General features: G+C 42.8%; 7 protein-coding genes and 1 pseudogene across 20 annotated transcripts; 4 read left to right on the plus strand and 4 right to left on the minus strand.

Annotated features, from left to right (window-relative positions):
- Positions 1-24,298: 24,298 nt before the first annotated feature.
- Positions 24,299-44,513, minus strand: plekha3 (pleckstrin homology domain containing, family A (phosphoinositide binding specific) member 3). Of its 2 annotated transcripts, none has more exons than XM_015945058.3 (8): positions 44,241-44,513; positions 43,071-43,187; positions 42,845-42,994; positions 42,621-42,742; positions 34,979-35,083; positions 26,284-26,327; positions 24,991-25,085; positions 24,299-24,860 (listed from the first exon to the last, which is right to left on the minus strand). In XM_015945058.3, the coding sequence occupies exons 1-8, from the start codon at positions 44,278-44,280 to the stop codon at positions 24,751-24,753; spliced, it is 783 nt and encodes a 260-aa protein (XP_015800544.3). In that variant the 5' UTR covers positions 44,281-44,513; the 3' UTR covers positions 24,299-24,750. The 2 variants fall into 2 exon arrangements, with proteins under 2 accessions (XP_015800544.3, XP_015800546.3); XM_015945060.3 differs by having other exon boundaries at positions 24,750-24,895.
- A 1,406-nt stretch (positions 44,514-45,919) lies between these two features.
- LOC107376123 (kelch-like protein 10) lies at positions 45,920-48,672 on the plus strand (annotated as a pseudogene).
- Positions 48,673-55,595: 6,923 nt separating this feature from the next.
- pdxkb (pyridoxal (pyridoxine, vitamin B6) kinase b) lies at positions 55,596-87,488 on the minus strand. Its single transcript, XM_015945061.3, has 11 exons — positions 87,272-87,488; positions 79,948-80,002; positions 64,767-64,871; positions 64,613-64,696; positions 63,953-63,987; positions 63,438-63,523; positions 59,707-59,752; positions 59,511-59,622; positions 59,274-59,410; positions 58,502-58,568; positions 55,596-55,923 (listed from the first exon to the last, which is right to left on the minus strand). Exons 1-11 carry the CDS (start codon positions 87,350-87,352, stop codon positions 55,808-55,810), a joined length of 924 nt encoding a protein of 307 aa, XP_015800547.1. The 5' UTR covers positions 87,353-87,488; the 3' UTR covers positions 55,596-55,807.
- Positions 87,489-91,830: 4,342 nt separating this feature from the next.
- itsn1 (intersectin 1 (SH3 domain protein)) lies at positions 91,831-176,851 on the minus strand. 6 transcript variants are annotated; one of them, XM_070542601.1, is made up of 47 exons: positions 176,698-176,851; positions 156,907-156,966; positions 150,311-150,403; positions 148,567-148,630; positions 148,192-148,352; positions 145,854-146,060; positions 145,572-145,650; positions 141,688-141,788; positions 141,548-141,611; positions 141,332-141,469; positions 139,617-139,711; positions 137,881-138,020; positions 137,609-137,731; positions 137,317-137,466; positions 137,006-137,146; positions 136,040-136,127; positions 134,153-134,292; positions 131,175-131,258; positions 125,471-125,607; positions 125,127-125,380; positions 123,311-123,474; positions 123,150-123,164; positions 121,200-121,444; positions 120,943-121,117; positions 120,770-120,856; positions 120,543-120,691; positions 120,379-120,458; positions 120,129-120,301; positions 120,004-120,049; positions 119,736-119,857; positions 119,468-119,591; positions 117,874-118,068; positions 108,965-109,086; positions 107,980-108,086; positions 103,564-103,665; positions 103,395-103,476; positions 103,224-103,322; positions 103,066-103,149; positions 102,830-102,913; positions 102,610-102,741; positions 101,672-101,752; positions 101,259-101,380; positions 100,995-101,077; positions 100,832-100,915; positions 99,091-99,155; positions 92,290-92,398; positions 91,831-92,199 (listed from the first exon to the last, which is right to left on the minus strand). In XM_070542601.1, the coding sequence occupies exons 2-47, from the start codon at positions 156,932-156,934 to the stop codon at positions 92,051-92,053; spliced, it is 5,367 nt and encodes a 1,788-aa protein (XP_070398702.1). In that variant the 5' UTR covers positions 156,935-156,966; positions 176,698-176,851; the 3' UTR covers positions 91,831-92,050. The 6 variants fall into 6 exon arrangements, with proteins under 6 accessions (XP_070398702.1, XP_070398699.1, XP_070398701.1 ...); XM_070542598.1 differs by having other exon boundaries at positions 145,851-146,060; XM_070542600.1 differs by lacking the exon at positions 131,175-131,258.
- A 335-nt stretch (positions 176,852-177,186) lies between these two features.
- cryzl1 (crystallin, zeta (quinone reductase)-like 1) lies at positions 177,187-185,729 on the plus strand. 4 transcript variants are annotated; one of them, XM_015945069.3, is made up of 13 exons: positions 177,187-177,389; positions 177,674-177,751; positions 178,568-178,640; positions 178,746-178,790; positions 179,042-179,110; positions 180,104-180,237; positions 183,697-183,808; positions 183,937-183,957; positions 184,270-184,368; positions 184,589-184,701; positions 184,795-184,900; positions 184,976-185,021; positions 185,178-185,729. In XM_015945069.3, exons 1-13 carry the CDS (start codon positions 177,324-177,326, stop codon positions 185,272-185,274), a joined length of 1,059 nt encoding a protein of 352 aa, XP_015800555.3. In that variant the 5' UTR covers positions 177,187-177,323; the 3' UTR covers positions 185,275-185,729. The 4 variants fall into 4 exon arrangements, with proteins under 4 accessions (XP_015800555.3, XP_015800557.3, XP_015800558.3 ...); XM_015945071.3 differs by having other exon boundaries at positions 184,592-184,701; XM_015945072.3 differs by lacking the exon at positions 183,937-183,957.
- Positions 185,730-185,759: 30 nt separating this feature from the next.
- On the minus strand, positions 185,760-190,247 carry setd4 (SET domain containing 4). Its single transcript, XM_015945068.3, has 12 exons — positions 189,959-190,247; positions 189,792-189,887; positions 189,616-189,653; positions 189,432-189,520; positions 189,124-189,360; positions 188,925-188,981; positions 188,718-188,847; positions 188,447-188,621; positions 188,197-188,275; positions 186,293-186,373; positions 186,098-186,221; positions 185,760-186,035 (listed from the first exon to the last, which is right to left on the minus strand). Exons 1-12 carry the CDS (start codon positions 190,029-190,031, stop codon positions 185,877-185,879), a joined length of 1,338 nt encoding a protein of 445 aa, XP_015800554.3. The 5' UTR covers positions 190,032-190,247; the 3' UTR covers positions 185,760-185,876.
- Positions 190,248-191,055: 808 nt separating this feature from the next.
- On the plus strand, positions 191,056-197,098 carry LOC107376131 (carbonyl reductase [NADPH] 1). Of its 2 annotated transcripts, XM_015945078.3 has the most exons (7): positions 191,056-191,173; positions 191,694-191,808; positions 192,166-192,335; positions 192,458-192,565; positions 194,061-194,269; positions 196,513-196,566; positions 196,670-197,098. In XM_015945078.3, the coding sequence occupies exons 2-7, from the start codon at positions 191,696-191,698 to the stop codon at positions 196,841-196,843; spliced, it is 828 nt and encodes a 275-aa protein (XP_015800564.1). In that variant the 5' UTR covers positions 191,056-191,173; positions 191,694-191,695; the 3' UTR covers positions 196,844-197,098. The 2 variants fall into 2 exon arrangements, with proteins under 2 accessions (XP_015800564.1, XP_015800565.1); XM_015945079.3 differs by lacking the exon at positions 196,513-196,566 and having other exon boundaries at positions 196,625-196,930.
- Positions 197,099-207,059: 9,961 nt separating this feature from the next.
- On the plus strand, positions 207,060-210,031 carry LOC107376130 (carbonyl reductase [NADPH] 1). 4 transcript variants are annotated; one of them, XM_015945077.3, is made up of 7 exons: positions 207,060-207,198; positions 207,946-208,060; positions 208,739-208,908; positions 209,003-209,110; positions 209,232-209,440; positions 209,526-209,579; positions 209,670-210,031. In XM_015945077.3, exons 2-7 carry the CDS (start codon positions 207,948-207,950, stop codon positions 209,841-209,843), a joined length of 828 nt encoding a protein of 275 aa, XP_015800563.3. In that variant the 5' UTR covers positions 207,060-207,198; positions 207,946-207,947; the 3' UTR covers positions 209,844-210,031. The 4 variants fall into 4 exon arrangements, with proteins under 4 accessions (XP_015800563.3, XP_015800562.3, XP_015800561.3 ...); XM_015945076.3 differs by having other exon boundaries at positions 207,086-207,204; XM_015945075.3 differs by having other exon boundaries at positions 207,148-207,260.
- The last annotated feature ends 78,327 nt before the right edge of the window (positions 210,032-288,358 follow it).

Consider the following 288,358-nt stretch of genomic DNA (forward strand, 5'->3'; position numbering starts at 1 on the left):
TGGATACAGGGTTCGAATTACAGGGGAGCTAAGGGGCACCAGGTTCTTCTGAAAGGATTAAGGGGTTCCCAAGAAGCCCTCAACTTACACACTCAGAGGGAGCCCGAAAAAAGATCCTGTTTCTCCTTTTGTTACATTATTTCTATGGAGTCTCAGCATTGCGGCTGGGGGTTCTTTTAAGCGGAGAAGCAGAGAGCGGCAGAGTGCTGATTATTCATGCACTCCAGGCAGCTGTGTCCTGTGCAAAATGTATGCCGTTAATTAACACATGATCGTTCGTGTCCACTCGTATTCTCTGGTACTTTCTGTCTTTTATTGGTGCCTGACGCGCTCCGCTGCTGTGGATCTCATCACCCGTGCTCCGGTGACTTCACCACACTGGCGCAGCACTCAGTAGTCCCTTTGATGTGCTTTGTTCAAAAGTAACTCATGAGGTGAAAAAGTAGGTCAGCAGCTTTTCTGGAGGTCTGATGCAGGAAGACAAGCGACAGAGAGGACAGGAAAATTGTTAAATAAAGAATAAGAAAACAAAACAAAGTGAAAGTAGATTTACCCCACCACTGTTTTTTTACTTTTACAAAGCAATAACTAAATGTAATATTTATATATGATACAATTCAGATCACCGTCAACACTCAGTCCCAGGGCTGTCTCAAGGTATTTTAGGTGCCAAGACAAAACAGACTCTGCCAGGTTTGAGCTGAGGTGCTATTTGATTTGAATTATACTTTTTTTATGTTTTAGGCCCTAAACTGTTTAACATATATATTAATGATATCACAAGTGTATCTAAATTGTTGAATTGCATTTCATTTGCTGATGACACAACCTTCTTTTGTGCAGGTGACAATCTAGAACATATGAGAGAAGTAATTCAGTCAGAGCTAGAAAACTGAAACTGTGGTTTAATGTCAATAAACTATCCCTGAATCTTGAGAAAACTCGGTTTATGGTATTTGGAACAAGAGGAGCAAATAGTAACATGTCATTAGTTACAGAAGATTAAAAATTGAAAAAGTGGAGGAAATTACGTTTCTAGGGGTCATTATCGACGAAGATATTACATGGAAGCCACATGTTAATGGTGTAAAAACAAAAATAGCAAGAGCAATTGGTTTACTGCATAAAATAAAATATTTTTAAATAAAAAAGGATTTCTTCAAGTATATAATTCCTTGATTGTACCATATATGACTTATTGTATTGAACTCTGGGGAACAATATATAAAACTCATACACACTCACTTTTGTTACTACAAAAAAGAGCCATAAGAATCATCACTCAGAGTAGTTATAGAGCACCGTCCGGCCCATTATTTGCTGAGTTAAGAGTATTAAAGTTTCCAGATTTAGTGGATCATAACATATTAAAATTGATGTTTAAAGCTCACAAAAAATCCTTACCAATAAATATTCAAATGAAATTTGAAAAAAGACCAAGTTGCTACGATTTAAAAGGGTACGAGATATTTTTAAAAAACCTAGTTTTAGGACTAAAAAGTTGGAGCGCTGTGTTTCTGTATATGGAGTCGGGATATGGTACAGTCTGGAATACGTAATGAAAGAGGCCAAATCAATTATGTTTAAACAGAATGTAAAAAACTATATGTTAAGAAATCATATGGAATAATCTTGGGTGCTTTCTATTTTAATTTTGTTTTTTCTGTATTGATCAGCAATGATTTCTAACTAAGGTGTTGAAACTCCATTCAAGGATTGTTAGTTAATTAGTAGCAAACTGCTTGGCAGCTGTCTTAGTCATTTTTGTTAGTGAGTATATTTTTATTTTGTGCTGAGGGTGTGAATGGGGCAGATTACATATATCTATTTGCTCCTTTTCATTTAAGTATTGTAAGTTGCATTCATTCTTTTTTTATTTTGCAAAGTTACTATGTTATAAATTAAATAAAATACAGTTCCCCACAGCCGCGCGAGCACTCAGCAACTGAGGGAGCAGAACCTGCAGTTGAGGGGGCAGAGAAGCTGCAGCAGCATGTCTGTCTCTGCCATCGGCATATAAATATTGGACAATGGGTTTCCATAGGCTCCAATCTCACGTTTTTGAGGCCAAATGGGAGGTAGCACCACCATTTTGACCGTGTCACAGGTTCCCGTCAAGTCCAGACAATTCCACAAAAGGGAAGAGAGGTGGGGCTGTAAGGCTGGGATCAACTGACGACACCCGGTCGAACTAGCTAAAAGCTAACCTGAAGCTAACCCAAAGCTAACGCGGAGGTTGGAGCTAAGCTAAAAGAGGTAGCAACCTAGCTACAACCGGAGTTAACTGTGCACAACACCAGAGCTTCTGAGTCAGAGATACGCCGGGCTGACCGCCGGGTAAAACTGGGTGGAACACAGAGGTCTCCGAGAGCCGGCAGCCACATAGCAGACAAGCGCCGCTGCGATCTGAGATGCGCAGAGCTGCCGCTGGGGAGAACCGGGTGGAAAGGTTTCCTTCCAAGAGCTCCACAAGCCGTCAGCCCGAGCAGCAGACAGAAGCCACGATCAGACAGAGATGCACCGAGCTGCGGGAGGGGAGAACGGGGTGGAAAACATCGGTCTCCCGAGAGCTCCACAAGCCGATAGTCGGAACCCAGCTCCACCAACATGTTATATTTCAACCCATTTTCTAAAGTGCAGCATTATGTTAAATGCACTGGGTTTTACCCTATTACATTTAAATTTAATGGTTAAACAGTACATGTTAAAATCTAAGCTCAGCTCGGCAGTGACCTAAAATACATAAATATAATTTTACTTACCGAAAAAAATGAAGTGGAGACTCCTTGGACGCTCTATTAGTGCAATTAATGCCACAAAAAACAATTGCACAAAAAATATCCAAAAAAGAATACACAAACACAGAGACTCAAAATCCCGAAACAGTTTCCAGGCCAGACCGAGGCTCTACTGAGACCTTTCCACGGAGCTCGCTCTGTGGACACTCATTAATTATACAGAATTTTAGGCTTTTAATACACTTATTTTTACGTATTTTTAACATGGGAGTCAATGAAGATTTGCTCGCTTCTGACACCAGCCCCCAGCGGATGAGGGTGGAACTGCAATTTTTGGTACTTCCGGGATTGCTTCAATTTTTGAGCCGCATTGTGGGGGCTTGGTCTCTGCCCTGTGCTCCTAGGCCAACGTGTATGGGGAGGAAAAAGTCTCAAAAGATCTGTGTGTGTGTGTGTGTGTGTGTGTGTGTGTGTGTGTGTGTGTGTGTGTGTGTGTGTGTGTGCGTGCGTGCGTGCGTGAGTGCATGCCTGCATGCGTGTGTGTGTCTAGATTTATGCATGTTTAACTCTTGATTTGTAACTTGTGTATACATTTTCATGTGTAACTTCAGCTACTACACATACAAATCACCTGGTACACACGAACAAAACTGCATTACACACAGATCAGTTTACAAGTACAAAAATCCTTTTGAGACTCTTTATTCACCTGACAGATTTGTGCACACATGGTGCATTTGAATTCTGGGTGGAAGAGGGAAATTTGAATTTCATTAGATTTTAGTCTAAACTTGTTTTGAAGGGACAAATATCATTTTCTGTGGGAAACTGTGTGGATTCGTGAGATCAAAAGATCCCTCAAGACTTCAGGTCGTGGATTGTTTTTGCAATCTGCCATTAAACCAAAAAGAAGAAAATCACATTTTATATCGCTGTTTGATGTCATATATGATGTTGTTCCTCTCCACTGCCAGGATTAAAGCCATGAAAACAACACACTGCTGCACTTCTGGAAAGATGCTTCGAATGAATAAGGCAAGGCAGGGCAGCTTTATTTATATAGCACCTCATAACAGTATACAACCGACAAAAATGCATCACAGAAATTAATCAATCAATCAATCAATCAAATTTATTTATAAAGCGCTTTTCTAACAAAGTGCTACTCAAAGTGCTTTACAAAATGACCCCAGATTCCCATAACAGGTTAAAAACATTAACAGACATATGCAAGCACACGCACACACACGCAGACTCACACACACAGACTCACACACACACACACACACACACACACACACACACACACACACACACACACACACACACACACACACACACACACACACACACACACACACACATACACACACGTAAAAATTATATTTGGCTGAGTCCAGATGAGCCAAGTAAGGTTAACACAAGGAAACGCCATCAGAGGAGCCGTCTGCCCCGGCAGCATCAGGTCTTCCACACTAAGTCAGGGCGCCCAGTGGAGGGGGAGCATAGACCCCCACCTATAGAGCGCCCAGGAAGCTACAGTCGACCACCGCTCCCGGGGCAGAGGGCCCCTACAGAGGAAATACTGGATTAAAATGAGTAATAATATAATAATTGAGCTAATATAAATGACAAAAATTTGAAAATAAGTAATAAATAAAATCATATAGACAGTAAAACAATAATAGTAAATAATAAAACTGTGCTAAAATATAATCATATAAAACATGCAAAGCAAGCAATAAAAAATAATTATGTAAAACGAGAAATAAAACTGTAGAAAATATTTAGATAAAAGCTAACCTAAAAAGATGGGTCTTGAGCCTGGACTTAAAAACATGAACATTCTCTGTGGCCCTGAGGTCCTCCGGCAGCTCGTTCCAGAGGCGAGGGCCATAACACTGGAAGGACGCCTTGCCATGAGTTTGTGTCCTGACTTTAGGGATGACCAGGAGACGGCTGCCAGAGGAGCGCAGAGGCCGCGAGGGTTCATATTGTAAAAGCAGTTCTGATAGATAAGAAGGCCCAAGACTGTTAAGACACTTAAAAACCATTAGAAGAACCTTAAAATTGATCCTGAAACATACGGGGAGCCAATGCAATGATTCTAAAACTGGTGTCATGTGCTCCCGCCTCCTGGTCTTCATCAGGACACGTGCTGCCGAATTTTGTAGAAGTTGTAAACCTGAGATGCTCTTTTTGGGAAGACACTAAAACTTAAGAACTAACACTAAAAAAAGACTCATGCTGAGTTAAAAGCCTAATCATAAAAATAGGTTTTTCAAAAGAGATTTTAAACCAGGCAGTCAAGAGGCTGACCTAATGCTCAATGGCAGCACATTCTAGAGCCTAGGGGCCACTACAGAGAGAGCCCCATCACCTCTGAGCTTATGTCTTGTTTTTGGGACTTCCATGAGCATCCTATCAGCCGACCTCAGAGACCGTGCAGGGGAGTAAAAAACCAGAAGCTCATCTGCAGCAAGGCCATAGGCATCATTTTAACTGGGGACGCCGGGGACATGTCCCCGGCAAAATTTGTGATTGGCAGCTGTGTCCCCCCCCCCCCCCCCCCCCCCCTTAAAAAAAGCCTGCTGATGAGGATTTTTGTTTTACCAGCTCAGATCTTATACCAGGGGTCGGCAACCTGTTCCCATCAAAGAGCCATTATTACCCGTTTCCCACAGTAAAGAGAACACTGGGAGCCACAGCGGCCGCAGCGTTGTGGGCGGGGCCTACCCTCAGACAGCAGAGAGCTGCCCACAACAGGTGACAGCAGCCAGTACCGGTCGCTCGCATGGGCGTCGCACCTGTGGGGGATTCAACACCCACACTTTTCCTTCTGTTTTGCTCACCTCCACACCAGTCTGGTTTCTCTATGTCGCACTCACTCTGTTTGCCTCATCTCCTTCTTCACCTCCCTCTTCTGACAGCCGATGTCGGGTTCAAGGAGAGCAGGAGATGGAGGGACGGAAGAGCTCGACTGAATTCATAATTTTACATCTTGACATTAGCTGTACAAAGTCTGAGTTTGATCAAGTGAAGAACAACAATTTGCAGAGGTTTATAACAGGCGCAGCGCCAGGTTTTCATTTTTGGGTGGGCCACGGTAATTTTGGACGGACCTTAATAAGCAGTGACTTAGTGAAGCAGGCAGGTCGCGCTAGAAAATTTAGTTTAAAAAGATGTCATAAATGTTTCCCCCGTCATTTTAATTTCTAAAATATGAAGTAAAAACTCCCAGTTTAATTTTCATTCATTTGTCATTAATATGTAGTCTACACCCGTGCGTTAAGTGGACCATCTTCCAGTAAAAGCAAAGCTTCCAGCCCACCTCTCCAAATGCGTAAAATGTGCATCAGCCGCTAGTTAGGCGCACCATCAGCGACGTCAGCCCAGACAAGAGCAGAGCAACTAGAGAAAGACTAGAGGATAATTCTGTCTGGATGTGGATGGAGATTACATTTTACAGCAGCCTGATCATCATTTAAATACGTAAACCATCACCTGGCTTCTAGTCCACGCTATCAGCATTATTTTAATTGGTGTGTGTGTGTGTGTGTGTGTGTGTGTGTGTGTGTGTGTGTGTGTGTGTGTGTGTGTGTGTGTGTGTGTGTTTTCCACTTCAAACACTGGTCTAACCAACCAGACCAGCATGTCCAGTAACATATTAATGTTACACTTCATGTAGGCTAGGAACATTTCACCTGCCGTGGCCCGACCGCTTCTGCTCCACATAAACTTTGTGCGTAATCAAATGTCTCTACAGGTGCTTTATGAGCTGAAGAGGTGATTCTGCCTCAGACTGGATGCGTCATGCGTCTCCATATTAGAGACGGGAACAAGCGCTGTTCAGCCAAAGTTTCATCATTTCATAAAAAGAACATTTTTCCAAGTAACACGTCCCTCAGAGAGACCGGGTTTCCAGAACGCTTCAGTGGGTGGAAATCTTATTGCACGCACCGCGGTTCTGCACTGCGCTGCGAACCCCTCAGATCTTCAGCCCACTGTCCACCGTGGGCACTCCGAGCCGCGCTGAACACAGTGTCCAGAATAAAGCTCTGATGTTCTGATGGGAATCAAGTTACCTCTGCGATGTGCGCAACGATTAAAATGTCAGCTCATCCATGCAAGTCGGGGTAATTCTTTCAAAACAACCAGCATCCTTGAGTTTATCCGTCAATATGTGGAAAGGTGGAGAAACGAAGGCCCGGGCGGGATTCGATCCCCAGACTCCCGGGTGAGTGTCATACGCTCTAACCAGTCAGCCAAAGGGACAACCCCTTGGCCAAGTAGCCAGGGCGCATTATCTATCGAGACACTGTGACAGGACCCTCACACTGCCACACCTGATTATGAAACTTTGGCTGAATAGTGCTTGTTCCTGTCTCCAATGTGGCGACGCATCCAGGAACCTCTCCGAGGAGAAGCCCAGAATCTGACATCCTCCAGCTCAGGAAGCGCATATGATTACGCACAAGCGTGACGCGTCAACCCGGTCTCAGAGTAGGACCGGGTTGGACCTGTTCAGGTTTACGCAGACAATCTTTACATTTAGAATTGGCATACAGATGTAAAATTAATGCAGTAAAATATAAAGCTTTTCATTTAAATATCCATTCGTTATTTTACAAGCCCAGAGAGCCGCATCAGATGGATGGAAGAGCCGCATGCGGCTCCAGAGCCGCCGACCCCTGTGCTAGCCTACTTTATTGTCCCCAGCAATTTTTAAACCCCACTCAAGTGTATGGTTATTGTCCCCAGCAATTCTGAAAACAAACTGACGCCCTTGAGCAAGGCCATGCAAAGCTTTAAAAGCCCATAAAAGCACCTTGTACTGGATTCTAGGTTCTTTTCGGCCAAGCTGCTGTTATCTATTCCCTGCTTCTCAGAACAAAAGATGAATTTTTATAATTAAATCATAATGAAATGAACAATATGAGTCAAATGATCATAGAATGAATGGACAAGGGGTTAAATGAAATGTTTTGATTAATCTGTGCCTAAGTTAATAACGTTGATTAATCTGTGCCTCAGTTAATAAGGTTGAAATGAATATTGTCCTGCAATGATCCATTTGTCTGATAATCAGTCTACGTGACAAGCTAATCAGCCATCCACTCATACACATGACAAGATAATAAGGTTAAAGTAATTTCATTCACATAGATATCTTCTTATCCACAAATCAGAGAACCTTCTATCTAAAAGAAGGCGTGATGTTCTGAGGGTTGTTTTTTAACACCTCTTAACATGGCACGTCCCGATTGGCCATGCAATCATAATATGAGTATAATTAAAACAGAACTCACTTACTGAGTGATTCAGTTCAAGCTCAGAGTTCAAGTACGCTTTCGGAGTGGCCAATCCTGAAGGGACTCTTTGAACCATTAAAGCTTTCGACAAGCCAAAAGCTGCCTGCAGCGACACAGAAACTTGCTCCTTCAGCTATTCAGAAACAGCTGATCTAGACACAAACAATTTCCTCTATCGTTGCGACCCGGAGGCATCCCAGGACTGACTTGGTCGCATCGAGGTTTTCCCACAAGCCACGTACATTGCGGTCAACGGCTCCTTGACATCTCGGATCCAAACGGGGGTCTCCAGGAATAGGTACGTAGGCACGACATGAATTGTGTCTGATGCCGTTTTGATAAATCAATTATTCAGCTTATAGCAACCACACATTCTTACACCCTGAATTCATAATTACTTTCAGACACAAAGGTTCTGGTAAACATCACACACCATTCCATCATCACACATCACATTCCATCCACTTATATTCATCCATCACATAAAGTTGTCTATAGCTGGTCATGTTTTATAATTTGTTTAGAAAATAAATTCCTTATTTTTATAAACTTGACTCTGTCTGAATTAATACGAAGTGGACCATGATCACTGAAAAAGCAAAGAATCCTAATTCTTCTGATTAAACATTCAAAGATCAATCAGGTTGATATCCTATATTTGTATAGAATATCACATCTTATTGGTCATAAGTAAAGGCAGTATATTAAGCTTAAAGCAACATATTATCCCTCTACAAGCGACTTGATGCAATCTGCTGGGTTCCTTATATAGGAAACTTTTCTGATTGGCTTAATGAACTGAACTGTATTGGAACATTTATTATGTGAAGTGCCTTGAGACGACTCTTCTCGTGATTTGGCGCTATATAAATAAACTTGAATTGAATTGTCTGGGCGTGATGGGAAATGGTGGGAAACTCCCATTTGGAAACTAAAACTTAAAGTTAGAGCCTGTGGACATGAATTGTCCAGTATACATGTCGATGTCAGAACCAATAATAGGAACTTAAAAGATCTCCAGCAAACAGACAAATCACAGAGAAACACTACAGGTGTACAGACTATGATTACTTCAGATATTCAGAAATTTGTAGAAGCTAATTTTATTTTTTTTCCGGAGGCTCTCAACCACCATCTGCAACTATAGGTGCACAGGGACGATGGATCTGCTGACTTTTAAAGAGCGCCTGCACCATTGAAGTTACACTGAAAGGCAAGGAATGTCACGATGTGTGGCTGGAGATGGTGGACCATGTGTGTTGGTGGGAACACGGGGCACAGGAACACTTGACTCGGGACACGTAGACTCAGGAACTCGGACACTCGGATACTGGAAACTCGAGCACTGGGTCGGCAGAGCAGGGGCCTCTGATATAGGCGGCACAACTCTGGCTTCTGAGGGCTCTTTGAGTTCAGTCCTGGATGGCAGAGCAGGGGCCTCTGAATTAGGCGGCACAACTCTGGTCCTTGTGAGTTCATGAGTTCTGGTTTGGGCTGCAGTAGCAGGATGCTGACAAAGCTGCAGCCAGAAGGACCTGCAGGCGTAGGCCCCGCAGGCGTGGACCAGGAAGTGGGTGGGACTGCAGGAGCGACGTGAGGAAGCCCAGCTCGGCGGCAGGTACTCGACATCTGGTCGGAGCAGGTGCACTTCCCGATTTGCTGGGTCATCGGCGGAGGCTCGGGTGAAGGGAAGCAGGAAAGGAGCAGGAAGACCAGCCCTACCACTCCGAAGAACGCTGGCGTGCGCAGGGGTGTTTGTCTCACCAAAACTCCAGGATCCGCAGCTTCCGTGGGAAAAAACAGGATGGGGCGAAACAGCAGGAGAGGAGAAATGATTCTGACCACCCCGAGAACAGGTAGGATGCGCCAAAATCTCCCAAACGGGCTCGACCACCCCGAAAACCTGTAGGATGCGCCGAAGCCCCTCAGGCCGGAATCTCCCTCCACTGAAAAAGAGAAAAAAGAAAAAATAATCCTCCAAAAAACAGATGGTAGCTCACCACAGGTCCAGGTTGGTCAGATCATTCTGTCACGATGTGTGGCTGGAGATGGTGGACCATGTGTGGTGGTGGGTTCCGGAGGCAGAAGAGCAGGCACGGAGAACGTAAAAACGAATTTAATCACAGAACGGGAACGGCAGGAACAAACACAACGGTGACAACAAACAACAATGATCTGACGAAGGAACTGGAGCAAAACATGTGGTATAAATACACGAGGCTGATTGGGAACACATGGGCAGGTTAACGAGGGACAGGTGAAAACAATATGGACTAATCGGGGCAGGAGAGAGACACAGTCAAGAGGGAGGGGGCAGATCGTGACAAGGAAACTTAATACTCTTTGTAGATTAAAAGAACTTCAAACCAGATATTTAGATTTGTTGCCGGGCCCATGAATTTTGTTCCTCAACCATTAGGATTGAAAAAGACCCGGGGCTTAGCCCAGATGAGTGATCGAAACATTTCAACCTTCACATTTTGACCATCTTGAAGCAGACAAAAAGCACTAGTTAACACTTGTGAACTGATATGATGATACAATAAATTTGTTTGAAAACCAGATAAATAAAAGCACCATAAACACAGCTGGCATCTGAACGTATAATAATTACTAGGTTATTGTATATAAAGTTTCTGGTGCATGTGTGCATCAGAGTGGTGATCACTGGGGAAAGAAACTGTTCTTGAGCCTTGAATTAAAACTTTGCTTTTAAATTGTGGTTGAAAAATAAAAAATAAATCCCAGAAAAATGAGAACACTTCACTAATGAGCTGAGGGTTAAAACACCTGTCAACAGGTGCAGATATCTATGTATCAGAAATCTTTTGGCTGCAGTGGTCTCTCGGAGTGTTGTTCAACAAAATATTACATTATGGACCCTGCTTGGGTTTTTTTTTTTTTTTTAAATGTTTCTGCTGAACTACAGTTTGAAAGCAATGTTGTGATTTTAGATTTACTATTACTGTTGTCAATATAAACATCTGTCAGTGACAGCTGCTTTTTTTCCTTTAATGGGACGGTTTAAAAAAACACTGGAGAACTGAAATCACTAAATAATAAATTTATACTTAATTAAATTACTTATTTATTTATTTCATGTACTAACTATATTTCTACTTTACTCTTTATCACTTTTCAGTAATCCAGAGAGCATCAGCCTCTCTGTTATTCATTCATTTCATTTTTATGGTAATTATCCCATCATGTGTGGATTATTCCCATCAGACCTGAGATTACTTTGCTATCATTCATTTTCCTTCCATAACAACATTACTGACACGTTTAAATAAGATGCACAAACCTGAATCATTCCAGCTTTTGCTTTCAATCTGTTGTGGTTCCTCTAGTCCAAAAATACAAAACATCCATCCTAACATCCATGTTTCAGCCTCAAGCCTGTCACTCAGGCGCAGCATGCTGCAGCATAGATATGTATATAATCACGTCACATCACGTCAAGGGCGTCAGTTTGTTTTCAGAATTGCTGGGGACAATAACCATACACTTAAAATTGCTGGGGACAATAAAGTAGGCTAGCACAGGGGTCGGCAATCCGCGGCTTTGGAGCCGCATGCGGCTCTTCCATCCATCTGATGCGGCTCTATGTGCTTGTAAAATAATGAATTGATATTTAAACAAAATGCTTTATATTTTACTGCATTAATTTTACATCTGTATGCCAATTCTAAATGTAAAGATTGTCTGCGTAAACCTGAACAGGTCCAACCCGGTCTGCGGTGGTTGACCGGTCACGCTTGTGCGTAATCATATTGGCACTTGATGAGCTGAAGACAATGTGAGTCTCTGGGATTCTCCTCAGACGGCTCCTGGATGTGTCGCCACATTGGAGACAGGAACAAGCACTATTCAGCCAAAGTTTCATAATCAGGGAACATTTTCTAAGTGACAAGTCTCTCTGAGAGACCGGGTTGGGAAAACACTCGCTTCAGTGGGAGGAACCTTCCCGCATGCGCTCTGGGGTTAATCAAGTTTAATTGTTTCTCTTTGCAACAATCTTCACAGGAAGGCAAAACAGTTAAACGGCAGGTTACATATATTTCCATTTGACTGTTTATTTTGACAGATGAACTCAAGGATGTTTGAAAGAATTACCCAGGCGCACACGGATGCGCATGGATGAGCTGACATTTTAATCATTAACGCACATCGCGGAGGTAAAATATTCCCATCAGAACATCAGAGCTTTATACTGGACACTGTGTTCAGCGCGGCTCGGAGCGCCCACGGTGGACAGTGAGCTGAATATCTGGGGTTCGCAGCGCAGTGCAGAACCATGGTGCATGCGATAAGATTTCCTCCCACTGAAACAGTCTGGAAACCCGGTCTCTCTGAGGGATGTGTCACTTGGAAAAATGTTCTTTTTATGAAATTATGAAACTTTGGCTGAACAGCGCTTGTTCCCGTCTCTAACATGGAGACGCATGACACATAGAGACATTTGATCACGCACAAAGTTTATGTGGAGCAGAAGCGGTCGGGGCCACGGCAGGTGAAACGTTCCTAGCCTACATGAAGTGAAACTGTTTAATTGTAACATTAATGTGTTACTGGACACACTGGTCTGGTTTGTTAGACCAGTGTTTGAAGTGGAAAACACACACACACACACACACACACACACACACACACACACACACACCAATTAAAATATATGCTGATAGCGTGGACTAGAAGACAGGTGATGGTTTACGTATTTAAATGATGATCAGGCTGATGTAAAATGTAATCTCCATCCACATCCAGACACAATTATCCTCTATTCTTTCTCTAGTTGCTCTGCTCTTGTCTGGGCTGATCAGCTGATGGTGCGCGCGGCGCGCCTAACTAGCGGCCGATGTACATTTTACGCATTTGGAGAGGTGGACTAGATGCTTTGCCTTTACTGGAATATGGTCCACTTAACGCACGGGTGTAGACTACATAGTAATGACAAATGAATGAAAATTAAATTGTGAATTTTTACTTCATATTTTATAAATAAAAAGGACGGGGGAACACATTTATGACGTCTTTTTAAACTAAATTTTCTAGCGCGACCTGCCTGCTTCACTTAATTCACTGCTTATTAAGGTCCGTCCAAAATTATCTGAATAATTTAATAACTTTAATATCTGAAGATTTCTACAGTAAATGTGTCTGAAATGTGGCACACAGGTACAGAGGGTGTCCCAGAGTAAGGATGTGGTGAAAGTTGTACATCAGCTATGAAGGATGAATTTTTATGAATTTTTGAATATGCAACCAGACTGTCACGAGTTGGGCAGTTCCCTTGCAAAATGCGGTACCGTAAAGACTGTTGTAAACGCGCAATGAAATTTTCGTGGCGGATCAGATGCGGCTGGCTTGACTGCGGCTCACAAATGACGGCTCACTTGACCGCGGTCAAAATTACCGTGGGAAATGGGTAATAATGGCTCTTTCATGGGAACAGGTTGCCGACCCCTGGTATAAGATCTGAGCTGGTAAAACAAAAATCCTCATCAGCAGGCGTTTTTGAAAGTGGGGGGGGGGACACAGCTGCCAATCACAAATTTTGCCGGTAATCCAGAGAGATGTCCCCAGCGTCCCCGGTTAAAATGACGCCTATGCATCACGTACATGTTTAACATATCTATGGGCTGCAGAAGCCTTCTTATTCTGGCGAGACTCCAGCAGGATGTATGCAGGCCACACTACGCAACTGCGCCCTCTCTGGTAGACTTTGGTACTGCATGTAACTTCAAAGCGAATTTTTATTTTTTTATCTTTAGTCTTCAAAAGTCAAAATTAGATACGGGGTTTTTCAGAAAACATCCGGGGCTTGAGCCCCAGTAGCCACCCCTAATCCCACCCCTGTCCTCAATTTGTCTTTACATTTTCTCATTTTAAAGACTATGATAGTGTTTTCTCTGATTTAAACTGTTCTACACTATTTATGCAAGTGGAAATGTTAATTAGGATCAGGGGCGGATTTAGCAATTTGAGGGCCCAAGGCGAACACAGACATGGGGCCCCTTAAACTAAATTTTCAACAATCTTACCTTTAACTGGATTTGCGAAACTCTCCCCTCTTCTGACATGAGTTATTTTCACTTTTTATTAGTCCTCCTCTTTTTTCCTGTTTTTTTCTCCCTTTGAGTGCTTTATTTTTCCTGTCAGTGCTCCTGTGCTTTTGCCTTAGTTATTTTTTTTCTATTTTCCATTTTGGTCTATGTTTTTCTCCCTTGAAACATTTTCCATTGTCTTTCCTTTCTGCTTCCTTTTGATGTTTACATCAAAAAATGACGTCACTTTCAGAAGTGAATATAAAAGCTTTTATGAAGCAAGCTGCTTCTTCCTCTCATTGGAGCCACTAGGATAACTCCATGTAATGCTTAATGTTTTGACTACCGCTTTGAGTTTGTTACGAATGCTCCCGCCTCTCTTCTTATTATTATTTGTGGTCTTATGGCACTTGGCAAACAACAGTTTGGTGCATTACCGCCACCAACTGGATTGGACTGGAATGACTACCAATCACTTCCTGTTTGTGCATTAATAACCCTCTTCTGACCATAATTATAACAGGGCCGCCTGGTATTGTTTTAATCTTATGGCTGTAAAATTGTAATAAAAAGCGCAAAGTGTGTGTAACTCTTCTCCTTTTTTCAGAACAACCTCAGCTTTCAGTGTATGGTTTGTATTTAGAATTTATTTCTATTAAAGCCTTTAAAAAAATCAGCTTAAAAGTGAAAAAAGCAAAAAAAGGATTTGAATTTTTTGCATTTATTACTGAACAGGAACTTCTAAATTACTGAGCAAACAATTTGGAATGAACAATTTAAACTTTGAACTGAAATGCATCTATTCTTAAAAAGCTTGAACCTTGGTATCTTTTTTTTAGCTGTTTTTAAGACCATTTATTTTGTAAACTTTCAGACGTTTTTATTTGATGTGGTAGACCTTGAAGCAGTTTCTCTCCAGCTGCAGAAAGAGTCCTGCACACCTCACACTGCCATGGGATGCTTCTCTGGAACACCGTGCACTGCTATACCAAAAACTTTTGTTTTAGCAAAAATAATTATTTATGGTAAAAAGATAAATAATGCTGGAATGAAGCTGAATCTTACAATTAGCGAATAGTTGAGGGTTGTTCAAATAAAAAAATAAAAAATAAAGACTGAACAAACGTTCATATCCTGGTTCACTGGAGATCTGTCCTTCTTCGTGGTCACTGTCTTCAGATATAAGTCTTCTGGGACACCTAATAGATCGTGTTGATTTTCTTTGAGGCATTTCCATAATTTCATGCTGGCTTTTTATGCTGATTAGCTTCCCCGTTCCGTTATCCGCTTTCACCGCGGCGCTGCGCTCCGTTTCAATCAGGCTGTACAGCAAGATTTCCCCTCGTAGCAATATTTTCCATAACTCTGATTGCTTCATGCTATAGATCGTTGGAAAGCTGCTTTCATGTACTTTTAGGAACCGTTGGAATTTTTTGAATCTGATCAGCCATTCAAAAGTTATAAAACGGAGCATTTTGGATGACAAACTCAGCACGTCTCTGAATCTTTGTTGTGATTCGTTGCGCTTAAGACAGGGAATCCCGGCTACCGTAATGTATTGTATATGCATGAAAAGCCCCATTTTTAATCTTTTCAGCACTTTTGGAATTTTAATGATATCTTGAACGGTTCAGGAATTATGGTAATGAGAAGTGAGAAATGTCCAATCCCATCTGCGGCCACAGGTTGGTAATAAGAATATTGTGGCATTAACAGAGGGGTGCCGGTGGTCAGGGCTAGGGGGGCCCCCAACACAAGGGGGCCCCAGGCAGCCGCCTACCTATGCCTAATGGTAAAACCGCCTCTGATTAGGATGTGAATAACAGTGTTCTCTCTCAATCCTGACCTGATTTTGCAGGTATAAAATCAACCATGATCCTGACCATCATCCAGCTTTTTGTTTCCATCTTGTAATGTTTCATGCAACTCTGTTTCAGACATCCCACATCACAGCACGTTGCCAGAGTGCAGCTTTAAAGGTTAATTATGTAGAAATTACATCCTGTGGTAAAATGAGCTTACTGCAACCACTTTAAACAACTCTGGAGCTTTTTGCTGGCTGTCATCAAATTACAGTTGCCAGCGCTGCATAATTATTAGCTCACAGGAGATACGGCACCCCCACACTGGTAAACGGTAATTCTGCCCTTTCCTTTGTTTTGAAAGGAGATAAAGTGACAATCCCTGCAGCCAGCTGGATATGAAATATGTTTCAGTACAACCTTACTTCCAAAATGACTGAAACATTAGACTATTTTAGGGTTTCTCACTATGTTCTTACATACTGCACCTTTAAAGGGTCTACCTTTGCATCTCTGTGACAGTCAAGAGGAGCTCTTCAGGCCCTGCCCTGTGAGTTTATTCTGCAGGATGTGTGGTGACATGTTTAATTCAAACTTATTTGTATATGGCTTTTCCTCCTTAAGGACACTGACCTGGAGGAGGAGCAGAAGAAGGGCCTCATCGTGGGCATCCTTGTGATGGAGGATGACGGTACTTCATCTGCTGCAGATATCATGAATATTGTGGGAGAAACCTTCATCCTTCATGCCCTGCCAACCTATTTGGGCTGATCGATGCTTTAAACCTGAAACACTCCAAGGAACTATGGTACACGTTTGAAATCATTCAGCAGATTTCCATGGAGCTTGGAACAGATCTCTGAAAAATAAACACCTTCAGTGAAAACTCATCATATTAGCTGTCATGCTGAATCTCCTGCTTATTTAGCCTCTGTGTTTTTATTTAGAGCTCTCCCAAGGTTTTATTTATTTTTTACAGAATAGGCATTGATAGGGAATATCTACTTTCTCATACAAAGTGTTAACAGAAAATAATGCTTTCCAAGTATCATTGACAACAGGTTAAACCTTTAGTTGATGTGTTCATCCAGTCAGTTACTCACCTTGGCATCTTCCAACCAAATCTTGGTTATAGTTTGATTTTATATATTGTGTCTCTGAGTTGTACAAAGTTATTTAGAAAACTTAGTTTTGTTATTGTTCTTGAGTTGTGTTGTTTAACAATTGTGTATCCAACTGGTTTTGATAAGGCAGTCATTTGATGATGTGCTTGACTTCTTTAGGAAGGTTTCAGTTCAGTCACTAGAGGTATAGGTTACTAAACATCATTGGGATTCATTTAAGCTCCAGATGACTTGAACTTGTGAAAACTTTTCACAGAAATATGTCAGATAAAAAAAACTTTGACTGTTGATGTTGAATTTGGAATGATTCATATGATTTGAATCTATTGGTGCTAACGAATCAGTTAGAGTTGCAATGTTACAGTTTTTCTCCATGGCTTAAACACATTTCTAGAAACTATTCCTCATGTTCTGAAAACAGGAAACACAAATCCGTAACATCTCACCCAATTTCCCTTCAGGTCAAAATGAAACTCTACACTCAAAACCATTCACTCTTGCTGACAAACCAAACTGTGCCCACACACACACACACACACACACACACACACACACACACACACACACTACAACACAGTCTTACACATTGGTGAAATTAACTAAAAACAATATTTGCTAAACGGTAAAGTTATGTTGCTTGTTCCTCCCCACAAAAACCTTTTCACATGAAGAACACAGGAGATGCAACTGATGTATATACAGTGGTGCATTTTTATTCATGTACCCTACAGTACAACACACCACCAACATTATTTTACCTCAGCATCCTGTCTGTGGTCTGGGTCAGGCCAGAGTCTCATCCACATCACAGGCTATATCTGCCCTAGGCAGGGGAGGGGTTTTGATCATGGAGGCAACAGTGAAGCGACTCGTTGCTCCGCCTCCCTCATAGTCATACTATGGACAAGGACACGGTCAACTAAAATGGCTAGAATTTCATCTGAGACCATTAGTCTCCTTGCCCTGGCTCTTCCCCTCCACCTCCTCCTCCCTGGTGTCCTAGACCACCTCCTCTTCTTCCTCGTCCACCTCCTCCTCCTCGCTGGTGTCCTAGACCTCCTTCTCCTCCACTTGGGTGTCCTAGACCTCCTTTTCCTATTCTTACTACTCTTCCACCTCCTCCACCATGCTGTTATAGACCCCCTTCTCCTCCTCCTCCTTTCTGGTGTCCTAGACCTCCTACTACTACTCCTCCCCCTCCTCCACCCTGGTGTCCTAGACCTCCTTCCCCTCGTACTCCTCCACCTCCTCCTAGGGGCGGCAGTAGCTCAACAGGTTGAGCGGGTTGTCCAGTAATCGGAAGGTTGCAGGTTCGATCCCAGCTCCGAACAGAGAATTCTGCTGTTGTGTCCTTGGGCAAGACACTTAACCCACCTTGTCTGCTGGTGGTGGTCGGAGGGACCGGTGTCATCTGTGCTCGACAGCCTCACCTCTGTCAGTGCGCCCCAGGGCAGCTGTGGCTACATGGTAGCTTATCACCATCAGTATGTGTGTGTGAATGGATGAATGTACACTGTAGAAGATCAACCATGATCCTGACCATCATCCAGCTTTTTGTTTCCATCTTGTTTCCAAAGCGCTTTACACTGTAGTGTAAAGCGCTTTGGAGTCCTTACTCTGAGAGGTGCTCTACAAGTGCGGGTCATTTATCATTTATCCTCTTCCTAGACCTTCTCCGCCTCCCAGGTGTCCTAGACCTATTACTCATCCTACCCTTCTTGCACCTCCTCTACCTCCACCTCCTCCTCCTCCACCACCATGGTGTCCTAGACGTCCTACTCCCCACCTCTTCCTTTGCATCTCTTTGGATCCATTGTTTCAAACCTGAATGAGCTGGCTTTGGCCCTTTTATCTATCCATCAGAGTTTCTGATAGGTGTGTGTTAGATTGTGATGCCTAGTGTTTCCATTTCGTTGACTGTGTGCTAATTGAGCTCAAGCTGTGCTGAATTCAGTTAAGGTTATTGACTATAGCGCTTTCCAATTGACCACATGGTGTCAGCACTGACAAATGTTGGCATTTGTGTTTAGAGTTTTGCAGTAACAGTTCACCAAATCTAACTCATATGTTAAAGCAGGGAATAGTGTGTAGTGTGCTTTTTGAAAAATGGCATTATAGTTTTGTAATTTGAGTTCAAAAGATTGGTTGGAGTGTTTAAGCAATGGAGAAAAATTAACTGCAGATGTGCAATGTTTAAATTACGGGCCTATGTCTCTCCTCTCGTTTCTGTCTAAAATCATCGAAAGGGCAACCTTCAAGCAGATCACAGAACACCTCTCACAAAACTGTCTGCTTGACCCATACCAATCTGGGTTCAAAAATGGCCACTCCACTGAAACAGCTCTGTTAGCAGTGATAGAAGCCTTAAAAGAAGCTAGAACGACTGCCAAATCTGCAGTACTGCATTTGAAACTGTCAACCATGGCTTCCTTTTGTCCACTCTCTAGCATGAGCATCACAGGGAAAGCACACTCCTGGTTTGAATCATACCTCTCAGGACGATAATTTAGTTGATCTTGGCTTGGACAATCTTCTGCTGTTTACCATCTTGCCACAGGAGTCCCCCAAGGCTATGTACTAGGACCTCTTCTCTTTGCCAAAATACACCACCTCACTGAGTGAAATAATTTGATTGCACGGCTTCTTCTACAACTGCTATGCTGACGAGACCTAGCTCTATCCGTCATTCCCGCCGGACAACCTCACAGTCTGCACGAATCTCAGACTGTCTTTCCGATACATCAAGATGGATGAAATCTCACCATCTACAACTCAACCTCTCTAAAACTAATTTACTTGTCATCCCAGCAAAACCATCCATACAGCACAATATCTCAATCCAAAATTATTCCCTATCTCTGGCTCCTTCAAAGGCAGTTTGAAATTTGGGTGTTGTGATTGGTGACCAGCTGACCTTTAAAGATCACATTGCCGTTGTTGCCCGTTCATACCGTTTCGTGCTGTATAGCATACAAAAGATCAGACCATACCTAACACAATATGCCACCCAGCTCCTGATGCAATCTACAGTCATCTCCCGCCTCGACTACTACAATGCCCTTCTAACTGGTCTTCCAGCCTGTACTGTGAGACCTCTGGCGACTTAACTAAATCATTCTATTCCTCTTACAGAGCACAAACACTATTCTCTATTCACACCTATGTTCACAACTGACCCTTTGCATGTGACGTCGCGCCACTCATGAGACCGCCGCCTTCGCCATGATGGACGGCAAAAAGACGTTTACACCCGTTGAAATTCAAGTGAAGGTAATCAAGCCAGTTTGAGGCCTTTTATCACTTTTATTTAGTTGATTTGACAGTAAAATGGTTTTAGCTTGCTGCGTGGTTGGCTGCACTAACAGACAAGGATGTAAACTCAACTCGTTTTTTCTTTTTAATAACTTTGATGGAGACTGAGGACGGAGATGAACTGCAGCGATCAATCAAGCGGACTAGCAGCCCTCAGATTTGCAGCGAGCATGTTTTTACCAGGTAAGATTAACGTTCTTATTTCACGAGGAAGACAGGGACAGGGATAAATGTGATGTGTTTATACTAGTTATTCATCCTGATAGATGGGTATTTCACCACGGAGGCTGCGCTCCGTCCTCTGTAGTGTAAATCGAGACAATTATTAACAATATTAAAGCTCTGATGTATGATTACGTGTGTTAAAATTACATTATTTATTTATATGAGCGTCGGCGTTCAGAGATCTTCTCATTCTGGTGTGAGAGCAGCAGCTGAACCCGGTACACCACCAGCAACAGAAGCTGGTAGGGATCCGGACTTTTAAAAAATCAGCTTTGGTGTAAAATGAAACACTGTTTATAACATAATGTTATAAATCCAGCGGGGTGAATTTAGGCAAAGTCAGCAACATGTTTACATCGGTGAACAGCTGCAGAGAGAATGTAAGCTAACATTGGTAAGCTAGTTAACATACCGCTCTCTATGAGCCCAGCTAGATGCGCTACTTCTTCTGATAACTGAACTGGGCATGAACTAGTTGAAGGAATGCTGGAGTTTTGTTTTTATTTTGATCACAAAAACAGTTTCAGGCTCTACTTTTCCCTGTTTAGTACTCGTGTCGCTCACTGTTTACATGCTTTTGCCGTCCACCATGGTGGACCCACGTGATTAGGTGACGTTGGTGCAAAGGGTCAACAGCTTGTAATGGCATACGTAGCTTAGCTCACACAGACGTTAACGCCTGCTAACGCACAAATGGGGACAGTGTATCAATCAGCCCTATAAAACATCTGAAATGGTCTAAAGTAATAGCTGTATTGTTATAACCAGACTGCAAACTGTGCAGGTTTAACTTTTACTTCAGAGGAAAGATCACCATAGGGAGCCTAACGCTGGGGAAACACCGGCTGCCGAAGCGCCGCGAAATTGGGACCGCCTTTATTCGGCGCCCTTGTTATCCTATTCTGTAGACCACATGGGCTGCCGAAGCGCCGCGCTCGGTGCTCCGGCCCGCGCCATGCAGCAATCGTTTCGGCGTCTGCTGTTTTTTTCGCGAGCCGCGGGTGAACCGCGTCAATTCTGGCAGGAAGTCAAACCTAGACATAAAAGGCAGGCCAGTAAATTTAACAAAATAAAGCATTTCAAAATACAATTCCGCGATAGTCAAATGTGTTCGTAAACAGACACTGCATAAAAACAACACACACACACACGTGTGTGTGTGTGTGAGACAACGTGAAGGGGGTGTGGTTTTGGGCGTCTTTCAACTGGAGCAAACAGGACAGAGGCAGAAAGTCGTAGGCCAGCTATTAACAACTGGTTCACACCATAGGTTCACACACACACACACGTACAAACACACACACAAACAGCAAGGGGGAGGGGGTGTAGAGGAAAAGAGCAGAGAAAAGGCAGAGAGGACATGGAGGACACCAAGTGTCTTTCCTCCTGAAGGAAGGATTTGAAGTTCGCTGAACTTACAGCCATTTTCCCTCTGTTTTTCTCTGTTTCTGGTTTGATGATTTCACTTTCGTGAAGCGCATTTATAGTCCTAGACTTATTTTCAGACTAAACCTAAAATAGCATTTCCCCCCGTTCGAAAATAAGCGCGTTCTTGGTGTCAAAATGCTTCTTTAGAATCCACGGATATCATATGTGAAATCCATTGCACAAAACAAGAGGAATGAGAAAAGAGCATTTTAGCCCCATTGACTTGCATTCATTTTTTCATTCTTCCGGGGTCCGAAAATAGATGGGTGTGACTTAGGCGCCCTATACGCCGTGCCATCTTCTCGTGCTCTCTCCTTTTGAACCCTGCTTTTTTCCAGTCAGAGAACCACTCTGCCATTTATTAGTCATTTGTTATAAACCTTTCACATTGTTTTCATGGCTCACAAATACATATGTGTAAATAAACAATTTTAGATTATTAAAAATTAAATGTTGGTCTATCTTTTATAACTACAGGAACCTGAGATACTATATCTTTTCCACAGAAAAACAGATTTGTCCCGTCAACAAAAATTTTGACTAATTCCAAAGGAAATTTGGATTTCCCAGCTTCCACCCAGCATTCAAACGCACCATGAATGCACAAATCAGTCAGGTGTGAAAATAGTCTCAAAAGTATTTTTGTACTTGTAAACTGATCTGTGTGTAATTTAGTTTTGTCCGTGTTTACCAGGTGATTTGTGAGTGTATATTCAACGATTTGTATGAGTAAGAACTGAAGTTACACACGAAAATGTACACACGTTACAAATCAAGAGTTACACACACACAAATTTAGATACACACGCACAGATCTTTTGAACTTTTTTCTCCCCATACTGCTCTGATCTACCTGAATCCTCTTGTAAAGGCTTACATCACGGCTCGACCACTCCGGTCGTCAAAGGATCGTCGGCTAGCAGTGCACCACGCTCAGGACAATCCGGACTCAGACTTCTAGGAATTTGAGTTACTGCAACCTACAGTTGAAATTTGTTGTGAAGCTTAATGCTACTAGCACTTATACTGGAATTAGAATAAATCAGGAATACAAACTAACAATTTAAAAAATTCAGTTACAGCCACTTACACTTCAGTTAGAATAAATATTCTCTAAAACTCACTTTTTAAGAACTTGGTTGTTTTTATTTTCCTATCTGTCTCTGTCGTGGAGTCACTGGCGCAGCCGGGCATCTACTATGCAGTTTTTCTTCAACCAATTTTAGGAAAACTTTTGTGATCCAACTTATATTATTAACCTTAATTTAATGTTTTGGAGTTGCCTTGTGAAAATTCTGGAAATTGTTCCGTTTATCGAGCTACCGATTAATTCATACTTTTTAAAGGGGGATTACTCATTTATGCTGAGCACTGTAATATACTAAGTAAAATAATTGTACTTGGGTGAATGACGGTCTAGTTTCTAGGCTAATACTTCAGACATTCGTGCTTGTTAACTAAAAATCCACAAGGAAAATAAGCACTCATTAAGTCAATATAATTTATTCAGACAATAAAAACCTCATGTGATACAAACACAATTAACCTTCTGCAGAAACACTGAAGTCACCCCCTGTTACTTTAGCTAGAGTAAAAAAGAAAAACTTACTTCAGGAGAAATGCCATTTGCTTGTTTCACCGAGGCATTTTTGAAAACTGAGCTGAGCTTATTCAGACAATCAAGTCAGAGTATCAGATCTATGTTAAAAGATCGACTAACATTTAAGTTTAAAATACCAAAACAGGCTACCAGCACCTCTCAAAGTTAATATCGTACATCCTGTCAGCTCCAAAGGCCCACTGATTATTTTTTTGATCTCAACTGATTTGAAATCAGTGTTGACTTGCTACTGATGCAGTATAACGACTAAGAAATTATTCACTTGAGCAAGATGTTTCAATTCTGCCAACTAAGTTTAAGGTGAATATATATAAATCAGTAAGTTTGGTGATTTTCCTCCTAGATTCACCTTAAATAAACACTACTGGCACTCTTGTCTGTGGTAAAATAGACGGCAGGTAAAACTGCATGTTTGGATGGAATTTACCTCCAATTAATTAGAGAACACCCAAAATTTCACAAGGCAGTAAACTTCAGACTTCTTCCTACAGTGTTGTGCAACCAGACCGAGTTCATTTAGTCCACCTGGTTTGCGTTTGGAGTGTTGGGCGATAAATGATTGCCGATTCTGTACAACATCTACCTGTAACTGACCCTCTCAGCTGCACGTTTTGATAAAAGTTTGGGTTGTGCAATAAAGCAGAATGGCTTCTTTCTTTTATACATTTTTGTAAAAATTTGCAGGAACATTAGCTGCCAAAAGGGGGCAGAGTTTTGGTATTTATTTTTAATAATGAGCAGAACAGAGAAACTGATTTAACGTGTAAAGGAACGATGGAGTTCAGGGTCAAAGTGCCAATGGGCAAAACTTTATCTGGATGAAAGTTTGAGTCGGGGATTCAGTCTTTACATTCTCAGGTCCTTAAAGCAGCAGAAACCACAAATTCACAGTTTAACACATTCGCAAGGAGCTGACGGGTCCATCAGCTGCAGTCCAGGTCTGTCGATCCAGGTTAAAGTATCACAGTCCAGTTGACCTTTGTGTGTCTCTAGACTAAAAAAAAAACACTCAAAAAGAAACGATGGACTTCAAAGTGCTAGTTTATGGTGACTTCATAGAGAAGCCAAGACAGGAACTCTCCTGAAAACAGGTCAGTCAGTCAGCTCATCCTTCAGCCCGGTTCTGGTGAGCGTTGAACGATCAGATGGACAGGTCAGTGTCCGTGTCTGTCGGAGTGGTCTTTGGGCTTTCACGGCTCCCCCTCTCCTCAGGAATGGAGGAGGATTCTCCGTTCAGACTGGGCAGCAAACCTGGAACACAACAGACAACGCTCAAGGGTTGCTCCCTTCAGCGTGTGAAAAATTAAATGCCATCCTCCGTGTTTGTAGGAACCGACTCTTAAGTGCTGCTTTAGCGTGAATGAGAGTGTTGACATCTTACGGTCACTGTCGTAAACGGAACTGTCCGAGGACGTCCGGTGCCGGCGTTGAGCTGACCTTTGACCTCCACTCACATACTCCTTCAGCACACCCGACCTGGAGGAGAAAAGGCTAAAATGAGGCATCCAATCTGATTCTGTGCTGACCATCACTGATTCAGCTCCATAAATGACGAGTACGGAGCTATTTGTGTCACTGAGAGTTTAACCCTTTGATTATTTATCACAGTTGTTGTTTTTGACAAAGAAAAACACGAGTTTCTCTGCTTTTTATGTTTGATCTACTTTAGTGCTGAACAAAACTAAGATGGAATGACTATAAAACTAGAGCTGAGACGTTACGTTTGAGCATCAACATGCCTGCGTGGTTGTGATCACTACATCCTGCTGTGATGTCAGAGTGTACATGTCTAAGTTATAGGTACCTGCTATTAAGCAATCCACCAATCACAATTATTCCTAATCAGTTTGTGGAAGCAGACCATGAAGGGATGGTTTAATGAGATTTTGTAGTTTCCAAATTTAACTCACTGCTTGGCGCATCAATCAATTTACTGCATCACAACTGGTTGGAGCTACATGTGAAAGCAGGGGCCGGTTCTTCTGGCCTATCGGCCAATAGGTGAGGAGGGGGTTCACCCTTCACCTGTTGGCTCAGGTAAGATGTGAGTCAAAATTCAGAAACTAATATGAGGATGCTAATGGAGATTACGATAAAAAGTTTACAGAAGTGATGCTATGTTATGTTGGGTTTTGGGTGTGAGCAGTGCTGTGGACTAACTGTTTTTAGAGGATAATAACGAGACCCTGTTGGACATAAAGACTGTTTTTGTTTCAGATGCTATTTTCTGGTAATCATGAGACTTTGAATGATCGGTTGGACATCACTTTACATTAACAAGTGGTTTGAGTCTACAGTTGTGATTGTTTCTATCAATTCTTCTGATTTGACACAAAATGTAATTTAGCACCCCAGGTACATAAACCCAACGGGCTTGAGGTCAACCAGACAGCAGCAGTACAGCACAAGCTAAATTGCACCTATAAAAAACTATTGTAGGATTAGGGTCTTGTGATCTTTACATCACAGGGTTAAAATGTGCAGGATTTCCAACATCATGCAGTGCTTATTACAACCATCAGGATGCTGCAAGGCCGCCCCCTAGAGGTTGTTCTGTTGCTGCTTTTTCTAACTGCACAAAAGGTTAAAACTTCAAATGAAATGTCTTTAACCAGCCATTTGTCTTAATCCTAGTCTGTAAAGTCTAATCTGAGCTGACTGGGTTTGAACTCACCTGTCAAAGCTGTAGGTTCCAGGATGGCTGATGGACCTCTTCATCTGTTGAGACAAAATGTGTTCAAGAACATTCAGAATGTGTTGATAATCTTAATCTCACTCTAGTTTTCCTAAATCTCAGGCTTCAGTGGTGCTGCTGTAGCTGGTTACCACTGTTGGAGCTGCGGATCTGGCCTTTGTGCATCACCACTTCTCACTGGGGAGGCAAAGACAGCCGCGATGGTCATGCCAGCTGTGTCTTAAAGGTATGTGGTAGGGTTGGGCGATTTGTATAATTTTACCCATCGCCAAACGTCAATCCAAGAAATGACAATGGGCAATGAAATCGTGCATGTGAGGTCATAATGAACGGACTGATTTGCGAACACAGAAGTCCAAGCACTGATTTTTTTAATAGAAGCGCAGTGCGTATGCTTGCTGGAAGAGAAATAGTGATTTATCTTTTTGTTTAATTTTGTATCTGTAGTTTGGTAAAGTGACGTATAAACGGCTCGTATTAAAAAGTGAAAGTGCTCATCTTTGTTTCCCTGTGGTGACAACCATCGTGGTATCTTATTTAAACCGTGTCGCTAAAGATAGGATTGGGTTCGATTTTTGCTGCGAGCCACTTCTGGGACGCAACCATTTCCACAGTTAGCATTGGGCTAGACAGGAAATCACATGGTTTCAGTGTAAAATCCCCAGTAGTTTTCTAAATAAAAGTCTAATGCAGCGATGCAATTCCATATCTCTGAAGACTACGTCAGTACAAGTGACCTCACAGCTTATTTAGTCCTTGCATCGTTCCAGATGTGCAGCAGTGTGTTTTTGTGGCTTTAATCCTGACAGTAGAGAGGAACAACATCATAAATGACATCAAACAGAGATATCAAGCGTAGGGTTGGGCATCGTTTGATTTTGAACGATTCCGATTCCAATTCCTATTCCTTGTTTCGATTCTGGTTCTAATCGATTCCCGATTCCGATTCTTTCAAGACATGACATGCTTTACATGAGCCAGCTAACCACAGGTCCTACTTGATGAAATAATCTTAACTTCAACATGAATTTTAATTATATGAACAATAACATCACCTTCATTTAGACAGAAACATGCTTTGGAGAAAAAAAAAAAAATAATACATTTTATTTAAAAGCGCCTTTCAGGACACCCAAGGTCACTTGACAGAAACACGTGATAAAATACAATAAAACAATAATAAAACCCAAACAAGAAAAAAAACAAAGAGAGAAAAAGTTCAATAAAATCAGAGGTTGTAGGCAGATTTAAACATATGTGTTTTGAGTTTTGTTTTGAGGAAAAGAAAAAGACTTGCAGCACAACCAGTGTGTTTGTTTCTGACCACAACCAAAGTCTGGAAGAAGCCTCTGGGATGAGAGGCTAAACGTCTCCAACATATCCAGAAACGTCCAGCTGTTTTCAGCTAAAACTCTCAGGATGATCATGTCCAGGATGAATGAGAACTACACCTCCATGCTGCAGCAGCATTCAGTCAGAACAGGAAGTAAAACTTAGGATGACAGCAGCTACATTTAACAGATTTTAAACATTAAAACTCTCAAAAGAAATAGTTCAGAAAGGAAATTAAAATGTTCACAACGTTGTGTGATCAGCTCTGAAAAGTGTTGATCACAATTTGCAGATCCTGTTTATTTTTCACGGAGATTGGCTGCGGATTCCTCTTTCGTCTGCATTCTAGGAATCGAAACTAGGAATCGAAATAAAAAACGTTGAGCGATTCCGGGAAAAATGAACAGTTGGAACCGGTTCCAATCGATGCTCGACGCCCAACCCTAATCCTAAGTGTGATTTCCTACTTTTTGATTCATTGGCAGATGGAATAAGGGACTTTGTGATCTCACAACTCATGCGTGAAGGATGACGGAAGTCTTTTGCAATTTGTGATGTTACAATGTTGACAATAATAATAACAGTCTTGTGTTTTTTAAAAAATTATATAATCTCTGTGGATTACCGTGGCCACGGTGTAGGCGCTGTGACCCTTACCAGCCACAGTAGCATCTGCTGAAGTTGCCACACATGCGCATTTTGTAGTTTACAACCAAAACTTTCTTGAAGCTGAAATGATGGCAGACGGAGGAGACTGCAACGTTCAGGACATCTATCAGCCCTCAAGGAAGACAAAGTCAAAACCATGAGTATTTTCTGGATATTTGAAGAATGCCGAGGGACAGTAGATAGAAGACGGCTATCCTGTTGGCAGCATGTGCAGGAAAAAGTGTCTGCGAAAGGCTGTTGACACCCCCATATTGAAATGACGTTATGCATTACAGGGCTCCCAGAAGGGGCAGATAAGAGCTGGTCACCAATGCAATTGTTGACTCTCTAATAATGATTACTGCCTGATGACATTTTACCAAATCTCACCAGAAGGACACAAACCGAGGGCAACTATCCTGATGTAGAGGGTTTATTTAGTTTTCCAAACAAGTTTCTGGTGCTGTAATTAGTACATGTAATACCCTCGAAACGGCCAACAACTAGGGCTGCAACGATTCGTCGACAAATATCGACAATAGAAATAGTCGACAATGAATTTCATTGTCAACGTTGTCGCCAGACATGCTTTTTTCCGACCGAGAGAGGCATCTACTTCATTACAATCTCTGCCGAGAGTCGCACATGCGCAATAGCTTCTCTGCTGAGCGGCAGCCAACTAACAGAAATGGCAGCATCCAACACAGCAGCTACGCGCAGATGGGGGGGGGGGGGGGGTGTCTGTACCCCCCAGATTTAGATTGACCCTGACCCCCCCCCCCCCCCCCACACACACACACACACACACACACCTTTAAGGCATGAGAGAAAACTAAATCGGAGGTTAAGCGCTTGAAGCTTCTTTTTCTAATTACATTGAATGCAGCATGACGTAAACAAACACCGACTCCAGAAGCGCCAAAGTGGTTGCTGCTAGGATGCAGGATGAAGCGAAAAAGACAAGCAACAATAACTGCGTTTTTAAAAAAAGACCAACAATGTAAGTAGGCGGGACCGATCTGTCCGTTTATGCATGTTGGTTATAGTTTCAGTACATTGTTGTCGGTGTTGGGACTTACTCGTTATAAGCGCCAAAGTCGCAGTATTGCGACAAACGTAATCATTGACTTTAACAAATTTACAAATATGATCCCTCATGAAGTTACTACTTTACACCAGAAGATAGTGGAGATGTGTCACCTTCAGGCTGAGCAAAGTTTGAGAGTTTTTAGTGTTTGAAAAATGCCTCCCGCCGAGAGGCTCCCAGTCGGGAGCCAACATGAAGGACAAATATGAGCGGGATAAAACTTATTATTGCCGGCAAGTCTGGTCTTTGTTGACTGATCACTTTGTTTGGTCATGACCGACTGATTATGAAGCAGATTATTGACTCTGATGAAGAAATCCACTCATCTTGACGCTGCTGCAGCGCGCATCATCAGACAGCTGGTGCTGCACGAGAGATGTGTGGAGGTTACAAGCTCCAAACGTTGGGTTTGATGTTTGTTTAACCTTCTCCGGGACATGATGGATGTAGAAATAATGGTAAAAACACTGCTAACGTGATAGAGGTGTGAATCTTCACTTGTCTCCCGATTCGATTACAATTATTGGGTCAACGATTCAATTCAATTCGATATCTCGATGCATCACGATTATTTCATATTGATTTGTTTTCATCGATAAATAGAAGATGTCAGATAATTGCTTTTTATTGTTATTTTTTTATCAAAAACGTATTTGACACAACCTGCCATCCCTCAAAAGCTCTCCATTCACAACAGGTTAGGACAAAACATTTAAACATTTAAGAAGATTTAACAAAGTAAAACATCTGTTTCCTCGTTCAACACCACGCCTCAGGCTGAGAAAACACGCTTTACAAAAACTCACAAAATCTAAAGAAGTACTGAAAACCTACAGGACACATAATGTAATAATAAAATCCATAATGGGTTCATATATGAGTGTTTAATGTCTCTGAGCAGCTCTAGAGTCAAATATTTATGCCACAGTTGAAGGGTGTCAGAAATAACACCAAATGAAATGTTTGACTTAGTTTATTTTATTTGAACCCAGTGGTTCGTTTCTGACATGCTGGAGAATGAATCAAGTTCTGTTTGATGCAGAAAATAATAAAACATAAAACAAATTCTACACTTCCAATAATATTTAAGATGTGTGTTTTATTCTTTCTGATAATAACACCAGCAGAAGGCTGTGGGCTGGATTAGGATTAAATTACCCAGCTGATGGATCTCTTTCACTAACCAGCTAACTACAAACCTTTCCACCAACCTGTCCTGTGTGACCCTCACCCTTTAACCCTCATGTCCATGCTGTCTCTGGAGGAGCAGATAGGAGACAAGTCTCCTGTAACTTAAAATGAAACAAAGCTTCCTCCCAGCTTCTCTTTAAGCTGAATGTAACATCAGTTTATCATCATGAAACAAAAGAATAAAGTGGAACAAGAACTTCTATCTTCTATTTCTCTCTCCTTTTAACTTCTCCGTGTCCCTAAATAAAAGAGACAGATGATCACGCTGCAGCCGCCATCATTTACCCAGCCCCCCCCCCCCCCCCAAGACCGGATCTCCCAGCATCACGACACTCGGTCTGACTGAGCGCTACGAGGAGAAATAATAATTAAATTCTGAAAATATTAATGCGTGTTTGGAGCATCGGTTTGGAGGAGCATCATCCGATCCTCTCTCTTGTGTGAGCAGACAATGTCTCTCCCTCTCTCGGTTGCTGTGCGAGCGAGCAGAGCGCGCCGCGTGACTACCCGCTCAATTAACTTAATTCACGGTCCAAATCCAACAGAAACGGTCGGGCTGCTTCGGTTCCGGTTCGGTCTCAGGTTACAACTCTAGCGCTCAGCCCTGCAGTACCACATTAAGGCGGAACCACTTGGTAAATGTCACTCTGACAGCTTTGGATGATGTGCTGGTGCTGCCGTTAAAAAACAAAACTACATTCCACTATAATCGATTATGGCGTACTCTTCTACGATGTAGAATCGTTTATGTCCGCATCCCGATGCATCGATTATTTTCCTCAGCTCTACTGGACTCGTAGCATTAAGTTACAGTTGATGTTCGAAAATAATCCTCCTGTTTCTCCAATTGTGTTGTGACATTCACACTGAAATAGAGCTGGACAAACTGTACAGCCATCAATGTTTAGATGTGTTTAAGTGTCCAGTTAGGCTCATGCACACAGATTTCCGTGGTGGCCTGTGAGTGCAGTTTTGTTTCAGCTTTACATAACGTGACAGACGTAGCGACAATGTGAAAGAAATGCCGTAAAAAAGGGGCAGATGCGATGCGTTAGATATCGAAGTCAAAGTGTGCCACATAATCATAAAAAAAAGTAAAATATCATATGTACAAACAGCTTTATCTATGTGTATATAAATTAAAACGTTCCAAATATAATGAAAATTTCTAAATAGCTTAAAAATAAGAAGTAACATGTGTAAAAATTATGCATTAAAATATGGCAGCCTGATGACATCATAATATGCAAATTAGATGAGTGAATTTGCTCAAGTGGTGCTTGCTGCAGAACCACAAAGGCGGAGCTGCACCAGAAGGTGGAGCTGCACCAGAGTCAGCCCCGCCCATTCCAGAATCAGCCCCGTCCATTCCATCAGAGTCAGTCTAATTCCTTCCAGTTGTCAGACTTGATAGCATTCTGGAACCAAAGAGGGTTTTAAAGCTAAAAAATGCAAGATTGAGGACGGAGGTGAGAAGTTAACTGAACAGTTTTTGTAAAGGTTCCATATAATTAAAAATCTAACTTTTGGAACTTTTTATCATGTTATATTGTCATTTCCTCATAAGAAACACGCCAAAGCCATTTTTGGCCTCATTCATGCATTTTCCTCCCATCTCAGCTTTAATTTGGTCTCCTCCCCTGAAGTGGGTCTGGTCTTGGTTCTCAAATCTGGATATTCTGTGAATTTTCTGACAAATTATTTCTGAAATGACTTCTACTGAGACACCGCCAATCAACCATACATCCCATCTCCAAAGACACACTGGATAGGACAATTACATGTAACGCCACTTACTTTATATCAGATGTGGTGGGGTAGAGGTTATGGAGGCAGGTTTGCATGTAGTTTTGGGCAGGTTCGACTCCCAGTGGCAGAACTATTAGGTAGATTACAACCCCTTTTCTTAATTTCTAGCTACACTTGCCAGTACTGTTTACAACAATTTACTGGTATACCGTTTAACATATAGTGTTTTTTTATTTATTTATTCGTTTATTTAGCCAGTGTGAGTCCATTTGTGAGCAGAGTTTCAACTAAAATGCTGTTTAGGAACGACCAAATTCAAAGAACTTTTAGAGACATAAATATTTTGCTGAAAATAAACATTACAACTAAAATATAAACAAATTCAATGTTTCAGCTGGCTAAATAGATTGATGCCGACCCCACCGAGAATCGAACCAGCATCTGCTGAGGGGGAAGCAAAATTTAATTCCGACAATCTTACCACTGGACTACCAGAGCACATATGACAGTCACTCATGCTGTTGCAGCACATTATTGTTAGAGCGGCTGTGGGCAGATATCTGCTAAAAGAAATCGTTTCATTTCAAGATGTATTCAGGCTTTGTCATGTAGCAAGTTATATTTATCTTGTTTAATTGGAGCATAGAACATAGCATTAACATTTGTAAAGTAGTAACAGCCATAATTCATGTGGGTCAGGTTAGTTTGCGATGAAGTTGGAAAACAAAAACGGAAGTCAGTGGGCTAGGCTGAGTTTGCGTGAATGGGCGGGGCTGACCCTGGTGCAGCTCCACCTTATGGTGCAGCTCCGCCTTTGTGGTTCTGCAGCGAGCACCCTCTCAATTTGCTTCCGACACAAACTTTGGGTACTACTGAAGATATTTCTCTTCTATAGTTTAGCTTTATCTCTAACCATTTCCAAGCTACAACCTTTTGAAATAGTCATGTCAAAATTTAATATTTTCTTGTAAAAACTCTGGCGCCCAAAAGGTTAAGTAAACCATAGTAACTCAGTCATTATTGTGGTAACGATCACACATGATAATGAGCAGGAGCAGAGGCAGCAGTAGCAGAGGGACAGGAGGGTGACATCCTAATGTCCTAACACAAAACCAAACCAACCCAACCGGACCTTAAAATTTTGCAAAAGCAAGTTCTCAAGGACCGTACTTTGTCATTCCAAAAAACATGGTATGAAAAGTATCCTTGGCTGCATGTTAGTCCAGATACTGATGGTGTTCTGCATTTTCAATGCTCTAAATACTACAGATGTGGAAAACCAACACAAGCTAAAAGCATAGACCCAGCTTTTGTAACTTCTGGATTTAAAAATTGGAAAAAAAAAATTAAAACATGAAAAATGTTCCTTCCATGAGAAATCAGCATGTCACAAAGTGGCTGTCACAACAGCTGCATATGAGAGCAGACCAGTTACCACACAGTTGAGTAGTGCAGCCAGGTCACAACAGGCAGAAAATAGAACAAGTCTTTTGAAAATCATAGGGGGTGAGATGTTCCTGGCCAGACGGGGAATTGCTTTGAGGGGGCATGATCATCGTCAAGGTAACCTTGACCAGCTTTTAAAATATAAAGCTGAAGACGATTCATCTTTCACAACGTGGTTGTCTGCAAAAAGGGGAGTACACACATCTTGGGATTGTCAAAATTAAATTAACAGTTTGATGAGTTCATGTATTATCAGGGAAATTTCAGATGAAGTCTGGTCCCTCCCAACATTACAGTACTCCATCATTATGGACAGGACAAGGGATATCTCAGGTGTGGAGCAGCAGGCCCTTTGTTTGCGTTATGTTGACCATGATTTGCTGGTACATGAAGAGTTTATTGGGTTGTACGAGACAACGTCTACAACCGGTGAAAATCTTGCCAGGATAATTTTTGATGTACTGTTGAGGTTGAATTTGCCAGTTTCAGGTCTTAGAGGTCAGGCATATGATGGTGCTTCAAATATGTCAGGAAAATACTCACGCACAGGCAGTTATTCAACGAGCACAGCCATTAGCACCATATGTACATTGTGGTGCTCGTGTAAATTTAGTTACACAACACGCTTGCTCAGCCTCCCCTGTTGTACGCAATGCACTTGACTGGATTTATGAGCTTGGCACATTTTTTGGTCAGTCTGGTAAGCTGAAAGACACATTTAAAGCCATTGCTATTTCTGAAGGGGAAGGCTCATTCCAGTCCATCAGACCTTTATGTCCCACAAGGTGGACTGTACGCTCACCTGCTATTCGTGCCATTCTTAGGCAATATGGGATAGTACTGGAGTCACGAGATCAGATGTCTACAAGTACCTCTGAATCTGCCAGTCGGGCAGAGGGCTTACATGCTCGACTGCAACAGGGTAATGTAGTACTGGGGCTTAGGCTTGCATTAGACGTGATCAGTGAATTAGAAATGCTGAATGCATCTCTCCAGAAAAACACACAGAAGATGGAAGGCATGCTCTCTGCAGTTTCCCTTGTCAAAAACAGTTTGAAATCAAAAAGAAACATTGAACACTTTGAGGGGATCTGATTTTAAAACTGTAACAAGATCTTCTGATTCTTTTCAAGCCAACTTCAGACCACATGGTGTTCTGCCCGATATCCCTCTAAAGGTCAGAAGCAGGAAGTAGCAGAAAGTATGTAGGAAATGAATGACCTTTTCTGGAGGTCGGAGATCAGGAGTCAGACTCTGGTTGGCCAGGCTCATGCACTCCTCCAATGTCCTGATGAACGTCTCACAGGTGGCGCTGAGCAGCGAGGCCTTAAGGGGACAGACAATGATTCATTTAAGGCTTCATATAAACAGAAACCATTACATGTTAAACTCAAATAAAAGTCCTGTTCTACAAAGATATGGATCCCCACACATTCCCTATGCCGCAGTGTTTCCCAACCCTGGTCCTCAGGGCACACTGACCTGCACATGTTCCATCTCTGCTTCAGCACACCTGATTTATATTGCCTCCTCAGGACATCAAGTGCTGCAGATGCCTGTTAATCACTCATTCATTTGAGCCAGGTGTGTGGCAGCAGGGAAATACAGGTGTTTAATAGGGCAACATGGAAAACATGCAGGACAGTGTGCCCTGAGGACCAGGGTTGGGAAACACTGGTCTCTCGTGGATTTACGTGAAGCTCGTTTTAGTCAGTTACATCAAAACATCAGATTCAGAGAGTTCCAATATGAGTTTTTAGGATTTTCTGACAAGTTCAAATAAAAACACTTCAACACTAAAGCTCTTTTAAAAGCTTGAAGATACCAAATTTAAAATATGAAGAATAATTAAACAATCTGAGATTATATTATCTTTTTGTTGATGTTGTTAATGGAACGGCGGTTTCACACTGAAAACATCAGCGGTGCGGAACATCAGCGGAACGCCACTGCTTCAAATAAAATTCATTGTAGTCTATGGACTGTTTAGAGCGACGCGGCAATGTCCAGGCGTGTCCCGGAAGCGGCACGCCATGCCATGCCACCAAGGATAAGGATCTATTTTTGCAGCGAGCTGCTTCTGGGACACATACATTTTGCAGTTAACATCGGGCTATGCAGGAAATCAACCACGATTTCAGTGTAAAATCCCCAGTAATTTTCTAAATAAAAGTACTGCAGTGATGCTGTTTCATATTTATGAAGCTTAAGCGTGACCCAACCACTTATTTACTTACAGCATCATTCCAGAAGGGAAGCAGTGACATCAAACAACGATAACAAACGTGATTTTGTTCATTTTGGTTTAACGGTGGATTGCATAAACGAACCGTGACCTGAAGTCTCGAGGGAGTCCAACGAAGCTCACAGCGAAGAAGCCGTGCCGCTGCCAAGACTCTCCCGGTGTGAAAATTACCACTTTGACATTTGCGAGTAAACCGTTCTGCTGCCATTTCGCTCCACTGATGCTTCCAGTGTGAAACCGGGGTTAGGGTATTTCTAAGCGTGCTACTGACAGATGTCGCCATCAAGCCAAAAATTTAATTCATACAAAGAAATCAGAACACTTAAGTATACCAGTCGAGTCATAATAAAGTGAAATGAAACAGGAAATAATTATTGAACACACTTCAGTTAATACTTTGTAGAAAAGCCTTTGTTGGCGATTCCAGATTCCAGACCAGTGGTTCACAACCTTTTTCACAAGGACCCCCTTTCCTGTATCCAGGTCAACCAAGGCCCCTCCAACTAGGAGCTGCATGACTTAATTTTTTTTAAAGTCGACCGTCAAGTAATGAAAATCGAGTCGACTTCGACTAGTCGTTGATGACGTCATACACCTGAAGCGGCTAAAACAGACAATGGGTACCATGCGTTTTTTTCCGACGCATGGGGGGAGGGTGGTTCGCTGGAGTTTTTGACAATTAAAATTGCGCCCACATTTTCAAAGTTAAACACATTTCTTTTACCAACGGTAGTTTCTGCTTCAGCCCTCTCCCCCCTCCCCCTGCGCAGCGGCCGCAAACTCACTGATGCGCCCGCAGCCTCTCGGAGTTCCTGCTGCTCTAAACATTAAAATAATTATTTCATTTTCTGTTCCTCACTTCTGATGACCTTCAATGGTGTCTGTTTGTTGCAACCACCAGGTACAAAAACTAACTTGTTTTTATTTGACTATTTTTCTGTCCTGTCTGTTTATTATCTTCCTGCATCTCCTCTCAATCCTAAAGAAAAACTGCTACCTGGGTTCATATATATTCACCTTACCTTACCTTACCTTTGAACTGCAGTTCTAAAAGATCTACCGACCGCAAAAACAGCGGAGTGCGTGCTGCGCGCCGGCCACACCAGTGAGGGGAAATCATCGGAGGACCAAACAGGTCATGTGCCCCGCTCCACAGCAGCGAAACACATCAGGCACAATTAAAAGACAGAAAACATAAAAGGAAATGAGCCGACATAAACAATCGCGTGTTAAATTTGTTTTTGAGGTGGCGACACCTAATTTGATAATGTTACTGTGGCCGTGCTCAGGACGCAGCTGTCTGGGGCGCGTCAACGATCGGAGCTTTGCATGCGCAAGCTGGTTAAGGTTAGGATGGGGGTGAGGGGAAGGTTAAAATGCAAGAGGGTAAACGTCACAATTCAGTCAAATGTCCGTTTTACAGTGGGCGACAGATACCGACGCTCTGGCACAGCTCATTGCTCATTGTTTCCTTGGACTTGTGTTTGGGACAGCAGTAGTTCAGGAGGAAGAGCGGGTTGTCCAGTAATCAGAAGGGTGCAGGTTTGATCCCGTTTCTGACCAGAGGATGCTGCTGTTGTGTCCTTGAGCAAGACACTTGCCTGGCGATGGTTGGAGACTGGAGGCGCCAGTTTTTGGCAAGCCTTGCCTCTGTCAGTGCGCCCCAGGGCTTCATCGTTGTTCATCACCGCCAGCGTGTGAATGGGTGAATGACTGATTGTGCTGTGAAGCGCCTTGGGGGATTGTAGAACCGCAAGAAGGCACTATACAAATACAGGACGCTTACCATCATTGTCTTGCAAAGAACCAACATCCCAACGGCTAGAAAATCAGTTCTCTGGTTGCGATACCACCTCTGAACACCAGAGTTTGCCTGAGTGTTCACTAGAATGTCCATGTTCCACATTCAACCTTTAACTGCTTCATGTCTTTCTGCTACATTTGGGTGTAATATATTTTGTGCTACTAGAGGGTGCAAGAGCGCCGCTGTCAAAATATGTTTACTGGGCAACCGCAGAAGAAGAGGCGAGCTCGTCACACGATCAAACAAATGTATTCAAAGATGAAGCGTTTGAGAAAAAGCACAGCGTGGGAGCACTTTATTCTTGGAACACAAAGAGCCCCACACCAAAGCACCGAGCCTGGCAGAACATGGCGCAGCAAACTGAACCTAGACCAGCAACTAAACAGGCCAGTCTGCCATGGCGCTCCTGCTCGCGTCTGACTCCTAACTTGTTTAGTATAATAAAGAAATGTCCGTGCAATTATTGGGTTAAATGTGAGGAAACTAAAGTGCTTTTAAAAGAGTGGCCTCCAGAATGTGTTGATAAGCAGCGCTGTGTATTTGATGCCTGAAGGACCAAACAGGTCCTGACGGACAATTCGGCTCTCCTCCCACTAACGCTACTTTTAGTTTATGAATGTTGTAACGAGTGTGGGACTTTGGTTGTGCATCAGAATTGTGTTAAAATCAGGAGTCGAAAAAGAGTTTGTATTATTTATAGAGAAGGGTTTGTGTTCATGTGTGTGTGTGGTAGTGGTGGAGGAGGAGTAGTTTACGATTAACGGAGTATTAACCATTAAGAGCTTCAACCAGTTTTGGAAAACATGCATCCCTATTAGGGCTAATGCAGCTGATACCATTGGTACTGAGAGGGGGCGGGGTTTCTCTCTCAATACTGACAGATTTCAGGTGATCACCTGGCTCTCTATGCCATTTTACACCTTATTATCTTCCTGTGTTTAATACTTTTCCCTTGTGTCTTTTCATTTATTACAACTCAGTTTATGGATGTTTAAATGTTTTTGCCTGAACTAAATGCTTGAGTTGACATTGACATGTGGTGGAAATTTGATGTCAATAGCCCACTTAGGAAAACCTGTACTAGTGAAAGTGCTGACGTGTCAAAAACGTATTCTCTCTGCTATAAAACATTATTTCAAGCACCCATTAGGACCATGAGTTTAACTGATACTGGGAATATTTAATAGTAGATAAACATGATGAGCGTGCCGTTTCTCTGAACTGAGTCTGTTTAAGAAGCTGCTAACAGGTAAGATGAGAACTATTTATAGCTTTTATAAGTAAGTAAGTAAATATTATTTACTTATCAGTCATCACAGAAAGAGAATCACAAAGCCCTTCACAGAGACGAACAAAACAAATCATTAATTTATAATTCAATTCCATTTTATTTATATAGCGCCAAATCACGACAAGAGTCATCTCAAGGCACCTCACATAGTAAACATTCCAATTCAGGTCAGTTCATTAAGCCAGTACTGAAAATTATACAGAAAATAAACATCAAATTAATTTTGTATGGCAGCTTTTTCTCGCAGGAAATGTTTAAACCACTTTACTGAGTGAAATGACTAATAGACTGTAGAAAATAGGGATGAGCGAGTACACCACTATCTGTATCTGGGCGTGGTTTAACTGGAAGTGGGTGGGGCTTCAATCGGTACATTATTTTAAGTCTGAAAGTGATATGGATTGATCAGAAGTTGCTTTATGCATTGTTTATTTGAAAACCATATACAGAGCAGCCTCAGAATTGGGATTCAATGTTTTTGATAACAATAGTAAAGGAACTATTACAGATTAAGTTTTTCAATAAAATCAGAACATGAATATTGTCATGATTTGGTACTTTATAAATAAACTTGAATTGAATTTTAAAGAGCAAGTAACGCCTAAATTAACTTTTTTTGCTGATAACCTGTATAGATGAGTGTCTAATGATGCTGTACACATGTGTAATCATTAGTGTGGCAGTTTAGGGCAACTTACTTTAAATGTAATATTTCAGCCCAAAACTATAATTGTATCTCCATCTTCAGGTTAAATCTCTGCTCCACATTTATGTAGAACCAGCTGTGGTTGATGGCTAAGCTGAAAAATGTGACGTTGTCAGCAAATTACTACATGGCTGCACTGCATTGGTCTCCAGGTGAGGCAGCCGCACCTCCACCTGGCTCAGCCACTCACGTGCCGATTTGACAAATCGGCGCTCGGAGCCGCTCGCCTCCTTGAAAGAAATGCCCTCCTCCCCTTTTCATCTAATGATCGCGGTTAACAGGAAATCCTTCAGAATGCTGCAGAATGTGTGTCTGCTTTTCTGCTGAGCAGTAAGTCTTGTGTGAGTGCGTGCACGCCCGAGTGCACATGCGCTTGTTAACGACTCGTTTTTTTGATTGAGAAAATCTGACAGCGCATGCGGGGGGGTTGCAGGGGGTTGGTCTATCCCTGCCTCAGAGCCGCTCTCTCGGTCCGCCAGGCGACGCTACTTTCAGAAGCGTTTTCCTAACAGGAAGTGTGGATGAAATACGTCTCCACCCAGGCCTTGACCCTCACTTTAAGTGCATGAATGAATAGAACTGAACTCATGCAGTAGGAAATATGATCTAGAACAAGACACAGCTTTTTTTATTTTATTATTTTACGATCAAACAGATTTTTTTCTAACATTCTTGGCATTTTTTCCCCACACAACATTAAACAAAACAAGGTGTGTGTGTGTGTGTGTGTGTGTGTGTGTGTGTGTCGGGGCACAACTACCTACTATCGGAGGGGTATGCAGACACATCCAGCTGCTGTTATTTGTTGTTGGTGTTTACTCTGATGACTTGATTATTATTATTATTCTGAGCTACTACAGCAATCAATTTCCCTCTGGGATTAATAAAGTATTTCTGAATTGAATTATATAGAAAGAAAATATATCTGCAGGGCTTTAGGTCCAGGACAGTTTTATACCTCAGACCCACTTTAGATCATAACCTGCTATTAATATTTTCACGTATTCCTTACACCAATCAGAATGTTCTGTAATGTTCACAGACATCCAAACCTTAGAAATTAAATAAAATCAATATTAAAATAAAAAAATGATTAATATTCTTTTTCATTAAAAATCAGTTATCTGTGAACACGTTTTTATATTTGACATCATCCAGTTTAAGCAGACATCTGCTTATTTCTAACAGAGCTGAGCTGTGGGAGAAAATATTCAGGCTAATTTAACTTTATTTTCCATCACCTGTGGGTTTAGTTTATTTACTTAATATTAATTATAAAACTATAAATAACAGGGGTCTCATTTAACAAACATTGTGTAGAATCCTTACTAAAACCGTACTTAAGCTCAGCAAAAAAAAAGTACTTACGCCAAGTAGGTTTGTGATCTATCAAACATGGAGTACGCACAGCTGCACGCAATCTCCGCTTCATAAATCAGAGACTAACGAGAATGTTTCTCAGCTGCTTTTTAAGTCACATCTCGCCCTCACCACGCCCACTTACTGCCATAAATAGTCAATGCAAAGTGCCTTGTGGATCTCATGCATATACATAAGCCGGCTGTAGGGTCAGGGTGTCAGGGTCTGACGTAGGGTCAGCGTGGGCCCCCACATTTCCTCAGCTATCACCGTTAGCACTGGCTCCCCCCAGGGCTGTGTACTGAGCCCCCTGCTCTTTACATTGTACACCCACGACTGTGCACCCGTTCATAACAGCAATATCATTGTGAAATTTGCAGATGACACCACTGTGGTGGGGCTCATATCGGAGGGAGAAGAGGCTGCCTACAGGCACGAAGTGCAGCGGCTGACAGCGTGGTGCACAGAGAACAACCTGTTCCTGAACACAGCAAACACAAAAGAAATTGTTGTGGATTTTAGGAAAAAGAAAACTGATATCAGTCCACTTTTCATCAATGGGGACTGCGTGGAGAGGGTGTCTGATTTCCGCTTCCTGGGTGTACACATTACAGATGACCTGTCCTGGGGTGTGAATACAGCAGCGGTGGCAAAGAAGGCTCAGCAGAGACTTTATTTCCTGAGGGTCCTCAGGAAAAACAACATCTCACAAAATCTGCTGATCTCCTTCTATCGCTGTTCCATAGAGAGCATCTTGTGCTACTGCTTCTGCGCGTGGTTCTCTAGCTGCATATAAGCACAGAGCAAATCACTCCAAAGGATTGTGGAGACCACCCAGCAGATCTGGCTGTCGTTTGTCTTCTGTGGATGAACTTCACAGCTTTCGCTGCCTCAGGAGAACGGAAAGCACCCTAAAAGATCCCTCACACCCTGCTCATGATTTGTTGCAACTACTGCCATCAGGCAAAAGATACAGGAGAATTAAAACGAGGACAGAAAGACTACACAGCAGCTTTTATCCTGTGGCTATCAGGGCACTGAATGGCAATTAACACCCCCACCCCAAATTCTTAATTCAATTTTATGTGCAATATATAATAAATGCTTTATCCGTACCGGACACTCGTCTGAAACGAGTATCCGGCTCATTCCTAGTAGAAAACACCTTTAGAAAGACCAGCAGGGCGGTCGATGAAGACCACTGATGAAGATGACAAGAAAATCTGGGAAAATATTTTAAAAGTAGTGACTTTTTTAAAGGCTCTAAATCGTGCCGCTGGGAGCTTAAAAAGCAGTAATTTGTTTCAACAGCCTGAAACTAAAACCACCACTAGTTCTCCAAACGTACCGATGAACAGAAACAAATAAAAATGGAACCAGTCAGTAAACACTTCCTGAGCTATCAGCTATTCTGTGTTTCATTAGACTCACAGCTTTTTGGGGTAGATATAAACGTACCTCAGTAGTGGGCGTGGTCTCTGTCTCTTCAGAGTGCTGTGATTGGATGGTCTGGACCTGCTGGACGAGGAGGTCACAGTACAGACGTAGTTCTGACATCTTTGTCTTCAGACAGTCTGGACCTAAAACCAGAGCAGCAGAGGTTCTGGTATTCTACTGAATAACACATAAAAGCTAACGCGAACGCCCTAAACACTGTGGCTAAAAACTAACTCTCCGTTTACCTTTGTGTTTGTGGCTTTCCAGTGTTCCAGCTTTAGATGATCCCAATGCTACCAACCACCTCTGTCTCTCTGCGGCGTTAACGGCCCGCACGTAGAAATGCTGCTCGCCAGGGATGATCAGCTCCAGGCGTGTCGAGTCCGTGGGATGAACTGAAATACAAAACACGAGTGGCGTGTCACGGGTGTGTTCATCTTTACCGCAGAATTCCTGAGACGTGTGCACAACCTTTGATGTCACACACAGACATCTTAATGGATCCTTTGCTGCCTTTGCCCACATCGTCCTCCGTGTCATAGTACGAAATGACTCCGTTCTCCAGGACGAACCAGCGAGGCTGCCAGCCTGATGAAACACGTTGAGCAGCATGGTTTCAGAATTGAAACGGTGATGTGGTCCGTCTAAAATTGATCCAATTTAGATTTTTTTGCCATTTTGTCACAAAGTTTTCACAAAACCATGTCCATGTCTGGTGTTTGTTTCATCCTAATGGTCCTTTGGTGGTTTTTAAACTTGGTGTTCTTGTATGAATGTGGGGTCTGATTTATCTTAAATGTGGCTTAGCACGAAGCCCCGTCAAAAGAGAATTCCTGTCAGCTCAGTCAGTCTCTGTTTCAACTCCTTGCTGGATTGACTGATGACACAAAGAAAGACGGTGGTTGTGAAGAAGAAAGGATGTGCTGCCCAACTCTAGCAATGTGTATCTGATAAAGTGACGACTGAGTGTATCTGTATAATTAAATATTATGTAAATTATGAGGCAAGGTAAAGTTCTAAAATAAAGAGAGCTCAGTCTGCTTTTGATCCAAATGTAATTGAGCTGACGTGTGTGTGTTCTACTTGACTCAGTAAGGCTAAACAAAGGAGAAGATTAAAATAATCAAATACCAAAGAGAAAGAAAAAAGATGGGAGACGTTTTTGTGAACATGAACACACAATAATATAAACCCTGATTCATTCCCTCAACAGCAGATAAAGGACCTGGTGGTGTCGTTATTTTGATTTAAAAGCTGTGACTTAGATGATTTTATTACAGGTAAGTTTTCTGTTTAAATGAGTCAAGATCAACATGCTCCTTGGATTTTAACTGATAATTTGGGTTTCAGTCTTGACTTCACAGGATTAACAACAACGAGGCCATTAACCCATGGATATGTAAAGGACCCCGTTACCCGTGCAACGTGTTCGTATATGTAAATTAACTTGAGGCGTATGCATACATGACTAACATTAAAATGAACCCGTTAAAACGAAACGACGCTGTCATTCTTCAGGCAGTTTTCACACAAATGTTGAATCCTGGTAAAAACACAGCAGCTAGCATTAGCTCACAGCGAAGTGGCTGAAAGGTCACAGAGACAGAAATTCAGGAGAAACCTGTGGAACCGACCACCAACCTGTCATGTAATTAGTCCACTTGTACAAAATCCCCTCCATGTTTTCTTTAAATGTCGGCTAACGCAGCTAGCCTGTTAGCTTCCCGCCGACGGTCACCGTCTCCACGACGAAACGCGTTCAAACTAACGGTCATGAGGGACCGCCGCTCGTCTCCACAACTGTGAACCGGTTAGGAGACACTGGGTGGAGGAGTTCGAGGAGTAAACCCTGGCTGTCTCTGCTCAGAGGTTCAGCGGAGAGTCAGCTGAGAGAAAAATATCAACAAACCACAGCTTCTGTACGGAAACCTGCAAGGGACATTTCACACGTTTAACAGAGTTCTGTCAAAACTCCCCAAAATACTGATGCAACTGTAAAACCCATGCTGTGTGACGATTTTAATTATTACGTTTTACAGCAAAATTATTTTGTTGACATAAAAGTAAATGAAAAAATTTAAACTAAACAAATGCAGATTTTTCAAGTTTTGTTTTCAATTTTCCAGTTTATTTGGCAGCAGTGGGAACTACATTTAAACTTTATAATTACACGTTTATAAGATTCTGTAGCTAAATTGTGTTAAATAAAGCGTATTATAATATTATTAAATCCGTTTTTACTACTGATAAGCATCAAGATTAGTAATTGATGATCGCAAAATGTTTTAAAGTAATCAGAAATGGTTAATTCAGATAATAAGTACAGAAGGTTTGTACATTTTGTTACATTTTTCTGTAATTTCTTATGCAAATAGTTGGAATCAATAATTGTACTAAATTATAATTACAAAACACTAAATAAAATTAAACAAATATATGGAAAATGTTTAACTCTGATTAAAATTGATCTAATATATTGTAATACATTTAAATATCACAGTAAAATCTTTACCATAGATTTGTATAATTTTATTTTGGGTTTTATGCAGGAAAAAAACTGAGGATCAGTATCTTGTAATAATAAGTATTTTTCTCATTTAAACTAGATTTATCTCACATGTTAAAGTTTGTCGTTATTACAAAGTACTGATCCTTAATTTCTTCCAGCACTGATCGTAGTACGCTTCCATATTTAACAACTAGAACATATCTTTTAATTTTCTACAGTGCATTATGGGAAGACGTCATTAAAAGTTTCAAAAAGGTTGTTACGACCAGGGATGGCTTTAAAATGAAGGACAAGTCGTATCACAGAGGCATGCAGGTTGTTAAATTTAATTCGTTTTTATTATAAATAAGAATTTTAAAACACAAACTCTATTCCTAAAAGGTCAATTAACAGTGATTAAAGGCTAGTGGTGACATGCATCAGACATCTAAAACACAAGGTTCACTGACCATACTCTCAAAATTTGGAGCACAAGAGGGATCCAGCACCTTGTTGAATCAATGCCACATAGAATTAAGGCAGTTCTGAAGGCCAAAGGGGGTCAAACACTGTATTAGTATGGTGTTCCTAATAATGCTTTCGGTGAGTGTGTGTTATTTGTGTTTCCTTCATCTCTGTACTTTTATAATCATATTGCATAAAAAAAATCCTAAATATTTTTGAATAATAACAGAAACAATATCAGGTTTATAACATTCTCACCTCATCTTTATGATTAGTGGAAAAATAAGTTTATTCATAAGAGAAAAAAAGCTAATCATTTTTAATAATGTCTCCATGGTGAAAGAACCCATTTAAAAATACACTCTTAGCATTGTTCTGACATATGAAAGGAACAAAGGTTTTTTTTTTAAACAGGCAGAATATGTTTGTGTTTATTCTGAGATCATTTTCAGGAACCTGCTGAGGATGAGCACTTTGTGCAGCAGCATCTATAACGAGCTCCGTCTGGAGGACACGCTCTGTGACACTGTGATCAGAGCGGGGGGGGGGCTGGACTTCAAAGTTCACCGGCTCATCCTCTGTGGATGCAGCTCATACTTCAGGTAAACATGGATCCAGCCTCTACACGGCCACAGCTGTAAACAACCTCTTTAATGCATTTCTGATCTTCTGGAAACAAAGGGTCTAGGGGCAAACTTTTAACATTTGGTCATTTTGCTGCATGTTTGACTTCGTGAGGACAACTTAGGTGTTGTTTTCCCAAGTTATAATAAAAATATTAATCATAGCTCTGTTTAACCCGTTTCTATTCGTTCCCCACTTGGGAACTACTGTTTCACACGTTATGTTGACAGTTTTTATGTTGCAACTCTCTTTTCTGCGTGGAGTCCTGAGAACTTCATAAATGTTTAATATAATATAATATATTGACTTTATGCTTACTGTAGAAACGTTTTCCAACAGAGTCCTCTTCTGCATTAAACCAGCATCACAGCAGCAGGTCTACAGCTTCCCAGGTGTGTCACCAAATGGGATGCAGCTCATTTTAGATTACGCCTACACCGGCTCTGTGACGGTGACAGAAGACAACGTGATGGAGTTGTTCGAAGGTGCAGAGCTCTTTGGTATCCAGGACATCGTTCAGTCCTGCTACAGCCTCCTGTTGCAGAAGCTTTGCTCCAGGAACTGCATCAGCATCTGGAAGTTGGCAGAGCAATACAACTACACCGAGCTGAGGGACAAGGCCTTCCTCTACATGTTGTATCACTTTGAGGACATAGCTGGATACTCTGCAGAGTTCCTGCTGCTCTCTGGGGAGCAGCTGGCAGACATCATTGGGAGGGACGAGCTGCATGTGAAGCAGGAGAGTGCTGTATTTCAGGCAGTCCTGCGCTGGGTCAACTTTGCTCCAGAGAAACACAGGGATCACATGACCATACTGATGAGTAAGGCAAGTGAAGCAGGGCAACTAAAGGCTTCAGATCTGAGCAAAATGCTTCATTATCTCCTGCTGTTGAACATTTTCTGATGAGATCAGTTGCGGTAAAACGTCCATCTCCTTGTTTTTGTTAAGGTCCGCCTGCTCCTGATGCCTCTTGACTACTTGTTAGACACTGAGACTAAAGTGGAACAGGTGAAGAACAACCGGCAGTGTTTGAACATGGTGATCCACACCATAAAGGTTCGTCGTGAGTCCAACACAAACCGCTCACAACTCCGAACCCGTCTGCCCTCTCACGTGCTGCCAGCCTTTGGAGGGATTGACAACAACCATACTACTGACAAGACTGAGCTGTACGATGTACGGAGTGACTACTGGAGGACAGTGTTCAGGAGTGACAAGGCCTTACCAGAGTCCTCCAGTTGTGTTTACCTCAATGGAAGCATTTACTATATTGGTGGCTGTGAAAATAACTCCTACTTATCCAGTGTGCAGAGGTTCTGCCTTGCAACCAAAACTTGGCAGGAGGTTGGGTCGATGCACAAAGGTCGGTGCTCCTTCAGCGTAGTAGTGCTGAATTGATTCATTTATAGTATGGGGGGAATGAATTACCAGGGGACGCTCAGCTCTGCAGAACGTTTTGAGCCTGAGACCAACCAGTGGTCTATGATAGAACCGATGTACGAGTCCAGGGCCGATGCCGGGTCTGCAACTCTACATGGGGAGGTAGGTGGAGAGTCAGTGTTGGTGGAAAAACCTTTAACAGCAGCTGGAATGCTTGAGTTTGTTGGTCTTGTGTGTTTTGGACAAAATCAAGGATGATGTTTGGTAGAAAACCCAATATGGTTGATTACAAGTAAAGAACAGATTCAGAGTCTGTGTCACATCTACAAATGTTTCACATTGGTTCCCAGGTGTATGTTTGTGGGGGACGTCTGAGTGATGGATTCTTGTCTTCTGTTGAGTGCTACAACCCTAACAACAACCAGTGGATGCTGATTACACCCATGACTTCCCCACGGGCTGCAGTGGGAGTCATTAGCAACAAGGACCATCTCTATGTAGTAAGAACTGGAAACAAAGTGTTAAAAACAAAACATACAGAAACCACAGCATAGTTTCTGCTTTAGGTTTAATGGCTTTCTTCTCCCAGATTGGTGGCTACAATAGCATCACCTATGTGTCCACTGTTGAGGTCTATGATCCTCTGCTCAAAAGTTGGGAAACAGCAAGTTCAATGATCCATCCTCGCTGCAACTTTGGGATTGCAGTGCTGGAGGATCAGCTGTTTGTGGTAGGAGGCGTCCATAAAAACGGCACAAGCTCAGTGGAGCTCTACGATGGGACAATTGACAGCTGGCAGCCGGTTCAGGACCTGGAGGCTCCTCGCTTTGCTGTTGGCTGTTGTGTGGTGGAGCGACAGCCTGACACGGCCTGTTTTCTGTTGTGAACTCACCATCTACTATTGAATAAATAAACAAATACATCTGTGAAGGACAACTGGGTTTTCAGCTTGAATGTTACCATACACCTTTAGGGAAATGAACTTCTAAAGTTTCTATGACTCACCAGGCGCCTTGTTTAACTCCTGTTTCAGAACTTTCTTTCTACCAACTTGTTTGATCTCTCTTTTTGTTTCCTGAAATCTATAAAAACAAATAATGCATTCAGTTACAAGACTTTTGGGCCTCAAATGCATCTTTGGCAGAAAAGACATCTTAATTCAGTCTATTTTTCAGAATTCTTATTCTCTCTTTATTGCATTAGAACATACATTTCTCATATATCTATATATATATTTATTTATTTTATAAATGTGAATTTGTACACTACAATCTTTTCTTGTAACATTTTAGAAAATACTCAGAACGCTTCAAAAACATAGCACTAAAAACAGTTACCAAACAATGATTATTACATCTGTTTTGTGTGTGGTTTGGCCCACTGAGAACGCAACAATACGATGATGGAGCTGCGACTGTGGATCAGGAGGAGAGGAGAGGACCACAGCTCCAGACACATCATCTATAGCCACAGATTCTTAAAAATAACCTGAACAGGTACAGATATGACACTGATAAAGCATGAATGCACGGCAAAATGAAATAACGTAATTGAGCCTGAGCCACAAGAATCCCATTTACACTTGGTATTAACAAGCAACTGAAATGTCTCTGAAAGACGCCAAAATTAATTCCAACCACCACTTTGTAATAATCTAAAGAAAATGTGGTTTTTTATGATTGAAATGAATACAGAGTTTAAAAAAGCACAAAGGCCAGTGGAAATGTTAAAACTGCTGTCAGTGACTCATAACCACATACCAGAAGGACAACGCCAGTGTCGCAAACAAAATGAAGTAAGGATGCTTCTATGCTTATGCATCCTAAACTGTATCATGATGAGTTTCTAATAAATAATCTCACCATGACCCACAGACAGAGCTCGGCTGTGGGGCGGAATCAACACTTGTCTTTCAAACTCTGAACATAGTTAGACAGCAATAGGACCAATCAGAGCAACGAACAACGAGACATATTCATGGAAATCAGTCAACTCTGCCATTCACCTTAGATGGAAGAGCAGAAAAAACCAATACAACCTTTTTCAAAATAAAGGAATTAAGTACCTCTATCTGCTCTCGTCTCAAAGAAAAGTCCAAGTCTTTTTGGGCCAGGGGTGTGTGTGTGTGTAGGGAGGGGTTAAACTATGGTGAAAGAAAGAAAAGCTAGTCTAAATCATCCAAAGTTGATGCCAAAGCAGTTTAAAACTAGCGCTGTTTCTGAGCTGATGCCATTTTAGTAGTTTTTCTTCATTGCAGCTTTGATGCTAAGCTAACATCTTTCTCCAAATGTAGAGCGCTGTGATTGGCTTGACTTAACCCTCCCGCATTGAAGTCAGATGGACCTCTTTTGTGTTTTTATTTTTTATTTTAATATTTTTTAAGGGGCGCATCACTTCACCCCTGCCAAGGCATAAACTTTAAACCCTGTTTAACCGCCCCCTGTCCTGGCGGGGTCACCTGATAGGACAGTGGAAGAGTTAAAACAGTTCAGGCCAATGGTAGGTCTGCTGAGGCTACAACGGAGCGTGGCTAGCCCGACCTGCAGAGCTAAATCTTCAACAACGGTTGGTCTAGACTTCAGGCTGGAGATCACCCAGACAGAGCATGTAAACACCAGGTGTAAACAGGCTGATTGAAGCAAATACAATCATGTAAAACTACAAAGACAAAACAACATTGGATTATGTTGTTTTAGAATGTGTGCACCTTTTGGTTTGTCTAATCACTCAGTTATGGTTTGAAAGGAGAATTACAAACACCAGCATAAAACAGGAATAGACAGATGTAACAGGTTGTTCTGGTAAATCATTGTCAAGAGTGAAAAACATCCCAATTTATCCACAATGTCTTTAGAACAACGTCTCTAAGAGCAGCTGAAATCAGGTTTTTAGTTACAAGCATGTGAATGGAAGCATGAGAAAGAAGAAGCTTTGCTGAAGAAACCACAACAATGAGAGGAGTAGGTGGGAGCCAACCAAAACCAGGCCTGACCATGGCCTCTGCAGAGAGAGGAGACCTTCAGAAGAGGCGAATGAACGCTAGAAAAGAGAGGAGGACAACAAACACAAGAGTCCAGGACAGAAACATTTAGGAGGACACCTTAACATACCTCCCTCTCCTCCTGAACAACACTTCCTCATCCAGGATTTCACATTTACACAGAAAACCCTGTCACATCATGATTTATAAATCTCACACACACACACACACACACACACACACACACACACACACACACACACACACACACACACACACACACACACACACACACACACACACACAGGATGATGGCGCAGTGCTGACAGGTGGCAGTGTGTTACTGATATGTGGACCAGAGCTGCAGCAGCACAACACTACTTTACAAAAATCAACACAATCCTTTCAAAACGAGTCGTTCCACCGCGGATTTTACTCAGATTCGATATTTTAGTGTCTCTCCATTCAGGCTAAAGATAAAAAAAAAGTTGAATTACCCCAATACAACTAAACAGAGACATTTGTCAAGCCAAAACACTTTACCAAGGTTTGTTTTGATTTAAAATAAAGTACACATGTTCAGGTAACGTTTTATAAAACTTTTCTCATGATTTAAACTAACTAATCAAAATAAAACAACACTATGGACAAAGTAATATTAATTAAAAGTATTCTTTGAATACAAAAAATATGTTGAAGCCCAGAAAGAGAAAAGAGAAAATCAAATTTGGGAAATCCTATTTTTAAAATAATCGTAGCAAGAAGACAAATAACAACTTTCTGTTAATCTGTTCAGAAAAGAACCAGATAATGGAATTATTATGATTGTTGTTTTTGTGTTTTCTTTTGTAAGACTTAAGGAATTTCATGGAAAATTAACTAAATAAACCTTATAAAAAGTTTTTTTTGTTTGCTAAAAGTGTTAATAACATTATATATTATTACTATAACTTTTTATAAAGATTAGAAGACACTTCCTGTCTAGCTAGAAATTAGTCACTTTTTTTATTTAGTGATTATTAATAGTTTATACGAGTAGCTTTAATCTAATAAACATTTCCAGTTTTTTTATTTAGTCTTAATAAATGTCAATGAAAGACTAAACCTATGAGGAATTTACTCCAACTTGGGAATTAAGTAAAATAAATGTGTTTATCAAACTCTGCCCTCTGCTGGTCCAGTTGAGTAATGACCAAAACACAAGAAAGAAAAGAAAATGTGTTTTCTGCCTCATATTTCTGGGCTTCAGGTGTTTCCTCCCCCCTCCACCTCTCTGAATGAGCAGTGTGTTATGATCTTAGCTTCCTAAGGCAGTTTCACAGTACAGTTCATAGAGAAACAACAGAAGTACAGAGACACAAGTCTAAACCCAGAACCTGACACCTGACAGGTGTCAGGTTCTGGGTCTGAGCTGGGCCGGTAACCCACCGGCGTAGTGTGGGTTGGTTCTGGCACCGTGGCGGCCGGACGGCGCGGGACAGCTCAGTTTGCTCACGTTGTTTTGTTTTTTCAGTTTAAACACTACGACTATTAAGACAGCTACGGACAAGTGACAATGACTTAAGCCACTATGTTTCCAGCTGTGCCACAACCAGCCCAGATGTGTGATGATACTGTAGAGTGTGGTCTATAGTACAGATGCAGTAACACGATGGTCCAGCAGACAGCTCCCATAGAAGATATCGTACAGACAAGTATAGTACAACATCTATACATCAACTATACATTGTGCGTTTTTTTTTTCTCCTTTATGTTTTTAAGGGATTTCAGGACTTGGTCACCATTACATCACTGCTGTAAGACTTGGGGGAGGGGGTCTAGAGGGAGGGTGGAGCCACAGATACACAGAGTTTGTTCCTGATGTCCCACGGGTGAGAAGGCCTAAGATCACCAGAGGAGCAGCAGACTGGTTTCATTTAAATCCAGAGTTTTGCTTCAATGCTACATTAAATCTGAGATTTGTGGTGTGTGTCAGGTAACCTTGTGTGTTCGGAGATGCATTATTATTACTTGATTTGTTGGTTTATCTATTTATTACCTGCAGTGAGGCTCCAGGTGTGAGTGAGCAGAGTCTGGTGTCTCCTACCACTGAGAAAGGCTGCTGATCCAGCTCAGTAAATTCTGCTTTGTTCAGGTTTGGGTCTGCAAAGGCTCTGCAGGCTGTAAAGTCTGAGCTACAGCGGATCAGCTCTTAAAGCAACACTAAAGAGCTTTTAAAGCTTCCAGATCATGGAAAATCCACTTTTTGGAGCTTTTAACCACGTTATATTGACGACTGGCTGCATTCATGCATTTTCCTGTCTCAGCTGCAATTGGGTCGATGTAAAGATTTTACTGCAAATGGAAGAAGGTCACCAGGCTTTTCTACTCCCCTTAAGGCTGGTCTGGTCTCAGTTCTGAAACCTGAATAATCTGTGGACATTCTGACAAATTACTTCTGCATCAGAGACAAAACACCGCTGTAGAAACCACTTCCTGTCTAGAAAGATGTACATATGGCCAGCACAGGACATGTGTGTTAGGCGACTGTTGTTATGTAACAGAATCGGAAGTCCTGAGGTAGGAGTGCTGGGCTGGCATATAGTTTTGCACAGGTTCACCTCCCCGTCTCAGCAGTAGCTTTTTTCTTATTTTTTAGCTACACTTGTACACCAGTATTGTGTTTTCAATCCTTTATTGACTACCTCTTTAAAATATAAGGACTAAAATATTTTGTTCTCTATTTATTTAGCCAGCGTGAGTCTACGTGAGGTGAGCAGAGTATCAGCTAAAACGCTGCTTAGAAACGACTAAACTCAAAGATCTTAAGAGACAGAAAATATTTTGCAGAAAATTATAAAAGTAAAATATAAATAGATGAAATCTGCTTCTGCTGGTTAAATAGATCACTGCCGACACCAGGAGTCAAACGGCTGTCGGCTCATGGCAAAACGAGACGAAAGGCAGATGCTTTAACCTATGGACTACCAAGTCCGATACAACAGTAGCCTTGCCTAAGATGCTGATGTAAGCACGTTTGTTGGAGCAGGCGTGAGCAGATCTTTGCTGAAACAAACCGTTTCAGTTCCGGGTATGAATTCAGGCTGATGAAAATAACTCGCATTTAAGATAAAATGACATCTAAACAGTGCCAACGGGGATATTTTATCATTCATTGTGACTACCTTTGCTCTCAGATGTTTAAAATAGCACGTTCTGGCTCATTTAACAGCTTAAGCTACTGCTTTCAAACTGGTTTCAGTGGTTCTTGAGCAACTTCACACTGTAGCCCTCTGCTGACCACGTAACAGATTAGCGGTTCAGGTAAGAGCAATGGTTGTGGTGGAGTTTACTGTGCCGAAAGCTCATATAAAGTCTATCAGTTTGCTTTTTCAGTTTGTCTACCACAAAGAAGAGGAAGAGGAAGAATATAGATTTTTTGTTGACATCAAAGAGGAACCTGGAAGTTAAAGAGTAATGTTTTTTAAGGTAAAGCAAAGAGCTAAGACCAGCGTGATCATTGGCGCGGCCTACACGCGTTTGAGGCTGTGGCAGGGTTGTTTACAACTGTTGTAATTCTACTTTCAACCAGTAGGAGGAGAAGTAGGAAACACATTAAAGTAGCTGTCTATATTTTTTCTTTTATCTGATGACACCATCTAGTGGCTTACAAGCGTATCACACCATGACCTTCTTTCACATCCACATTTACAGCCAAAAGCTACGCCACCTGTAGGCAACAAAACAAAGCTAAAACACATTGTTTTACAATTATGATGCTGATGTTATCTTGTGTTTTCATATATTTATATTTTAAAGACTTACTTGTCCATGAGCAAGGTCACAACTCTGCACTAACCGAGGTACGTTCTTAAACGATTGAGCATGCTCTGTGATTACTGACTATAAACGGTAGTCTAACGTGATTGGTTAGTGCTGACCGGCGCTCAGATCATATAGGAAGCCTAAGCCACGCCCATCTACTTCCAGACCACGGGTCCCCGGAGGAACGAAAAAAATGAATGCAAGTCAATGGGGCTAAAAACGCTGTTTTCTAATCCCGTTTGTTATAAGCCATGGATTTCACATATGATGTCGGTGAATTCCTGATTCCATGAAAATGCTTATTTATGAACAGGGGTACATGTTATTTTAGGTTTTGTGTGAAAATAAGTCCAGGACTACAAATGCGCATCAACAAATCAACGTCATCGAACCAGACAAGGAGAAAAACAGAGGAAAAATGGTTGTAAATTCAGCAAACTTCAAATCCTTCCTTCAGGAGGGAAGAACCACCATAAATCTGGCCATGTGGTAAGTCGCAGCTATGCTAGAGGAGAGGAGATTATGTGGTGATGCGACATGCCGATGTCTGATTTGTAGTCATGCTAATTACAAACTTTTACAAGCTGATAAATCTTAAACTACATGACTGGCGTGGTGGAAACACCCATCATTAGTTTTCATTTTAAATTGCAGTGCAACATACGTGCGATCCAGGGCGTAAGGCAAAGCGGATTTAAAAATAGCTCTTTTAGCCCCGTTGACTTGCATTCATTTTTTCGTTCCTCCGGAGACCCATGAGCTGACAGGAAAGGGAGGAGACTTGCTAAGTTCACACAGCAGGCAAAAGCGCATCAAATCTGATATTTTTCCTACATGCAACCAATATCTGATTTTTTAAGACAGCCTGAACAGCACAGATCCATAATTAAAAAAAAGTCAGATCCAGGTCACTTTTATAAGTGGTATTGATTCTGATACACATCTGATGTATCTGATGATCACTTTTATGGATTTCAGAAAAACCATACACAATTCCTGAAAGGGGAAAACTCTGGATAGCAGCTTTAAGTGTTGCTTTAAAGGCATTGATCAGAATACGCCGATCACTGACTTTTCACAGAAATGGGCTGATAATTGGTGGCTGACGGATGGGAACTCCACCGCTTTATTGTGCGGTTTGAAGTTCTTTGTGCTTTTGGATATAACTTCAGCATCAAAGCCATTAAGTTACTTTTTTAAAGTGCTTTCAAAAACCAACTGGATCAAACTCTGATGGTATCCGTGGCTCTGGCTCTAAAACAGGGTGAGGGTCTGGCCTCGGGACACGGGGGACTTTAGGGGCCAGTTACAGGATAAGGGGATTACAACACTGTGATGCAGAAAGAGTCTGGATGATGGGCTTACAGACATGTTTACAGCAATGAAATATTTTTACCAGGTTACAGTGTTTGAGAGGTTTATGGGTGAGGAGAACCAGGTTAGTATGAGTCTGATGGATGTTAATGTTAGGATATGACCGTGGCCTCCGTTACTATAGCGGGGTCTTCTATGTCAGCTTTACTCTGCACCATCCTCAGCTCCAGCTGGGGCGGACTAGGCCTCCGACCGGGGCCGGCCAGCTCTGCAGGACACGCATAAAAGCACAAATTAACTTGGGAACAACAATGGCATTATCACAATAACTGAAATCTAAAAAAACTTGAGTTTTGAAAACTGAATTCAAAATTTTCATCTAATATATATTTAATAATTTATATTGAATACAATCACAATATCAGCACTTTAGTGTTGGTAATTGTTTACATTTTTCTTTGAGTTTGTCTAAAGATTTTGTAAAAAAAAATAATTAACTATTTATTTCTTTTTTCCTTTTTGACAGGATGTCAGCGTGGGCTGACATAGAAATGAAAGATTTCCCAACTTAAATTTTGATAAAGTCATTAAAAGTTCCTACCTACACTTTTTTGGTCCCATTAACCCTCCCACTGTCCTAATGGGTGTGACCCCGCGAGGAAAGTTGACCATTGAGCAGGGCTGATGGTTTATTCCTTGAGGTCCGTGTGGCAGGGGTGAGGTGGTGCTCACTCCTCACCCCTGCCACACGGACCCAAGGGATAAACCATCAACCCTGCTCAATGGTCAACTTTCCTCGCGGGGTCACACCCATTAGGACAGTGGGAGGGTTAAACCAACTTCTGTATTGTATCTATTTCTTTTTTACTTGTAGGATGGAATTTTAAAAATCACCCAAAATAAACTTAAAAGGTTCATTCCTTCATTCGTTCACTTTCCTTCTCTAATCCGGGTCTCACGTACGGCATCCCAGACAGCCCTCTCTTCAGCCACCTCTACCAGCTCCTCCGACAGGACCCCAAGGTGTTCCCGGGCCAGATTGGAGATGTACTTGCTCCAATGTGTCCTGGAAAGACCTCGGGGCCTCCTGCTGGCAGGAAATGCCCGAAACACCACACCAGGAAGGCGTCTAGGCAGCATCCTGACAACATGCCCAAACTACCTCAGCTGGCTCCTCATGATGCAGAGAAGCAGTGGCTCTACTCTACAAGACCCTCCCAAATGTCTGAGCTCCTCACCCTATCTCCACAGCTGAACAAGCCACCCTCCGGAGGAAACTCATTTCAACCACTTGTATCCACGATCTTGTTCTTTTAGGGATTACCCAAAGCTCATGACCATAGGTGAGGGTTGGGTCGAAGATCGCCCAATAACTCGAGAGCCTTGCCTTCTGGTTCAGCGTCCACAACTACAGAGGATGCCCAAATCCGCATGTCAATCTCTCGCTCCCTTCTTTCCTCATTCATGAATAAGACCCCAAGACACTTAAACTTCTCCACTTGAAGCAGCACCTCACCCCTGACCCGGAGTTGGAATGCCACTCTTTTTGGAGGTACTGACCATCATCCCAGTCGTTTCACACTCTGCCACAAACCCACCTAGATAGAGCTGGAAGTCAGAGCTTGATGGAGGTAGGAGGACCACATCATCTGCAAACAGCAGAGACAAGGTTCTCCTGCCACCAAACTCGACACCCTCCACACAATGGCTGCGCCTAGGAATTCTGTCCATAAAGGTAATGAATGACAAAGGGCAGCCCTGGCGGACTCCAACCCTCACTGGGAACAGGTCCGACTTACTGCCGGCTATGCGGACCAAGCTCACGCTCCTCTGGTAATGGGACTGAATGGCTCTAAGCAAAAAGCCATCCACCCCATACTCCTGGAGCACCCCCATAGGGTGCCTCTGGGAACACGGTCACAAGCCTTCTCCAAAACCACAAAACACATGTCGATCAGTTCCTCAAACTCCGATGCCTCTTCCTGTATCTGCGTGACATCTTCCCTGCCATCTGATCCAGCTCACCATTAGGTGGTGATCAGTTGACAGCTCTGCTCCTCTCTTCACCCGACTGTCCAAAACATACGGCTGCAAGTCATATGACACAAGCGCCCTGGTACCATGTATATCGATGGGCATCCTTATGTTTGAACATGGCGTTTGTTATGGCCAAACTGCGACTAGCACAGAAGTCCAATAACAAAACCCCACGTGAGTTCAGTTGAGTTGGGTGGGCCGTCCCTCCCAATCACACCCCTCCAGGTCATGCTGTCACTGCCCACGTGAGCATTGAAGTCCCCCATCAGGACAATAGAGTCCCCAGTCAGAGCACCATCTAGCACTTGTCCTAGGGACTCCAAAAATGGTGCATGAGCACAAACGACAGGGCCCGTTCTCTGACCCAAAGGTGCAGAGAAGCTACCCTCGTGTGCTTTGGGGTAAACCCCAACACACCTGTTGGGTAAACCCCTGAAAGTTTTGGGGCTAACAGAAAGCCAACGCCCACTCTCCATCTCTCACCCGGAGCAACTCCAACAAAGAAAAGAGTCCAACTCCTCTCAAGGACTTCCAGAGGCATTGCTATGTGTCGAGGTGAGTCCGACTATATCTAGCTGATTCCGCTCAGCCTCTTCCACAAGCTCTAGGTCCTTCCCTGCCAGAGAGGTGGCGTTCCATGTCTCAATAGTCAGTTTCCCTGTCTGGGGATCGGACCACCAATGCTCCCACTTTGGTCTGCTACCCAATCCACAATGCGCCAAAGGTTCAAACAAACAAAAATAAGAAAAAGTGATTTTAGACTGAATATGGGATGTACACATGCTGAGTTTTAATCCGTAGTATCTCACCATGAGCATAAGATATGGTCCTTTGGATAACGTGGTGCATCACTGAAAATGTCTTCTCACAGGCCATCTGCAGGAAACACCACACCAGAGTCACAGTTAAGCTTGGTTTATACTCCTCCGTCTGCATCGATACAGAGACACAAAACGCCATTATGTGTCAGTGCAAGGGCTCTCCGACAGGCTCCCAGAGGGTGATGGAGACATGCCCAAATATCCATCGAAAGTGACAGAGACCGCAAGCTTGTTAATGGTCAGGACGCCGCTTCCTGTAAACTTCTTACCAGCACTGCTGTTGCCTCGTTAAAAAGTAAACAGATATTTAGCGGCAGACCCAGAACAGATTGAAGAACGCATCGCAAAAAAGTTCGCAAATATGAACGTTTATTCACCCGTGACTGAAGGAGTACAAAATACGAAGCAAATGTGGACGAACACGACGGGAAACGTCGTGTGGCGACCGCACGAAGAGGTGTAGAAGAATGAAGCACAAATTTGTCCATGTAATAAAATCTTTGAAATATAAAAACACATTAGTAAATACACTATCGTGGACCGGATGCATGAGTGTCTTGGTGGTAGGATACCACAGAACAGCGCTACGCCCTCTGCTGTCCTGATGGGGAATTGTTCTGCAACACTTCGCTGCCTGAACAAAAGTTCAAATGTGAAAGCCTTTCCGACATAACATGTGTGTCTCTCCATTATGGAGCTCACGGAGAAGGATAAACCAGGCTTTACTCTTCTGCCCTGTGTCACGTGTGTGTGTGTTTACCTTTAGGTCATTAGGGTAGTGATGCGTCCACGCCAGCAGCATGGCAGCAAACAGGTCTCCGGTTCCTACAAAAACAGCGTCCACTTTGGGAACTTCTATTCTAACTCTCTGTGTCGTCCTGCTGCCATCTGGACGAACTGAGGAGGAGAAGGAGGAGAGAACCTGTTCCACTGGTTTGGTCCCATTTAAGGAGTAAATGAGTGTGAGAATGTCTCACATCCAGTTTGCTGAGCCTACCATGACGTTGGCTACCCAGTGAAACAAGGAAGCGGTCTCCCAGTCTGGGAGGAAGATCGGAGGAGGTAATGACCACCGTGTCTGGGCCCATGGCGTGGAGCAGGTCCATCACCTTTAGATAAATCACAACACAGAGTCTGAGGCAGCAGGTCCTTGTGAGAGCAAGACAACCAGTCCGGCAGGGGTTAACATTTACCTCAACAGCATCTTTCTCTGTGCTGATGTTTTTTCCTGTTAATAATCTAAGAAAACAAAAACAACAGTTAATCCATTAGTCAGCAGATTGACTCCATTATTATGTTGCTGCCATCAGATTTATTTCATCTAATCTTTCTGCTATTATTTCATAAACTAATTATCATTAGATTTAATTAGTTGTAGATAAGCTGCCAAAGTTGTAACAGGATAGTTAGATTTACAAAACTACACTGCTCAAAAAAATAAAGGGAACACTTAAACAACACAATGCAACTCGGAGTCCATCACACTTCTGTGAAATCAAACTGTCTACTTAGGAAGCAACGCTGACTGAACATCAGTTTCACCTGCTATTGTGCAAATGGAATAAACAGATGGAAATTAGACAATTAGCAAGGCAACCCCACAAAAGGAATGATTCTGCAGGTGGTGACCACAGACCACTTCTCAGTTCCTTTGCTTTCTGTATGATGTTTTGGCCTGACTGCCATTAGGTAACGAGGTGAGATCTTCAGACCCTTTGTGAGACCAGAGACTGGCCCGCCCGTCCCCCACACCTCAATCCAACTGAGCACATCTAGGACATCATGTCTCGCTTCATCCACTAATGCCACATTGCACCACATCTGTCCAGGAGATGGTGGATGATTTTAGTCCAGATCTGGGAGGAGATCCACGCTGAGGCGTTGTAGGGAGGTCACACACACACACACACACACACACACACACTTTTGAGCCTCATACTGACTTGTTTTAAAGTCATTACATCAGAGTTGGATCCACCTGTTGTGTTTTTCCACTTTAATTACTCCAAATCCAGACCTCCATGGGCTGTTAAGTTTGTGTGATTTTGTTGTCCGCACATTCAGCTATGTAAAGCACAATGTATTTAATAAGAATACTTCATTCATTCAGATCTAGGTCTTATTTTGTCTATTAACCTGATAATTTGTTGAACTCTGAATTCAACCAATTGTTGAATCTTATTTCTGTGATCTACTGAGTATTAAAATCTGACATTTAACCAAAGTTAATCAAATAAATCCATGAACTGAATTAAATATAAAACAGATAAATACAAAGAAATGTCAGTTAACTAGTTTTAGAGCATTAACTGAGCTGGTGTCGGTATCGGATCTGCTCGGGGTGCCAGATGAACTCAGCGGCCTGCGCCTGCTGATGACGTTGCACTAGATGATTGGTTGGGCACACGACTAGTGGAAGTTACGTTCCTACATTTGTAAAAGTTACGTTAGCACGTTCACAATGAAGAATTTGATTAGTCTGGACAAATTTGCGATTGTAGTTTTGCTTCTTCGTAGGAAATTATTTTTACTAAGAAATCCATCATTACCATAGCTGATGTATTTAAATTGTAATGTATTCTTTGACTACCATATAATGTTGAATGTTTCAACTTTAGAGTTCACTGCCTTTGAGTAATATATGCAGCATTAGAAAGACGTACTTAGATACATATATACATACACACTCACCTAAAGGATTATTAGGAACACCATACTAATACAGTGTGTGACCCCCTTTCACCTTCAGAACTGCCTTAATTCTACGTGGCATTGATTCAACAAGGTGCTGAAAGCATTCTTTAGAAATGTTGGCCCATATTGACAGAAAAGCATCTTGCAGCTGGAGATTTGTGGGATGCACATCCAGGGCACGAAGCTCCTGTTCCACCACATCCCAAAGATGCTCTATCAGGTTGAGATCTGGTGACTGTGGGGGCCAGTATAGTACAGTGAACTCATCGTCATGTTCAAGAAACCAATTTGAAATGATTGGAGCTTCATGACATGGTGCATTATCCTGCTGGTAGTATCCACCAGAGGATGGGTACATGGTGGTCATGAAGGGATGGACATGGTCAGAAACAATGCTCAGGTAGCCGGTGGCATTTAAACCATGCCCAGTTGGGACTAAGGGGCCTAAAGTGTGCCAAGTAAACACCCCCCACACCATTACACCACCACCACCAGCAGCCTGCACAGTGGTAACAAGGCATGATGGATCCATGTTCTCATTCTGTTTACGCCAAATTCTGACTCTACCGTTTGAATGTCTCAACAGAAATCGAGACTCATCAGACCAGGCAACATTTTTCCAGTCTTCAACGTCCAATTTTGGTGAGCTTGTGCAAATTGTAGCCTCTTTTTCCTATTTGTAGTGGAGATGAGTGGTACCAGGTGGCGTCTTCTGCTGTTGTAGCCCATCCGCCTCAAGGTTGTGCGTGTTGTGGCTTCACAAATGCTTTGCTGCATTCCTCGGTTGGAGCGGGTGGTTATTTCAGACAAAGTTGCTCTTCTATCAGCTTGAATCAGTCGGCCCATTCTCCTCTGACCTCTAGCATCAACAAGGCATTTTCGCCCATAGGACTACCGCATACTGGATATTTTTTCCTTTTCATACCATTCTTTGTAAACCCTACAAATGGTTGTGGGTGAAAATCCCAGTAACTGAGCAGACTGTACTCAGACTGGCCCGTCTGGCACAAACAACTATGCCACGCTTAAAATTGCTTAAATCAACTTTCTTTCCCATTCTGACATTCAGTTTGGAGTTCAAGAGATTGTCTTGACCGGGACCACGCCCCTAAATGCATTGAAGCAACTGCCATGTGATTGGTTGGTTAGATAATTGCATTAAGGAGAAGCTGAACATGTGTTCCTAATAATCCTTTAGGTGAGCGTATACTCAAATTCATTCAGTCACATGAGAAAAACATTTTGGGGGAAATACACGCGCATGCTGTTAAAATAAAAATGAGAAATAAAAGCTAAAATATCATGACTACATAGAGACCCTGATCAGCTTTGCAGCTTTGAACAAAAGGGGTGAAATTTATTTAACTTTACTGAACAAACAGCAAGTATAAAACACAAGAAGTAATGGAATATACAGAGCGATTCAACATTTATACAAACAGCCAGGGCTGCTAATTATGTAAGTACAATAAAAAAATCACATATAAGAACTGTTGTGCTGTTTGAACACAGTGTAATGCTGGTTTTATGTAGTTTCACATTCTTTACAAAACACAGACAATAGTTATTTATTTACAAATTACAGCTATAAAGAAAACAGATCCGGCACCGACACCAGTCAGGAACGTGATTCAGCAGCAGGAGCACCAGGCTGCCCATGGATGTGCCTGACTCTAAATCAGCTCTATTACAGGTATATAAGCCCAATATATCAGTCTACTTCTAGTTTTATTCATCTAAAACTCTGCAGATAAATAACGTTTAGCTTCCAACTCCAAAAACATATTTATTATTTGAAGAGTTCTGGAAACACAATAACTTATACTACTGTTACCTTGTATAACTCACAGAGAATTAGTTAAAATGTAACAAAAACATCTATGTAGAACATTTTGTATTTGGTCCGACTTAAATTTTACTTAATATTACAGTAAATGGCCTGTATTTGATATAGCGCCTTCTACAGTCCTGGAACCCCCCCCAAGGTGCTTCACAACACAATCAATCATTCACCCATTCACACACACATTCACACACTGGGGGGTATGAGCTACGATGTAGCCACAGCTGCCCTGCGGTGTGCTGACAGAATATTAAATTAGATATATTATATTAGAATAGTAAAGATATTTAACCAAGCATGAAATAATTAGCAAAACAGGGTCAATTAGACAAGATGAAGATTTGAGGTTTATCTCTTAGAATAAATAAATAAATAAACAACACTCACTCTGCCTCAAACTGGTTAGGAGTGATGATGTCAGCAACAGGAACCACCTTGTTCTTGTAGACTGGATAAAGATTCTGAGGGACGTACTGTGAAGAGAGATAAACAAGTTCAAATCACACATCTTTATTTAACCTTTATTTAGCCAGGAAGAAAATCCCATTGAGATTAAAAACCTCTTTTTCAAGGGAGACCTGGTGAGGTAATTAAAACATAAACAAACATTCATATTGATTGTTAAAAAAAAAACTTTAAACGTTTTTGTTAAACAATTTAAAAATGCAAAACCATTTTTTGCAGTTTGAAGGAATGAATATCGTTTTTATTTATTAATCTAATCTTTGCTTATACAGGAAGAATCTCACTAAGAACTTCACGGTCATTTTGAAGAGAGGCCTGTTCCAATATTCTATAAAATGATAAAAACACAAAAGCCTGGTCTGTCAGCATAAATGACAAATACGAGCAAAAACAGTACAAACAAGTTAAAATACGTGATCATCTATTTATGATCTCACCATAGATCCGTGATCACCGAGGACGGGGTCACACACTGAGAAAGAAACACAGCAAAGTCAGGAACCCGTCACCAGATGAAGCAGCATCGGCAGATCACAGATCACAAAAACTCATACTTGTTTTAAAACCAAGGAGCACGCTGATTCTGTGTTATTATTAAAGGATGAGTGAAGATTGACCACGGGAAAGAGGTAGTTCCTTTTGTTGTCCTCATGAAACGTGAACATCAGCCTGCATAAACGACCCGATGAAGTTCTTTTTCCTCTTTATAACAGAAGGTTAAAGGACTGTGATGTATGGCAGCTCCAGCAGCGGCTCAGGACTCTCTGTGCCTACATAAACAGGCTGAGCATGTTGTTTTCTGGTTGCTTATATGTCTAACCCTGGCATCTGGAAACAAGCCATCAGCAGGAAAAGCTGCAACGTTATTGTGCGGGAAAGATCCTTGTGACATCACACATAACTCACCTTACACACTTTTTAAAGGTGGTTATGGTCATAAAAGTGACTTTTACTCAATCAACAAAACTTCCTGCAGAGCCTCTCCTACATACCAGAGGTTTGCGTAAACATCGCCTTTAAAACTTTATTTCACACATATTAATAAACTCCTGCTGGAGATGAAATCTACTCAAAAAATAAATGTGATACTGGCTCACCATAGACCAGGTTAGGATTGGCTCTCTTTAGCTCCTGAACAATGTCCACCACCATCTCTAAGAAGGACGTGTCTCTGGTATACCCTGAAAACACACACACAGGGTTAGGGTGATGATGGACTCAAGCTAGTGGCAGGTGATGAAGCACACCCACCTGTTAGTACATAGTCGTAGTGATGCACATTGTTGAGTTTGATCCCCTCATAAAGGACGTGCAGCTCGTCTGCTGTCAGCACCTGGCCTTTCCAGTGGGAATAACCTGCAGAAAGAAGCAAAAACAACAAACTGAGAGGGATTTACATTTATTCTCATCTGTTGGGACTGAATCACAAAAGTTCTCCATGACTTCAGCACATTAACCATGTTTAAGTGAACATACTGGATGTTTTCTGAGGTCACATGACTGATTAATGGTTTCACACACTTCCTGTATGAATCAGTGATGTCTACCAGTCATAGACGAGTCTGTCCTTGTTCATGAGCCATTTTTCCGTGATCATATCTTGAGTCAGGTATGGTAACACCTATAAAAATGTTCCTAGCATGATCTGGGCTGAAACTGCTGGAGATTAATAACAAACACGAGATATTTAATCCCAGCGGTCTCCAAACATTGGTCATTATTCCCAAAGTGCTTGCAGAGGCCTAAGAGCTAGGCCGAGATGGACCAAAAATGAGAATGTGACATTCCAGGAACAACAAAATAAAATAAAATTTTGAAAAATGGATCCTAAAACACAATAGAAGCTACAATGGGAACAATGTTCTTATGCATGAGCCTTTTAATCAATTTCCAAATCAATAAAGTCTTTTTGAATTGAATTGAATTGAATTGCTATTTCCTCAATGGAGGCCTGGCCTCTTTCATAAAAAAATGCTGCCAATTTGCCGCAAAGCTGTCGGCATCAGGGAGTCTTAGGTCGTTCATAAGCGGTCAGAATGTGGCGGTAATGTGCATTTCACGAAAAGATTACACGATGGAGCTTTAAAGGGGGCATGGGGCTTTCTCTGTGCTGTCGCAGACTACCTTTTATCTTGGATATAACTTATTTGTTATTGCGATTGAAGCCACGCTCCTTAGGTTTTTTTCCACAAGCCGTTCCTAAAGGTGTCTGTTCTCTACGGTTTGAGTGTACTGGCTGCTGATCTGAGCTCCAGCTCTAATGGCGAGAAGCTCCCAGAACTCTGCATCGCTCCAGTTTGCCATCTCAGCTGATTCTGCTTAACAAAGAGAAACTTATGCTCGTGTTTACTTTACTTCAGTATAGTTGCTCAGAGGAGATTAAAAATGTGATGATGACACCACCCTTACAAATCCATAAACCCTCACAACCCTCTGTTGAGCCAAGGCGTAATCTTCATTTACAAGTCTGGCGTTGCAGTAACATTACTACCAAGCTTGGCGCCATGCTGCCACGGTGCTTTCATAAGACACACTGTGGCAGCAGCATTACGCTGATTTGAAGGCACAGTGTGTCTTATGAAAATGGTGATGCCAAACAACTCTTTAAAGCAGCAATCTGGAGTTGGAGACATGTAAGTAAATGGTAAAAATGGTAAATGGCCTGTATTTGATATAGCACCTTCTAAGGCTTAGTCCACACGTAGCCGGGGTTTTTTTAAAACGAATATCCGCCCCTCCAAAAACTTGCATCCACACCACCGCGTTTAAAAAAAAAACTCTGTCCACACGTACCCGGATAAATACGTTGTTAAGGACATGCCAGGCCTGTAGGCGGCAGTAATTCCCCCGTTCTTACCCTCGTCCTTCGTCTGTGGTCTTCCGCAAGGAGCAGTAATGCCGCTTGCAAAAACAAACAAGCAGAAAGCGCTTGGACAATTGATGGATCGGGTAGTGGTAGTGACATCGAGCGCAGCTCTGAGGGCTTCCATGATGCCGGCTAGTGTAAACACAGGTCGCACACGTGATGTCAGCATTTTTTTGTCGCGGAAAGTGACGTTGCGGACCTTAAAACTCCGGTTTTGTCCGTCCACACGCAGACACCCAAAACGGAGAAAACGCAGATCTTCACTTTGGCCGGAGTTTTAAAAAAGATCAGTTTTCATGTGAAAAAACTCCGTTTTCGTGTGGATGGCAGGCCAAAACGTAGAAAAATATCTACATTTTGGCAGATCCCTGGCTACGTGTGGACAGGGCCTAAGTGATCTGGAACCCCCAAGGCACTTTACAACACAATCAGTCATTCACCCATTCACACCCTGGTGGGGATAAGCTACGATATAGCCATAGCTGCCCTGGGGGCACTGACAGAGGTGAGGCTGCCGAGCTCTGGTGTCAACGGCCCCTCCGACCGCCACCAGCAGGCAAGGGGGTTAAGTGTCTTGTCCAAGGACACAACAACAGCGACAAACTGAGCGGGGCTTGAACCTGCAACCTTTTGATTATGGTCTTTAATTAAGTCTTTAAAGAGACGATCAGCAGTGTCGCCATCTTTTTTGACTGACAGTAGCTGAAGTTCCCCTAAAAGTCACTAGATGTTGGCAGATGACGTCACAGGCTAATTTGCATACGATGTGATGACGTCATCTGGTTTGCGTGATGGCGTCACCACGTTTGCATCATGACGTCACCGGTCTTGTAGCGTAAATCAAATAAAACCTGCATGATTTTATTTAAAAAATGTTTAATTTATTTTTTAATATTTTATTAAAATAAAAACCCCATAGAACACACAACAGCTGCCTTTAAAACATCAAGGAAAGATGGCACAAAAAATGGAAGGAATATTTATATTTTGTCTGAAGAGAATGGAACGTGTAAACACAAAAATATTAAATTGATAGGAATGTATGTATGATTGAATTATGCCTTGAGATGTCTTTTGTTGTGATTCAGTGCTATATATTGACCTAATTGATAATATATATATATTTTTTATTTTTGTTTGGTTTTGTTGCTTTTAGTACTTTTGTGTAAAAAGAAGCAGGCCGTATTTAGTATTCAGAAACGTTACATGCAAACTGCCAATGACCTGAGGTGTTTGTCTTACAGTATTATTCTGTTTTTTATAAAAGTTTTAAATGTGCTACGTTATTGAACTCATAGAGTTCCAATGTTTGTTGAATGCACCACAGGTGGTGTGAGAAGCCATGTGCGAGTGCAACGCTGCCTGCCAGTGCCAGCCGAGCTCAGCTGCCGAAATGCGGCAGGAAGGAGTGGTCGCCCTTTATGTAGCTCCGGTAGCTATCTCAAATAATGGACTTGTAAAAACCCACAAAAGGTTTGATTGGTCAATGGGGGCAGCGTGATCATGCTGCTTGCACATGCGCAGATCATTTTCTTTCTGATCCTCTGGAAGGAAGGACGGTCCTGTCGCTTCAGATGCATCTCTAATCTGCAGGTAAAGTCGGCAACAAAGTTGTAGTCAAAGTAGCTGAGGGGGGTCAGAAATGTCGCCAGATTTGTCGCCAGGCGCTTTTTTGAAAAAAAGTCGTTAAGGGGGTCTGAAAAGTCATTAGAAATGGTGACAAAGTCGCTAAGTTGGCAACACAGACGATCAGTAGTTTTTACTTTTAGTCTCTGGAAATATCCATCAGAATGTTGAAAATGAATAAAATGATGTCCAGTTGTTGGAAAATATTGGCGACTTCTTACCATATAGACCCTTTTACTGTTTGTAAACAATATGACGTCAGCAAGAATGCGCGCGCAGCTTGTCAACAGAGAATGGCGTTGTGTCAGGCTTTATCAAGCTACGCTGCGGGGTTATCACCGGCAAATCTTGAATGTTATATTATTAAACTCACTTTAACGAATGGCAACAGACTCCTGGATCCCTGTGGCATTACGGAATGGGTGGAAGATGTAGGTGCGTGGCCAGATATCCAGTGGCCCGATATATATATACGTTTTTAGTGGAGAGGCCCAGTAAGTACACACGTGAGAAGCTATGGGCATACAAATCGTTAGCAGCATACAACTATGTTGTCTGTGGCCATGTACAGAAAGTAAAATATCACGACATAGACTCTGAGTTTTGCGTCTTGAAGGCAGAAGTCCTTCCTAGCCAAAGACAAGGACACAAGACTGCTATGTACGAGGCTTGGGTCATAGTAAACAAACCAGAGAACTACGTCTTCACAGCCAATTGTACCTGCATGGCAGGGTGAGTATAGCATAGATTTCTTTTTTTAGCGTGCTCAGAGTACAATCGTGTTAATTTTAGAGAAATACAGTTTATACTAATATGCAGTGGGAAAATACAGATGAATTAGAATGAAGTGTTAATTTGAAGCATGAAATAAAGCGTATAAATTTGTTTAATTCTGTCATTTTGATGTTCCAGACTTGGGTCATGCTGCAGCCACGCAGCAGCAATTTTATTCAAAGTTGAGCTTTGTGTTAGGATGGGAAAAACAGAAAAGGCTGCAGTTACATCTTTTGTTGAAATGGATGTGCTCCCTTCGGAATTCTGTAAAGTTTCAGTCCACTGCTTGAAGAGAAGCGATTCTGGCATCCACGCAACAACCAGACATTTTTATGTGCTCAGAACTTCAAAACAAAGGGTTTAAAATGCTGTTTTAGTATCGAGTGTGAATGAGGAAGCCTTCACTCTCGTTGCCAGGCTGTGCGCGCAACTTTTGATGACGTAGGTAGTAAAAGGGTCTATAACCATAAAAATCAGGTCTAAAGTACATTAGGTGCGGGTCTAGCCTCTTTGGGGGACTCCATGTTTCCTTCTGGCCAGCTTGGAGTCCTGCGCCTGTCGATGTCACACCAGATCACTGGCTGAACATACAACGTTTGGAAGCAACGTTACCTCGTTCAAAAACATTTAGGCAGTAAGAGACATGAATTTAAAAACAAAACTGCTAAACTCTTTTCAAAACATACATAAAAGGACAGATTTGAAAAAGAGATGCAATATATTTTGGACGTAGTATGATGGCGTCATCGGCAGGCACAAGCCCCTAAGCAGATTCGGAAATTACAGTGCCTGAAAAAAACAAACAGCATTGCATTCTCTTATGGAATTACCAGGAGAACCATCAAAGTCTGAGGTGTCACACCAAGGTTGCATTCTTTTTTTTTTTACCGTGTCCTGTCTGGCTGTGAAGCAAGCAGAATTGATGTCTGAATGCTGGTGACAAGCCTTACAGATTTATTCTCAGGTGGAGCATCAAAGCGTTTGCTTTGAATGTCACGCCTGATACTTAAAACTTTATTGTTATTGTTGTTGAATGCTTTGTAATTCCGACCAGACACGGAGACAGAGGTGAAAGAGAAAGGAAGAGAAAAGGTGGAGAGACAGGGGGGGGGGTTTCCACAAAAATAAACAATGAACAAGAGTCTGCTTCTAAACCTGCAGAAAAAGACAAAAAAAAAAACAAAAGGACACAAAAAAGGGACACAACAACAATACAACAAGATCTACCTATTACTGCGTCAACTTGATGAAAAAAAAAACAAAACAAAAAAACAATATATATATATATATATATATATATATATATATATAATCAACATTGCTTAACTGAAGAATCACGATAATAAATCACAATGCATTAAGTGCCCCCCATAGTCTTAAGACATGTGTTGAACGTGCCCAAGCCCATACTTTTGAGAGCACCACGTGAGCACCTGTGTGTGTACACGCGCTTGTTTATTTAAGGTTTCTCTATAGGAGCGTCCAATAGAGAGTGTGAGGGACCACAGATCCGCCCCCCAAAGATGCGCAGGAGACGGGGGGAGCTCCAAGTCCCAGAGATCCAGGCGTTGCCCCAGAATGCAGGAACCCCAAGGAGACTGCAACCAGAAAGGCCCCCGCCCCCCTCGAGAGTCACAGAGGATCGCCCCGGGGGGCCACAACCAGCAGCCGGCAGAGTCTCTGGAGATATCAGCGGCAAGCCCACAGGCCCGCCCGCAGCCTCCCGCCCCCTAGCCGGCTGAGCCCGGGACCCAGCGACCCGGGACCCAGGGGTGACCACCCCCACCGGGGACCCAGCAGAGCCCAGGGACCCAGACCCCACCAGGCAGCCACCGGGATCTATCAGGCAGATGCCAAAATCTTAAACCCCCAGACCCGGTTGCCACGAACACTCAGGCAGACCATGGCACAAGCCCCTACACCAGGTGTGGCAGGGGGAGGGGGCACAAAGATCTATATCATCAAGAGAAGTTCCAGGAGAGGGGAGGACCCAAAGGCCCCACCTGACATATACCGTCATACACAAACACAGTCACACACTCCCTCCCTCATGCTCACACATGCACATACAACCCAAGACTTACAAAAATGCACGCCGGACACTCACTCATGCTCCCCATACACACCCTATTAACTCTGGTCCCGGTACTGCTGCACATGGGGTACACCCATCACCGGTAACCAGAGTTTGACCCTTTCTGCTGGGGTGCTGATGAGCAGGCTCCCCCGCCCAACGCTGAGCACAGCAACCCACCACCCCAGACCCCAACTAGACGGCCAGATCTCCCTCCTAGCCTCCAGCCCCAGGAAGCCTAGCAACAACAGAGGTGGCTAAGACCCCTAGTCTCCCTCCACCTGCTCCAATATAGTGTTGTGTGATCATGAGGTGTATTCCATGGCTGTGGTGAGTGGGCAGTGCAGGCATCATCCGGCATATGCCAGCTGATGCCACCGCACCACCCCACTTACACCCTCAGCCATCAGTGTCTAAGTGCGGTTTAAAATTGGAAGTGGGCACCGGCACTCGGGAGGAGGCTGAAATATCCCCCTGCCAAATGCCGTTGAATGTGCTCACTCCCAAGGCCCTAAGTGTGTGTTTGTGTGGAATGTCGTCAGTGGAAGTGTATAAGGTGCAAATAAAATTGGGGGGCAGGTTGCCACAGGAATGCGGAAATGGGGTCCATACCCGCACTCCCTGACTTGCCCACCCCCCAAGGTCCTATGTGTATGTTTGTGTGATGATGTGAGGGAGCAGGAGGAGAGAAATATGCGGGGATGGGGAGGAATGGCTGGTTGGGCTTAGCCCTCCAGGGAGCCAGCTCCCCTACTGGCCCCAATAGGCACCTCTGTTGTCAAACTGCCACCCAGGGCATGGAGACCCCAGCCCATCCTGCCAGGGCCCAAAGCAGCAGCATTACAGAGCCTCACGGAGTCCGAGGGCACCAACCCAGCCCCATCCCAGCAGAATATCTATGCCCACCCCTGCATTTGCACAACTTCCAGAATATATAAGACATGGGACATCCAGGTAAGGTTTGGTCCTCCCCGTCCTGGACCTCCCCCTCCCCTGTGATGGAACGGCAGAGGAGCCAAGGTCTACCTGATGCCCCCGAACCCGGGCCAGGCACTGCTGAGTGTTCCTGCCTTCTTCCCGGCAGCATTCATGTCAGGACCTGACCCCCAAGGCCCCGCCCAGATCCCCACACGGGGCCGGCCACCCCCAAACCCCGAGCCCCCAGGCCCCCACCCAGACCCGCCCAGGGGTATTGCAGCCGCCAGGCAGTGACCCATGGCCGTCGCCAAGATCCCCAAGGGGCCCCACTCACAACCGCCAGTAGTCCACCCCCCGAGGCAACCCAAGCACCTCCAGAGGGGGGCAACAGTCCCCCAGTCCCAGACACCCCCAGTGAACCCACCTCCAGGGAACATCCGGATACTCCAAACTCAGAACCCCCCCCCCCCCCCCCACCCCACCATCCCGCAGGACAACATCAATGGCCCCCCACCCTCGCTATGTGATGGAACCGATCAAAGGAGCCCAGAGAGATTCATCTGAAGTGGAAGCAGAGGCTATATCAAGTGCAATATGATCTAACAAAAGATTTCTGTACTGGTTAATGCAGAGAGTTTCTCTATTTTTCCAATTCAAGAGGATAGTTTTCTTAGCGATGCATATGGCAGTCAGAACCACGTGAACCAAAGATGTTTCAATCGGGACATCGTGCAGCTGTCCCAGTAAACAAAGAGAGGGGGAAGTTGGGATATGACATTTCAGACATTTTGACAGATCCTCACATACTCTACCCCAAAATTCCTGGACAGGTGGGCAGGACCACAGTGCATGAATGTAATTGTCAGAAATGTTGTTTGTGCAGTGTGTACAGGTGTCAGACGACACAAACCCCATCTTGAACATCCGATGACCTGTATAGTGTACTCTGTGTAGAATTTTGTACTGAATTAATTGTAAATTGGAGTGTCTGATCATTTTAAAAGTTTTTAAACAAGTTTGGGACCAGAAGTCCTGGTCAAAGCTAACTGATAGATCCACCTCCCATTTTTCAATAGGGATTGCAATTTTATCGTCTATTTTGGACAGTGTCTTATATACTTTAGACAGTAGTTTGGGAGGTTTGAGATTATAAAAGTCTAATACCCTTGGTGGTGTTTGTAATTCTATTTTATTGAGCTTAAATTTTTGTTTGACTACAGATTTAATTTGGTGATATTCTAAAAAGCTATTCTTATCCATTCCAAATTGGGAGACTATTTGATTAAATGGGATGAAGTCCAATCCTTCATATATGTGTTCCAGGTATAGGATTCCTTTATTTTTCCAGTCCGGAAGGTTCATCATTTTGTTGTTTTGCAAAATGTCAGGATTGTTCCAGATAGGTGTGCGTCTGCATGGTACTAGTGAAGACTCTGTCATTTTAAGATGCTCCCACCATGCTGTCAGAGAGGTGCTGATACTAATACTTTTGAAGCTTTCATGTTTTCTTATGCTTGGGCTAATAAATGGTAAGTCTGAAAGCTCTATCGTATTGCAAAGTGTCTGTTCTATATCTAACCAGGACTCGTCTAATGGGTTATCTTGCAACCATCTTGGTATATATTGCAGCCTGTTGCATTCTTTCTGCACCACAGGTAACATTTACTGTGATATTTTTTTAACTAGCGACAGTCAGGAAGACGTGGTGTAAAACTACCCTGAAATGTATGTATGTGCTGCCCTCCAATTGCTGGAAACTACACTCTGCAACTTTAAAATATATAAAACAACACACCATGAGAATAATCATTGTAAAACAATGTGTTTTAGCTCTGTTGGCCAGTTGGAGGCAAGCGTTTAAAAAAAGAGGCACTGCTTCAGCTGCAATCACTGAAGAAGGGAGAGCAGTTTAAGGTGCAATACATCTTTACACCTCTAGATGGAGCCCTCTGAGAAAAAAAAACTCTGGATTTCTGCTTTAACAGTTGAGAGGAAACCAGAAAACTATTGAGCCATTTTCTTTCAAATTCTTCTTCAACTTGTTGGGGGCAGTCTGAACCTGGTGAGGTACAGGCTTCAGCACTCAGTTTGAGATGCAGGGGACTGAACTACCACACCAGTTAGGGTTGCAAAATTCCACGAGTCGTAGCCATTTTTGTGTTTTCTACATTTGAATAGCCCCTGGGGTCAACTTTTCAACACCATTAAACCTAAATTACTAAACTCAGCAAAGTCCTGAAGTGAAATGAATCACACATGAATATCTTTGTTTTATATTTAAGGACTCCTTTTTCCTTTCACCCATGGGAGTTTTGCTCAGATCTGTGCGGAACATGAATTATGAACACACACACACACGAAAACTCTTCTCAAAATTCAAACTGTCAAACACAGACACCGGGTCAGACAGGGACACAGGGGACAAAAGGTCAGAACAAAGGCCAACACACACACTTGTGTTGTGTAGTTTATGTGTGTGAGTGTGCTATGCAGCAGTTTTAAAGACATGGTTCTGTGACTCTGACGTCAGCAACATGCAACTCGTGCTCTGTCTGTGTGTAACACGTTTGCTGCGGGCTGATGATGTCGCAGCTTCAGGTGAGTCACAGCCAGGTCACGTGGTGGTGGTGGGGATCTGGTTGCTAAGCAACAAGCTAGGAGAAAGCCAAGGGGGCTAAGAAAGAGAGATGAACATTCAAAGCATCAGTGTGTGTGTGTGTGTGTGTGTGTGTGTGTGTGTGTGTGTGTGTGTGTGTGTGTGTGTGTGTGTGTGTGTGTGTGACAGAGAGAGAAAGAGAGAGAGAGGAGGCCACCAGATAAGAGCTGCTTCTGTCATCATCAAACGCTGCTGTCGTAACTCCAGCGCCACTGCTGCTCACCACTGTGCCGCGTCACTCTCCATCTTCAGCTGTCGTCATCTCTGATTCAGTTTGTGTTTCTATTTTCCATCCCGTGTTCATGTTCGCCTTTTCTAACTTCATCTCCGCTTCAGTTATGTCACACTGAATTATTCCCTCTCAATGAAGGAACTGCAAATCAGGGCTTTCCAATAAACTGAGCCTGATAAGATTTGTACTAGATTTGCTGACATTTTTCATAAATTTACACCAAAGATGGAGGATCTTAATTTTTGAAGAGGAGGTCTGCTATTCTCAGTCATTTTGGGGAATTTTCTGGCCAGGTTCATGAGAAAAAATGACTTTAAAGGTTTAGAGGGTTTCAGAAAGCTCTGCAGGATAAATAGACGTCAATACTGAATCCGTTTTTTTCTCTTTTGTGTCACATTTGTTAGTCAGCAGAGAGAGATTCAGTCATGTTAGTTTAAAGCCAACAGTCTTATTCAGCCAGTAAAGTAGAAAACAAACTAAAACACTCTAGCACAAAAAGCATTAAGTAGAAAAAAATGACATCGTAGCAGAGCTACAGCCAAAGCTATCAGGAGGCTTCACAATAAAACATTCTGGATAGATTCTAAAAGAAATGATGAAAAATAACAGTAAACCTAAATAAACAAGCAGTGAATATTCTCTTATTTTAAAGGGTTGAAATCCAAAAGGATTATTTAGATCCCTGCACTGAAGCCCTAGGCCCGCGGGTCGGCCCGAGGGCCTAGGGCTTCGGGCCAACGACTGTGTAATTACCTCGGATACGGGCCGGGCCGGGCGCCTTTATTTTTAATCGAATTCATTAAAAAAACTGAAACACTTAAACTCAGCAGCACCTGCCTGATTCTCACACACCGTTAGCTCAGTTAAGGTCTGTGTGGTTCATGAATGCGCCTATATAAACGAATTCTCAAACTGCTGATTGAAACATGTGCCCCTATTCTCAAATGCCATTTTATGTCCACTTTGATATGTCAGAAACCATTCATTTATTCTCATGAAAACGGCAGCACTCTATTATTCTATGAATAAATTCGCTCTGCAGTAAAAAAAAAATACAGCATTCATTGCAGGTTTTTTTCTAACTGCAGAGCACATTTTCAGAGCGGCAGATTAAATTTACAAACGCTAATTGGGGGCGTTTATTTAATCTGCCGCTCTGAAAATGCGCTCTGCAGTTAGAAAATTAGAATGCTTCTTTTTTTTCTAATTGCACAAGAGCGCATTTTCAGAGCAGATTACATTTACAAACGCATCCAATTGATATAGTGTTCGTAAATTTCATCTGCCGCTCGAAAAATACACTGTTAGAAAAAAAAGCTGCATGAATGCTGTTTTTCTTTCTTTTCTTTTCTTTTTTTTTCTGCAGAACGCTTCTCACAGATAATTAGAATGCAGAGCATTCTATCACGCTAAAACATTATGAAAGGTTAAAAAAAGCCGGGCTTGGGTCGGGCCAGAGAATCCTGAAAACCTTCTCGGACCGGGTCGGGCTGGGGCTCCACCCCCTCGGGCCGGTCCGGACACGGGCTCAGATTTTAGGCCCGTGCAGGGCTCTATTATGGATATTTAAATGCCTGAATGTTACTTTTGTGTTGTTGCTAGAGTTGAATGGCTGTGGCAGCCATGGTGAGTTGGCTCCACTGGTTAATCAGATGCAGGAGCCACACGCTGTGGAACCAGTTCAGTTCAGTGGTCCATTAGATATTTTTCTAATAACTAAACAAGTTCTATTAGAAGGGTAAAAGCCAACGTTTTGAGTCTAGATGTATCATTTTTATGGGTTTGGTTTAATCACTACTGAGCAGCTTGCTGATGTTGATGTGCAGAAATATACTTATGATGCTCAGCAACCCAGGTTTAACCAGCTCCCGACTATGATGCCAGTTAGCTGTTTTTGTACTCAAACTTTGTCAAAATGATAAAGGAGAAACAATCAGAGAGGGATGTGTACAAAAGGTCACGTGTAACTACAGCTTCCATCTCTACAGTCCTGGAGCTCGCCTACACAGCAACACTTATCCTTCACAACACCCACAATTAAGTTTAACCTTAGTCAGCTGCACATCTACAGCCTGCTTCTAAAACTTTATATTTACACTACCGGCCAAAAGTTTTAGAACGCCCCAATTTTTCCATTTATTTATTGCAGTTTAAGTCATTCAAGTCCAATGAATAGCTTGAAATGGTACAAAGTTAAGTGGTGAACTGCCAGAGGTAAAAAAAAGTAAGGTTACTCACTCAAAACTGAAAAATAATGTACATTTCAGAATAATACAAAAAGGCCCTTTTCAGGGAACACAGCTTAACAATGGAAGAGAGACAGACCATCATAATGCTTAAAAATGTAGATCTTTCCTACAGAGAAATTGCAAAGAAAGTCAAGGTGTCAATGAGTACAGTTTCCATCACCATCAAAAGGCACTCAGAAACTGGGGTAAACTCTGACAGGAAGAGATTTGGCAGACCCAAAGCCACAGCTGCACCAGAGGACAACTTTCTGAGAGTTAACAGCTTGCATGATAGGCGGCTCACGGGACAACCGCTTCAAGCACAGCTTAATAGTGGTCGTAGTAAGAAAGTCTCAGTTTCAACTGTGAAGAGAAGACTTCGAGCTGCAGGTTTGACAGGATGAGTTGCAGCAAGAAAGACACTGCTAAGAGAAAGAGGCTTGCCTGGGCCATGAAACACCACCATTGGACTACTGAAGACAGGAAGAAGGTATTATGGACTGATGAATCCAAAATTTAAATCTTTGGTTCATCATGCAGGATCTTTGTACGCCGTCGAGTAGGTGAAAGGATGGTTCCACAATGTGTGGCATCAACTGTCAAACAAGGAGGAGGAAGTGTGATGGTCTGGGGCTGTTTTGTTAGATCCAGGGTTGGTGACTTGTACAGAGAGGCACCCTGAACCAAAACAGCTACCACAGCATTCTCCAGCGCCATGCAGTACCCTCTAGTATGCACCTAGTTTGTCAGGGGTTCATCCTACAGCAAGATAATGACCCAAAACATAAGTCCAAGCTATGCCAGAACTATCTCAGGAAAAAAGAACAAGATGGTAAGATTGTAAACATGGAGTGGCCAGCACGGTCTCCAGACTTAAACCCCATTAAGCTGGTTTGGGATGAATTGGACAGAAGAGTGAAAGCAAAGCAACCTACACGTGCCACACATTTATGGGAACTTCTGCAACAAATATGGGAAGAACTTTCTGAAGAACATGTGATTTCTATTGTAGAAAGAATGCCACGAGTGTGCTCAGCTGTTATATCTGCCAAAGGTGGCTACTTTCGTGAGTCAGGGTTTCCCCCAGCGCTTTATAAGCCTGGCGGCCCGCCAGGCTTTGCTTGGCCAACCTCCAGGCTAAGCATCATGCCCCCCTCACCCCCTCACCCCCCACCCCACCCCCACCCTACCGTGTCCGCTTACACAAACGGCGCAACGAAACTAGAGCCCTTCATCAGCTGAGAAACAGCTGCGGAACGTGTGCAACCCTGACTACTGGCAGGGCATAGCTGTTAATTGCCCAGATCTTGTTCTTGCCTTTGAGCGGTGTTCTTTGGACTTGCCTTACTCGTAGTAGGTATTTGGCTGTGGCTCCTTTCCTTGCAGTTTCATTGAGGTTGCCATTTGCTTGTGGCAAACCAGTGTACTTGTAGCTGTCCTCAATGTCTGCTGTTTTTCCTTCTGGCAGTGAGACCCCTTCTGTGTGGACCACACTCCCACCAAAATAGGAAGGGCTTTTCTTTGTTGAGTAATGCCCTTTTATAGTCACTTGTCTGCTGGACACCTCTTAAGCAGTCCATTAAGGAGGCAACAGAATAGACTTGGCCAGTATTACAGCATTACTGTATACAGCCGGTATTAAAAAATAGCAACAGTGTCTGTTTCAATACCGTCATGAAAAAAAACTGTGAATGTAGGCGACGAGAATTAAAATAACAAAAGCAAAAATAAAAAATTAATTATGCAAAACATACAATTTTGGTAACAGGGTGGTTATGGTTAGGGTAAGGGTTATTTTTGTGAGTGGGTCATTTCCACTCACAGCTGGGTGCAAAAATAACAGATCTCGGGGGGGACACATATTGACATATGATGTGAATCAGCACTCAGTTGGTACTATGGAATTCGGTCGGTGACTTAAAAAGTACCAACTTCAGTACCCATCCCTATTCTGGAGCACCCACTTTATACCACCATCGTGTAATCTTTGTGAAAACATGATGATGCCACATTACCGCCACAGGCTGACCACTTATAAATGACCTAAAGCTCCCTGGTGCTGCCTCAGCTTTGCAGCAAAGTAGCACCATAGTTTTACGAAAGAGGCCGGAATTGTAGGCAAGTTTTATTAATCATTCCTCGATTGTCCGCTGGTTAGGAGGAACAACAACCACTGACTCCTTCTCTTCATCTAACCTGGGATGGAAACTGGTACTGTTGTATTTTAGTTTAGTTTTACATAACTTGCCTTTAATCCTGGTGAGTAAATCTCATGCTCAGTGGCTGAAGCTGTGAAACCAATGAACCGCCATTGCGGTTTCGTTTTTTCCACTGGTCCGTCCCCTAAAGAGTTCAGGCAGCATGTGTAACTTTTAAGTTTTTGCCACGCTTCGAGGCTGTTTTTCTGCTTTTATTTATAGTCATTTATGAACGTTTATAAATCGAGTTTGAATCGGCACGTGTCGCATAACGATGCATCAATTAAATGGTTAACGGGAACATTTCTAGTGTGTGTGTATTTTAATGAAACTCTCAGAAAGTCAACACTGACTTAATTTACAGCTTAATAACTTTTGGTCAACTCCTTTCAAGATGGACGCCCCCCACACCTAACTGATCATGACTGAGCTAGTCTCGTGTAGTTGTAGCTGACAGACTTTAATATCACCCAATCTGAGAGCTAACAAATCCCACAAGAACGACCAAAACAGCTCTGATTCCCCTCATGAGATGATCTTAGGCTAAATCTCTAGAATAAAAACCAGAAGGCCGTATGCATAGGCCTTTAACAAGATAACAAGGTATGAGGCTTATTCAATAAAGTGTTTTCTTTCCACTCTGCAGCCACATCTGTTTTGCTAGCTGCCAGAAAGTCGCTGATCTCCACAAAAACTCAATTTACTAATCTGTTGGCTTGTCAGCCTTGGTGTGACTGCTGCTGCTGCCTTGACAGCTGCTGTTAACACTCGCTAAAACCTCATCACGACAGCAGAGGCACGACTGACTCATACACACCCACACCATCTGTATCATGAACACACACATACTTATACTGTACCTGTGTGGTTGGAGAACTGCACAGAGTTGATTGAATCCACCTCAAACCCTAAAACCTGCAACAAAAAAAGAATATCAGGATCAGCTGGTTTATGGTTTACAGCAAACACGCTACAAGCTTAAACAGGAGCAGCAGCATTTTGCCACATTAGAATCTCCTTAATAAATACTAATCCAATATTCCAACTCATTTTTGGTCTCATGGAGACATTTGTTCACTCTCAGCACCAGCTCGTATTCTTTATATTGTGCTACTCAGCTGATTTAGCTCATTTACAGCCAAATACAGAAAACATGCTGGCTGAGACAGCGGAGGATAAAATACTGATTCAGTTTGGTGTAAAAACTAAAGGGACCCTAAACTCTACTGTGAAGATAAAATCGTTCTCATTTGTTAAAAAAAAAAGACAGCCCTCCGTGTCCTCTCTGTCCTAGTAGATTTCAAAATAAATTACCAGCGAGAGGCGCACTCGTGTCTCATCCACATGCGCAGTCAATCGCTTTCTGAATGACTTAATTTAATTGGACTACAGCGGACACAGTGAATGGCTTCTTTGTTCTTGTCAATGGACTGTGACTTTCCGATAGAAGATTCTGCTTTCAGAAAGAAGCTAGAAAACAAGCGGGTTTGAGATTAACGTTGACCTTGGCGGGGTTGAAATGCTCCTCAGAGCTCTGCGTCTGATTTCTGGAAGGTGAACGACTGTTTCTGTATCACAAGTGTGACAAAAATTCATCAGATGCAGAACAAGGATGGATTTCTGAAACCACAGAGCCACAGTAATTCACTTAAATATTGACCTTGTTGTTGTTTACAGCCTTAATGATTTTCTGCAAATGTATAAGTGAGTAGACTAATTTGTGTCGCGGTCACAGCCATAAAGCTGCATGCAGTCGATATATTCTGCAGTTACAGCTTTGAATAAATGAACAAGCTTATGCGTGAATGCAGAGAAATCTACATTATATTTAGAGCATAGGAAAGGCAGAACCGCTATTATTAACATGCTGCAAGCAAAGCACTGCAGTAGCCTACTTTCTCATCCTCTCCTGCACGATACAATCAAATCATCTGGACCATTTCCTGAAAAAGCATCTCATGTGGAGACTCTCCAGCTAAGACGTGCACGTGTGAGCAGGCAGCTGCTGGGAAAATCTGCTGTAGACATTCTGTGGTGTTCCAGGGCAAAAATAAAAGGAAATTCCCCAAACACATTAACATAGCTGAAGGTCTGAGATCTCTTAAAGGAATAAACATCATGTGGCACCTTTCTAGGATCATTTAATGTTTAAATTTGACACCGTTGATTTGGTCAAAGTCTTTAAATATCATCTCGTGCTATCAATTGTGAATGACTCAGATTCTACTGAAGGACATTTAATAATAATAATAATAATAATAATAATGCATTGAACTTATATAGCGCTTTTCTAGACACCCAAAGACGCTTTCACACACTCTCACATTCACACGCTGCTAGTGATGGTAAGCTACTTGTAGCCACAGCCGCCCTGGGGAGGTCTGACAGAGGCGAGGCTGCCATTTGGCGCCGTCGGCCCCTCTGACCACCACTAATACAGGCAAGTTGGGTGAAGTGTCTTGCCCAAGGACACAACAGCAGGATACCCCTGGCGGGAGCTGGAATCGAACCCACGACCCTCCGATCATGAGGCAACCCGCTCTACCACCTGAGCTACTGCTGCCCCATTTGACCCAATATCTGTAAAATTACTTGTGGTATGGCCATTTGAATTACTAAGGCTAATTAGCTGTGGCAGCCATCTTGAGTTGACCTCTAAAAGACTATCATTTGTGTAAAATACTCAAGTCTCACTTTGTAAGAGTTTATTACTATCGATAGATAAGGTCCATAAAGACAGGCAAGGCTGCCTTCAACAGTTAAAGCCAATGTTTTAGGCTGAAGGCACCAGTATTACCCATGATTCCCAGTCTGCACCCACTGGTAGAGGACAGTCGTCTTTATAAACATCTGAGTGTGTGATGGAAACAGACCCAATCTGAGTCACTCAGTTATTACATTTCTAGAGTCTAATCTATCATATGAAGTGATGATCGACCCAACTGAAACACTCACACTACTACAGTGCTAAATTCTGTAAAACTGAGTATTTTGTGTTTGCTAAAGTTTATTGGGTTGATTCCAAAAGTTACCCACATCCCTGGTTTAAAAAGTCGGGATGGACTGGATTTCTATTGTGCTTTCAATAAATGATAAATGACCCACACTTGTATAGCACCTATCAGAGTCAGAGGACTCCAAAGTGCTTTACACTACAGAGTATCATTCATCCATTCACACACTGGTGGTGATGAGCTAGTGTAGCCACAGCTGCTCTGGTTCGCACTGACAGAGGCGAGGCTGCTGAGCACAGGTGCCACCGGTCCCTCTGACCACCACCAGCAGTTAAGGTGGATTTGGTGTCTTGCCCAAGGACACAACAGCATCACTCCCTGCCATTGCAAATAGTATATTGGGGGAATAGGGGGTGTATATGGGGTTCAGTGTTTTGCCCCAAAACACCTTGATATGTGGTGGAGAACTGGGATTGCACCAACAGAAATCTTGTGCAATAGCATTTTGAGAATGTGTGGGGAATGAGTTACGAATGGTTGATAATTGTTGTGTTGTGTAAAGCGGGTGTTCAGGGACTCTAGAAGGTGATGTATCAATACAGGTAATTTATCAATTTTACAATTTACCCGCAGACTCTAAAATGTCCTTAAAGGTGAAGTGTGTAAGAATAAAGAAAGATTTCTACAGTGAAATTACCACAAAACAGTCTAATGCCGCAATCATGTTGGAAGGAAGGTTACATTGAAACAGATTTCATTCTCAGCCGGCTGCGAGGGTTGTCAGTTTTTCTCTTTTCAAAATAAATGTTGGAGGGACATAGCTACTGTTTACCATCAGTGAGTGTGAGGTTGTTGTGTCTCCTGCGAGCTAACGCTGCAGCGCCAACATTTGTAATTCAACTACGGCCAGCAGAAAGCTCCAGAGTTTTTTAAAGTACCAAAGCCAGTACACAGGAGTGACCCAAAAGTTATTTCACGGCATCTTCTTGTTTTACTCTATCGGGTAAAGAAGGCTAGAGGCTGTTGAGCTAAGCATGCTAACGGTAAATTAGAACCAACTAGTCAGCTCTAAAAATATCTCACAGCCTCACAGTTTTACAGCAAGTTAACAGCAAGAAAAACAACACTTTCTCTATGCCAGAGGCATATTACCGTAATAAGTGTAGTAAGTGATTTCTGAAAGTTTAATTAAAATCCATCCAGTGGTCCATGAGACATTTTGCTGACAGACAGAACAGACCAATGGAAAAAGTTTGACTAAAAGGAACATTTCCTTCCTGCGGCTAATGCAGGCGATAAGATAAGGCTATTTTCATGTCGAGATTGCATACGTAACTGTGAGTTACTAATTGTATTTCAAAAAGATCGAGTACTGCACAGTCTCTCTGTGAACAAGCACCTTCAATAAACTCTGAGTTATCAAAGAAAAGAGAATGATCAATAGAAATATTGACAGAGTAACTTTTCCTCTGCAGGGCACACTGGGTGAACTTCCTCCTTCCTTCTGTACAAAGCCTTAACCGCTCCATTATGGACCTGAATGTCAGTCAGAACAGGTCATTGATGCTGACTAACATCTCAGTTTAACTCCATGTTCATAAAGCTGGCTCCATGCAGCTCAGCTCCGTTTTCATCTTCTATTACATCACCAAGAGTAATCCGGGAGCAGCCAATCAGGGCACATCTTCCTCATCCTGCCGTCTCCTACTGCTAGCAGGCCAGATTCTCCGTTCTGACTATGCAGGGAGAGGGAAGCCCAGCACGCTTGCTGACATCATCGTCATCATCTTACTCTTATCGCTCACACCAGCTGAATCACGTTTCTCACCCAGAACATGGAGGGCTGACCCATCAGCTTTCTGCTCAAAGTCTGAGGGGGTTCGCTTACAAGCTGACTATAAGTGAATAATCTGAAACTGTCTTATGACTAAAGCACAGCTTTGAGATTTGTAACATTGTTTTACTGCTAAATGAGCAAATGTGCTCAATGGCTGTTTTTTCTCCCCAATTTAATCAAAATGTTGAGTCTGAACAAAAATGGTTCTGCATGAAAGGATTAATTATAGTTTACAGCAGGAGCAAATTACTTGAAATGTTTGACTTAAACTGAAAAATGCTATTGTGTACTGCATGTAAAGAGCTGGCATGACCTGCAGAACTCTAAACTAGTCTCACGTGTCAGATTGAACATGTTGAGTTAAAGGGACTCTAAAGGCAAATCCTTTAGCAAAGTATCTCCTGAACCATGGGACAGATGTCAAAATAGCTTTCAGAATGTAATCACTGGAAATATGTCTAGTGAACATCTGCAATCAGCATAAAAGGAGATAGCTGTCACATCTGATCAGACTCACCAAATACACAAATCGCTGTAACTTAGTTTTGCAGATATTGTGTTATGATTCAATCTCCTGGACAGTTTTCATGCCTCCCTGCACCCAATCACCCAACCATGTTCACCTGTTCTCCCTGCAGCCAAAGCTCCAGGCTGTTCCACGTCATTCCAAGCCATTTAAGACAAGTCAAGCTCGCTGTGTTTCCTCAAAACAAGTCAAGTCTAATCCATGCTATTGCTATTTTACTGAGAATTGACAACGCGGACTGCTAGGTGGCAGCGGTATTTACAGTCTTTATTCTGATGGAAAAAAAGAGATCTCGCCACAACACTGGATCTTTCTTGGAAGTGTCTGAGTTTTCTAATTAAATTCAGTTGTAAAATTAGAAAATATTGTCTGACCTAAAAATATCATAATATATCATATCGTCTCCCCTGTACAATACCATGCTGCCAGCTTCTGGCCAGTACACACCCCTATATGCTGTGCTATTCTGAGCCACGTCACACCAAGCCAATCCATCCTGTGTTTCCCGAATCAGACAAACTTTTATTATTTGCTTCATTCTGTGCATCGGCTGAACCCTTGAGGAGTCATACTCTGAGTCCTAACAGGTCATACAAGATTGTGCAGCAACACATGAGATTACATAGTTATTTTGAAGATTTTACAAAATGGTTATAACTCCATCGTTTCTCCACATAAATCCATCTCTGTTTAAAACTCTGGAAACACTGTGTTTGTGTGCTCCTCTGTGACGTGAACAGTAAATGCATTACTATCCATAAAGATTGTGCCTTTAAAGAAACAACTTTCTTAAAGTAAATGCACCATGGTGACTAATTCCCCACACCTGTGTGTGGATTTGAAAAGTATAAACCTCAGCTGTGAACGTTTGTATTCTGCACATTATTTCACCGTGAGAGTGGTACAAAAGAGCCTGAGTGAGGCATGGAGCTTTACTGATGCACTGAACCCTGGTGACAAGCATCAAAGAGCAACAGCCATTAGAAAACCACAAAAATAGATCCTGCAGGCTAAAAATAACCCCAGCATTTCTAACAAGCAGACTCGCTAACTTTAACATTTCTACCAGAGAAAAGTATCAGCCTCTTCATCATCGCAGTGGCTGTTACCGGTCCTGTCATCCTACTGTCACTTTCAGCGCCAGCAGGAGCTAATACCCTCCACGTCTCTCACTTAATAGCAAATCAATGGCTTATTTTAGAAGCTGCATCCTGCTCTTTAATGTGCTGGTCATGTTTCCTGCCTTCAGGTGAGGTTGCTATTGTTTATGCAGGTAATGATTACTCAACGTGAACTCATCAGAGTCACGTTTTGAGTCACCAAGAAGCTGCATCAACAGTTTTCAAGTCAAATAATAAATCCCAGTTGATTGGAAGTGAGGTCGAAAATGGTAATCATGACGTAATTAAGAGTGGCGCTTAAAAAATTGGTTAAACAGAAAATCATCAGCTGTTTTTGTAACTGTAGAAGTCAAGTTGCCTCTGGATCGTTTATATCACTTATTAACCACAGCAGAAAGCAACACATCCAGCCTGTTAATGTGCAACCAAACATGGAATCAGTCCTTTATTTAAGCATTTAACAGCTGATCCTATTGGTCTGGCAGAAATTATAACAGAAACAAGTAAGTAGTTTTAAATATGCAGCTATTCTAAAAAAGTAAATTATTATAGAAGCAGTGACTATCAGTCCATTCCACAGTAAAGGTTAAAGCTCAAATGAACCACATTTGTCTCCAGTCAGATATTTTTATTGTTACAGCAGAAAGACCAACACAGATCTGAAACAGTAAGAATGGTTTAGCTGGGGAACAGAATGGATTCCTCTAACTTTTAGTTTTTGCAATATTTTTCAATATTAAGTTAAACAAATACCTGACAGGCATCATCAAACAACTGAAGCCTCATTAGGAATAATTTAAAATAGAAACCATGTCAATACTTGGTTTTTGGACATATAATTTCCCAATATATAGATATCTCAGTGTGAGGTAACTATCATGTTTATGGTTAAGTGGCAGCAAAATCATGAGTCCTGGAACCCCCCAAGGCGCTTTACAACACAATCAGTCCTTCACCCATTCACACACTGGTGGGGATTAGCTACAATGTAGCCACAGCTGCACTGGGGCGCACTGACAGAGTCGAGGCTGCCGGGCACAGGCGCCATCAGTCCCTCCGACCACCACCGGCAGGCAACGTGGGTTAAGTGTCTTGCCCAAGGACACAACGACAGCGACAGACTGAGCGGGGCTCGAACCTGCGACCTTCCGATTACGGGGCGAGCACTTAACTCCTGCCACCGTCGCCCCAAATCATAATGATTTATCCTTAAAGTTATAAGAACCCAGAAAGAATTTAAAGAAATACATCTCATCTTGATGAATATTTCTTTCTTCATCTTTAAGTGTTTCAGAAACGTTTCCTGGTGATGAACCTGACAGAACACTCAGCTGGCTCCATTATCGGACACCCTCAATGACAGGTGTCGTGCCACAGCTCCTCCGGCAGCAGGAAACTGCGTCCCCTTTCTTTGCTGCCTAAATCTGCACTTCTGCACATAATCGGGGCACGAATGATGGGGGTTCCAGCTTTTTGACACTGACGAACGTTAGTAAGCTTGAAATAAAGGGTCATATTCTGTCGGGAACAGAATTTTGTACATCGCCGCTCCTCTTTGACATCTCCATTTAACTTCATGTTATTTCTGAGTTCTAACAGCAAGAGCGTTGTTTATACCCTATTTATATAACAGCGTATAAAAAAATGCAATGTAAACGTGTCCAAAGTCAAACTAAACATCTCAGCCGGACTCGATTCTGAGTAACGGGCGCTGTCCGATAATGGGCGCAGGGAAGTTGCATTTACCTGTAACGGGAAAGAGGCGCTCTTGTTGCCCACGTATCCCCGGACTACATGGCTCTGTATGGACAGGACACGGCATTCCATGGCGGCTCCCGGTCAGCCGAGGACAGACGTAGATATTCCCTTACTCAAAGACAGCCACGTCCACTCATAACAACACGAGGAAACACGGTTTAAAGGAGAAAACGCGGCGTCGCCGGTCCGAGCGAAGCTACGTTAGTTAGCCTGCTAGCTAGCCAATTGAGTGTAGGCAATCTGTGTGACCGCCTAAACACGATGACGTCAACACAGCTGGATTTGAATGAGCGCAAAAGGGCAAAGATTTTCCACTTTTGTATTTATTCCCTCCACGTTATGAAGCCGATCTACCTTTGGAGTTGTTTCACATAAATGCATTATGCACGTGTGCCAAAAATAAGTTCTGAATTAATAAGATTTGGTGTTTTTGTTGCAATCCACAATTTTTCTGGTGTGTGTGTGTGTGTGAGAGAGAACGTGCCTGTGTTGTGACTCACACCATTTCTCTGACAGAGTCGTGACTGAAAGGGATTTGCCTTGGAAAAGGCTGCATCTGTCACCACACAGCACCCCCCCCCCCCCCCCCACACACACACACACACACACACACGCACAGTAAACAGTTTTTAAATGCAGGTAAGTTAGACAGGCGGTACGGCAAGCCAAGTTATCAAACAGTAGTAAGACTGGATCAATAAAAAACACATTCAGCCAAAAGTGTTACTTCCAGCAGAAAATCATAATTCACATATCCCATTCTTCATTGGATCAATGGCATCACATTTTCTGGGGAACAGTGTAATTGTGGATATCTTGAGGCATTCGTAGTGATAGGGCACCCAGGAGGAAGCATAACTTTAGATAAAGCCCTGACCCCAGGCAGGCTGTAAAATATAAACAAAGCTTCTTTGTTGTTTTCCATTGGTAAAAAGTGAAGCCACATTATCTTGTTTGCCATATTGATTTTCTGAGGACCAAAGACTTGGGCTGGGCGATATGGCCTAAAATCAATATCCTAATATATTGAGGATTTCGCCTTGATAACGATTAATGGACGATAACTACAGGTATGCGCAGAAACAAAAGTTGTCCACTAGATGGGGCTGTCACATGTATTACGTTGAACCACATTTTTACTGACTCAAGGTGGTACAGCTTCATAGGTACATGAATGCTGCCAACCTACACACATATTTTCATTTTTTATTTTCAGATTTATTGACACGAGGAAAATGATCTCAATAAAAGTCAGAAATTTCGATGACGATAAATTTTCGATTTATTGCCCAGCCCTACTTAAGACCCAGAGCCGATTATCCCTTTAAACGCGCTCCTGTCTTGATATTTCTAACGAAAGGTGAACTACAAAAGCTCTAACCTTTGTGTTTATGCCCTTTTGTGTGTGTCCATTCCAAAGTTCCTATTTTTATGTGTTGTAACAATTTAATTAAAAAGAAAACACATTAAAACCAAACATCTCCAGTCTTGGTCCAAGCAAGTTTTATTTTGAACATTGAAAGACAACAATGAAACATTATTTTCTACAGTGATAATTAACAGCAGGCTGTCGCCGTCGCTCCCGCAGTGCTCATATATTAACTCTCAGATAACAGCAGTAATATACACAACCTGGAAGGTAGACAGTACGAAGGAACTTTAACTGGACTGGGTTAGTTTCAGTACAGCATGGAGAAAGGAGCAGAGGGTTAACCTAACACCATCATCAACAAACATCTGTTCACACGTTCCTCCACACAGTCAAGCTGCTGATTGGACAGTGGCTGGTCACAAACATTTCTTTACTGTAACCATGGCAATAAATTAAAAGTACTAAGTAGATAATCTAGAAAAGTAGATAGTTACCTAACACATCCACAACCTGGCTGTTGTCCGTCCCATTGGCTAGCACAGCCGCCATTTTGAATAATCAGGTAGTTAAGACTAAGAGGAAAATTATCACTGCCTGCAAAGTAACTCCTGAGTTGGTTTTAAACCTGGAAAATCAAGTAGATGATATGCTAATCGGTGAATAAAATGGAGTGTTTTGTGGAAGGAGTTATTTCATTTAATGATGTGCTAGCAAGTTCATGTAAAGGCACCATAATTTTAAACACCCTCATCGTTTAACAAACCATCTAATCTCAAACACTGGAGGCATTTGTTAAATGACAATAAACACTTAGCCCGTGAGATGGCCAGCCAATTTTCTTTGTTAAATTTAACCTTCACTGTGGCAGATTTTTTAAAAAAAATCCCTTAATAAGAAAACAAACACTTGGCTAACAGTTGAAGTTAGATTTTGTCTGTTTTTCCTAAAACAAACAAAAAAATAAAGAACTTAGCCAAAGACTAGCTGTTTGGCACTTTGCACAGTGCCTCACTCATTTGTTGTTTGAATCTAACAAGGCAAAGAGACCCCAAAAACAGAGAAGAACAAACCAAAGGTACACTAAATACATGCATTGCTGAAAGCAGTTCAAACTAGACTGAAAATACTTTAAAACAATTGTGGTCCGGTAACTTTTAACCATATGTCAGAGGTTGAGGAGATTTTACTGCCACTTTTAAAATGTATTTCTTTGTAAAAAAAACTATACATACTTGCTAGCTGTTGTTTACTGTTGTAGACTCTTTTTGTTCTTTAAGATTAATGTGTTAACAGCTGCTAAAAGCTAATGGCTAGTCCAAGTTAATGACCAATCCAAGCTAATGGCTGTTCCAAACTATCGGCTAGTCCAAGGTAACAGCATATCTGGGCTAAAGGCTGGTCCAAACTATGGGCTAGCCTAAGCTAACAGCCAAAACAAGCTAATGGCTAGTTCAAGCAAAAAACCAATCCAAGCTAACAGATGATTAAAAACTAATGGCTAGTCTGAACTAGAGGTTAGAGTTAGCTAAAGGCTAGTCCAAGCTAATGGCTAGTTGGACTACAGCCAAGGTCAAAGTGCGTTGGTGCCATCTTAAAACAGCTACAATCAGGGATTTTTCACGACTTTCTGCAAGCATCATTTTATATATTATTTATATATTATAGGTTTATAAATCATCTCTATACCAAACACTGAAATTTAGCAGATTGGAGCCGTTTAAGATGCTAAGAAACGTCTGGGTTACTCTGACGAGCAGTTGGCCCATCAATCCTGAAGGATGTTAAAAAAGCTGTCTGCAACAAGTAAGATAGCAATCATTTATAACTTTTACACAGAAAAAAACTTCCAAATGATCAGAAATGTTTTGTGTTGTTAAAACAGACTTTTTTAATCTACGTTTTTATTAGATAATAAATGTATCTGCAGCTGTCTCACAAATACATCCAGCTGTAGCTGAAATAAAGCAAAATGGAGGAAAAGCAAATCTTTCACAATATTAATAATGAAAAACATATTTATATTTTTAAATGATCCATTTAGGGATGATAATTTATCTGGAGACTCCTGGAAGCAGAGGCTTCAGATTTGAAGCTTCAGATATCATCAAGAGGAGAGAGTGATTTGTTTTTATTTAAAAAGCAAATAAAAGATTGATAGTAGTCGGACTATAGCTCATTAGTTCAAGACTATTTCAGCTAATGTCTGTTGAGATCATGAGGCAGGAAGCAACTAAGAGCAGCTACAATAAATGTGTATCAAGGTATAGGCAGAGACAATTATGCTAAAATGAAACAGACTTGCCTTCAAATATTTGTGTTGTTCCAGGCAATATTTCCTACACTGATTACTCAAAATGGTCTCTTTGATGGCTTAAAGAAACACATTTTTTCTCCAGGGAGTACCAACGAGCTTCTTCCGCTTTAAAGAAGCATGTTCCCTTGTTGCATAGAGACGACCACTAGGACAGCTTGAGATGTGTGACTGAAAGGATCTAAATCTATGACCAATATTGGTCCCAAGCATTAAAAAAACGAGTTAAGAAATTCTTCCTCCCAGTACTTTGATTTAATTCAGCTTTGAACTTGTTCACTGTACCCACTGTAACTTTAACTGGTACCTCATCATGACCGTAGTCTGTAGTCTACACTGGACACTTGTCATGTATGGAGTAAAAATCTGTCTATACTTTAGCTTATTAGCACTGTTAGTATTTCTCAATACAACTGTACATATTTACCCTTTCCTAGGATCCTGTGGCAAGTGTTCAGCAGACAATAAAAAACAACCCTCTGAATGTCCCTTTATGTTCTGTAGCTTGGAAAGGTCTGTAGGATGCGGCATAAAAAATGTAGACTAAACTTGCGCTTTACGTTGCCTGTCCACCTTACGCGCACACACACACACACACATGCGCACGGATACACACAGCAGTTTGTTTAGATGACAAAGGGATTGTCACCAGAGCGTCTGTAGGACAGACTGGCTGAAGCAGCAGGAGGAAACAGGAAAAACCCATCTGATGTTCAGCTTTGGACCACACGGAAGGAGGACACGAGCAGAATAGACTGGACACAACTGGGCTGGAAACTGGTCTAGGTTTGATTTCTAGATGGATCCATTTCCATCATGGTGCAGATGAGTTAATCTGGATAGCCCGATATGCTAGATAGTGAATGAGAGTTTGGGGAAATGACAGAATCGTGGAGTCAAACACGCCACATTTCTAGACAGGGACACCTTTCAGCAACTATCTATTATTATGAGGAATAATATAAACATTCTACTTGAAAAGCTCCAGACCAAAGCAGGTCTCCAGTCTGGTCTGTTCCAGTCCAGCTGCGGAGTCCAGTACCCATCTCTGATCCCTTTTTTGGCCCAATCCAGTTTTCGGGGTTCACGGTTCCTCAAACAGCTGGAGGTCCAGCCTAACAACGATCTCCCCTGTGGGGACCTCGTGGAGCAGCAGCCTCTTTGTGATTGGTCCTTTTGAGCCCTGGTCTTTTTTAATTTCAGCCAACCGGATCTCAGTCCTGCCGAGGAAATCTGCAGGAAACAGGATGAGAGGATAAATCTGAAGCATCTTTAACCTGGACGGGTGACAGGAAACAGGATGGTGTAAAAACTGTTACAGACCATCAGGAGAGAACTGGTCTCGCTCAAACACAGTGATGCAGAGGACGTCCTGCTCAAGGTCCTTTATAAAAAACTGACAGTTGGAATTCCACTTGGGATTCAATGTGTCCTGCACACACAGAAGACAGCAAACTGAACCAGCGGAGTTCCTCTCAGAGAAATCATATTTGGCCTCGTGTAAACAATGACATTTATTAACGTGATAGAGCCATTCGCTATTTTACTGACCAGTGAGACACAAGCTCAAAATTAGGCTCAATGTTCGTAGAAGTTGAGCCATCAAACTAGAGCTGTGTCCAAATCCTTCCCAGGTTGCATTAGAAGGGAGATTACATCAGTGATGCAACAGAGGCTGTCCACATTCAGGCATCTCCAAATTTGTCTTTCTTGTCCCCAAATTTGAAGGATGGCTCTGGTGTATCCTTACTGGCCCACACCATCCCAGGATTCATAGCTAGCCAAAAATGACTTTTGTTCTTGTAACAACGGTGGACGAAGTGGGAGAGGATAAAAGTTTTCAATGTTTGGTTAACCCTCTGGAGGCAGGCGTTGCAGATTCGCAATAGTTAAAACCTACCTACCTGATTACTTCACATACGTGTTTCATGAGCATTTTTTAACTCAGAAGTACCCCTGAAGGACTTAGTTTTTTGTCCTTTTATCAAAACTTATTTTGAGCCTGAGAGGGTTAATAATATATGGTGGTACAAAGATTAAAAGTGGTTGTGTTGTTTAGTTGTTGTAATTATGTTTAAATGTATGTTTTTTCCAGAAATCATAAGAAAAATACTTGAAAGCAAGCTCACACTTCGGTATTCACCACTCATCCAACGTGTGAAACCTGCTGTGAGGACAATTAAAGTGTGGTCAGAGGGGACAGACGCGGTGCTCCAGGACAGATTTAAAAACACAGACTGGAATATGTTCACCAACACAGACCTGGACCAGTACGCCTAATCTGTACTGGATTACATCTCCGTAACCACAGACAGTGTCACCACCCAGAAAAGGATCACCATGTACCCCAATCAGAAGCCTTGGATGAACCGGGATGTTCGTCTCCTACTGAAGGCCCGCAACACCGCTTTTAGGACAGGAGATGCACACACCTACAGTACAGCCAGGGCTAATCTAAAGAAGGGCATCAAAAAAGCCAAACACCATTACAAAAAGAAGATAGAAGAACACTTCTCCAACTCCAACCCCTGACACATGTGGCAAGGACTCCAGACCATCAGAGACTACAGGATCACCAAACCCTCCCCCGCATCCTCTGATGTTTCCTTCCTCAACAAGCTCAACAACTTTTATGCTCATTTTGAGCGAGGGAACCTCACAACCACAACCATAACAGACATGACGCCAGACCACCAACCTCTGACTCTCTCCCCCACCGATGTACAAGCGGTGCTGAGCAGGATCAATGTCCACAAGGCTGCAGGCCCTGATGGCATCCCTGGGCGTGTTCTCAGAGCGTGCTCTGGGGAGCACGCAGGTGTGCTCACAGACATATTCAATCTGTCCTTGGCCCATGCTGTGGTACCGGCCTGCTTCAAATCCAGCTCCATCGTCCCGATACCCAAAAACTCCAACCCATCTAGCCTCAATGACTACCGCCCGGTAGCACTCACCCCCATCATCACTAAGTGCTTAGAGCAGCTGGTCTTAGCACACTTCAAATCCAGTCTCCCCCCCCACCCTGGACCCCCACCAATTTGCATACCGCCAGAACAGGAGCACAGAGGATGCAGTCTCCATTGCACTGCACTCTGTCCTCTCACACTTGGACAACAACAACACCTACGCCAGAATGCTGTTTATAGACTTCAGTTCAGCATTCAATACAATCCACCCCTCACAACTCATCAGGAAACTGACAGACCTGGGGATCAGTTCCCTCACCTGCAAATGGTTACTGGACTTCCTGACCAACCGCCCTCAACATGTCCGACTGGATAACCGCTGCTCATCAACAGTCACAATGAATCCTGGTGTACCACAAGGCTGTGTGATGAGCCCTTTCCTCTACTCCCTTTTCACCCACGACTGCAGACCTGCTGATGGTTCCAACACCATCATTAAGTTTGCAGATGACACCACGGTGATGGGCCTCATCAGTGATGATGATGAGACCGCCTACAGGGAGGAGGTGGACCGTCTGACTGAGTGGTGCGACACAAACAACCTGCTGCTCAACACTGAGAAGACTAAGGAGCTCATCGTGGACTACAGGAGGAATGCTGACCCACATCCACCCATCCACATTAAGGGGACGGCAGTGGAGCGTGTGAGCAGCTTCAAGTTCCTGGGAGTCCACATCTCAGAGGATCTCACCTGGACTACCAACTGCTCCAAGCTGGTCAAGAAGGCTCACCAGCACCTCTTCTTCTTGAGGACTCTGAAGAAGAACAACCTGTCCTCAGACATCCTGGTGAACTTCTATCGCTGCACCATCGAGAGCATCCTGACCAACTGTATAACAGTCTGGTATGGGAACTGCTCCGCCTCGGACCGGAAGGCGTTGCAGAGGGTCGGGAAAACTGCCCAGCGCATCGCCGGTGCACCACTTCCTGCCATAAAGGACATCTACAGAAAGCGGTGTCTGAAAAGGGCTGGGAAAATCATCAGAGACCACAGTCACCCATCACATGCACTGATCACCCTGCTGCCCTCTGGGAGACGTTACAGGAGCCTCCGGACTAAGACCACCAGGTACTCTTCCCCACAGCTGTCAGACTCCTGAACTCTGCCTCCTGACATATGACCCACGTTAAACTCATGGACTGCTTGTATTAACTACAGCCTGTACATACTTGTAGTCATAGAATACGCATAAAATAATTCATACCGTGTACATTATAACATACGTAATAGATCCATTTCTGTAATATACTTACACATCTATATTATTGCTAATATATATTGTTCTACATCTATATCACGGCTAAAGCACTTCTGGATGGATGCAAACTGCATTTCGTTGCCCTGTACCTGTACATGTGCAATGACAATAAAGCTGAATTCTATTCTATTCTAATTCAATATGGAGGGTCCAATTTTTCTTCGTGTATTTCTATCAAGTTCAGTTTGAACTTCAGTTTGGCACTGTCACTGTTGCTAAGCGACAGGACATATGTTGAAGCAGGGACAGGAATAAATACGAAGACATGACCGTCCAAATTCGCATCTGGTTCTTGCGGTCTACGTGGACCAGGTGAGACGGGTCCTGACAAGAACACAGCCGAGGAGTCGCATCAAAGAAGTTCTTGATCCGTGAACACTAGGTGTTTCTGATATTTGAGGGTGTACATTTTCATGTTTCTACATTACTTTAAAGTCCCATAGTCATCATACACTGGTGAAATTCATCTCTGCATGTGAACCATCCTCGTGGGGAGCGGTGAGCTGCAGCAGTGGCTGCACTCAGGAACTATTTGGTGGCTTAACCCTCCAGTCCAACCTCTTAATGCTGAGTGTCGAGCAGGGAGGCATTGGGTCCCATTGTTAAGGTCTTTGGTATGACCCGACCAGGTTTTGAATCCGATCTCCCAGTCCCAGGGCGGACACTCTACCACTAGGCCACTGAGAAGGTTATTTATTAAGAAGACAATTTTCATTTCTATAGCGCCTATTAAGGAGGTTAGAGTTTTGAGAAGATTGAATAGATTTAGTCTTAACGTTTCCATCGTTTTTAGTTTTAAAGGAGTGAAACACTCATTTAATCAATACATTTGCAGTGGTCTCTATTAAGGAATTAATGTCTTGTAAGTCATACTCTTGGGGGAAAAGTTCAGATGTGCCTGTTTAGGAACTCGGAGAATATCACATCAGAGGATAACTTAACAGGAGCGGATTTAGAGTCCTAATTCCTGATATTTGGACATCTCACCTCTGATTGGCTAAATGCAACACAACTCTACCACTGACTCAGTTTGCTTTGCATCACTGATGTTTTATCTCCACAAATAACTCAAACCTGAAGGAGTCTTTACGTTATTGAGAGGAAAAGAAATCCACTTGACCATTTCCAGTCTGCTTTCAGGCCTAATCATAGCACAGAATCAGCACACATTCATGTCATATCATTGGTAGCGACCGATACTAGGTCCCATGTTCTTTAATATGTCCCATATTACTTCTCAAAGAGAAGAATATTTTTTCTTGTTTTTATGGCCATCATGGCAGAGCCTGGAAGTAAAAGTAAGAGAGTAATGTCTTTGTAGGTGAAGCAAAGAGCTAAAACCAGAGTGAACATCAGCGTGGCCTACACTAGTTTGAGGGAGCTGAAGGAGGCTATGAAATCACTGACTGATGGTGACCTGGCTTTGTTGCTACAAAAGGTGTAGCAAGGTACTGTATTGACCATGGCTGTGTGGATTTGGAATTTGCCTGCATTTGATTCAAACGAACAGACGTGGGAAGAACACTGCAAGATTCTTGATCAGTTTTTCGTTGCCAACAGAATTGATGACTGGGGATAAACAGAGAGCTATCCTTATCGGTCTTTGTCAGACGTGTGACCTGCCTTTCAACCACACCCCCCTGGCACCATTTTGGGTGTATGACTCGCATTCGTACGGTAAGCCACAGCTGAAGTTGACGCAGCACAAGAGTCAAAAGGATGGATAAAAGAACAAGGACGAATGCCTCCCTTACAGGGGTAAACTTGTGAAGGAGGCTAGAAAAAACCCAGTCAAGATTGTTTCCCCATCATTTTTATTTCTAAATAAAAATCCTTAGTTTAATTTTAGTTCATTTTTCATTAATTTTTAGTCTAAACAAGCTGACCAGCATGTCCAGCAACATAATAATGTTAAAATAAACAATTTTACTTAGTGGGAAGATTTCACCCGCCGTGGCCCGAATGCACTCCTTCCTGTTGCTCCGCGTAAACCTGAGCAGGCCACCTGCTTGTGCGTAATCAAATGTCACTATTAGGGGCTTACTGAAGAGGATATGAGGGTCTGGACTTCTGCCACAGGTAGACTCATGAATGTTTTAATGTTCTTGAGGCTAAATCCCAACACTGTCTCTCCTAAATCTGCACTGCTCTGCCACACTGGAGGCTGGAACAAGCGCTATTCAGCCAACGTTTCACACACGGAACATTTCTCCATGTGACAAGGCTCATCGACAGCCAGACAGGATTTCCAGACCTGGAAGGCACTTGCTTCAGTGGGAGGAAGCCTTTCTGCATGGTTCTGCTGCTGGCCTGTGACCCCACACACACACACCCTGAGCTGCTCTCCAAAGCTCCTCAACATGCTGTCCACTAATGCGTGCGCGCTGACGGCGAGCTGTGCTGAGAATCACGTCCAAGTCTGAGATAATGCTCAGATGTTCTGATGGGAATCTTTTTTTGATTGGATTTGTTACCTCCGTGGTGTTCTCTGTGCATAACGTTTAAAACATCTGTGCACCTGCATGCGTTGAGGTAATTCCAGTCGGTCAAAATGACCAACAGCCTTAAGATTTTCCCGTCAAATACGGAAACTATCAGGTTAAGCATTGTGGGATCAGCTACCTACAAGCTAATGAAAGGTTTGTGTTGCCCAGCAGCAAAACATACATTCAGTAAACAAAAGTGATGAATGAGCACTTTGATCCTAAGAGGAATGAGATCGTTCAGAGGTATAAGTTCGACCTTCGTATTGGTCAGCTGAATGAATCCATAAACGAATATGTAGCAGAGTTAAGAAGGCTCGCTCATGATTGTAACTTTGGCGCCACACTGGAGCAGATGTTAAGAAATCGCCTGGTGAACGGCATTAATGCTGACCGAATTAAGAGATGCCTGCTGTCTGTCTCACATCACACAAAGTATGTGAAACACAGAATGGGGAAAATAGTTCAGATCAAGAAGTCACACTAGCACGTTTGAAAACAGAAACTTCCATTCAGAGTCAAACCTTTTGAAGTAACGGTAGGAGTGAACAGAAAGGAAGTGAGGTCTGAAGTTGACACAGGGTGCAGTGTGAGCATTATGAATGAAAACCATCTCAGGGAGACTTGGAATGAATACACTAGGCTGCAGATTACGGAAAGCAAACGGACTCTCAGGTCATACGGTGGAGAGAAGACAACAGCGGTGGGAGTAGCACAAGTGTGTTATGTTAGCCAGGAAAAAACACTGGCCCTCGCGGTAGTGAAAGGAACTGGACCAAACATGTTAGGCAGAGGGTGGATGAAAGAAATTAAAGCTGAATTGGGATGAGATTAAGCGTGTGACAACAGAGACACAGGGGTAACAAGAAGTTCTCTTAAGACAGTAGGACGTTTTTAAAGAAGAATAAGGCTTATCCTCATTTCTACAGGCCAAGCTCAGTCCCCTATGCCACGAGGGTTAAGGCTGAAGAGGAGACTGAAAGGCTCCTGAAGCAGGACACCATAACTCCAGTGAAATATAGAAAACAGTGAGGTTAGTGCACGTCATAGCCATTAATGCTACGGTTCTAATTACTGACACAATCAATTTCGACTTCTGTTTCCAGCCTTGGTGTCCTCATTTTTTATTTTGGGTTTGGGTCGATAATTTTCATGTTGGTGCATCCGTAGCTGGGAAATTAATATTTGTCATGGCATTACCACCTCCTGCCATCAGGCGGCAGCACTGACTCTTGCTGTAGCCAACCCTGGAGCTGGACCAGTTAGGAAGCCTCATCATCTGCTAGAGTAAAAGTTCCAACCTGCACCGAGTAGATTATCTTTGATGGTAAATACATCACAGCCTTACCTGTACATTATTAATAGTATAAAGATACTTTTAAATACAAAGCATAACAGCAGCAGTTGTAATCACACCTGTAACGTTTTAGTGATATGGCACTGAGAACCCATCGTCACCTCACAGTACGGGTTACTTTTTCCTGGAGACAGAGAAAACAACATGTTTTATTGATGTTAATGAGCTGAACATAATCAAAAGAAGAAAGTTGAAAAAAAAAACTGTTACATTTAAGCTAAGGGATACACAGTAAATCAGCACTAACACTGGTATCGGCCGATGTTAGTCGTTTATTAACACATTGGTTTCGGTTTGATAAGCAGTGTTGGGAAAGTTCCTTTAAAAAAGTAATTAGTTATAGTTACTAATTACTTTGTCAAAAAAGTAACTCAGTTACTAACTGAGTTACGAGATTATAAAAGTAACTAATTACCAAGAAAAATAACTACTTAGTTACTTTTTTATTAAAGAATGCAAGAAAAATGGGTTAATTTAACTTACTTAATTTACTATAAATGACTACAATAGTGAAATATAAATGACTAATGACGGAAACATAATAAAATGTAAGTCCAAATATTTTTTATAAACCTGAATAATTTAAATAAATAAGCACTTAACAGGAGGAACTACTAACAGGAGCATTATACTTATCTAGACTATTAAAAGGTCACTGTGTGATATTTAACAAGGCCCCAATCAGCTAAAATTTAAAATTGCAAATAGAAACACCTGTAAAGGTTCCTGAGCCTTTAAATGGTCTCTCAGTCTAGTTAAATGTAATTTTACACAGTAATATAATTTTTCCAGCTTCACATAATTGTGTGTTCTTAGTAGCATTTCTGTTGTTGGTAATCTAGTAACGGTTAAATAAATAAATAAAATCCTTTAAAATGACACTAGAAGAGGCACAAGCCTGATGGAGGACTTACATTTACTAACTTGGGTCAGACCCAACCACAGAAGAGCTGAAGCTGGGTGGTAAACACACACAGGTAGTTCTAATAACACCTGAGCTCCATGACGTCTGAGACTGATGCATCAGTGTTACAGCGGGACTAAAGACATGATCAGAAACAGGTTACAGCTGGATGATCCAGGAAGGTAGAAGATCAGGACATCTGAGCGGTGAACAGGTGAGCGAACCTTCGGAATGCCCCGCTGTCACGCTAAGAAGGGCACGGCTGCAGATCCACACCTGCAGCCGTAGACTATCCATCACGTCTTCCTCGTTCTTCACGGGCCGTGATGCGCTTGGATGAAAACATCTACCTCTGTAGCTCCTGATCAGCTGATGACAGCTTCAACACACCACGCTGCTTAACTCACGCATTTTCTGATCAGTAACAGAAACGACGTTTTGATAAAAGAAGACGGTAATTAATTAGTTTGCTCGTTACTGAAAGAAATTTTTTTTTAGCAATGCGGTTATTTTAAATGGCGTTATTCCTATCACTGTTGATAAGTAAAACTGGGCTTATTGAAATAAACGACCCATGTTTATTTCCATCTTGTTGCTGCTTGTGGATCCCTTTTGGTTTTTTTTTGGGGGGGGGGGGGGGGGGGGGGGGTTATGTGGTATCTGACTGGAAATGACAGAGACAGTGATGCAGCACAGGAGTGGTGTGTTCAACCAAAGCAGAAGAGCAATGTAAGTGTTGTGGTCACTTTTACACAGCCTGGAAAGTGTGGGAAAATATAGAAAACATCAGTAAATATCAGTTAGCTGCCATAACTGCAGCATTAGTGTCTGTCCAAGTATTTGCGTTGGTGCATCCTTGCTAATGATTAGTTTCAATAGAAGTAGAGTTTACGTACCGTGAGAGCGGCAGGGTTTGAGCTCGATCCCCTCTACGATGTTGACCATCAGTCGACCGATACCCGTCGCCCTCTGAGAACGCACTGGGACAGAGAAAAGCAGACAAGTCAGCTTTCACTCTAGAGATGATGAAAATAGTCTGTTGATGTGAAGGACAACTACCTAAATACGCCTTCTCCCTCTTCTTCTTCTCCGTCTCAATGAAGAGCTCTGAAGCTGCCTTGATCTTCTGAACCCACGCCGTCCTGCACAAACACACCGACTCTCACATTTATAAAAAACTTTCATCAGCTGTTTTCATGAACAAAACGACTTAAGTTGGTTTTTAAGGATCAGAATCAGTCTGCTTACACAAAGTCTCCAAGAGTGTGTTTTTTCTGATTCAGAGACTCCAGGCGGGTTTGGACCAGCCGCGTTTATCTTTACCTTTCATTGATGCTTTCGGCTCTGAGGGTGTAAACCCGGTCTATGTGAGAGATGTGGAACAGAGGCTCGTCTCCTGAAGGGTCCGTTGGCAGTTTCACTAACACTTCATTCAGGAAGATTGGCTGAAAAAAAGCAAGAAGTATCAGGTAAAAAGGACCTTCTCTCACAGTAGATTCATTTAGTGATCAATTTCATAACAAACATAATGATTCACTGTGTTGTTTCAGGCTTCAAAAAGTCAAAGAAAAGATATAAAATAGACTTGATTGTAAAATATTAAAGTTAAAACAAAGATCAGTTATAGCTGGAGTCAAATTTTAAATGAATCACAGAATAATGAAGAAAAAAGACAAAACTTTGTTTTCTAATGCAAAAAAAGGTGAGTGCAGGAGGGTGTTTGTGAACCATCTCACCGTTTTGTACATGCGATACTGCAGGTGTGTTTTTGAGGAGAAGACTTTGTCTGATCCTGATGACCCCAGAGGTTTGGTGACCTGAAATAAGACGGTTTCATCTTCAAAACAAGTGTTAATCCAGTATTTGATGAGGCAGGATTAGAAACAAGACAACCAAATGCTCTGTTGTTCAGGTGCAGACGTCACCAAGTGGGCTGGTGTTTGAAGGGAGAACACATTTTGACACAACACCAGTAGCTCCAGGCAAAGTTTCTCTGTACAGCAATCAGAACAGTCTCCTAAAGTGGATCCAGCACTTCTCAGGGAGTGGACTCAGTCACAGTTTAGCTCACAGAACACAGCCATGAACAAAAATGGTACCAAAACATCATCCCAGAGGAACTCCTCCAACCAACAGAGCATGGTTTGGTGATGAATAAAGTCTTCTCTAGCATGATGGAGCACTGGGCCAGAAGGAACAAGTTCTGGATCCAGGTTCAGTAAACTCCCCAGACCTTAATCCCATTGAGAATGTGTGGGGTCAATCCTCAAGAAGCAGGCAACAAACTAAACATCAGTTAGGATTTGGACCAGAGGACAACATGACAGGGTGAACTGCAAAGCTGTTACAGCAAATTAGGACCCTTTACATCACGCAACTCAATAAAAGCTTTTGAAACAAACTAATCTTGTAATTATACTTCAGTAACCTTAGAAATATCTGACAAAATGCACTTTTTGAAACCCAACATTTCACTGCAGCTGTTAAGGCAGGAATCCGGAGTTTCCTGCCTGGTTCCCTAGCAATCCACTTTTCTGCCTCTTGATGGTTTCTTCTGACAAAAAACATTGGGTTTCTGCTTTAAAAGGACATCCTTTTTTCTCCAATTTCTGAAAATGCCATTGAACAGAGGATGTGTTTAAATGGAAGGCCAGCTAACGGCACTCAGACTCACCTGTGTCAGTAGCAGGAAGTCGTTGAACAGGAAGCCATAAAGCTCCTTGCTGCTTTTTGCTTTGAACAGTTTCCCACTGTGGAGGAACTTCCTGGGTCCCAGACAGTTGGTGACCGAGTTAAACACCAGTTGCTAAAAGACGTGGAGAAAATTTATCTTATTATTTTTATTCAATTAATGAAAAAGTCAAACCACTGAGCTAGCAAGTAAACAATTTTACCTCTGAGAGTCCCTCACACTGCACATGAGCCTGAATCCACTCCAGACGATCAGAGTTCTCCTTTTCTCTGACGCCTTCATTCACCTAAAAACACAGAAGCATACGCTTAACAAACACATCAGACAGGGTTTCAAACATGGAACATCCATCCCTCCGTCATAGCAGAGCACGAAAAGGTCCAGATGTGATCAAATCAGGAGGTAACCCGGCCTAAATGTACAGTTCGAGAGGTCTACCTGTGAGCAGAGCTCCTCAGCTTTCTCCAGAGCAGCTTTCAGGTGGCTGTGATCTGGGTGAGACTCTGGAGTGTTTTCCAAGATCTGTGAAAGCACAAAGAGCCGTCAGACACCTTGGCTGCTCAGACTGACTAGAGGTGTGTGTGTGTGGTTCATACGTTTTTGATGATGAGAGGGTAGCGTGTGACTCTTTGCATGGGTTTGAGGAGGAAACTAGACAGAGGCATCCCCTTGCACCTGGGATCCATGGCCAACCTCTGGTGTAAACACGAAGCATCAGAAACAAATTGCTGAGGGAGGATATGACCACTGTTCTCGAGGCAGGTTACCTTCAGGAAGTCTTTGATCTCAGGGTTGTCGTCGGTTTTCTGCTGGATCAGCGTGGCTCCGTTCAGCTGACACGAACAGAATCTTAACCCAAAAAAAATGAGATCACTCTCACAAATTATCATTCAGGTTTTTACAAGTAATGTAGTGACAGCAGAGGACGGACAGAACCTGATGTATGGCTGCATGTGGGGAAGCTGGTTGGTCAGGATGTCACCTATCATCTTCACAGGCATCCGATCACCGGACATCTTCTTCCTCACCCGAAGAGCCCTGCAGGGAAACGATGAACAGAGGTCGGAAGCAGCACGATGGTGCAGGAAGGTTCCTGTCTGAACGCTAGGGAACTTCAGGGCTGAACCATTTTAAAACATAATTAGATTTTTTGCTTTTTTTTCAGCAGTAGCTCAGGAGGTTGAGCGGGTTGTCCAGTAATTGCAAGGTTGCAGGTTTGATCTTGGCTCCTACCAGAGAATTCTGCTGTTGTGTCCTTGGGCAAGACACATAACCCACCTTGCCTGCTGGTGGTGGTCGGAGGGACCGGTGGCGCCTGTGCTCGGCAGCCTCGCCTCTGTCAGTGCGCCCCAGGGCAGCTGTAGCTACATCGTAGCTCATCCCCACCAGTGTGTGAATGTGTGTGTGAATGGGTGAATGACTGATTGTGTTGTAAAGTGCCTTCAGGGGTTGTAGAACCCTAAGAAGGTGCTATACAAATACAGGCCATTTACCACTTTTTCTCTGCCAGAAATTCCTATTTTAGTTTCTTTGAGTTTCTTCAAACCAAGCTTCAGCACAACGTTCACAAGCATAACGGAAAATGACACCATAGCATCAAATGCTGTTACTCTAATAATGAAAGGATCAAAACTAAAGCAACATGCATGGAGAGTTTCCTTCTACATTGTTTGATGAAGGTGGGCCACCTGGATGTATCTCCACAGGCTATTGGACAAAGCTGGGACCAATCAGAGCAACCAAACCATTTGAACCAGAACCTCTTGCCACACGGACGATTTCTTCTCCTCTGCAGTTAGACTCATGGATGACAATTGCAGGACTGCCCACTCTATAGTCGCTTTGTCTCAGTCACATGACCTGTGTTGTGTCTGCACCTGAACTGATCCGCCCAGATAAGTACCTACACTGTCTTGTATATAGTCTCTGTCACAGCTCTGGTGCTAAACCATCTCACTACAAATGTAGAGTGCTGTGATTGGCCAGACCTAAAATTGTTCGGGCCAATGGTAGACCTGCAGAGGCTGCAACGGAGCGTGGCTAGACTGACCTGCAGAGCTACTGCTGCTGCTGGTCTGGATCTCTATGTTAGGTAATCCTGGTAAGTAGAAACAAAAGGGACGGGCTTTTCTTTTTAAGACACTTTGCTCCTCATCCAACATGATTCTCTGTTTACACAGAGAACTACAAAGCTTCAAGACTCTGAAGACCGCTTGCGTCTTCAAGAGAAGGGCCACCCTTTTGAAGACAGTAATGCTCATGTTGTGATGAGAAACACGAATAAAACAAAACATCAAACAGCGGAGGAGGTGTCAGGCTTTCCAAGCGCCAGTGCTCATTGTGCAGCTTTGAATCAGATTCTGGATATTTTTACCTAAACTGAGGACCCCTTCAGGAATGTGACCTTTATGCAAATCAGGCCAACAAAGACCCATCAGGGAGATTCAGGAGGAGTAATGTTTTCATGGCTGTGGAACACTGGACCAGCCTCCGAGCCACCTCAACTGGCCCAGGACCCGCCGATGGTCCTCCTGGGCCATAGGCGGGTCCTGGAGGATGTGTGGGAGCTCGTCCTACCAAACCACAAACGTGTTTTGTGGATTTGGAGAAGGCATTCGACCGCATCCCTTTGGGGCTCTGTGCAGGGGACTCTGGGAGTATGGGGCACCAGGATCTCTGATATGGGCTGTTGGGTCCCTGTATGACTGGTGCCAGAACTTGATCCGCATTGCCGCAAGGAAGTCGGGCTCGTTCCAAGTGAGACTTGGACTCTGACAAGGCTGCCCTTTGTCACAGATTCTGTTTTTGGACAGGATTTCTAGGTGCAGCCAAGGTGTTGAGGGGATCTGTTTTAGTGGCCTGAGGATCACGGGTCTGCTTTTAGCAGATGGTGTGGTCCTGTTGGCTTCATTGAACGTGATCTCTAGCTTTCGCTGGAGCGGTTTGCAGCCGGGATGAGAATCAGCTCCTCTAAATCTGAGACCATGGTCTTGATTCGGAAAAGGGTAGAATGCCTTCTCCAGGTCACGGAGGAAGTCCTGCCTCAAGTAGTAAGTAAGTAAATTTTATTTATATAGCAATTATCACAGACATAGAATCACAAAGTGCTTCAAACAGATCAAAACAAAATAAAACAAAGTCATAAAATCATAATTAGATTAACATCAGAAAAAATTAAGTCATACATTTATAAATTTTCATAAACAGATGAAAGATTAAAAATTTGAGTTAAAAATAAGAAAACTAAAGATTTAGGTAAAAGCAGCTTTAAATAAAAGGGTCTTAAGCTGTTTTTTAAAAGTGTTCAGACTGTCAATGCTGGTAAGGATAAAGGAAGATCATTCCAGAGTCGGGGTGCAACAGTCTGGAAGGAGCGATCACCTCGACTTTTGTATCTGCTCTTTGGAACTTCTAGAAGGTTCTGGTGTGTGGACCTGAGGTCTCAGGTTGGAGTATAAGGCTTTAACAGTTCAGTAATATAGGGAGGAGTTTGACCATGTAGAACATTGAAAATTATAGTCAGAATTCTAAAATGAATTCTAAAGTTAACGGGTAACCAGTGCAGAGACATCAGAATAGGAGTGATGTGTGCTCTTCTGTTTGCTCCAGTAAGAAGCCTCGCTGCAGAGTTCTGGACCAACTGAAGGCAGTCAAGCGCTTTTTTGTTAAAACATGTGAAAAGTGTGTTACAGTAATCTAGACGGGAGGAGATAAATGCATGGATAACCATTTCAAGTTCATGTTTTGACACCAACCTTCCCAGTTTGGAGATCTTTAAAAACAGTTTCGGACAAACGTTTTTGAGTGACCTTCAAGAGACATTGATTGGTCAAAAATAACACCCAAATTCCTTAAGTTTGTCTTGACAGCAGAGAATAAAGAACCAAGTTTTAGACTAATCAGGGGAACCATGCTATCAGGGGCAAAGATCAGACATTCAGTCTTTTCAGAGTTTAACTGAAGGAAGTTTTCTTCTAGCCAGCTGGTGATAGCTGATAGACACTCTAGTAATTCAGAGTTTGTAGAACTCAGAATCCTTAAAGGAGCAGTACAGCTGAATATCATCTGCATATAGGTGATAAGAGACATTATGAAAATAATCAATTATCTGTCCAAGAGGGTGTATGTACAGCAGAAACAACAGTGGACCCAATACAGAGCCTTGAGGTACCCCACAGAACAGATTAGTAGAATCTGACATGTTTTGGTTTATACAGACACTGTAACTTCTGTTAGAAAGGTACGATCTAAAACAGTCTAGAACAGTTCTAGAGATCCCAACTGAGTCAGCAAGTCTGTTAATTAAGGTGTTGTGATAAACAGTGTCAAAAGCTGCAGAAAGATCTAACAACACTGTGAATTCCCCGTTGTCTGCAGCCATCATGATGTCACTGGAAACTTTAAGCAAAGCTGTTTCTGTTGAATGCTTTTTACAAAAACCAGACTGGAATTGATCAAAACTGTTGTGTAATTCCAGAAAAGTAATCAGTTGATCTGCCACAACCTTTTCCAATATTTTAGAGATAAAGGGTAATTTAGAAATGGGTCTGTAACTTTTAGGCTGAGATGAGTCCAAACTTGGCATTTTAAGGATAGGTTCAATAACTGCATGTTCGAAAACAGATGGTACAGTGGAGGAGTTTAAGTATCTCTGGGTCTTGTTCACAAGTGAGGGAAAGATGGAGCGCAAGAATCATATGTGGATTGGTGCTACATCTGCAGTGATGCGGGCGTTGTACCAATCTGTAGTGATGAAGAAAGAGCTTCAGGATTTACCGGTCGATCTACATTCCTACCCTCACCTATGGTCACAAGCTTTGGGTAGTGACCAAAAGAATGAGATCGCAGATACATGCGGCTGAAATGAGTTTTCTCTGCAGGGTGGCTGGGCTCTCCCTTAGAGATAGGGTGAGAAGCTCGGTCATTCGGGAGGGGCTCGGAGTAGACCTGCTGCTCGAGAGAAGCCAGTTGAGGTGGCTTGGGCATCTGATTAGGGTGTGCCTCCTGGATGCCTCCCTTGTGAGGTTTTCCAGGCACGTCTAACTGGGAGAAGACCTAAAGGAAGACCCAGGACACGTTGGAGGAACTATTGTTTCACGGGTGGCCAGAGAACACCATAGGATTCCCCCGGAAACGCTGGCTCGAGTGGCTGGGAAGAGGGAAATCTGGGCCTTTTGACTTAAGGCTACTGCCTCCACGACCTGACACCGGATAAGTGGAAGAGAATGAACGGATGCATAAATAAAAAAACACACATTCATCAAACATACCAATAGATCAGACAAGATATTAATCTAGTAAATTTATATATGTGTAAATTTATAAATAAAATCAGGTGTTAGGGTTTTTTACTTTAGCAGTTTGATGTTGCACATAATGAGCTCCTTCCAGTTGACAAAGATCATGGCCACCTCCTTCTCTGTGAGCAGCTCACACTCCAGCAGAGGCTTGTGAAAGATCTACACACACACACACACACACACACACACACACACACACACACACACACACACACACACACACACACACACACACACACACACACACACACACACACACACACACACACACACACACACACACACACACACACACACACACACACACACACACACACACACACAATGAGTGGTACAGCCTGGAATTTCCTCTAAAAGTCTTGAATATTTGGATAAAACCGTTTTAGAACATAAACATGTTTTTTATGCTTTAGGTAAAATCCTACATTTCAAAACTGGAATATGCATTTATAATATTTTAGATTCGGTTTTACTACACAATTTAAGCTAGAATCATGGTAAATCCTTTGTTTACACATATTGTATCGTTCCATATTTTAAGAGAAAACTTTATTTCTAAATACACAGCCTTGGACAAGCAGTGTATAAAAACTATAATTTATTAGAAATGGTTAATCTTTTAAAAATTGACTTAAATTGCTTGAATAAGTTACATTTTATTAAATTGTTAGATTTTTATATCCTATACTTCAAAAAGAATGTAAACATCTAAAATAAAGATAGAAAAAACAACAATAAACTAAATTAAAGTTATAATTTTAATTAAAAGTTTTACAAACTTTTTTCCCCATAATTTAAAATTAAAAATCAAAACGAGAAAAAAACCATTAAACACGTTTTGATTAAAAACATAAAATTGTATAAATAATTTTGCTTTGCAGCTTTTTTCTAGATTATAAATCTGGACATAATCACAATGCTGCCACCTTTTGGTTGGTCCAACAAATTACATTACATTTATTATTATTTTTGCAGTTACGTCAAATAGAGACATCTGGGGTATTTCCATGGCAACAATAAAACCCAGTGTCGTTCACCTCGGTGACGAGCTGCAGGTCGTTGACATAGTTCTCCTCTGTGACAATCAGCTCGTGGATGTAGCCCTGCCTCTTCCTCTCCATCGGACTCAGCATGTCCAGCAGGTGGAGGTCGGCACACCCTGGAGTAGAAATACAAGAGAAACAAACAAATGACGCAGATGCCATGCAGCAGAACAGACCTAAGACACCAGTTTAGGAGCTACTTACCTGAGATCAACACACAGGAGGAAACACAAACCAACGGAGACAAAAGGTCTGTTATTTTAGCGGTTGAGCAGAAACTATTTCTGTCCATGTGTTCTCATCAGAAAGCAGATTACAAAGGTAAATCTCTAGTTTATCTGGAATCAATAAAAATATTATAATCAATTTTTACTCGATATTTTTAACTTCATCCTTTCTAAACATAAGTTGACTTTAGTTTAAAACTCTTGGATAAAAATTGGTGGATGATTTATTTAACCGCGTTTCAGTCAGGAGCATTTTAAAAAGAAATCACTTTTAGGTGAGCAAACTTATCATAACACGGTATGATAAATCTGTTTGTGTTATATTATATGTTATTAACGCTCTGAATATGTTATTAACGCTCTGAACTGTAGCTTTAAGACACCTTGTGTTTGACACAACCGCTACAAAAACATGAGATTAACAGCAACTTTGTGCTATAAAGGGTCAACTGTACTCGTATCTGCAGAGGTCTCTAGTAGGAATGAATGCTGGCAGGATTTGTAGTCTTAGAACAGCTCACCTCTGGTTGGCTAACAGCAACACAACTCTACCACTGACACTGTTTGCTTTGCATTGTTGATGTTTCATCTCCACAAATAACACAAGCCTGGAGGAGTTCTGCTGTGTGCTGAAGTTGCTAATGCTAACAGTTAGCTTATACAAGTTGAGACGTTCTCTGCTGGACGCTAAACCAACAACATTCGTCCCCGTTGCGAGCCATGATTATTGAGTCTGTGCATGTTAAGTGACAGTGTGTGACGTAGATCTGTCAGTTTCCTCATCTGTTTTCTATCAGAAGCTAATGCAGCAGGTGTAGGAGACTAGTTTCATGTTCAGGCTGCATAAAAAACTGTTACAGATCATTTCCTAAAATAAGAAGTAAAAATAGTTTCTCAGTGAACCTGCTCTTTAAAGTGTTTTTGTGTGACAAGGTGAGTAATCAGGCCAGTCAGCCGCAGTCTGTCTCAGAGTTTAATCATCAGGACCAGTCAGTTTCATCATTTCATCAAAAGCTTAACCCATAACAACAGTTACAACATTTCATCCATTCATCTAAGTCCTTGTACTCTCCTGCATCCATCTGACCCTTTTTGTTCATCCGTTGACTCATTCATGCGTTATTTTTGCTCAATCATTCATCCACTCATTTATTCAAAATTTCCATGACATTTGGCTTCATTTTGATTCATTCATTCATATTCACATAAAACGTTACCCTTTAATTAGATTGGATTAGCTTTTACCCTAACAGACTAAACCAACGGTAAAAACCTAAAAGTTTCTGTGTTGCACCATTTTAGATCCCTTTAACGTTGTCATCTCCACCCAGCTGCTGTGGAGTGTGGCTCTGGTCCAGTTCCTCTGACTGGCTGGAGTCCCCACCAGCTAGCAAACTGGTAAAAACTTTTATTTTTTAAATATTTTTAAAAAAGCTCCCAAAACAAGCCCATTTTGTTAAAACATTAGTAAGTTTGACTCATCAACCAATCAGAGAGCGTTACTTCCAATACTGATGCCCCGAATAGCCAATGGGATTCAAGCATGTCTGTAAGAGTCAGACGATGTCGCTTATTTATAAAAAAAAAAAAGTCTTTTAGGTCAACAATAAAGTCACAATACTGTCTGAATAAACAAACAAAAACAGAACTATACAGATATGATACGGCAGTCCCTATAATACTAGTCTGTTGCTATGCAAACAAACAAAAAGATGACATTGGGTGCTAACACTTGTTGCCATGGTTACAGGTAAATGACGGCATATGAGCTGAAAGTGAGGCAGTGCTTTCTGTTAGGTTGACACACAGCTGCTGATTCTGTAACATGACACAGAAATAAACGGATTGAAGTTGCAACAAACCCCCAGTTAGAGAGACTGAACTGTAAGGCAGCCTTGTAGGGCCAAAAAACATTAGTCTGTTTCCCACTTTAGTCTTATAAAACAAAATGTTAAGATTCAAATCTTAATGTTGAAACATTAAGATTTAAGATGGCTGCAATGAGGAAAATGACTATAAAAGTGTTTTAATAATAAAGAAAAATAGCAAGAAAAATTACTTATTATGAGATCTGAGCTTCACTGAATTCTGATATTAATACGCTGTTTTCAGTAAGTATTGTGAGGTATTTAGACTTTTATTTTGAAGGATTTAAAGATGAATGAGTTTTATAATTGAGCCTGAGACTGAATCAGGACAACATGTAGTACTAAACCCATCACTAGAACCCTCAGACACAACAATAACAACTGGCTTCACCTTCTAACATTCGCAACACACTTTAGCTTTACTCTGGAAATTTAGAATTTTGTTCTGAAAAATGGGAAACAAACAAGCATCCACGTGACCCTTATAGGCCGCCATAGAACTGAAACATGTTACCAGGGTGAAATGATGGCGCATGGCTGCCAAGGGCTTGTTAATGTGGCTCACTCTGTGGATACGTGTCTGATAACCAGTGACGGGCCGTGACAGAAGCACTCTGACACGCTGAACTGTGTTTGGGGGACATAAACATGAAGAAGAAATGTCTAAACTTTCAGATAATCACAAATTAAAATGGCAGACATAAGAGCAAAAACCTCCCAGAAGGTCAGATGACTTGATTCTGTGGAATGATTCAAAAGTCCGACAGCAGCCATGCGCCAAACCGTTTCACCACAGTAAAGTACCAGACCTGTCAAGCTCTTCATGGTGTGACTGCATTCCATCATAGCAACAGACAACAATAAACATGTAAACAAATAAAAACATTAATACACAGTCAGAAGGTTAGGCTAAAGTGGATTAAAACATTATGAGTGTGTGTGTGTTTTGGTTAGTTTTTATGCTATGCAGCTTCAGGCTGAGTCCCATTCCAGCCACTCACTTCCTTCTATACCTCCTTTCTTAGAGGAGGCGTACAGAGAGGAGTGGTCTGAGACTGAACCTGCAGCTGCTGCGGGACGAGTCTCAGAGCTTCCTCTCTCCTTCGGGAGGGGGGGTTAGAGTCTTTGGCATTGAGCAAGGAGAGAGTTTAACCCTGAGACTTGTCCTCCAGCAGATAGTGGGTCTTTCTGTGAAGCTGTGGGAGGGGAAGTGTTAGTCGGGGAAGGAGCCAGACCGTTTGACTGACGCAACGGGAGCGAGGGTTTAAGGGGTTGGGATGAGCTGAAAGAATGATTCTAATGACAGAATCTCTCATAAAGCCACAACACGACCCACTATCCACTTCACCCTGCATGTACAACTCTGTGTGTGTGTGTGTGTGTGTGTGTGTGTGTGTGTGTGTGTGTGTGTGTGTGTGTGTGTGTGTGTGTGTGTGTGTGTGTGTGTTTACAGTCACTATGATCTTGAGTCCAATCTTAGAGGGAGGAGTTCATTAGTTCTCCTTCAGCGCTCTCCACTCCTCCCATCATTTCTTAGCTAAACATGTTGAGACAGATGAATCAGGAAGAGGAGGAGGAGGAGGAGGAAGAGGAGGAGGAGGAGGACTACTGATCTCCTCCTGCTGAGCAGTGCTGTTTGGATAAGTCCAGTCAGAGCCATGCATAGACAGAGATTTGGGTGTCATTAACATTACTGTCTGTCTGTATGTCTGTCTGCCTCTGGCTTCTACTGGTGGAGGCTTGCCATTTCCGGGTCATGTGACCTCTTGCTGCTGTCCCATTGGTTGAGTGGCCTAGTGGGCGTGGCCTAGTGGGTCTCTTTGAGGGCTTTGAGGAGAGGGGGGTTCTGGGTAATGATATGATCCTAGAGAGAGGACGACAACAACAACATCAACAAAAAAAACAACTAAACAAAACAACAAGAACAACAACGTCCAGTCAGGTGCTAGGTGGGTGGAGCATGCAGCAGGCGGACAGTGTGGTGTTGTGCTGTGACCAGGTGGGAAAACAAGATCTACAGCAGGCAGGTGAGTTTATGTCGAAGACAGGACGGATCCCTCCTGAGTTCAGGGAAACCTCAGGTGTTCCAGACAGAAAGGTAAAGTCGTTTTCTGAGTCTATCACCATGGTAACAGACACTTTCTGAGTTTCTACTGGTCCTCTCCCAACTTGCTGTTCATTTTTAAACAATCTGATCGATCTAGCAGCAGAATTCCTTTGTTTACATCCAGAGAGGGTATTCTGCCCTTCCTCTAACGAGCTCTTGTTCTGGGATCATTTTCTGCTGGAACAAATTCAGACATCAGTGGAAGCTTTGTGCCCCTTTCTGTTAGTCGAGTACAAATAAACAATAATACTAAAAAAGCAAAAAGAAGGCTGGAGCACTCAAAGTGACAAAAAATTTAATAGGTGCAAGCACGCAAAAAGACTAACATTTCAACGTCGAAACGTTAGTCTTTTTTTGTGCTTGCACCTATTTTTTGTCACTTTGAGTGCTCCAGTCTTCTTTTTGCTTTTTTAGTATTATTGTTCTTTGCTGTCGAGCAGTGTTGGGAGTAACGCCGTTTAAGTATAACGGCGTTTCTAACGGCGTTCTTTTATAGGTAACGGAATAATCTAATTAATTACTTTTCCCGCCGTTGCAACGCCGTTACCGTTACTGGGGACGGAACGTTGTGCGTTACTATGTGCTTGTCGAACGTTGAGCAGCAGTGTGAGGCTTTCTGACCACCACACTTCAGCTGCAGCCAGGGAGAGAGAGTTGTCGGTAACGCACTTACAAACACCATGATGCTTGACCGGGTGGGCGGAGACCCTCACGGTCTCAGTCGCTGCATTCTGTAGACACAACGGGAATAACTCCGTTTAAAATAACCGCGTTAATAAAAATATTTCTTTCTGTAACGAGCAAACTAATTAATTACGTCTTCTTTTATCAAAACGTCGTTTCTGTTACTGATAAGAAAATGCGTGCGTTAAGCAGCGCGGTGTGTTGAAGCTGTCATCAGCTGATCAGGAGCATCACGGCCCGTGAAGAACGTGGAAGACGTGATGAATAGTCTACGGCTGCAGACCCCCCGCAGATTTGTTGCTGCAGCAGCGAATCTGTGGATCTGCAGCCGTGCCCTTCTTAGCGTGACAGCGGGACGTCCCGAAGGTCCGCTCACCTGTTCACCGCTCAGACGTCCTGATCTTCTGTCTTCCTAGATCATCCAGCTGTAACCTGTTTCTGATCATGTCTTTAGTCCCGCTGTAACACTGATGCATCAGTCTCAGACGGCATGGAGCTCAGGTGTTATTAGAACTACCTGTGTGTGTTCATCACCCAGCTTCAGCTCTTCTGTGGTTGGGTCTGACCCAAGTTAGTACATTTAAGTCCTCCATCAGGCTTGTGCCTCTTCTAGTGTCATTTTAAAGGATTTTATTTATTTATTTAACCGATACTAGATTACCAGCAACAGAAATGCTACTAAAAACACACAATTATGTGAAGCTGGAAAAATTAGAATGCTGTACAACATTACATTTATTTCTGTAACATAACTAGACTGAGAGACCATTTAAAGGCTCGGGAACCTTTACAGGTGTTTCTATTTGCAATTTTAAATTTTAGCTGATTGGGGTCTTGTTAAATATCACACAGTGACCTTTTAATAGTCTAGATTAGTGTAATGTTCCTATTAGTAGTTCCTCCTGTTAAGTGCGTATTTGTTTAAATTATTCAGGTTTATATAAAACATTTGGACATACATTTTATTATGTTCCAGTCATTAGTCATTTATATTTCACTATTGTAGTAATTCTTGCATTCTTTAATGAAAAAAGTAACTAAGTAGTTACTTTTGTTGGTAATTAGTTACTTTTATGATCTTGTAACTCAGTTAGTAACTGAGTTACTTTTTTGACAAAGTAATCAGTAACTATGACTAATTACTTTTTTAAAGTAACGTTCCCAACACTGCTGTCGAGCACCAAGTGTTGACTGGATTATGCGCAGAGGATCTTTGAAGTGATTAAACAACAATACTAGGGATGCTCCAGCCAGCCCTTTTGCTGCTGATCATCGATACGATCACATGGGCTGGTCGAGCATCTTTCTATGTAGTTATGAGTTCTATTGGCTACATGATCTGGGGAAAAGGAACAATAACATCCCGTCATTTAAACAAAAACATCCTTTACCTTCTTTTCAAGAGAAAAACAGTAAAAGACTTCTGACCACAACTTCTAAGCCTCCTACTCACAACCCAAGGTTTAGAAGAAGAAGAAGAAAATATCATTTCTATAGCACCTCTCAAGATAAAAATCACGAGGCACTTCAAAAAAACAAAAATGAAAAAAAAAAAATGTAAAAATATAAAAAAGCATTTAGAAAATGTTTAAAAATATATTTAAAATGAGCAAAAATAAGCAATTGCGATTTAAAAGAAAAAATGTTAAGAGAGAGAGTGAATAGGAAAGAGGGAAATCAGTGGATCCTGAGGAAGGTGGAATAGGTGGGGAGAGCAGAATAAAGAGAGAGGGGTTGAAGAAGGTCATCCAAAAGCCAGCTTGAACAAGTGAGTCTTCAGCTGCTTTTTAAAGGAGACCACCGAGTCCACTGATCTCAGACTCAGGGGGAGAGAGGTCCAGAGTCTGGGGGCCACAGCAGCAAATGATCTGTCACCTTTGGTCTTTAGCCTGGTGCTGCACAACCAGTAGGCTTTGATCACTGGACCTCAGGGACCTGCTGGGGGTGTAGGGACTAAGAAGATCACCAATGTAAGATGGTGCTTGTCCATGTAAGGCCCTATAGACCAGAACCAGGATCTTGAAATGAACCCTGAAGTTGACTGGCAGCCAGTGAAGCTGGAGGAGAAGCGGGGTGATGTGGGTGTGTTTGGAGGACTTGGTCTGAAGCCGAGCACAGGCATTCTGAACCACCTGTAGACGGTTCAGGGAGGTTCTGCTCAGACACGTGAAAAGAGAGTTACAGTAGTCTAAGCGTGAGGAGATGAAGGTGTGGATAACAGTCTCAAGTTCAGCGCGGGACAGAATGGGACTCAGCTTAGCAATGTTCCTGAGATGGAAGAAGGAAGAGCGAACAAGAGAACTGACATGAGAAGCCAGGGTGAGAGCTGGGTCAAAGGTCACGCCAATGTTCCTGACAGAAGGTTTGGTGTGAGAAGCAAGCTGACCAAGAGAGTCTCTGACTTTGGGAACCAGCTTGTCTGGGGCACAGATGAGGATCTCAGTCTTATCTTCATTCAGCTGAAGAAAGCTCCCAGCCATCCAGGTTTTGATAGAGTCTAAGCAGGTGTGTAACAGCAGCAGCTTAGACATCTCATGGGGCTTAAAGGAGATGTACAGAACCAAAGGAGCATCCTGGATGAGAGGCAAATGTCTTCCAGATAACCAGGAAAGTCCAGCTGTTGTCAGCTAAACCCTCGAGATCATCATGTCCAGAGCGTCTGAGAATCTGCACCAACATGCTGCAGTTGAAAACCCTTAAAAATGGAGCTGCTTTCAGTTACAAGCTAACAGATTTAAAACATTAAAGCTCTCAACAGGCTAAAGAGCAAAGGCTCAAGTAAGTCTCGGCTTTGATTGTATTACCAGTAGTGTCTCCTAGTGAGAGATCAGTGGGTGGAGCTTGGTGTTTTTCACCACCGAGAAAGGCTAGCATCATGAATTTAATTCTTTTTCAGGTCATTTGTTCAGCCTCGTGACGGTCATGCTAATACAGACAAGTGTTGGTGAGGAAAAGTGATAGTTCGTTTGGTAGACATGTCATTGTGCCGTGAACCAGAGCAGTGTGAAAGAAAAGCATTGGGAGACGCAACGCTGCGCACACACACGGTCTCCGCTGGCTGCAAAATATGAGCTACAGGTAATCAGCACGGGAAGTCAGAACTGGCTGATCACACACACGAGATCAGCCAATAAGGATCAGCGGCTCATGGATCGGAACATCCCATAATATGTTTGAAAATTCGTTCTTAAACAGATTATTATAGTCTAGAATACAGATACTGTAATATGTATGAAATAAATAGAACCATGTAGCATGATCGTGTTAAAACAGGACTCACTTGGATTGACGTGTTCAAACAAACATGGAGGACAATTTAATGTAAACGCTTGAATTAGGAGGAAAACCAGCAGTGAATTAACTTTTATTGGTCAAGTACATCTAAACTAAATAGATTATTTCAGATTTGGTTGTATTTGTTTATACATTAAAACTGAATATGTGATTTAATATTCAGGCACTTCTTATTGATGTGAGTTCTGACGCAAACATTTGACAAAACAGCTGCTTAAAGTCACTGACAAACAACTGTTCTTCTGCTCAGACGTCCTTGTGTGTCTACAATAAAATGATGATCGTGTTTTTCTGGCACAGCTGTGTTGTAAGTGTTCTAGTTTTTGGTTTATTGGCTCTCTGACCTGCTGTAGATACTCAATCTGGTGGATCGTGCTGGGGGAAAACATGCAGGGAGAAGAGAGGCTCGTGCACACTGAAGCATGCAAACAAACAAACATGCACTTACACAACATACAAATATACACAGACACCACCCAGAGGTGGTGCATCACAGTGGGGCTATCAAAGAGGCCCAACAGAGTGTGAAGGTGAAAGCAGCCTGGGGTCAAAGTCAGAGAGGGACAGCATCTCCACACCTGGCTCTGGGGTGTGTGTGTGTGTGTGTGTGTGTGTGTGTGTGTGTATTTCAGTGTGTACATTGTATGTTAATTTTAGGACGCTCTGTGTGTGTGTCAGTGTGAGACGCACTCTGCAGGGAAGGCTGTGTGTGCTTGTACTCACACTGTGTGCTCGGATCAGTGTCTGTGGTCAGCTTGACGTAGTTGCTAGGAAACAGGCCCTCTCTCCCATTCAGCTCTCCTTTCCACCAATCACAGTCATCCTTGTTGAGCACTGTGATCACCTGACCCTTCTGGAAGGCCAGCTCGTCGTCGTTCTGGGCCACGTAGTCGTACATGCCGATCACCTGACACAGACCTTCAGGACAGGAAACAGGGATGATTAAAGCTGGATTGTTTACATTTATTCATGCAGCAGAAGCTTTGATCCAAATGACCTAAATTCATAGTTCTCCTGTGAGAATACACCGGAGTACCGAAGAAAACCCACATGCAAGGGGACAACATGCTAGCTGCAAACCGAAAGGATTCTTTCTTGGTCCTTAATGTAAAGCTGTAACTGTGACTGGCTCTTGCTGCTGCCACTGGGGGCAGGCTCAGAAATCAGAGCTCTTGGTTGTGGCTTTGTAGAAAGCTGCTTTGACAAAGTTTTATGAATAATGAACAGTACAGCTAATGAATCTTTAAGCTGTGCTTCTTGTCTATCACAAACTCCCTTTACCTTCTTTGGGAGACAGAAAATTAAATCTGGTATATATATATATACACACACACACACACACACACACACACACACACACACACACCAGATTTATATATATAGACATGCACGTTTCCAGAATGTCTAACTGACTATTGATGCTCTTAATGGTTAATAGTCAGTTAACCGTAAACGGCATGTAGGTGAGGTCTGGCTGAACCGTGAGTGAGAGGGAGTGCCTGTTGTTGATCTGACTGTGAATGCTCATGACATTTCATTTGCTGTCATGCTCAACTGCTACTAAATTACAGGTGAAGGGCACGAAAAGCAATTAACTGGACAAAGCTGTTATGTTGGGACAGCAGTAGCTCAGGAGGTAGAGCGGGTTGTCCAGTAATCGGGAGGTTGCAGGTTCAATCCCTGCTCTGGCCAGGCTCCATCATGTCCTTGGGCGAGACACTTAACCACCTTGCCTGCTGGTGGTGGTCAAAGGGGTCGGTGGCACCAGTGTTCAGCAGGCCTCGCCTCTGTCAGCGCGCTCCAGGACAGCCGTGGCTAAGCGTAGCTCATAATCATCAGTGTGTGACTGATTGTGTTGTAAAGTGCCTTGGGGGGTCGTACAACCCTAAGAAGGTGCTATACAAATACAGGCCATTTATATACACACAGTTATAACTGTTATGACCTCTGTGGCAGTTTCAGAGACGTGCCAGCCAGGACAGTCCCACAGCCGACAGATACCTGGAATAGAGCTCATCCAGAGATGACGTTTGACCACTTTAGCAACATCTGCCTCACAGACGGATCCATCCCAGGTCTCCCAGGTTTGGGTTGTTATGGTTAAGGAGCTCCAAAATGTATAACTCTCTCTTCCTTACCACCTTACAGCAGAAGTCTGTATCTTGCTTCCTCCTACCAACACTCATGAACTACACGTCAAGACTCTGCTTGAGGAAAAGACTCCACCCCGCTCCAGGGGACCTATTCCATCTTTTTCCTGAACCATAGCCCCAAATCTAAAACGGCACACAAACATGTGTTCTGGAGTAGTGTGTACCTGTGCTGGCAGGAGCCAGTTTGGGAGGAGTTGGTTCTGTTGGTGTGGTTTTGCTGGTGCTTGGACTCAGAAGCTTCACATAATTGGCTGGAAACCAACCAATCTGGCGCTTTTTCCCTCGAGCCTGGATCAGTGAAGTGACCACATATCAGACACTAATCCACAAACCTCATAAAAACAACAAAAACCTGTTCCATTCAAACCCAGTTTCTTATAGGGAGGTAAATAACCAAGTCAGACTTGACGCATGTGAACATGACTTGAGTACCTGGAGCTCGCCCTCCCACCAGCCCCCGGGGTTCTTTTTCCTGATGAGGATGAGCTGTCCTGGAGCTAGCGTCAGCTGCTCTGCTCCTGTTGCCGTGTAGGCTGCAATCACCTGAGCGATCTCTGAAAAAGAGAAGCGGGTTTGTTTTCCTGCTTTGGAGCTTTAACTACAAAAGTTATTTCCAACAGAATGCAAGGTAGATTCAGAGAAAATGAATTTACATCATTAGAGAAAAGTAAAAGGAACTCTTCAGGCTGTAAGCACTGACCTGGTTTCTTCCCCAGACTGCCGGTCTTCCCTGCGGGTCCCAGTGACTTCAGATAAGGATGTAGAGAGATTACAAACATTTCTTTCAAATGATCTGGAAACTAACTAATCAAAGTGAGCTCTCACTTCTATTGATGAATCGCGTGGCTTAACATAGTTGGACGGAAAGACTCCAGTCTTTCCTCCGACCGTGCCTGTCCACCAGTCTCCTTCCTTCCTGGTCACCATGACGATGTCTCCTTGCTGGAAGCTCAGGTCTCCCTGTTCTGTGCTCTCATAGGTGTACATGGCCACATATTCTGTAGGAAAAGAAAAGTAAAGTGTAAATAATAGATGCGTTATATTTGTGATGTACTGAAATGTTTCCATGAGGTACCTTCTCCGGTGTCGGAGGATTTTGTCGGAGAAGATGAGGGGCGTTTTCCATTGGGTGGGCTTTCTGACATTCCAGATTCACTAAGAGATGTGAGACATACGTAAATTCAAACTTTTGTGACTTTCATGGGATAAATATGGCGAGAGCGGAGGTTTCGACCCTACCTTGTGTTTTTATTTCGAGCTACAGTGCTGGGGGGAACGGTCACGTTGGCCGAGATGAGTTTGACGTAACTTTTGGGGAACCAGCCTCGTTGTCCATTCTGAAGTTCTCCCAACCACCACATGTCCTGCTGCTCCAACACTGTTATTATCTGCATCAACATTAACATCCACGCCATCAGGCAAATGTACAGTTTCCTGTTATCGTGTGGCAGTGATGAGGGTTCTACCTCGTTTTTGTTGAAGTTAAGGTGGTTGTCCTTCTTTGCTCTCCAGGGGTACAAAGCCTGAGCCTGGAGCCCTTCCACCTTCTCTCCCTGACAGACAGATATCGCAGCTCATGGTCATCTGTGACTCGTGTGATCAATGACTTTATCAATATCTGAGACAATGTTTCCACTACCTGTCCTAGTACAGGAGAGGGGGAGGAGCCTGTTGTCATAGTTGCAGGTGTGAAGGCGGAGCGTTGTCGTAGCTGTGCAGATGGAACACTGAGAGATGGATTCTGATTGGCTGAAGAAGTTGGCCAAGCGTCCCACCCTTCACTGTCTGATTGGCTTGTTGTGTTTGAGGGCCATCTGGAAACATTTACACAGAAAAATCTTCATTCTCATCCAAAAAGTTTTTAAGTCAGATCATGTTGTCGTGTGGGGGAATTACGTGGTGCTGAAGTCTGCCCAGTTACTGTTGCCAGATGATGTGGATGAGGAGGTGTGTCCAGGAGCCGGAGGGGGCGTGGTCATGGGCTGCGGGGCTGAAGTGGGTGTGGTTGAGGAAGTGGAGCGGAGGCTGATTGGGGCTTCGCTGTCGGGTATACGCTCTGCATAATTAGCTGGAAACCAACCGGTCCTGCCTCTGAGCTCACCCCCGAGCCACCCAGGCTCACCCGTTTGTGACTCATCCACCTATCAGAGCAAAGGGTGTGATTTAATTAGGCCAGAAACACTAGATGTGCTTCATCAAGCTTTAGGCCAGGTAGCAGGGCTGAACTAGCCAGTGCCAGTGGGTGATAGTTTTACTGCAGCACAGTAAACATTCATCCTGATCAAGTTAAAACTAGAACGTTATCTGGACAATCCCAATAATGAGCTCAACACAAGAGACTAGGGGTGTGTATTTGCAAGAATCTGGTGAAACAACATACATCACAATAGTGGAGATGATATGATGTACTGTGATACTAAAACCCACATAATTGTAATTTTAGGACCGAATTTAATTGGAAAACTCAAGCAAGACACGTCCACGCCACACCTAGTGTTCCAGCAACAGCGCATTGTTCCATCAGAATGAAGGCAGTGAACTGCTGCCACCTAGCAGTCAGAGTCTGAATTGCACTACACAAAAGAAATAAAGGAAATGTTTGCAAATAAATTCTCAATCAAAAAGAAAAATCAATACAACCCTTTCAAAAATCTATCATGAAATATTGTATATTTCAGTGTACCGATATTTTCTCACAATGCTATTAGAAACATGAGTTGTGAAATAAACAAACAGCTTTCAGAGTTTAACTCCAGGAGGCAGGTTCACTAAATCCACAAGCATGGAGAGAAAGGTCCTTCACATCTATTTATCTCTCTCAAAATGTCAGAAATTAAATCAGCAGACGTGCGCCCACAACTGACTCACTTCTGGAGTCAGCTCAATTCAAGATGGCCAAGACCCTTCATCTGAATCCATTTTAAAGACACTGGGCTAAAATTTAGTCTGTTGCTACATGAGTGCCTTTCACCTCACATCCAAAGGGTCATCTGGTTTTGCAATAATCTCATGAGATTTTTCATTTCTCAACAAAAGATGTCATTCTTAAATTTTTCCATTGAAGACAACAAACAATACCAGCTTTACATTTATTTTCCTGTTTAATTATAACTTATTCTACTAAATTTATTAATTTAATCATTGTTACCAAGAAGGTGTTTAATATAAAAGACACTCATTATATGTAGGTAAATATGTGCTGGTCAAACTGAAGGATTTTTATTTCAAATGTACCACAGGGGGATTCAATTCCAGGCCTCGAGGGCCGCTAACCAGCATGTTTTAGTGGTTTCACTGCTCTAACACACTAGATTCAGTGATTGAATCACCTGTGCAGCAGCTCATCCGGCTCTGCAGAAGCCTGTTAATCACCTACTGATTGAAATCAGGTGTGTTGAAGCAGGGTTTAAGCTAAAACGTGCTGGACACCGGTCCTCCAGGCCCAGAATAAAACACCCCTGCTGTAGCGGGTTATGGGATAAGTGGAGCAACACACTGACATCCAGTCAGCAGTGTTTAGCATCAGTGTGGAGGCTGAGAATCTACACAACTTTTATTTCCCCATATTTTAGTTTTGTGTCACAATTCACGGCTTCAGGAAGAGTGAGAGCTGCAAAGCAGCTAAACTCTTTGGTGTTGCTTTAATGGTAAAGATGGGGGGTTCATTCATAAAGATAGCTGAAACAAAATGATTAGGTCAACATAAACACGTGACAGCATTCCCACTTTAGTAAGGGACATTCATCCGCTAGAGGACAGATGAACATGAGCAGGGCATGAGATGAATGCACTGGCTTGTGATTGGTGGAAACACAAAACGGCACTGGGCGGGGGGCAAGAACTTACCCACTCCCCCTTCACCTTCAGTTTGCAGAGCGGAGGAGAGAAATAAAACATTAAAGCAGACGGTCATTCACACACAAACACACTTCAGGAGGCTTTAACACAAATGCAGAGATAAATCCAACATGAACAGGACACGTGTGACATGAGTGCAGGTTACACACCATGATGACATCTCCAGGCTGGATACTGATCTCATCGTGGCTGCGAGCATCAAATGGATACAGAGCCCTGTAGTAGACCACCTTCACTGGCTGCTGCTGCTGCTGGTCGAAGCCGCTGCTCGATGCTTTCTGCTCAAACACACTGGAGCCTGGAGCTTTCTCCGCTGCAATTAGACAAAAACAAAAAGACGCATTTATCTTAAGTTCTGTGGCTGAGAATTATTTATTTATCTCGTTTCCTTATCTATCTACAGTGGTGTGAAAAACTATTTGTCCCCTTCCTGTTTTCTTATTCTTTTGCATGTTTGTCACAAAAAATGTTTGTGATCATCAAACACATTTAACCGTTAGTCAAAGATAACACAAGTAAACACAAAATGCAGTTTTGAAATGATGGTTTTTATTATTTAGGGAGAGAACAAAATCCAAACCTACATTGCCCTGTGTGAAAAAGTAATTGCCCCCCTTTTTAAAAAATAACCCAACTGTGGTGTTTCATACCTGAGTTCAATTTCTGTAGCCACCCCCAAGCCTGATTACTGCCACACCTGTTTCAATCAAGAAATCACTTAAATATGAGCTGCCTGACACAGAGAAGTAGACCAAAAGCACCTCAAAAGCTAGACATCATGCCAAGATCCAAAGAAATTCAAGAACAAATGAGAACAACTCTGTTAAGCAAAAAGAACATTAGGGCTCGTCTCAATTTTGCTAAGAAACATCTCAATGATTGCCAAGACTTTTGGGAAAATACCTTGTGGACTGATGAGACAAAAGTTGAACTGTTTGGAAGGCAAATGTCCCGTTACATCTGGCACAGAAGTAACACAGCATTTCAGACAAAGAGCATCATACCAGCAGTAAAATGTGGTGGTGGTAGTGTGATGGTCTGGGGTTGTTTTGCTGCTTCAGGAACTGGAAGGCTTGCTGTGATAAATGGAACCATGAATTCTACTGTCTACCAAAACATCCTGAAGGAGAATGTCCGGCCATCTGTTCGTCAACTAAAGCTGAAGCGATGTTGGGTGCTGCAGCAGGACAAGGACCCAAAACACACCAGCAAATCCACCTCTGAATGGCTGAAGAACAACAAAATGAAGACTTTGGAGTGGCCTAGTCAAAGTCTTGACTTGAATCCTATTGAGATGCTATGGCATGACCTTAAAAAGGCGGTTCATGCTAGAAAACCCTCAAATAAAGCTGAATTACAACAATTCTGCAAAGATGAGTGGGTCAAAATTCCTCCAGAGCGCTGTAAAAGACTCGTAGCAAGTTATCACAAACACTTGATTGCAGTTATTGCTGCTAAGGGAGGCCCAACCAGTTATTATGTTCAGGGGGCAATTACTTTTTCACACAGGGCAAAGTAGGTTTGAATTTTGTTCTCTCCCTAAATAATAAAAAAAACATAAATCATTTCAAACCTGCATTTTGTGTTTACTTGTGTTATCTTTGACTAATGGTTAAATGTATTTGATGATCAGACACATTTTATGTGACAAACATGCAAAAGAATAAGAAATCAGGAAGGGGACAAATAGTTTTTCACACCACTGTATATTTATGTTAATCTTAACTCGGTTCATCAAGTGCTTTGATAGTTTCACTCAGCATATGTCTGTGCTGTTGGGATTAACTTGAGGTCTCTTCCATAACAACAACAGGAAAACATTCCTTTTGTATTATTGGTGGAGAAGGTTTACCAGAGCTGAGGAAAACAGCCACATTAGAGCCTTATTTTGAAGGATGTCTGAAGCATGTTCCCTAGATTCTTGGGTTTATGATGGTTGCTGTTTTCATGCTGGCTGTGACCAACCTGCCGAGGCCCAAGGATCAGCTGGCTGACTGAACAGCTTGTTCAGTTTCTCCTGCATGTCCTTCTTGCCTCTGTTCTCGTCCTCCTCTTCTAGAGACCCGACTCCCTTCCTCCCCTCCTCCTTCTCCTCCATCCCTCTCCTCTTCCTCTCCTCCTCCTCCTGAGTAACTCTGTTCAGCCAGGCGTGCGATGCTGAGACGGAGGCGGGGCTGGGGGCTTTAGCTGCTGAACTTCCTGCTTCATGTGAAGACAGCCTGCACGTTGGTTGGAAAATAGGTACTTAACAAAACTTCAGATGAATCTAGATTTTGGTGAACATTGATTTTATTTGGGAGAACTCTCACCCGCCCTCCTGCAGTTCAGCAGACTTTCTCTCACTGTGCGTTTGCATGTGAGGGAGTGTGTGTGTCTGTATGTGTGTGTCTCCCTCTAGCTCCTTCTGTTTCAGCCTCTGCTGGCGGGTGTGGATCTCCCGCAACTCCTGCAAAGCATCATGGGAAACAGGAAGGAACAACAATGAGGACGAAGTGGGATCAGAAGGCTAGTTGCTACGGGTTACCATCAACAATGAACAGGAACAACACCACCAGTAGCAGTAGCACATTTGTCAGGTGACTGAAGCAAGCTCCGCCCCTTGTTGCTGTGGTACTGTGGCTACAAACACTGAAGGTAACCATGGCAACATGTTAACGCCATAGTTTTTCTATTATGAAACACAATGCCAAACAGATTTTTAGAGGTTATGGTTACGAAGAAAAATGGAGCAAGAATGTCTCCGTCTGCTCTGGATTTACAGTAAATGTTTATTATTTTGTGTGTGTGTGTGTTTTATCTTTTGGCTGAAGATTGTTCTTGACTTTTTAAACTGCTTGCAAAGTATTTTTGTTTATTAAAGATGCACAAAAGTGACACTGACCTCCGGTGGTCAAATTTTGGTACTGCAGCCCACAAAAACAAATGTGTCCACTTAGTGACACCCCCTCTGTGCTGGGGCCTCTGCTCTTCCTCCTCTATCTGATTCCTCTTCAGCACATCCTGAGCTCCTTCAAAGGAATCTCCTGCCATCTTTATGCAGATGACATCCAACTGTACATCTCCTTTAAGCTCCATAAGCTGCAGCTGTTACACACCTGCTTAGACTCTATTAAAACCTGAATGGCTGCTTTCTACAGCTGAATGAAGATAAGACTGAGATCCTCATCTGTGCCCCAGACAAGCTGGTTCTCAAAGTCAGAGACTCTCTTGGTCAGCTTGCTTCTCACACCAAACCTTCTGTCAGGAATCTTGGTGTGACCTTTGACCCGGCCCTCACCCTTGGTACACAGAGTCCCGTTATTTACATTCATTTGTTACAACTCCTAGTTTTATTCAATGTCAGATATGACATGAAGAGAAAGGAAATGTGGCAGAAGTCCAAATAAAAACTCAAGAACATCTGATGATATATTTTAAACAGTCTAGATTCTAGGAAGACAATACTGTTTTTAACAAAAGATGTTTGCACAGAGAAGGGGTGTGACTGGAGGAGGGTTTTGTTGCTACTGGATACTGATGCAAGCAAAACCCAAAATGCTGGTGAAGGCAAAGGGGCGGAGCTTGCATGAGGCACTTTACTGTGGGATGAGTTAACAAAAGAAGACATGGGGGAGATGGGTAATCAGAAAAGGGTGCAGGACAGCTCTGAGTAGTCATGACAACCATCTGTGCCGTTAGAAAACACACCGTTACTACAACAACGCAGGCAGCAAACCCACATGAGAGAAGAGACTGACAGCCAAAGATACAGAAAACTCCACAACACCTGAAACAGGAAGTGGAAGTGACATGAGACAACAGACACACATTCACCCACATAAAGTAACCTGACATACTCCTAGCTTCTTCTCGTGTGGCTGAAACATCACTAGATACAGCAGAGCTACGGTTACGTAATTCAGTATCAGGGCCAAGCAAAGGAGGACAGCTGGGTGCGTAGTAAGACCAGCAAGACAATCATCCTAGATATGGTAGCTTTACTCCTGTTTCTTAACCTGAGTTAACCAAACTAGGTAACTCTATGAAGACCTCTGCATGCCCCCTCGACATCTTACCATCATCTTTGTTTAAAAGTGCTTTTCAGTCCATCAGTCCCAGCGTGCTCTCTATAATTAATGCTTCTCTGGTTTCTGGTCAGGTCCCTGCTTACTTTAAGAACGCTGTAATCCACCCACTTCTTAAAAAAACGAGTCTCGACCCCTCTCTCCATAGCAGCTTGAGACCCATCTCTAAACTTCCGTTCATCTCCAAGATCTTGGAAAAGGTTGTGGCTAAACAACTCACAGCTGCTCTTGATGAACATAACATCTATGATAGCTTCCAGTCAGGTTTTCGTAGAGCTCATTCTACTGAAATAGCTCTTCTTAGGGTTTCTAATGACCTTCTGACTCACAGTGATGCAGGGGACTGTTCCGTTCTGGTCCTGCTGGACCTGACTGCAGCCTTTGACACTGTTGACCATCACCTGCTACTGGAGAGGCTGAGAGACTGGGTAGGCCTTTCAGGAACTGCTCTGGAGTGGTTCTCCTCTTATCTTTCTGAGCGCTCCTTTTCTGTGGCCGTCTCCAAGTTTAGGTCCTCCACCACCTACCCTACCCATGGTGTCCCACAAGGTTCTTTGCTGGGGCCTCTGCTCTTCCTCCTTTATTTGCTTCCTCTTCAGCACATCCTGAGCTCCTTAAAGGAATCCTCTACCATCTTTTTACACATATTTTTTTATTATCAAATGTCTTGACATGGAACAATGATCTCACTAAGAGTCAGATAATTCGATTATGATACATTTTTGATTTATTGCCAAGACCTAGTGTGACCTTTGACCCAGCTCTCACCCTGGAGTCTCATGTCAGTTCTCTTGTTCGCTCTTCCTTCTTCCATCTCAGGAACATTGCTAAGCTGAGTCCCATTCTGTCCCGCGCTGAACTTGAGACAGTTATCCACACCTTCATCTCCTCACGCTTAGACTACTGTAACTCTCTTTTCATGTGTCTGAGCAGAACCTCCCTGAACCGTCTACAGGTGGTTCAGAATGCCTGTGCTCGGCTTCAGACCAAGTCCTCCAAACACACCCACATCACCCCGCTTCTCCTCCAGGTTCACTGGCTGCCAGTCAACTTCAGGGTTCATTTCAAGATCCTGGTTCTGGTCTATAGGGCCTTACATGGACAAGCACCATCTTACATTGGTGATCTTCTTAGTCCCTACACCCCCAGCAGGTCCCTGAGGTCCACTGACCAAAGCCTACTGGTTGTGCAGCACCAGGCTAAAGACCAAAGGTGACAGATCATTTGCTGCTGTGGCCCCCAGACTCAGGAACTCTCTCCCCCTGAGCCCGAGATCAGTGGACTCAGTGGTCTCCTTTAAGCCCGAACGACACTGTGCTATTTTCAGCCAACTTTACCAATGCATATTATTAACTAAACACCAGTTTTAATTTTTGTTAATAGCCCAAGTTAAACCAAAGTTATAGTTCAAATAATTAAACTACCTTTTTAGACCATCAGCTTTTGTGAATTGTCAAAACCGTGATTCTGGCATTAAGGTTAAGGATTCTGTGATCTGTGAGAGGAGATGAGCTCATGAACATAAAAAAGAAAACACAAAAACATGACATCTCTTTGATGCTGGTGGAAATCTCACATATTCAACTGATAAAGATGGGTTCAGTTGAATTTGCTGCTAAGAGACAGAAAGTTGCGTGAGTGACAGCTGATGTGAAAAAGGAGCGATGTGCTGTCACCAAGCGGAGTACTTAGTGAGACAGAAATTGATGGCAAAACTTTAGACATTGGAGCAATCTGTGTCAGATTTTGTGTCACTTTTCTGTAGTCCTGTCGTGTTTTTTTTAAGTATACAGGAGGATGAGAAGGATGAATGTTAAGCAGACAGCTCAGCTGTTTAGGCTGAAGACAGGAAATGAAGACTTGCAGCTGGAGTCTGAGGCCAAAGCGAGGTTTCTTGAAAACAATCCTTTCTCTTTGGGGAAGATGAGCTCGATCATGAGACACTGAAAAGAAGTGATAACAGTCAAGCCTTTTTCTCTTTTCTGATTTGTTTTGGTTAGCTGTCTGCTTTTAGTGACGTATGCTTTTCGGGGGTAACGCTCATGACGTTGCGTGCCCTGCTAAAGCGGGACATCGGGCAGTCTTGCTCACTGACACTTGCACCGTACAGTGTGCCACCTATCTGGAGTTCTCAGTGTGACATGAGCAGTCTTGTGTGACGGCCAAAAATCGCAGAATAGTCCCTGCTGTGACCTCCTGCTGATTCAGTTGATTCTTCGTCAATACCTTCACTTTGCCAGATCCTGTATTACCTATTCTTATTCATTTTCTTTCGTATTTTTCATAATTTTTATTCAAACGTTTTCATTTTCCCAAAATTTTATTACAATATTTTTAAACACATTTTTATTATAAATATTCTTTGTTTATTTTTTTACTGACTAGCAACATTACTGGGTTAACAAGCTGTCTGTATTCTGATTGGTAATTTCTTCTTATTAGGAATGATATTCATCAAATAACATAATGCTTATCACCTGCTGTCTCATAACTGAACAAATATCCACCAGGCTGATTGTTGTCAACAAAAACATGATGCACACAGAAGAACAAGTCTGTTCAATTACATTTAAACGTTATGTACATGGTTTATTTTCTTGTTGTTTTATATGCCTGAGGCTCTTATTGTGAAGGGTTTAAAAGAAAGTCTAGGTTTTAAACAACCGTTGCTGTCAGGATGATTTTAGATAATCTATTAAGTGTGTGTGCACTCATAACCAGAGTTTAACCAGCATCACTGATTAAAACTGATAAAACCTCCTCATTTCATTGAACATAGCAGGCTAACATGTTAGCAACCTCGCATTAGCTGTTACGCATCATGCAGATACAGACGACTTGTTAAATCAGAAGTTAGTACATCATTACATCGACTTTCCTTCTTCACTTTCTTCAGAAGGAGGTTTAGATGTAGTCTCTTGAGGCATAAAAACCTCCAGTTCTCCATTATCACCACCTCAGTGCTGCATCTGTTCATCAATCTAACAATTGAATGATCCCCAGTGTAAGCAGCAAATCCAATAATGGCTGTAATATTAACAACAGATTTCACCACCTTTCAAACTGTTAACTGTTTCACCAATTCAAGCAGAATAGAAGTTATATAAATAGAGAAATAGCAGAAGAGAAGAAAAGGGAGAAGCTGGAGAGATGGGGGTGAAGGTTGGGTTGCTTTGTGGACCTTTATCATAAAGTATAGCTAAGTGGGACAGCTGATAAACACTCCTATAGCTGTCCCTGCTCCTGGTGCTGAAACACACACACACACACACGCAAGCACGCACAACATGCAACACAAACACACACACACACACACACACACACACACACACACATGCAACACACACACACACGTCTGTCTTTCTACCATAGTGAGGACCATCCATTGACTTCGATTCATTTTTGTGACTCCACTATGTTATACAACCCATACCCTAACCCTAACCATAACTAATGCTGATCTATTCCTATTCCTAACCTTAACTAAAACTTAATTCACACCAAACCTTTAACAACTGGTAAGCTTCTAAAAAAAAGTGAGGACCACAAAAATGTCCTCACATTGTAGGGAAAATTGTGAAAATGGTCCTCAGTATGTAGTAAGTTTCAATTGGTTTTAATAATAACAGTTTAAATAACCTCTACTGTAATATTTCTATTTCTATCTGGCGTCTGTGGTTTTGCTGGCAAACAAAGCCTAAGCATGGGTTAGTTTGTGCCTCCTCCTCAGACGCGTTGGGCATTACTGGACCAGAGACAAACTGGTGAATCAGCAGGATGTGAGCATGTCTTCTGCTGGCTACTAAACTAAACTCACTCCACCATTTTGATAATAAATCACAAAAGTAACGGGGCTTGGAGGTTGGGCTCAGCAGCATTGTTATGATTATTACTCCTCATCATCCCAACTGCAGTACCACCCCATTCCAGCAGCGGCAGTGTGCTCTACCTGTCTCCCTTTCTCTTCCTCCTGAAGCTGGCGTTGCAGGGCTTCTATCCTGGCACAGTGGTTGGCATAGAACTCACACAGAGACTGGCATGGCAGCAAAATGCCAGTGTAGGAGGTAAATACAGGGAGTAGAAAATATAGAAGGACGGGTTCATTAAGTGGTTTCAACAAAGAATCACACAGGAAGAAAATGAGAAAAAAAAGGACAGTTAGAGGGAGCAGAAACAAATGAATGAAAGACAATAACCAAGAGGGTGAGTCCCGGTGGGTACAGAGGACAGTGATGGGGGAGGGACAGATGGGACATCTGCCATCTATACCTCTTTGACTGATCATTTCATCAGAGACACAGAAAAAACGGAAACCAGGTTTGTTCTCTACTTTCCCAAATCTGTAAAATGGCTCCTTCCCTAAATAATCCTGACAGCCAACCAGATTAGATTAGATAAACTGTTAGAGAATGTATTTATAGCTCACTGTGCTCCTCCTGCTCTTTATCATCCTCCTCGTTGTTGGAACAAAACCAGAAAACAGATCCTGCTCTCTTCGTCCTGTCTCACTGTCCAGAATACAACCTGTCTCACTGTCCCATATATTACCAGTCTCACTGTCCAGAATACAACCCATCTCACTGTCCCATATATTACCCGTCTCACTGTCCAGAATACAACCTGTCTCACTGTCCCATATATTACCCGTCTCACTGTCAAGGATACAACCTGTCTCACTGTCCAGAATACAACCTGTCTCACTGTCCCATATATTACCTGTCTCACTGTCCAGAATACAACCCGTCTCACCGTCCCATATATTACCTGTCTCACTGTCAAGGATACAACCTGTCTCACTGTCTAAGTTGCAATTTTCACTGTCCTGTATACAACCTGTCTCAATGTCCCGTCTACAACCTGTCTCACTGTCCCGTATACAACCTGTCTCACTGTCCTGTATACAACCTGTCTCGCTGTCCCGTATACAACCTGTCTCACTGTCCTGTATACAACCTGTCTCACTGTCCCGTATACAACCTGTCTCACTGTCCCGTATACAACCCATCTCACTATCCAGGATACAACCTGTCTCGCTGTCTAAGTTGCAATTTTCAAAAATACTTTAATACCAGAGGGAAATTAAGAGTTTCAGTACACACAATTCTGAGATCATACATACATAGATACATGACAAGAATTGGTGACTGTGGTTCACTGTCCCATATATAACCCATCTCACTGTCCCATACATAACCCGTCTCACTGTCCAGGATACAACCTCTCATTATCCCACTTGTATCACTTTCTAGGACACAACCAGTCTCACTGTCCCTTATACAAAGTGTCTCACTATCCAAGCTACAACCTGTCTCACTTTCCAGGATACAACCAGTTTCACTGTCCTAGCTGCAACCTGTCTCACTTCCCCGGATAAATCCTGTCTCACGGTCCAAGATTTAAATAGAAAAATAAAACTGTTGCCTCTGATGTAATAAAGTTAACCACAGCTGTCTACCACACACACACACACACACACACACACACACACACACACACACACACACACACACACACACACACACACACACACACACACACACACAATATGAAGAATGGGACAGAATGTAGTTTAAAGAGTAAAAAGTTAATTAGTGGATTAGTGTTTCTTTAACTGTCGTCACCGTCTTCCTCCGCTTATCTGGGTCCGGGTTGCGGGGGCAGCATCCCAACTAGGGAGCTCCAGACCGTCCTCTCCCCGGCCACCTCCACCAGCTCCTCTGGCAGGACCCCAAGGCGTTCCCGGACCAGATGTAACCTCTCCAACGTGTCCTGGGTCGACCCGGGGGGCTCCTGCCGGCAGGAATGCCCGAAACATCTCCCCAGGGAGGCGTCCAGGAGGCATCCTGACCAGATGCCCAAACCACCTCAACTGGCTCCTTTCGATCCGGAGGAGCAGCGGTTCTACTCCGAGTCCCTCCCGAATGTCCGAGCTCCTCACCCTATCTCTAAGGCTGAGCCCGGCCACCCTACGGAGGAAACTCATTTCGGCCGCTTGTATCCGCGATCTCGTTCTTTCGGTCATTACTCAAACCTCATGACCATAGGTGAGGATTGGGACGTAGATCGACCGGTAAATCGAGAGCCTGGCTTTCTGGCTCAGCTCCCTCTTCCCCACGACAGATCGGTTCAGCGTCCGCATCACTGCAGATGCTGAACCAATCCGCCTGTCGATCTCCCGATCCCTCCTACCCTCACTCGTGAACAAGACCCCGAGATACTTAAACTCCTCCACTTGAGGTAGGACCTCTCCCCCGACTCGGAGTTGGCAAGCCACCCTTTTCCGGTCGGCCGTGTTTCTTTAGCTGATGGATTTTAATAGTAAACATGCTATTTTTTATGTTACATAAACGTACAATACTTTGTTCTAAATATAAATGAAGTTAATATTTAGTCTTGACATGCTCATGTCCGATTGTTTGTTGACCAAAAGATTCTTTGTTTTAACAGCAGGTGTCGTTTATGAGCTTGGCTGTAACCTGCAGATCTGATGATTTAGAACTTTTACAAGCTGAAGCAAATGTTTACATCCTGCTGAGCATAGATTAGTTGATTTAACTACATTTATAATAAAACTTTTCTGACCTTTCTCAGTGGTCTAGTGGTAGAGTGTCCGCCCTGAGACTGGGAGATCAGGGGTTTGATTCCTGGTCGGGTCATCCCAAAGACTTTGAAAAAAATGGACCCAGTGCCTCCCTGCTTGACACTCAGCATTAAGGGGTTGGATTGGGGGGTTAAACCACCAAATAGTTCCCGAGCGCGGCTGTGTCTGCAGCTCACCGCTCCCCCAGGGGATGGGTCAAACGCGGAGAACAAATTTCGCACACACACCTGTGTGTGTGACAACTAATGGGACTTTAACTTTTAAACTAGGTAGTTAAGTGGCTTTAAATGATCCAGCACAGCGGTGACATGTTGATATTTGTTTACCTTCAGCTGTGTGTTGAACGCATCTATTTCCAGCAGTTTAGCTCTGGTCTCTCTCTCCACAGCATCAAGCTGCTCTTTCAGCTGCTCTCTGCTGCTCTCTTTCTGCTCAACGGCTTTCTGTAGAGATGATAGACTGTCCCCTACAAACACACCATGGAAACTCATTATTCCAAACAGAAGTAAAAGGTCCTCACACAAACAGGAAAAACAGATGATCTGATTTTCATGGTTTTAGTTCAGGTTAAAGCATCACCAATCATTTCAATTCTAATATTTGCAACTGGAGCTTTAGCTACTGAAAACTCTTAAAAGTATGTCAGAGTTTTGCAGCTAAATGCAACATTTGAACTCTAGATTCAGTTCAGTTCAGTTCACTTTATTTCAAACATATACATTCACCAACATTACATAAAATCATTCCACGCAATTGTTTGAAAAGGAGTAGGGAGAAGTGTATACTTATTTAGCCCTACCCCCTAGATCAGGGCTATTCAATTCTCGATGGCCAGTATCCAGCACGTTTTTGTGGTTTCTCTGCTCTAGCAAACTAGATTCACTGGTTGAATCACCTGTGCAGCAGCTCATCAGGCTCTGCAGAAGCCTGTTAATCACCGGCCCTTGAAGCCCGGCGTTGAATAACACTGATCTAGATGTATCTCATGTGTTTCCACAAAGCTAAAAGATGAATCACTCAGTTCTTAAACACAACCAATAAGAAGTCTCAGAAGAGCGGTCTACGATGTAAAAACATTGTTCAGAGAAAATGAAGCAATCTTTGCATTTCTGTTCAGCTTTCTGAATTTTTAAAGTCAGTTTGGAGCCAGAGCTAAAACCAAAGGGTCATCGGAGCAGAGCCAAGGGAAGGAGAGTAACATTTTGAATAAATGAATATTGATTTATGAAATCTGCAGGTTTGCTATGTTCTCAATCACCTCTGATTAGAAAATGTCATATATATAATAACAACAGTACCTCTCATAGTTTTGCAGATGACACCATCTAGCTCCATCACCTAGTGACTGTGGTCCCCTAGACTCACTCTGTCAGTGTTAGAACAAATGAATGACTGAATGCAGTCAACCTTCCTCCAGCTAAACAAAGACAAGACTGAAGCTATTGTCTTTGGAAATAAGGAGAATAGATTGGCTCCAGAGGACTAAAGACAAAGACCCAGGTTAGAAATCTTGGTGTCATAATTGATTCAGACCTGAGCTCCACTGGTCACATTAAGGCTATAACTAGATCAGCGTTTTATCATCACGTATTCCTCCTCCAGCGTCCTTAAATCTTCCAGTGCCCAGATCAACATTACTGGGATTTATTTTAAACAAGTAAAGCTGTAGCATAGTGGTGGCCATTTCTTACCAGAGTAAGTATTTATAATGCTAACATTAGGTTTTAACGGGGTTAAATACTGGCGGTGTTTGCTCCGAACCCAACTTCCGCCCCAAAAAATAAAAACACAACGAGTCTTGGGAAAATCTATAAAAGCAAATCTGCTGAAGTCCTTGACAGAAAACTTTATTTAGTGGTGATTTTGTTCGATTTGACGAACTTAAGGCTCAAAACCGCAGCAAGAAGTTAATGCGACAGCACTCATACTCACCGTGAGCGCCGTACTGCCTCGTCGTCTGCAGCGTGCTGTCTGTTTAACTGTGACTGGTCAAATAACGACACGTGACTAATACACTAGAATAAAGACCGTTTGTGAACAAAACATCCCCCCCGCCCCAATAAAAAGTCTTTGGATTTACATGATTCACGTGAACGCCACATTTGGCTTCAAAAACGGCAATTTTCGCCAAAAAGCTACAAGTTTGCGTGTTAGTTTGGTACAGGTGTGTCTAAGGATCGCATGATGGGTTAGGGTGTGTGTGTTGTACTCACGATGCAGACTGCTCTGCTGAACCTGTTTCAACTGGTCGTTCAGACACTGTTTATCAGGGATCAGCCTTCCCAGCCACTGCTGCGACTCCTGCACAACCAGAAAGGCCTTACAGCAGAAATATTTACAAACAAGTCTTAAAGCTGCTCTACAGAGGGCGCACCACGTGGTCGTTAGAGAAACTGCAGTCCGTAAAATTCTTATGCCCATGACGTTCAAACCTATTTATTATTTTTTCCCAAATTATTTACCTGTTTATTCATTATTATTAACTACCACCCTTAAGTAAAGGAAAACCTGTGTCAGGAGAAGCATTGGAAGGAGATGCTGATGTTAGTTGGCAGGTTTTTTGGAGAGTGCATTGGAGAACCAGGGGGATAGAGCTGGTGATTGCGGAACATTATCCCGGGATCAGTGAGCCGACATCGGACTGTCCTAGAAGGTTTTCCCACTCCCCATCCTGGTACTGAAACGTTTCAAAGTTCTGGAGCTTAGTACCAGACTGTGATGTGCAGCAGTGCCGTCTGCCAGTGTTGCATGACTCTGGACAGAAGGAGGTGGACATGCAGAGATCCAGGATGGAATTATCAGCCTTTGGGGCCACTTCTGAGTGCCCAAATCTGTCCAGAACCAGGAGGAGGAGCGGCCGGAGATGGACCGGGCATGATTTGCTGGCAGGATACATTTTTAAATGTATGTTTCCATTTGTTAGTTTAGGTTCTCTAGAAGCTAACTGAAGGAGAGCACAGCCTTCTCTTGAACGTGCATACATCATGACACATGCTCTCACAGTGTGGTACCGGCCCAAGCCCCTTCTAAATGAATGGAATTTCTTCCTCTACAAACAGTCGTGGCAAAAAGTTCTAGCTTCACTCGTATGGGTATAGATGTAAAATGGTTTTATGTAACCAAAACTATTACATAATGCAGCTTTCTGCTACAGCAGTAAAGACGGATGTAGAGCGTACCTGCAGCTGCTGCTGTAGCTGTGTGATTTCAGCGATGCGCGTTTCTCTGGTCTGATTGGTCTGCTCCATCTCCCTCCGCTGAGCCGACAGACGAAAACGAACATCTTTCAGTTTACCCTCCAACTGGTTCTTCTTATCATTCTGAAGAAACAAATACAGAAATTAGATTATGTACAACATCCTTTATCCTAGACAATAACTAGACGCCAACTTCGGACTAGGACAACATCACTGCTCCAAGCCGTGCCTGTAATGTTATGGATAAGATCCTCATGTGTGCTCTGTGCGTTCTGGATTATGTAACTGATTACCAGAGCCTCCAGTTCAAACTCCAGAGTCTTCTTCCTGGCTTTGAGCAGGACGATACTTTCTTGTTCTCTGTTTCTTTGCGTCAGAAGCTCCTGGCGACGCTGCCTCTCCCACTCCAGCTGACGCTGGCGCTCTAATTCCCTTTTAGCGGCCTGGAAATAAACAGCATAACAGAGTGAACTTGACAGTAAACGTCTTCAGTATGAACATCAAGAGATGTGGTTGACTGTAAACAGTTGCACAAGGTTGTCGGGACAAGCTGATAAGGTCAACAGCTGCAGCTCTAGATCATACCTCCCTCCTTTCTATCTCCTTGCGCCGCTCCTCTTCTCTTTGCCTCTCTAGCTCTCTCTGTTTCTCCAGTTGCTTCTCTAGTTCCTGCTGTCGCCTCCGCTCTTGCTCCAGCCGCTCGCGCTCCTGAAACATAAACATGCGGGTTAGTTGTTGAAGTCCCTTGTGCCGACAAGCAAAGTTACACTGAGAAGGTTTAAGACTAACTACAATCCCTGACTGATTCAAATTTCATCAAACACATTATGGAAATTAGAAATGTGCATCACATTTACCTTTCTCTCCTGTTCTTCTCGTTCTAGAGCAGCCAGCCGTTCCTGCTCTTTCCTCTGCTGCTCCTGAAGAGCCTGACGTCTCTTCTCCAATTCCAGGTTCCCTCGCTCAAAGTTCTCCCTCTTTTTATCCTCAAACGTCACTGAGGTGAGAGAATTTGTGAACAGGTCTTTATTTAGTGCAGTATTGGTGATTATGACTCACACTCAGACATTAAATCCAAACAGTCAGCATCTCAGAAAATTAAATTATGAAAAAGGACATTATAAACAGAAATGTCAGGCTTCTGAAAGGTCTGCGTGATTCACTGCATCCATGCAGCGTGGAGGCTACGTCAGGGCGACCCATCAGACTGTGGCTCTGCTCAGGTGTGATAGATCTCAGGCTGCTTTGCTAGCAGCCTTCAGGTCTTCTGCATCATTGGCTCAGGTGGTTTTCACCCTCTCCTCTCTTTCTCCAGACCTTGATCTCCAAATGACCTGCAGACTTTACTTTCATCTGAAAAGAGGACTTTGGGCCACTGAGCATCAGCCCAGTTCTCAGGTAGCCCAGGTATGATGCTTCTGGTGTCTCTGGTTCAGGAGTTGTTTGTCGTGAGGAATGTGACATCTGTAGGCTGTGTGTAGAAGCTCTAGATCAGTGGTTCCTAACCTTTTTCCTTTGCCTGTGTCAACGACAAGCCAGGACAGCCCAACCTCATCTCTTACCCCCCCCCCTCCGCACACACACACACAGCAAAAGTAATTAATGAAGTTGTGGGACCTCCTTGGGGGGTTACAGACCCCAGGGTGGGGACCACTGCTCTAGATGATCCATCTCCAGCATCAGTCGTGGTGAAGGTCCACCAGATTCCTGAATGAATGATCCCTTCCCTGCTCCTGCTGCTCCTTTTCCTACCACCTCTGTGAACATGCTTGGATGCATGCAGCTTCTTTAGCAATCACCTTCTGTGGCTTCCCCTCCTTGTGAACAGTGTCCACAACTGACATCTGGGCATGTGTCCAGTCAGCATTTGTCCTCATGGTTGTGTGTCCTACTGAGCCAGAATGAGACCATTCATCAGGCTTTCATGTGTGGGTTGGCCTGGTCAACATGCTCATTATCAGTCTGGATGCAGTGGAGTAAACATCTCCTCTGACTGCAGCTCGGACCTCCTTCTCCAGCAGCGGCAGCGTGAGGACAAACTGCTGTGAGGAGCACGCAGCAGTCTCAAGAGACAGCAGGAAGCTGTGTGCTTCATATCACAGTCTCCAAAAGCAACACGGCTCCACGCGTCTTTTGCCCCGCCCGCGTGCTCGGAGACATCCGCCTTCCTGAGAAGGCTGTGTGAACCAGACATCATTGTGTGAACGGAACCTGGCCCAACAAGACCGGACCGGGCCGAGCCAGATGTGAACGTGTCTTTAGGTGCACCTGCTGCAGGTGTTTGGAGTTATTTAGCTGATTAGTGTGACACCAAGAGTTTCCAGTCTCTAACTTTTCACAATATTCTAATTTTCTGAGACTAAAAGTTTGAGTTTTTGTCATCTGTAAGCAATATTCATCAGTGCAAAAAGAAATACAGGCTTGAGAAAAATTATATGTAATTAATCTACATCATTTATGAGTGTTACTTTCTGAAATAAGTGACAGAAATAGTCTGTTTTGATGCTTTTGTCATCGTTTTAGACGTGGCTGTAAAACAGCCGAGAGATGATGTAGTACCTGTTTGATGCCATGAAGAGATCAGAAAACTCACCCGGTAATTTCTTCTCCTGGCTGCTCTCCGTCTCCTCTTCCGGTTCCTCCTGAACACTCTTCTGGTCCGACTGAACACTGTCGCTTCGTACACGCCTAAACCACACACACGCAATCAACACACTCTTCTTCTTCTTCTACTGCTGTCAGTCTTGAGATTAATATCAATACATCATTACAGCTTTCATGTAAACAAGCGGTAATCAGCACGTTTTAGTTTTAACTTTGTTTCAACACCTGATGAGTTGCTGCACAGGTGATTCAACTAGGGACGTTCCGATCACTGGTTTTGCTCCCGATCCAATTCCGAGTCATTTGATTTTAAGCATCTCCCGATACCGAGTCCCAATCCGATACTTTAGAAATGCATTTAGAAACAAGGAGAACAAACGAGTTGTCCTTTAAGTTTTTAAATCATTAATGTGTTTCTTTCTTTCTGTATTTATGTCATTTCTTTAGTTTATTTGCTATAAAACATCACTAGTTTAGGACGTACATTAATAAGAAATGTGTTAAAATTGAGAAAGTATGTAAGAATAAATTGTCATTTATCATTTACATCAGTGTTGAACGCAGCACAACCTTTTACACCTCGTTAAATGCCCAGTTTGCACACATTACACGTGTTTATTACACTCCTTTTGCTGTTCATTTAAAAATACAACCAAATTACAGACATTTTCTCTTTTGAGATGACAACTATGCCCTGTGTTAGCTAGCTGCTGTATGTTATGGTGTGTGAATTCACAGACGTATTAAGGCTACAACTAAATCAGCTTTTTATCACCTTCATCAAAAATCAAGAGTCACAGGTCTCATGTCCAGACCAGACTTAGAGAAACGTATTCATGCTTTTATTTCTAGTTGGCTGGACTATTGCAATGGTCTCCTAACTGGTCTTTCCAAAAAAAGCTGTGAAGCAGCTGCAGCTTGTTCAGAATGCTGCTGCTAGATTTTTAACAAGAACTAAGAGAACGGAGCACATCACTCCTGTTCTTAGATCGCTACACTGGTTACCAGTAAACTACAGAATAGGTTTCAAAGTGCTCCTGCTAGTTTATAAATCACTCAATGGCACGGGACCAAAATACATGTCAGGTCTCATTCCTGTATACACACCCAGCAGGGCTCTGAGATCCCATGGAAACAATCAGCTGGTAGAACCTCGGGTCAGAACAAAACATGGTGGAGCTGCATTTAGCTACAATGCTGCTCACATATGGAATCAGCTTCTCCATGACCTCAGATGTGCCCCAACCCTAGTGTTGTTTACAACAAAACTAAAAGCCCTCAAGTACTCACCAGCCTTTAAATGAATTGTTTCTTATCATGCGTCGTCTCCACTGTACTCTGCCCTGTAACTTTGTCTCCTTTAGCTCTAAACTATAATTCTATTCATGTGTATTTTAATTTGTGTTTTTATGTTGTTTTCATATCATGTCCTGATAATTGTAAAGCACATTGAATTGCCTCTGTGTTTGAAATGTGCTCTATAAATAAAGCTGCCTTGCCTTGTTTTATATGGTTAAATCCAATTTTTCCAACCCGATTCCGATTTCCTGAAAATCTGATCGGATCAGAGCATGCCCAGATTCAACCACTGAACCTAGTGTGCTGGAGCAGAGAAACCACTAAAACCCTCCAGGACCAGTGATGTTGACTCTTACAGGACCAAACATGAGCCATCTGCTGCTGAGGTGTAATAATGACCTTTACCTGAAAGTTGGTGGGAGGTAATCTGGTGGCAACACTGGAGGAAGAGGTAACCCTGACATAGCCATATCTATGAGGTGCATAGCCAAGATGAACTCCTCAGCTGTTAGCTTTCCATCCTGGTCGATGTCAGACAGACCCCTAAAGAGAAAAACAACAAAACAAGTTCATATTGATGGCTATGGTTTCATTAGAAATGGTGGAATTTTAATACTATACCATATTGTGGCCAGCTGACTCTGAGGAAGACTGGACTGCATCAGGATAGTGCGAGCCTGGGGTCCTGAACAAGACAAGCACACTGAATAAAGATGTGATTCAGCTAACAACAACAGCAACATGCTAACGTGTCTATGTACCAGTGAGATATCCACTCATCATCTTGTCATGGGAGTTAAAAAGCTGTCTGTACTTGAGCCTGGAGGACTGAGGAACCACCCAATCAGAGGGAGGCTGAGGACTGGGATGGACAAAAAAGATCAATAAGAAACAGCGTCATGATGGGCTGCAATGATTACAAACTTTGGTGGTACGATTATAGTCGGAGAAGTAGGGCTGCTCAATTAATCGAATTTTAATCACGATTACGATCTGAGTTTTGAACGATTATAAAAACAAAACAAGCCGATTATTTGCTCCTCCCAATTGCGCTGCCCCGAGTTGCAAATGAAGCGCTCCACAGTGTTGCTAACTTAGCGACTTTGACGCTATTTCTAGCAGCTTTTCAGACCCCCGTCTTGACTTTTTAAATCTTAAAAGTACCTAGCGAACACCTCAGAAACATCTCTGGTAACCATTAGCTACTTTCTGGATAACTGTCGTTGACATTTCCTGCAGGTTAGCTAAACACTCCGCCTGCGCTCCGGACCGTTCTTCAAGACATTAGGAAAGGGAAAGATGCAGTGATGTGTCAGTCGCTAAAGAAACAGCTCTCAGAGTCGGCTCTGTTAGAGTAACCAGAGTGAGTGGCACACACACTGCACTTGCGGACTCCTGAGCCACTAAAAACAGTTAAATGTGCGTGTGCGGCACGCTAAACACACGTGCGGCTTGTCCCGATTGCTGTGAGACCGGGTTGGGGGTTGGGGGGGTGCAGCTGTGGTTGGGAAAATTATTACATTAACTGATGGACGACTTGTAAATAAATAGTTTATAAATAAGGTAGAAATAAGTTCCTCACACTGACAACTAATAACTAATCTCTCTGAGGACACGGTGCTAGTGCACTCTCCTACAGAACCTTGACACGACTAAATAAATGTTATACAACATTTTGTGAACATCAATTTATTTGCATTTAATTGTTATAAATGTCACTGTATAATTCTTGCTGTCAGTATTTGCAAGATATTGGTATTTGGGTCTGTACTGGTTAGACTTAAATGAGTTAAACCAAGGTCTATAGCCCTTGGGTCATAGACTATGAGCTATAAGTATATTGGTCTTTTTATACTGGTAATCAGGAGTTCTTTTAGTGATCATCTTGTTTCTTATTTCTTTTTGTCCTGATTGTGCCCTGAGCAACTTTATGACTGAACTAAAACAAATAAAATCAGCATAAATTGAAAAATCGTCCTAAATGATCGTGATCTCAATTTCAGTCACCATAATCATGATTATTATTTTTGCTATAATCGAGCAGCCCTACGGAGAAGTAATCACGGTTATTTTATGTGAATTAGTTTCACATCTGTATTATCATACATAAATCACACAAACACATACTAAATGACCCTCACGTATAAAGTATATGTAGCGTAGCATATGTGTTATATATTATGTATGTATGCATAGAGCTTTTCAGAGTCAGAGGACACCAAAGCACTTTACACTACAGAGTATCATTCACACGCTGGTGGTGATGAGCTGTAGTGTAGCTACAGCGGCCCTGGGGCGTGCTTACAGAGGTGAGGCTGATGAGCACAGGCGTCACCAGTCCCTCCGACAACCAACAGCAGGCAGGGTGCATTAAGTGTATTGCCCAAGGACACAACAGCTGCATTCTCCGCCAGGATTGATCCTACAACCCTCTGATTACTGGACAACACGCGCTACTTCCTGAGCCACTGCTGTTCTGATAAAGGTTTTGAACTCCACAAGATATTAATTGATGCTTATCAGAGATCCTGCTTAAAAAAACCATCCATCCATCAGGGTGGACCCCTACTTCACACTGGAAGCATCAGTGGAGTGGAACGGCGGCAGAACGGTTTGCTCGCGACTTTTGCTGCGATCCAGTACACATTGGGGAGTCTTGGCCGCTTAACGGCTTCCTTTTAGTCTATGCCATCCGTCATTAAACCAAAATGAAGGAAATCACATTTGATATCGCTGTTTGATGTCACATATGGTGTTGTTCCTCTCCACTGCCAGGATTAAAGCCATGAAAAACACACTGCTGCACTTCTGGAATGACGCTGGGACCAAAGAAGCCGTTGGGTCACTTGTACTGACATAATCTACGTAGAAATGAAACTACATTGCTTCAATAGTCTTTTATCTTGAACATTACCAGCGGTTTTACACTAAAACTGTACCTGATTTTCTGTCTAGCTCTATGTTAAATCACGTGTCCCAGAAGAAGATTGTGGCAAAAATAGAACCTGGTCTGGTCTTCAGCGGTGCGGTGTACTGCTTCTGGGACGTGCCTAAGCATGTCCACGTTGCAGGTGGTTTGAATCACCCCCAAAGCCTATAACGGATTCTAATTTGAAGCAGTGACATTTTGCTGCTCTGCGCCACCGATGCTTCCAGGGTGAAGTAGGGGTTAGGGTCAACACATAACACCGAAGGATGGAGACACCAAATTAAACGCGGCACTAAATTCCTACTAGAGACTGATTTGCAAACACAGAAGTCCAACCATGGAATTTCCAATGGAAGCAAAGTACATATGTTTGGAGGCAGAGGTATTTTGGTTTTTCTTACTTTTTGTTGAATTTTGTCTTTGTTGTTAGGTCGAGTGACATATAAAGTGTTTAAAATACAAATATATGAGAACATGAGAATAATACTTGTAAAAGAACGTGTTTTAGCTCTGTTTGTCGGATACAGAAGCACATCTTTAAAAAAGAAACGTGAAGGCGCCATCTTAAAAAAAACTGAAGGAGAAACTATTTGTGTGATATGCTTGTCAGCCACTAGATGGTGCCATCAGGTGAGAGAACTACTCCAGAAAGAGACCAAGTTAGGAACATTTCACCTGCCGTGGCCCAAACGCACTTTCCTTCTGCTCCACATAAACCTGAACTGGTCACCTGCTTGTGCGTCATCCAATGTCTCTAGGGGGCTTGCTGAAGAAGTTATAGGTTATATGAGGTTCTGGACTGCGGAGGCCTCAGACAGACTCATGGACATTTAAATGTTCTAGATGCTGAATCTGTGCACCGCTGCCGTACTGGAGGCAGAATAACGAGTGCTACTTCCACCAAAGTTTTAAAACCAAGGAACATCTCTCTAAAGGAAATAGCCAGAGGTTGGCAAGACTCGCTGAAAGAAGGGTTGCCACTTTCCAGATCTGGAAGCAGTCAACACCGCGCACAGGTCTGTCACAGACTAGCTCCAAGCTCCTCTTCTGTGCGCTGTCAACAGCAAGTTTTGGAGAATGTGTAAGAAAGCGTGAGATAGAGCTCAGATGCTCTGATGGGAATCTTGCCGTGATTTATTTTGATAGCTGGAGGAAAGAGTGACAGAACATTGCTGGATTGGTAGTCTTATTTTCTGATATTTATACATCTCCTCTCAAATTGGATAACTGCAATGCAACTCTACCACGGACTCTGTTTGTGCTGCAACACTGATGATTTTCTCCAGAGATAACACAAGCCAAGAGGAGTTATGTCGTGTGGTGGAGTTGCTAATGCTAACGGTTAGCGTCTACTAGTCAAGATGTTCTCTGCCGTTTGCTACACAACATTCCCCATTGTGAGCCATGATCATTGAGTGCATGAATGTTAGTGACAGTGTGAAGTCTGTCAGGCTTTTCAAATACTAGAGTTTTACCATCTGTTTTCTACCAGAAGCTAATGCAGGAGATAGGTGGAGGAGACTATTTTCATGCTCAGCCTGCATGTTAAATTCAGAGTGGCTGATCATTTTCAAAAACAACGGTTTCTCTGTGAACCTGCTCTTTAATACAGGAAAACCCCTACTGGGGTCACTGAAGGCACACACACACAGTCTCCTCCTTGATTGAAATATATCTGCCACATCATCTGATTAGTTAGATAAACATCAGACCTACCCGGCAGCATCAAACGACGAGCCTTTCTGCGGCTTGGTGCTGGAACGATTAAATGAAGAGGTTTTGTTCACGGGAGCAGCTGAGAGAGCAGAAGAGAACTTTTCAGACTGATGACAAATATTCATGTTTAACAAAAGTAAGAATTTTTGTACATTTTCCACATATTTAAAAATAACACTGCCTTCAAAGTCTTTGACCCCTCACAAGGATGAACGTAGAATCCTCTGACTGTTATGTAAACAAAAGCTTAGAGAGCAGAAGGAAGAGAAACGTTCAGACTACCTGGGTGAGGGAAGCCTGAGATGGGCGGTATCATGGCGGTGGGAGGAGCTCCATTGACAACAGGCTGAGGAAGGGGAGGAGGTACAGATGAGACGAGAGGGGGAGACACTCCAACCGGAATGGGGGGCAGGGGGAGGGGGGGCACAACCGGCAGGGGAGCTGAGATGGGAGCTGGTATGGGGGCCATAGGTGGCAAAGAAGGCATTCCTGGAGCAAAACAGAAGCAAACAAGATCTTATGTCATTTCTGTTCTAAATAAATGTTACGAGCAGAAGTTACACATTTATTCCAGTTAAAGGTTGAATGTGGAACACGGACACTATGGCAACATGTGTTTAGAGATGGTAGTGCAACAACAGACCACATTTTCCAGCCATCAGGGAGTAGGTTCACTACAGACACGTGAAGTGACCAGCCATGTCAAATTGTTTAGGGTAAGGAGTAATTTCTACTACTACGTTTATTTTACAACAGTATTCACCGTTAGAACATCTTCTGGGCTCAGAATCAGCAGCTTGACTTAACAAGTCGACCATTTTCCACAGTCCCAGCCACGCCCTGCCAAGCTGACTTTTTACTGCAACAGTGCCCTCTATTGGCTGGTAGATGTAAACATAAACCCAATGTCGCGAACGTCAAAATAAAAATTTGATTATTGTTTTTAAATATAGCTTTTATAGGAGAAACTGTACATTAACTCTGCACACCTCTGAACGCCCCGTGGAGGAATCACTTTTTAGAAATATGCAGTACAGGCCAAAGGTTTGAACACATCTTCTCATTCAATGTGTTTTCTTTGACGACCAGTTACATTTGGAGATTCTAACTGAAGGCATCAAAACTATGAATGACCGCATGTGGAGTTATGCACTTAACCAAAAAAGGTGAAATAACTAAAAACATGTTTTATATTCTATTTTCTTCAAAATAGCCACCCTTTGCTCTGATTACTGCTTTGCACATTCTTGGCGTTCTCTTGATGAGCTTCAAGAGGTAGTCACCTGAAATGGTTTTCCAACAGTCTTGAAGGACTACCTCTTCAAAGACTACCTCATTCCTACGCCCAACCACTAGGAATGTGAAATGGTGAAATTCTGGCGATATGATACGTATCACAACACGGGAAGACGATACGACATATCACAATATATTGCGATACATTCAGCCAGATGATATTTGCGTTTTTTTTAGACTGAAATTATTGTAGTAAAATTCAATAAACGGTCCAAACTGATAAGTAACATGTTTAACAAGAGGTGTCTGAAGCGTAATAGAGGGATTTACATTTCAGTGGTGGAAACAAAGCTCAGTGCACACGGCTGCTTATTAGCGGTCGGCGTTTGAATTGCAACAAAAGATAAGAAAACACACAAATGTTTGAATGAAAATTCTTCCAAAAATTCAATACACAGCTTTTGAATATCGATATAATATCACAGGGAAAATACTGCGATATATTGCCATATTGATATTTTCCTACATCCCTACCAGCCACCCTGGGGAGAAAACTAATTTCAGCCACTTGTATCCATGATCTAGTTTTTTCGGTCTCAACCCAAAGCTTGTGACCATGGATGAGGGTAGGAACGTATATTGACCAGTAAATCGAGGGCTTTGCTTTATCCTTATTTTTTCATGCTATTTAGAAAAATTTTATTTATATACATAAATAAAGCTCTTTTGAAATTTTTATTTCATTTTTTAATCTTATATTGTATTTTCAAGAGAAATGCTTTTTTGTCATGTTTGTCAGGTTTCTTTGGGCACCCGCTGTCTGATGCTGCACGCTGCAGCAGCGTCAATCTTTCCGGCTGGATGAGTGAATTTCTTCATCAGAGAGTAAATATTCTGCTTCCTAATCAGAATCAGTCATGACCAGACAAAGAGATCCGTCAACAAGGACCACACCTGCCGGCAATTGTAAGTTTTATCCCTCTAATATTCACCCTCTTCGTGCTGCGCTCGTCTCCTGTTCTCGTCACCATCCGGGGACCCTCTCGGCAGGAGGCAGTTTTCAAATGCTAAAAACTCCTTAATATAAACACACCCATAATTGTGGCTCAGCCTGAAATTACACATCTCCACTGTCTTCTGGTGTAAAGTGGTGTAAAGTAGTAACTTCATGAGGGATAATATTTGTAGATGTGGCTCGGTAAAGTCAGTAATGACATTTGTCACAATATTGCAACTTTGGTGCTTAAAAGGTTAAACACAGTGACCTTTTAAAAACAACACCCAAAAGCCTCTAGATGTTACAACAGTAGCTCATCCCATGAGTTCCACAGTCTCAGTGGGACATCAGGTGGACAGCAACACACAGGACACTGCTAAGTCTTACCAAAGCTGGTCTGGGGCGCTAAAGGTGGTGGAAGTTGTTTCAAACTGGGGGGAAGTGAAAAAGGCAGAGGGTGACCTTGAAGTTTCAGCTTGATGAGTTTCATGGCGATGGAGAACTCGTGTATGTCCATACGACCGTCACCATTCATATCAGCCAGAGCCCTGAAGACAGAGATTCATCGAAAATACACGTATTTAAAAGAATGTTCATCTGAATTATATGTATGTATATGTACACTTTAGTTTCTGATCAGTTGTCTTCACTTCACACACACACACACACACACACACACACACACACACACACACACACACACAGCGTAGTCTTAGACCATCTTAAATGTGTATGCATATACTTCCTGGGAGTGTGCCTGACCATATTTGGGCGAGAATGGGTGGGGGCAGCCCTGACAGAAGGAAAAAGTTCCTGGCCTGGTCACCTAAAAAATAAAACAAACAAAATGTGAGACGATCAGAGTCAGAAATAGCTGAGCTGCACGACTGCTTGGCTTCCGTAGGCTGTAGTCATGCTGGTCGCCTGTGGAGCAATAATATGGACTGTTAAAATACAAGCAGAGCCTCAGGTCGCTGCGATCGGAGATGGGCACCCTGGCCCTGGTCATGCTCTGCCTCGGTCAGAGCGGGTCGGAGATCAGTGGAGCAACATACTAACTCAAGCTAACTGAAGTTTTTCGGGCATTTTTAGCAAGAGAAATGTGGTAAAGCAACTCGAAAATCAACTCAAAGAGAAACAGTGCTCCTGCAATCTCCCTCAGAAAGCTCCACAGGCATGCAGCAAAACTAAAACCTAGCATGAAAGCCAGGCGGACGGGTTGCGTGTCTCGGCCCCTTTGGGAGATGGCGGCTTGGGGCAGCCTGCGTGAAGCAGCTGTTCCTGGCCAAGCGAAGGAGAAGCAGGGCATCCTGTTTGCTGGGCTTACTCCTCAATGTTGAAGTGGCAGATTCACAGATCTCTGATCGCAGGACTGCCACTGTTAAAGGGAAAGGCACGTTATCAAAACTCGCCAAACCTCTCTGCAGCGAAGACCTCACAAATCTTTGACTGCAGATTAGCGGCAAAGCCCCAAAGTCTCTGCTAGCTAGCCTCAGTCAGCTTGAGTTTCTGGACCCAGTCAGCCAGCCCCACCAACACGTTATATTTCAACCCATCTTTGAGCAAGCAGCATTTCCCTCCATTCATCCAGCGAGATAAAATACAGAAATATAATTTTATTTGCTGATAAAAAATAAGCAGAAACTGCTTGGATGGCCTGTTAGCGCAGTCAATAACCACAGCTTGTGGACTTGTGTTCAAATAATTCTATGACTAACATCCAAACACAAACACACAGAGGACACACCTAAAGTTCACAGACGGGAAATGGCCGAACATCTATTAACGTGAGGCCTTGCCCAAAGCTGACGTGGCTCATTCATTATTCAGATTTATAAGCATGTAATTACACTTAAACAGATGAGTTACAAAAACACTCACCCCCCTCAGAGTTGTCATGAGTGTAAACTAGATCTATTAAACTTAAAAGTTTTTTGCACCAGGCTGTAAACATGTTTATTTCTGCTGTGAAATAGGCATTTTAACATGGGAGTCAATGAGGATTTTCTCTTTTCTGCTGCCAACCCCAAGTGGATGAGGGTGGAACTGCAATTTTAGCCTCTCCTTCTTGGCTTCATAAAATTCAGACCAAAACGGCCCCTTCATTGACACTTTAATGAAGTGTAATTCAGTAAATGTTGTTATAGAAATATAATGGTAATATAATAGTCATTAACTAGTACTGCGCTGTTACAATTCTACCACATTTCCAAAGCAGACAAATAAAGGCTTATCCAATTATTCGATTAATCGACCAATTACTGTGGCAGGCTAATCGATTATTAAAATAACCGATGGCTGCAGCCCTTACTTATAGAAGAAAAAAACCTGTAAAATCAAAATTAATTGTGCAATGATATTTATCTATCCATCTATAAATGATGTGGTTCTGTTAGAACATCAAAACCTTTTGGACTTCAGCTAAAGTTATGTGACCAGAGGCTGTTGGGGGGTGCTGTTCTCAGGCTATTGTTGGAAGAGTAACCGAATAAAGAGTGTCTGTTACCTGTTATGTAACCTCCAGCGGTCGGAGACAGGCTGTGAAACTGCTGATCATGTTTGGCTCTCTCATCCACAGAGATCTGAAACACATCTGGACCTACGACACCCAAACCAAAAGGATATGGTTATAATTCCAGGACAAAGCCAGACACCGACAGCGTCAAACGAGCAGAATGAGAAAGATGTATTAGTCAGCAGTTTCACTTCTTGTGTGAAGGTATTTAGTACAGAGAGTCCACTCAGAGCGGTGAGTAAAGGTGAGGAGGAGGAAGTGATGAAGACAGAAACTACAAACTAATGTGGAAGTAAATCACTAACAAAGAGAATATTCTGGCCAGATATTTAAATATAAACACATAAATGTTTGTTTTAAGGTTATAAACCTCACTCTAGCTGACTTTAAACTTTGGTTTGATAATGAGATGTAACAAAGCCTAGCTTATCTATCTCATGCAGTAATTGGTCCTAATGGCCTGAGAATCTTGATTTTCACCATTATTCTGGACCAATTAGATGTTTATGTTTATGTATTTAGCAGAAGCTTTTGTCCAAAGCGACTTACAAGTGATTATCGGCATGTTGCCCTTGAGGCTAACAACAACAATAACAACAACAACTTGACATCAATCATGGAGAGGAGGGAACAAGGAGTGGACAGTAGAGAGGGGGGACGGGTGCAGGGAGGGTGCTAGTTTAGAAGATGCTCTCTGAAGAGCAGGGTCTTCAGGAGTTTCTTGAAAATTGAAAAGGAAGCCCCTGTTCTTGTAGCGCTTGGTAGGTCATTCCACATATGTGGAACGATGCATAAGAAGAGCCTGGATTGTTCTGAGCGTGGTGTAGGCACTGATAGCCGATGATCTGGTGATGACCGGAGCGGCCGGGCCAGGACGTAAGTCTTTGCAAGAGGATTCGGGTAGATGGGAGCCGTACCATCTCGGACTTTGTATGCTAGTGTTAGCAATTTGAATTTGATGCGTGCTGCTAGCGGTAACCAGTGGAGCTCAATGAACAGAGGGGTGACGTGTGCTCTTTTTGGCTGATTGACGACCAGACACGCCACTGCATTCTGGACCATTTGAAGAGGTCTCACAGTACAGCCTGGAAGACCAGTTAGAAGGGCATTGCAGTAGTCGAGGCGGGAGATGACGATAGATTGCAGCAGGAGCTGGGTGGTGTGTTGTGCTAGGTATGGTCTGATCTGTCGTATGTTATACAGCGCAAAGCGGCATGAACGAGCAACAGAGGTAACATGATCTTTAAAGGTCAGGTGTTCATCAATCACAACACCCAGATTTTGAACTGCCTTTGAAGGAGCCAGGATAGGAAGTCATTTTAGATTGAGATATTGTGCTGTATGGATGGTTTTGCTGGGATGAAAAGTAGTTCAGTTTTAGAGAGGTTGAGTTGGAGATGGTGGGATTTCATCCATTTTGACATGTCAGAGAGACGGTTAGATATTCGTGCAGAGACAGTGTGGTCGTCCGGTGGAAAGGACAGATAGAGCTGGGTGTCGTCTGCATAGCAGTGGTAGGAGAAGCCATGTGATCCAATGATCTCACCCAGTGAGGTGGTGTATATGGCAAAGAGAAGAGGTCCTAGTACAGAGCCCTGGGGGACTCCTGTGGCAAGACGATGCACGGTAGAGGATTGTCCAAGCCAAGATACACTGAATGATCATCCTGTGAGGTACGATTCAAACCAGGTGTGTGCTTTCTCTGTGATGCCCATGCTAGAGAGTGTGGAGAAAAGGAAGCCATGGTTGAAAGTGTCAAATGCAGCCGATAAGTCGAGCAGGATAAGCACTGAGGATTTGGCAGTCGCTCTAGCTTCTTTTAAGGATTCAGTCACTGCTAACAGAGCAGTTTCAGTGGAGTGGCCCATTTTGAACCCAGATTGGTAAGGGTCAAGCAGACGGTTTTGTGAGAGGTATTCTGTGATCTGCTTGAAAGCCATCCTTTTAAATGATTTTGGACAGAAAAGGGAGGAGATAGGTTGGTAGTTCTACACATGATTTGGAGGAAGAGATGTTTTTTTTTAGCAGCGGTTTAACCTGAGCATGCTTGAGAGAGGTGGGACCGGATGTCAGTGAAGCGTTGATCACACGTGTGACTGCTGCGGCTACTGTAGGAGCAATAGCCGCTTAGTTGGAATGGGGTTGAGTGGACATGTAGTAGGGCGGCTGCACGTGAGAAGCTTGGACACACAGTTCTCAGTGACAGGGAAAAAAGAGGAAAATGAAGCAGTACGGCTTGAGATGGTTGGGCTAGAAGGAGTTTGTGGTAGCGAATGTTCAGGAATGGCCAGTTGAGTAAACTGTTTGCTTATAGCTGCCACTTTGTCAGTGAAGAATGAGGAAAAAGTGTCAGCTGATAGATTGTTGGTAGGAGGTGGAGACGGAGGGTTGAGCAGAGTTTTGAATGTTGAAAATCGTTTCTGAGAGTGAGTAGAACTGAGAATTTTGTCAGTGTAGAAAGCTTTCTTTGCATCAGTGATGCTGGCAGAGAATGAGGACAGTAAATCATGAAATTTCAATAGATCACCAGGATCTTTTGTTTTGCGCCATTTCCGTTCTGCAGCTTTAAGATTGGTGCGTAGAGACCGGAGGGTATCATTTAGCCAAGGGTGCGACTGAGAGGATCTAGCTGGTCTAGTGGCTAAAGGGCACAAGTTGTTAAGACAAGAGCAGAGTGTGGAGCAGAGTGACTCGGTGGCATCATTCACTTCATAAGCAGAGAATGTGCTGGGAGATGGAAGAGTGGAGGCAACAAGAGAGGAGAAGTGGTTGGGTGCCAGATTGCGGAGGTTTCGGTGGAATGAGACCATTGGGGAGGAAGCAGTGAACGCCCTTGTAGAGTCGTGCTGAAATGGATGAAGTAATGATCGGAAAGTGTCAGCGTTGTGACAAAGATTGTGTCTATGGCTCAGTTTCTGGTGAAAATGAGGTCAAGTGCTTTTCCAGCTTTGTGAGTTGGAGAACTTTGTACTAGTTTTAGATCAAATGATGACATTAGTGACAGGAAGCCTGATGAGCTGTCCAGGTGAATATTCATGTCTCCAAGAACCATTGTGGGACAGTCGTGCTCAGGAATGGAGGAAAGCAGGGTGTCGAGTTCATCAAGAAAGCCTACGAGTTGACCTGGTTAGTGATATATGACAACCAAACAGAATTTTTTCAGTACAGTTACCTGGATGGCATGGTATTCAAAGGAGTTGTATTTAGTGATGGGTAGCAACTGACTGTATATCTCCATTTGTTGGAAATTAACATGCCCGTTCCACCACCTCGGCCAAATGCACGAGAAGTGTGGGTGAAAGTGTGGTTAATCAAGAGAGCAGATGGGGTAGCATTGTCACATGGTTTGATCCAGGTCTCAGTGAGAGCCAGTGCATCGAGTGACAGGTGGTAGGGTTTCCCTTACATAGCCGTAGCCGTGGCGGCCCGCCACGGCTGAAATTCCACTGCCACGCCTACAAGATCCCAAGTTTTTTTTGTTTTGTTTTTCTTTCTTTTTTTTTGCGCCGTTTCCCAAAGAAGCAGCAGGAACTACTATGTTGTCGCTTGTGATCACAGCCGGCGGGCAACAAAGAGGAGCAGGCAGGGCACGGTGAAGTTACAGCATAAGTTACTGAGTTTAAAATTAGAAAGGTAGCAGTGGATATAATGCCTTTTGGTTTACATGTTTCAGCAGCATTAAGATAAATGAGTGTTGACGATCTTGACAGGGTTTCCTCCAGTGCTTATTAGGCCAGGTTTTCCTCCCCCCACCAGGCTAAGCATCACTTATTCATGTAAAATTTATTTATTTTTTCATGTCTGACTTCAACCACATCTAATACTGCATTACGGCGTGAGCGCAACGGCGAAAACTTAAGATCGATGTGTGAGCAGCCTGAGAGGTCGGGTGTTTTCATCTGAACCCTTAAAACACATATGTCAAACTCAAGAGCATTTTTATGTGGCCCGCGAGATAAATATCAAAAATATATTAAAACTGGCCCGCTGGCCGATTTTACCGCAAAGACTTCAACTCCCATGATGCTTTGCGGCGTTAACACGGAGCACAATGCAACTAGTAGCACAGCATAACGCGGCGTTATGCTGTGCTACTAGTTGCAAACAGGTGTTCATGCAGCAGCTGATTACAATGGTTGAGACCTAGATCACCTGTTCAGGGAGGGGAGAAACAGCTCGTTCGCAGCCCCTGATTGCACTTATTGTTTTCAGATGGCCCAAACCGGAGCTACTAGACAACAGGATTACCCACAGATGAGTTTCCTTCTCTTTCCCAATGGAAGATAGTGCAAAGCAAAAGTTTAAGAAGACAAAAACAAGCACTAACAGACAGGTCCTTGGGTGCAGATTCAAGACTGAATTCAAGATGCTGACTTAGCTTCCATCTAGCACAGAGCCGCTCAGAGCAAAGCTCTTCTTAAAGGCCAGCGAACAGGTCCATTCTGCACTACTGACAACAGGAATGTTTATTTAACTCTGAAATATTGTTTTTATTTGTGCCGAGTCCGACTCTTTTGTGAAGCCGAGACAGGGCTGGGATATTTGGATAATAGGGAGCCTAAGTCTCCTCCCTTTCAGGTCGTCTCATTGGTTCCCGGAAGAACGAAAAAATGAATGCAAATCAACAAGGCTAAAAGAGCTATTTTCTAATCCGCTTTGCCGGCTTACGCCCTGGATCACACATATGTTGTGCTGCATTTTAAATTAAAAGTATTGATGGGTGTTTCGACCACACCTGTCCCATACTTTGAGATTTATCAGCTTGTAAAAGTTTGTAATTAGCATGACTACACATCAGACATCGGCACGTCGCATATATGACAAGATTCTCCTATCCCCTAGCTTAGCTGCTACTTACCAAATGGCCAGATTTATGGTGGTTCAGTCCCTCTGAAGAAAGGATTTAAAGTTTGCTGAACTTACAGCCATTTTTCCTCTATTTTTCTCGGTGTCTGCTTCGATGACGTCACTTTTGTGAAGCGCATCTCTAGTCCTGGACTTATTTTCACACAAAACCTAAAATAACCTTTCCCCCCGTTCGAAAACAAGTGAGTACTTGGTATCAGAAAGCTTCTTTAAAAATCACGGACATTATATGTGAAATCCATGGAACAAAACAAGCAGAATTAGAAAATAGCGTTTTTAGCCCCTTTGACATGCATTCAGTTTTTCGTTTCTCCAGGGACCCATAGTGTGGAAGTAGATGGGCGTGACTTAGGCTCTCTATAGGGAAAAAAGGTTGAAACTGTAAAAATAAAAGTTGAAACTAAATGTCAAACATTGAACTTACAATGTGAAAAACAAAAAACATGTTCAAAATAATACATTTTTGATTCAGTTTGTAATCAATTAAAATTTATTTTAATAGCGCCAAATCACGACAAGTCGTCTCAAGGCACTTCACACAGTTAACATTCCAATACAGGTCAGTTCATTAAGCCAATCAGTAAAAAGTTTCCTATATAAGGAACCCAGCAGATAGCATCGAGTCACTGACTAGTTTCAGAGTCTTTACAGCAATCCTCATACTAAGCAAGCATGCAGCGACAGTGGAGAGGAAAACTCCTAGCCTGGCAAGCCAGAAAAGATAAATATATTATTTAGTTTGGCAACGCGCCATTGACGGCTCTCGGTCGTGGGGCAGATTCTACTGTTGTCTTTCAAACGATCTACACATGCTACTGGACAATGAACAACGTGACGCACTCACTGCAACGATTGTCCGTAGACGAGGCGGTCCGCTGGTGAAGAAGGCAAAAATACATCCTTCTTTCTAAATAAAAGAACTGAAATACATCTAGCTGCTACTCATTCTAATAAAGCCAAAGTCCAAATAGTTAAAAATTGATGTAAAAGACGTTGCAAATGAGTTGTCGCCATCTTGTTTCACTCTGTTGCATCATTCCCCCCCCCCCCCCCCCAGACGAATAGAGGGCCCTGATTGGCCCACAAAGCGGATAAAGTGCTGGGAGCGCTATTATTGGCCCACCATCATAGACCAATCACAGCTCTCTATGTGTTTGAAACCCCTCTAGAGAGCTGTGATTGGCCAGCCAGAATGCTGCTAGGGGCTGCAGATGTTCCAAAGGAGCGTTCCTAGACCAAACTTTGCAAAGCAAGAATTTGGTCTCGTTCACTAGGCTAGAAAACTCCCTTTTAACAGGAAGAAACCACCAGAGGATCCTAGCTCAGTATAAGCAGCCATCCACCACAACGCACTGGGGATCAAGAAGACAGAGCAGACACACACAAACACACACTTGCATTTATATGCTTTTGTGGACCTCCAGTGACTTCCATTCATATTAGTGACTCCACTATGCCAAACCCATAACCATTCTCTAACCTTAACCAATGGGGTTCTATTTCTAACCCTAACCTAAACTAACCTTAACATTAATTCACACCATACCTCTAAAACCACGTTAAACATGTCCCCACAATGTGGAAATGTCTCCACACTATAGGGTAAAGTCAAAATTTGTCCACTTAAACATATAAACACAAGTAAACACACACACACACACACACACACACACACACACACACACACACACACACACACACACACACACACACACACTGACCTGTGAATGTGGTGGGGAACTGCGCCATGGTACACTCAGTCTTCTATAACTACACAACACCTGAAATAACAAAATGACAGAAACAACAAATCAACATTTTCTTTGTTGAGAAACAAATAACCAAACACATTAATAAGTCTTACTTCCACTGATGAGCATTACTCGGTGGTTATGCTGCATATCCAACTGTTAAACAGCACGTTAAAAACTAAGTAAAGTCTGGATAGCTTGGTGGTCCACCATCCAGTGTTTGTGAAGGTCATCAGCAGCTTGAGATTACGTGTTTCCAGACTCACTTTGTTTCAAAGCCACAAACATTTTCATTTATTTATTGTTAATCATTAAAGGCTTTATTAAATGTTTACAAATCCTGTAACCCACATCTGAGAAATGGAGGTAACAGATCAAGGACAGGAGCTCCAGCTCCTCCAGTGCCTCCCAAAAACCCTCCAAAGGGAGGTGAGCAGGAGGCATCTTAACCAGAGGCCAGAACCACCTTGACTGACCCGTTCCAATAGCAGCTCATCTTCTTAGTGCTTCTTAGCATAGTGTGACACAACTCACACAAACAGCAGGTGAGTAAACAAAGTAATTAGTTTTTCCTGCAGAACATAAACAAAATGATGCCAGTTTTACTAAATAATGATGAGTAATTTGCCCAAATTATAAGAAGTACTTTGTTGTTCAGCTTTGATAGCATCTACACTGGAGGTCACTAATATATGTGCAGCGTGTCCCAGAGATAATTACTTCACCTACAGCAGGGTGTGTGTGTGTGTGTGTGTGTGTGTGTGTGTGTGTGTGTGTGTGTGTGTGTGTGTGTGTGTGTGTGTGTGTGTGTGTGTGTGTGTGTGTGTGTGTGTGTGTGTGTGTGTGTGTGTCCTATTATCAACAGAGCAGCTAAACAAACCTGGTCAGAAGAATTAATACAGAAGTCCCATAGAAATGTTCCACTGGAATCCCACTGAAGTTGTATGTATGAGAACTTTTTAAATGGCTGGTCCCATGGGGATATGTATAATATGATGTTATTGGAAACAAATTACATTTTTGTCATAAACAATCTAAATTATGTGTACTAAACAGTTCCTGTGACTCATGCAGGGTAACTGAGGAAAAGGCTAAATCATTAGGAAGCCCGATCCCAATCTGTTCCATCATCAATGCAAGATCTTGGTGAAAAGACAAATTCCTTGTAAATGTACTTTTACTTGGCCAATAAATCTGAAATCTGAATCTGAAACATTATATACATATAACATACTTTTTATACTTCTTTGAGATATAAAATCTGACACAAAATATTTGTATTTGCTGTAAATTGGACAAACAAATAATAAAATATGAATAAAAATATAAAAATATGGATTTCTCAGATTAATGAGTGGTTTTGTCATCATGATAAGCGTACAGTAGTCGTGTTTAAAGTCACCTGATACAGAATACATATTATAATAGTTATGCTTCTTTCCTATCTTATTATTGAAATAAGGCAGGGCGGATGATAGCTGGTAAAATCTCCCATCTGGTCAATGCTTGTCAAAATAAGTCAGACTGACGCCTGACATATGTGACTCTAGTTGTGTTCTCTGTGGTGGACTGGAGACATGTCCAGGGTGTGTCCACTCCCGCTCACCTGATGACTGCTCGGAACAGGCACCAGCTCCCCCTTATGTAAAGAAATGAATGAATGAACAAATGAACGAATGAAAGGTTGTTTGTATTAAACATCTATTGCTCCAGGAAGGTGTACCTCAGCAACGACAACAAGACAACAGAATCTGCTGCTGTTGTGTGTATCTGACTGGGTTAGGATTTTAAACTCAGATCAGCTGGGTCACAATGGCTGAGCTCACGTGGGATTGTGACTCAACAATGAATGACTGTGTGTGTCACATCCGCTCATTAAGCTGTAAAAACGGCTGACTAATGTCAGAGTTTGATCAGCTGCAGAATTCGTCCTGAGTAGGGTTGACTCCACAGGTTCATCAGCTGTAGAAGCTCACTTGTGTTATGGCAGTTTTATTTAACTTCACCACCCCACCCCCAGACACACACCTGTCTTTCAGAACACAGCTGATTTGTTTAATTTAGTGATGACTCACTCCTGAACACACTGATGAAGGCTGGGGAGACATTTCAGATTAAGATTAAGGGCATAAACCATGTTGTTCTAATCAGTTATCCCTGATAGGGGTGTTCTGAATCTGATTTATCAGCCATCGATTAAAATCTGCAGATTCCAATCCACACCTTTCACAGCCGATCGTAGCAGCTGATCACCTGTTGTTCATACTTTGCAGCTGGCAGAGACCCTGTGTGTGGCATGACGTCTCTCTCCTGCTTACTTCGCACTGTGTATGTGCGCAGCGGCAAACGTGCAAAACAAACTTTTACTGAGTGAGAGTGATGATAACCTACAGGGAAGCTCGTTAAAATGCATCAACACAGTGGATTTATTAGGACTTTGAAAGAAAAAACTCAGGGAGGAGTGAGGTGAGGTGTCAACGCTCACTGCAGAAACAAAGACTTGGGGTGGCAACAGTCAGACACGGCTACACTCGCCCACACTCGTCTGTATCACCGTGACCGTCAGAAAACTAAGCAACTAACACGCCTCTGTCTCAGGTTACTCGTTTAAGGGTCTTTTATTCAGGCTACTGTCAGCCATACAGCTTTACAGCTCCTCTGTTTATCCACATTACAGTTTGTAACGGAGCGGTTTTACAACAGCCGCTGACCGGAACCTTTTCCGCCCACTGAACTCCCCTTCAAAATAAAACTAACATATGACAGGCTTAGAAGTTGTGGTCAGAAACAAACACACTGATTGTGCTGCAAGTCTTTCTTTTTCTCTCGAAAAAGTAAAACCATATTTTGTCTAAATTAATTAGGGCTGCACAATATTTTGCAAATATATCATTATCGCGATATCAGCATGCGCATGCATATCGCAAAGAACAGAGAAATATCGCAATGGATGGTTAGCTCAAATGTTTGCTACACATAATGCATTTTGTCAATAAAATGGAAGCATGATGTTTTTTAACAAATCTAATAGAGCTCTTCACCAATTTGGCCAATTGGGTGGGTTCTCATAGGTTAGATGCCGCCTCTGAGGTGGACGGCACTTAATTGGGGTAGCAGTAGCTCAGGAGGTAGAGCGGGTTGCCTCATGATCGAAGGTCATGGGCTCGATACCAACTCCCGCCAGGGGTATTCTGCTGTTGTGTCCTTGGGCAAGACACTTCACCCAACTTGCCTGTTGGCGGTGGTCAGAGGGGCAGATGGCGCCAAATTGCAGCTTCGCCTTTGTCAGACCGCCCCAGGGCGGCTGTGGCTACATAGTAGCTTACTATCACTGGCAGTGTGTGAATGTGAGCGTGCATGAAAGCGTCTTTGAATGTCCTAAAAAGCGATATATAAGTTCGATGTACTTAATTTTGATGGTTAGCAAACACCTGAGTTAGCTTTGTTCTGCTCTTTCTGCGGATTCTGCTTTTCCCTGGATCCACTGATTGCCTTTTCTTGTTTATTTTCTTTTTCACTTTCCTCACATCTTTTGTTTTTCTCATTTTAATGATTTTATTGTCATTTTTTTATTTCTTTGTTTTGAATTATTTTTGTTCTTGAGTTAAGTTTTTATTTATCGCGAGTAATATCAACCTTCGCAATATTAATCACTGTTATCGCATATCGCAGGTTTTCCTAATATCGTGCAGCCCTAAAATTAATACAGGCCATTTAAGGTGATGTTATTGTTCCTTCTCCCCTGATCATGTGGTCTGTACATAGTACTAATTATAACTTAGAAGATTCATGTCTTATCCATGTGATTGGCAACGTGATTGGCAGCAAAAAAAGCTGATCGGACCATCCCTAATCCCTGCCCCATTCGTCCATGCGTATTTATGTGGATCCAGGTGCATTTTAAAGGCCATTAAGATGAGAGGTGAAAGAAACAAAAAGTATTCAGTAACCTCAGCCTATCCCTCAGTAGCCTTCAAAAAGCCTCCCACATAAATCATATTTGGTCTTATTTTAGTGACAACTGTAGGTTTGAAGTCTCAGAGTAGGAAAAACTTCAGACAACACTTTTATCCAGAGTGACTTACAGTTTAAAGGGGCATTTTGTAACAATGAAGTAAGAATGACATCCTGTGCTCAAAGTTAGGTACTGCAGCCCATTTTCAAAACAAACAAGTGACTTTCTCACTCCCACTTTGTGTTATTTATGGCTGTTGCCACCAGTTACACATCAGCACCAGAAGGTTCTAGATAGAGGTGGACAATATCGACATCAATATTGGTATCAGCCGATGTTAGTCATTTTTAACATAGCTATCGGTCCAATAAATAAAACCGGGCCGATATTAACAACCGATTTTTTTTCTACATCTTGTCTCCATTTGTTTGCCTGTTTCAGAGGGTGAGGGGGTGATGTGTATTTGTTTAGTCATGTCACAGTGAATGTAATCATCTCAGAAGCGTAAATGTGTGTGGTGTGTGTACATTATAATGTAAATTCAGCTTTAATCATTTTCATTTTATACTAAATCTGCTGAATTTGGAAGCATTAATGTCAGTATATCGGTATCGGCAAATACCGGTTATCGGCCACAACAGTGATCTTGATATCGGATATCGGTGTTGGCCCAAAAATGTCATATCATATAGTTCTAGATGAGTGGTCCTCCAGCCCAGTCATCAGGACCCCGTATTAAACACCAGGGTTTCCCGCTACCACACACCTGACTTAAATGAAAGATATTGATAGGCATCTGCAGCACTTGATATCCTCCTGAGGAAGCAATGTAAATATGTAAATCGGGTGTGCTGAAGCAGAGACATGGAAAACAGACACCTTGTTCTAGGTAACGAGCGAAGACGAGTCATACACAGCATGTTGATAAGTTTATTAGGGCTGCAGCTATCGGGTTTTATTTAGGGATGCACTGATGGATCGGCATTTGATCGTAATCGGCCGATAGCGCCCCTATCGGTTTTGGTCGGAGTTTTCAAAATAGATCAAAGCAGACCGATCAGGTAGGGTTGTCACAGTAACCAGTGTAGCGGTAAACCCCGGTAAAAAAAAAAGTTGACAATAATAATAACCGTCTTGTTTTTTAAAAAACTATATTATCTCGGTGGGTTTACCGTGGCTGCGGTGTAGGCGCGGTGACCCTTACCAGCCACCGTATCATCTGGTGAAGTTGCAGGACCGGCGGCACATGCACGCTTTGCTGTTTAAAATCAAATCAAATCAGATCACTTTTATTGTCACGTCACATGTGCAGGTACACTGATACAGTACATGCGAGTGAAATTCTTGTGTGCGAGCTTCACAGCAAAAGAGTTGTGCAAAAGTACAGTAATGTAAAAACATGTAAAATATAAAAATGGCTAATCTAAATATACAAATGAATAAAGTAAACAATAAGATAAGAGATATAAAATATACAGAGGCTGGTATGTGCAAAACAGTGGCATTAATGTACAGTATGGAGTGTGTAATGTTGGAGTTTCAGTAGTGAGGGTGAGGTGTCTGCGATGTGTTCAGCAGTCTGATGGCCTGATGGAAAAAGCTGTCTCTCAGTCTGCTGGTTCTGGACCGGATGCTGCAGAACCTCCTTTCTGATGGAAGTAGTCTGAACAGTTTATGGCTGGGGTGACTTGAGTCCTTGATGATCCTCCCCACTTTCCTCAGGCACCGCTTCCTGTAGATGTCTTGGAGGGACGGAAGCTCACCTCCAATAATCCTTTCAGCACACCGCACTACTCTCTGGAGAGCTTTGCGGTTGTTTACAACCAAAACTTTCTTGAAGCTAAAGTTGAAATAATGGCCAAAGGAGGAGACGGCAGCGCTCAAGAGGACATTTTTTATCCCTCAAAGAAGACAAAGTCGGAAGTACGGGCATATTTTAGATATCTGAAGAATGCCGAGGGAGTTTATAGAAGACGGCTATCCTGTTTGCAGCACGTGCAGAAAAAGTGTCTGTGAAAGGCAGCAACGCTTCAAATCTCATGACACATCTGCATGACCATCACCCACAACTCTACAGTCAACGCAAGGCAAGCTAACGTTAGCGTTTTAGCTAAAATGCGTGCTCCGAGGATTTGGGCTAAGGGAGAATGCAACGAGTCGCTATATAAAGCAGCCGCAGCGCCGCTACCTGCATATAAACCGTGTCGTGGACACCCCCATGTTGAAATGACACTATGCATTACGGGGCCCCCAGGGGCAGATAAGAGTTGGTCTCTCTCCGAGAATAATTATGAATTTAACAATGATTACTGCCTGATGACATTTTCCCACATCTGCAAAGCTCATTGGAACACAAACCGAGGACAATATTTTCCTGATATAGGGTTTATTACTCCAGTAAGGGTAAAAAAGTATCTGATTAGAAGGCTACTTGAGTACCGAGTATCATCTGAACTAATATTTTTAAAATGATGACATCAAACAGACATAAAATAAGAAGTTATGGGCAGATATTGGTATTTTAAAGACTAAAGGGAAAAAATGTAAACAAATAAACAACATAATGACAAAATAACACATTTTAGGCAAAATTTAGACACAAACTGAGGACATTATTTCCTGACATACAGGGTTTATTTAATTGTGTGAAAATGTAGCACGTTTAAAAAAATATACCGCGATAATACCGAAAACCGTGGTAATTTTGGTCACAATAACTGTGACAACCTTAATACAGATCATTTTAGATTAGGTTGCATTTCCTTTATTCCCAGATTATGTAGTTCGTAGCACTAATTATAATGTTGTAGAAAATTTCTGGCTAATCCACGTGATCGGCATCGGTGATCGGCAACAAAAAACCTGATCGGTGCATCCCTACTCATAATCGATTAATCAATCAATCAATCAACCAATCAATCAAAGCTTTATTTATAAAGCGCCTTCCGCGACCCTGTAGGGAAGCCCAAGGCGCTTTATAAAAACCTCAAACAGATCAGAGTCAGCTAAATGTGAGACCAGCTGCTGATAAATCACTTTCTCAAGCAGTTTCGATGTAAAAGGCAGGGTAGAGATAGGCCTGTAATTTTCGATCACATCAGAGACATCAGCATCAGGTTTCTTCAGGGTCGGCCGAACAACTGCTGCTTTCAAAGCAGCTGGGACAACACCTGTGCTGAGAATCAGAACGTGTCACCTTAACAAATGCTTTGTATGTTTAGTCTATGGCACATGTGTCAGACACAAGGCAGCATTTTTATGTGGCCCGCAAGAAAAATATCAAAAATATACTAAAACTGACCCGCTGGCTGATTTTATCACAAAGACTACAACTCCCATGATGCTTTGCAGCGTTAGCGCAGAGCCGGAGCGCTCCCTCCTTTGTGTTTTTTCCAGCGTCTGCTGCCGGTGTCTGCAGCTCCGCTGTCTCGAACAAACTAAACACTCTCACTCCGCAGAGTTTACTCAGCTATTTGTCGACGTTGAAGCCCAGAAATGGAGATTTTAACCGCTCAGTAATGTGTTCACGACTGAAAGAGAAAGTTTTCCAACTAACTTCCAGACATAGCTGATATAACTCCTGCGAGCAGTGACACCCTCAAATCAGCATGACTCTGTGGCTGCTGTAGTTTTTATTTTTCCTCCCCGACATACAACAACATGGTCAAGCTGCTCAAACGCTCTCCATGCTCAGCAGCACAAACCTATGTGAGCACCTGTTGTCATCTAATGTTGTCATTATTATGATGAAGATCAACAAAACAACAGGAGACTTCTCAGCTCAGATCAGCCCCATGATGCAGGTATCTGGCTGGAACAGGTGAGCATCACAGTAAACCAGTGGAGCAAACTTGAGCTTTAAATATGTTGGTTTTATGCTCTTTTTCTGCTCCAAAACATGAAAGTTAACAGGTGAGATATTGCATTTTCATTTATGATAAAATTATATTTTTATTTTGTTGTTGGCCCGTCAGAAAAGATTTAACCTACGGTAAACAGGAAGTGGAAAGGCTGCAGATAGATGAATAGAATAGAAAATCCCTTTATTGTTCCTCAGTGGGGAAAGCTAGATGTCACAGCAGCGAAGACACTTATTACAGGAGAAAAACAGGAGAATAAAAATAAGAAAAATGAATAAACAACAAGAAAACATAAATCCTGTATAGATTTTAAAAATGCTGAATATACCACAGGTAATGAATACCACTGATGCCTTTTATTTAAAACTGATGTGCTCGTGTGTAATTTGGTTATTCCACATTCAGTGTTAATGCAAAAATAAGTTTGTTTCCAAATTAAAAGGTTCAAAATTGCATATATATTGATAAAGAAAATGTGCAAATTTACCGTCACTTTTTCAAAAAATATCAAGTTTGGCCCCCGACTTCGTCCCAGATCTTCATTTCGGCCCCATGTGAGTTTGACACCCCGATCTATGGCCTTGCATGACGTTTCCTTGATTGCACCCTGTGGCAAGAGGAGCAAGGTATCTGTTTTTATTCTTTGTTTGTTGCTCCAGATGTTCGTCAGTAACTGTATTTAATATTTCTAAATTATGTATTTCACCAGGTGCTCAGTGCTTGGTGATTGAACATCGGAGTAAGATGCATGACGCATGCGCTGCCAGACACAAATAAAAAGTTGCACCTGTCGAAGCTGTCCTTTTTTTTTCTTGGATGCCAAGGGGCAGCAATAATTAGCATTAGTAATTCTGCTCATAGTTTTACTCTTGATCCCAAACTTTGGACCATTTCTGCCTTTTACAATGGTTTGTGTCTTTGCTGGTTATTCTGTTTTCCTCCATAGCACCTAGATCACCACACTGTGTGCCAGTAAAACATTTTCAGACTGTGGTGCTCACATTTAACGACGCTTCAAATCAGTAAAAAAATGAATCAATGAATTTAATTAATTGAACCATTCAAATATTCATTGCAGCCCTACAGTACATTTGTTCTCCTAAAGTATATATTTTTTTATGTTTATCACAATAATAAAAAATAAAAATAAATGAAAATAATAATAATAATAAATAGGATTTTCATGGGCAAAGATCTGCAAAGACCTATTTCTTTAAAACCCGGATTTTAGCTCAAACTTGGCGAGATTGCAATATAAATAGAAAAACACAAACAAAATAATTTAACAAACTCTTAATGAAGTTACCACAGAAAGGGTCCTGGTGGTGTGCTGAATTAAACATGAACTCCTAGTATTTAAGTCCCAGTCTTCAGTACTGTAACAGAATGAAATGACTGTTTTTCCCCCTCCTCTGACACAGGACTAGTCTGCATTAGGGCTGCAACAAACGATTATTTGGATAATCGATTAATCGGATGGGGTCTCGACACGATTAATCGATTAATCGGATTACATGGGGAAATTTTTAAAAACTGCTAGGGAAACGTTATTTCTCTCCTTCCTTCACTTTATTTAACACAACATTATTAGAAAACAGTTCAATAGCAGAAAAACAACATGCCATCACCTAAATTGTCTTATAAGGTGTATAGACAGAGACCCTAAGCTACATCTATCTGTGACCTAAAATGCTTGGTCCAAGTTAAACAGCTTAAGGGCAATTCTCATCTGTTTTGTTTGATCTCATCTGTTGACATTTATTTTAAATGTAATTAAACATAGGCTGTGAATTAATCAAAATTGATCACTATTTCCAAAAATGACTGAAAAAATACCAAATAAAACAAAAGTAAATGAATGCCATCCTCCTTGCGATGATGCCCTGGGCAACTGCCATAAAGTCACATCAAGAAATGCTGCTGATCATTCCAATGATCCCAAATAGACTCACATTAGGCCACATGAAAGCAACTGAACCCAAAAATATATTAACCAGTATATAACTGCACTCTCACACAACACGCCTGCAGCAACAGTTAGGACTCCTCCCTCCCTTTTAAAAGCGTTTTTGCTTCTGAGGACATTGTGGTTGTAAAACCACATGCTAGTAGTCTGGCCCCGGTGTGATCAACCAGTTTCTGCGGGAATGTGATGGCGGAACCAGGGCCAGATTAACACTTTGTTGTACCCTGGGCAACAATATTCAAGGGCTCCATCATCACGACCCGAGGATCACCATAATGTGGTCACATACAGAATATTTTACTGTAATATGCAGTAAATATACTCAATACTTGAATGCCTGACAACACGTAACCCGCCCAGAGTAACCTTTGACCCACCTCGTGTGGACTGACCAATGAGGAGAGGGTCTTAACTTGAGGCCCTCTCTTCATTGGTCAGTCTGCATGAGACTGACTCTCAACTGACATTCGAAGTCATAGGCAGCAAAGCGTCTCTGTGCAGCGCAAAAGCCCGGGTGGACAGTTTGTTTAATGTAGGGTGATCATATTTCCATTTCCAAACAAGAGGACAGGGGATCTGTGCCTATGACGTCACACTATGGCAACGCCACACAAACCATGTTGGGACCCATTTTTTGTAAGAACTAAATTAATATCAGATTCTGCCAATAAAAGGGCTCTAAAACAATTCATATGTAAATATTTTGCATATTTAATGCAAAATCTCATTTTTATGCTTTAGTGCTGCAACAAGGTTTTATTAATAATAAATTATTATACCTTTTGTTTTACTACAGCATCGGTAAGCTTCCTGTGCACAGATTATTAAGGATGCTTGTTCCAGCTGTGAGATTAGACGATAGGATCAATGAAAAAATAAGTTGTCACACACTCCATGGAAACTTTCAGATAATCCACAAATAGTGGCTTTCAAATGGTTTTGTTACTTTTTGCAAGTTTAGAAAAGAAGCTGATGAGACAGCATGTCTTATAATTTAGTTTTTCATCTGATATATTAGAACATGTCAGTAATGTCTGAGGGGCTTTTACAAACACCATATAACTAACACTACTGGAGAGGGCATCAATTACACAGAGGCTTCTGGGGAGCCCAGTTATGGGGGGGGGGGGGGGGACATTTTGCCTTGGCCCCCAAAATGTCTTGAAACGGCCCTGGGTGTGTGACTGAGTTTTGAAGGTGATCTGAATTGTATCAGATGTATAACTATGACATGTGTATAACTTATTGTTTTTTACTGGTAAAAACGTGTAGTGGAGATAAATCTACCTACATTTTACTTTGTTTTCTTGTTTTTATTGAACTATTTTCCTGTCCTGTCTGTCTCTCATCTTCCTGCATCTCCTCATAATTCTCCAGAAAATCTGTTGCCTGGATTCTTACCTTTTCACCTCATCAGTTACTTTTGAGCAGATCAAAGATCTCCTGACCGCAAAGCGGAGAGCGCGTTTTCGATGCTGCGTGAGGTGACATCACCACAGCACAGGTGATGAGCTCCGCAGCAGAGCGCTTCAGGCACAAATAAGACAGAAAATAGAGAACATGTGCAGACAAGAACGATCGTGTGCTAATTATAGTTTTTTGGTTGCGCCACTTTGAGAATGGACCGTGCGCTGGAAGCAGCTGCCTGGATCGCTGTGCAACAATGCGGAACCGGTTCGCAGCAGCGCAAGTCTGCAGGCTCTCCCTCGCGCTGATCTGCCGGCTCTCCCTCGCGCTGATCTGCCTGTACCGGCTCTCCCTCGCGCTGATCTGACTTGCTCTGGTCTGCGCGCAACGGTGGGCGGGAGGGGGGGGCGCTTTTGGAAGAGTTGTGCGACACAACGAATCGATGACGCAATTCGTTGCCAACGCTTTTAGTAATCGATTTTCATCGAATTCATCGATTCGTTGTTGCAGCCCTAGTCTGCATGAGAGATAGTATCAAGGTCTCATGCATTCATTCTAACCTGCTTATTTTCAGCTCAACAGAAGAATGAAGAATGGACTCTTTTCTTTTAATTAATACAAGAACTCTATTTTAATAAAGCTAATCCATCAAAGTGTTAGTCAATAAAATAAGATGTGACCGATCTGTGAAATCAAAATATTAATTACTTTATTATAATCCTATAGAATATAAAGGTACTATGACTTTAAATGTTCCAACAGGACTGATCTTACGTAACGTTAAAAGACATGACACATTACTTTCACTGATCCAATCAGAATCTGACAGATCTGACGGAGGCGTGGTTTTGATGGAGTTTGGTAACTCTGTCAATCGACCATAAACCAAAACATCCTAAGTATAAAACTATGCCACATCATCTCTAACGCCAGTTCAAAGCGTTCCAGAGAAAGTGACGGAGTGGCCAATCTGTAACTCTCCTCTTCAACCAAAACAACCAATGACAAACTGGAAAATTTGTTGCTGTTCAAACTGCTGCAACAGTTCCTTTCAGAATAAAAGCTGAACCATCAAGACCCAGGCTCGGGTCTCACTAGACGCCAATAAATTGTCGTGACCCGGAAGTATCTCACAGACTGGTCTGGTTGGCAACTGCAGCTTTTCCTACTGGCTACGGTTCCAGAAAAGGTCAAGCTGGGCCTCAACATTCCTGATCTAATGGGGACTTCCACTAAGGGTATGTAGACGGACAAAAAACGTTGAATGTGTTTATGAATCTCCTAATCAAAGCTTAACGCGAAGACATCACCTTCAGTTCCCATCAGAACTAATCGCTTCTGGTTTTGCTGGTTCTGAGCAACATTACACCTCACCCCATTCACTGTCTCATTCACCTTGGTTACACCATACACTTAGTGTTTAAAGTCAGTCTAGTTTAATTTGTTAGTAATAAAATTCTTAACTTTTAAACTTGACTCTCTCTCTCTCTTCTGTTGTCTCTGAGTGAATACGAAGCCGTTATCTAATCCCTTCATAAAAAAGTTCCAATCTTCTGGTTTAAAATAACCTCACATTCAATAAGGTGGATTTCATATTTCCTACGGAATCCTACGCCTTATGGCTTATTAAAGGGGCATTATGGAAGTTTGACAGCCAAAAGAAATAATAAATTTCTTCTTCATACATTCTCCTGCAGTGCCCTGGTCCTGTAGAATGAGCCCTGGCATTTTTACTGTGATTGCCTGGTTTTCTGTAAAATCACAGAAAAAGAGAGCTGCTCGGGTCGAGCAGGCTGCTTCATGCGCGTTAACGCTCAGGCATCGGCCGTGGCATTTGCGATCAGCAGCTTTAGCAGCAGAGAGTGAGGTAGTGCCAACTCAGCGACTTTGTCGCTGTTCCTAATGCCTAGTGATGAACCTAGCTACATTTCTGAGGACCCTTAGCTACTTTCTTCTAGATATTTCCTGCAAATTAGCAACAAAATAGCCATTTTCACTTCGAACCGTTCTTTGGTTTAATGTTGTTTCAGGTGTCATCAACGATATAAAAGTTACAGATATTATGAATGTTACTAGAGTGTAGCTCACCTTGTAAGATGTTTGACTCCCATGCAGAAGACCTGGGTTCAATTCTGGGTGCGAATATAGGTCATTTAGAGTTTCGTTTTTACATTAATGGTATTTTGTTTACAGTAAGATGCCCAATTTTTTATTTGAGACTCGCCAAACGGCATTGAATTCACAGATAAAAAAGATGTGGGTTCAACTTTCATTTTGGAACAATTTTTCAAGCAAGGGAAGGGAATGATCTGAGCATGCAGGAGGACTGACCCGTCTTAAACCTTTGTCGGCTGTGCTGAAGAGAAAGGTACAGAACCAAATTATTTAATTAATTAGCTGCACATTCTCCTGTCCTCTGGGCCACACACACACACACACACACACACACACACACACACACACACACACACACACACACACGGGACTGTCTCAGCTGTTATTTTCGTTGAGTGTGCACGTACAGCATGCACCTCGTGCATAAGCCTGCTATTGAAGCTGCCATTACGCTTTCGGCCTGAGGGGGCAATCGCGAGCATAAAAATTCAAACACTGTAAAGTCCCTTTAAATAACATGTAATTTAATTCATTACAGTACTTATGTACAACAAATGAAAATCAATAACATAAGGGTGAGAAATGCAATTATTAATGTATTGCGTTGCGTGTTGTTCTGCACAATACATTGTGATTTGCTATATCAGCATGCACAATACGCATTACTCATACAGCGAAAAAAAAATGCAATGAATGGTCAGCTCAAATGTTTGCTACACATAATGCACTTTGTCAATCAAACGGAAGCATGAGTTTTTTGAAAAAGAACCCTTCAGCCATTTGGCCCAATGGGTGTGTATAGGTTCGATGCCCGCCCCCTTAGCAATTGAACGGTTAGCAAACACCTGAGTTAGCTTTTCCTGCTTTTCCCAGGATCTACTGATTGCCTTTTCTTGTTCATTTCCTTTTTCCCTTTCCTCACATATTTTGATCAAAATTTTAGCATTTCCCATTTTTAATGATATTTTTAAAGTAATTTTTTTAATGTCTTTGTTTTGATTTTTTTGTTTTGTTTTTGAGTTAAGTATTTATTTATTGCAAGTCATATTGTGCAGCCGTAGTAGCATGGTTATCCATTTCTAGTGACTGATCATTTCCTACAGATGTTTTTGGTCGTTGTAATCCTCTTTTCCAGGATAATCAGTGTTTGGTGAGAAACACGAGGAACACTGGAGGCTCGCCAACCAAGACTGTTTGCTGACTGTTTTTGGAGTAATTCCTTAATTATGATCATGTTGATAATTATATCCTCTTCACATGACTTCTCAAACACTACACACACACACTACACACACACACACACACACACACACACACACACAACACCACTGCAGCCTATGTCGTACATCCGTCTGTCCTCCCTCAGCTTCAGTAACTCTGCAGCCAAAAGCTCAACAGCACAACGTTAAATTAGTGAAGGGGATCACCATGGTTCTGCGACGCTGTCATCCACACAGCAAAACTAAAACCCACATGAATACATCACACTGAGACAGATCTTCAGCTTCAAGATGTCATTTTATGGGAAAAAAACAAAAGCCCTAGCTAATTTACAAACCTATTAACAGCGTAAGGCTGACAGACTTATAACAGCCAAATCTGTAAGTCATGTCATCGTCGTCGTCGTCTTCCTCCGCTTATCCGGGTCCGGGTCGCGGGGGCAGCATCCCAACTAGGGAGCTCCAGGCCGTCCTCTCCCCGGCCTTGTCCACCAGCTCCTCCGGCAGGACCCCAAGGCGTTCCCGGACCAGATTGGAGATGTAACTTCTCCAACGTGTCCTGGGTCGACCCGGGGGCCTTCTGCCGGCAGGACATGCCCGAAACACCTCCCCGGGGAGGCGTCCAGGAGGCATCCTGACCAGATGCCCAAACCACCTCAACTGGCTCCTTTCGATCCGGAGGAGCAGCGGTTCTACTCCGAGTCCCTCCCGAATGTCCGAGCTCCTCACCCTATCTCTAAGGCTGAGCCCGGCCACCCTACGGAGGAAACTCATTTCGGCCGCTTGTATCCGCGATCTCGTTCTTTCGGTCATTACCCAAAGCTCATGACCATAGGTGAGGATTGGGACGTAGATCGACCGGTAAATCGAGAGCCTGGCTTTCTGGCTCAGCTCCCTCTTCCCCACGACAGATCGGCTCAGCGTCCGCATCACTGCAGACGCCGAACCAATCCGCCTGTCGATCTCCCGATCCCTCCTACCCTCACTCGTGAACAAGACCCCGAGATACTTAAACTCCTCCACTTGAGGTAGGACCTCTCCCCCGACCCGGAGGTGGCAAGCCACCCTTTTCCGGTCGAGAACCATGGTCTCAGATTTGGAGGTGCTGATCCTCATCCCAGCCGCTTCACATTCGGCCGCGAACCTACCCAGCAAGAGCTGAAGGTCAGAGCTGGATGAAGCTAGGAGGACCACATCATCCGCAAAAAGCAGAGACGAGATTCTCCTGCCACCAAACTCGACACACTCCACACCACGGCTGCGTCTAGAAATTCTGTCCATAAAAGTGATGAACAGAACCGGTGACAAAGGGCAGCCCTGGCGGAGTCCAACCCTCACTGGGAACAGGTCCGACTTACTACCGGCTATGCGGACCAAACTCACGCTCCTCTGGTAAAGGGACTGAATGGCCCTTAACAGAAAGCCACCCACCCCATACACCTGGAGCGTCCCCCACAGGGTGCCCCTGGGGACACGGTCATAAGCCTTCTCCAAATCCACAAAGCACATGTGGATTGGTTGGGCAAACTCCCATGCCCCCTCCATCACCCTTGCAAGGGTATAGAGCTGGTCCACAGTTCCACGGCCAGGACGAAAACCACATTGCTCCTCCTCTATCTGAGATTCAACTATCGATCGGACCCTCCTCTCCAGTACCTTGGCGTAGACCTTTCCAGGGAGGCTGAGGAGTGTGATCCCCCTATAGTTGGAACACACCCTCAGGTCACCCTTCTTAAAGATGGGGACCACCACCCCGGTCTGCCACTCCCTAGGAACTGCCCCCGATGACCACGCAATGTTGTAGAGACGTGTCAACCATGACAGCCCTACAACATCCATAGCCTTGAGATACCCAGGACGAACCTCATCCGCCCCCGGGGCTCCGCCGCTGTGTAGTTGTTTGACTACCTCAGCAACTTCTGCCCCCGAGATCGGACAGTCCATCCCCAGGCCTCCCAGCTCTGGTTCCTCCTCGGAATGCGCATTGGTGGGATTGAGGAGCTCCTCAAAGTATTCCTTCCACCGTCCGACTATAGCCTCAGTTGACGTCAGCAGCTCCCCATCCCCACTGTAAACAGTGTGAGCGAGTTGCTGCCTTCCTCTCCTGAGGCGCCGGACAGTTTGCCAGAACCTCTTTGGAGCCGATCGATAGTCTTTCTCCATGGCCTCACCAAACTCCTCCCACGCCCGAGATTTTGCCTCGGCAACTGCCACTGCTGCACCCCGCTTGGCTATCCGGTACCTGTCTGCTGCCTCCGGAGACCCACAGACCAGCCACGCCCTGTAGGCCTCCTTCTTCAGCCTGACGGCTCCCCGAACCTCTGGTGTCCACCAGCGGGTACGGTGGTTGCCACCACGACTGGCACCGGCCACCTTACGACCACAGCTAGCAACAGCCGCCTCGACAATCGCAGAGTGGAACAAGGCCCACTCGGACTCAATGTCCCCCACTGCTCTCGGGACGTGGTCAAAGCTCTGCCGGAGGTGGGAGTTGAAGACCGTCTTGACAGGTTCTTCTGCCAGGCGTTCCCAGCAGACCCTCACTATGCGTTTGGGTCTGCCAGGTCTACGCGGCATGTTCCCTTGCCATCTGATCCAACTCACCACCAGGTGGTGATCAGTTGACAGCTCCGCCCCTCTCTTCACTCGGGTGTCCAAAACATACGGCCGCAGGTCAGATGATACGACTACAAAATCTATCATCGACCTGTGACCTAGGCTGCCCTGGTACCAAGTGTACCGGTGGGCATCCTTATGTTCGAACATGGTGTTCGTTATGGCCAAACTGCGGCTTGCACAGAAGTCCAATAACAAAACACCGCTCGAGTTCTGATCAGGTGGGCCGTTCCTCCCAATCACACCCCTCCAGGTCAAGCTGTCATTGCCCACGTGAGCATTGAAGTCCCCCAGCAGGACAATGGAGTCCCCTGATGGAGCACTATCTAGCACTCGTCCCAGGGACTCCAAAAAGGGTGGGTACTCTGAACTGATATTTGGCCCATAAGCACAAACAACAGTCAGGACCCGTTCCCCGACCCGAAGGCGCAAGGAAGCTACCCTCTTGTCCCCCGGGGTAAACCCCAACACACAGGCAGAGAGTCTCGGGGCTAACAAAAAGCCAACCCCAGCCCTCCGCCTCTCACCCGGAGCAACTCCAGCAAAGTAGAGTGTCCAACCCCTCTCGAGGTCTCGGGTTCCAGAGCCAATGCAATGTGTCGAGGTGAGTCCGACTATATCTAGCCGGTACCGCTCAACCTCTGCCACAAGCTCCGGCTCCTTCCCCGCCAGCGAGGTGACGTTCCATGTCCCAAAAACTAGTTTTCTTGTCCGGGGATTGGACCGCCAAGGCTCCCGCCTTGGTCTGCCACCCGATTCACATTGCACCGGACCCTTCATGTTCCTCCTGCAGGTGGTGGGTCCACAGTTGGACGAGCCCATGTATCCGGTTCGGGCTGGGCCCGGCCGGGCCCCATGGGCGAAAGCCCGGCCACCAGGCGCTCGCTCACGGGCCCCAACCCCAGGCCTGGCTCCAGGGTGGGACCCCGGTAACCCTCCGGGCCGGGTACTCCGACTCTTCGTTTTCACCGCCATGAAAGATCCTTCGAACCGTTCTTTGTCTCACCCTTCACCTAAGACCAATTTGTCATGGGAGACCCTACCAGGGGCACTAAGTGCCCCAGACAACATAGCTCCTAGGATCATTAGGGCTAGTGTAAGTCATGTTATCTTTATAATCAAATGTCATGTTTGCATAATAATAATAATAATAATAATACCCTCAAATTCTGTTGAATCTTCCAGTAAGAAAGTAAAATGCTAAATTAGCCAGATTGTTTGATAAAGAAATGTAATGTCATTCTGGCAGGTTTGTCTGATTAAACCTTGTTGCAAATGTTTAACAATAAGTTTCTGAAGGATTAGGGTTAGGGTTAAAATCCTTATAAAACAAGACAGATATGAATATATAAACAAGTGCTGAATTTGTATGTTTGAATAAATGTGGTTAAATATCCTGATTCTTGTGCTAATCATAGTGAAAATAAAGTCCACTATCTGAAGCATGTTGTACTGTTTGAATTTAGCCTAAAGTTTACTTTATATTTGAGTCTGTTTTAACAGGCAGAGTTCTACATATTTAAGGTTTACCAGACACTTTCAGGACATTGCTTGTTCTTGTTACAAGGTTCCAACAAAAACCTTTAAACAAGAACAGATAAACAGTGTGTCTGAGGTAAATAAACCCTTTCATTACTGATAAATATGTTAACTACATACTGATTAAAAGGTCAAACTTAAATTTATAAATGTCCATTTTTTCTGAAACAAAATTAACTGAAACAGTATGACGCAGATCCTGTTCAGTCACAAGTGTAATTATGCAGACTCATGTGGAAACTAACTCACAAAAGGGGAAATGCAGCCAAACCTTCAATTGGGAAACAACATTCCAATAAAGTGTTTCTTTTAATAATTATTGTACACTTTTAAATGTTTAAGATCTTATCACCCTGCTTCAGTGACCTGTCAGCATCCATGTTACCATGGAAACCATCTCTCACTGAAGCACAGGTCTTTGTCCATCGGGCACTAAAGTTGCATCCTCCGTGATGCAGGAGTGAGCCCAGTTCTCTGGAAAGAGCATTTCAAGTAAAAGACCTGCTTGGTGATCCATTTTCACTTCCTGCTTGACTTCCGACTGACTCAAAGATGACAACGCACTTCCCTCAACACCCAACGTGGCACTTTTTTAAAAGACAACACTTCACTGAGGCGACAGGGACAAACATCATTATTTATGTTGGCAAACGCTAGTAGGCTAGCAGATACAACAACTCGGAGCCTGGAAAGTCACTTCATTTTGCCCAGCAAGCCAAGTAACCACGTCACTTAATCAGACTACTCTTGTCAAAGATGATCTTGTCAGAGGTTAAACACCAGCAACACTGGTCAACGTTAACGTCAGGTCACAGTCAGTGCAGATGCAGTGATTTCATATTAGCATCCTGGCTAACTCCTCACTTGTGACTAGGTTGCACCATTCCCTGGTGTCCTACCACTCTGCTCTTGTCATAAAATACCAGACGCAGCAAAGACAGATTATTAAGACAGTTTTGTGTTGACGACTAAATGCTGCATGAAGTAAATCTGACCGACAGGCTGCTCAACCGTTATCAGTATAGCTAATGGCTAACGTCAGCCCGCTCAGGGACATTATCACATCACCCACTCCACTCTTACCTCATAGTTCGGCTTCCATAATGAAGTACCGGTTAAAATTGCTTTCCGTGGGGTTGTGTAACCATGAAATGGAAAACCTTTTTCCGAAATGGGATGGTTTATAACTAAAACCCTTCCCAGCGGTTTTCCCGTGGTCCAGAAATCCCGACCGACTGAGGGACAGCTGGAAAATGGGGTAACGCTATTCACATATCGCGAGAGTTCCTTGATAATTAATCGCTTTCATACAATCTCGCGATAGCTGTTTATTTGCCAGGATCTCCGTAAACGGATTAAGCGACCTCTTGTCATTTTCGAGGCATATTTTATTCTTTGTGATGAATTTGAAAAAAAAAACAGGAGAAATAAAAAAAATTTAATCAGGAAAAAGATTGAATATTTGTTATGAATTTGGTTTTTGTAGTTTAACACAAATCTGTCGAATGCGCGTTTCAGCGACAGCCAGCAGGGGGCGCTGCCAAAGTTGTGACGAGAACATAGACAGTAATGAAGAAGAGATCAGCTGATTCCGACTGAGCAGCTGCCGTCTGAAAACAACATTTATTTACTTCAAAACATTTATATCAGTTATAATAAGATTCCATTGCCTTATTTATGTGTTTTACGTAAACTGAAGGTGCAGCAGTATGAAAGGTTTATACTGTCGAGCTGCTGTGAGTGATACTGAGTCCAAATTCGTTATTCAGGAAACGGTGAGTATGCTACTGATGTTTTTACTGTAATTATTTAGTTTTCAGGGCACAAGACCTTCAGACCAGCAGATATTAGTGTTAAGAAATGCATTTGTTTATAAATGTGCTATAATTTTAATTCTTGTTATGTTATTCTTTTTTTATTGAAATTAAAGAAGAAATTTCGATCAGGCTGTGTGTTTAAAGAAACATAGCACAGTTTTGTGATATTTGTAGTTTTTTCCTGTGTTTATTCATTCATTTACTCTATCACATTTCAAGTATTTGTCCTTGCTGCTCTCCAGACTCTCCCTGATGTCATAGGCAGCCATCAGGTCCGGATTCGGGTGAAGGCTTGTGGACTCAGCCCACTGGACCTCAAGGTACCTAGAGAGGTTTTGTCAGAATTGATGCCACACAAAATTCAAATTAGTGATTCAGGATTTGGGGGCCGATGCTGATTTCTGAGCGGGTCTGACACTGATTTTGGCTGACTGATTTATTTTAAGAACTGATTTTGGCTTTTTATATGTTATATTGGTTTTACGGTCGATATTAAACACTTTTATGAAGTTATTTGCAATAAATCCCTCTCATTTGAAGTGATTTCAGCAGGTTTTTTCTTGACGTTTTCAGTACCTTCCAGAATGAGCCGTTTCAGGGCTCTGTCACTTTAAGAAAACAAGCTGGAGCTGGCCACTCCCTCCCCTCTGCTGATTGGCTGCTCTAAGCAGAGTGGCCCAGAGTTGAGCCGCTGCTCCATAAGTAGCTGCTCTCTTACACGTGAGAGGTGGTTCTATTCTGCTTTCCCGATTTGTGATGTCACAAACAGGAAGTTTTTGAAACTTGTTGCTTTTGGCATAAAATTCCTAAAACCAAACACTAACAGAAAATGGACAGACTTTTTTTCTTTACATTTGGAGTGTTTATAGAGGTAGTAGAGACCCACATGACAAAACAAAAAAAAAATGCAAAAGGTTCATTTTGCATAATATGTCCCCTTTATTACCTTTTTCACTACTGGAAGATCCGTTATTTCTATAACTAATTAATAGAGATGGTGGGTTATTGGACCAGGAAATATGTCAGATGATTTATTGCTGTTTGGCAATGGTGCCCAAAATAAAAATTTAGATTTGATCAGATTGGCTGATCTGATGATGATTACTTCTGATGGCTCACCTCTGTTTACCCCTCAGCTGCTCAGAGATGTTGGGATCCAGAAGGATTTAATTCCTGTTGGCAGAGTGGTGGCCGGGGTTGTCCTTCAAGGTATTTTATGGCTAAATAAATAAATATGTGCAAGTAAAATGATTTCAACTCATGCCATAAAAGTGTCGTATCAGCACTGGTTTGACTTGTATGTTTCTTCTGAAGTTGACCCCAGCGTGACCTTCTTTCGGCCTGAAGATGAAGTTGTGGGTGAGAAATACTTTTAAATAAATTTAGATCAAGAGAAAAAAATGGAAATTATTAAATAAGGAGATTTTAAAGCTTCATGAACAGTTTAAGTCTGAGAGATATTATATTTATTCGGGAAAGAAAAACTGGGTGTTGGTGTTATTGTCTGGTTATCATCCAAGATTACCAATTAAAATCAATCCTGATTATTAGATTAGATCAAACTCCACCCAACTGAATAAAAAAGTCTGTAAAACTACTCTCTTCTACAGGGATCCTTCCTTTGGACTCCTCCTGTTCAGGACTCTGTGAGATCATTGACGTAGATGAATACCTTTTAGGTAATTCCAACACGCATTCACAAGCAAATTCACTCACAGCGCAAGTGTACGTAGCGCCTTTATTCCTCCTGCTATCTGCTCCTTCTCAGCGTCAAACAGTATGTTGACATCTGATTGCTTCACAATCTAACAAAAAGAAAAGACTGAAAGAAAATGTTTCCTGAGCGAGCTGCAGGCCTTGATGGATGAAAAACAAGGTCACGTCCAAATGTGAAACTATGCCCCGGAGGAATCACATTCATGCTTGAATTTTCACTCTGTTTAAATTTGGATTTTGAGCATCCAGGTGTGCGCTGCCACAATGAAGCTGTTTAAACTGAAATGTTCTCTATTCACAGGATTCATTATTCTGAACATTAAATAGAAGCAAAAGGACATATCCACATTTGACAGGATATTTTTAAATACATGCCAAAAACAACTCGACTCTTTATTGAATTAGTCTTTTTCCCTCCACAGAGATCTACATAACTATATATAAAACTCTTTATGCAGACAATGAACTACATTTTTCACAGGAGACGTGTAATCTGTTGGTATGTTCAGTGCTGAGGCTGAAAAATCTTAATTTTCCTTTTCTGAAAAGAGAAAGGTCTTGTTTATGTGACTCAAATGAAAAGGTCCGTCTGACCTAAAATGTCAGATTGTTCCCACTTAACTTGAAGGACAGCAGGAAGAACAGATTAAAGGGACTGCTGCTTATCATCCATTTTTCCTCTGCCTCTATGGTTTTACAGCCAGAGTAAAGCACTGCTGGCAGACTGACAGTAATGTAAAAGCTGTACGTGTAGAAAGCTCTTCCTGCTTTCTGCCTTTCACTCATACAAGATGAAAGCCATAATCATCTACTTCATTTAAGTGGATGTGTCATGAAAATAAGTGGAATCTGTGACTAAAGAGGGTTCAACGTGACTAAATCAGAGACTTTATATGAGTTCAGATGTCGGTGATGAAAAATCCTGTGAAAGAACGTTTCTTTTGTGTTTTCTGCAGTTCAGAAGCCACAGAAGCTCAGCTCCACGTGTGTCGCAGGAGCATTGCGTGATGGTCTTTGTGCTTACACTGCTCTACACACACACGCTCACATGGCAGCCGGACACACACTCCTGGTCATGGATGGAGCCAGTGTAAATAATATCACTAAATCAGCCATTTATGCGGTGAAATTGATCAATTTTATCTCCAACCAAGAAATTTAAGCCTGACTCAAGTTTTTCTCACTTTAAATGACTAATAGTTTGTTATTTATTCATCTGTAACACATTATAAATCATTAATAAGTGTTTGTTATGCATTACTTAAATTGATATTCCACCCAAAATTGAAATTTTGTCTGTTGGCATATTTCCCAGAGTTAGATAAGTGGGAAAAACAAATTTTACCAGCGCAGTCATTCTCCTGACCCCGCCGGGTGGGGGGTTGTCAGTTTTTCTCCTATTAAAAAAAATAAGAGGGACTCAGTGGTAGGGATGAGTACCGAATTCGGTACTTTTTAAGGTACCGACCGAATTCCATAGTACCGACCGAACACCGATTCACGTCATTTCAAACGGTGCCTCGTTTCGGTACTGCCAAGACAGTTGCGCATGCGCAAGAGCGTTATGTCGCCGGTCCCTGCGAGCCCGTTGTAAACAGAGCAAGCATGGTAGAAAGAACGCACGCTAAAGCTTGGGTCCACTTCACTAAATGTGATGGGTAAATGGGTGATGAAACTAGCGACAGACAACGATCTAAGTGAGACATCCTCATCTTAATCTGCTCCAGTAGGTAAATAAAATGTTTAAGATAACGTTACCTTGATTTGTTAGCTTCCGTTTCGCTAATGGTGCGTTCGCTTTCTCCTCGGAACTCCGAATTTCCGACTAGAAGAACATGAACGCGCTCTAAAGTTTGGCTTTACTTTACTAAATGCGACGGGTGATTGGGTGAAGGTAAAACCAGTGACAACGATCTAAGTTTGAGGCATCATCGTTTTAATCTGCTCCAGCAGCTAAATAAACTAAGATAACGTTAGCTTGATATGTTAGCTTCCATTGCCACCGTTGTTATCAGCTAATGGTGCGTTCGCTTTCTCCTCGGAAATTCTAACTTCCCAGTAGGAAAAATCAAATGAAAAAGGACGGCAAAAGGAATGAAGATGCACAGTAAATTTAGTTCACAGTAAAGATGTTTGCTTCAGTTTAATTATCAGCTTATAAAACTACAAGGACGATGTTAAAATACAAACTTGTATGTTATTTATCGTGATATTTATCAAATATGGTTATATGTTGAGAAAAATATATATTTAATTATAAAAGAGAATTAAAATAATAAACACTCAAAAGTATCGAAAATTGGTACCGTTAAGTACCGGTATCGACTCGTAGGTACCGGGAATTAGTACCGGATCGATTCAAATGTCAAAGGTACCCATCCCTACTCAGTGGGTGTTTCTCAATGCCAAGGAACCTTGCCTTGATGTCTTGGCCCCGCCCCCGGTTGCCTAGAAGATACATCATCGGTAGCCGCCAGGACGTGTTCCAATGTACGTGTTCTACCGAGGCGTGTGTTCCCCGTTTGTTAGCCATTTAGCTAGCTGAGCGAGGATACACGGGAGGTGTCTTGCAGCCTAGCCTTGGTCAAAAATTACCCACAATACACCACGGTATTTTCAAAAGGACGGCAGATCAGAAGGCGGTAGCTACTTCAGGGACAATTTTCAAGTTTAAAAGTAAGTAAGTTTAGATCCAAAGAAGTTATCTGTTGCTGGTTAGTTGCTTAGTAGTTGCAGCTTCGGTGGCTAGCGGGTAGTAACTCACTTATATTTTTAATTCAATAAACATATACAGAATTTAGAAAGTGAAAGGCTCGTTATAGATATAAATTGAAACTAATACATATAAAATATAACGTTGTCTCCCGTGTCACTTACGTTACGTGACCGCCGTGGAAGCCACTGTCACATGATGCAAGTCTGTTCCATTTAACCATTTTCTTTGACCAAGGAAGGACAGTGAAAGCAAGGCTCCTGGCCTCGCAAGGCGACTTGACATTGAGAAACACCTAAAGACTGGGTGACACGAGAGATAACGTTATATTTTATATGTATTAGTTTCAATATAAATATATAACGAGTCTTTTACTTTTTAAATTGTGTATATGTTTATTAAATTAAAAATATAAGCGAGTTACTACCTGCTAGCCACCGAAGCTGCAACTAAAAAGCAACTAACCAACAATAGATAACTTCTTTGTATCTAAAAAAAAAACATTCTAAATCAGCTGACTTACTTTTAAACTTGAAAATTGTCCCCGAAGTAGCTGCCGGCTTCTGATCCACCATCTTTTTGAAAATACCGCAGTGTATTCTGGGCAATTTTTGAAAGGCTAGGCTACAAGACACCTCCCGTGTGTCCTTGCTCAGCTAGCTAAACGGCTAACAAACGGAGAACACACGCCTCGGTAGAATATGAACATTGGAACCGATTGGAACACGTCTTGGAGCTCCTGATGACGTATCTCCTAGGCAACCGGGGCGGGGCAAGACATCAAGGCAAGGTTCCTTGACATTGAGAAACACCCTTTGTTTGCAATCTGTCACCTCACCTCCATACTTCCTGATTCCAGAGCCAATCATATTTGAGCCAGCAGGGTTGCCATGTCTGCGCTGGCAAAAGTTCCTGAGCTGGCATTTGTAATTTAATACTAGCCAGCAGCGAGGAGCAGAGTTGTTTAAAAGAACCTAAGCCAGTAAACAGGAGTGAACCAGATATTATTTCTTGTACCACTAAAAAGCTACTGCATCTTTTGTTTTACTCTAATATTGGGTGAAGAAGGCTAGAGGCTAACATTGAGCTAGCAATGCTAACAGTGAATTGGAAACAAATAGTTGGCTCTAAAATCATCTCAAGCTTCTTTATCATTTACCAACAACTGGACATTACAGTGAAATGTATTTACCAACTTACAGAGTTTGACTCGTCTTCACTCGTCATCTAGAATCTTCTGGTTCTGATGCGTAACTGGGGACAGCTGCTCAGAGCGGACTTGTATGTTTTGATACATGGACAGCAGTATCCACATTTGACCACAAGATGTCAGTCTTACTTCATGCACCTTTAGGGGAGTGAAAGGGAAAAGAATGACCGATTTCATGTTAGTGAGCCTAATCTGTTCACATATATACTTTATATCACGTTATATTGATATATTAATCATTTGAGATGAGGTTACTACCCATGTAGCATTTGGAAATGATTGATTAGTATTTAATATTGTACTTTATTACTGCATTAAAAGTATCCACCTGTATCAAAGGGAGTTTTAAGTGTAAAACATGAACTACTTAAAATGAACTATTAAGGCACATTGAATGTACAGGACATATTCTATATAAATAAAACCACCATTACAGACGTGAGTCAGTATTTGACGAGAAACTGACCAGTTTTGCCTTTTTCTTGTTCTTAATTAATGCATAATAAACACTTAATGATTTCAAAAGTGTTACAGATTAATTACATATCTTTAGACTATTAGACATTAATTAGAGGAGCCTTATTGTAAAGTGGAATTGTAATTTCTCTTTTCTTCTCATCATTAAGCCTTTTGGCCTGATGTGCATCCAGCTGGCTTGCTACCACGGCCTGAAGGTCCTGACGACGTCACACTCACAACAGCAGCACACCTTCCTGGAGCAGCTCCGGCCCAGCGTAGGTTTGTAGAACCACACACAACTCCTTGTGATGCTGTTTCTTCTTTTGATGAATAGCTCTTCTGTTTTTTCATGCTCTATCTTCGTCTTTTATCTGTACCTGCCTCCTCACACCTCAAACCTTCCTCAGGCGTTCAGGATCCTTTAGTAGGTGAGATCTCCCTCTTTCCAGCTGATGCGTGCTTGTGTTTGCATCATGACTGATCTCTAAACCACCAAATAGTTCCCGAGCGCGGCCATGTCTGCAACTTACTGCTCCCGGGGGGGGGGGGGGGGGGGGGGGGGGTCCAAATGCATAGAACAGATTTCACCAGTGTGTGATGGGACTTTGTCTAATCAGACACGAAATGCTGCTGCCACCTTGTGGAAAACATGTCAAGGTGCATGCTCCTGTCAGGTTTTGATGATGACCTGTTAGAAGAGACCTACTTGACCTCTGACTGTGTTGTTTTTGTGCATGAAGTCAGAGTTATTCCAGTTCATGATGGCTCATCGGATCTGCTGTCAGCCGTTCTGGAGGAAACGGGCGGGCTGGGAGTGGACATCGTCATCGATTCTGGAGGTAAAAGCCCTTCTGATGATCAGGATGTAGGCAGTCTTATGGGAAGTGAGCATTAGTTGAGACTCATTCACACCGAGTAATTTTTATATAACATTTACTTCCTCAAACGGAAGCCATCTTAGATTAGAGTGAACTGGAAGGCTGCAGGTGATTCACGTTCAAGGACCAGCTGGAAAAATTTGTTTCCACAAAACTGAATGTTTTTATTTCTCTCTGTGAGAAGTTAGTCTGCAGGAAAAGGAGGAAGAGGAGAAATTGCTCCCACATAAACATGACATCATCAGCGTACTGGGAGTGGGCGGGCACTGGGTCACCTCCCACCAGGACCTGCAGGTGAGTGGTATCAGACGACTTTATGCAGATGACATCACAATAGGTCAGACAGAACGCTGTTCCCATGGGTTTAAATGCTGGTCTCATCATCAGCTGGATCCTCCTGACTGCAGACTGCTTCATTTAAAATCAGCCTCCGTGTCTTTCCTCAACCCTGAGGTCTGGACCGCTTCGTCGGCTCAGCAGGGACGATACCTCCGTATCCTGAACTCGGTGTCTTTTCCAGAGCACATTGCCTTTTAAGGATTTCTTGGTCCTGAACGGCTGTTTTCAGACATTCTGAAGGACGTTGTGGAGAAGATGTCTGCTGGAGTCCTCAGGTAAGCCACACACAACAGTTACAGCCTCAAAACCTTTTAGTGTCCTAAAGCCACGACTTTTCTTCAGTAAAAATTAACATTTTATTTTCATATCCTTGTTAGCCTCTGAGCTGTGTACCTAGGACCTCGTCTTACTGAACTAATCTGTCTCTGCAGGCCTCAGCTCCAGGAAGTAATTCCTCTTTATGAAGCCACGGTTGCCATGGAAACAGTGCAGCTTCACCCCAAGAAAAAGGCAGTTGTTCAGCTCTGAGTGAAATATTGTGATGTTAATGTGACTTTGATCAAAAACACTGGGAGTGACAAGGTTTTTTTCTTTGGAATCAGAAGATCAGGACGTGTTTGACCAGATTTACCTTCTGGACGTTCAACATGCTACTGAACTACATTCCTGTCTCATATCTAGTTTTATTTTAGCTTTACAACGCAAACGATAAAATGCTTCACTTCTGGTTATTTGTTGAAAACGTCACAAATACCAGGAGTCCTTTCTCTTGGTTAGATGTGTAAAGGTTGTTCAGCTAAAGAAAACCAAACGTAACAGACCACAAATAAACATAAAACACGCTGACGATGCATCAGATAGAACTAGAAACCAATCACACTGATGACTACACCCCCTAGTGGCTGCTTCCATTATTACATTTTAAGCCTCGCCCCCTACATGTACCAAATATTTGTCTTGAATAAAAATATAATTACAAATGGGATCTTAAAAAAAAAAGTGATTCTTGTTGATTCAGCTGCTAAAATATTTTATTATTAAATACATTAATTTGATGCCAACTGTGTGCTCTGGGGGACCAGTCAGGAGAGAGTTCAGCCAGTAATCTGGATTATTACACCGCTCCGGCGTCACCTCATCGCCCCGTCATTTGGTCTGGATGACAGGAAGTTGTCCTCAAGTGTTTTAAAACAGCCTTCTAGGATCCAGCTCTCCTCTTGCCGCAAGGACCTCACCATCTCCAGCTGATCTCTGATTGGCTGCTCACACTGCTGGAGCAGGTGTGTGATCTAAACAGATGCAGACTTAGTTAAGGGTCATCCATGGGAAACATTTTGGTGTGTGTGTGTACCTTCTCTAAGGCTGTTTGTGATTCTCGTTGAAGTCGCCAACACAAAGCCATGACCGTCTCTACGCCCCACTGCTCCAGGTTTTCACACAGAGCCTGGCCGAGCAGCGCTGCCTTCCAGAGGTGGCTGTGAGAAACGTACAGATTAGAGCAGAATCTGGCTAATGCCTCGTTACACAGATGTGGACAAAGACTTACTAGAGCGTTTGTGGCAGAGACAGAAGTCTGAGAGCGGTCATCAGCCTCCAGCTGGGACCTTCCCTGGACACAGTGAGGTTCCTGGAGAAGGGGAGGAGAATTGGGAATCTTTCTGCAAACTTATCTGGTGCCTTCAAGTGCAAAACGTCATTAAATCTGATGAATACGATTCAAATCAACCCTTCAGTGAGAGGCACCTGTGCTAATTTATAGATAATCTAGGAAAAGCTATGTGGACAAATGAGACTAATGAGAATCACTTTCTGTAGCTCTATATACCCTAAAGGTCTTACATGCCACTAAACAGCCTCAGTTCAGAGAAATAGTTACCTTCTGCAAGGTTGAGGAGCTAACGGCTAGGCTGAACAGCCAAGATAAAACTGTACCAGACTTCTACCTTTCACAGCAGTTTATGAGAATTTTACACCCCATCAAAATATTTCACCAGCACAGCTCTTAATGGCAGTTAAAGGGTAGACTGATCATCACTCGAACCGCTGACAGATAAGGAGTGGAACTGTTTAAATGACAACTCAGTCTAGCTGTTAGCTTATTAGTCTTGTAGGATCTAACCTCAGTTTCTCTTAAAGACAGATGTGTGGCGAATAAAGCACCAGTGAAGCACAGAGGTGGGATTTTGGGTTTGTTTTAACACAGGCTGTGTGCAGTACTGGAGCTGCACAAGGCACGGTGCTCTCACTCTTTCTCTTCACCTTCTACACCTCGGACTTCACCTACAACACCAGTAGTTGTCACCTCCAGAAGTTCTCTGATGACTCGGCCATTGTCGGCTGTGTGAGGGGAATGACCAGGAGTACAGGTCAGTCATCATGGACTTTGTGGACTGGTGTGAGCGTAACCACCTTCATTTGAACACCAGTAAGATAAAGGAAATGGTGACTGACTTCCAGAGAAACACTCCTCCTCTCTCACCAGTAAACATCCAGGGAGCAGACACTGAGGTGATGGATACCTTTAAGTACCTGGGTGTTCACCTCAACAGTAAACTGAACTGGTCCAACAAAACAGATGCTCTGTATAAGAAGGCCAAAGCCACCTCCTGAGGAGGCTGAGGTCCTTCAGAGTTAATTCTCAGCTGCTAAAATCCTTTAATCACTCTGTTGGCTCTGTTATCCACTCTGCTGTGGTCTGTTGGGTGCAGGCAGCTCTGACCGAGACAGGAAGAGGCTGAACAAGCTAGTTCACAAAGCTAGCTTGGTTCTGAGCTGCCCACTGGATTCAGTTGAGGAGACGTGTGAAAGGAGGATGCTGGGGAAGATGACCTCCATCTTAAAAACCCCTCCTACCCACTGCATTCCACTGTGGAGACCATGGACAGCTCCTTCAGAGGCAGACTGAGACATCCCAGATGTAAAACAGAACGCTACCATAGGTCTTTCCTCTCCTCTGCAGTAAGAGTGTATAACTCCTCAGTTTAACTGGTACTGGCATTCACCTGGTACACAATAACACCAATGCAATACTCAGTATGTCTGCAATACCAGTTTTACATAGAATGTCTGTGTCCTTTACGGTACGCTGAATAGTTCTGGAACCCGAGTTTTTCATTTTTTGTGGTTTTAGTGGTTGAAGGTTAAAACACTAGCTTACTGCCTATGTGTGTATATACATGTACCCTTGTTATTTTTCTTCAAATTATTCTCTTAAGTGTTTGTACTGCTGTAACAAGTGCATTTCCCCACTGTGGGATCAATAGTCTATTCTACCATTATTAGAAATGTAGTATTGAGTTGGGCTGAATTAAACAGAAAAAGCTTTAAAAAGACGTGAAATGAATCTCATGTGTTTATTATACATGTCTGTATGATTTAGGTCCCAAGTTTAAATTTTGTGAGTCGCATCGTGAAAATGGACAAATAATGGTTTTCAGAAACAAAACTTACTGGAGGAAATCGTGCTCTCTGAGGAACTTCATCTTCTGATCCAAACTTTTATCACCTTTCAGCACATCACAGAGGAGATCTGGAGAACCGCAGGTCGTCACGTTATTACACACTGATCTTTCAGAGGTTTTATTTTGTAACATGTAGTATCTGAGCAGGCTTTTATCACATGGTTTACTTTAAAGTGATCACACATGAACCCATGTAAAGTCCAGGTGTGCTGTAGAAGAACAGGCTTCCTTCTCTTTACCTTTTTCCACATAGACGACGCTGTGAGGATTGTCCATGGTAACAAAACCGTACTCTAACAAAAGTCGCTGGTTGTCATGGGAACCATAGTTTATGAACACCTGCTGGTAGCGCTTCGTCCCATCAACACTTCTGACTTCATAGCATCTGCTCTGACTGTTGAAGCTTGCTTTTACCTGGAGGAAAACATTTAGTGAAGCTTGTTTTCAGATCGTTCAGTCAGATGAAACTGAACCAAACAAAAAAAAAAAAAAAACAGGTCTGGAGTTGACCTGCACATCAGGGCGGTGGTTCAGGAGGTCCAGAAATGGAGCCAAAGCATAGTTGTCCTGTCCAGACAGGAAGTGGTTAGGTGGGCGGGACATGAAGACGGAGCGAGTGTTCACACTACACCATGCCCACCTACGAGAGGATGGGAAAAGTTTCATCACTGAACTCCAAACAAGCTGTAACTGACCGACGTGGGTGTGTGTAAGCACCTCAGAGCCTCGTAGGTCAGAACATCTGTGGGCTGGCTCAGAGCTGGCTGCAGGGACCTGAACCAGTTCAAACAAAATTAAATGCAATTTACCACCTAGACTCAAGGTTTTCAGCATCGGTTACCATGGTGATGTGCTCGACTAAGAACCAATCAACCGCTTAAATAAGCTCCTGGTTGACGTTTCCTGCTGATCGCACCTGAAAAAGTCCTCATTGGACGAGTGCAGCTGAAGCACCGCCTCCCTCTGGTCCATCGCCTGCCTCCGCACATCAGCTGGCAGCACATCTATGACATCATCCGAGAAATATGCAGGGCAGGTGTAGGTGCAGGGTAGCACATCGATGTAGGGGAACCAATCAGAGGCCTCTCCTCTGTGCCGCTCACACACCAGGAAGACACAGAGCACCAGGAGAGGTGAGAGACGACGACTCCAGCTGCACAGAAGAAGAGAAGCTAATCGACTCCAACAGTAAAACGGAAAGCATTACAAAGACAAGGTAACTACCTCTTGATGTACGGGCCCAGGTAGCTGTCCAGAACAGTCGATGTTGTGATGAGACAAGATTCTGGTAGAGAAATTATCATCTCACCAGGCTGATGGGAGAAAAAACTCTGAAAAGTTAAAATACAGAAGCACACATCCAGGTTCGAAGCTGCTGTTTACGCTGATAGAATATTATAAAAATGACCTGAATAGTTTGGAGAGTCTTCAGCCCTCTGCCTGTGTCTGAGTGAGAACAAACACCAGCATCTTCAATCATGACCATGGTTACATTCACATCGGCATTTCTGAGGGTACCGATTCATCAAAAATCTAAAGAGAAGTTGTTACTGACTCTAAGAAACCAGAAATCTGGTTTTGTACCGGAGAAGAGGGTCGGCTGCAGCGGAGAGGAGGGGAACCCTCGCTGGTGGAGGAACTTTATCAGCCTCACGTACTGCTGCTGGGGACTCAGTGACACTGACGACACACAGAGACAAGTGTTTGTTGTGTCTGATGGATCCGTATGCTGCAGGCCAGCTTCTGCCTACCTGAATGCATGTTTTCTTGTTTCTGCCGCCGCTTTCTCGCAGCTCGTCCGACTCTTCGGCTGTGACCTCCCATGACCTCCGAAAGGACCCGCGGTGAGTTTATTAAATGAGTTATTTCAAGTTAAATTATTCCTCCTAATTCTTCATCATTGTAATTTTAATCTAAACATTTCAAATGATACAAACTATTTTATTTTAACCTCCAGAGGTACATGCAACTCCTGCAGTACTGCAAAATTATGATGTCAGCGTGTTTTTATTAAAAACTGTAACTGAGGGATGATGCGTTGCCCAGATTCTGAGTCAGCACTATCTAAATAAGCCAATCACGCGACAGCAGGCAGCTGGTGAAGATCAAACTGAGCAACCGATTGGAGGAAAAGAAGGAAACGTAAGAAGCTTTGAACATGGCATGTTTTATGTTACATAGATAAATATAGGTTTGTTAGTGACAGACCGGCTGGTCTGAGTATCTCAGAAAATAATCCACTGGGATTTTTCCCACAACCATCTCTAACATTTACAGAATAGCGTCAGAAACAGGAGAATCGGCAGACTGGAAAGAGACGGCGTCACCAACATCAAGGCTCCAGCATGGCGGTGGTGGTGTGATGATGTGAGAGGTGTTCATGTCCCATCTGAGTCTTTTTCAAACCCCACAGCCTACCCGAGTATTGCTGCTGACCATGTCCATGCCTTTATGACCAGGTGGACCCAACCTCTGAAAGCTACTCCAAGCAGGGTAAAGCTCCGTGTCACAAAGCCCAGATCATCTCACATTCTGATTTTATTTATTTTAGCCCCCTTTCATCCTAATCTGCCGAAAGCGCAGCTAACCATGAAACCCGCCTCCTCAGTTAGCGTAGACGTGGATTTTAAAGTCCGTTAAACTATTATTTTTGACTTGATTCGTGGATTAAACGCGGGTAAATGGAACAAATGTTACAGACCAAACATCCGCGGGCAAATGTGTTGCTGAGAATCTCCTGCACGCGACGGAAAGTCCGGGTTACAGCCAGCTAGGAGTAGCGACAGCAGCTACAAGTGGAAAAAACAACACAATGTTATACTTCCGCTCCATGTGAGACCCCGCCGCTCACGTGACCACCGTGTATTTCCGGACGTGCGCAGTACGTTTTGCTCTCCGCCCCTTGTTTTCCTGGATTTCTCCAACTGCAGCAGCGGCTCCAGTCAGCGCTACGACGCCCGATTAAAGTAGGAAACCCTCTTCTTGTTGCCTCGCTCCTTATTAGCAGGCTGTTTGGTTTTTCAACATTCACATTTAATCACGACTCTAGCCGACTTACTGCAGTCAGCGTTGCCCAACATGAAAGTAGCTGCCGTAGAATGCAAGCCTGCTTTACTGGGAAGTTGTTTTGAATCCAAGATGAAGGATTAACCTGAATTTGATGCTTGTGACTGATTCAAAGTTTTTAAAAAGGCACAGAAGTGTGTAAAAGATCAGATCAGTGACCCACTGCTGACAAAGAACAGGAACCAGTCACTTTTCTGAAGGAATGCAGTCACGTGATCCCCAGACGATCTGCTGCCATGCTCAGAAATGCCATAAAAATATAAACAAAAACATGCGGAACTATTTATGTCCCAAAGGTTAAAAATGAACAATAAAACATGTATACATTTTATAACAAAATAAAACAGCCGACGTTTCCACATCCCTGTGTTCAGCGTTTGCTGAGTTTAGGTTCATCCTCTGATGTCACCTTTTGTGCAGATATGTCTACCAAGGTTGCCGTGGTAACCGGAGGCAACAAAGGCATTGGGTTCGCCATTGTCAGAGCGCTCTGCAAGCAGTACAAGGGTGATGTCTACCTGACAGCCAGAGATGTGTGCGTACCTCTAAGATCAGCCGTCTGCATGCTTTAGCAAGTTACACACACACACACACACACACACACACACACACACACACACACACACACACACACACACACACACACACACAACAACTGAGCATCATATGTTGAATTAGTACCTGTAATAATTATTCATTGTTGATGGACGCCATTCAAGGGCTGCCATGTAATTCAGATTAACACGGTTGTCCCACCTGCAAGCACCCGGCATTTATCTTCACTTTGAGTTAAATTTGGTTTGACAAGCACTGACAAAAAACACCAACGTGCAACTCTGGTATCAAAAAGTCAAACCTCGTCATAAAAATAAATAATCCAGGTGTTTTCCAGGGGGAGAGGTCAGGCGGCGGTGGAGTCTCTGGCATCTGAGGGCCTGAAGGCCTTGTTTCATCAGCTGGACATCAATGACCTGAACAGCATCAGCAGCTCCGCTGCCTTCTTTAAGGAGAAGTACGGAGGGGTGGACGTCCTCATCAACAACGCTGGGATCGCATTTAAAGGTATCTGCACAAATCCAGAAGCAGAAGCAGTTCTCCTGCCTCTGGTACCTTCTGTTTCTCTGGACTTGGTTGAATAAACAGACTATTCTGCAGCTTGAGCTGCTAATTAACTCTCTCTTTAGTGGCAGACACAACGCCGTTCGCCATCCAGGCCAAGGTGACCCTCGAGACAAACTTTTTCGCCACCAGAGACATGCTGACTCACTTCCTGCCGCTGATCAAAGCTGGAGGTACGAACGCAGAACGGGATCAGATTCAACGGCTGCTGCTGAACAACTAAAACACAAAATGTCTCAAACTCAGAGTGCCCTCATTCCTGAATGTAAATAGATCTGATCAAACTGCAAGTCTCAGCGTATGTAAAGCAAACTATAAAATGCTAGAGATAACAGCATGAAATCTCATGTTTATGAGTTATTTAGCTGTTTCCTACTACATTTAACTTTAAAATTATTATTTATCTACTTCATCTGTAGAGATTTTGCTCTCTTCTGAGATAAGCTAAGTTGTCCATTAATAGCCGGGTTAAGGCCTCTGTAGTGTCCTGTTGCAGAGTGTAGCAACTCTGAGTAAACACCAAGCTAAACCTTTGTCAAATAATACAGGAGTCAGAGTTGACCTTTTACTCTTAGGACCTTCATTTGACAAGCGGTGAAAAGGCGTTGCCTGAACAATATTCTCAAGTGGATGGCAGTGGAAACGCCTCAGAGCATGACCGCATGCCACTCTCACTCTCAGAGCAGCCAGGAAGAGGAAGTAAACAGGAAATTAACCAATACAGGTAACCCAGCAGGAAGTGAGGTTATTAGTAAATTCACCTTCAAAATAAAATCTTCCCATTTAACATTTTTAACCTATTCACTGTTCTTTATAACTTAAAAACATATAAATGAATAACTTTAAATGAAACATAAAATATAAATGACATAAATGCCTTTTGAGGCGTCACAGCCTCTTCAGTGTGAAAATATAATTCTAAGCCTCTCAGACTGTTTTTTTTTTCACTTCGTTTCTGCTTTCAACCAAAGAAATTGGAACAAATGTTCTTTGTCACAGACTTCTGGTGGTAAAAGGCATAAAGATCAATTCTTTTTTTTTAGTTTCCTATTAATGTTTGAACACAACACTGATTGGTTCAGCTTCTCTGGGTCACAGGTCAGAGCTAAACACACAAAAACACTTATCTGAGAGGGCCTTGGTGCAGGGACTGCAGTAAAGATGTACTGGTCGAGGCCACTTTAACCCTTTGATGCATAATGGTCACTACAGTGGACAGCTACTCAAAATTGTTTTTATTTGTTTTTGCTATTAAGCACAGCTGTTGAAGACTTTATTGCATTTGAGCCCCTCCATTTGGACTTCAGTTAGCCAAGCCAACATATTTCATGCTCAGAATGCACGCTGTCCACTGAGATGGACGTGTAATAAATTATTTGTTAATTATAAAATTTTACAAAGAATATTTGTTGAATTTTTTTTCATTCACACCTAAAGACGAATGAAAAAAATTGTTAAAAAAATTCATGGTTGAAGATTTCATAATTCATGCATCAAAGGGTTAAAACTAACTCAACAGGTGGATGAGAGGTAATGAAGATGGGCTGCTAAAATAAAACTTTAGCACACTAAAAAGTGCAGAAGAAGAGAGTAATGTTTCTTTCATCTGATCAGAACGTAATTTCTGTGAGCCGTCAGAAGCTTTGGATGTCCTCTGTGTGCTTCCAGGTCGTGTGGTAAACGTCTCCAGCTTTGTCAGCTGCAGAGCGTTGTCCCAGTGCAGTCCTGCGCTGCAGCAGCGTTTCCGCAGCGAGGACATCACAGAGGGCGAGCTGGTGGGACTGATGGAGCGATTTGTTAACGAGGCCCAGAAAGGCGAACATAAAGAGGGCGGATGGCCCGATACGGCGTACGGAGTGTCTAAACTGGGTCTAACGGTAGGATTAAGAGTCTGGGTGTCATCCTCGACAGTTCACTTTCTTTTCATGCTCACATCAATAACATAGCTTGGTCAGCCTATTTCCATCTCCTATCTGTAAACCTTCTCTGCCCCTCCCTTACCCCTCACACTGCCGCCATTCTTGTCCACAGTCTCGTCACCTCCTGTCTTGATTACTGCAGTTCACTTCTTTGTGGTCTCCCCTCCAAACTCCTTCATAAACTTCAACTGGTCCAGAACTCAGCAGCCCGTATTATCACCAAAACACCTTCCTTTTACCACATCACCCCGGTTCTCCAGCAGCTTCACTGGCTTCCAGTTAAATTCAGGTCCATCTTCATGATTCTCCTCCATACCTTCAAAGCCATCCACAACCTCTCTCCTCCATATATCTCAGACCTTATAAGTATTTCCCCCTCCCGTTCCCTCAGATCATCTTCCTCCCTCCATCTTGCTTTTCCTTCTGCCCGTCTCGCTACCTCCGGGAGTAGAGCTTTCAGCCGCTCTGCCCCCAGTCTCTGGAACTCACTCCCCCCAGACATTATAAATATTGACAGTTTCACCCTTTTCAAATCCAGACTCAAGACACACCTGTTCAAAATCTGCCTATGACCTCTGATTTAATTAGAATTGTTTATGTTTCTATGTTATTTTCTTCATTGTGTTTTATTGTTGTTTTAATGTATTTTACTGATTGTATTTTCCTGTCCAGTGACCTTGGGTGTCACGTAAGACGCTTTTAAATAAAATGTATTATTATTATTATTATTATTATTATTATTGTTGTTGTTGTTGTTATCACTTTACTCCTGGTGAAAGGTACAATAAGTAATAATTCTACAGTAAAAAGTCTTAATGTCTCAATCATGTTGGAAGGAAGGTTACATACTAATGGATTTCCTTCACATCCGGCTGGGGCGTTGTCAGTTTTTCTCTTTTTAAAAAGACAGAGGAGGTCTCTAGTGCTCCTCTAGTTCTGCTCTCGGCTGCCCTTTCCATGCTCGATATCTTCATACTCGGCCAATCCCATGGTTACTCAGACAATTAAGATCTGGAATCAGTGTAGACGGTCCTTAGGTCTCACCGAATTGCTGTGTTTCTGATAAGGAACCATATGTTTATCCCATGTGTGTCTGATGGAGCCTGTAGTGGGTGGGCTACTAGAGGCATACAGTACACGCATACACTGTACATGCTTTATATGATTCATATGCTGATGGTACAATTGTCTCCTTTGAACAATGGTGGCCAAATTTTAAATCTACAACTCAGATTTCTTTAGGTACAACTGAGACACTTTAAGTCGAACTCTGAATGTTTTCTGCTGCGCCCGTCTCGGTCCCTGCTCGATGAGATCTTGGACTGTCATACATCAAACAGGAAAGTTTTGAGTATACTTTATACCCAATTGAACTCACACCATCGGACCGGTTTGGATCTTTTAAAATAAAAATGAGAGCTGGACCTGGGTGTTGGATTGTTGGCGCAACATCCAAAAAAATCCTCGACCTGTGTGCGACAGGGTCATCCAGTTGAAAGTGGTGCACCATTTGCTTTGGTCCATGCTTTGGATTTGTGTGTCTGACGCTGGGACAGAACAGGTATCAGCAGGAATAACGGCACAGTTAGTGATCTCACCAGTTTTTTCATTTCTTTTCCACATGCATTGTTTTCATGTGCAAATGTTGTATAAAAATACAGATTTAAAGTACTACAGTCAAACTTTCTTGTGTATTTTGGGCCTCTTGTACAAAGCCTTGCCTGGATCGGCTATAAAAGATGGCTCAACACCTGCTGTTATTGATGAATCTGGATTTTTGCATGGAAACGGGCGAACGCCAGGACTTAGTGTGCATGATTATTATTGCTATGATACTGAAAGGGGCAGTAGAATCTAAAGCAACATTTATCTTGTTGAATAAAGGCAGCATGAGAGGTCAAACGTAGCATACCAAACAGTCAAACCCGTATCTGACCTGCTTTCTATGTAAATTGGTCGGCGAGGAGAAACGGTCTCTATGTTCTACGTGCTCTATATGAATCACATAGAGCACGTATGCCTCTAGTAGCCCACCCACTACAGGCCCCATCAGACACACATGGGATAAACATATGGTTCCTTATCAGAAACTCAGCAAAAGACAATTCAGTGAGACCTAAAGACCGTCTACACTGATTCCAGATCTTAATTGTCTGAGTAACCATGGGAAACGGTTCATCAACTAATGACTGTTTCCACAGACTTTGTCCATGATTCTGGCTCGCCGTTTGTCTAAAGAGAGACCGAACGATGGGGTAAGCGAAGAACAATATCAAAGTGGTTTTTTACGTACTTTTCTGGATTTGTGTTCAGGTAACATCTCGTTACAAACCTGGTGGTTTCTGACTCGTCTCTCAGATCTTGCTGAATGCCTGCTGTCCAGGGTGGGTGCGCACGGACATGGCCGGCCCAAAAGCCCCCAAGTCACCCGACGAGGGCGCGGAAACGCCCGTCTACCTGGCCCTGCTGCCACCTGGAGCCACAGAACCTCACGGAAAGTTTGTGTCTGAGAAGGAAGTTCAGCCGTGGTGAAGAAGTTACAAGAATCTCCTTTTTTATCATTCACCAAAACTTTCATGTGGAATGAGGTTTTCCACAAATAAATCATCAGTACAGAGATGTTGAGTGAAGGTCGTGTTTTACAGGATGGTTTAGTTACTGGTGAACACTAAGATATAGTTTTTGGCATCTATTGACTCATTATGTTGCCTTCTCTGGTTAAAACCATTATCCCTTATGTTTACTTTGTAAAAATAAAATAAACTGACTTTGATGAGATGAAAATAACAGTTCTAGTGATTTTTCTACAATAAAATACTTATTTTCTATTTTAGATTACATTATCATCATGCCTGAAAATATCTTGTTCTTGATGATCGTTTTTCCTCCAACAATCAATGAAAAAGCAGAAAATATGTTCAGTGGCATGCAGGTGATTCATAGAGGAGCAAAGACGTTCCCACAAACTGGATCAATCTGTGCAGAGATAGATTAAAGGGGAGGCAGAAGAAACGCAAAAATATGTAAATAATAAAGATAAATTTGGTGTTCCAGATATCTGAGTTATTAAGACAGAAACAAAGGTTAGACAAATGATCTTGTTTTTAGTGCACCGAGTAAGTGTTGCCTTAGTCTGAGCACACCTTGACCGCAAACCTGAACAACTTGCTTTTGTGTGCATGACTCACCTGTGTAAATATAAAGGCATTGTTAGAGCAGAGCTTCTGCAAATCAGCTATGAAGGCAGAGGAGAGCAAGGTGGGGCAGGATGAAGACTTAGCATTTAAATACAAACCTGGGTTTATAAACTAAGTTTTAGTCTGAATCTGGTTATTTTAGTGTAGTTTCTCAATATAGGCTGTTCTGATTTGGGTCAGGTCACAAACCAAAATCAGATGTTTTATTATTAGTGTTTTATTGTATTTACAATAATCTAGTCAGGCTATATTTTATGGATTCATACTGAGCTAACTTTGATCAGCTGACTTGATCAGACTTTAGCGGTAACTAATCTGATCAGGCTGATCAACACACCATTCTTTCTGAACCCCTTAAAGGAGCAGTTCACTGAAAAAAAACATTTTTTAAATTTTTATTTCTGCTTATAGTCGGCCACTCACGCTGAGGCTGCCATGGTGAGGTTTGTTTCGTTTGGGTCTCCCCGCACATGTGGGGGTGGTGGGAAACGAGCAGGTGGACTCAGTGGCCAAGGCGGCGCTTAAGAGTGGTGCAGTGGGGTTGGAGGTCGACATGGGATCCCCTGAGTATTGTTCTGCAATAGGCAGGGAGGTCCATGAAGCTGTGGCAGGCCTCGGGATGGTGGGGTGGTGGGCAGGGTGTTGTGTGAGTTGCACAGAATGGTCGGAGGACATGGGGTGGCTCTTGGTTTTTGGAGGAGGGACTCTGTGCTACTGAATCGGCTGAGGATGGGTCATTGTGGTCTTCGTGGAGGGTTGTTTTTAGTGGGGAAACACTAAATAATCAGTTGTTTGTTGGACTGAACCAAGTATATTTTTTCATGTTTGGGTTAGTCATCCCCCAGTAATCAAGCAAATCAGTTGACATACTAAAATCACAAAGAATACTGTCATATTCCGGTTTATTCCCTCTCGGTGGTTGCCTATCCAGCCATGAGTTAGGTGCCAAATTGAAATCACCTCCTGTTATAACCTGATCAGTGCTATATCTAGTTCTCCACTGTTTAATTAATTTACTGAAGTTTGTCGTCATGTTTCTATTTAGAGACCTATTATTGTACCCATATACATTGATAAGAAGGAGCTTTTGTTCACAAAACTCTACTATTACCAGAAGCCAATGTCCCTTTTCATCTCTTTTATGATCAATAACGTTGCCAGCAAAATTATTATATAAAATCATTACTCCCGCCAAGTGAGCAGTACCACGTGAAAAAAGAATACCATCTCCCCATTGATGTTTCCAGAAAGTTTCATCATCACTACTGGAATGTGTCTCTTGTAAAAACAAAATGTTTGCCTAAATTTCTATGCAAAATAAAAAAAATGGCCTTGCGTTTCGCTTTGTTTTTTAAGCCTCGAACATTTAAAGAACTTATTTGAACAGACGCTTTGTCCTTCTACTCTTATTCTCTAGAAAAATGAAGAACTGTTTCTAGCAGGAGTAAGCATAAAGTCCTACTTATCTTGTAAATACAGTATGTCAATGTGAAATTTTTTTTTTTTAAATTATTTTATTTATTTTTTATTAGGAACCAGAACTTTTTACCTACCTCCAGATTTACCTATGCCATTCCACTTTTATTATTTCTGCATGTACCTTATAGGTCGATTCTTTTGCCATCTATTATAGCAAACCGGTCTTTCAGGAATGCTCTTCTGCTGTTGTTTCGAGCCTCCAGCACCTTGGACCACAGCTTGATCCAAGCTTCCCTATTCTCTTTGGAGAAGTCCTCTTTAAAGGGGCATTATGGAAGTTTGACAGCCAAAACATGTATAGAAATAATACATTTCTTCTTCATACATTCTCCTGCAATGCCCTGGTCCTGTAGAATGAGCCCTGGCATTTTTACTGTGATTGCCTGTTTTTCTGTAAAATCACAGAAAAAGAGAGCTGCTCAGGTCGAGCAGGCTGCTTCATGTTCACGCTCAGGCATAGCCCGTAGCATTTGCTATCAGTAGCTTTAGCAGTAGAGAGAGAGGTAGTGCCAACTCAGCGACTTTGTCGCTGTTCCTAATGCCTAGTGACAAACCTAGCTACATTTCTGAGGACCCTTAGCTACTTTCTTCTAGATATTTCCTGCAAATTAGCAACAAAATAGCCATTTTCACTTCAAACCGTTCTTTGGTTTAATGTTGTTTCAGGTGTCATCAACGATATAAAAGTTACAGATATTATGAATGTTACTAGAGTGTAGCTCACCTTGTAAGATGTTTGACTCCCATGCAGAAGACCTGGGATTCGATTCTGGGTGTGAATATAGGTCATTTAGAGTTTTGTTTTTACATTAATGCTATATTTTTTTACAGTAAGATGCCCAAATTTTTATTTGAGACTCACCGAACGGCATTGAATTCACAGATAAAAAAGATGTGGGTTCAACTTTCATTTTGGAACAATTTTTCAAGCAAGGGAAGGGAATGATCTGAGCATGCAGGAGGACTGACCCATCATAAACCTTTGTCGGCTGTGCTGAAGAGAAAGGTACAGAACCAAATTATTTAATTAATTAGCTGCACATTCTCCTGTCCTCTGTCCTCCGGGACACACACACACACACACACACACATGGGACTGTCTCAGCTGTTATTTTCGTTAAGGAGTGTGCACGTAAAGCATGCGCGCCTCGTGCACAAGGCTACTATTGAAGCTGCTGTTACGCTTTTGGCCTGAGGGGGCAATCGCGAGCATAAAAATTCAAAAGTCCCTTTAAAGTTTATGTGCAGTTCGTTGCAGACCCTGGCCTCCCTGGATTTCTTCCACACTTCATCCCTCGCCGTCCTCATGCTAAACTGAATGATGATCGGTCTTGGCAGCTTGTTGTTTGCAGCGTCGCCCTTCTTCCCGATTCAATGTACTGTATCCACCACGAGCTGCAGCTTTTCCACTAACACAGGAATCACTCTCGTCAGGATGCCAGTCACTCTCTGCCATGTATTTTCATCCTCTTTTCTGCCAGGCCAAGTAGTCTGAGGTCCCATCTTCTTCGATATCTTGAGTTTTCCAGACATCTTTCCTTCAATTCTTTGTTTTCCTTCGTTAAAGCCTCCATCTTTGTTTTCAGCTTGTCTGTTTCCTTTTTGTTTTCTTCAGTTGCCTTTGTACTTGCCTCTATCCTAAGGTCAAAAGCATTCAGATTTTTTTTAGCAGATGAAATCTTTCTTCAAATCTTTCTGTAAAGGCCAGCTGGGCTTCATAGATATTTTCATTGCTCACCTGTTTCCTGGTAGCTTTATTTTTCAGTTTTTTTGTATTGGGGCTTTTTATTGGAGTGTGATCACCAGTGGATCTTGCTGCTATCTGTTGATGCTCCATCTCCTCCATATGTCTTCGTCCGCACATGCTTCTTTCATTGCCGCGAGGTTGTAGTCATGGCCGGAAAGGCTACCTATTAGCTCCGCCATGTTAGTCATTTGATGTTTTGCGTTTGCTACTTTATCTGTCCAATAACTCTTCAAAAACTATGTTCCAGGGGTTCCGCTTTCCTTTCAGTTTCGTTCTGAATAACTGAATAATAAAAGCGGTGATCCTGATGGAAACAAGAACACTCCACCAATTCTAAAAGAGCTGAGTTGGCTCTCAACTTTCATTAACTGTTATAAACAACAGTAATTTCTACTTCTACTATGGCGTAGTGTTGGATGCATGCCGTAGAGCTCCATGCTGCCCCCTACAGTTTGGGAGAATATTGGCTCACCGCAGAGACAAGCCGCATGAACCATAAACGCTGCAAGTTGTGAAGCGCGTTCCATCTGCGAGCCGCATCACCAAGCGGAAAGTGAATGCGTCAAGCATAAACCAAGCTTTAATCTGTACTTCACCCAAGTCCGCAGCGATGCGGACCTCAGGCAAGGGAATTACCCAGAAGTCTTTGCTGCGGGAGAAAAGGCTCAAGTTCCTTTTCTGAAAATATGTATTTTCTATTGAAATTCGTTCATTTTAGGACGATTAGTTGATGCTCTGAATGTTTTAAACATAACAGCAATGAAGTTAAATTTATTTCAAATAATTGCTTTATTGTTTTTTGAAAGTTGTTAAAGGTTTTTGAAAAAAAAAAACATTTACAGCGACCAGCATCCCGGTGTCTGTACAAGATCTGCTCGGGTGCAGGATCGGCTCGGGGTCCCTTCGACTGCCGATGACGTCAAAGTAGTTGATTGGCTGAACATGAAGCTTACGGAAGTGACGTCATCACGTTATGATTTAGATTGGTCAGAACAAATTTGCGGTCGTAGTCTTAGCGGTTGTAGTCCTGTAGTCAAAAAATCAACAGTTTTTGGAGAAAATATGTTTGAATTTCTAAAGGAAATGTAAAATATAAGCAAATGATAAACTGTGACCCTCAAAAGCTCTTGATGTTGATGAAATGGGGCAAAATAAACTATAAGAACTTTATGGAAAGACACCAAGCAATATTTTGGGTCAAATAATGTATTTAGATAACAACTAAGGAAATATACAGACGAACTCCACATTAATACAAACAGATGTGGCTTCACATATAAGAACTGTTCTATTTTTTGTCAGTCCGATATTGGTTTTATGCAGTCTCACATTCTTTACAAAACAAAGATAGTATGGTGTTTTATTAACAAATTACAATTATAAAGAAAACATTTAGGTGTTACAAACAAGAATTTATTAACAAAACTGCTGATGTCTTTCTAAAACGTATGTGTGAAAGCCGAGCAGTAATGTGACGTCATCGGCAGTCGAAGGACCCCGAGCAGGTCCTGTACCGACACTGGCACACGTTGCGATCGATGACGCAATGCTCCCTGTCTCAATTCAGCAATTATTTGCACACTTGGTGGGGGTCGGCTCAAGATGGCGACCAGTGTGTTGTGAGGAGCTCCGTGACTGTGAGTTGTACCACGTTGACAAAGGCAAATAAACCATGTACTGCCGTCATTGTTGTTCAAGGCACCGTTTATGCATAAGATAAGAGGAAGAATAACTTGTTACTGAAAGGATATTCACCTCCATGTCCACTGTTTCTAGCTGGCTAGCTTACAGTCATCTCAGCTCAACTCTTGAAATGTCATAAAGATGACCGAAAAATTCTAAAGAGGAAGCCTCTTTACTGCAACAAGGTATGCAGGACTTGCTTTCACTCCACTACCTGTTACACCCACAAAGAGCCCTGATACAAAAAAAGCAAAATCAGCTAATATCTCACCTGGAGGAACATCTAATGATGACATATTGAAAGCCGTAATGGAACTGTCTGGCCGCTTTGCAACGCTAGAGCAATAAATAACTAAAAATACAGAAGTCATTGCTAATATCTGTGATCAGCTAAAAGCAGTTGAAATGCATGTACAGAAGAACAAAAACAAGATTTAAGATGTATTGGAGCAGATGGTTAAGGTGCAGCAAAGAAGTGATGATGCCGAACGATACAGCAGACGCTGGAACCTGCGGCTGTATGGCAAGAAAGAAACACCTGGGGAAAACATCAGAGAGGAGATAATGAAGCTCTTTGTTGCGCTTGCACCAGAGGATAAGGAAAAGTTGGATTTCCTTGTTGATGCTGTGCACAGGGTTGGTGTAGTCCGGGACAATTCCATTCGACCTGTCATTATTCAGTTCACTATGCGAGCTTTCAGAATCAAGATCTGGAAGGTATCCCGTGACAACAACACACTTAAAGAGAAGAAACTGTTCCTGAAGGAAGATCTGACACAGGCTGACCGGATGGAGCGAAATCGGTTGTGGCCGATAGTGGAGGAAGCTAGGAAGCAAGGAAAGCGTGCTGGTTTCAGAGGCCCTCATGTTTACATAGAAGGGAAAAAAGTCACTCACTAGACGTAGATTTAAAGCTGTGTGACGATGGATGCTGGTAAAATTATTTTCAGTTAATACTTGAAAAAGGTTTAAAAATGCACATAAAGCAAATGGGTACTTGCAGTTAAGGATAAAGGTTCGTAAGTACTATTCTTTTTTTTCTTTACTTCATCTTCTTTCTTCTGAGTGAGTGTTACTGACTTCAGCAATTTGTTCAAATATGACAAGTTTTAGTTTTAAGGCACTAAATGTTTGTTCACTTAATGTTAGGGGTCCACAGGAAATCACAAAAAGAAAGGCAATTTTCATATTTTGTAGGAACTGCAATGCAGACTTCGTTTTTCTGCAAGAGACTCATTCATGCAAGGATGACGAAAAGTTTTGGAAGTCACAACGGGGGGATTGCATTTTTTTTCTCATGTCTCAAATCACTCTGCTGGCACGGCAATTCTGTTAAATAGATTTTGTGGTGACATACTGCAGTTTGTAATGTCAAACGAAGGTTGCTGGCTTATGTTGGCTCTGAAATTAGATAACCAACATTTTATTTTGGGAATGTTTATGGCCCAAATAATTTATCTCAGGCAAGAACTGTTTTTCAGGAATTTTCTTTAAAGTTGGATTTTTTGAAAGCAAAATACAACAACCCCATTTTAATTATTGGTGGTGACTTTAATGATGTTTCAGATGACACTGTGGACCGGCTTCCTCCAAGGTTTACATCAATAAGTTTCAAACCTACTGAATTCTTGAGCGCAAATTACCATCTTACAGATGTGTGGAGATATATGAACCCTGATGCTACACAATATACATGGTGGTCCAATTCTAGCAGGAGTTCCCGGTCACGAATAGATTTATGGTTAATGTCTACACATGGATTACAATATGTCACTGATGTTTCTTACTCACATGCCCCATTATCTGATCATAAATTAATAAGTCTTAGATTAAAAGGAGTTAAAGAACAACCAAGTATTAGAGGCTATTGGAAATTTAACAATGACCTTTTGGATGATAGAAAATTGAAGGAAAGTGTTTCATTTTTGGTTGAGAAAACTTTTAAGGAAAGGGAGATGGATCCAATTCAAAAGTGGGAGTTTTTCAAATATAAGGTTCAAGAAACCGCAATAAAATGTTGTAAAGAAATAAAGAAACAGAGCACAAATAAAATGCAAAATTTAATTGTTAAATTAGAGCCCCTAATATCTAAGCAAGACTTGTCTGAAAGTGAATTAAAAATTCTGTCCAATCTAAAAGATGAACTTGATAAAATGTATGTCAATTTAGCTAGAGGTGCATTCATAAGGTCTAGAGCTAAATGGTTAGAGAAAGGAGAGAAAAACTAGTTACTTTTTTGCTCTAGAAAAAAGAAACAGGAAAAGAAACAACATTGTGGCTCTTAATATTAATGGTATAATAAACTCAGACCCTGCTATGATCGCCAGTTATACTACCTCATTTTACAGTGATTTGTATTCTACAAAAATTAATCAGACCAATTGTGACAGATTTTTAAATCGTATTAGGATGTTTACACCTCTGATATCGGAGGCCTTTAAAGACTCTTGTGATGCTGAGCTTTTATTTTCAGAAATTACAGATGCTGTGCGTTTCAATTTTTTTGCTGATGAACTGTATAAATGAGTGTCTAATAGTGTTTTAAATGTGTGTATTCATTATTTTAGCATTTTGGTGCATTTTCTTTAAAAATTAAAAATGCTGCCTAAATACTACAGTATAGCTCCACCTTCAGCTTAAAACATAGAATTTGACTCATTTTGAATAAATTTTAGCCAATGGCTAAAGAATAAGATACTACGTAAACCAGTAGAGTACTACATAGCAGCTCTGTGTCAAAGTTATAAAAGCATCGAGAGTCTCGGCCACGCCTTGTGGCGAGTTGGGAGTTGGATTTGCAAGCGAGTGTAGGAGGTTAGCCGTAGTCTGTTGCCAGGGAAAAATGGGCTGGATGAAGCTTTGTTTAAAATCATAAATAATGAATCCATAATGTATCCAACAAATATTCCCATCAAACAAACTGTTTGTTATTTAGGAATTCACATAATAAAAGACAAAATGATGAGGTAAACATTAAATCTGCAATCAAGGATTAAAAAAACTCATTTGATTCTTAATATGTGGCTGCAAAGGGACCTCTCTATTTTTGACAGGGTGTTGTTAACAAAAGCGGAAGGCATATCAAGGTTAGTATATCCCGCTCTCTCCCTTTATGTAATGATGCAACTTGTAAAGAAATTAACAGTTTATTTGTAAACTTTGTCTGGAAGAACAGGTATCATCATCTAAAAAAAAGACATACTCTATCTGGAAAGAGCAAGGGGAGGCTTAGAACTCTTAAAATTTTTCCAACAACACCTTTAAAGTCAAATGGATTAAAAAATGTCTAGAAATGCCAAAATCTTTTTGGAATTTTATTCGCATAACATATTTAAAATGGTAGGGGGTTTAAATTTTCTGTTACGTTGCAACGTTATTATTTCTATATTACCAGTGAAACTTTCAATGTTTTACCAGCAGACTTTACTTTGTATGGAAATTATGCCCTACACATAATTTCTCCCCACATAAAGAAATATTATGGAATAATGGTAATATTAAACAACAAAAGCTTATACAAAATAAATTGGGTTGAAAAGGGCATTATTTTTGCTGCAGATTTATTTGATGATAACGGAAGCCTTTACAGCTATGAAAACATTTTGAAAACTAAGGATTTTCCAGTGAAATACAGAGAATTTGCCTCGGTCATGAGAGCCATTTCTTCAGGCATAGTTGAGTTAATGAGAGCACACTCTGTTTATCAGAGATTTAGTTTGCAGATACCTTCTCTAAAGGTTGAGGATATTGATTTATTTGACAAGAAATGTTCAAATAAACATATAAGGAAGGTTTTATGTTGTTCTAATACGGTGGCACCCAAAGGAAAGTTTTTCTGGAACACACAGTTCTGATAAATTGGAAAAAAGCATGGATGGTTCACTTTCAATACTGTATTTCAAACAAGATAAGGGAACTTAATTTCAAAATTTTACACAATATTTATCCATGTAATAAAAAATTATCATTGTTCAAAGATCTGGATGAAAAATGTACCTTTTGTCATACTGGTTCAGAGACTGTTATACACTTATTTTATAATTGTCCTTTCTCATATGGATTTTGGAAACATATGGAAATTTTTATTAAGATTAAATCCAAACACACTATCCAAATCAGATCTAAGGATGTCATTGTCAAGTTTGAATGTAATGATAAAATGTTAAGTTTTATAATTAATCTAATGCTTCTTTTAGGGAAATTTCATATACATAAAGAGAGGGTCTCCAAATCTCTCCCTAACTTTAGCGTTTTCTTAAATGACTTTCACTCATATGTAAACACCATTAAGTTAATTGTAAATAAGAAGGCAGAACTCACTTTAATGAATCTTCAATGTTTATTTCTAATTGACCCTGTATAACAAAAAGAAAAGAAAAAAAAAAAAGCATAACGTGCCTTTTGGAATGTTGTATTATCTGTTATGTGCCTCTTGTCGGTTAATGAGCTGATTTCTGTTCGTGTGTATATTTGATGTATGTTTGTTTGTTAGTTTGATTCTGTATTTGTGACAAAAAACAAATGAAGCTTGTTTTAAAAAAAAATAATTGTTTGCACACTTGTGTGCTACACACTCGCACCCTACTGCGCACTTTCTCCAAGTGCACTTTAACCGCAGGGCGCAGTGCGAGTATTGAGATTGGGCCATAGGATTGGGCCCATGTCTTCAGATCTACATTTCCGGGTAGCTGCGCAGATCTGAAATGCGCATGTTTCCTCGTTTTCTCTGAAGTCGTTTTCTTGCTCCGAACCGCTTCACTCGGGAAGAGCAGCAGCAGGAAGTAAGAGTTAAGTCTCAATCTCACCTCTTCTAATATCAAAAGCTGTTTCATTGTAAACAAAGGTGACTTTACACATATCTATTCTCATTTTGTTTGCTGATAGCTCACTTTAGCTCACTTTTAATCTCTGCTGCTGTGTCTCAAAATGTCTATTCGACCTGATTAAATCTTTCAGCAGCAGCGTTTAGGCTACAGATGTAACCCATAGTCATGGATGCGGGTTAATGGTTTTAGTGGGTTTCTGCTTCCGCTTAGTTGGTGTTTGTTTCCGATGACCCGCAGTTTTCCTGTACGACAAAGAAGCATCTTTATTACTTCTTAACCTGGAATTTTCAGCGATAAATGACCAAGAAATGGTGATTCTGACTGCAGCACCTGCGTCAAAAGTTTCAAATGCAAACAATATAAAACATGATCACGTCAGACTCTGATCTAAGAAGTTATTTCTAACTTAGTAAATAATGTCCTAAATTAAGCTGAAATGTTTTTCCATGCTGGCTGTGCCTTTTCAGCAAAAGCAGTCCTACATAAACCCAATTAAACGCACAGCAGTCCCTTTGATTGCTGATAATTTAACCTTTTTAATTATTGTATTAATTTCTGGTTTTATTTGAACAAAACTCTGAATTTATGTCCTTTAAATGAACTCAGCAGAAGTAGTCCCACACCTCTCAGTACTCAGTATGTTCATATAAAAGGTTTATTCTGCTGCTGTTCAGTGTGTATCCAACATGTCATCCGCTGCAGAGATGTCCACCAGGGTTGCCGTGGTAACGGGAAGCAACAAGGGCATTGGTCTGGCCATCGTCAGAGCGCTCTGCCAGCAGTTCCAAGGCGACGTTTACCTCACAGCCAGAGACAAGTGGGTGCACTAGCGTCGTGTCGAAGTTAGGATGTCTGTGAAGGTTTGATTCCGTCAGAACCGTATGTACAGTCTATGGTCAGAACAGATGAGCAACAAATCCAGCCTAAACTTTCTGAAGAACCTCCTCATGTAGGGAAGAATGGTGACACCTGCTGGTCCAGCTATGGTACTGCCAGACTTCGCTACCAGCCAGCCACTATTCAGTAAAATGATTTCTGATTTTAGTTTCAAATAAAAGTTTTTAACAACTCAAACACAATGGGGTAAAAAATCCTACAAACATCAATGATTTATTTACAGTAACATGGGAAATAGAGCAAGCTAACCGAGATGGCATAAATACCCAAACATATCTAATCTGTTATATTTTTAAAGGTTTTTAGGTAAAGTTAGTAAAACTTGCGCTACATGAATCTGCTTCCAGCCACTAACCACCATGATTTCCTTCATAATTATCACATTTTATCTATAATTTGTCTGCGTGTTACAAAGATTTTGAGTAGAAAGCCTTTGTTTGTAAAAGATTAGACAGTTGTAGAGCATTTTAAAGTTAGCGTGTCGTGTGGTCTCATCAATGGTTATTTGGAACATTCTGTAAAAAATGTCCCATATTCTAAAACTTATTCATTTCTTTGCCCTTTTTTATGCCCCACACATTATTTCCTCCGCTTCCAGAGGGCGAGGTCAGGCGGCGGTGGAGTCTCTGGCGTCTGAGGGCCTGAAGGCCTTGTTCCATCAGCTGGACGTCGGCGACCTGAACAGCATCAGCAGCTCCGCTGCCTTCTTTAAGGAGAAGTATGGAGGGGTGGACGTCCTCATCAACAACGCTGGGATCGCGTTTGGAGGTAAAACAGAAGAGAGGAGCTTGATCCGTATTGTGAGTTTGAATGTTTAACTTTTAATTGCAAAAAGGAGATAAAAGTAACAGGAACTCTTTAGTGGGAGACACGACTCCGTTTGCCGTCCAAGCCGAGGTGACCCTCAAGACAAACTTCTTTGCTGCCAGAGACATGCTGACTCACTTCCTGCCGCTGATCAAAGCTGGAGGTACGAACACAGAACTGAACAGCTCTGTTAGGCTTTATTAATCTGAGCTGACGGACAGATCAGACAACTTCTGTGATGAGTCCAAACAGGCCTGCAGCTTCATCCCTGTGTGTGTTTCCAGGTCGTGTGGTGAACATCTCCAGCTTCGTTGGCTCCAGTACTTTGGCTAAGTGCAGTCCTGTGCTGCAGCAGCGTTTCCGTAGTGAGGACATCACAGAGGACGAGCTGGTGGGATTGATGCAGCGATTCGTCGACCAGGCCCAGAAAGGCGAGCACAAACAGGGAGGGTGGCCCGATACGGCGTACGGAGTGTCTAAACTGGGTCTGACGGTAGGACTGTTAACACTTTACTCCTGTGGTGAAACTATAGACTACACATGGATTTCATCTGTTTTTTTAATCTGTGTGTTATCAGGTTCTATCCATGATTCTGGCTCGTCGTCTGTCCCAGCAGAGACCAAATGATGGGGTGACTGAACTACAGCTACATTACATTTATATTTTTAATAACACATCAATTTCTGTCCATTAAAGTCTAACTGTTGCACTCCTCACCCAGATCTTGCTGAATGCTGCCTGTCCAGGATGGGTACGCACTGACATGGCCGGTCAGGCAGCAGAAAAGTCACCAGATGAGGGCGCCGTCACGCCGGTCTACCTGGCCCTGCTGCCGCCTGGAGCCACAGAGCCTCACGGGAAGTTTGTGTCTGAGAAGGAAGTTCAGCCGTGGTGAAGGAAATACAAAGAGCTTAAAGCAATGATTGTTTTTAACCCAAACCTTTGTATCTTTTAGCTGAAAAAGTGTAAAAATGATTGTATAAACTCTCCTGCTGCCTCAACGAGCTCTGGTTCAGAGGATAAGGTTGTATAAGGGTCATGTTTAACCTTCACATGTTATATAATAAAATATCTGTACCACCAGTCGTCTATGTTGTTGATGAAAAAGCCCAAAATGTGACGTTTCAGGTGTGATGAAGCGTCATCTGTTGTGTGCTGATTAATTTCAAAGTAAAGGTCAAGTCAAAATGTATGCAATGAAACATGATTCTGACGTGCACAGAGTAATAGTGCACGTTAGAGACGTTCACAGTGGGTGTGGGATGATAAACAATAAATGATGTGACGTTAATAGAGCTGTCAGGTTAGCATATGGAGGAATTAAAATGCCACAAATTGAGCACTTGAATTTTCTATTTGAGAGCAGAATTTCATATCGAGAGACCAACGTTTTAATTTGAGAATAAGATTTTATATCATTGCTCTGAAAACTTGTAATGCTTGCACTCAAAATGTCTGTTCTTCAAATCTATGCTTCTGAGCTCAGATTTTAACCTCCTTACACTGGTATTGTCATCTCACGTGAAAACCTTTTCTCTGCACGGATCAAAACTGCTCCCACAAGTCTGTTCCCTGCTCTCACAGATTTTTTCTGCTCTCTCTCAAAACTTGGAAGTATAATCTCCTAGCAACCGCTCAGCCAATAGAAAGATGACGTAGAACTGGGCAGGAACAGGTGCACTCATTTTCGCTATCTCTGGATTACTGATGGGAACTACGGCTCTTTTTAAGAGTGCCGGTTCTTTTGGCTCAGCTCACCAAAAAGAGCCAGCTCTTTCGGCTCCCAAGTGGCTCCTCTGATTTTCTGTTGCGTAAAGTATATTTATCACCAAAAATAATGCAAAACTATATGTAAAACGATTTACTAATGTAGAAAAATGCAATTTATTGAGATCCAGTACTCAGAATCATCTGGTGATTCTCAGAATAAAGCTGGGACCCCGGGGTAATCAGGCTTTTTCAGTGGTACGGAAGGCCGGATTATAATATGGGCAAACTGGGCACAGGCCCAGGGGCCCACAGCCACAAGGGGGCCCACGCAAGCAGCAGTCTTTTTTTGTGTGCAGCAGTCTAACGTTGGAGAAAAATATTGAGAAGTAATTAAAATTGCGCCCACATTTTCTAAGTTAACACACATTTCTTTTAACAACGGTAGTTTTTGCATCTTTACTGTTCCTGCTTCAGCCATCTCCCCTCCCCCTGCGCAGCCTCCGCAAACTCACTGATGTGCCTGCAGCCTCTCAGAGTTCCTGCTGCTCTAAACATCGAAAGAATCATTTAATTTTTTGTTCCTCCCTTCTGATTACCTTCAATGGTGTCTGTTTGTTCCAACCACCAGGTACAAAAACTAACTTGTTCTTATTTGACTATTTTTTCTGTCCTGCCTGTTTATTATCTTCCTGCATCTCCTCTCAGTCCTAAAGAAAAACTGCTACCTGGGTTCATATATATTCACCTCATGAGTTACCTTTGAACTGCAGTTCTAAAAGATCTACCGACCGCAAAAACAGCGGAGTGCTCGCCGGCCACATCAGTTAGGTGCGTCACCGAGGACAAAACAGGTGATGTGCCCCGATCCACAGCAGCGAAACGCATCAGGCACAAATAAAAGATTAAAAGACAGAAGACATAAAAGGAAATGAGCCGACATGAACGATCGCGTGTTAAATTAGTTTTTGAGGTGGCGACACCTGATTTGATAACGTTACTGTGGCCGTGCTCAGGACGCAGATGTCTGTAGCCCGTCAACAATCAGAGCTTTGCATGCGCAAGCTGGTTAAGGTTAGGATGGGGGTGAGGGGAATGTTAAATTGCAAGAGGGTAAAGGTCACAATTTGGTTAAATGTCCGTTTTACGGCGGGTGTCAGTACCGACGTTCTGGCACAGCGCGTTGCCTCCTGACGCGCAGGAGCTTGTCACCTGCTGACAGCAGGCCGCTGTCTTTTCCGTGGACTGTATCTTGCCGGTCATTATCACGTGACAGCGACTAGTCGATGACAGGCATAAAAAGTCACTATAGAGCGGTGAAGTCGACTAGTGACTAGTTCATACAACCCCTGCTACTGTTCCCCAGAGTGTTCTGCAGCATAAACAGTACGTGCTCTTTGAACTTGATATCAAATTTTCACCTCCTCTTCGTCTCCGCACGGTTAAAGTTAACCTCGCGGTCTATCACTGGCAAATCAAAAGTGAGACGGATGACACAACTGCCCCCCGTATTTGCTTGTTACCACATTCCACCCAGCCACAATAAAAAATGGCCATTATTCACCTCTGCTGACTCCGACACCGGCCAAAATATGATACCCGGCAGTTAATTAAATACAGGCTAATATTAGAGGATTTACGGTATACACACACACACACACACACACACACACACACACACACACACACACATATATATATATATATATATATATGTTACCTTGTAATGTTAAACAGGGTTGAGAGTCATCTCAAAGAAAAGGGGATGTTATGATCAGTAGTTATTGCAATGTGTTACCACTAGAGATCCCTGTAAGACAGACCACAAGGATGATGTTACCAGAAATAGTGAAGCCTGGTTTATGAGCAAAGACACAAACACAACAAAGACTGTCTGGCCAAAATAATTCATTAGTTTTCATCAGCTTCAACACCATGACACTGACAACGACGTTCACATGATGATCATAATGTGGAACAGATAGCTGAAGACCAGATGTAGCTAACTGTTGAAGCCACACACGATAACCCACAGACATATGCACGTAGACGCCTCGTGGACTGGTGCTGTCTATTGGAGCCGCCGTAGCGGCCGGCCGCCATTTTAGATAGGTCTCCATTTGCCCCCGGTGCATTCATTTCTACTGAGGAAGGTGTTTACCCAACCAAAAATGCACAGAAACGGGCGTAGTTGCTCACTCTGCATCTGCATCTCTTACAGTCACTGCTGCTCTGCATTGACTATGGAGTGTGAGGAGACCCATCTAATATGGCGGTACAGCTGTTCCAGTGCCCAATTGGGCGTCTACATATTCATATCTATGGGATAACCCGCTTTAAAATCGAGCGAACCCCAAGCGTTTTTCACCGCCCAGTTCCGTACAGTTCTCCTATTGGCTGAGCGGTTGCAAGGAGATTATACTTCCAAGTTTTGAGAGCGAGCAGAAAAAATGAGTGAGAGCAGGGAACAGACTTGTGGGAGCAGTTTTGATCCGTGCAGAGAAAAAGTTTTCACATGAGAAGACAATACCAGTGTAAGAAGTTTAAAATCTGAGCACAGAAACATAGATTTGAAGGAGAACAAGTAAATTTGAAAGAGGGCAGACATTTTGAGTGCAAGCATTACGAGTTTTGAGAGCAATAATATAAAATCTTATTCTCAAATTAAAAAGTTTGTCTATTGATAAGAAATTCTGCTCTCAAATAGGAAATTCAAGTGCTCAACTTATAGCATTTTTATTCTTCCTCAATGGAGTCTACATTGTGATTGGGGGGGAGGTGCGGGCAGTAGAGGGCGACCTCGTCCTCTGCTGCCTATGATCCTCTTTGGTAGTGTCCCTGCTACCATCTCCTATGATCGCCAGACTCTTTTATCCATCCGTTCGTTCACAATCGCCCAAGATGCACTGAGGACGTACATCCCCGTTTGCTTACCTGAGTGGCGCGCTGGCCAGGAGCCAAACATCAATTCCAACCAGGGCGCCTCCAGCGATGTTTATCTGGTCCCGGGAAAACATCGGAGGAAAAGAGGTAAACGAGCAGGAATCCAGGTGAGAATAAGACTTTTCTTAAAGCGTGGTTTATCTAGTAAACATTAGCGTGATCTTCTTGCTTCTTTTCCTTTGTTTGGCAACTTGAGCGCCACTTCCGTATTCCCGCCAGGCCGTGTTGCGGCGCGGTTTCTCCATCCAAGTTTTTTAAGGTCGGTTTATCCTCATTCCTCAGTGGTTTCTCCTCCTGTTCCCTCCATAAGTGGTTTTTATAAACACCGTGGATCTAACCCTGCTAATTTACGTCCACTAACTTCAGCTGTTTCTGTACTTTCTGATTCCTCCACCTTACTCAGCATGGCTCTATTAAATACCCGCTCTGTTAACAATAAGTCCTTCCTGCTCAATGACTAAATTCTCTCTAAATACCTGGATTTTCTGTTTCTGACTGAAGTTTGGCAGCAAACATCTGATTATTCTGGTCTGATTGAACTCTGCCCGAGTGGTTATTCTTTTCTTAGCCAGCCCCGGGGTTCTGGTCGTGGTGGAGGCCTAGCTGTTGTTTTCAGAGACCATCTTCCCTGTAGCTCTACAACCTCTGGTCACTTTGCTTCCTTTGAACTGCAGCTGATTAAAGTTGGGCGTAAGGACCCGTTCTACTGTGCTGTGGTTGATCGTCTACCGGGTCTAAACAGTTCTTTCCTTCAGGAGTTTAGTGACTTTCTATCCTCCACTGTGAAGCTGTCCAGACTGGTGATTGTTGGTGATTTTAACATCCACGTTGATGATCCCTCTGATCACTTTGCCATGAATTTCTCCAGCCTTATGGACTCCTTCAGCTTTACCCAGCATGTTTCTGGCCCCACACACACCAGGGGGCACACTCTAGACCTTGTTTTTACCCTGAGTCTAAATGCTGACAGTGTTTGTCCTGAGGATGTTTATATTTCAGATCACCATTGCATTTTCTTTAACTTGTCCATGTCTGCGTCCCACCTCCTGCTCGCCGTCTGGTTTGTTCTCGTTTTCTTAATGAGAGCACAGCTGGCAATTTTTCTGCTGCTTTTGATCCACCCTGTTCTTCTGATAACGACCCAGATTCCTTAACTTCTCAGTTTAACGAGCACTGCCTCTCCATTCTGGACAACATCTGTCCTGTCAGAACCAGATCAGTTCCTGCACTGAACCCTACTCCCTGGTTTAATGACAGCATTCGCAGCCTAAAGCGCCATTGCAGAAAAATTGAGTGCTTGTGGAAGAAAACCCATCTCCACGTCCATCTGCTGCACCTAAAGGATCTTCTGACATCCTTTAACTCTGCAGTCAGAGACACGATGGTTGCCTATTTTTCCAACCTGGTGTCCCAGAGCAAAGGGAACCCCAAGGTGCTGTTTAACACCATCAGCAGCATCATCTCTCCTGCCTCTCCTACAGCCTCCATCCACTCTGTTACAGACTGTGAAAACGTTCTGCCTTTCTTTGTGGACAAAGTCAATAAGGTTAGATCTAGCATCTCTCCTTCAGCCTTATCGCTGCCTCTCCCGACTCCAACCAGGCCCATCATCCTAGATAGCTTTACTCCTGTTTCTTTGCCTGAGTTAAGTAAGTAAGTAAGTAAAAGTTTATTTATATAGCACCTTTCACAGATATAAATCACAAAGCGCTGTACGACATGATAAAGATCAGGGCAAATACCTCTAACAAATAAAAACATCAAAAAAACAATAGCAGTGATAAAGTAAAAAATTTAATCATGAGTATAAACAAAGTGAATGTGTGAACCCAAACAAAGCCATCTTTTTGAAACATTTAGGGAGGGAACACCTGGATGAAAAGGTGAGTTTTTAGATGATTTTTAAAGACCTCTACAGTTAACCAAACTAGATAACTCCACGAAGACCTCTGCATGTTTTCTCGACATCTTATCCTCATCTTTGTTTAGAAGTGCTTTTCAGTCTATCGGTCCCAGCGTGCTCTCTATAATTAATGCTTCTCTGGTCAGGTCCCTGCTTACTTTATGAATGCTGTAATCCACCCGCTTCTTAAAAAACAAGACTTGACCCCTCTCTCGATAGCAGCTTCAGACCAATTTCTAAACATCTGTTCATCTTCAAGATCTTGGAAAAGGTTGTTGCAAAACAACTCACAGCTGCTCTTGATAAACATAACATCTATGATAGCTTCCAGTCAGGTTTTCGTAGAGCTCATTCTACTGAAACAGCTCTTCTTAGGGTCTCCAATGATCTTCGGACTCACAATGATGCAGGGGACTGTTCTGTTTTGGTCCTGCTGGACCTGACTGCAGCCTTTGACACTGTTGACCATCACCTGCTACTGGAGAGGCTGAGAGACTGGGTAGGCCTATCAGGATCTGCTCTAGAGTGGTTCTCCTCATATCTTTCTGAGCACTACTTTTCTGTGGCCGTCTCCAAGTTTAGGTCCTCCACCACATCTCTTACCCATGGTGTCCCACAGGGTTCTGTGCTGGGGCCTCTGCTCTTCCTCCTCTATTTGCTTCCTCTTCAGCACATCCTGAGCTCCTTCAAAGGAATCTCCTACCATCTTTATGCAGATGACATCCAACTGTACATCTCCTTTAAGCCCCATGAGATGTCTAAGCTGCAGCTGTTACGCATCTGCTTAGACTCTATCAAAACCTGGATGGCTGGGAGCTTTCTTCAGCTGAATGAAGATAAGACTGAGATCCTCATCTGTGCCCCAGACAAGCTGGTTCCCAAAGTCAGAGACTCTCTTGGTCAGCTTGCTTCTCACACCAAACCCTCAGTCAGGAATCTTGGTGTGACCTTTGACCCGGCCCTCACCCTGGATTCTCATGTCAGTTCTCTTGTTCGCTCTTCCTTCTTCCATCTCAGGAACATTGCTAAGCTGAGTCCCATTCTGTCCCACTCTGAACTTGAGACAGTTCTCCACACCTTCATCTCCTCACGCTTAGACTACTGTAACTCTCTTTTCATGTGTCTGAGCAGAACCTCCCTGAACCGTCTACAGGTGGATCAGAATGCCTGTGCTCGGTTTCTGACCAAGTCCTGCAAACACAACCACATCACCCCGCTTCTCCTCCAGCTTCACTGGCTGCCAGTCAACTTCAGGGTTCATTTCAAGATCCTGGTTCTGGTCTATAGGGCCTTATATGGACAAGCACCATCATACATTGGTGATCTTCTTAGTCCCTACACCCCCAGCAGGTCCCTTAGGTCCAGTGATCAGCACACCAGGCTAAAGACCAAAGGTGACAGATCATTTGCTGCTGTGGCCCCCAGACTCTGGAGCTCTCTCCCCATGAGCCTGAGGTCAGTGGACTCAGTGGTCTCCTTTAAAAAGCAGCTGAAAACTCACTTGTTCAGACTGGCTTTTGTGTTACCTTCAAGACACCTTCTTCATCATCCACTGATTTCCCTCTTTCCTATTCACTCTCTCTTTCTCTACATTTTTAATCACAATTGTCTATATTGTTGCTCATTTTAAATATATTTTTAATAATTTTCTAAATTCTTTTTTTATATTTTCACATATTTTGTTTTTGTGAAGCACCTCGTGATTTTTATCTTGAGAGGCACGATAGAAAAGATCTTTTCTTCTTCTTCTTCTTAAAAGGTGAAAACAAATCTTTACTAGAAAAGAACCAAGCTAATCTGCTTGGATGAAACCTTCCTTCCAACACGATATTAGGTTTTGTGATAATTTTGCTGTATAGTTCTCTGCGCCTTTATGTGTGATTGTTTAAGAGTCATGAAGGGTCTCAAAATGCTAGTTCAGAGTAAAATCCAGCTTTCTGTCACCTGTAAAATAAAACATTTAATGATTGAAGCAACTTCTTCTCACTTGTCCCCCTACTGGCTGAAAGTGGAGTGACAACTGTCATGAACAACAAAAAAACAAACATTTTTGTGCTGCTGTTGTGTTTCTGTGGAGCATAAAGGTCCCCCCCCCCCCCCCCCATGAGGGGTACACCCACTTCCTCAAATATGTCTGGATTCAGTCAATTAAAGCCTTTTCTACAGATGGAATAAAATCTGAGTATATGAATGTCAGAGAGGGAAAATCTCATTCAGGTGGATTCGTATTGTTTCTGGTTTAAATCCTGCAGATTATCTCCTCCCTCCTTCTCTGTCTGGGTAAAACGGTGGAGTCCATGCCCCAGCAGACGAGTCCGTGTTGATGTATATTATGTGTGACTGTGGGAGTTGTAGTCCTGTCAGACAAGAGTTAAGCCCTGATTACCTTGTAGATAAAATCTAATCCATTGCGTGGGAGCGATGGAGAGATGGCCAGAGACAGAGGGGAGAGATAATCCTCTAATCCCCACTGTCTGCCAAAAGAATCCCCATCACACGCTCACTTTGATGATTGCAATGACCACCACTGTCATTGTTTGTAAGCACTGAACGAGCATTATAATTACCTTATTGATCCTGCAGAGAGGAATTACCTCAGTGCAGGAACACAAGTGATACGACAAATACAGCCATCAATAACAACTCTGCTCATAAGCAGCAAATAACCAGCGTTGTTCTCCCTCTGACTCATTTATCTGACCCACAGCTGCCTCTGCTTGATACATACATTTTCCATATATATATATATATATATATATAGATGTATAATTATATAAACCAGAATGTATACGATTGTTGAAACTTGTTTTAACCATTTATATGAAGCTGCTTCTGGTCCTTTCTGGTTTCATGCAAATAGTATATATTTCTGAATTCCTTTTTTATGTGTGGCTGCGTGTATGCATAGTTGGTAACAATGTTGCCTCGCAGCAAGAAGGTTGCAGGTTCAAATCCCAGCTGCAGCCTTTCTGCATGGAGATAGATAGTGTGTTCTCCCCATGCTCACATGGAGTTTCTCCGAGTACTCTGGTTTCTTCCACAGATTCTTTATGAATTAAGAAAAGCGTCTAAAGTTGGTAAGAATCAGTGTAAATAAAGGGCCAGCATCCATTATAGCAGTGGTCAGGTGAGCAGCAGACCCCAGCCGGCGTCCCGGCAGCAACCTCCCATGGATCAGCCCTCTTCATCCACCTCCTCTGTGGCTTCACGTACTGTGTTAGTTCTAGTAATGGCCCAGCTGAGTAACTTCCTTTGATAATTGTTTAAATCCCTGAGGACAGATTGATTTTTAGATACCAGGCTGTAGAATATTCTCCTCCTGTGTCACACTTTAAAAGTTTCAACTCTGTAAATAACCACGTTACCTTGTGATCAATAGTTTACTCCTAAAACGAGCTGCAGGGCAGAAAAGTCTTCCATAGGAAGCGTATAACAATGTCCAACAACGAAGTGCAAGTTTCCTCATGAATGATTCACAAGCTGCAGACGAGCTCAGCACCTGCTTTAAAAGCTCTAGTTTAGTGATGACTTACAAACTAGTAATTGGCGATTTATTGTTAAAGCTGATTGATAACATCTTGTCACTTTTTCTTCAGTGTCGTCACTTAAAGGACGAAACAGGAGGAACATCATTAGAAGGTGATTAATAAGACGTCTGCCTCACCAAAACGGCAGCCTCCTTTGAGACAATAACTCCTCTGTTTGCCCTTCCTTCATCACGGCAACATGAAATCAGTCCTAATAAGTTCAGGGAATTTGGGAGGATTTAGATAAAAGGGCACAGCGCCATCTACAGGCTAAAGCTTATTGATAAACAGTCTTTTTGTCATATTTTTCTATTAAATATCAGACTGCTTAATATCAGGTTTTGGCTGTTTTCTTTTTTAAAATGAAACCTGTGACTTTGGATCACCCTCAGACTTATTTGTGGGGATGGAGCCCCCCCCCCCCCCCCCCCCCCCCCCCCAGGAGGGCCCCGACGAGAACAGCAGTCAGATTTGGTTATAAATGTAAATGAAAACACACAAGGTGACCCAAAGTGGCCCCACAAGTTGTCCTCCTCCTCCTAAGAAATCCACCTGGGCTTCGATAATCCTTTGGTCTCCTGTCCTCTATGGATCGGTTCATTTAGCAGCAGGGAGGACAAAACCACAGAAACTAATCCCCCAAATGACAAGGAAACATCTCAGACATTAAAAGCTTTAAGCTTCTTATGCTTTTTAAAAATGTGTTCTTTCTCTGTCACCTTCTTTTCTCTCCTTTCAGGATTACTGCTTCACTTTTTACTGTCTGAAGCGGGGCTGCATGTATGAACCAGAAAATAGAAACTTAAAAAACTCACATAAAGTTTATTCCATGCAATGATGTTAAGGTGATGATATGATATGTGAGGATTAGCTCTTAAAGGGACAGTGTGTATTTTCCTTACGATAGGGGGCAGTACGTACCTAAATCCAGTGTTGTGCCTGTTGGAGAACGTTAACTGAACTCGCTCCATTTTGGTCTGATGAACGTTATCGTGAACGCGCTCATTCTGGCGTTTGTGAACGCCGCTGTGAACGCAGTTCAGCTTGATTCAAGAAGGTGCCAGATTGACAAGGCGCCTTTCATACAAATGTTTGTCTAAAGCCATGCTGGCTAAGAGAGGGAAAATATCAGATCTGGCAACCCAAGTCATCGAGCAACACCACGCCTGCATGAAAATACAGAGGGAGATTCAGTGATTGTAGCGACATACAGCCAGCTAGCGTCAATGAGCAAAGCAGCCTCTTCGTCTGAGCACCTTAAAGAGTTTTTTTTGAAAAGGTCAGTGATGATCCAGACGTGAAAAATATTACATTTCTGTTTAAACTTTGCCCACCGGGTTTCAAGAAGCAACTCCGAACATCAACAACGTCAAAATCAAACTTGAAACGGCACGTTGAAGTAAAGCACCCGGCTAGCCTTTCAAGATATATACAAGTTATTAAACAATCAAAAGACACGGCGACGACGAGCGGCTCCTCTACCACCCAAAACCAGATAACGGCATACAGTAGCAGTAGCTGTGTTTTGATTTCCCAGCCGCAGGTAGACGACCTAATATTGCAGTATATCATCAGAGACCTGCAGCCTTTAAGAACAGTGGAAAGCCCCGCGTTCATAAACTTGATTTATGATTTTGATTTAATAATTCCTCATTAAAAAGATTCAAACTGCAAATCTTTCCTCGTGCTTTTGGGAATGTAGGAGTAAAAGCTGCAGCTGGGTAAGTGTGTGGATTGAATGGGTAGCAACTATTTGAATGTACCAGGATTCTGAGGGTAATATCTCACTACAGTGGGTGGAATAAAGAACTATGAACTAGTTCATTTTAGGAACTAAGAACTTAGTTCAAAAATATGAATTATGAACTTTGAACTGAACTAGTTCATTTTAAACTGCATGAACTGAACTTTGAACTAGTTCACAAATACTGTGAACTTTCCCAACACTGCCTAAATCACTGCAAGCAAGCTGTGTTTTTGTGTTTGAGTAAAGCCTAATTTATACTTCTCCGTCTGCATCGGGACGAACACACGCAACATGGCCCAAATTTTAACTATCCATCGAAAGAGATGGAGACCGCAAGCTTGTGATTGGTCACAACGCTGTTTCATGTTATCATTCGTCAACAGCAACAGCTTTGTCACTTCAAATAATAAAGAGATATTTAGTGGCAGACACGGAAAAGACTGAACGCATCGCGGAAAAAGTCTGAAAATATGAACATTTATTCACCAGTGACAGACTGAGTACAAAGATATGCAGCAAGCGTTTTATTTGTGGACTGAAAAGACAAGAAACGTGGGTTTGGAGGTGCTGATCGCATGAAGAGGTGGAAGGGAAAGAGGGACAAATTTGTCCGTGTTAAAAAGTCTCTGAAATACATTAAAACTATGTAAACACATTAGTAGATACACTATCGTGGACTGGATATGTGACTGTAATGGTGGCAGGACACCTCAGTAGCGCTACGCCCTCTGTCGTCATGGCGGGGAATTGATTTCCAACAATCCCCAGCTGACCGAGAAGTCTGAAAATCAAACTTCTCTGTCAATGCGTGTGCGTCTCTCCCTCTCATAGCTGACTGAGAAGTATGAATTAGGCGTTAGACCTTGGCAACGGAAGGCCATTAGGGTCATACCTTGGAGCTTAACCTCCAGCAAAATGACAAGAACATCAGTCTCCCTTTCATCACTAGCAACAAGCGAAGAGGTAAATGTGTATAATAACATTTCTGGCTCCTGTAGAAGAAAACATGGTGTCTAATATGGCGTCGCCCAGAGACATCAGCCCAATCCCAATACTTGCACTTCCACACTTGTGTCCTCCAATTGCCCAATCCTGGCCAGGGGTGAGAGTGGTGTCCTGATTCTCAAATGCGGAAGTTGATCACGCCCCTATTGCGCCCTTGATCCGCACTTCGCCCAAGTTCGCATCAATGTGGACTTGGACGAAGTGTATTACCCACAATCCACTGCTGCGGGAGAGAAGGCTCAAGTGCCTTTTCTGAAAATATGTATTTTCAAATGAAAGTAGTTCATTTTAGGATGATTATTTGATGCTCTGAATGTTTTAAGCAAAGCATCAATTAATGTAAATTTATTTCAAATAATTGTTTTGTTATTTGTTTGAAAGTTGTTAATAAAGTTTTTTTTTTAAACAACAGTGCAGCGACCAGCATCCTGGCGGTCGATGAGGCAATGCTCCCTGTTCCAATTTGGCAGTTATTTGCACACTTGTGTACCACGCACTCAAAGCCTTACTGCACACTTCACAGAAGACCGTAGTATTGGGATTGGGTCTTAGACCTGCTCCCAAGTATTTTTGACCCAATTTTTATACTTATATGTTACAAAGCCGCCAATATTTTTCAATTTTATTCATTTTCAACATAATTTCAATGGATATTTCCAGAGATTAATGGTAAAAACTATATTGTCTTTTTAAATAAGACATATGTTTTATTTTCATTCTGATCACAATTAAGAACTCAGGATAAAATGAAGCTGAGATTAAGTTTGACCAGAGTCACAGAACCCACTTCTGAAGCTGCTCCCTGTGGGGATTACTTTGTCCTTCTGTTGGCATATCTCATAAGCAGCTGGATGGCTTTCACTGGTCATCACTAAGGTTTTCATTAGATGTCCATTAGTGACTCTCGTTTGTAGTCAACCCACTACAACATGACCTCCATTGTCACCTGAACTTAGAAAACTTTATAGTTTTGTCAGTTTTACAGATATTGATGTGATATTTGGTGTCTAAGTAACAAGCATCACCAACATCACATCTACAGCTGGGGCCCCTCTTATTTTTCATCTATATTTTACCTTTGAGTCAGACTTTTAAATGTCACGGCATCAGCTATCACGTCTATGCTGATGATTGTCAGCTTTATCTGGCCATGAAAGATCAAGACGCAGGCACTTTAGTTTTAAAGTGTTTCTCTGAGGTGAAAGAGTGCTTGGTGGCTAACTTCTCATGCGCAAATGCTGCAAAGACGGAGTCAATACTTTTTGAGCCAAAAAACCTTTCACGCGCATCATCCACCCTTAGTCTTCCATGTAGTGAACTCCAGAAGTGTGTCACTAGTCTCAGCGTAAAATTAGATGCAGGATTTTCAATGGTACTGCAGATAAATGCAGTTGCTAAATCACGGTTTTTCCAACTGCGCCATCTCGCACGCCTCAAACCTATTCTGAAACGTCCGTATGTGGAGTCGGTGATACACACTTTCATTAATTCTTGCCTGGATTATGCGAACTCACTACTCATTGGCGCTCCTGTTTCAGTATTAAACCGACTGCAGACTGTGCAAAATGCTGCGGGTAGGTTTCTAACCAACACGAATAGATGCAGTCACATTACCATGGTTCTGGCGCATGTACACTGGCTGCCTGTGACTTTCAGGGTGCACTTCAAGATCCTATTATTAGCCTACAAGGCATTAAATGGCCTAGCATCCCCCTACCTGTCAGCTGCTTGCACCCTATGTGCCGCTGCGTTCCCTAAAATCAGCTGACTGCTTGCTGCTCTGTGTTCCCGAAATGAACTATGAAGCAAGAGAGAGGGCTTTTGTGTATGCTGCTCCTCATCTTTGGAATGCACTCCCTCTCACCGTACGAGAGTCTTTAACGGTCTCAGTTTTCAACTTTAGACTGAAGACTCACTTTTATGATTTGGCTTTTGGAAAGTGACGTCTTTTAAGCTTAGTTTTATTGTTTTTAGCTGTTGCTTTTATCGTCAGGACTATTCTGATTGTTGGTGTGCCAGTTTTATTGCTTTTACTGTTCTTACAGTTGATTTTACCTTATTTATTGAATTGTTATGAAATGTCTGTTCGTGACTTATTTTATTGACTTTTTTTTAATTCAGTTCATTCTGACTGTCTGTGAGGCGCTTTGTTCAGCTCTCGTGATGTGTTTTAAAATGTGCTGTACAAATAAAATGGTATGGTGGTATGGTAACATCACATCTACAGCTGATGAACTTTTGAACTTGGTCAGCTTGAGAGCAATTGAACTAAAACCCGCTCAGTGGCCTAGTGGTAGAGTGTCCGCCCTGAGACTGAGAGATCAGGGTTCGATTCCTGGTCGGGTCATGCCAAAGACTTGGAAAAAATGGGACCCAGTGCCTCCCTGCTTGACATTCATCATTAAGGGGTTGGATTGGGGGGTTAAACCACCAAATGGTTCCTGAGCGTGGCTGGGTCCGCAGCTCGCCGCTCCCCCAGGGGATGGGTCAAATGAGGAGAACAAATTTTTGCACACACTTCAGTGTGTGTGACAACTAATGAATGGGACTTTAACTTGAAAATATGTTCTGCTGGCAGCTGAGAGATGTTCCCAGACACACCCTTGGGTACTGACTGATTAATCAAGATCTTGGCAAGTTTACTTGAATCTCCAACCACATGATGACTTCTACTGAAGCTTTCACTAGAGTTAAACCAGACAGGTTAACTTGTGATAAAAATATCTCAACTCACGTTGTTTACCGGTCAAGTCACCTCAAGGAAAAGTTCATTTGGAACTAAATCCAAACTAATCCGAGGCTTCATTTGGTGAGAGTGAAATTCTCAGCACAGTGATTGAATATCTTGGTAAAGATGTTCAATCACTGAGCTGAATTCCTCTTGTGGGCTTTACTGAACTTAAAGTGGCAGGGTGGAGAAACGAGGGCCCGGGTAGGATTTGATCCCCAGACTCCCGGGTGAGAGTCACGCACGATAACCAGTCAGCCAAAGGGACATCCCCTTGGCCAAGTAGCCAGGGCGCATGATCAATGGGGACACTGTGACAGGATGCTCACACTGCCACATTAAAGTAAAAATTTTCAGTTTATTCTTATTTGAGATTTTTGAAGTTCACTAAAAGAATCAGTGTCTATTCTTGCTTAAAAATATTTCCATGAAGCAAATAAGAAATATTAAATTTCAAAATAAAAGACGGACTGATTAATGATGGCTGTACACAGAATATACACTCGGCAGGGTCCAAACGGTGCACGGGAGTTTGCCCAACCAGTCTACATGAGTTTTGGTGAGAGTTGGATTAATCCAAGGCTGCCCATTCTCACAGATGCTGTTCATAACTTTTATGCTTTTTATGGTCTCATTTTGGCCTTAGAACAACCATAAAAAAGAATGGTACCTAAACATCCTCCCAGAGGAACTCTAACAACCCATCAACAGTTTGGTGATGAACAATGTGTTCTCCAGTGTGATAAAGGGCTCCAAAGCACTTTACACTACAATGTATCATTCATTCATCCATTCAAACACACATTCACCCCCGGTTGTGATGAGCTACAATGTAGCCACAGCTGCTCTGGGGCGTACCGGCAGAGGTGAGGTGCCACCAGTCTCTCTAACCAACACCAGCAAGCATGGTGGGTTGAGTGTCTTGAAAGAAAAGAAGAAAATATCATTTCTATAGCGCCTCTCAAGATAAAAATCACGAGGTGCTTCACAAAAACAAAAACAACAACAAAAAAGTTAAAATATAAAAAAATCATTTAGAAAATGTTTCAAAATATATTTAAAATGAGCAAAAATAGGCCATTGGGAATTAAAAGACAAAATGTTAAGAAAGAGAGAGAGAGTGAATAGGAAAGAGGGAAATCAGTGGATCCTGAGGACGGTGGAATAGGTGGGGAGAGCAGAATAAAGAGAGAGGGGTTGAAGAAGGTCATCCAAAAGCCAGCTTGAACAAGTGAGTCTTCAGCTGCTTTTTGAAGGAGACCACTGAGTCCACTGATCTCAGACTCAGGGGGAGAGAGTTCCAGAGTCTGGGGGCCACAGCAGCAAATGATCTGTCACCTTTGGTCTTTAGCCTGGTGCTGCACAACCAGTAGGCTTTGATCACTGAACCTCAGGGACCTACTGGGGGTGTAGGGACTAAGAAGATCACCAATGTAAGATGGTGCTTGTCCATGTAAGGCCCTATAGACCAGAACCAGGATCTTGAAATGAACCCTGAAGTTGACTGGCAGCCAACGAAGCTGGAGGAGAAGCAGGGTGATGTGGGTGTGTTTGGAGGACTTGGTCAGAAGCCGAGCACAGGCATTCTGAACCACCTGTAGATGGTTCAGGGAGGTTCTGCTCAGACATGTGAAAAGAGAGTTACAGTAGTCTAAGCGTGAGGAGATGAAGGTGTGGATAACTGTCTCAAGTTCAGAGCGAGACAGAATGGGACTCAGCTTAGCAATGTTCCTGAGATGGAAGAAGGAAGAGGGAACAACTGACATGAGAATCCAGGGTGAGAGCTGGGTCAAAGGTCACACCAAGATTCCTGACAGAAGGTTTGGTGTGGGAAGCAAGCTGACCAAGAGAGTCTCTGACTTTGGGAACCAGCTTGTCTGGGGCACAGATGAGGATCTCAGTCTTATCTTCATTCAGCTGTAGAAAGCTCCCAGCCATCCAGGTTTTAATAGAGTCTAAGCAGGAGTGTAACAGCTGCAGCTTAGACATCTCATGGGGCTTAAAGGAGATGTACAGTTGGATGTCATCTGCATAAAGATGGTAGGATTTTCCTTTGAAGGAGCTCAGGATGTGCTGAAGAGGAAGCAGATAGAGGAGGAAGAGTAGAGGCCCCAGCACAGAACCTTGTGGGACACCATGGGTAAGAGAGGTGGTGGAGGACCTAAACTTGGAGACGGCCACAGAAAAGGAACACTCAGAAAGATAAGAGGAGAACCACTCCAGAACAGATCCTGATAGGCCTACCCAGTCTCTCAGCCTCTCCAGTAGCAGGTGATGGTCAACAGTGTCAAAGGTTGCAGTCAGGTCCAGCAGGACCAGAGCAGAACAGTCCCCTGCATCACTGAGTCAGAAGGTCATTAGAGACCCTAAGAAGAGCTGTTTCAGTAGAATGAGCTCTACGAAAACCTGACTGGAAGCTATCATAGATGTTATGTTCATCAAGAGCAGCTGTGAGTTGTTTTGCCACAACCTTTTCCAAGATCTTGGAGATGAACGGAAGTTTAGAGATGGGTCTGAAGCTGCTATGGAGAGATGGGTTGATACTCGTTTTTTGAGAAGCAGGTGGATTACAGCATTCTTAAAGTAAGCAGGGACCTGATCAGAAACCAGAGAAGCATTAATTATAGAGAGCACGCTGGGACCGATGGACTGAAAAGCACTTTTAAACAAAGATGAGGGTAAGTTGTCGAGGGGGCATGCAGAGGTCTTCATAGAGTTACCTAGTTTGGTTAACTCAGGCAAAGAAACAGGAGCAAAGCTATCTAGGATGATGGGCCTGGTTGGAGTCGGGAGAAGCAGCGATAAGGCTGAAGGAGAGATGCTAGATCTAACCTTATTGACTTTGTCCACAAAGAAAGGCAGAAAGTTCTCACAGTCTGTAACAGAGTGGATGGAGGCTGTAAGAGAGGCAGGAGAGACAATGCTGGCATCTCTGACTGCAGAGTTAAAGGATGTCAGAAGATCCTTTAGGTGCAGCAGATGGACATGGAGATGTGTTTTCTTCCACAAACGCTCAATTTTTCTGCATTGGCGCTTAAGGCTGCAAAGGCTGTCATTAAACCAGGGAGTAGGGTTCACTGCAGGAACTGATCTGGTTCTGACAGGACAGATATTGTCCAGAATGGAGAGGCAGTGCTCATTAAACTGAAAAGTTAAGGAATCTGGGTCATCATCAGAAGAACAGGGTGGATCAAAAGCAGCAGAAAAGTTGCTAGCTGTGCTCTCATTAAGAAAACAAGAACTAACCATACGGCGAGCAGGAGATGGGGATGCAGAAACTGACAAGTTAAAGAAAATGCAATTGTGATCTGAAATATAAACGTCCTCAGGACAAACACTGTCAGCATTTAGACTCAGGGTAAAAACAAGGTCTAGAGTGTGCCCCCTGGTGTGTGTGGGGCCAGAAACATGCTGGGTAAAGCTGAAGGAGTCCATAAGGCTGGTGAAATTCATGGCAAAGTGGTCGGAGGGATCATCAACGTGGATGTTAAAGTCACCAACAATCACCAGTCTGGACAGCTTCACAGTGGAGGATAGAAAGTCACTAAACTCCTGAAGGAAAGAGCTGTTTGGACCAGGTGGACGATAGACCACAGCACAATAGAACGGGTCCTTACGCCCGACTTTAATCAGCTGCAGTTCAAAGGAAGCAAAGTGACCAGAGGTTGTAGAGCTACAGGGAAGATGGTCTCTGAAAACAACAGCTAGGCCTCCACCATGACCAGAACCCCGGGGCTGGCTAAGAAAAGAATAACCACTCGGGCAAAGTTTAATCAGACCAGAATAATCAGATGTTTGCTGCCAAACTTCAGTCAGAAACAGAAAATCCAGGTATTCAGAGAGAATTAAATAACTGAGCAGGAAGGACTTATTGTTGACAGAACGGGTATTTAATAGAGCCATGCTGAGTGAGGTGGAGGAATCAGAAAGTACAGAAACAGCTGGAGTTGGTGGATGTAAATTAGCAGGGTTAGATCCACAGTGTTTATAAAAACCACTTATGGAGGGAACAGGAGGAGAAACCACTGAGGAACGAGGATAAACCGACCTTAAAAAACGTGGACGGATGAACCACGTCCCAACACGGCCTGGCGGGAATGCGGAAGTGGCGCTCAGGTCACCAAACAAAGGACAAGAAGCTAGAAGATCGCTCTGATGTTTACCAGATAAACCACGCTTTAAGAGAAGTCTTATTCTCACCTGGATTCCTGCTCGTTTACCTCTTTTCCTCCGACGTTTTCCCGGGACTGGATAAACATCGCTGGAGGCGCCCTGGTTGGAATCATCATTTGGCTCCGGGCCAGTGCGCCATTCGATGCACCTTGGGCGATCGTGAACGAACGGAAGGACAAAAGAGTCTGGCTATCATAGGAGATGGTAGTAGGGACACTACTGAAGAGGATCGCAGACAGGAGCAAGGTGGAAAAGAGGAGGTTAGTGGAGAAAAGTTAAAAAAAGTGGCCGGTGACCACGGCTAAGCCAAGCACAGGCGCCATCTTGTCGTCGACCGGAAGCGGCATTCAGCAGCATTCAGCAGCATTCACTGGTGGGAGCCTGGATCAAGCCTGCAATCTTCCTTCTTAGGTGTGTTCTTGCTGTGCCTTTCTAATTCCAGGCTTTCGTTCTTTTTAAACACAGAAACAGGTTTGTTTACCTGTTTTGTAGCTACAGTTTCGCCGACGGCTGCCGGCTTCTTCAGGCTGACACTGATGGTGGCGTCCCAGAAAGACAAGAACCAAAACCAGTGATAACCCTACCATACATCAGAGGCATAATGGAAAAAATAAGAGCAACAATGAAAAAACACAACATAAACACACCAACAAAACCATACACAACAGTTAGAAACAGACTAGTACACCCAAAAGACAAAATATCAGCTGGACAAAAATGTGGAGTCATCTACGAAATCCCATGCAAAATGTGCAATAAAACATACATAGGAGAAACCGGACGCCAACTCAATACACGGACAATAGAACACAGAAAGGAGTGCGAGAAAGAGGCAGATCGTAAACACACAAGAGCATGAAAAGAAGAAGCAGAAAGTACAATAAAAAAGTCAGCCGTAACAGATCATTGCTTAAGAGAAAACCATATAATGGACTGGGATAACACACGGATCATAACCACCGAACAACAAAAATACAAAAGATGGATCAAGGAAGCAATCGAGATAAGGAGACGTGGATGTGGGACCATGAACAGGGACGACGGAGTTTACACGCTGGACCACGCATGGGACTGCATCGCCGGAGAGGGGAGAGCGGGCAGTAGAGGGCGACAACGTCCTCTGCTGCCCGCAGATAAACGGAGAAGGAAGTGACGCGCCACCATCAGCGTCAGCCTGAAGAAGCCGGCAGCCGTCGGCGAAACTGTAGCTACAAAACAGGTAAACAAAACTGTTTCTGTGTTTAAAAAGAACGAAAGCCTGCAATCTTCCGATTACTGGACAACCCCCTCAACCTTCTGAGCTACTGCTGCCACAAACAGCAAGCATTCATCCCAGAGAACGGGCTGCCATCAGTCAAGATTTGGACCAGAAGATGATTGAAAACATGTCAGGGAAAACTACAAAACTCCTTAATAAAAAGCTAATAGATATCTGCCGTAATGCAACTTTCATCAAGTCTTTAAAACGTGTGAAGTGATTGTAATTCCGCCTCGGTAACCATAGCAACATCTGATTAAAGGATCTAGAAACACAGAAGAACCAAACTTTGTGAAAACTTGTGTCATTTTCTCTAAACTTTTGTCCATGGTTTAGTGTTTAACACTGAGAGATGAGAGCTGCATTCTAAAGCCAGCTTTAATGACAAGGCTCTTTCCATGGTGTTCCACCTTCAAAGGGCAGAAGATCAGCTACTTCCATGCCACCCTTTTATGGAGTTACTACTGGTGCTGGAGGGTTTCTCTTTGTTCCCACTTTCTTCCTTTTTTCCACTTGTCCCAAAGGAAGCAGGCAGATTTTGCATTTAACCTTTGATCCCCACCTCTCAAAGCCTCTGCAGCCCAACTGAGGACAGCCCTGTCTGAGCCATCTGCAGCCGTTTAGGTCCTTCTGCTCTCTCGTGATACATGTTCAGTGGATATGGTGAAGAAACATGTCTGGATGCTGATCATGAATTTGAGTTGCAAGCAGCAGCAGATTTTAGGGATTCATGTAGAAATGTGCATTTCCTTCGTCTGCCACTAGATGGCAGTAAAGCAACACCTCACATCTACCTGCTCATGAGATTATTTTTTTACCTGTGCAGCATTTTAATCCCCTCTCTCTGCTGCATCTGGTGCCTCCACATGATCTTCCTGCTCACTTCATTCCCTCTTGCTGCTAACTGAAGTCAGATTTGACAAACAAAGCAGCCATTATGCAGCTGGTGACTCTGACTGCAAAAGGCAACCTCAGGTTTGTGTTGTTGAATGACCTTTAAAGCCACTTAATGTCCTCGTGAGGAGCGAAACGTGGGGATCAGAGCTGTTTTAGTTCAGATGCCATTTAATGTTTGAATTTAGCTCATGCTAAGCTAATGTGAAGGGTTAGAAATTAAATGTCAGAGTAAATGCCGTGCTTAAATGTCAGAGAGGAAAATTCCAGGTCTGAAATGTAGTTAAAAATCTTGCTTTTGTGCTGTTTTGCAGGAAACGAGCACACAAAGTTGTTTTTCCACACCCTCACAGGGGCTCCAAACACAACATCAAAGGCAGAAGTTGGGGAATAAAAGCTGAAGAGAAATGATGTGGTGGCCCCTCAGGAGGCCTGCTTGTCCACTCCAGAGTCTTGTAGTAACAGGAGCTGCTTCTCATTCTGCTGCTTTGTGACAGAAAGGACAGCGTGCTGACATCAGATAGGGCCAAGCTGCTTTTGAGCCTCAGAATGAAAGGAGGAAGGAAAAAAAAGGCAACATCAGCAGGGGACACACACAGCACTCAGCAGGGAGGATAGGAACGGTTCCCACATGAGTGGAAGTTACAGCTCCACCTAGTGGATACACCAGGTAACTGCAGGATCATGCACGAAAACCATGTCGAAAACGCATTTGATTAAAACTATAAAATAGAGGCACACCTACAGCTGGTTCCCGTTTAGAGTTTGTGTGAATCAAGATGGCCACCGCAGCCAACTAAAAAGCTCAGACGCACTAAACTGCAGATATTCGGCTCAAACGCCACGTGTTAGAAGCTGAGAGTAATTCATGACACATGCAGTTGTGGAACAGATTTTAGGATATCTTGTGATTCTGCATAATGATTAATTTTTTTTTACGATTTTACCCAAACTAGACCACACCACTTTAAACTCATTGTTCAGCAGAAGATGATCTGAGTGTAAACCTGGCAGTAAAGGCAGCAGGTGAGGTGTATTCCTTGAGGGTATACCAGGATTCTCACTGTTGAAGGTCTAAAAATTTTTTGGAACAACCTGATTTTCCGCCAAGGTGCAAAAATCTCTTGTTTGCATTTTGGGGGATTTAGAGGAAAGGGCATTTTTGGATGACTAAACTTAGAAATTCATTCCTGGAAAGTACTTATATATACTCTGGATTACTTCTCCTTAAAACAAGTATTCATCATCGACTTTTAGTTTTTGTCTTTTTGTTTTTCTGGTTTAATGATTATTTTTTGCGTTTACTTCCATTTGTAGAATTTGGCACGCATACAATGTTAAAGGTGGGATTTTCCCTCTGACCAAGTATCCTCTCAGTCTACATTGTAAGGGCTATAGTTGAGGATTAAATCTTGTGTATTTTATATTCTTTTAGATGTCTGATCTGAAAACGTTAGTAAACATCTTAAAAACAAACACTGGGAGGTGAAATGTGTTTGTTTCTGCTGCCTTCAGGCATCAGCAGGAGCATCAGTGAGCTGCAGACTAAACCCACGGAACATATGAAACACATAACTGCTGTTTGTTCTGGACTGACCTTATTGTTGATCATCTCAGATTTATTCTGTTCAAAATGTCACATAAAATTCAGATATGAGCAAAAAAAAGCTGGATTTGTGCTACTTCTGCCTGCTGAGTGAACCTCGCCTGTGGAAGAACAAAAATTGCTACGGCAGAATTTGGCCAATCTGTCTAGAGACTGGGGAGTATTAAGGCTGAGCAGTTGATGAGGAACCTGGAATTTACTAATAACTGATTATTAATCCAGAATGTTACCGTTTCTGTTTAAAAGTTACTTGATTTTAAGTAAAAATTCGAACATAAACATCACTACCAGCAGACATTTGTGACCTTTTTAAACTGAGGTTAAAGGTTAAGGACATTTCTGTGATTTGCCGTGAGGTTTAAGGGACTGGAGACGTTTCAGGAGACTTTGATCTCAGCTGCTCTATAGGACGAGCCTTGACTTCATCGGAGCTGACATAAACTCTGTTTCTTCAAACAGAGGCTGTTCAGAAATGTAGAAAAACGTGTCAAAATGTTCTCCTGCATTTCTACGACTGTTGGTGTTGGTCGCCAAATGAAACTAAAACCAGTCTTTTTCTCCACTCAGAGTCCAGTCTCACATTCATTTTAATTTCACTGAAAAACTTTATATTGAGCTCAGGGAAAACCTGCCAGAGGAGGAGTTCTGGAGCCTCATTCATAAAGCTTGCTTACGCACAAAACGGGGTCGGAAAACTGCGTAAGCAACTTTCCACGGAAACTTTGGGATTTATGAAAGAAAACTTAGCGTAAAAATGTGCGCAACTTTAAGTTGACTAAGGACCTGGCTTACGCACATTTTGGACAGGGAGAGCAGCTGCAGTGCTGCTGCTGAGAAGGATAGAATTATGAAATCCTGCAGCATTATCACTTGTACTGCTTCGTTTTCACACAGAACAAGACCCCCACACGCACATACACACGCTCGCGCATACACATACACACACACACACACACACACACACACACACACACACACACACACACACACACACACACACACACACACACACACACACACATACACACAGCCTGAAGCGCAGAATAAGGAATGCAGAATATCAGCAGGGGGACAGATTGAGACAGAATGTCATGCGTCTGTGACAGTGTGTGTCCTGTCACTGTGACCCGATTGATGATGCGCCCTGGCTACTTGTACAAGGAAGATCTTTGTTTAGCTGACTGGTTAGTGCGCATGACTTTCACCTGGGAGTCTGGGGATCAGATCACGATTGGACCATTTTTTTTGGTCTGCCACAGATCTCTCAGAAGAATTCACAACATTGACGGCTTCAGCAACGCTGTGCCACTCCGTGGATTTTCTCTTATTTGTTTTGCAAAAGCACTTCCTTTCATTTCTCCACCCCACCCACAAGTACCTCGATTTCTGCTTCTGTGAAATTGTGCTTCCTTGATCTGCCTTGATCTACATTCGACATGTCATTGGCGGAGCGCTGCAACAGCCGGCTTATGTATATGCATGAGATCCACAAGGCACTTTGCATTGACTATGGCAGTAAGTGGGCATGGTGAGGGCGGGATGTGACTAAAATGCAGCTGAGAAACATTCTCGTTAGTCTCTGATTTGTGAAGCGGAGATTGCGTGAAGCTGTGCGTATTCCATGTTTGATAGATCACAAACCTACTTGGCATAAGTACATTTTTTGCTGAGCTTAAGTACGGTTTTAGTAAGGATTCTACGCAATGTTTGATAAACGAGACCCCTGGTCCGGCTCTCTGAGTCATGTCCCCTGCTGAGGATTTCATTCTCACCAAATTAGACCTCTGATTGTTTCAGATGAAGTGACAACGTACAAAAAAGTATTTCTTTAGGTGATCTGACAAAAATAGTGACCTGAACTCAGACACGTGGATCTTTAACATCATTTTAAGTTTATTTTTAAATCAGAACGGGCGTGGAGAAACCCTCACTGATCTTTTTTTGGAAGTTGATACTAAAATGCATGAAGAAAAACTGTCACAGGAAGAATGGTGATGAAAGTTTGACTAAACCACAAAGTAAATAAAAACTTCTTGAGTTTGTGCTCCTTGTTTCCTGTAGAGTTCAGAAAACCATCAGAAAAATAAAATAATTGTAATTTCAGATCAAGATGTTTGTCTCTCCAGCTTCCTTAAAGCTCACATTCACTCATATTTTCAATAACTCTGCAGTGGGAAGCTCTGGTGCTCCTGTTTCACAACGTAGAAGCTAGTCGTAGGAGAGCTGATGTGGCTTATTACTCATTATTATTCTTGATATATGGACATCTCACCTCTGATTGGCTAACAGCAACACAACTCTACCACTGACTCTGTTTGCTCTGCGACACTGTTTTATCGCCACAGCCAACACAAGTCTGAAGGAGTTCTGCTGTGTGGTGGAGATGCTAATGCTAACAGTTAGCTTCTACTAGCTGAGAAGTTCTCTGCTGTTTCCTGGACGCTAAACTAACAACAGCCTTCCCGTCGTGAATCAAGATGGGTGAGTCCATGAATGTTAATGACAGTGTGACGCAAATCTGTCAGGATTTTCTAATCCTAGAGTTTCACCGTCTATTTTCTATCAGAAGCTAATGCAGGAGATAGGTGTAGGAGACTATTTTCATGTTAAACTTGTATGAAAAACTCAGAGTGACTGATGTTGCTCTAAAAACACTTTTTGCTTTCTGTTGCAGAGCTGCACACTCCTCTGCAGTCGGTGTGGTCAAATCAATTTCAGATAGTAAATATAAAAATGTGGTCATTGGATGTTTTGATATTTTGTGCGTGACAGCAGAGGAGTTCTGAAACACATGCCTGGTAAAATCCTACAGTTTCAGGAGGATTAGCTGAGTTTCTGGCTCTCAGCAGCACAACGTGAAGCCTGACATCTCATACTGTCAAGACGCATCCTTGGAGCCACAATGTCCCAGAGAGAAAACATAATCTTGTGTTGCATTATGGCTGAACAGACATTTCTGGACCCTGACTGGGATCTCTCCAGCATGGCTTCGATCTTTGTGAGACAAAATGAGCAGCATGAAGACTACAAACAGCAGGGGGAAAGCTAAGACATGAGACTGGAGACACAAAATGCTGGGAACATAAGTATCTATCCTGACAGAAAGCTTTTCTAACAAAAAGCTTTTCTTCAAGCCAATGATGAACATTTCTGACTTCATCCTGCAGAGCAGAAAGATGACTCAAAGTTTTAAAACATACATAAAAACTAAGAAACTACTTATTTTAAATTGAACATCAGGAAATGAGCATCTTACTGCTTGTGACACAAAATCATAGGAAAACCTGGGCCTCATCAAATGTTCGTAGAAACTGTCCTGTATTCCCTCCTACGACCTAAATTTAGAATGTGTGTACAAAATCAAAATATTGATGTATCAAACGTGCGGTGGCCTCTCGTATGCATGTTCCTCTGCAATCGTCTGATGATAACTCCCACCTGTGTGTACCCAGGTGCTTGTGTCTGTTCACCGTCATTTACACACAAAAATGCCCTCAATTAACCATATTTGGTCATTGTGGAAATGAGCAAGGAGACCAGGATAGGTTTAACAGCTTTACTGGAGACTCTCAGCAACTGATTACATAGCCATGTTAACCGGGTGACTTGAATGCACCGGAGAGCAGGTGGTAAACCTCACCAACACTTGACACAAAAAAACTACGGTGTCTGTTAAGGTCCATCCACACCATAACTTGATCATTCAATCAACTGATCTACATCCTCTCATTTTAATTACTAGCTTCAATGAAAATCAAAAAATGCTATGTGGAGCAAAGTTAAACATTGATGACTCAATATTCAAATCACTTTACAAAATAGCAATTAGCAGGAGTGTCAGACATTAATCAGTGATGAACTAATAAAGTATATTCTACTGAACAAAACTTTCAGCTTTTACCATTAGTATGTAAACAAAGATTCAAATAAAATCCCCAATGTTGGTCTGAGTAAATATCTTGACTGGAATACCAAAATGTCCATTTCTTAGCTTTTACACGTTCAGCCTAAAATGTCTAGAAACATAAATCTGGTTATCTGTTATTACAACTGAATACTGGATAGATAAGAACCATTATTACAGCATTAATACATCACCTCTCTTTTTTTTTTTTTCCAAACACTGTACTTGGGGTTAGGCTTACAAATACGACCTGAGCGTGTCACATAGGGGTCATTACTGTGTGAAATCTTGGTGGAAGAGCAAGCTGCAGGAACTTGCTGCATGCTGGAATGCTGAGTAGGCGTTCCAGTTGGTTGAGGTGCCTGCCGGGGTCCTAGAGCAGGGGAAGGAGTGTTCAGTGTGGCAGGGTCAGCAGGATGGGAATAGATATCGGCAGGGTTGACCTGCCGGGGTGGTGGCTCAGCAACAGGTAGGACGTGGCGACGATTTCTCCTGTAGGTTCCTCCATTAGATTCGATGATGTAGGAGCGTGGCTCGCTGCATACCTCCTTCACTGTGCCAAGGTGGTCGTGTCCCTTAGTAGACTGACGACTTGACTCTATGTGAGTGGTGGCAGTTGGAAGCTTGTTGAGTTGTAGTGTTGCTTCTGGATGAGCCTTTTCTTTTCGAGTTGCCCACTGATCTGTTCCGCGTCCTTTGGAGCCAGTTCCAGCAGTGTGGTGCTGACAGGAAAAGTTGAACGAGTCTGCCTGCACATTAAATGTTCTGCAGGTGATCCCAGCGTTTTGTCATGCGGAACATTTCTGATGTTTAGAAGATTGAGGAAAGCACTTGTCCCGTCTCTATGAGATGCTTCCATCAGTAGCTTGGCGCTGCGGACGGCTCTTTCAGCTAATCCGTTTGACTGTGGGTATTCTGGACTGCTGGTTACATGGACAAAGTCCTACTGCTTGTCAGGTTCGTTGGCAGATCTGAAGCGTGACTGAGAGTTCTGTTGCCCAGACGCGGAGAGACGGAGATAGCCGGCGTGGTTATCTCCTGTAGGTGTAGTCTGAGTGTTTTGAGGGCTGGTAAGCCTGGAGACTCGATACAAAGTCTAGTGAGAAACGATGACTGAGCAATGAATGAAACGCCGGCACTTCCTTAAGTAGTGCCGGCGTGATGACGTCAGTCGCCACGTTGGTGGCAGGAATGAATGGAATGCAGTCAGCTGGAGGAGTTCGTGACAGGACCCCCCCCTCGAGGGACGGCTCCCGAAGTCCCAGGACGGCGGGCCCAGAAGTCAGTCAGCAGGGTAGGGTCGACAAACGAGCTCGTGGGCTCCCAAGAGCGTTCCTCAGGCCCGTACCCCTCCCAATCCACGAGGTACTGCCAACCTCGTCCCCGGCGGCGAGCGTCCAGAATCCTGCGGACCGTGTAGGTGCGATCCGCCTCAACACCGCGGGGCGGAGGCACCCGGACCGGTGGAGGGTGGAGAGGAGAGGAGATCACCGGCTTAAGCTGGGAGACGTGAAAGACCGGGTGGATCCGGAGAGTAGCCGGGAGGCGCAGACGGCAGGTGACAGGATTGATGACCTTAAGGACGGGGAACGGACCCAGGAAGCGAGGAGTGAGCTTCCGGGAGCCAGCCGGCATCCTCAGGTTAGCGGAGGAGAGCCACACCTGGTCGCCAGACCGGAAGACGGGGCCAGGCCGGTGGCGGCGGCGATGCTGACGGGCATACTCCGTGTTGGCCCGGGTGATGGCCGCACGGGCCCGGATCCAGGCGAGCCGACAGCGGCGGACCAGCGTCTGGGCAGCAGGGACCTCCACCTCCGGCACCTGATGATCAAACAGAGGTGGCTGATAACCGTAACAGGTCTCGAAGGGAGACAGACTCGTGGCTGAGGAGGTCTGGAGGTTGTGTGACAGCTCCGCCCACAGGAGAAAGCGGGGCCAGGTGGTCGGCTGGGACGAAGCGAAGCAGCGCAGGTAGCGTCCAAGCTGCTGGTTAGCTCTCTCTGTTTGTCCGTTTGTCTGCGGATGGTATCCAGAGGACAGACTGGTGGAAGCACCGACCAGGCGACAGAACGCTTTCCAGAAGCGTGAGACGAACTGGGGTCCTCGGTCGGAAACCACGTCCTGAGGGAAACCATGGAGCCGCACCACCTGTTCCAGGAGCAGTTCGGCCGTTCTCTTGGCCGTGGGGAGGCCGGCCAGGGCCACTAAGTGCACGGCCTTGGAGAAACGGTCCGTGATAGTCAATATAGTGTCCAGGTGGTCGACCGCCGGCAGTCCCGTGACAAAGTCCAGCCCGATGTGTGACCACGGCCGCTTGGGCACAGGGAGAGGCTGCAACTCTCCAGCGCCGGGTCGGTTGGAGGACTTGGATCGAGCACACACATCACATGCAGCTGTGAACTCGCGGACGTCCCTCCTCATGGACGGCCACCAGAGAGCCCGACGGAGGAACTGGAGGGTACGGGCTTGCCCTTGATGTCCCGCGAGCCGTGAACAGTGCCCCCACGTGAGCGCCTCTTGCCGGCAGGAGGCGGGAACGTAGAGGCGGTTCGGTGGGGTCTCCGGCGGCGCTGGATCGCCAGGAAGTGCCGCCTGTATGGACTGCTCCAACGGCCATTGGAGGGAGGCCAGGAAGCGTTGAGCCGGTAGAATGGTCCGAGGCTCCGGGGGGCCGGCATCTGGTGCGAAACGCCGAGAGAGAGCGTCCGCCTTGAGGTTCTTGGAGCCGGGCCGGTAGGCGATATGGAAGTGGTACGGCTCGAAAAAGAGGGCCCACCGAGCCTGACGAGGGTTGAGCTGGCGGGCAGTCTGTAGATGAATGAGATTCTGGTGGTCGGTCCAGATCAGAAAGGGATCGGTGGTCCCCAGGAGCCACTGCCTCCATTCCTCCAGCGCCCACTTTATTGCCAGCAGCTCTCTGTCGCCGACCCCGTAGTTCTGCTGTGTGGGGGAAAACTTCCGGGAGAAGTAGGCACATGGGTGGAGCTTAGAGTCTGGACCCCGTTGCGAGAGAACGGCCCCCGCTCCCACATCCGAGGCGTCCACCTCCACGACGAAGGGCCGGGTCTGGTCCGGGTGGAGGAGGATGGGTTCCTTAGTGAAACGTCCGACCAGCTCATGGAAAGCACTGACAGCCTCTGGAGTAAGGCGAAACGGGCGAGGCTGATTGGTGGTTTTGGTGAGTGAGGTCAGAGGTGCTGCGAGGGAACTGAAGTTGCGTATAAACCTCCGGTAAAAGTTCGAGAAACCCAGGAAGCTTTGCAGCTGCTTCAGGGTCGTGGGTAGAGGCCACTGAGCTACGGCCTGAACCTTCTGGGGGTCCATCTTCAGGCCCTGGGAGGAGATGGTAAAACCCAGGAAGGAGGTGGACTCCTGGTGAAACGCACACTTCTCCAGTTTGCAGTAAAGTCCATGGTCCAGGAGGCGGGACAGAACAGCTCGAACATGACGGATGTGCTCTTCGGCCGTGCGGGAGTAGATGAGGATGTCATCTAGATACACAAAGACCCAGCGACCCAACATGTCTCTCAGCACATCTGTAATGAACCGCTGGAAGACGGCGGGGCTGTTGCAGAGTCCAAAAGGCATCACCAAATATTCATAGTGGCCAGTGGGCGTGATAAAAGCGGTCTTCCACTCCTCACCTTCCTTAATACGGATGAGGTTATAGGCGCTGCGCAGATCCAGTTTAGTAAACACTGCGGCTTGTGTGATGGCGTCCAGAGCGGTGCCCATGAGAGGGAGAGGGTGGCGGTCCCGGATCGTTATTTTATTTAACCCTCGATAGTCTATGCAGGGCCGGAGATCCCCCTCCTTCTTTTTAACAAAGAAAAACCCCGCGGCCCCGGGGGACGTTGAGGGACGGATGAATCCCTTCTGCAGGGCATCAGTTATGTAATTGTCCATAGCCCGGGTTTCCGCCGGAGAGAGGGAGAACAGGCGACCCCGAGGGGGGGTGGTGCCGGGCTGGAGCCTGATCTCCAGGTCGTAGGGTCGGTGAGGAGGTAACCTGGTAGTGGGTTCTTTAGCGAAGACCTGAGCGAGGTCGTGGTATTGAGGAGGGATGAGCGTCAGGTCTACGTCTTTGGGAGGAGCTGCTGCTGCCCGAGGTGCAGGGGAGTCCCGGTGGTTATGACAACCCGTGCCCCAGGCCAGGACTTTACTGGTGGACCAGGAGATGTGAGGCTCATGGCGGCAGAACCAGGAATGACCTAGGATGAGAGGCGTAGCCGGAGCCTGGATGACCAGGAAGTGGAGGGTCTCCCGGTGTTGGTCAATAGTCATGTGGAGACCCTGAGTTCGGTGGGTGAGAGGGTACGGCATGATGGGCCGGCCGTCCACAGAGGTCACGGGAATGGGTCGGTCGAGGGCGGTGAGGGGTATCTTGAGCCGAGTAACCAGTCCGTGGTCGATAAAACACTCCGCAGCCCCAGTGTCTAAAAGTGCCTCCAGTCTGGTCGGGCCTTGGTCCAGGTGGAGGGAGACCGGGAGAGTGGTTCGGTGTGGAGCCGGAAAAGTGGAGACTCCGGGCGGGACAGCTCCTACTCCGACCCGGAGGAACCTTTTCCCGGTCGTTTTGGGCACGTGCCACGGTGGTGACCCAAATCCCCACAGTAAGCGCATCTTCCCTCCTGGTAGCGCCGTGCCCGTTCCTCAGGGGGAAGATGTCCCAGCTGCATCGGCTCCTCCGTCGGTTGGTGAGCCGGCCGGCGGTGTGACGTCCTGGTGTGTACGGGGGCTGACATGGTGCTCGGCCGGTTCAGGATGCAGTGGTCCAGTTGGAGAGCCAGATCCACTGCCAGGTCCAGGGAGGTTGGGACCTCGTGCCCGATCATGCCCTCCCGGATTCTCGGTGACAGTCCCTCCAGGTAAACGGCCTTTAGGGCGGCGTCATCCCACCTCAACCGAGCTGCTGTCGTCCGGAAGCGAGAGGTGTACTGAGCCGCCGTCTGGGAGCCCTGGCGAAGCTGAAGCAGCCGCGTCTCGTCCGAGACCTCGCTGCTGGGGTGCACAAAAGTCTTTTTCATCTCCTTTACAAAAGTCTCATAGTCATTGCAGGCAGGAGATTTTTGATTGTAAAGAGCCGCCGCCCATTCAGCGGCTCGACCTGTCAGCAGTGAGGTCAGCAGGGCGACACGAGAGCAGGATGTGGGGTAGCGTGCCGGCTGGCACTCGAAAGTCATGGCCAGGGTCGCCAACATGCCCTCCGGGGATCCCCTGGTTCCGTCCCACTTCTCTGGAAGGCTGAGGCGTGGTTCCATCCTGTCAGGAACAGCTGCGGTCTGACGTTGCAGAGCGGTGGTCAGCTGGAGTACTAGCTCGGTGAGTGACTCAATCTTTGTGGCTTGGCGATCAGCTATGGCACGGAGCTGGTTCATGTCTGCCGTCTGCTGATCCAAGATTGCGCGCTGTTGAGCCACTTCGGCACGCAAACGCGCGAACTCCGCTGGGTCAACTTGGGGCTCAGTCATCCTGTCAGGTTCGTTGGCAGATCTGAAGCGTGACTGAGAGTTCTGTTGCCCAGACGCGGAGAGACGGAGATAGCCGGCGTGGTTATCTCCTGTAGGTGTAGTCTGAGTGTTTTGAGGGCTGGTAAGCCTGGAGACTCGATACAAAGTCTGGTGAGAAACGATGACTGAGCAATGAATGAAACGCCGGCACTTCCTTAAGTAGTGCCGGCGTGATGACGTCAGTCGCCACGTTGGTGGCAGGAATGAATGGAATGCAGTCAGCTGGAGGAGTTCGTGACACTGCTGAGTGAACTCTTTAAAATGCTGACTGGTGTATTGTCTTGCATTGTCAGAAATGAGGGTGTGAGGTGCCCCGTGGACTGAAAAATGTATTTTCATTTTTGTGATCAAAGCTGCTGAAGATGTGTCCTAGAGAAGGTCGATTTCGAACCACCCTGAGCAGGAGTCAACTAGCACCATCTATTGTTGTCCATGCCACACGAACATATCCGTGGCGACTGTAGACCAAGGCAGGGCAGGAACTGGATGCAGTTTCAAAGGTTCCTTCTGTTGGTGTGGTCGTGTGCTGTTACATGCTGAGCAGGAGAGCAGCTCTTTTTCTATGTCCTTGTTCATTGCTGGCCAATATTCGGTACCTCTTCCACTGTGCTTTGTGGCTCCTAAGCCTGGGTGACCTCTGTGCATGACGCTTATGTATTCTTGTTGCAGGGAATCGGGGATGACAGTTCTGTGACCTTTAACAACAACGCCGTTCTCCACTATCAACTCTTCTCTGTATGGGAAGAACGGACGCACAGAAGGTGGAACCTGATGGTCTTTGTTGGGCCGGCCGTTCTGAATCACTGTGGTTAGAAGTTGCAGGACTTGGTCAATTGCTGTGTGGGCTTGTAGCTCCTCCAACCTGGCTGTAGAGATGTAGCTGACAGACATCACTTCGAAGTTGTTGTTTACACCTTGTGTTTGGGAAACACTACTGCTTGGGGCTCGTGACAGAGTATCTGCAAGGTACATGTGCTTACCCTTCTTGTAGACAAGGGTTATGTCATCAGCTTGTAACTGCAGTAACATCCTCTGTAGGCGAGCTGGGGCAGTGTGGATTGGTTTCTTTAGAATAGTAACAAGGGGCTGATGGTCTGTTTCAGCTATTATGGGTTTCCCGTATATGTAGTCTCTGAACTTGGTGCACGCAAACACAACTGACAACAGTTCTTTTTCGATTTGTGCGTAGCATGTTTTGGTGTCTGTGAGCGTGCGGGACGCGTACGCTACTGGCTTTGCACCCTGCAGACATGCAGCACCCAGTCTATAACGTGAAGCATCACAGGTTAAAGTCACTGGCTTCTTTACATCAAAATATGATAGGATTGGTGCACTGGCTAAGCAGGATTTGAGGTTTTCAAAAGCTAGCTGATGCTGTGGGAGCCAACACCAGGCAGTGTCCTTGTGTGTTAGGTGTCTGCGCAGTGCTGCAGTGCTGCTGAGATTTGGGATAAACTTTCCCAGGTAGTCAACCGTACCAAGGAAACGTTGTACAGCCAGAGAGTCCTGGGGAACTGGCATGTTTGTGATAGCTTCAGTCTTTGTGGGGTCAGCCCTGAGACCTTTTCTGAACAGATGTCCCACGTAACAAACTTGGTCAAGGCAGAACTTACACTTGTGGGGGTTTAGCCTGAGTTTGATCTCTCGTACACGGTCGAGCACCTTCTTTAGATTTGCGCCGTGCTCTGCAGCATCACGGCCTCCCACGATGATGTCATCGACTATGATTGCACAAGGGTAACCAGCGAATAGTTGCTCCATTGAGCGCTGGGAAACTTCACTTGCTGAATTTATGCCAAATGGCTTGCGTAGAAACCTATAGCGCCCAAAGCGTGTGCTAAATGTGGTTAGCACTGATGACTTATGGTCGAGCTTTATCGGCCAAAATGAACTCTTTGCATCGAACAGCGTTGCACTGCCACTTGGGTGGCAACTTCCTCGACGCTGCACATTGGGTAGTGCGGTCTCTTTAAAGCAGACCTTTTTTTGGCCAGGCAGTGTATACGTGACTTTCAGAAGGTACGAAGTGATGATAACTTTTCACTCTTACCTGAGATGGAGCTTCCAGCACTTTTCACACACTACAGCTAAATGAAGCTGACTTCTATTGTAAATTAGTCAGGCAGTGCCTCATTTGAAGAAGGATGATGGGCAGACACACACACACACACACACACACACACACGCGCGCGCGCACACACACACACACACACACACACACACACACACACACACACACACACACACACACACACACACACACACACACACACACACACACACACACACACACTTATTTAGGCTGCTATTTCCACTCTGAAGAGCTCGGTGATAGAACGAGGGAAATGAGTGTCTGTCATTCAGGTGGTTCAGACGTGCTTTTATGCAAAGCTCCCATTATTCTGCAGCTCTGACACTGAGGCAGCGACTTACCTGCAGCCTAACGGGAGAAAGTTCAGCATCTAAAGCTAAAGAGGTTATAACTCTTTAAAGAGCAAATCACCCCAAATCAACCTTTTTTTTTGCTGAAAAACTGTAAAAATGTTGTAGACATGTGATTATTTGGGTATTTTAATGCATCTCTTTCATAACTTTTGTGGATAGGATTTTTAGGCGCAGCCAAGATGTTGAGTGCATCCGTTTTGATGGCCAGATGTGTTCCTGTTACCTGCATCAAAATGTGATTTCCAGTTTTCACTGGAGTGGTTCGCAGCCAGGTGTGAAGCAGCTGGGATGAGAATCGGCTCCTCTAAATCTGAGACCATGGTCTTGAGTCAGAAAAGGGTAGAATGCCATCTCCAGGTCAAGGACAAGGTCCTGCCCCAAGTGGAGGAGTTGAAGTATCTCGGAGTCTTGTTCACGAGTGAGGGAAAGGTGGATCGACATATCGATAAGCAGATTGATGCTGCATGTACAGTAATGCGATCATTGTACGAATCTGTTGTGGTGAAGAGAGAGCTGAGCAGAAGGCAAAGTTCTCGATTTACCGATCAATCTACGTTCCTACCCTCACCTACGATCACGAGCTTTGAGCAGTGACCGAAAGAAAAAGATCACGGATACAAGCGGCTGAAATAAGTTTTTTCTGCAGGGTGATTGGGCTCTCCCTTAGAGATAGAGTGAGAAGCTTGGTCATCCAGGAGGGGCTCAAAGTAGATGTATTGCTCCCCCACATCAAGAGGAGCCAGTTGAGGTGGCTTGGGCATCTGATTAGAATGCCTCCCTGGTGAGATTTTCCAGGTGCGTCCAACCGAGAGGAGACCTAAAGGAAGACCCAGGACATGCTGGAGGGACTATGTCTCTTGGCTGACTAGGGAAAGCCTTGGGAGTCCACTGGAGGAGCTGCCCAAGTGGATGAGGAGAGGGAAGTCTGGGCCTCTCTGCTTAGGCGTCTGCCCCATAAGCCAACGAAAATGGATGGATGGAGGGTCAGTGCCCATCTCTACCTACTGACCCCCCCGGATCGCTTGGGGATCTTCACACAAGGGTGTGTGGATCCGGTGCAAATTGCGTCGGATGGTTTTAGAAACAAATCTCTATCTTATCAAACCATGCAGCCAAATTGATTTTACAACCCAGACTTCACAAGCTCAATCTCAGATAAAATATCTAGCTCACATTCCATCATTTCACTCATCATCTGTTATTTGTATAACCATCATTTCATTCATACTTTGTCGCATACAATCATTTATTTTAGGAAAATAGAAATAAAGTAATTTTTATAACTACATTCTTGACTCTAAATTAATATGAAGTGTCAAGGCCGTTTCTAGCATTGTGGGGGCCTTATGCAAGATAATGTTCTGGGCCCCCCTATTTTGACAAACTGCAATTGATGATCTATACAAACACACCATGAATTGTCAGAAATGGCAAGCAAAACATGGTACGTAATAAAATTAAACACTCACTCAAGACATATAACTAACTAATAAAAACTAGAAAGTAGTCAGAGTGCAGACCTCCACCCTGGGAGGGGTGTTCACATCACACACACCATAATAAAGGGGCTAAGTGCATGTGAACAAGTACAATTTTGTAATCGAGTACTCTAATAAATTACCCTTTTGTGTTTGTGTTAAGAACTGAGACCTGCAAAAGATTGTGATTTAATATTGATTTATATTTCATTATATTTCACAATTTCCAAGGTGGGACACACTGTGTGGAGCTGGCTGATGGCAGCAGATGCAAAGGAGTTGCTGAAGGTAGAGGAGACGCTGTGGTGTACCTGATCGACAGCAGAGGGTGACAACGTGAAGTAAAATTGAAAGAGGCATTGTACATACCATCTTTCCCGCAGAACATCCTTTCTGTGAGAGCCGCAACAGAGAACGGAGCAACTATTGTCTTCAAAACAGGTAGAGACAGACTAAAACACAAAGACGGTACTGAGTTTAACATATGTGAGCACAACAGACTGTATTACATAGAAACTGTTACTGAATATACTGAGAAATGTGCTAAGTGCTTGGATATACAAACGTGGCATGAAATTCTAGGTCACTGCAATCATGATGATTTACAAAAGCTGGAGAATGTGGTTGATGGCATGAAAATCAAAGGTAAAATGAGAAAAGAAGTAAACTGTGAAGTATGTATCCAAGGTAAATTTATTCAATACAGAAATCGAAAACCAGATAGAACGGCTAAGAAACCTCTTGAACTGGTACACACAGATTTAGCCGGTCCAAATAAGTCCAGAATCTAAAGATGGCCATAAATATGCACTGTCATTTGTTGATGATTATTCAAGTGCTATTTTTGTGTATTTCCTGAGAAACAAGAGTGATACGGTGCAAGCAACCGAGAAGTTCCTAGCGGACACAGCCTCATATGGTGACGTTAAATGCATTAGGTCTGATAATGGAACAGAGTTATGTGCAGAAGGTACCAAGATTTACTGAGTAAACATAAGATCAGAAATGAAACTTCAGCACCATATTCCCCCCATCAAAACGGTACTGTGGAGCGGAATTAGCGCACCCTTTTTGATATGTGGAGGTGCATGCTCATTGAGAGCGGTTTACTAAAGTACTTATGGACATATGCAGTCCAGACCACAGCTGTGATCAGGAACAGATGTTTCAGTCGTCGTACTGAACAAACACCCTACTTCTTACTAACAGGATGGAAACCCAACATTTCTACTATGCAAAAGTTTGGTTGTGCATGTTTTGCTTACAAACAAAACAAAACAAAGCTAGATTCAAGATGTACAGAAGGAATATTCATTGGTTAGGACAAATACAGTCCTGCATATCTCATTTACTTTCCTTTTAACAATAATGTGCAGAAGATTCGACTGGTTAAGTTTGTAAACAAGAATGTTGAAGAGAGGCAGGCACAAACAGTTCTTATCCCTGAGGAGGATGACATACCAACTGTCTTACGACCTCGAGTGGTGAAAACGTCATACACTCACAAAGATGAATCAGGTGGTGAAACTTCTGATGTAAATGATCAAGGTCCAGACACAAACCAGGTAGCAGGAACAAACAGAAGGTACCCAGAAAGGATGAGAAAGAGACCAGAATACTTAAAGGACTACGTATCAAAAGGGGAGGATAACGATGATCAAGGATCATATATTGACTATTGTTACAGAGCAACATGTGGAATGCCCATTACATACAACGATGCTACGAAGTCCCCAAATTCTGAAAAATGGAAAGCAGCAATGGATGAAGAGATGCGTTCCTTATTAGAGAATGACACCTATACCCTGACTGACTTACCAAAGGGAAAGAAAGCAGTGGGGGGTAGATGGGTATATGTTCTGAAGAATAATGATAACAGATCAGAAAGATACAAGGCTAGGTACGTAGCAAAAGGTTACGGTCAATGAGCTGGACACTCATTTGGGTCGATGACATCATTATAACTGCCAGTGATGCACGTATTTTACAAACAGTAAAGTCAATGCTGGCAAACAGATTCAAAATGAAGGACATGGGATCACTAAAACATTTTGTCGGTATAGATTTTGAGCAGAAAGATAATTGTATTCAGATGACTCAACAGAGGTGCTTTGAACAGATATTAGAAAGATTCAATATGCATGAAAGTAGAACAAGGGCAACACCGTGTGAACAGAAGAACGGCTACAACGATAGTGCAAAGAAAATCAGAGACGTTTGACTGTATAGAGAAGCAGTAGGTAGTCTTCTTTATTTGGCATCATGTACAAGACCAGACCTAAGCTTTATTGTAAGCAAGTTATCGCAGTGTATCAAAGACCTGACTGAAGAACATTGGATTACTGTGCTTGGGAAAAAATTATGACACGTCTCTAAATAAAGTAAAAATTTCTAGTGCAGAGGGGAGCCAACCCATAGAAGCACTGATTTGATCTCATTTCAGAGAAAAATAGAACAGGTTAGATGCACCTAATAAATAAAATTACTAACAAACTCAGGAATCTGTTTCTTTGCTTCACTGTTCTGGTGCTGGAAATATCACTAATGCGGGTCAAAGGAGATCCACAGATGAATGCACCTCTTATTTATTATTTGGAAACTACATTTACTGCAGCTGGCAGAGGCAGAGATTTTTTCTATTGATACATGGAATTTACAGAATCATTTTAAATGTTAATAGGGGAAGACTGCAGGAGGGAGCGGTAAAATACAGGGGGTCCCCAGCAAAAACAAGAAACTTTACGAGTCTGATGAAACCCGCTGGTTTTCCATCAGGCAGTCACGGGGCAGCTCCAATGACCTAGTGGCTGTGCTGGGTCAATGTTATCGACACCGGCTCGGCAGAGGGTGAATGAGCCGAGGCGACGTCGTACTCTGCTTAAGAAGAAGTGTTATTTTCCCGCTTCAGAAGAAGCGTCCAACGTGTTTTACGCTTTGTCCAAGACATGTCACATCGCTAAGTTGTTAGCGCCGCGCGCTAACACGTCAATAGTGCAGCGTAGCCTGCTGGAGGTTTTAAGTGTTCAGATGAAAACACCCGACCTCTCAGGCTGCTCAGGCATCGATCTTAAGTTGTCGCTGTTGCGCTCACGCCGTAATACAGTATTAGATGCAGTTAAAGTCAGACATGAAAAAATAAATAAATTTTACATAAATAAGTGATGCTTAGCCTGGTGGGGGGAGAACCTGACCTAACAAGCACTGGAGGAAACCCTGTCAAGATCGTCAACACTCGTTTATCTTAATGCTGCTGAAACATGTAAACCAAAAAGCATTATATCCACTGCTACCTTTCTAATTTTAAACTCAGTAACTTATGCTGTAATTTCACCTTGCCCTGCCTGCTCCTCCTTGCTGCCTGCCGGCTGTGATCACAAGCGACAACATAGTAGTTCCCGCTGCTTCTTCGGGAAACGGCGCAAAACAAACAAACAAAAAAACTTGGGATCCTGTAGGCGTGGCGGTGGGATTTCAGCCGTGGCAGGCCCCCACGGCTACGCCTATGTAAGGGAAACCCTGTGGTTTATTCAACCAATAAGATCGCTGTCAGTGACGCATAAAGATGACGTGACAGAGTAAACAAGGTGCTCCCTGATTGAGAAGCTAAGCAGTGATGTGGCCTTTTTATTTTCCTCCGTCGACACGATTATTGACTCTGCTAATAGTTTGTAAACCATTATATCAAATAGCATATAATAAAATATAAAAGACCTCTTAAAATGAGCAAGCAATTGACAGCTATTGTTCAAGTTTTATTCAAAATTAGTTTTCAAAACTTCAGACAAAAACTAGGAGGATAACTGTTGAAGTAGCGCTGCGAGCAGCTGCGGCCCAAACAGCACCAGAACTGCTCACGGCGCATGCGCAAACATGGCTCGCCAGCTATTTCCCTATTAACACACGTCCGTTTTAAATTCCACACTTTTTTTTCTCACACAATAACAAGGATTGTTGAGAAAGCATGTTTGCCGTGGTTATGTCAAATTATACTGATCACAAAACATTTATTTTCTTTATTTCGTTTTCCTCCGCCACTCATAAATACCTGTGTGGCAAGTTGTGTTAGGTATGGTCTGATCTTTTGTATGTTATACAGCGCAAAGCTGCATTAACGAGCAACAGAGGCAACATGATCTTTAAAGGTCAGGTGTTCATCAATCACAACACCCAGATTTCGAACTACCTTTGACGGAGCCAGAGATAGGAAGTCATTTTGGATTGAGATATTGTGCTGTATGGATGGTTCTGCTGGGATGAAAAGTAGTTCAGTTTTGGAGAGGTTGAGTTGGAGATGGTGGGATTTCATCCATTTTGACATGTCAGAGAGACGGTTTGATATTCGTGCAGAGACAGTGTGGTTGTCCGGTGGAAATGACAGATAGAGCTGGGTGTCGTCTGCATAGCAGTGGTAGGAGAAACTATGTGATCAAATGATGTCACCCAGTGAGGTGGTGTATATGGCAAAGAGAAGAGGTCCTAGTACAGAGTCCTGGGGGACTCCTGTGGCAAGAATGTGAACGGTAGAGGATTGTCCAAGCCAAGATACACTGAATGATCGTCCTGTGAGGTACGATTCAAACCAGGCGTGTGCTTTCTCTGTGATGCCCATGCTAGAGAGTGTGGACAAAAGGAAGCCATGGTTGACAGTGGCAAATGCAGCCGATAAGTCGAGCAGGATAAGCACTGAGGATTTGGCAGTCGCTCTAGCTTTTTTTTAAAGATTCTGTCACTGCTAACAGAGCAGTTTCAGTGGAGTGGCCCTTTTTGAACCCAGATTGGTAAGGGTCAAGCAGACAGCTTTGTGGGAGGTATTTTGTGATCTGCTTGAATGCCACCTTTTCAATGATTTTGGACAGAAAAGGGAGGAGAGAGATAGGTCGGTAGTTCTCCACATGATTTGGAGGAAGAGATGTTTTTTTAGCAGCGGTTTAATCTGAGCATGCTTGAGAGAGGTGGGAAATGTACCGGATGTCAGTGAAGCATTGATCACATGTGTGACTGCTGCAGCTACTGTAGGAGCAATAGCTTGGAGCAGCTTAGTCGGAATGGGGTCAAGTGGGCAAGTAGTGGGGCGGCTGCACATGAGAAGCTTGGACACACAGTTCTCAGTGACAGGGGAGAAAGAGGATGTATTGAAGTGTTAATTACATTTAATTAAGGACCATAAGACATTAAATTTCATATGAAAGTCATATTATGGACACTGGGTTGTTTAAATCAGAAGATTGGATCTTTTTAATGTAGGGATTTTAAAATAACACTTTGTATTAACTGAGAGACAAGAGAAGAGAGAGAGAGACTTTCAAACGTTTAAGGAAATTTATTACTAAATAATTTTAAACAATTTAACAAGACTAACTCTCTAATGATGGATGCTCTGTTAGAATGAAGTGTGAGGTGAATGAGTGTCAAATCCAGAACCCTCGTATCCGGAGAGACAAAGTCTGAGTGGTAGATGATGTTTTGCTCCTAACTGATCAGAGTTTGAGACTCGTAGTCATAAACACATGAGACACCATTTATGTCGCATCCACTTACCCTCAGTGAGACCTCCGTACAGATCCGGATGCCAGGTCCACAGACCCTCCTCTGCTACTGGAGCCGATGAAGTAGCGTCGACAGTACGACAACCCAATCTTTGGATAGTCTCCAGGTAAAAAGCGACAGGTGTTTCACAGCGTCAAAAGGGGACCCTCCTTGGGTCAGCGAGTTCGGCTTTTATTCCGAAAGGTACCGTTGCTTGGCTGGTAAGTTGTAAAAACGGAATTTTCCCAGCTTGAATGGTTCTCAGCTTAAAAAGAAAAGTATAGATGGCCAGTCCTTACTTCACTTAACATGCGGTGAACTTCATGGGATCTTGAGAATGAGATCTTGAGAACTGAACTTAAGACGGCGTTGGAATTGTTTTAATAATCTGGATGTTTTTGATTCTGGACAAATCAAAGCTGACAGATTTAATAAACACCACAGAGACTCTGCCACGCTTCAGACTAGGAAGGTTCTGATTGGATCAGTACAGCAATGTGTCATGTGATTGTTTACCTTAGTGTATCAGTGTATCTAGTGAACTAGAATAAGTCATATTACTTATTAAAACATGTTAATTGATTTCATAGATCGGTCACACTATTATAACACTAACAGTTGTTTTGATTAGCTTTATTGAAAATAGAGTTCCTTGATTTAATAAAAGAAAAGAGTCTCTTCCTCTTCTGTCTTCATTCTTTGAAAGTAAACAGTTTAGAAGCGAATCCATGACCTTGACGCTGTTTCATGCACTCTGGCGCTGTGTCAAAGGGAAATGTGGAAAAGGTTAAATAACTTTGGAGAAATAGCTCCTTCATCACGTTACAAGGAAAATGAAGCAGTAGGGCTTGAGATGGTTGGGCTAGAAGGAGTTTGTGGTAGCGAATGTTCAGGAGTGGCCAGTTGAGTAAACTGTTTGCTTATAGCTGCCACTTTGTCAGTGAAGAATGAGGCAAAGGTGTCAGCTGTTAGATTGTTGGTTGGAGGTGGAGACGGAGGTTTGAGCAGAGTTTTGAATGTTGAAAATAGTTTCTGAGAGTCAGAACTAAGAATTTTGTCAGTGTAGAAAGCTTTCTTTGCCTCAGTGATGCTGGCAGAGAATGAGGACAGTAATTCATGAAATTTCAATTGATCACCAGGATCTTTTGTTTTGCGGCATTTCCTTTCCGCAGCTCTAAGATTGGTGCATAGAGACCGGAGGGTATCATTTAGCCAAGGGTGTGACTGAGAGGATCTACCTGGTCTAGTGGCTAAAGGGCACAAGTTGTTAAAACAAGAACAGTGTGGAGCAGAGTGACTCGGTGGCATCATTCACTTCATAAGCAGAGAATGTGCTGGGAGATGGAAGAGTGGAGGCAACAAGAGAGGAGAAGTGGTTGGGTGCCAGATTGCGGAGGTTGCGGCGGAATGAGACCATTGGGGAGGAAGCAGTGGACCTCCCTTGTAGAGTCGTGCTGAAATGGATGAAGTAATGATCCGAAAGATGCAGCGGTGTGACAGAGATTGTGTCTATGGCACAGTTTCTGGTGAAAATGAGGTCAAGTGCTTTTCCAGCTTTGTGAGTTGGAGGACTTTGTACTAGTTTTAGATCGAATGATAACATTAGTGACAGGAAGTCTGATGAGCTGGGATTGTCCAGGTGAATATTCATGTCTCCAAGGACCATTGTGGGACAGTCGTGCTCAGGAATGGAGGAGAGCAGGGTGTCGAGTTCATCAAGAAAGTCTCTGAGTTGACCTGGTTGAATGTATGACAACCAAAAATAATTTTTTGGTACAGTTACCTGGATGGCATGGTATTCAAAGGAGTTGTATTTAGTGATGGGTAGCAACTGACTGTACATCAATTTGTTGGAAATTAACATGCCCGTTCCACCACCTCGGCCAGGGGTTTTTATGACCGTTGTAATTTCCACTTTCAGTCAGTAGGATGTACAAAAGGAGGACTTCCATCCGTCCATCCTTTTCTGCTTATCAGAGTTTGGGTCGTGGGGGCAGCAGCCTAAGCAGAGAGGCCCAGACTTACCTCTCCTCAGCCATTTGGGCCAGCTCTCCTGGGAGAATCCCAAGGCTTTCCCTGGCCAGCTGAGAAACATAGTCCCCCCCTACGTGTCCTGGTCTTCCTTTAGGTCCCTCCCAGTTGCACGTGCCCGGAAAATCTCACCAGGAGACATCCTAACTAGATGCCCAATACACCTCTACTGGTTTCTCTAGACGTGGAGGAGCAGCAGATCTAGTCCGAGCCCCTCCTGACAGAGCTTCTTAACCTGTCTCTAAGGCAGAGCCCAGACACCCTGTGGAGAAAACTCATTGTAGTCACTTGTATCAGCAATCTCATTTAATTGATAACTAGCCAGAGCTCAAGACCATAGGCGAGGGTAGGAACGTAGATTGACCGGTAAATCGAGAGCTTCACCTTCCTTATCTCTTCACCACAACAGATCGGTACAACGCTTGCATCACTGCAGACGCAGCATCAATCTGCCTCTTGAGCTACCTCACTCATGAACAAGACCCTGAGATACTTAAACTCCTCCAGTTGAGGCAGGACCTCATCCCTGACTGGGAAAAGGCGTTCTACTCTTTTCCAACTCATGATGATGGTCTCGTCCTTAGAGGAGCTGAAACTGATCCTAGCCGCTTCACACTTGGCTGTGAACTGCTCCAGCAAAAGCCGGAGATCACATTCTGATGAAGCTAACATCAGTGAGTGAAATAAATTATTTAATTCAATTGAAGTCTGCTCATTTGAAAATGAAACACAATTTTCTAGTCTGTTACATCATTTCTTTGTTCAGCAGAATTTTCTGTGAATTTATCTGATGAGATGTAAGGGAATACCAAACAGAGTTCATGCAAGATTCTTTTGGAATCAGGTCTGCCATTGTGAAGTCTTCAGATCTCTATCAGAAAGATTTCTCTTTGGAAAGATCCACCATTCACCAGACTGAGGAGAGTCAGCTCTCATTATGGTGTAAGTGGGTCAATGGCAGCCAAGGAGCATTAGAGGGAGATGATATGGAGGGCTGATGACCTCTGATGGGAGACTTAGTGGAATAGAATAGTACAGATACTTGTGGGTGCAGAGTCCTTGTGGGACACGTGACCTGGGGTGAAAATTAGGAAAGAAATCAATCTTTAATGCACCTCATCTGTTTGAGATCAACAACGATGAAGCAACACCCTTACGATTCAGGTAAGAGAAACAAAACTAAGTTCAACAAGCTGATGGTGCGCTGTGATCAAAGTCGAACCAAATACTCACAGAAACCTTTTCTCCTTCGGCGTCTGCTTCGATGTTCTCCAGAGAACGTTACAGCTTTCATGTAGAAAGCCTCTGGGACGGGCCAAAAGGTAACAAACATTTTAGATTTACAGACAAATCTCACAGAGGAGGCTGGTTAGATAGACAGCAAATTCTGGAGAGGCTGGCTTGCTGCTCTCCATCAGTGATGGAAATTAATCCATTTTCAAGGAACTCATGGTTATAAACATGCACATATACACACTAGTTAAAAAAATGTTAAATAAGTTTCTAAAATCCTAAATAATCATATGAATCTGTCTTTATTTGGACTCTATTAATTTGTGTAAAGATTCAAATGGAGACTGAGGGAAGCAAGGAAATAATAAAACTGATTTAGGTAAACAAAGAGTTGAGTTTCAGAAAAAAGTTAGGAAAAACTACAAAGGTGAAGACAAAATGGAGCAGTAAAAAATCACAAAGTAAAAAATAAGCAAAACACAAAAATGCTTAAACACGAGAAATAAACAGGATGTAAATTACTTTTAAAATGTGACTAAAACAAAAACAAATCACACAATAAAAACTAAAGAGATAACGACACATGAAAACAGCACAGACGTTGTTTGGCTGCATCTGAATCAAAAAGCAGATCTAATTCATACTTCCTGGTTCTAGAGCCAATCATATTTGAGTTGGTGTCACAAAAACTGGCCCAGACGTTATTTCTTGTACCCCTAAAAGCCACAGCGTCTTTTTGTTTTACTTTAATATTGCGTGAACATTAAGGCACTGCTAACGTCAAGCTAACAATGCAAACGGTGAAATAGAAACAGTCACATTTAAAATAATCTCAAGTTTCTTTTTCCTTTATTAACAAATGGATATTAGAGTGGCATGTATTTATCTACAGCTTACTGAGTTTGACTCGTCTTTACTCATCTAGAACCATCTGGTGCTGATCTGCAGCTGTTATCCCTACGACACTTGTCTATGACTGGTCTATCATGCTGCTATGCTGCTGTTCTCTGTGCATTAACATGCCACACACTCACTTTATTTTTATTCCCTATTATTTCATCTTAATCATTGAGGAGCCGAGGGCTCAGTTTAACTACTCTGTGAAATATTGCGGTGGACTTTTAATCCTCCTAACAGGCACCATTTCTGAAACCCTATACTAGAAACTGTAATGAATAATAAAAATAATCCACTGGAACCTGACGCGTGACCGGAAGTTTACCTGATTTCAAAATAATAGAACAAGCTGGTTAGCTTACAACGAGCATTGTAAACATAGCATATCTGCTATACATGATTTTCGGAATACTGCTTCCTGATTGGTTTGTGCTGATCAAAGCGTGAGTGAGTTGACCTGGAGCTGACCCAAGGACAGTTACAACGGAATATACCTTTTGCTCCGCGATTTGATTTGGGCTTGGTCAGATGGATGCTGAGAAGTTCGAGACTTGCCTAAAGGTAAGGTTGATTAACACTGACTTTTCGTTACACTATATTGATCTGCTTGTTCCATACGTTCCTAACCGAGCACTTCGGTCTCAGACTGCAGGTCTACTGGTGGTTCCCAGAATATCTAAAATTAGGATGGGAGGCAGATCTTTTAGTTATCAGGCTTCTCTCCTGTGGAACCAGCTCCCAGCTTTAGTCCGCGAGGCAGACACTTTGTCTACATTTAAGACTAGGCTTAAAACATTTTTATTTGATAGGGCCTATGGTTAAAATCTGATGTTAGCCTAAATCTGGACAAGAGGGGGAGTACAGGGAGGTGGAGTGTACAGTCGGTAAAGACGGCTCTCCCTTGCCCTGCCTCCAACATGCCTCCATCTAAATAGGATAGATTATCCAGAGTTTTCTCTGTAGTTATGCTGCTATAGGCTTAGACTGCTGGAGGATACACTGACCACTTTCCACACTCTACTACCTTCTTCTACTATCTGCTCTTTAACTGTATTACTTTCTGCAATTTCAGCTGTTAACTTTATTTTCTCTCTAAGTGTTTTTCTCCCCAGAAGAAGCTACAACGATGTTCTGCTGAGCTGTGGTGGCCTCATGGAGGGGGCCATCGTCTAACACACTGCTGCTAACCACTTAAACATTCTCCCTCTCCTGATAATAACTTTTTGCTTTCCTTGACGTTGGACGTGTTACTGCTAGTTTACCCATTTAATTAGAGATCCACTAGGATAAATACAATAAAGTTTATCTCACCAAATAGAATATTTACAAAGACATCACAATAGAACTGTAGACACATTAGTGTGTGTGTGTGTGTGTGTGTGTGTGTGTGTGTGTGTGTGTGTGTGTGTGTGTGTGTGTGTGTGTGTGTGTGTGTGTGTGTGTGTGTGTGTGTGTGTGTGTGTGTGTGTGTGTCTGCTCTGTCTTCTCGATCCCCAGTGAGTCGTGGAGGATGGCTGCTTGTACTGAGCCAGGATTCTCTGGAGGTTTCTTCCTGTTAAAAGGGAGTTTTCCTCTCCACTGTCGCTGCATGCTTGCTTAGTATGAGGATTGCTGTATAGTGATACTTGATGCAATTTGCTGGGTTCCTTATATAGGACACATTATTTCTGATTGGCTTAATGAACTGTGAATTGGAATGTTTATTATGTGAAGTGCCTTGAGACAACCCTTGTCGTGATTTGGCGCTATATGAATAAACTTGAATTGAATTGAATTGAATTGAATTTTCTTTCTGTGATTCGGTCCGCGGCTGGCGGTAGCTTGGTTGGAACCAGTATTCTGACTATCTGTGCTTCCTCTTCGACATCCTACTGCAGAGTGCTATGACAGTTTTGATCTTGTTTATAGTCTAGTAACACGCTTTTAAAGCACGGTTTATTTTAAATATGTGATATTTCTCAAAAAATATGGAACTGTAGTATAAATATACAGTGTTTATTTTGATTTATTTATGAAAAAGACCATTTGTCATAATTCCGTGAATGACAGTAAACAATGGGAGAAATTTCTTTTTTACAGTATAATAACGATATTCTACAAGCCATTTACAAGCTAACTGTCATGTGAACATAAAACAAGCAGTAATATAACTTCCAGAGCTAGCGCGCCTCTTCAGGTGAACAGCCTGTGACGTAGTAATCAGTCTGCACATGCGCATTTCCCCAAGGATTTCCCCAATTTGCACGAACTGATGAAGGCTGAGGAGCTAATTCCCTGTACGATTTGTCATTGGATATGGTGCTGGCCGGTCACTTACTGTGTCAGCAGAAAACCAACACCCTGACAGCTGGAAAATGCTTTTGGTTGTTGCAGCTACCACCTTTAATCCCTAGATGTCACCAGAGTGTGTGTTCCACATTCAACTTTTAAAGGTGCTATATGATCACATTGTGTAATTTAATGTATACTAAATTGAGATTGTTACTTTAACATGGGTGCCATATGGTAGGGAAAAGTTATGTCAAATCTAAGCCCATCCCCCCCCCCACCCCGCTCGCACTTTTACTCAAGGCATTACTCTCACCTTTGTAATGGATCAGATAGAGGGCAACTGGATAAATAAATTGCTTAGCGCTATTTATTGTTATTCTCACTACTTGTGACCCATAGCTGTGGTACTCTATTAATTATAGAATATCACCTTGCTTGATCTTAGGATGATTAATTAGAAGGTTCTAGGATTCTTTTAAGTATTAAGGGATCGTTCACACTTCGTTTATGATTCAAGAACCAGTCAGTGTTTGCAAACAAATAAGAATTTATTTTACAAACAATTAAGACTTGACAAATGGTTTAAACTATTATCCTGTGAGTGGATGGAACTAAAAGATGGGTGTCTGAAAACTATATGTGAATATGAGATGATGAATCAGAATCTCTGTATCTTCAGAGAGGTGCGTTCTGGATAAAAGAATTTGTTTTGCATATAAGCTAAGTTGTTTCTTATAGAACTGCATACAGATGCTATCTCACTGTGCTCTACATACCCAAGTGGAGACACCCTTGCAGATCCGAGATGTCAGGGGGGTCGGAGACCCCGAGTACAGAAGTCCGTAGACCAACTTCTAGTACGAACAGGTCAGTCCAGGATCACTTCAGGTAACACAGTTGACTGAAAACCACGTCTCAAAACAACTCTGAAGGAGTTTTGCGTCAGCTTTGTACTGCAGGAAAAACTATCTTGTTGCTCAGCTTCGCAGGTGCGAAAAAGGTTTAAGGTTTGGACAACGCGTCAAAATCTTTCTGAGCTAGAGATCTGCTAAGAGATGGCCAGTCTAAAGCTTGCTCGCACGACTGTCGAACTGTTGACGGTTCGAACATTTTCTGTGGGTGGCAGCAGAGCGGCTGGTTTTTATAGACTGGTGTTATCTCTTAATTATGTTACCAAGCTTCTCAGAACACACACACACTCTGTGATGCAGAGCCTCTGAGTCTGGGCCCAAGGTTAATTATGTGTCATGCATTTTTATCTTAACCTTACTCTGTCTGGTGTGAGCAGATGGTGATGACCTAATCCTGTAAACATACTTAAACAATCCTTGAGTACAGATCCATGAACATTTCATTGCTCAATTATACATGGCAATATGTAATGATTTTTAATCATGAAATCTTCTTTCTTCCATGATTATTTTGAAATATAAAATGATTACTTTTATTTTTGAAATCTTCTTTCTTCTGGGAATAAAGATTTATCTAAAACAGTTCTCTTGTGAAGGGCCTTGGCTGCTACTGTCTATCTTTATTATCTGATGAAGCTGCGCTCAGTTGATGAAGTCATCTGATTAAAGTGCTGAGTGCAGACTCCAGAGTCCTGTCAAGGAAAAATACAGCAAAACGTGGCAAAGCCAGGGTAAGTTGACCTCCCTGTGCATTTGACATGTGGAATCTGAAACTCAGGCCATTTCGTGACGTTACACCTTTTTCCCCCGACCTGTTTTCATGTCTGAACAATACAACAAAGCTTTAAGACTATTTAGAATCTATCAAAAGTGCTAAAGTTTTTACTAACAGAAAAATCACTGCTGTGGTGGGATTTCACAGAACAGCAACGCTGTAATGTCAGTGGTGACAAAATGTTCTGCCTCATCATAGTTTATTTGCATCAAACCAGCAGAACGGTCACAAATGCCATGCTGTCCCAAACTGCGGAACTGCAAAAAGCCATGGTTCATCACTCCCTATGTTATAAAGAGTCAAACGTGTATTTTATGCAGCAACTTCTGTAACCCCACTTGGCTCTGTGACTCTGTGAGAGCTCATGCAGGAAGGCGGGACGCCTCTTCGACACACTCACATCCTGCTGTCACAACGACGTTAAGACCTCAAACAAAAGGCATTCAGTGCAAGGCAAAAACACACATTCATGTCAGCTACACACTGCTAGTGCACAACAAAAGATCACATTTGATGTTTTATATAAGCACGTTGTGCTATTTTCCCTCCAAAACAGAGGGAGAATATGTGGGTTCATCTAACATCAATCCACAATTACAGCTGTTTGAATAAACTAATCATTCTTAATTAGTTTATTATTTTGCATATGAACACATTTACAACTCTGCCTGACAGAAATCTATGGAATTTAAATATTTAAATTTGTTTTCCGACGTGTTATGGGTTGACAAGAAGTATTGTTTTTCCGGAATGTCAGTGAAGTGCACACAGACAGCTAGGGCAGCTAGCATGCGTGCACACACACACATAAACATCTGCACATGCATGCACGCACATGTGCACACACACGTGTTTTTTTCTTGCATTCTAGCACCATCATTCTTATAAAAAAATTGTCACAGTTGGTAAAAGAAGAAAAAAAGTTTGTTTATAGTTTAAAAAGTGAAAAACATTTTATTCAGCTCAAATGTGTGACGCCACATTAAATGTGTGCATTTTACAAAACTACTAAAATGTTAAAAACCTGAACAGAAATTGTGTAAAAATCCTAATAGATTTCACAATAACAGTTTGTTCAAATGCAAATCATGCTTTTAATGTGAAGTTCACCTGAGCCATAGAAACAAAGGCAGTGAATCATTGTTTTACCATCAAGGTGTAGGGAAACATGATCTGGAAATGGCAGCATAAGCTGGAAACCTAACATAGTGAGAAATAAGAGCATTTCAGTTTATGCATTAGTGCCGCTGACTAGGGCAGCATATTATGCATGAGATGTGGAGCGTGAAGAATCAAAAAGGTGATGCTCAGGGATTATTTCAGGGTGGGAATACGCTTCTGGAGAAATCCTAATCTAAGATTAGAGAAAATTAACAACACACACCTTTTTGACAACCTGCCCTGGTCCTCGTTCATGTGCCAGATAGAAAAAAAAACCTCATTAGATTCTTGTAAGAAGAACCATTGGGTTCTCTGCCCCATCTCCCGGGATCACTGAGCATTGATCTATATTTATACCAGCATGCACACACAGAAGCCCTTCTCATTGCACTTGTAGGGATCGGTCATTGATTACAGTAATTCCCACAACCACCTAGCGTAATTTTCCCCCTCACTTCTCACTGTCACACCCTAATCTCCACCATGATCTAAACGGGATCCTAATTAAACATTAAAGGTCTATTGCAGCTCATTAGCAATAAACTACATGCACTTTTTAAAAGGACTACAAACAGACCCGTAAGCGCTGCTTGGTTCAGTGTAGCACATGAGCTGAAAATATGACATTTAAATCTGAAGCCAACATCATGAACATGGAAAATGATTCTGGATCAAAGCAGGTGTGATGAATTCATTACAACTCAGACATGATTCGGTGGCTCGCCGTGCACCATGAAGGTAAAGACGAAGGTAGGAAACACACGTATTATCTAGACAAACATTGTGAAATAAATTTATTTTACACAAAACATGACAAAAAATGATTCATGCATTTTGTTCTGCTTCTCTGGAGTTTGGTTGTGGAGCTAAAAGTCCAAAGCCAGATATTTTCCTCTCCAACGGCAGTTCGAACTCCGTCTTAGGATTCCAAGATGTTTCCAGGCCCAAGGTCTACAGAGGAAACTGGAACAATTAGAAAATGGTGCATTCATTTATATCAGTAATTCAATGTAAAGGTATTGGCCAGACTCTGCATGACAACACTAGAAAATCAGTGTAACTGCACTTTACCATCAACTGGGTTCAGTGTTTTTCATAAATCATTATAGAAAATCAAAATTATCTCCTCTAAACACTGAAGAACTGTGTTTCACATTCATCACTCAAACACGTCTGACGGGGAAGCTGCTGCCACTAGTACATCGTGATTACGTAGCTGTATTTTATTTACTTTTGTGATCTCAATTATTACCAAAAAGTGTGTTTACAGCTACAGCCAAAAGTCTTAACCACATGAGTCCCGAGTCCTGCATGCATTTTTAATTAACAAAGGTTTGATTTGAAACAATAACCTACTTCTGGAAACGCTACGGTCCTTCTGGATTCCAGACGAGTCCCGTTAGCATAACTGCAGCAACACCGCTAACCGTGTTAGCTCCGGTAAGGAAAATCAAGTCATTTTCTAAACCTAACACACACACACACACACACACACACACACACACACACACACACACACACACACACACACACACACACACACACACACACACACACACACACACACACACACACACACACACACACACACACACAAAGACTTCTGAGATTCAGGTTCATAGTTTCTCATTTTTCATCAGTCAGTGTACCCTGATCATGTAAATCATTTTATAAATTGTCCTGAATGTAACCAAAAGCAGATAAAAATGTAAGAATTTCACAATAAAATAGAGTTTGTAAAGTTCTCGTCTGGACAGGAAACACGTTTTGGTCTCCTGGATCCCAGTTTGACATCCAAGAAGACCCAATCTGGAATGTTTTTACAATTTAAAATAAATATCATTCAATTATAATAATTTCTATGTCAAATGTATCAAATGAAATGGTTTCACTAGCTTCTATGACTTTTGTGGATAGAGATCCTCTCTGACAAGAATAACTTAGGACCAACTCAAAAACACTGTAATCACAACACGATGTTGAGCGGTGTCTTATTTGCATGCAGCAGCGTTACATGAAGTCAGAACCGTGTCTAATGATAAAAATGTAAAATAGACGAGAAATGATCAGACTGGAGATGAATTCAGATTTTTCTGGATGACTTTCATGTGTACAACTCCACTACACCTCTCCAGCCTCCTGAAGGGAACTTTTAATTACTGATAAGACTATTAATTCATTTTTCATGTCAGTTTCATAAAATGTCATCACTCTGTAGTCTTAAGCTCTTATTTTTGTTTCCGTGTACTCGGAGACCAGAAAGAAACAAAAAAGTGGAATCGTTGACAGCTCTGGTTTTTAATAATCACTTAATCATTTGAGGTTAAAAAGTTGTATAACAAGGATTCACTTATATAAGCAGCTGTAGAGGAATCACAATGAAGCTCTGTGAGCGAAAGTCACGATCCCTCCTCTTCCTCGGGAAACCGGAGCATGCTCCCACGTCTCCGCATGAATATCTGTGTTGATGTTTTCCCCACAACCTTCATGCTGCAGCTCCAGCAACAGCCTGACATACGGGAGGGAGATCCGTGTGTGATAGAGCGTGTGGGGAACAGGTCCCTTCACTGCTCCAGAACAAGAACGTGCCTTCTCCTCTGGTCTTGTAGCACCATGTGCGAACACCAGGAGGGGAACGTTTAGCTTAGAATCACGTTACTAATCCAAATGAACGTTTCAACGCTGCAGGATTTATTTTGTTCCAGTAAAAATATGAACAAATCATTCAGTCCCATGAAGAAACTGATTTTATTATTAATAAAGACTCATTCTGCTTTTATGACAGTTTTAAAACTAAGATCCCCCCTAACTTTTGTTGCTTTGGTCAAAATGTTGACCCTCAATCAGCCGTGCTCTTTCTGTTGTCGTTTACAGTAAACAAAACAACCAAACCAATTGTAAAAAACTCTCAAATGCTTTCAATACACTCCCCCAGATCCAAGTTCACTGAGAAACTTTTTCTTTTTGCTTATTTTTGAAAATGATCAATCACTGATTGGCTGCAGACTTCCATCTCTCCAGGACCTGTTCGTCTCCAGAACTCGGGGGCGTGCAGGTCGGATAGCAGCTGACCCTTCTCACCCGGGTCACAGGCTTTTTGAGCCACTCCCCTCAGGCAGGAGGTTACGGTCCATCCGGACCAGAACCTCCCGCCATAAGAACAGCTTCTTTCCATCTGCCGTTAGACTTGTGAATAGATTATAAACACACAACCATGCTCGTCTTCTGTACTCGACACAACGTCACGTTATCGGCCATGTTACCATTACCTGCCATTTTTTATCGCTGAAAGTTTTATTCTAGTATTTTTTTATTATATTTTATTCTATTTTTAATCTTATTATTCATGTTATATGTAGCACATTAGTACCGAAGCAAGTTCCTAGTTTGTGAACTGTTTGTTCACTGACAATGGCAATAACCCTATTCTGATTCTGATTCTGAGTTTTTCTTCCAGGCTGAATGTGAAAATGGTCTCCAACCCGTGTCTCCTACATTAACTTCTGTTAGAAAATTGATGGAAAAATGCTCAGTTCAGAAAAGTCTGACAGATCTACGTCACGCTGTCACTTAACATCAGTGACGTGCGGTCAGAGGAGCACTGTCTCCCCTGTCATTGTGACTAATAATGATATAAAATAGAGTTAATGATAGGTCTATACATTCGTTTTCTGTTTGATTTCATCATGTTTAGGGTAGAAATGGCTGAATTTACACGTTTCCTGATCAAATACATGGCAGAAGCGCGAGAGGAGACAGCGATGAGCGCTGTGTCTGCTCTCAAGGAGATGCCTCACACACACTAACTGATTCAAGCAGTGGACATGCGCCAACTCCCTTTATCAAGTGTGTGTATCGTTCCACCATCAGACGGAAGGCAGAGACAAGCACACTGACTGAAACAGGAAGTGCTGCACATGCTGGTGTCTATAGTCTGCAATATGTTTAATGGCAGTCCTTCTCAGCATCAGCCAAAGAGGTTTTGTGAATGTCAGAGAACACAGGGAAGCAATAAAACAAAGTTTAAAACAAAAACATGAAATGCAAAATAATATGAATTCACTGCGATGGACTGTCGACCTGCAGGGTGTCCCCAGCCTGCTTGCCCAGAGGCTGCTGGAGATGGATACCAGCTCCCCCGCGACCCTGCGTAGATAAGCAGGTATAAAAGGAATGGATTGATAATATAAAATCACTCTAAACAACAAGTAAACTGATTTTTTTTATGATTACATGAATAAAAACACCTAATTTGGCTCCAAGTGGTTTCAGTTTCAGAATATTTTGAATTCATTCATTTCTAAATCAAAGAGAAAATCTGTGCAGCTGCAGTGAGAAGAGAGGATAAGAGAAACGTGCAGGTTTGTAATCAGCCGAGCAGCTAACTCACCTTTAGACCAACAACAAGGTGTTGTTAGCAGCTCACTGTAGGTGTTTGTGAAGCGCTTTGTTAAACGGGCCAACGTCAGCTGGAGAAGAAAACGAGGACTTAGCAGTAAAACTACTTGTGCTTTTGTCTTTGGTTAGTTATGCAAACCTGGTCCTGGTTGTTTTATTGTCTGTAGGAATAAAGTCTTTGTCTGACTAGCAAATAAAAGTATTCTATAACGGGTTACCTCAGCAGGTCTACTATAGGACTGTTTTTGTCATTTGTGTAGCATTCTGCTTCATGTTGAATAAAATAAGTTACTTAAGTAATAAAACATTTGATAAAATGTATATTTGTAGATTAGTAATTCAGTTTACACACAGTTTTGTAGCTTTTCTGGTGATAAATTCATTTCAGAAACAAAAAAATATTAGGAGCCGTTTGAGAGCTGATTTGTTTTAGTGAGAACCGGTTGGAGTTCCCAACAGTACTATTTAGACTTGGGCATTTCTTTGAGTCAAGAGCAGATATAGGTACTGAAGTCCTTTATTTAGAAAAGAATGTATTTGCACTTCTTCGATAGTGTGTGGCAGACTGCCCCATTGACTGACATCCATAGCGGTGAGTATGTCACGTTGTTCACAGTTGAATAGCATACAGAGGCCATTTGAAAGACAATCGTAGTTTCCGCTCCATGACCAAGTTCTTGTCTACGGAAGTGGTCCTGGCAACAAGTGAAGATTAAATACAAAAATATTGTTGCATAGCAGAGCTGAGCAGGCTGCTTGCGCAACACATTCTCACAGGTTAGGATGGGGGTTAAGGTTCGGATGGTGAAATGTGTTGGTTTGGTTCAGCACCAGCGGACATCCCATCAGATCCTAAACTACACCAGCGTCAATTTTACGCTGCATTGGTATTTGCAGTTGTAAAAACCCTCTTTGTTTCCAGTTGTGACGAAAAAGTTGGGGTCTGACATGGAGGGTCAATAACCAAGCGTTTGTTTTTGACATGTTGGGAGTGAGAGCGTGTTGCCTTGGAAGGACAGTTTTGCATCGCAAAGACTTATGGTTAGTAGAAGCTCTCTGGCTTTATGTTATAGATTTGTGTTCCAATGTGTGCATGTTCTTTAGTTATCCATTGAGTTATGTTGTTGTCTGTTCAGTGGTACTTGTTCATGCACCAGAACAGGAAGGGAGGTGCAGGAGAATGGCCTGCCTGATACCTCATGGGGATGTCAAGGTCAGTCTCTGCCTGATCAATGCAAGAGCTGTCAATAAACTGCCCCTTCATGGTCAAGTAGTGAAGAAGAAGAAGAAGAAGAAGAAGAAGAAATCATTTCTATAGCGCCTCTCAAGATAAAAATCATGAGGCGCTTCACAAAAACAAAAACAAAAAATATAAAAAATTGTAAAAATATAAAAAAGCACTACGAAAATGTTTAAAAATATATTTAAAATGAGCAAGAATAGGCAATTGTGATTTAAAAGAAAAAATGTTAAGAAAGAGAGAGTGAATAGGAAAGAGGGAAATCAGTGGATCCTGAGGAAGGTGGAATAGGTGGGAAGAGCAGAATAAAGAGAGAGTGGTGAAGAAGGTCATACAAAAGCCAGCTTGAACAAGTGAGTCTTCAGCTGCTTTTTGAAGGAGACCACTGAGTCCACTGATCTCAGGCTCAGGGGGAGAGAGTTCCAGAGTCTGGGGGCCACAGCAGCAAATGATCTGTCACCTTTGGTCTTTAGCCTGGTGCTGCACAACCAGTAGGCTTTGATCACTGGACCTCAGGGACCTGCTGGGGGTGTAGGGACTAAGAAGATCACCAATGTAAGATGGTGCTTGTCCATGTAAGGCCCTATAGACCAGAACCAGGATCTTGAAATGGACCCTGAAGTTGACTGGCAGCCAGTGAAGCTGGAGGAGAAGCGGGGTGATGTGGGTGTATTTGGAGGACTTGGTCAGAAGCCGAGCACAGGCATTCTGAACCACCTGTAGATGGTTCAGGGAGGTTCTGCTCAGACACGTGAAATGAGAGTTACAGTAGTCTAAGCGTGAGGAGATGAAGGTGTGGAGAACTTTCTCAAGTTCAGAGCGGGACAGAATGGGACTCAGCTTAGCAATGTTCCTGAGATGGAAGAAGGAAGAGCGCAAAAGACCCAAGCAGTGTAATCAAATTTCTCTCTCATTTCCTGGCCGATGTCACAATATTCTTATTAGGGTTGCAATGGATCATCATTGATCTGTGATCGGCACAGATCTTTCTTTATGGTTTGGCGTGCACATAGTTCGGAGGTCGGTCACGTGGAGGGCCGAGGAGCCACCTGTTCAATTCAAACAAGAAAGCACAGCGGTGGTCATGGTGGAGGAGGAGAGGAACTTGAAAAATCACCTGTATCTGTCATGCCCCTGCTCCAGCCAAGCCCCGTTTCCCTAGCAACCACTACCAGCTCACCATCAACCTCATCCAAACCACCGGTCTCACATTAACTCCTCATCAGCTCCACCTGCAACGCTCTCTATAAAACACCTGGACCAACACCAAGCCACCGCCAGATTATTGATCACCTAAAACCTTCCACCTTGCCTCACCCCTGTTTGGATCCTGTTGCTTTTATTACAAGCCTGCCTGGTACAAGGACCTTGGATCTGCTTCTCTACCTCTCCTCCTGTCTGCTCCCTGTCTGTGAGTCTGCCTCTCAGTCTATCTGGTTTACCGAACACAGACCTGTCTCTGGATTTTGCCTCTCACCTTTCCTCTTGGATTTATTACAGATCTCTCCGGCTCTGACCCACGCCTCCTCCCCACCCTGCCTCAGCCTCAGCCCCATCAGTCTCTAGTAACGCTACATCTCTGTAAATAAAAGTCTTAAAGTTAAACTTAAACTTACTGTGTCTGGTTGTCCTCACGGGTCTCCAAGTCCGATCATAACAGTATCGTTTAAGTCGCATGTATGGGAGAATTCTCGCTGTAAAACACAATGATGACGGCGCAGCGCCACACACGTACCTAACCTCCAATCGCTGTAAAGAGAGGGGAGGGGGTGGCATGCGCAAAATGCCTGGGACAATTATTACATTAATTTGGTGAGCTCTGTAAATATTGTTGGGGACTAATCTGTAAAAGAGGAGAGAAGAAAAATAAACAGCTCTTCAGAAACGAGAGGAAATGAGTGAAAGCAGGACATTCAGGGAGTGACCTAATAGCGCAACCCCTGATATGATGTTACAACGGTGGCGGACTGGCCAGCTGTGAAATCTGGAGAAGAAAGGCCAGAATTGGCCTTTCCTCCACCCCACCTATCGGAGAACCCCAGGTTGCGGGAACGTCCAGCCTCCCTGCAGAGCTTTAAGTGGACCGGTACGGCCGCTTCTTGTTTTGGGTTTTTTCAATCATTTATTGGTCTAATTCTCCAAGATTTCTGCTATATCTGTCCATCCTCAAACATCAGCCATCCACAGCCCACCCAGCACCGTCCCTCCCAATACGCCAGACTTGAGCTCATGAGGGGCCACATCTTGCACACAAGGAGCAACACTGCTGTGAGGCGCACTGCTCGTACAGCCCCTTCAGTCCAGGCACAGGAGGAAAAACGAGACGAGTTATTCAACACAGCAGCAGCATCTGACCAACCAGTGGTTAAATGTGCCGACAGGCAGGTATCCATGGAGCTGAATAGATGGCACCCAATGGAAATATGAGCAAGCAGAAGAAAGAAAATGTCAAAACATAAGGAGTGTGCTTCATTTGAGAGAGGGCATGTTGAAAAAAAAAAGAAGAAAACTTTGTGGTCACAATCATCCCAGCTGCTGCAGATCATGAGACAGAAGAGAGGATAATTCTGTCTGCACGTGGACTCACTAATCGGGTTTTATACAAATAAAGTAATCAGTAATAGACATTAGTTAACTGCTTAATAATGCATTAAATACCATGTTTAGTAATGCTATATAATGCATAAAAGCAGATGTTAACATTTTATTTAATGGTTTATTAATGCTTAATAAAGCACTAAGTAACGTTAATAAAGGGACCCTTATTGTAAAGTGTTACCAGTATATTTGCTACACTTTGGTGCATTGGCACATTGAAATCTGCACAGACCATAATAAATGGCCAGGTGCATTTTATAGGGGGGAAAAAAAGTCAGAACCGGAACATTCTGTGGTCCTTCCTGCAGCTGACTCAGACTTTTCCAACGCTCACATACAAGTACTCCACTCAAGGTTTCAACCCGAGCCCTCGTGGCTCTCCAGGGATCTCTTTGGCTGTCACATCTGATCTCATCACAGCCTGCTTGTCCCATGTGTTTCTGTGGCAGGTGTCCTCTCTGTCACCTTTGTGTCCCACAGCTCCCTTTCATACCTGCAAACTGAAATAATCCACACGGGATGCTAACACCCAGCAGAGACTGCAGCTATTTAAAGGGCTGGTCATATGTGTGAGAAATTTAGTGTGTTCATGTAGCTTATTTAAGCATTTTTAAGAGTCAGAAATGTGTGTGGAGAATTTCTCTGTGACCAAAATCCTGTTGCATAAATTATTTATGTGAAATTTAATCCAATTTTTATTGAATATTTAAACTGTTTAGGAGGTTTTGGGTGTTTTTGAGAAGAAAACACTAAAGCAAGAGTTAAAAATTTTTATAAGATGAATGTTTATATTAAAGTCTCCAGTAGATTTTTTTCATGTGTGCAGGAAAAAGGCAAGGATTTCTGATGTTACACCTCCAGATTAAATCTTTCTATTTTTAAAGGAATGTCAGGTGCAGGTTATATTTTCACTCCTCCTTGGCATCCTGACTGGTCTGGTTTTTGTTCTTGCTTTGGGCTGATGGATTGAAGGGCTGGTGAGGCCGGAGCCAAATGGATTTCTGTTCTGGAAGGCGATGGTTTATTGAGTGGAATTTTCTACCTGCTGGGAAGCTGTCAATATGCCAAACTCTGAAAGACTACCTTTGATTTGTTACTCTATTTCACTGAACCTGTTAGTGAACAAAAGGTCATGTTTGAATGTTTGTCATTAGGACTGTGTGAAGGTAGGGTGCTTCAGGAAACACAACAGCATAGAGAAATACTGCTCAGCCTTAGTGAAAATTACTTGATAATTCTTTAATAAAATCTCATATTTTAGTTACAAATACTTCCTAAGTGCTGTAAAACTACACTATCCCGGCATTTTGCGAGTTCAGCAGCGATGTCTAAGAAAGGATTTCTGAGTCCAGACATGATCCACATCATGATTGTCTGAGAGCCATTTAAGGTGAAAATGCCACTGATGGAAGATTTAAAAGCCTTTGTCAGAGTGCTGGTTCAAACTGTTTTCAGATGCAAATTGCAAATAAACACTTTTCCCCTGATCATTTTCTGATCTTTTCAGCCACAAAATAAAAGCTGTAGAGACTCATGATCCCAACTGCTGCAGGCTGGGGTTGTAGAAATGCTGTTCCTAAGCAATTCAAGAAAATACCTTGTCAAATGTTGTATAATTTTTATACATTTAGGGCAACTTTTTTAAGTTTTTGCATCAGTTATTGTTACATTTGTAAATTTTGAAGCTTTTGTTTTATTTCTTCGTATCTTAAGACCAGCCCAACTGGTGTTTAATGAATACAACTGGTTGTCCCAATGCCAAGTTTAGGAGCCACTTTTAAAAATGGTGGCACTGATCAAGTGGTGGAGGGGTGGATCCTTGCCAATATGTTACCCTTTGGGGGTAAAAATCATGTAAAAGACAAGGGGAAACTTCGGCTGCCAAAGTGAAGCCAGCGCAGAAGTGATAACAATTACAATTCCCCCCTCATCCACTAGGGAATGGATCCAGAAAGGAGCAAGTTCCCATTGACTCCCATATTAAAAATGCCAACTTCACAGCAAAAGTAAACATGTTTACAGCCTGGTTCAAAAAACATTTTAGGTTTAATAGGTGTAGTTAACAGTCATGACAACTCTCAGGGGGTGACCTTTTGTTAATTGTGCCTTTTAAAAGTAATTAAAACTTGAAGTTATGAGGTCATGTCCATTTGACTGACAGGTAGCAGAAAAGCTGTCAGTGCTAGCGTTAGTAGCCAGCCCCCTGCTTGCTCCAGGGAAAGCCTCAGCCTCGGCCTCACGTTAAAAGTGTTGCAGCCTGCAAGTCAGAGTTGCTCAATCGTGGTTTCAGGATAAAAAGCACCTGCCAAACTCTGTTAGCTTTGGTAAACTCAGTTAGCTCATAGCTACATCAACTTAGAGTTTGATGGGTGTGAGTCATCTCCCTCCACCCTCACAGCCCCACTCTCAGCTCCATTTTTGTATTTTCTGAAAGAGATGAGTTGCATGGCACGTCCAAGAATGCATTAGTGGGAAGTGGGAACCACCCTCTGGGCTCCAACTCAGCTACTTAGAAAAACAGGGGTGACTGCGCGAAGTGTTCGTCCATACAGTCAATGGTAAAAGGTGAGTGAAAATGTTTTTGCCTGTGTATATGTGTGCTAGCAAAAAATCTCCATAACATCCAGACATATTTTATTGAAACACAGTTGCTTGGCATAAAGCAGTGATCCCAAATCCCTTCCTTGTAGGCTGGTAAAGGGCACTATCACACAGCCTTACAATTACCAAAGGGTCTGTGTTACGGCTGTTGCCTCTTTGGGCTAGGAGCAGGAGTTCAGGACTGGAATCAGCGCCATCTCTTGCTCTCCAGTGAAATTGATGCACCAAGCATGGGCTTCTGCCCCTCCTCCTCCTCCCTTCAGCCAACGCAGCTGCACCTAATCGGACAATCACCACCTGAGGACTTAAGATGGCAGAGTGGCCAGAAGCAAGAGGGAATGCTCAGGATGATGTTAACTCTCCACAGGACAGGTTGGATGCTAGAGGATCTGGATTTGGGCAGCTGTGGAAACAATTTGTCGGTTTGGGTTGGCTGGGAGGGGCGTTTGAGGGATCGGCCAACGGCTTGTACAGGTTCAGTACTACAGTGTTCCATCTCTGCTCCTGTTCAATTTCTCTTGGTGAGAATGGGGCGGAAGTCCGGTTGTGTATAGTACTTGTCTGGTCGCTATGCATGTGGAGAGCCAGGGTAACGCGAAGTGAGACTGTGGTGACGCGGGATGATGTTGCGGCGGATGGTTCTGCTAAGCAGCAGAGGACTGGTGTTGTTGGTGCATCTGGCCTGTTTGTTCACTCGTGGGCATCTAGCGGAGGAGGTTTAATTTCCTCCAGTCCTCTTCGAGTGTCTAGGTAACTGCAGGACAAGGTTGGGGATGTGGTAGAGGCCAAGGTTCTGCCTGGTGGTTTGCTATCTGTTGTGTGTTGTTCGGTGGAGCAGCGGAATTAGCGATTCGGCTTGAACAGTTTTTGGATGTGGCAGTTGACATTTCTGTGCCGAGTGTCAAAGTTGGTGTTAGGGGAATGATTTACAACGTACCGAATGAAGTCTCTGAGACGGAGTTGTTGCACAATCTGAGAGGGGGCACTGTTGCGGCCGTGCGGCGATTGGGCTATAATGCTAGTGGGTCGACTCCCTTGATGATAACATTTGGCGGGTTGGCGTTGCCTGATCGTGTTATGTTGATTTTTTGAGTTATTATGTCAGGGCTTTTGAGAAGGCCCCGCTGCGGTGTTTTCAGTGCCAAAGGTTTGGCCATGTGGCCGGTGTCTGTAAAGAGAATTGGATGTGTAGTTGGTGCGGTGGTGATCATGATGGCCTCCAGTGTGTTGAGGCTTTTCCGTGCTCCAATTGTGGTGGTGCACACCAGGCTACTTTTTGGGGTTGTGCTTTTTACAGAGAAGCTGTGGCTGTGGAGAACTTTAAATCACTTCACAAAGTTTCTTACGCTGAAGCTACCAGGAGCTGGTAGCCGTTCCCCGTCCGACGCCACACAGGAACCCATGCAGATGGGACGTACACGCCTTACGCCTGAGGAAAGACAACACCGTCTCAGGTAAGGCCTATACATGTACTGTGGTCTTTCTGGACTTTTTGTAAATAGTTGTCCATCTTTGTTAAAAGGCAGAGCCCACAAGGTAAAGCGGGACTACTGGTGGGCAGTAATACAGGACCCTCTGGTTCTAGGTGTTTGCTCTTAGTGCTCTGTGTTTTTTAATAAGAGGCACCATCAACTCGAGGCTTTGCTGGACTCTGGCTGTGAACAGTCCTTGCTGGATCCTAGTTTGGTTGAGAAGTGGAGGATTCCTACCACTCATCTGACAACCCCTCTGTCTGTTTCCTCCTTGGATGACAGAAACCTCTCCACAATCACCCAACAAACTGTTCACCTCCAATTATGGGTATCAGGTAACCACACAGAATCTCTAGTCTTCTTTGTTTTTCCATCCCCACAGTCCCCACTGGTCTTAGGGCATTCATGGTTGGTCCTTCATGACTGACACCTGGATTGGCGGTTGAACAGAGTGGAAGGATGGAGCCCTGAGTGCTCTCTAAGATGCCTTCGCTCCATCTCTCCAATACCCAGTGACCCTACACCACAACCTGTTGAATCCATTCATCTTTCTGAAGTACCACCAGCATACCATGACCTGTTCAGTAGGGATCACGCATCTTCATTACTGCCTCACAGACCTTTTGATTGTTGTATTGATCTGTTGCCAGGGGCACCTCTCCCATCATTCCCTTCAGTGACTTACCTCCCTGGACTCACCAGACTCTGATTTTCCCCTAGACACTGTGATCCCAGCAAGATTCTTAATTCTGACGTCACTAAATCAGGCCTTGTTTTATTCATTCTACTGGTAGTTTATTTTGCTCAAACTAAAATCGAGGCCTGCCTCTAATTCTGGCCTCCTTCCAATAAAGGCCCATACCAGCATGTACTTGAGTAAATAAAGGCCTGGGCCTGTACTAGTGGATTTACGTCATTTAATTTGATATTTGATGTAAATATTGAAACATTCATTAGTTAATATACGGATATTATTTTTTGTGACATAACTGATAATAAATCATTAATAAATCAAGTAGACTCGACTTGAAATAATAAACATTTGTGTTGATTCATTCATTAATGTAAAGCAGTCAAGACATTGTTAAATCACTTTAGATAAAGCATTAATTGTAGATCATGATCACAAATAACTTATAAAGGTATAAAAATCGTTTATGAGACCAAATAAGATTCTTTATTAATGTATAAAGAGTCACGTTTTGTGAGGAGACCTTGTGGCTCGCAGACACTAAAGCAGGAGAGAGATTGTTATGGCTTCGACCTCCCGGTGGCAAGGTCGCGAGCAGTGTGTTTTCTGGTTTGGGGACCAGACAGTTAACCTGTGGCACACTGATGAAGCAGTCTGTGGACAGTGTTTTAACCTTTGCCAATCATGGCCTTCTCCAGTGCTATAACCGGGAGTCGAACCATCAAATAGCATGCTGGTCACTCTAACCACTGGACTACCAAGTCTGTTACAAAATGTTACGTCCCCTCTGGCATCTAGGAGTGGTGAGGGGAGAACACAGAGAAAAATAAAATAATGTAACATAAAAGAATGAATACAGAGGGTACCAACCTAATCAATTACCAAAAAACCAAAAGACCCACAATTATTAAAACTAGAAAGCTAGAAATCTTCCCAACTAAAAATCCTCCAAGGCAATACACAAAGACAAACTAAACAGACGATTACAAAACGGGTGGAAAAAGGTACAAATTAACCTGAGTAAAACTGGGGCACTAAACAGTTAATCCTAAATCACAGTATTGGAGATCACAGTTCGATTACTAGAAAACAGAGTCTCTAAGAGATCACAGCTAGCTCTAAAACTGTGTCTCCATGAATAGTGGAGCAAGGAGGCTTATGGGCTCGACACACGGGAGGCGACAAACGACTGCGATCAGCGAAATTTGTCGCTGTCGCTTTTATTACCTGTCACACGGGAGGCGATCCGCGGCAGCGGCAAAGCCGTCGACGCGTTCTGTTCCATGGCAAAATCGAAACTTACGTTGTTTTGTTTGGCTGTGTCAGGTTGGAGGGAATCAAGGTTACTTAAGCGGTTCAGAGTTAATAAAGTGGTAGATATGATGTTTCACAAGGTGCTGCTAGAGGTATGTGAAATCTTACTTCTGATTTTACTATATTAAACATAATAATAATCAACTTCTCCTTCATGTTTGCTCGGAGATGTGCGGAGCATCCTGTCCGCTCATTGGTCAGTGAATGAAACCTCCGTTGATTGATCCTCGTCCGAGCGACAGCGCTGAAAAGTTGAAAATGTTTCAATTTTCTGGGATCGCATCGCTGGGTCACCTGTCCACGACACGTGCACGAGCGCAAAATTTCACACGCACGTTTTTCGCGTTGCGCTTAGTAGGAGGGAGACCCGCGATTATCGCTTTGTCGCACATGTCTCATTGAAAATGAATGGAGGAGAGGCGATGTCGCCTCCCGTGTGTCGAGCCCATTAAAAGGCTTCAGGAGCAGCTGATTGCAGATTCAGTGCAGCTGCTCCACATCACTCTGCTGGGCTCTGGTGCTGGATGGCAGGACTGCAGGAGCTGAGGCCTGCAGCAGGAGGTCACCAGGTGGAGAGCAGAGCGCAGAAACCTCAGGGTTTGTAGTTTAAGATGCATATCCTGTGCTGGCCATTAGGTGCGCCTTTGTTGACAGGACGCATGGTTTTTACAGTAGTATTTTGTCCCTAATGCAGAAGTAATTTGTCAGAACATCCACTCTGGTAGTGGTCGTCTGTGACATGAAGGTCACATTCTCAACTGCAGCATGAAATCAACCGCTCTATTCACACAGCTCAGAGAAAGTGGATGTTAGTGACCTAATTCCAAGGAAGGTGGTTTTCAGATCAGAGACTATCTTCAGGGGGAGGAGCAATGCTTGATGACACACTCGGGCTGCTTTGTGCCATCTGCAGGATGTAAAATATATTTAAAAAAAACTGAGGGTTAGGGTTAGGGTTCTAACCCATCAGTGCAACTTTAACACAAGTTGGAGCGTGAGCCTCGTTGGTGGTGCCTTTTGATCAGCTGAATGCATTCATGTTGAGTTTCTCACAAATGTTTTACCAGGCTGGCTCCTGCAAAAGCCAATACCTCCAGTTCCTGACAAAAAAAAAAAAAAAAACTGCCTTCGAGAAGAAAGGCAACAATGGCCACAAATCCATGTGCCACACAATGGAATTCTTGGTTCACTGCAGTCCAGTACCATTCAGAGTACTTTGGACTGTACAAGAAGTTTATTGAAATGGGGAAAAAAAGTTAGAATATTTATATCTTTATAAAACATTTTCTTTAGATTGCATGAATTTCACATTGTATCGATCAACTTCACCACACACAAAATTTTTTTTAAGATGACTTAAAAGCCATTGCAATCAAATTCAAACTTATTTTGATTTTTAAAAAAATTGGACAAATTCTTGATGGCAGAAAAGTGCAAAGTCATCTTCCAACTTCCTCTTCCAGAGCAGATTTCCGATGACCACCAAGGTGTATGACTACCTGGAGGATCTGCAGATGATCTTTCAAGCAAACAAAGAGCTCCAGTATGAAGCATGTGCCCTTTACTCTGAGGGGCTTGATCAACTTTTGCCACAAAGGCACAGATCATCAACACTGTGGAACAAGCATACAACAATGCAGAGGAACAAGTAGGCAACATGTCAGATGGACAACTTGTAATTGAGGTCAGGGTGTTCCTTGTCACATGACATTCATGAATGACCGTGTTTTCAGCTACAAAAACATCTCAGGTTTAAGTGTTGTTCCTCAAGATGAACTGAATACCAACTTTGGCCAACTTGGGCAGCATCACTCAATGCTGCAGCCTGCGGAGTAGTGGATCTGGATGTTTTCTGGCATGAGCTGCAGGATAGACTTCTAGTGTTGAGCATTTTGGCACAAAGATGCAAAGGTGTTGAAGGGAGCAATGGCATCTGCAAGCTGGTGCTGTTAAGTCGCAGGAGTTCCATTAACAATGACAACCTCAAAGCTTTGGTGTTCTTATACCACAACCAGCGACTCACAAGTGGTGCTTTTGAAATGGGCACAGTGGAGGAAGATTTTCTGGGAAGACATGGAGGACATTGAGCCTTAATTAGCTTACAGTATTTTGTTTAGTTATTTTTTAAACTTAGTTTCCCTGTATCATTTGATTTTGCATGGATGCTCAAAATGCAGGGTTTAAATAAACAAGATGACTGGGGTCATGAGAAAATGGATGGCTGAGAGTTCAGTTTGGATTCATGTAGTTTATGTTGAGTGGAAGCATTTGCTAATGTAAGCTTCAAATAAGCAGCTGCACTTAAACCTTTTGCAAACTTAAACCTTTTTGTTACATTTTGTAATGTTTACATATTTAAAAGAAACCCAATTTATTTTTTGCACCTTTCTTCTCAGACAATTGTTAACTGCAAAGTGTGAACTTTAATTTATTGTGTCAGCAGGATTTAATTTATTTTTTGTATTCAAATTGAAATACCATGAAGCATTTATTGTCAGTTGAAGTTTAATGACACTGCTCAGTTTATAAAGCAAGTTTAGATGGCACTGAGAAGTAATTTTATTCTGTATTTACTGAATTATTGATGAAATACTCAGACAAGACAAACTTTTGTTTTTATGCTCCAAAATTTTGTGTAATGTATTTTTTTGTTGAAGCAATAAGCTAAAACTTGAAGAATGTTCTGCGTTGTTTTCCGGTGCACTTAATACAATAAAAATGTTGGAATTTCATAATTTGACATGTTTAATTGATTTAAAAATATTTTTCACTGATTATTGACTAAATTAAACAAAAACCACAAAAAATTGCAACATTCACAAACATTCACAAAAGCTGTCATGGTTGGTCTGCAACAATCACAAAAAATTGCCGCGAAATCCTGGAGAGACTGACTAAAACTCTATAAACGAACTGGTCTTGCAGTACACAAAGAAATGCACAAAACTCATCTGCTTCAATACTTGGACTCAATTAAACATACAAAATCTGCTTTCTACTCTGGATTGGTTTCCTCCAATGAAGGCAACTCTAGGACTCTGTTCTCAATAATGCACAATATTTTTCATCCCCCGGACTCTCTACCTCCCCACCTGTATTCTGCTGACTCATGTAACTCTTTATTAACCTTCTTTATTCAGAAAATTGCTTCCATACACCAGCAATTAATTCCAAGTTCTTCCCCTCCCCCTGAGATTTTTTCACCCGGCCAGTCACTTTGTTCCTTTCTTCTTCCCACCTCATCCGAAATATCTGATATTATCTGTAAATCCAAGCCCACCACCTGCTCTCTCGACCCCCTCCCTACAGTTTTGGTTAAAACATGTCTCACCTCCCTTCTCCCTCTCATAACCGCCATAATCCACTCCTCCCTCTCTACCGGTATTGTTCCCTCACTTTTCAAAACTGCATCTATTACTCCAATATTAAAGAAACTCGGCACCGATCCCAATAATTTCAATAATCTTTGTCCCATCTCAAATCTTCCCTTTCTTTCAAAAATTCTTGAAAAAATAATCTCTGCTCAACTCCATGCTCATCTCACGCTCAATAGCCTCTATGAGCCCTTCCAGTCTGGCTTTCGTCCTGGCCACAGTACAGAAACTGCACTCATAAAAATCACTAATGACCTCCTCACTGCTGCCGATACTGGACAGCTCTCCATTCTCATCCTCCTCGACTTGAGTTCAGCCTTCGATACCATCTCTCACACCATCCTCCTCCATAGATTTTCTTCCCTTGGCATTTCTCATACCCCGCTTGATTGGTTCCATTCATATCTCTCTGGCCGTACTCAGTTTATTCAACTAAAATCCTTCACTTCCCGTCCCTTCCCTGTCACTACTGGTGTCCCCCAAGGCTCTGTTCTCGGTCCACTCCTTTTCATCACTTACCTTCTTCCCCTGGGAAATATTTTCCGTAAATTTGACATCCATTTTCATTGTTACGCGGATGACACCCAGCTCTATGTATCCTCCAAACCCTCCTCTTCACTTTCTCCTTCCTCCCTCACCAATTGTTTATCTGAAATCAAAGACTGGTTCACATCAAACTTTCTCAAACTCAACAGTGATAAAACAGAAATGTTACTTGTCGGCACTAAATCTTTACTATCCAAAATCCATAGCTTTACACTTCCCGTCGACAACTCCTTAGTTTCCCCCTCCCCTCAGGTCAAGAGTCTGGGTGTCATCCTCGACTCCTCACTATCCTTCCAGTCCCACATAAACAATATTACCCGGTCTGCCTACTTCCATCTACGTAACATTAACCACCTACGCCCCTCCCTCACTACTCACTCGGTCGCCATCCTTGTCCACAGCCTCATCACTTCCCGTATTGACTACTGCAACGCTCTTCTCTTCGGTCTTCCTCACAAATCCCTCCATAAACTCCAACTTCTCCAGAACTCGGCAGCCCGCATCATTTCCAGAACTCCCTCCTTCCACCACATCACCCCTGTTCTTCAGCAGCTCCACTGGCTCCCAGTCACTTCCAGAATCCAATTCAAAATTCTGCTATATACATTCAAAGCCATCCATAACCTAGCTCCACCGTACCTCTCAGACCTCCTTCATCCTTCAACCTCCACCCGTTCCCTCAGGTCCTCCTCCTCCATCCACCTCTCTGTCCCACCTTTCCGTCTGGTCACTATGGGGAGCAGGGCCTTCAGCCGCTCTGCTCCCCAGCTCTGGAACTCACTTCCTCCTGACCTCCGTAACATTGATTCCCTCACTCTCTTTAAAACCAGACTCAAAACTCACCTGTTCCGTCTAGCATTCCAATAATTACTCTCGTTGCTCCAATCTGTTTGTTTTATGCTGTTTTATCTTTTATTGTTGTGTATTTTATCTCTGTAAAGTGTCCTTGAGTGTTCAGAAAGGCGCTGTTGAAATAAAATGTATTATTATTATTATTAAAACGAGTTTCCTCCAAAGGCTGAGCTAAAGAATAGTCAGGAGCCCACTAGGACCTAGATATGCTGCCACCATAATAACAATGCCACTTTGTTGATCAAAGCAGTCATTGACCTAAGCTACACTCACGAATTCTTTGCATCATAACAGAAAAACAACAGAGGCACCACATAAAAATGAAGACTTTCTGTGTTCTGGCTGATTCCTAATGTCGTAGTGGGGCCCTCTGTGATAGGGTCTAAAGTTAGAGACCAGTAAAAGCTCGAGAACAGAATAACTGACCTTAAAACATCAGTTAAACTTTATGACGCAAGTTTTAAAGCTAAAAGTAAATTAAATTTGTGACATTATACGGGTACAATCTCTTCAATATAATTGTTCTAAAGTTTAAAAGCAATTTGCTGTTGACTAAATGAATCTAATGTATTCAGACAATGTTGTTGCTTTGTAAATTTTAGATTTTAATAGATTTAATTTTAATTGGTCAGTAATGCAGATATTTAGATTCTGTTTTGTTTGCAGTTGCTGTGATGCTGTTCACACCATCAGTGACAAGAATGGAATGTTCAGCTTTCTGCAAATAGATTTTGGGGGACTGAGAAACAAACCCATTTGTCAATGTTAACAGTTGTGCCAGCAGTAAAAGCCCACCAGACTGACTTATGAGCTTTGGGGTTTTTCTGGGGGACTGGAGACCTCTGGTTTGTCTTTCAGTGCCTAACATCTTCCACCTGTAATGTTTGACACTTAAACTCAGTAGGGCAAACAAATGTCACAGGTTTGTTTAAGGTTAAACACTGCCCCCCAACCCTCCTACTGAGGGGGCAACAACTCACTGGTCCTCATATTTAACCCCCAAAACATTTAGTTCATTAGAAATCTGTAAATTATTGTCCTTTATGTCAGAATAAATCAAACTTATTCACCTTATCAGATCCTACAAGTATTATCATGTTGTTTATGACAAAGCCTTCTAAACAATCATTTCCATAAACAATCAATTTTCCTGGAAAAAAATCAGTTACGTTGACTTTTTAATCAATAGCTCATCTATCATGTATGAACTTAATCAATTGGCATAAAAAAAGAGAGAAGAATGCCTAAGGACATTGACATTTTGACCTTAGAAAAGCTAAAGATCAATACATTGATGGGATCCAAACCTCCAGACCAGGGGTCACCAACTTCGGTCCTCAAGGGCTACCATCCTGCACATGTTGTTTGCGCCTAAACACCTGATTGAAATGAATAAGAAATTAACAGGCTTGTGCAACGTTAAGGAGATGATTAAATTACTCCATTCAGGAAACATTGTCATGTTGTGGATAATGTACTTCACCCAGGACATGAAGAATCACACAAGAGGTAAGTAAAAAAATACAAATGTTTTATTTTAAGGTGAACAGAAAAAAAGAACTAGAACTAAGGGCGCTGCTTCTGTGAACAGGAACAGGATGGTACCGGAATCTATGAGGATAAAAACAGAAGGTAAGTGAGGCCAGAAACAGAGAACCAGGAGAATGCGTCCGTAACTAAAAGTTCTTACGGTCCAAAACCAGTATTACAGCGGAGACGAACTGGAAGAGGTTACTAAATAAAGTAATATTAGGTAAATTTAACCCTTTACACGTGACCAGGACTCTGTGATCAATTTTTGGCAAGGGAAATGATCATTTGTTGCCATTTTTGAGGTGTTTATGAATGTGGAAGAGACCCAGCATCCTGTGATGGGACTAATAACATCAAGAGACAATAAATAAAGTAATATTTAGGTAAATTTAACCCTTTAAACGTGATCTGGACACTGTGATCAATTTTTGGCAAGGGAAATGATCATTTGTTGCCATTTTTGAGGTGTTTATGAATGTGGAAGAGACCCAGCATCCTGTGATGGGACTAATAACATCAAGAGATAATAAATAAGGCAATATTTAGGTAAATTTAACCCTTTACAGGTGACCAGGACACTGTGATCAATTTTTGGCAAGGGAAATTATCTTTTTTTGTTGTTGCCATTTTTTGGGTGTTTTTGATGACACAGTGGGCAGTATGAGTACAGTAACATCAACAGATAATACATACAACCCTTATGTGGTCAATTTTAGCCTACATGAAAATCTGAGCGATTCAATCACTTTTTGGCAAGTAAAATGCCATTTTAGTTGTCTACAATTAAATCATCAATAAAGAATTTAAAGATATTTTGAGGCGTTTCTTATAGGTAAACAGGAGGGTGTAGTCTCTATTTGGCAAGTGACAATCTTAATTTTATGTGCTTAAGTGCTTTTATCTTGTTACTTTTAAATAGAGCAACTTAATGTATAGATAGTAACCTACACAGTGTCATTAAAGCCAAAGCTTGATCAGTTTAAATACTATTTTTCAAGTAAAAATGTGCCCCAAACTAGTTAACCGTGGCTCCATGTCAAGTGGACTAAAGAAAGGAAGGGAGGATAAATCAAATCGCTGGAGAAATGTTTATTTCCATTCATACAACGTTTACATTCAATACAGGGCGCCATTTTACATTGTTTATTTATTTTTTTGTATCAAGGCTGTAGCATAAAGAAAGCCAGTTCTTACCACAATCCGTCTTTCAATCGCAAATATTGCAAAAAGGATTAATATATCCTCATTGTGAACGTTTAAGACAAATAGCAACATTTAAAACAACTTCCGAACTGGAAAAACTAATATCCGCGAGAAACATCTGTTTAAGTACCGGAAGAGGTTACCTCTGCTTTCTGAATGTCCATATTGCTAGATATGCTGAATTTTAGGGCGAAATTCTGGGGAATTTTGTCTAGAAACGCAGTTGCCTTAACCGTGCGCGATCCCGCGGTGGCTAATCAGTTTTTGGCAGCGAGTCGATTTATGGCACAACACCGGTCGCTCGTGTACGTCAAAGTTATCTTTCATAAGAAGATAATCAAAAAACGATTTATATAAAGTGGATCCAGAAGTTGTAGCCCGTCTCTGCCTACAATATTTTGATATTTTTCACCCTGTTGATGGTTTTACTGAGCAGGTGCCACTTTTGTCATACGTTTCTTTTTAAAACATGTTTAGTCTGTTCAGAATACAAATCCAGGCTCTGTCACGCTTGATTGTTGTAATTAAACTTTGTAGGTGGGGAAGGTCAGAAAAGCATCCGATCATTTTGTTTTTCCCTCATTTACAGCGACGGAGATAACGGCGCAGTGCGCCTGGCTCTGGTGTTAATCAAGTTAAATTTTATCTATTTTCACAAGAAAACAAAACAGTTAAAAGCAAGGCTTGTGTTGTGTTGACCGGATAGTTCCCGTATTTGACTATTTATTTTGACGGAGAAAGAATAGAAAGAATACCCGACGCATGCAGACGAACTGACATTTTATTCGTTTCGCACATCGCAGATGTAGCTAAATCACTCAAGAAATGATTCCCATCTGAGCTGGACACTGAGCTCAGCGCAGCTCGCTGTCAGCGCGTACGTATGGCGCACAGTGAGCTGAAGATGTGGAGAGGGGCTTGGAGCACGTTGCAGAACCAGAGCGCATGCAGGAAGATTCCTTCAACTGAAGCGAGACTTGTCACTTAGAAAATGCTCCCTGATTATGAAACTTTGGCTGAATAGCACTTGTTCCTGTCTCCAATGTGGCGACACATCCAGGAGCTGAGGAGAATCCCAGAATCTCACATCCTCGTCAGCTCAGAACACGCATATGATTACGCACAAGTGTGACGCGTCTACCCGGTCTCACACTAAGACTGGGTTGGAACTGTTCAGGTTTACGCTGACAATCTTTACATTTAGAATTGGCATACATATGTAAAATTAATGCAGTAAAATATAAAGCATTTTATTTAGATATCCATTCATTATTTTACAAGCACAGAGAGCCGCATCAGATGGATGGAAGAGCCGCATGCGGCTCCAGAGCCGCGGTTGCCGACCCCCGACATAGACATAGGGAGAGAATCTCATTATGTCACGTTGCTGCATTGATGCGGAATCATGCAAGGCTGAATCGCGATGCATCTTAGAATCGATAATTTTTCCCACCTCTAGCGAGGAGTGACTGACTGGCTGGCTGTATTAGCCCAACATCAGGTCTTATCAGGATTCACTGGGTTTGATCACGTCAGGATTAAACAGCTGCTAAATCTGTTTTCTAGATGATAAGATCACCTGTTCATCACCACTTCACACCCCTACCACCAATTTTTTTAGTTCTTTCTTCTTTTTTTAACCTGTATCTGTACTTTCCTTTCCTCTTTACCTGCTTCTGCACCTTTACACCTGTATGGCACAACCACACAACTTTCCAACACTGTGTCAGACTCGACACACACACACACACACACACACACGCACGCACGCACGCACACACACACACACACACACACACACACACACACACACACACACACACACACACACAAAGATATATTAAATTCACAGCACAATATCATAATTTATGCGTCAAATAATACAACCACAAACACTGTTGGATCTTTATTATTATTATTATTATTATTATTTACTTTTCTGTTATTTATTAACATACTATTTTATACATTTAGATACTTATTCCATCTTATTCACATGAAGGCGTCATATTTTAGCTACTCACACACACATCTATGGGTGCACTAAGATTTGTCTCATGGAACGTACATGGAGCTGGCTCCATAGAGAAAAGATTAAAGATTTTTGATCAGCTAAAGAGAGTGCAAGCAGACGTAAAATTGTTACAAGAGACTCATAGATCTGCCACATCCGCAGATGAACTTAAAACACCTGAGTTTCCCAGCATGTTCTCTGCCTGCTATAACTCTAGGCAAAGAGGTGTAGCTATTTTAATACACAAAAACATCAATTTCACAGTATTGGACACAGTCTCTGATCCAGAGGGTAGATTTATAATGTTAAAAATATCTGTACAGAACCAAAGCTTATGTATTGTCAGCATATACTGTCCAAATATTGATGACCCTCCATTCTTTCATAATTTTTTCTCTGTACTCTCCGAACACTTGGACTGTCCACTTATACTTGGAGGTGATTTTAATTTTTGGATGAATTCCTTAACAGACAGGCTCAGTACAGCTGGGACTCAGTGCAATTCGTAATCCACTAATATAGTTAAACAGTACATGAGTGATTATGGGCTTTGTGATGCATGGCGATCTCTTCATCCTAACCGTAGAGAGTATACTTTTTTCTCACACGTCCATCACTCTCATTCACTTTTGGATTATTTTCTAGTCAACAGCTCATTGTTGGCTAACATTTCAGACACTGAGATACACCCCATAGCTGTCAGCGACCATGCTCCGGTTTCATTAACTCTGGTAAATAAGAAGGCAATCCCACCAAGCAAAAACTGGAGGTTCAATACATCACTGCTCAAAGACGAAGGTTTTATAGATTTTTTTAAAAAGGAGTGGGCTTTATATTTAGAACATAATGACCTGCCTGGAACATCAGCATCTATTCTCTGGGAGGCAGGAAAGGCAGTGATGAGAGGTAAAATAATCTCTTTCTCATCACATAAGAAAAAAATGGAAAACAAACATATTCAGGAGTTAGAAGAAATCATTAAGTCTTTAGAGGCATCCACAGAAGAGGAGTTAATGAGCAAATTACGTAAAGCTAAATTAGAACTTCATGGAATTATTGACAAAAAGACAATTTTTAGCACAAAGACTACGAATAGAAAACTTTGAACATAGTAATAAATCAGGTCAATTTTTGGCTAGCCAGTTAAAAAAAATAAAGAGAAAACTACCATATCTGTTGTTAAAGACTCAACCGGGAATATAGTTTATGACCCTGAAAGAATAAACAACACTTTCAGAGACTTCTACCAAACTTTGTACTCACCACAGATAGACCCATCAGATAACGAGATTGATGAGTTCCTTGACAGGATAACACTTCCTAAATTATCAGGCAGCCAAGTTACAGTCTGGACTCACCACTAACCTCAGCGGAGCTCCAGGAGACCCTTAAATCCATGACGAATAGGAAAGCTCCAGGTCCAGACGGGTTCCCAGTAGAGTTCTACAAAGAATTCTGGATCATTCTGGCTCCAATATTTTTCAGAATGGTGAGGGAAATCGAAGAGAGCGGCAGATTACAGCCAAACATGAACTCAGCTAATATTAGTCTCTTGTTAAAACCAGGCAAAGACCCTGCATTTCCTACCAGCTATCGCCCAATTTCCCTTATTAATGTTGATCTCAAAATAAATGGTAAAGCCCTGGCAAAAAGATTAGAGAAGGTAACCCCCTTCATAATACACCCTGACCAAACTGGTTTCATTAAGGGTAGACAATCATCCACAAACTCACGTAGATTACTTAATTTGATAGATTTCTCTTACAGTAGAAACATAGAAACTAGTATATTATCTCTAGATGCAGAAAAGGCTTTTGATAGAGTTAACTGGAAGTTCTTATTTGCAACTTTACATAAATTTGGCTTTGGGAACTTCTTCATAAACTGGCTACAAACATTATACAGTTCGCCAACTGCACGTGTCAGGACGAACGACCAAATATCAGCTAGCTTCTGTCTTCAGAGGGGGACCAGGCAGGGATGCCCACTCTCCCCCTCACTGTTTGCTATCTTTATCGAACCACTAGCGGCAGTAATTAGGCAAACAACATGTATTAATGGAATAAAGTGTAAGAAAATAGAACATAAGATAAGTCTTTATGCAGATGATGTTTTACTCTTTCTCCGGAATTCTCAATCGTCTCTCTCTCATTCAATAGAACTGATAAACTCTTTTTCACAAGTTTCAGATTACTCTATAAACTGGTTAAAATCCACAGTTCTACCAATTAATTTCTCTTTTGTCATTTTACTTAATACACAATTGGAGTCAGGGAATATCACATACCTGGGAATTAATGTCTCTCCCAAGTTAGCAGATCTAACCAAACTAAACTACATCCCACTTTTAAAGAAAGTGGAAGATGATCTTGCAAGATGGAAATCCTTACCAATATCACTCATGGGGAGAGTTGCTACAATTAAAATGATGGTCTTACCCAGAATAAATTACTTAATTTCAATGATCCCAAACAAACCACCAGCTGGCTGGTTTAAATCTCTGGACTCCTCAATTACCAAATTCCTTTGGCAGGATAAACCTCCACGAATTAGCTTAAAAACGCTTCAGAAGACCAAAGACAGAGGAGGACTGGATTTACCCAACTTTTATCATTATTTCTTAGCCAACAGGCTGCAATATATACCAAGATGGTTGCAAGATAACCCGCTAGATGAGTCCTGGTTAGAAATAGAACAGGCACTTTGCAATACGATAGAGCTTTGAGACTTACCATTTATTAGCTCAAGCATAAGAAAACATGAAGGCTTCAAAAGTATTAGTATCAGCACCTCTCTGACAGCATGGTGGGAGTATCTTAAAATGACAGTCTTCACTAGTACCATGCAGACGCACACCTATCTGGAATAATCCTGATATTTTGCAAAATAATAAAATGATGAACCTTCCAGACTGGAAAAATAAAGGAATCCTATACCTGGAACACATATATGAAGGATTGGACTTCATCCCATTTAATAGAATAGTCTCCCAATTTGGAATAGATAAGAATAGCTTTTTAGAATACCACCAAATTAAATCTGTAGTAAAACAAAAATTTAAGCTCAATAAAATAGAATTATAAACACCACCAAGGGTATTAGACTTCTATAATCTCAAACCCCCCAAACTACTGTCTAAAGTATATAAGACACTATCCAAAATAGACGATAGAATAGTAATCCCTATTGAAAAATGGGAGATGGATCTATCAAGTCAGCTTTGACCAGAACTTCTGGTCCCAAACTTGTTTAAAAACTTTTAAAATGATCAGACACTCCAATTTACAAATAATCCAGTACTAAATTCTACACAGAGTACACTATACAGGTCATCAGATGTTCAAGATGGGGTTTGTGTCATCTGACACCTGTACACACTGCACAAACAATGTTCCTGACAATTACATTCATGCACTGTGGTCCTGTCCACCTGCCCAGGAATTTTGGGGTAGAGTGTGTGAAGACCTGTCAAAGTCTCTGAAACGTCATATCCAAACCACCCCCTCTCTTTGTCTACTGGGAAACCTGGACGATGTCCCGATTGAAACATCTGTGGTTCATGTGGTTCTGACTGCCATATGCATCGCTAAGAAAACTATCCTCTTGAATTGGAAAAATAGAGAAAGTCTCTGCATTAACCAGTATAGAAATCTTTTGTTAGATCATATTGCACTTGATATAGCCTCTGCTTCCACTTCAGATCAATCTCTCTGGGCTCCTTTGATCGGTTCCATCACATAGCGAGGGTGGGGGGCCGTTGATGTTGTTCTGCGGGATGGTGTGGGTGGGTGGGTGGGTGGGGGGGGGGGGGGGGGGGTCTGAGTTTGGAGTATCCGGATGTTCCCTGGAGGTGGGTTCACTGGGGGTGTCTGGGACTGGGGGGCCATTGCCCCCCTCTGGAGGTGCTTGGGTTGCCTCGGGGGGTGGACTACTGGCGGTTG

This window comes from Nothobranchius furzeri, chromosome 12, assembly GCF_043380555.1.
Source record: "Nothobranchius furzeri strain GRZ-AD chromosome 12, NfurGRZ-RIMD1, whole genome shotgun sequence".
In the NCBI taxonomy this organism is placed as follows: domain Eukaryota; kingdom Metazoa; phylum Chordata; class Actinopteri; order Cyprinodontiformes; family Nothobranchiidae; genus Nothobranchius; species Nothobranchius furzeri.

What these genes read in the sequence shown, in the direction of transcription:
- pdxkb (XM_015945061.3), bottom strand. Translation starts at nt 87,352, where the DNA reads ATGGAATGCCGTGTCCTGTCCATACAGAGCCATGTAGTCCGGGGATAC. An exon ending in GCGCCTCTTTCCCGTTACAG is followed by an intron (nt 80,003 to 87,271) that starts GTAAATGCAACT and finishes TTTTTGTTGCAG; the next exon opens with GTTTTAGGGTTTGAGGTGGA. An exon ending in GACCATATCTTATGCTCATG is followed by an intron (nt 55,924 to 58,501) that starts GTGAGATACTAC and finishes CGTGTCCTGCAG; the next exon opens with AGCTGGCCGGCCCCGGTCGG.
- plekha3 (XM_015945058.3), bottom strand. Translation starts at nt 44,280, where the DNA reads ATGGAGGGGATTTTGTACAAGTGGACTAATTACATGACAG. An exon ending in GTCTGTGTGTGACATCAAAG is followed by an intron (nt 42,995 to 43,070) that starts GTTGTGCACACG and finishes TTTGTATTTCAG; the next exon opens with TTCATCCCACGGACTCGACA. An exon ending in GGAACCTACAGCTTTGACAG is followed by an intron (nt 25,086 to 26,283) that starts GTGAGTTCAAAC and finishes TTTCTCCTCCAG; the next exon opens with GTCGGGTGTGCTGAAGGAGT.
- setd4 (XM_015945068.3), bottom strand. Translation starts at nt 190,031, where the DNA reads ATGGGAGGTCACAGCCGAAGAGTCGGACGAGCTGCGAGAAAGCGGCGG. An exon ending in TCCAATGAGGACTTTTTCAG is followed by an intron (nt 188,982 to 189,123) that starts GTGCGATCAGCA and finishes GAACTGGTTCAG; the next exon opens with GTCCCTGCAGCCAGCTCTGA. An exon ending in AGAGAGCACGATTTCCTCCA is followed by an intron (nt 186,374 to 188,196) that starts GTAAGTTTTGTT and finishes CCCCTTCTCCAG; the next exon opens with GAACCTCACTGTGTCCAGGG.
- LOC107376131 (XM_015945078.3), top strand. Translation starts at nt 191,696, where the DNA reads ATGTCTACCAAGGTTGCCGTGGTAACCGGAGGCAACAAAGGCATTGGG. An exon ending in GCCGCTGATCAAAGCTGGAG is followed by an intron (nt 192,566 to 194,060) that starts GTACGAACGCAG and finishes GTGTGCTTCCAG; the next exon opens with GTCGTGTGGTAAACGTCTCC. An exon ending in TGTCTAAACTGGGTCTAACG is followed by an intron (nt 194,270 to 196,512) that starts GTAGGATTAAGA and finishes CTGTTTCCACAG; the next exon opens with ACTTTGTCCATGATTCTGGC.
- LOC107376130 (XM_015945074.3), top strand. Translation starts at nt 207,930, where the DNA reads ATGTCATCCGCTGCAGAGATGTCCACCAGGGTTGCCGTGGTAACGGGA. An exon ending in TACCTCACAGCCAGAGACAA is followed by an intron (nt 208,061 to 208,738) that starts GTGGGTGCACTA and finishes CTCCGCTTCCAG; the next exon opens with AGGGCGAGGTCAGGCGGCGG. An exon ending in GCCGCTGATCAAAGCTGGAG is followed by an intron (nt 209,111 to 209,231) that starts GTACGAACACAG and finishes GTGTGTTTCCAG; the next exon opens with GTCGTGTGGTGAACATCTCC.
- cryzl1 (XM_015945069.3), top strand. Translation starts at nt 177,324, where the DNA reads ATGAAAGGTTTATACTGTCGAGCTGCTGTGAGTGATACTGAGTCCAAA. An exon ending in TCAGCCCACTGGACCTCAAG is followed by an intron (nt 177,752 to 178,567) that starts GTACCTAGAGAG and finishes TTTACCCCTCAG; the next exon opens with CTGCTCAGAGATGTTGGGAT. An exon ending in CCTCCCACCAGGACCTGCAG is followed by an intron (nt 184,702 to 184,794) that starts GTGAGTGGTATC and finishes TCTCATCATCAG; the next exon opens with CTGGATCCTCCTGACTGCAG.
- itsn1 (XM_070542598.1), bottom strand. Translation starts at nt 156,934, where the DNA reads ATGGCGCAGTTCCCCACCACATTCACAG. An exon ending in ACCTGCAGCTCGTCACCGAG is followed by an intron (nt 108,087 to 108,964) that starts GTGAACGACACT and finishes GTGTGTGTGTAG; the next exon opens with ATCTTTCACAAGCCTCTGCT. An exon ending in CAAACCCTGCCGCTCTCACG is followed by an intron (nt 99,156 to 100,831) that starts GTACGTAAACTC and finishes CTCTGTCTCCAG; the next exon opens with GAAAAAGTAACCCGTACTGT.